Below are 284,348 nucleotides of genomic sequence, written 5' to 3' on the forward strand. Positions count from 1 at the left end.
AACCAAAGGCTTGAAGTTGCGGGTCACAAAACCAAAACAATGAGCTGGAAGACACTAAAACGCTCTGTAGATCTGAAGGGAACTGCAGAGCCAGGCGATTATTTTTTCTGCCTTCATACTATGAGCTTTCCTCTTCACATTACACACAGTCATTTCATTGATTGTTCATATTGGAAAAAAAAGATTAGTGCAGCTTTACTTTAGAGAGAGATGTGAGAGGGCACTTCTTAAGTGGACTTTTGTATAGAAGTTGTTGCTCCAAGCACTGAAACATTGACTTTACAAATCAACCAGTTTAAGAGCTTCTAGGCCTAAAGTAGCCAACTGTGGTGCCGTTTGAAGGAACATTTACTCACCAACTGGGGGTTCTTACAAATCCTGAATCCATGTCTTTAGAAATATTCAGCAAAGTATTCATACCTAAACTGTCTTGATAATATATACACAAAGTGCCTACTAACCATTTTTTAAGCTGGTCATGTTTCTCATCATCATCATTCTTATCACTTTAGTATCACTCCTCAGCTCTGAGCATTTTCTGGCAATACAGCACACTCGCCATCATTGTTAGTCTTGGACTGCAGCTAAGGTTAGTTCTGGTAGACTGTAGATTAGAAGTCTGTTACGGAGCCATCGGGTAGGATTCCAGTAAAATCATGCAGGGTGTCCAGTACCTTCTTTAGCTCAGCCTCCAGCAGCAACCGGCCCGCTGTGGACAGACCTAGGTCCGACTTCCCTACAGTCTTTGAACTGCAGTTGGAGCTTCGGCTTTAGTTAAATTAGGCCGCGTTCAGGCTGAAAAAAAAAAATCAGATTTTTAGCCCATCCAGATTGGAACAGGATGGCTCTTTTGAAGTCTGAACAGTCACAAATCACATGAAATCCGATTTTTGCGAACCGGATCAAAACCACCTTCGGGAGGTAGTTTCAGATCGCATTTGGACAGATGCGTCTCAGTCTGAACTGCTCCAAACACTGAGATCGGTTTTGACTGTCTGTGACGTCACTCTACGCGGCACGCGTAGCTCCGGCAGCGCGGAGACGAGGTGTCCACCGGCAACCGCGCCCGACTCATGTGGGCCCGACGGGGGCGTCCATCCGCCCGGTTTCTCCCCTGGTGTGTCTGAGATGTTCTGCACCTCTACTGGACAGTGATAAGGCCAATATACTGAGGTGACCTGCCTCCTTCATGTTTGTTGTTGTTGTTGTTGTTGTTGTTGCTGTCGCAATTATATGATGTCTGATGCCGTGACGACATCAGACGCTCTGACGCTGTTACTTTAAGAAACCTGTCAGATCAGTCAATAATGTGGCCCAGTCTGAACAGAGCCATATCCGATTTGAACACTTGCTAAAAACAGTGTGGACAGTCAGCCCTAAAAATCGGATTTGAGTAGGAATCTGATTTGAATCAGATTCGCTGCAGTCTAAACGCTGCCTTTGGCTCTAGACTTAGCAGGGAGGTGGCAATGGCTCAGCTTTTTAAATAATTTATTGTAACAAACAGAGGTGTGCTTTTGAAAAAGTTAAATATTTTATAACTGTTTCCACTCCTACTCTTGAGTAAAGAAACACTGAGTCATCTCTGCCTGTGTCTCCAGCTCAGGGTCTTAGTCAAAGTTACCACTTTGCTGCATTGGATAACAGTGGTTTGGATAATGACAACAAGTGTTCTTTCATGCAGGCTTTGAGGTATAATTTCTACTGTCACTAGAGACAATAATCTGATAATGACAGGCTCTCTGATCCTCAGAACTGCTGCACTGCAGTTTCACACATGTCTGCTACTGGTCATGATTTCACAGCTTTGATGACAAAAACACTCTGTAGACAGGTTTTCATGTTGTTTTTCATCTCTGTATTTATGCATGGGAAGTCACCTGAGGATCAATCTATATTTCATACTATATTACACAGGATTTCCACTGTTGGATAGTAAAACAGATGCAGTCTTGCTCATATGTCAATAGTAGCCATTGAGGAAGATGAGAGCTATTCATTCACTCTCCTCATCTATTTTTTTCCCACTCAGTCCGCAGATTCATTCCTGTAACCTCTCATCTCCTGCCACTCTGCAGTATGTTTGTGTAGAGTTGTGCTCATGTTCGTTCATGTCACTTTGTGTCTGTACGAGACACAGTAACGGGGCAGCTGGTGCGTTTAGCTGCCGGCTGATATATGGCGTCTCTCCAACGCTCTGCGTTTCATGCCAGGATAATGAATCTGTGTTTACCCATGCTATCAGGCTATGAGGGATACACAGTGGTATCTCGCTGTGCATAGATTTGCATTTTAATGTGTGGTGGTTGGGCTTAGCTTTATCTGAGGAAAAACACTAGACTGTATGTGTAACTGTGAGTTGTGAATGTGATATATATATATATATAACAATGTAACATTAAAAGAGGTCTCCATCTATTTAAAGCATGAATGAACACTCGCAATTCCACTTTATTAGGTACACCTGGTCAACTGCTCGTTAACGCAAATATCTGATTTAACATGGCTGTGCAGATGGACAAATCCAACTGATACAAAAATACTTTTTGTGAAGATATGAGGAAAAATATCATCATGAATATTAGCTTAAGCTACACTATACAAAAATTTAAAAATCTTTTTTAAAAATCCCAATAAGTCTGGCAGCAAGTTTCCAAAGACTTACCATCAATTAATACATTTCTTTTTTTCACTCTTTTTCAGAGTGTAATTTTATCCTTCTTTCTTGGTGTAAGCAGAGCTCAATAATTAAACTAAGACTAAGCAGTCTGGGCAGATGTGATAATAACACACATCAGTCGGTCGGTCCTGTCCCACAGCGGAGGCCGACCCTGACCTCAGCCTGTGCCACTAACAGGAAACGGTCCCTGGCTCGACTCGCCGTACAGGAAGTCTACATATAGTGACACTCAGACTCTTCTTCTTCCCCTATCTGTCACACACTTCCTCCTGTCACTCCCAAACTCTTTCTCTGTCGTTCTTTGAGTCTGGGCATGTACAGAGTACAAATGTGCTGCTTAAAGTCTGGAAGTATATTCACTCAAGTACTGTACTTAAGTACAATTTAGGTTCTAGTTATTTACTTGAGTATTTAGATTTTATGTAACTTTAAACTTCCACTTCACTGCATTTTGAGGCAAATATTTTACTTTTTACTCCACTACATTTAGCTGCCAGCTTTAGTTACTTTTCAGGTTGAGATTTAACATAAAAACATGACAATTTTAAAGTGATTGGACATTTTATTAAAAGCACAGCTTACATAAATGCACCAATACAAATAATCTAATAATATATTTAGAATATTAAACAATCTGATGGGGGCCATTCTGCATAACGAGTACTTTTACTATTGATACTTTAAGTGATCTTGATGCTGATACTTTTGTACTGAAGTAAGTTTTGAATGCAGGACTTTTACTTGTAATGGAGTTATTCTGCAGTGTGATATAAGGACTTTTACATTATTACAATTTTTTTTTCTTTCTTAGAGTAACAGGTCAGTTTGTTTGCTCTGAGACCAATTTTGATTCATTTTCCTATAATTTCAATGGGGCATATTATGAAAAATATACTTTATTTAGTGCTTGTGCTCTTTAGTTTAGTTGTCTACATTTTTGTCTTCACAATATTTGATGGATTTGTAACAAAACAAGCTGCCAGTGGGACAGAAGAGAAAGTTGTTGCTGTTGTTTTTGTAGCAGTTGTTACTTAAAGCCGAGATGCCACAACTAAAGACGCCACTAACCAGAACTATGCAGGATCGGCCCATAAAGCTTGTAAATGCTATGTTTAGGTTTGGATACCACCACTGTAGTGAAGAACACTGAAGCCTGTGCAGTCTGCTATATATCATGTTGTTAAACATTGTGGAGAAAAGTTGAGGGACATGATGTTCCACCCAAAAGCAACTGCTACATGACATCCAAGACAAGGCTTCCTCGTTTATTTTGAACAAGTTGTAAATTATATTCCTTGGTTTATGCTGTAAACGTATGTATATACACATATTTACATATCTTACTTACTACTCATATAAACTCCATAATACTCCATTTGGTGATGCATTAGACATGCAGTAGCCTTTTTTTAAGGCGTTTTTTGAATACTTTTCATCCTGCCGCTGGTAAAGTGTTTACCATGCCATGTTGATCTCATGGTTTCCAGCACAACCTCACCTATATGAACTGATAATTATTGTTTCACTTTGACTTACTGGATCAACATTTTGAACCCAAAAGAAACAAAAAAAAACAACAACAACATAAAATCAGATTTTGAAGATTATGTTCCTTTTCTTTCAAACACATTCATAAATGTTGGTTACAAATATAACATATAAGAGGTAAAATTACGGAAAACATCTAGTTCTGTATTTTATACTAAATACAAACATGATGAGAGACCAAGTAAAACCAGAAATAAGATCAAATATACACAGTCACCCATAAAGTTGGAATAAAAAAAATATATATTTTACCTGTTTCCATGAAATGATTGTGACAATGTGATTTATTCTTGACAGATAAAGTGTAATGTCTCTGAAAACACAATAATTCCAACTTCATGGGCGACCGTGTTTATTTGACCTTATCTCCTTTTACTTATCATATCATCATCAAACAAAAACTGGCATGGAGTTTCAAACCAGAACTTTAGAGGGAAGCTGACGGCAGGAAACACACTGCTGAAGTTTTTACATTGTGACATCACGAAGAAGTGGGGGGGTTACACTGTGGTCACATGGCAGGTCTCTTGTATTTGTCTGACATGAGCTATTGTTGGCCCTTCATGGTTGCGGTGTATGTGAGAAAGTTGCTTCTAACTGTGGTATATCTTTCAGTAATAACTCTGACATCAGTTCCATATCTGTCCTGTTCTGGAAGAAAAACATTTGTTTCAGTTTGAGAAATATTTTGGCTGATGCTACGTTCTCTGTTATTTGTAACATTTGTAAATGATTAAATATCACGCTGTGAGTGAAAGCAGTGACCAATCCATAAGTGTCTGAGGGTTTGGGAGTTGAGAGGCGTCTGCTGGGTGTTGTCAGACTGTGGTTTCATACATGCATGTATGATGTGTGTGAGCTGTCTCCTCCTCATGGCCATAAATTCACTTTCAGCTTCAAGCCGGGTGTCAGCCTGGCTGTGTGTGTATGTGTGTGTGTGTGTGTGGTTTATATTGTGGTTTCCAGATGTTTAAATATCTTGTCATTGTTGTTATGAAGTTGTAGCCAAATCAGTTACTTCATCTCATCCCATTAGTTTGCAACACTCAGCTGAACTATTTAAAATCAGCTGAAAGAACCACTTTTCTCTGTACAGCTGGAATAGACTGATTTATAAATGCTTTTCACCAGCAAGACTTTAGATAGTTTACCTCTTGACAATTGAAATGAATTGCAGATTTAGACTCAGCATATGTTCAGCTTGTCTGAAAAGGAGCCTATAGTGAATCCACCCGTCTTCCCACGGCACAATTTCCTGCATTTCTGTGGTTTGTTTCTAAAAACAGAATGTGTCATTTGGTTTTGGCTGCACCCACTGCAGAAAAACAAAGTAACACTGCAGCACACACACCAGAATCTGTCCGTTTCCTGAGCAGAAGACACTGCAATGTCAGTGCTGGCCACTGGAGAAACCAGACACTTGTCTCTGATTCTATATCATTGGTGTTTGTGCAGTTTTTCATGTTTATATGAATTGCAGCTTAAGACAAAAGCAAACAAACAAACAAAACCTACCACAATCAACCTTGTCCTTCATATTGTTTTTATCTCTAGTTTGTGTAAAAAAAAACCCTCCAAGGTCAGAGAGAATGACGTGGAGATGATAAGGGAATGGAAGAATTATGAAGAGAGACACAAATTAAGTAAAATATACTGACAGGAAGAAATGTGGAGGGACGGAAAGAAAGACGTCTCCGCAGAGGAAGGATTATCCAGCAGGCTTCATTATCAGAAGTGAGGAGAGCAGAGCTGTGTGGTGGCAGCTGGCTGCACCAGATACAACCAAGACACAAACTGCCAGCCCCTCTGCTGCCGACTGTCTGTCCCAATGTGTCTCCTCTATTGTCCTGATATCTTCTCTGTCCCCTCCTTCATCCTCTCTCAGCTGACTAATGTCCTCTGTCTCAGTTGGAGCTCTTTCACACTTAAAGATAGACGCGTGAATTTTTAGGTTAAGCGGCTAAGCCTCTAGCCCTCAGGCTTATGGCGGTGATCAGGCTGTTCTCATTCAATGTTAGTATTAAACATATATATATACATATACATATATATAATTTAACCCATTCTTACCCATCTGCGTACCAATAACACAACATTACACTTTCAGCAAAATCCAATTTTGCGAACACATCAGACGTGTATATGGATATGTTTCTAAAAAAAAAAAAATGGTTACAGGACATTGTATGGTTGCAGGCTGCAAAAAAATCTGCTACAAAATCTATTTTCCGGGTTTAGGGCGGGAAAACGTCCTTGTTAGCTGTTATAAAAAATTCCAAAAGTTAAGTAGATACAAGGATGACGTGACTACTGGAAGTGTTTAGTAAAAACTTGATGTACGGAAGTTCAGTGTTGTTTAAATCACATCGTCTGCTTCTGTTTTCACACTGGACACGAACACCATTCTCCTGAGTGAAAGTCTGGGGTTTGTTCGACCCATCAGCGCTGCCGAAGTGCCACTTTTGTGCTTTATACTTAGCTTTAGCATCAGTCATAAGAACAACAGCCACGAGAGGGTGCCAATAACTCCAAGCGTAAACATGGGGACGGACTGGCATGTCATATGCACGCAAAATTTGATTTTTGTGTATGCATTTTACGTAATTGGAAAGTGTAAAGCTGATTGGTGAGATGGGGCTGATGTGTAGTGCATTACTTTTAGTAGGTATCATTGCCAGGAGTTTGTAGCTGAGCTGATTATGTGTGCAACATACAAGGAATTTGACTCCGGTTTTACACTGCACTTGTAGAAAAAAGACAAACAGTTAAACACGGAATAAACTGAGCAAGTTCAAGAAAAAGTGCACAAATAAGCAATAAACACACATGTGCATATATACAAATAGTGACAAAAATAAATAAATAACACTATATACAGGTAGTGGATGATTTGTTGTACATGTTGTATCTCTCCTGTTAGAGACAACAGAGATGTGTCTGTGGAGCAGAGCTTCTTAAGGAATTAAGATTAGACTGTTATTTGATGTTTCAGGTGTCTTTGTGCTGTTGTGTACTTAGCCATTATTTGCACACAGACTCTTGTCCGGTGGACTTCCATAAAGCAGCAGCCAGGTGTGTTTGCAAGGAAGTTTGTGAGACACACCTGCAAAGCTTTAATCCCTCCTTCTTCTCCTCTTCATTTATATCTTCTTTTTTTCTTTCTTTTTTTTTTTGCACTTGCATTTTTCTGCTATGATCACATCGCGTCTCAGAGACACAGCGTCTGGCCTGTGGCTGCAGACTGCATCTACACTCCGGCCAAATCATTTAAACACATGATCAAACATGCTTATTGTTATTTTTTATCATACAGAACACAGATCTTTACAGGTTTAGGGCAGAAAGTTGTTCCTTAACATCATGCTGTTACCCCTGACAGTTGAAGTGCATTCTGAACCTTAATGTGACATAAAATGCACACAATTCACAAGTTGAAATTTAAGATTGCTTTTTAATGCATATACCTTGCTTGCACAGTCGTTGTACATTATTTGATTGTTAAATGATCCATTTGATATGAATATGACCCTCAAAATTTGCTTATTCTTGTCATAAAGGCCAAACATTTAACATTGTTCAAGGTCACTGACCTCTTTATGCCTTCAGTGCTCCAATCAGAAATGCCTAAATGCCTCTACATTTGAAATTAAACCTCAATATTGATTTATTAACAATTATTGTTCATGAATGTATCCAAATATATACTCAAATATATAATATGCTTATTATTATCATCATTATTTATATATTTAACTTGATCAAAATATACTATAGTTAATTTTATATACAAATTACAATTTGAAGTACCATAAATGATTCTTAATACCTTACATATGTATTACTACTGGTGAAATTTTATGCTTCTTTCCATATATGAGCTCAACTGCTGCAGTAAATTAAACTTTTTTGTTGCTAAAAAAATGTTAAACCTCTTGGAGTGCAGTGAGCACCAACGTATTAGACTGACGTAAACAGAATGCATGGATGAAATGACCCGTCCATCTCGCTGTTTTCACATTCCTGATTATCTCCACATTCTCGGAGATGGCCCCTTGCCTGTTTAAATGACCAGGTTGTTTGTTCCAGAGGAGTGACTGCTGGGTGCTGGACAGTAGATCCAAACGCTCACTTCACCCCTTCATCCTCACTCTGGCCCACAGAGAAACAACTTAGCTGTAAAAAAAAAAAAAAAAAAAAAAGCAAAGTTGGCAAATACCTAACATAAAATAACAGTAAAAAAAGTTAGTTATAAACATACAATAAACATTAAACACTTGTATTTAAACACTTGTATTTAAAGAAAAAAATCCGTAGAATAAGTGTTTGACAACTTTAGCTTTATTTTTTTCTTTCAATTTCATTTTATATTTGTTTGTGTCAAATTTAAAGTTCTACTGCACGAAAACAAAAAGTTGCCTTAGTATTACAGTTTGAGTGTATATATTGTATTATTATTATTATTATAATTTGAATATAATTCACTGTAATTTAACGTCCAAGACCATTAAGTAATTTAATTAAACTGTAGGAAAAAAATCTATAATCTCATTTAGTAACATTTTCATTTAAAAAAAAAAAACAAGAAAAAAACTGTAAAACAATACTGTAAATTTATGTGAAATAAAAATGTTTTTACAGTATAGATTAGGTTTGCTGTAGATAGCATCTTTTTAATTCTGGAAACACTGAGCTTTTGTTTAGCACTACCATCAAGACGAAATATCTCATAATCCAGAAATCTAAACACAGTATATGTATGTTTAATGTAATTGACTCTTATTAGGATGCAGAGATACGTACAATAAACTCAAATCAAGTAGCTGTAGAGTACATAGTTTTATAAATTAAAACAAGAAATAAAGAAAAAATATATAAGCAATGACAGTTTAAACCTTGGAATTGTTTTATTGGTATTCATGAGGTCAACTTAAAGGTTCACTACAAAGTCAAAAATAAAAATAAATATATATTGTTTTCATTTGGTTGCAGCATAATGAATTGATAGTATAGTGATGTGGTATATTATTTAATCTGAGAGATTTAAAAATGGTTCGTTCGCCAAGAACGTGTCTCAAGCTGCTTTTCTTTTCACCTCCTTTTTCCCTCTTTCCATCATCTCTATTATTCATCTCATCTACATTTTATGCACCATCTAGTTGGCAGGCTGTCTCGCTTCCCTCCCTGCTTCTACATTTTTGCATTCCAGCTAAATGGTGAGCCTCCCTCCCTCCCTCGCTTTCATAACCCCTTCCAAAAAAAAAAAAGATTCCCTCATGTGTGAGGAGAGATCCATGCCTGCTCTACAGGAAACAATGCCAGCCTTTCTGCCCTGGCATGAGGGGGAGAGAGAGAGGGAGGTAAAGAAAGAAAGAAATAGAAAGATGGAGACTTCTTTGTGTGTCCAGTGAGAGTTTCTGGATCTGAGAGAAAGAAAAGCTGCTGATGTCCTCCCACAGTCTGAGAGAAATGGGCTTTGATGTGGTGGGAACAAACAGCCAGACTCACATGCTATATGGGAGTTTAGCTCCAGTTTAGACGATTACATTTAACAGCAAAGAGGGACCCTACATAAGTTTATGGTCTCAATTGGTAGTTTCAAGTCTTCTTCAATACAGCATGATGTTTATTTTGCAAATTAAGGCTCCATTTAGAGTGAAATGGACGATAAAACGGGATTTGTAAATCATGGTTATCTTGTTATTGACAGGTTGCCACCAGGGTGAACTGTGTACATTTAAATATTTCAGATCAGGCTTTTAAACTTGACTGACTCTGTCCTGATTGCTGAGTATTAAGGCATGCAGGCATGGTAAGACGAGCTGCTGAAACTCAAGGAGAGCATCAAAATGGGGAAGAAAGGGGATTTAAGTGACTTTGAACGTGTCATGGTTGTTAGTCTGAGTATTTCACAAAGTGCTGATCTAACAACCATCTCTAGGGTTTACAGAGAATGGTCCCAAAAAGAGAAAATATCCATTGACTGTTATTCAATTAACCACTTGTTACAACAGAGGTCTGCAGAAGTCCAACTCTGAACACACAGCACGTCCAACCTTGAAGCAGGAGACCACACCGCCACTTTATTAGGTACACCTTGCTAGATAATAAAGTTGCCAACGAGTGTATATTGCTATATGGTAAGGTAGTTGTAACATGACATGTAAAAATAACAAACTGGCAACCTGTCATTTTTATGAATTTGTTGCAGATGTTGCAGTAAATTGCAGTTTCCTTGATTCAGTAGTTTTCAGAGTTACAGCATCAGCTGACTCTCTGCACAAATACAGCTGGGAAGTGTGTATACATTAAAAAGGAAACCTGTCACTTAATCTCAGTTTAACAAAGTCACTGTTTGTGTCATTCTTGTTATTATAAAGCCTAATATGATTTTCAGTGTCGTCGTAGATGTGTGTGTGGGATAATGTTTGTTTCCTCTGGGAAGATAAGTTGCCTGAGGCATGGAAACATACATATCCATCTATCCATCTATCTATCTATCTATCTATCTATCTATCTATCTATCTATCTATCTATCTATCTATCTATCTATCTATCCATCCATCTATCTATCTATCTATCTATCTATCTATCCATCTATCCATCTAATTTTATTTAAAATGAATCCAGTCATCACTCTGTCTTCCTCTTTTCTTCTCTTTCTCTCTTTTGATCACTGCTTACACACACACACACACACACACACACACACACACACACACACACGCACTTCTCTATGTTATCTGCTGCCAGTCAGGAATGTAGGTCTTAGCTTAGTGGAGCAAGCAGCAACAGGTTCCACCTCCTGAATGGGAGTTTATGGAAGATCCTGCACCGGTAGCTTTACACAAAGAACTGAGATCAGACAAAGAGACAATCTGTGTTTTATGGAAAGAAGAAATTGTGCTGAATTCAGTGTGCAGTCTGTCGGTGTCCTGTCTAATCAAGTTCAGACTGATAGGATTGAGTCAGTACCCAGAAGCAGCTCTTTGCCATGGAGGCTTTGCATGTGCTGGACAACTGGAGAAAGGTAATTATTCTATTTAGGTGAGCACTAAGAAGTTTAAATTGCGCATGAAAAACATTGCATAAAAAACCTAAGGGCGAGGGAAACAATTTATAGTTTCCTTCTGGCACAGAAAGGAGTTTCTTATTGCACCAAAGCGTTTTGAACTTTTCTCAACATTTGTTTTTATTTTCTGATTTTTTGTGATTTACTATTTGAGGCTTCCTTGAGGCTGACGCCGCTGAATATCATTTCATGGGTCTGTCAGGAGAGCAAATATGATGATACTGCAGCAGTGTTTTGTTATCCTGAGGGCACAGTACATCAGAAACATATTTTCCATCCCTGCTGCACAACATTTTAGGCATGCAAATGACTCCGGGTACACTCTGGTTCTCTGTGATTGCTATAATTATGTGTTTCCTAACCTTTCCGTGTGGTTTTCTGTGCTTCCACACAACCACAAGCTTCTCACATCTCATATAATGACTTTTCACACATATAAATTCACCCTTGCAGAATGTGTCTACTTAACACATGTACTAATATAGACGTGGAATATATTTTTAGCCATTTGTTCAGTACTGACTTGATGGAAATACCCCAAAATAACTGACTAAGAAGAGAGGAATTTTTGGGATTTCAGCTGTATGTGTGTGTGTTTGCGTGTGTGTGTGTGTGTGTCTGTGTGTCTGTGTGTCTGTGTGTCTGTGTTTTCATGGAAACTGAGAGACAAGAAAGCAGCCAAGGTGGCTGATTTCCAGTGAATGTGTCAACTATCAGGAGATTTAAATGTGCATGTGTGCTTTATGTGTGTTACTTCCTCAGAGTGTGTTGCTAAACACTGTCTACCATCTGCTGTGTGTGTGTGTGTGTGTGTGTGTGTGCTGACAGCATGAATCACACCTTGACACATTAGGCAGAGTGAGGAGGGGGAATCCCACCAAATATGGTTTTATGGTTTTTAATACAACTAGATTTTGATGTCGTAACTCGCTGTTGTTGTCCTGCAGAGGATGAAGTCACCCATGACGACTTTTGTTACTCATTCTCATTTCCTCTTTCAGGACCTTCATGTGTCGCAGGGAGCCGTGGATAGCTCATTGGACATGGATCGCCTGAACAGGAACATGCCCGAGTGTGGACGGCAAACCCACCAGGTGTTGCAGGTGAGTGTTTCTATGTGTGTGTGTGTGTGTGTGTGTGTGTGTGTGTTTGTGTGTGTGTGTGTGTGTGTGTGTGTTCCAGTGTTGACCCATTCACTCACACAAGTTGTGAGAAAAACTTGATGGAAACACCAAAATTTGTTAAAGCTTTTGAAAATACACATAAACATTTTTACACTCAATTGAGGTGATTTTTGTCTTTTTTGAAAAATAGTTAATGCACTAAACGGGAGATGGAAATGATAAGGATAGATATAAGATACAGATAAGTTCTGACGTAGCAAACATTTATCTCATATGACTGATCAGCTGTTTCCTCTGACATGAAAGAACAATTTTAAGTTGATCAATTGAATCTAATTCCTGAAGACTTCTCTCCATTTTCTCTTGTGGGTGGCCAAAGTTGTCTGATTAGCAACCTCTCTTTAGGGTCTGATCAGCAACCGCAATGTTCGTCAAAGACCCTATTGGTATTGAAGGAGTTATTATTATTATTTTGTACCAAATGAAATGCCTTTTTGGAGGCTTCATGCTCAAAAAGTTGTGACACTTCGCATGTTGTTGTTTTCTCTCTACTTCTTCTACTGTTTACTGATGAATTAGCCTACAGAAATACATTACACTGCCATCTTCTGACCAAAGTACATTTATGCAGCTTTGTTTATTCGCTCTAAACCAGTTGATGGAATGAATCGTCCCTGATTCGCATTTTCTTTAATGCCTTATGCTTGGACTGTAATGGAAACACGGCTACAGTGAGCACTCTCTACTTCTGATAACAGCCTCCATTGTTATTAAATGTCACCACATTGCTCTGCTCTGACACATTTTTGGCTCTAAATCTCTCTGCTGGTGGTGAATAAAGAGTTGAAGGCCAAGCTGAGCGAGAAGGCAGCAGGTCAGATCAGGTCCCAGCACAGCTGGGACGCGTCCTGACAGCATATGTCAGCGTGCTGTAAAGCAGGAATCTTCAGCCAGAGTCAGTAATTAGACAGGACCGGAGATTGGATGACTGCATTTCCCACCTGCTGTGTTGGAAAATCCTATCAGGCATTAAGGGGAGGGTTGTGTGTGAGTTTATGTGTGCGTGTTCAGCCACCTTTGGAGACATATAGCCAGTTAGTTTAAGACAGATTGTCCAATGGGGGGAAAATCCATGCCCCCATTCGGGAAAAGGCTCATTTTGGGGTCCCTGGTTAAGGTTAGGGTTAGGGTTAGGGTTAGGGTAAGTCTCCAGAAATGAAAGTCATTATAAAACTGTTTTACTAACATAGGCCACCATTGGGGACCAATTGTAGATAAAAGACCAGTTAATTGGGGACAGCTTGTCCAATTGGGGCCAAAAGCCATGTCCCCATTTGGGAAAAAGTTGATTGTTTGAGTCATTTGTCAACTTTAGGCTTAGGAAATTTGTAGTTAGGATAAGAGTTAGGAGTAAGTCTGCAGGAAATGAATGCAAGTCAATGTAATGTCCTTGGAAGTGATCTAAGTACTCCTTAATGCTTGTATGTATGTGTGTTACTAGATTTGCCTTTGGGAACGTTTTTTAGACAAAATACCAGTTGATTGTTGATTGTTGATGTCTTGTCAGTCTGATTTCTGGGTCACTGATAAAAGTTAAGATTAGTGGTGAATCTCTAGGAAATTATTGTAAGTCAATGTCATGTCCCCAAAAGTAGTCTAAGTGTGTGTTCAGTTTTTTCTTGAACATGCCGGGTGTTCGAGGGAGAATGAAATGAAAGATAAAACACAATGAGATTAAACTTTAATGATTCTTTCAGGGAAACTGGGACGATACAGATACTGCAAGGGAAACAGGAATATAAATAATAATGTAGCAAACTGCAACATTTGGAGGTTATTAAATGTAATTTGAGCAAATATTCAAATGAATGATTTGTAAATGAAAACTGACCTGCTAATATAACATGCATGAATATTTTTCAATATTTCTAGGGATTCCATCATTTATTATATTACATTACAGTACATGTCATTTAGCAGACGCTTTTGTCCAAAGCGACTTACAATAAGTGCATTCAACCTGATGGTACTAGACATGGACCATAGGAATCAAGTAAGTATAATAATTATAATGTAAACATTTCTTTATCGAAAAATATTTTAAACCTTTTTTTTCATGTCTTCTATCTAAAGAGAGAGTTCACCCCCAAACTATCTTATTATGTTTTTCATATTTTTTCCTCTCAACAATTTATCAATCAAGATTGTTTTGTTGTGAGTTGCCAATATTGTCTGATAATGAATACAAATATCTGTCTCCTCACGAATATAATAGAACTTTTCGTGCTCAAAGCACCAAAAAGTAGCCTGTGTATGGGGCGGCTGTGACATGTCGAAGTATCTTTGGGCAAGATACTGAACCCCATATTGCTCCCAATGCTGCATTCATCGGTGTGTGAATGAATTCCCAATGGTGGCAGGTGCCACCAGTGTGCCCTGGTAGCCTCTGCCACCAGTATGAATGTGTGTGCGAATGGGTGAATGAGCGTAGTGTGTAGTGTAAAGCGCTTTGGATAAAAGCGCTATATAAGTGCAGTCCATTTACCATTTGAAAAACTCAACAGTAACGTCTCTTTCCAGAGATCATCAGTTATTGAAGATAATGCACAGACATTGTTGTGAGCAGCTTCATGTAGGATTTTTTTTCTTTTTTACAGAACTTCCCTCGCCAACGGATTGTTAGATTATTATTATTATTATTTTATTTTATTTATTTTTTTTATTTATTTTTTGGCATTTTACTGCTTTATTAGATAGTGACAGATAGAAAGGGGGAGACAGAGGGGAAGACATGCAGCAAAGGGACCTCAGGCCGGATTCAAACCCGGGTCTGCTGCAGCAAGGACACGGCCTTCATGGTACGCGCTCTACCAGTGTGAGCCACCGGGACGCCCCAAGATTATTATTTTTTTGAGTAAGATATTAGCTAAAGACAAATTAAGAAATAATGCACATCCACGTGTAAAATATGCACAATACACATGATAAAAACATCAATTTGAATCCATACTGTACAAAAAATGTATTTATTTTTCATGCATATTGAGAGCTGTGCATTTCTCTGTACATATAGACTGCATATATAAGGAACAGGCTGTTGCAGTGTGCACCACATGGGAGCAGCAGCACACAGCAGATGAGGCCGTATGAATCCTGCAGTGTTGCCCCAGCAACACCTCCCCTCTCCACCCATCACTCCCAGTCTCCCAGTGCCTCCCTGCCAGTCTCTATCTCAGCAATCCTCTTAGGCTTGACCCCACTCCACCAACGGCACCACCACAATCACATAATCCTATTAGGACACACACGGCTATAGCTAACCAGCCGAGATGCCGGGTCAATGATCGCACACAGGTCCTCAATAAGAAACGTAAGGACTCAAAAGTAGGACACAAAGACGCAGCCGCAGCAGGTTTATGAAAAGCAAATCCACCACAGTGAATGACTCCACAGCCATCAGAGTTCATTTAACACTTCACCTGGCACAGAGCACGGACGCTCAATGATCAGCTATCAAGTATGTTGAATTTCCAGTGATGCAAAATCATCTGTGAATAAAGGAGGCATAGTTTCTTAACCTTGGGGTTGTGACCTTTCACAACAGTGCCCTACCCTGTACATTTAGACGTTTTTTTTTAAAGTAGGATTGAAACATTTTTAAATTCTATATGATTAAATAACACTCTAACACGAAAGCACTGGTGCATTACTTCTTCGTGATGCCACAACGTTAAAAAAAATCAGTGTGTCAGCTTCCAGAGATAAGGTCAAAATATATTCAGTATAAAAAATATAGAACTAGATGTAATCCTCATTTTACCTCTTATATGTTATATTTGTAACCAGCATTTAAAAGTCTTCAGTGTGCATTATTGTGTTTTGATAGTAAAGAAAACATCATTTTCAAAATCAGATTTTATGGGGGATTTTTCTGTTTGCTTTTGGGTTGAAAATGTTGATCCAGTAAGTCAAAGTGAAAAATAATCAGGTCTTTATTCTGTTGATATTGCTCATTTTTCTTGACAAATCTTAAAATTGCAACTTTCATTTCGAGCCAATATTTCCTTTTTTCATGGTGAAATTTCTTCTCGTTTGACCACATTAAAAAACAACAGTTTGATGTTACAGTACCATTCAGATTGATTTATTATTATAGGCCCTTTCCTTCTTTTAAAAATAATTATCAGGTCATATAGGCGAGGTTGTGCTGAAGAAAATGATACCAACATGGCATGGTAAACATTTTTTAAGTATCAGAATGTAAAGTAGGGTTTAATTTTTTTTAATGAATAATTAATGAATGCTTAAGACTATGGAGAAATGACTTAATTGAAATAATTGGCTCTTCTCTCTGTCCTGCTTCATATATATATATATATATATATATATATATATATATATATATATATATATATATATATATTCTCTCTTTTGAATAAAAGGTTTAAGTAATTCATCACATTATATTAAACCCTGGGAGGTAAAGCTACATTTTTTTCCTCCTCTACACTGATTTTACAGTAAGAAGATGACTAAAAAGCACCATTGTCTTTATATTCAGGCGTCGCTGCAGTTAAAAAGTGCTCATCACAAGTTATCTCTCTGAACGCCCTCTAGGAGCTTCATGTTTCTTAATTGCGGAGCGATGTGTTGCTATGGCAACATCCCTTCCCCCCCTTGCTTTGCCGAGAGCACACGGTGGAGCTTCAGGCAGAGCTACGAGCGCATGCACGCACACACACACACACACACACACATACACACACACACACACACACACACACACGTAAACAGCTAGAGCACCAGCGATGGAAATGACCTCCCACAGAGAAGACATTCAGACTCGTCTTTTCGTCCCCAGAGTGCAGCACGGACCTCTCTCCTTGTGCATTAGTGAAGCCGTAAAAAGACAAGAAATATGAGTGTTTTCTCTCCTGTGTGTAATATTCACATTGCTTGTGTCATGCACAACCAATTAGTTCTGCTAATGGACAGGAAATGATTGCTGATTAGGTCCCATTCACGCTGCGCAGACAGAGACAGAGGATGTGACCTCTTTACTTTTAGATTACAGTGTGTTGTAACGTTTGCAGAGCTGTGAGCGGTCGGTGTCAGTCATTCATACTGCAGCTCATGAATGATTTATTTTCAGTGGTGGAATTCAACTAAGTATATTTACTCAAGTACTTTACTAGTTTATTTTTATACTAAACATATTTAACCTTATCCCTGTTTTTCCTTGGCCTATCATCATCAAACAAAAACTGGCATGTTGGAAAAACTGGGAAACTGGGATGATGCAGATACTTACTTAAATGTAATTTAACCAAATATTCAACAGAAGAAACTGAAGTAAACAAAGTGTATTTATTGTGAAGAATACTAGAACTACAAAACCAAGGGTCAGACAGTGGAAAACTGGAAGGGTTATTATTTATGAATGAAAATTGACCTCTTTTTAAACAGTTGGACTCATCAGTCATCACATATTTTGCAAACAAGGACTCCTCATGATATAATGGAACTAGATGGTTCTCAGCTTTTGGTGCTCAAAACATCCAAATGTACAACTCAACAGTAATGTCTCTTTGTTGTGAGCAGTTTCAGTTTCTCCAGTTTTACTTGGGCTATCATCATCAAACATAAACTGGCAGGGAGTTTCAAACGAGTACTTTAGAGTGAAGCTGACGGCAGGAAACACACTGCTTCGTTTTCATGAAGAAGTAATGCACCGGCGCTTTCGTGGACTCCAGAGTATTGCATAAAAATGTGCCTGCAATTGCAAGACGATCATCTATCCAAACCAAAAACTGATTGTCAGTTTATTTGTCACCTCCTTTTTTTAGAGCACTCCACTGGACCTGATTGAGACGGGGAAGGGGCTGAAGTTCCAGGCAGAGCGCCCCCACCTGGTCAGCCTGGGCAGCGGACGACTGAGCACAGCCATCACCCTGCTGCCGCTGCCTGAGGGTGAGACAGCACAGCGGTTAGCTTCAGGGGATGACGCACATGCACCAACTGATGTCAGAGTTATGAAACACACTTAGGTAGCTCTGTCAGGGAGAAAAGCTTTTGAAGACACTGTTTTATTATTAGTGCTGCATTATTCAGTCCGCTGAAAACTGGGCAGTCATAAATATCATAAGTTATAACAACACTGGTAAAACTGCTCTCACATTGTTGTTTACAGACATTTAATAACATTTAGAGGCTTTTACAAAGAGCCAAAACACACATTTTTTCTCCGGTGACCTGACCTTGTTATCACCTCTTTATCTTTCTTTTGCCCTTGTCTGTCTCTTTGAACTGCAGACAGGCTTCATCATGTTTTTCTGTCTGGTGACTCCTCTGTCTTTGGCCTGTTTGTACGCTGCCCTTTCTGTCTGTCAGTACCTGTGTGTCTGCTGGCCTTCCTGTCTCTGTGTTTGGCTGGTATGTGGGGGGATTCCAGAGGTTACGTCCAGGCAAAGTTAGTGTATGTGTGTGTGTATGTGTGTGTGTGTGTGTGTGCGCGCGCGCGTGCGTGTGTGCGCGCGCGTGTGTGTGTGTGTGTGTGCTTGTTTACTACTTACCGGAGGGCATTATTTCTCTTTTTGTACTACTACTGCAGACTTAACATCCATCTCCCCCTCACAATAAACAGTTTCACGTTGATTTTTCTACTAAAACAATCTCCATTCATTATCATGTCTTGAAACTTCACTGTATGAACTGACCTGATGTGACCTCTAGGATAATCACAGTCTTGTGAAACTTAACAACCACAAACAAGGGGTTTCAGAAGAGGTATGGCTTCACCAGGTATTTTTAGAATTAGAGGATTTCTCTCATTAAAAAAAAACCCAAATCAGCACCAAATGTGTGTAACAAATGATGTCAACCTGACTGCAGCAACAACTTTTGGGACATTGTTGAGCTGGAAATGGACTTCAGAAAGTCAAATATTAATGTTGTGAACCCTTATATACCTTAATAGGTTTAATTAATTGATTAATTTATTCATTTTAGTCATTTTTTATTAGAGATTTATGACCAGAACAACTTGACACAAAGTGCTGAGCTGCATCTCAAATGAATCGTCACCACTTATGTGGCATTTATTGTTGACCTGCTATCTCCCCGAAATATCCACTGCCCACCACCCCCACTTCTCTATGAAAGGGAGCCTGCATGATAAGGGGTTAAACTTGGGAAACTTTAAACAGCCTCAACCATTAGCAAAAAAAGTGTGTGTGGTTGACTTGGCTGTTTTTTTCTGCGGTTTTCTAAGTGAGAGAAGATGGAGGAGACATTGATTGTTGCTGTGTCTAACTGAAATTGAATAGATCTCTCTGTGCCTCACATTCTGCATTGCCCTCATTCAACATAAATATTGCCTCAACAGGCATTAGTGCCTGTGTGACTGAACCCTTACCGAGCAGCTCGGTTCACATGTTAACAGCGGTCCTCAGCCTCCCAGGTATGGCTTGGTAGGGGCCTGCTCCGGCCTCTAGTAGGTCCAGAAAGCTGTTATCAGCCCACTTAATGGTCTGCTGCGTTGATGGTTATTGTTCTGCAATTAAGTAGTGGTAGTTATGACAGGTTACTGAAAGAGTGGGAAGATTTCTCTTGATGGATGGTTCCTAGAACACAGGACTAACACCCAGGAGACTGAAGTTTGCTAAAAAAGAGAAAAAAAAAGTCACTTTTATATTCTTTAACTGTCCAGATGTAAAATATTTAATACAACCCATGACCTTTGTTCCTATACTTAACCATGTTTTTTTTTTTTTTAATTTTACCAAACAAAATATTAATTTAATCAGTCAAAATAGATGATTAGGCACAGTGGTCTTTGCAGTGCAGTAAGGTATCTATAAAGGAAATGATGCGTAGTAGAATTACAATACAGAGGTTTACAAATCATTGTTGAAAGAAAGCACGGTAACGCTTTATAATAAGGTCCTTAATAACCATTAATTAACAATTAATAAGGCATTGTTCTCGCTTTAGATCCGGTAGTTGCAAAAAGCATAGTTAACTTATAGTTAACTTATAATAGATAAGCAATAAAGTATATTTTAATATCAATAAGCAAAAAAAAATAAGATTAATAAAGGCATGGCAAAGACATAATGGGTGGGTCATGGGTGGTTGTAATGCCATTATTAACACTTATACAAGCTTATAAACACACAATAATGTTAATAAGCATCTTGTAAGGACTTACAAGGGCCTTATTACTTGTTAATTAATGGTTATTACAAGGACCTTAATATAAAGCGTTACTGAAAGCACTATAATCGATTAATTCAGAACTCCTTATCAGCCTTTTGTTTTATGTCTATTATCAGACCACACTTACTGCATCACAACTGATGTTATTCTACCTCGTCCTCCTTCCCCCAGGCCGGACCACACTGGGTCATGGTCCCATGGACATTAACATCCAGGGCCCTGGAGTGGCCGCCCAGCACTGCTACATAGAGAACAGGTCGGGGGTCATCACGCTGCATCCCTGTGGGAACCTCTGTGCTATCGATGGGCTGCAGGTCGCACAACCCGTCCGCCTGTCACAAGGTAGGAATCAGCTCAAACTTCTGTTCTGTCCCATGATGCACTCTGCTCTGCTGGATGTTTGCTAGTCAGTGTAATTTTCTCCACTGCAGAACAAACATTACAGGATGGATGTTTGAGTAGTAGTAGTAGTGATGCAATGGGCTTTAACGGAGCCTGTGTACAGTCTTTCTTACTGTAAGAGATCAATCCATCAGCTCTGTGCCTGCCCAATGAAATGCACAGTCTGTGCTTTTAAATAGCCATCGATTTCTGAACAGCCTGAGGTCCCTGTGTTAATGAGTTAACAGAGTGAGCCGGGCTGTGCTCAGGCATGCACATATTGAAGAAACCAGAGGGAGAGATGAATTGATTTTCAATCTGCTTCTGCCTAGCTGGGTCTTAGATTGAACACTGTGGAGAATTTTACTGAAATTATCCCATGGAGTTGGCTTTTTAGAGATGAAAGATTGAAGGAAGGATTTAAGCTCGGGCAGAGGCTAACTGGATGCCTCGACAGACTCATCTGTTTAACTCTGGAGTTTTGGGCTATTTTGTCCGTTTTTGAATCTTTTTCATTCTGCCACTTAAAAAGTGTTTACCATGCCATGTTGAAATAATTTCATAATCAGCACAACCTCAACAATATGACCTTATAATTACTTTTTCACTTTGACTTACTGGATCAACATTTTCTTAGTTTCTAAACACAATCATGCATGAATAATTTACTTATCATAGTTGACCTTATCTCCGGTTTAACTTGACCTATCATCAACAAAAACTGGCATGGAGTTTTTGTTGACTACAGGAAACACGCTGCTTCATTTTAAATGTCGTGACATCATGAAGAAGTAAAGCACCCGCGATCTTGTGGACTCCAGAGAGCTACCACAAACCCTTGAAGTAGAAAGCCACAAGACAATGTGATTGCAAGGATCTTGCTGATTGTGGACTTTTGAAAGCAGGTGTTCTTTACACCGAGGAGTTAAGAAGTTTGATAAGATCTCAGGGGATTACAGGAAGCAGCAGAATGTAGAGTCTAAATTGGTTCTCACACTCCCTTAACTTAAACACTCTGGATTTAATATTGAAGGCTTTACATGGCCTGGATATGAGAGTATTGGCTATTTCTATGTAGGTACTCTTAATGCCTGATGCGGTGGCATCAGTCTCCAGCAGGGCCTCCAGCAGTGACCTGGTGCGAGGCAGAGGTGTAGAGCTGCCAGTCAGCAGTAGCAGCCTCTCTGTTGCCCGCTTTCTGGGAGCACATCGACACAAAACTGCTGGAGGTTTAGGCCATTTTGCTGGGCCCGCTGGAGGTAAAGAAGGCATGGAAGAACCAGAACCAGGACTTACCTGGGAAGGCTGTCAGACCCTGCTGCAGTAAAATATAAAGTAACGCTTTATATTAAGGTCCTTGTAATAACCATTTATTAACAAGTAATAAGGCCCTTGTAAGTCCTTACAAGATGCTTATTAACATTATTGTGTGTTTATAAGCTTATATTAGTGTTAATAATGGCATTACAAACACCCATGACCCACCCATTATGTCTTTGCCATGCCTTTATTAATCTTATTTTGTTTGCTTATTGATATTAAAATGTACTTTATTGCTCATCTATTATAAGTTAACTATAAGTTAACTATGCTTTTTGCAACTACCGGATCTAAAGCGAGAACAATGCCTTATTACTTGTTAGTTAATGGTTATTAAGGACCTTATTATAAAGCGTTACCAAATAGGTATAAGATTTTCTAAAGGGAGTCTGGCGCTGGTGGAAACATGCTTTTATCCACAGGTACTGCAAAACTCAATGCAAAATGAAAGTACTTTATAGCTGCTTTATGGTGTAATATATCTCAATATACCGCACTTTACTGACCAAACGGTTCACAGCTGAGCAGAGATTTCCTTACAATTTGCATCGTAATCATTCCCAGTGCTGCTTCAACAAACCAGAGAGGAAGTAAAACTGGAAAGTACGCAACTGTTTTGATTTAGTCATGGAGCTTCATAGAAGTTAACCTCGGGCCTCAGACGGAGCCCAGTGTGTGATGAGAGTAAGTTGAACGGAGCCTTACTCATCATTACTCACAGGATATGAACTTCCCTCTCTGCCGCTGTGTAATCACACACTGTACTGTTAGTTCCATTCTCACGTGGGAATTCAGCAACACACACACCTTTACAACACAAACATGGACTAACTGATCGATTGATTTAACTTTATTTCGGTGGTCATACTTAAAATAATAATCCGAAGAGGAGCAGAAAGTACAAACTTTAATTATTTACACATTAGTCATGGCTAATTAATTATCAAGCTTCCTTATAGATATAACCCTCAATGACAATATTTTCTATAAAATTATCCAAGTAGTTCCTAGTTTTAATTACCAATTATCTTTGTCTTAAAAAATAAAAATGTATTACTAATATGTTATATTATATATTATCATATCAAATATATAATGGCATTACTTACATATTTCATACTTTTTATTATTCTTTTTTTAAATATAATTTTTTTTTTTATAAAAATGCATATCATCAACTCATTAATATATTTAACTAGCAAAAATAAAAAGACATGTTTATATAGAAAATACAAATACAATTAGATCAATTAATTAAAATTAAGTACCATAAATTATTCTATACAATATGTGACATAGCATATATGATGATGTATTTTTTTTTATAAATTCAAACATATGTATACCCACGTACCAAAAGGCACACACCTCCAAACAACAAGTATCAGTCCTTAATAATAAATGCATCCCTCTGCACACAGTATCCAGAGCTCTGCAGGACTGTGGTGTTTGTATGTGCAGAAGAACGTGTGTGTGTTGTCTGTCTTTTGCTATTTCAACCTGGACTCTGGCTGGGTAACCTGAGCGGGGACACGGGGCTATTTATACTGCCCCTCTACCCCAGACAGATCTGACTTTAGCCCCAGAGGAGGTTTCAGGTTGAAGAATGAGTGTGAGGGTAAACCAGAGTTCACTGTCAGGGTCCTGGAAGAGCTGAGGTGGTCATGAAAGTTGATTGTTGACAAGGCGGTATAGAGACAGAGTGCACTGTAAGCCCCGCCCCCACCGGAGGGGAAAACAGTCCATCTCTCTCCATTGACTTAGTATTGAATGAAGGAGCCTCCTTGTCTGCAAACAACAGAAACATATCTAAAAGCTGCTTAGTGGTGAAGTCCACTACCAACAGGCTAAAGAACCAGAACTACGTTTTTAAAATCTGATGAACCGAAACCTTTTAAGAGGACAAAAATGGAAACAGAGGTGAGACATCAGCTGTTACAATGAAGAAAACGGTGCAATCCTGAAACAAGCATTTTGTCACTAAGTCACATATCCAAAGTCAGTTTAAGGCTAACAACATTTCTGCAGCATTTTACTGTTGTCAATATCGAGTTCATTTTAATTACTTAATATATTATTATGTGTTGCAATTTATAAAAATGCGTAATCATGTTTTTCATGTTCAATCTCGACCTGAAAAGTTACTAAATCTGGCAGCTAAATGTAAAAAGTACAATATTTGCCTGTAAATGTAGTGGAGTAAGTAGAAGTATAAAGTTACATATGTGGAAATGTAAATGTACTTAGTTACATTCCACCACTGAGTACTGAGTGCCTTAGCCTTAGCATGGTGCTCTGCCTTTATCTCTTCCTTTAAGTGTTAATGCCTGTAGATACAGATGTAATTTTCTATCAGGAAGTGGATCAGACACTGACACAATGTTTTGCTTACCACTCCTATGAGTTCTGCACATTATATTATATGAGTAATACAACATAGTACACTTAATGAAGCAGGTTCAGAGGATGCATCATAGTGAGCCATGACTTGACCCTGACGTGTGTCACAGGTATTGTGATGTCTGCACCCTTGCAAATAAATTGTCCAGTGAAGGCTTCGACAGTATTGTCGGTATTAGAATTTATAGGAAATCGAGCAGCAACAAGTCAGTACTGTTACAAAATGAAAATGTGCTCAACAAGCGTTTAGAGATAATCTGCTCGGATTTACAACATAAATCAGACGAGCCGGTGGAGGGAAATGCTAACAATGAAAGGGCATGTTAAAACTAAGCCAGTGTGTTCAGAGCAGGATGAGCTGATGTTTTAAAGGGATAAAGGACAGTCAGGGTTGATTCAGCCTATCAGGAGGAACACAAAGGGAAGCCTCAATATTAACTGATGCACTGTAAAATAATAAAAATGTAAAACGTTTTCCTGACAAAATAGCAGTTATTTTACAGATTATTTATTTAAAAATTATATATATATATATATATATATATATATATATATATATATATATATATATGATGAACTTATTTGTGACCAAAAAATTGGAGATTTAATACACAAGAAATTAAAGAAATTAAAAGAAAGATAAGACAAATATATTATAAAAACAAGAGGGCAAAACAAAATAAGCCTAAAATCAGAGGATTGCACTACAGAGCTGTAATAATTGAATATTTAAAAAATATTACATTGTTTCTTTTCCTAAAGTAAATGATCTGATTACTTCTTCCTCCACTGATCTTAATAAAGCCTTCAACTATTTCATATCTGTGCCTTTTTTTGTTTACACAGTATGTTTGTTGTTTCAGTAGGAACACATTAAGTCTACTTAGTCACTACGACAGACAAACAAGTGCATCACAACCAAGAAAATGATGCCACACACACACGATCATAATATTTGTTGAAGAAGCTAATGTGCCTCAAGGCAACACTTACTCCCTTTAATGTGCTTTTTTATGGCTTGCTTGTCTAGTAATACTTCACCTTTGTTCTTTTATACAGTGATAAAAGTAGGATATGAGACAGAGGCACACCTTGCTATGCTCTGTGACTTTAATGTTACTCTCTGTCAGTTCAGCTTTATGGACATGACAGTGGGTGTTGCCGAACAATATGACTCAACCCGTCCACCCACAAACCAAGCAATGAATGTTTCAATAATTAAAAGTGATAATCAGAACAGCATTCAAGGAAATGCTATCTTAAATCTTATCAGTTTACAGTGAACACCAGAGGCAGCAACCTGTACCAAGAGGTAAAAACAGATTCAATTATATAAATAAACTTAAACAATAAAAAGCAATGAATAATTAAACAGATAACAAATAAATAAATAGATAATAATAATAAATATAATAAAATATCATAAAAACTAATTAAAGACAACACTAAAAAAGTGAAATACAGTAAATGATAATTAGACAGATATACAAATGAATAAAGCTCTATTAAAAGCCAGACTAAAACAGTAAAAGACAACAATTAACTAAACAGATAAAATTATTATTATTATTATTAATAATAATAATAATAATAATAATAATAATAATAATAAATAGTTAAAGACTACACTAAAAAGTTAAATTCAGTCAATAATAATAAAGATACACAAACAAAATAAAGCTCTGTTACAAGCAAAACTAGACTAAAACATTAAAAACAACATATAATTAAACTGATTAAAAATAATAATAATTGATTGGATTTATAAAGCACTTTTAAAAATACTCAATGTCGCTAATACCAATAATATGGTAATAATAATAATAATAATAATAATAATAATATATTATCATTATCATTATCATTATCATTACTATCAAAAGTAAAATTCAGTAAATAAGAAATCAGACAAAAGAAAAGCCAATTGGATAGATAAAGCTCAGTTAAAACCTAGACTCAAGAAGTAGGTCTATACTAAAAATATCAACATTAGTGCTATTGATCAGTGAAGTTCCTCTATTGTGGATTAAAACGTGTGGTAGATCATGCCTCACCCCCCACCCCCTCTGTCTGCCTCTCTCTCTCTCTCTCTCTCTCTCTCTCTCTCTCTCTCTCATTGCACAGCTCTGACTCAGGATCTCCACCTTCTTTTCTTCCTGCTGCTCCTCCTCTTTGGTTTCTCTCCCACTCCTTCCACTCTGACAGCCCCGACTCTCTCTCTCTCTGCGGGCTGAGGGATGACTGTGTGAGCCAGCTGTTTCTCACAGGAGCCCCGGCGGCATGAGATAGCGTCTTTACTGCATGAATAGCGGGGGAAGGAGACAATGGATAAGAGATTACAATGACTGTAAACTCCCGCAACTGGTTTGAATGAACTGGGATATACCAACGCATCAGTGGATGAACCCGGGTGTTAACAAGTGGACAAGCAGACAAGCTCCCTTTGTGAACATTCAGATATCTGCAGAATATATTAAGAGTCTATTGGGCTTTTTAGGATTATCATAACAAAAGATCGTCGGGACAAAAAACCCATAAACGCTCCTGTTGTTCCACAATAATTCGCAGAAACGGAGAAAAAACACGTGGCTTTTATTTAAAGGAGCAGAGGCGATGAAAACAACGGAGGGAGAGAGGAGTATCATTCATTGGAGTTAAAGTAAGTTGGTTTGTCTTTACTATGTGTAAATTATAAGGTGTTCTTTTTTGGTGGTTACAAGTTGTGGTGTTTGCTTTCAGCACTTGCTGGCTTGTAATTAGTTGTAGCCGGTGGATGGAGTTACTAGCCTACTGGACAAGTAACTTAAACTGGCTCTAAATACCTCTTCTAGACTTAGTTTGTACTACTAGTCACATATTATAGGGACTAGTTGCTTATGTCGAAAACAAACTTTCTTTCATGCTTTAGTTCCCTTTTTAAGTTTAATTCCAGTCAAAACGGACACGTTCGCCAAAATCCTTTCAGGAAACATTATAAATTAAACATTGTACGCTCGTATTGCTAAACTAAATGTAGTAGAGCATTGCTTACAGCTTTCCATGATTTAGTAAGGGTCTCACTTTAATACGGCAAACATTAACTACTCATGATTTCAAGAATTCTACTTTTATTGTAATCTTTGCTGCTATTAGTACACGAAAGTTTACCCTGGTGGGTGGCAGCTCGCTGTGTTAGCACATTGCTTTAAAGTTCAGATTTTATTAACAGTAAGGACGGCTTCAGAATATTTATTTAAGCCGATTGTTTAGAAATACGCTTTTGGAATTATTAAGTTGTTTATATCACACTTAATTACTATAACTTTTGCCTAAATGCAAAGGTAACTTTAAACTGTCAGACTTTTAAAGGGAGTTCTGGCTGTCACTCCACACAGGCAGCATTCACACCTGCTCTAACGTTGCTGTCTCCAGCCACTCAGTCCCCACCACTGCCTCCATGTGAGTTCTGTTTATAGACTACAAACATATACAAGTCTGCCAGATCTGCAGATACCCCCCATCCAGCCTGGCATGACCAGACCCCACTTTGTCTGTCTACTGTTACACTGCTATTCCTGGTTGCCAATGTGACCTAACCAGGGCTGCTAACTGGAATAGAATTGAGCTTTCCTTTCATGCATTCTACCTATTCAGAGGCCTCTGGGTCCATGTGTTGTTATCAGGTTTGATGAATACATGGATACATTATTAGATTGTACCAAGGCTTCCAGTCAGTACTAAAACAGGACCTTCTCCCTGAGCCATTATTCCACACCACATTACTTTACAAGTGTGGTCATTCTCTCTCCTCCTCAACATCTGTCATCCCTGACACATTGCGTTGACCCCATTGTAAAGAAAGGATGTGAGGAGTCGGAGAGAAGCCCCTCTGCAAACAGTCATCAGGCTGCTGTGGTGTTCCCAGTGGGTCAGGTCAGACTTGTGTGAGGGGCGATCGCTGCACAGAAAGAGAGAGGAAAGGAGCTGGTAGCAGCTGGTGTGCACACACCGGGTCAGTGTGTGTGTTCCTGCATGTTGTCGTTGACACAGTCTTTGACCGTACATCCTCTGGCTACACCGAGGTCAAGGCAGTGTGTGTAAATGAGAGCGTGGTTAAACACTGAGGATGTATCAGTGCCTTGAGTTGTTCACACTGCAGGTCTTTATACTGAATTCCACACTGCCTACCATATCAGAGTTTTCTAAATGGTTAATATGTATTCATGAATGGAACCAAAGTATGACAGGACTATTTTGTACAGTCTATAGACAGGACAAGCTTGCATCTACCCTTACTCCTCTCAGCACATTTTCATTAAAGTACATGTCCTTGAGTTTTTTTGAAACTCCTCAATCCCAATACCTCAGGGGATCTTTTTATGTAAATGTAATAAATCCAGGGACTGCTGCGCCACAAAAACAGTGTCAGTGGCATACTGAATAAGTAACAGTAGAAACACTGCATGGTCTGGTCTTGTATGGTTGATCCGCTTAGGACTGGGTCAGCAACCTCTTCCATTAAAAGAGACATTTTTGGCCAAAATAGAAAAGAAAGATCCATCTCAAGCTGTACCTTTAAGCCTTAGTATGAAAGTAATTAGCCAGTTTTTTGATGCAGATCAAGCATGATCAAGCACTGGCGATGAAAGAAAACAATTCCATTTTCCTCCGGGACTTTTCCTTTTTTTGGAATTGAAATCCTTAGCATTAGCTAGGTTTGGCACATTTTTGAGGATAGGGCAAAGGGCCAGATGTGCGTAGGCTTTTTTTTTCAGTCTATAGGCTACATGTTTTTACAATTTTAGAATGTGAGAATCACTTTACGATGACAACAATAATAAATGAGAATCAAAATGCAAACAAATACGCTTTATTCGTACCCATGTCATTTTTGTCAAAGCAACAGAGAGCAACTGGAGATGGGCCGAAGAGCTGCAGGTATTACCAGATGCTCCAGCATATTAGACCAGTGCATCCCCAATGCAAACCTTAGCATTCCTCTTCAGCCGTTTGAATGTAGAATGTGTGCCTCAGTGTCCTATTTTGCTCCACATATCCAATATACTGTCACACTCTGGCTTTCGATCGTAATTCATCCAGTGATTTGAAATTTTACTTTTACGGGAAACAATCTTCAATTTCCTCGAATTACTCTACTTATAAAAGCAAAAATACAATTTGCCACTCGCTGCTAATAAAGTCTATGTTTTAAGTTTTTTGGTGCATTTCTACCTTTTCATTCGAAAAGGAAATCCGACAGGAAATATGACAGTGAAAATCGGAGGATGACCGGTAGGGCTGGGCGATGTGGTCAAAATCTTCTATCCTGATGCTGCTTTAACACTCTTCTTTGAATATAGAACTAGATGTTCTCCTCATTTTACCTCTTATATGTTATATATGTAACAACATTTCAAATTCTTCACTGAGCATGATTGTGTTCTGAAAGTAAAAAAAACCCATCATTTTATAATTTTTGTTTCCTTTGGGTTCAAAATGTTGATCCAGTAAGTCAAAATGATAAAAATGATCATCAGATCATATAAGTGAGGTTGTGCTGAAAGAAATGAAACCAACATGACATGCTAAACATTTTTTAAAGTGGCGGAATGAAAAGTATTCAAAAGCAGACAAAATAGCCCAAAACTCTGAAATGTCAATGCATTTATCAACAAGAACTGACTAGTGATGCAAAGGAAAGAAAAGAACAAAACAAATGAGGCCACTTTGAGCAACAGTCCACCTCTAAACCACGTGTGGATCACATAGTTGTGTTTAATATGTATTGATGCTCAGGCCTGAAGCCATCTGCCTCTGGCTCCATGTTTAACAGCAGGGGACCGGCTTTAGCTGCTCTGACAAAAGGAGCAGAGGGAGGAGGAGGAGGAGGAGGAGGGGTGCAGGGAACATCTGTTCGGACAAGCAGTAACCAGCCTCCGACACGTTACCGTGATGAGTGTCCGCTGGAGACAGCAGCTGACGGCCTGCTGGATCCTGCATCTGCTCTGTGAGGTGTGGATGCTGCGAGCAGCAGAGATCTGAGGCAGTATATTTAATGGGGCACGCCGCACATTTTACACATGTTCAGTGTGCCCGTCAGGAGGAGCACTACTCAGGTTGCCAAAATAGATTTTTGATGGTTCCTGTGGCTCTGAAGTGAGCTTAATAAAAGATATGAAACTGTTGCATTGTTGGAAATGTAGGATTCACTTTTTTTTGGGTTAGCAAATTATGGCATTCTGTTTAATTTCTCAAGTTTTTCACACTCCACTTTCTAGTATTAGAATAGTCAGCTTTCTAGTTTAAAACACCTCTGAACTAACTATTATGTGGTTAATGCAACTTGAGACCTCAGGGTTTGCTGCTGATATTGTAAATTAATTGACCAAATAATCTACACTCACCAGCCACTTTATTAGGTACACCTGTTCAACTGCTCGTTAAGCAATTATCTCATGAGCCAATCATATGGCAGCAACTCAATGCATTTAGACATGTAGACATGGTGAAGACGAGCTGATGAAGGTCAATGCGAGCATCAGAATGGAGAAGAAAGGTTATTTAAGTGACTTTGAACGTGTCATGGTTGTTGGTCTGAGTATTTCACAAACTGCTGATTTAACATACATCTCTAAGGTTTACAGAAAATGGTCCCAAAAGTAGAAAATATCCAGTGAGAGGCCGTTCTTTGGGCCAAAATGCCCACACTGGCCACTTTATTTGGTACACACTTCACCTAATAAAGTAGTTGGTGACTACCCCAACAAGAAATGTAATATGTATTTGTTTTTCATATGTAATGTTCCGACACAACCTAATAAGTGGGTTTTTATATGTGACTCACAACATAAACTCAAAAGCATGTGTGTGAAGCAGTTGCCCAGGAGCAACCGCTGTCTCCAGATATCTTCCATCGTGGCATCTCGCTGGCGTCAGACTGGTTTGAACATGTGATCACTTCTTCCAAGTCATTTCTTCCAACCTTTTTATTTGTTCAGACGGTTATTCCCACATGATGGGAATGCAGGATTAGGCCTCTCCTCCTCCTCCTCCTCCTCCTCCCCTGTGCGCTCCTTTCAAACCAGTCCCATATCTTCCTCTGGTATGTGCGTCTGTGTTTGATGGCCCCTGGCTCGTCCAAAGGCAGTCATTGATTAACTGGTGGGTTTGACTCCCTGGCCTTTGCAGAAGCTGTAAACCATCAGCTTTCCATAGCAACTGTCGGCCATAGTTTTGGGCATCTCTTTTGTCTGCAGCTCCTCTGTTCTTTAGTGACGTTGGTGGTTTAGTGGCAGCGCCTTTGTTTGTTGCAGTAAAATCACAAAATGACCACTTTTTTCTCACAGTGAGCTGATAGTGAATGAAATTGTGTCTGAACTACAGAGACTTGGTGAGTGTAGCGAAGCTTCATAAATATAGCTTCAGGGTGTTACGGTGATTTTCTGCATCAGGATTTAGGAAGGCAGATTTCCTCTGCTGCTGCTGGTATTGCTTCTAGTGCTCATAGAATCAAGTGGAAAAGCTTTATGAAAACCAAACTACACCTTTAGATTTCCTCTAAGCCTTTCTAGACGAGCAGACTGTACTGTATTCTGTAAGTAACTTTTTATAAACTCTTTTAGATATATTAAGGCTTCACTGCTGTGAGGATTTAAAGCCACATCAAAGCCAGTCTATGTAACTTTTGACTGTCTGTCTGTTTTCATTTGCCTTTGTAAAGCACTTTGTAACCTGTATTTTGAAAAGTGCTCTGTAATTAAAGATGATTATTACTAGATTTTTTATAAGAGATTAAATGAGGATAGATGCTAGCTCTATATTTTTATACTAAATATATTTGACCTTATCTCTGGTTTTACCTGACCTATCATCATCAAATAAAAACTGGCATGGAGTTTCAAACCAGAACTTTAGTGGAAAGCTGATGGGAGGAAACACACTGCTAAAGTTTTTTTACGTCATGACATCATGAAGAACTTCGGGCGCTTTTGTGGACTCCAGAATATTAATGTTTGTCATGTAGATTGTATAAATTAGTGCTGATATCGAGGGTATTTTTTCTATAAGACTACTTACAAAAACCTGTACTGCCCCTGGAACTGGACATAACGTCCCTTTTCTTAATCCAACCTACAAAACTGTGATTGGCTCAGTTGCTTTCCATCCAGAGGAAACAGCCGTCAGGAAACAGACCTGTCTGTATCACTGGATAAAACAGTGATGTGATCTGGAAGCAGGCTACCTAAGATGATCTCTGCTGGCAGCTTTCCAGTAATTAAGAGATGGAAATAACAAGTAAGTTAGTGCACTACTTGTTCCAACAAAACAGATTGAAACCACAGCCCTTTGCTGTCCACAACCCCTCGAATCTGGTAGATTTGTCCCCAGAAAAATTCCTCTGGTACACAGAAATGTTGATGCGGTTCATGATTGTGGTTAAATTGGAAAGAAAGAGAAGGACGAGATAGTTGGCATGACAGGTAATTGCCATTATAACTAAATAACAACTGAAACCTCATGAAAGCTAAATCCAATAACATAACATCAGAGTATTGCAAACGGTACTTAAATACCAATATCATTCTTTCCTTTCTGCGTGTTCTTTTCACTCTGGTGTGTGCATGACAGGAGTTCTGAGAAGATGGCGTGCATGATATGAAATTTTTTTTCACAGCTTCTGACAGGCAGCATACTGCAGAGGGAATAACATGTGACAGGATTGCCATGATGTGCGACTCCACAGAGCATGTATTTATATAACAGCATCTCTTTGTCACATCATGATACGTGTTCTTTAACAAACTCTCCTGACTCTGCATGAACTCACTGTGGTAGTATGTGAAGCGTTCTCGCTCTGACCACCTCCTCTGGTTCCTCTGATCTAATCTTCTGGGAAATGTACTTGAGGCTAAGCCGACACACTGGAAAGATTTCATGTGGTCATAGCAGAGTGAAGGGGGGAAAAAAACTGAGATGTTATTAGAGAAATGATGGAATATTTGGTCCACGGACACGTCAGTTAGGTTGAACAGACCAGGGCTGCTCACCACTCTTCTCTTAATGCCACAGCACCCCTGAGGCATGATTTGGCATTAACGCTGCTTGGCTTGAGTACTCCCAAAGGAAAAATCACAAGGGTTAACAATCATCCTTCTTGTTGGCTCTGGTATAAAATAGTTTGAATACATGCTCACTGATGAAGCTCACATCCTTTTTACTTCTATTTTTCTAATATGAAGACACTCAACTGCCATTTTATTAGCTAGCAAGGTGTAGCTTATAAAGTGGCAGTGTGTTCTTCATCTGCTTCAAGGTTGGACGTGTTGTGTGTTCAGAGGTGGTCTTCTGCAGATCTTGGTTGTAACCATTGGATTTTTGAGTTCCTGTTGAACCAGTCTCCATTCTCAAGCATCAAGGCTCTCTGGATATTTTCTCTTTTTGGGACCATTCTCTGTAAACCCTAGAGATGGTTGTTAGATCAGCAGTTTGTGAAATACTCATACCAACAACCATACCACGTTTAAAGTCATTTAAATCACCTTTCTTCCCCATTCTGATGCTCGCTTTGATCTACAGTAGCTCGTCTTCACCATGTCTACATGTCTAAATGCTTTGAGTTGCTGCCATGTGATTGGCTGAATAGATATTTGTGTTAACGAGCAGTTGAACAGGTGTGTGTATATCTCACACACCAATGAGTAATTTAGCTGACAAAGGCAGCTTTTAAATTAATTAATTAACTAAAAGGTAGTAAACCTGCTGAGTGGAGACGTTTTTCTACACTGGTGTGACCACATCTTAATAAAATGAAAAGCGATCATTTGCTAATCCTATGTGACATATATTCAACTGTACAAAGACAATATATTTAATGCTTAAACTTCTAAATGTAGTTATTTTTGTAAATATACAGTCTGCAATTTGATTTGATACGTACTTTGTGGGAATGTGGGTTGTATATAGTTTTAAAGTGCACCTTAGGTCTGGCCGATATGACGATATATATGGTCAAGTATAAACGTCTTGTTTACATTTTCCTATATTGTTTTTATCGTGATGTCAAAAACCAGCAGCCGAACTGCATTACTTTACTGCACCTATGAGGATAAAATGTTAAAGAAGGCCCTTGTATTCTTTATTTTCCTGACTGGCAAGTACTATAAATAGATTTTCACCTTGACTCAGTCTGTATCAATCCTTGTTTGCATTACAATATGTGCTCTATAATCCACTTAAGTGTTCCTGCACTTTTATTATAGAATGGGGTTAAAGTGTCCTTGTGGGAAGGTGGTGATAATATTTGTGACCTCCCTGCTGAAGATGTGTTGTTTTGCTGACTCTAACACTAACGCTCTATGCAGACGATGGTATGGAATCTTCGTATGAATGAATGGAGTACCTTTAAAAGCATAATCCTGGGTGATGTTTGGTTGTTCTTTGGTGAAATTTGAGCTGCTGTGGAGCACAGGAGCCGGGCTGAAAGATGCTGTTCTTGCAGTAATACTCAGAGTGCACTCACTGTGATGAAGGCAGTGATTAGACCAATCGTTCCTGGAGTGTTGAGGGAGGAATTGTTCTCTCTCACTCCCGCCAGGGAATCAATCTAACTGATTACCTGGGGGGCTTTCACAGAACACACACACACACACACACACATACACACACACACACACACACACACACACACACACACACACACACACACACTCCCTCTCATCCTGCTCTTGTGCAGCCAATCTCTCTTCCCAACACTGCTTGCCTGCCCTATCCTATATGACTTTGTTATAATTATGAAAATGGCAATGTGTCATATTTTCCCGCTGGAAAGTGTTGGAAGCACAGCCGTTGATTAAATGGATCTCAGTTTCTACCGCAGCTGGTTTCGCTGAGCTCAGCCTTGGAGAAAACCAATCCTGAAGCCACTGGTTCCTGGAAGAATCCTGACTGGCTGATTGCAGGCCAGAGGGTTCTTATGAAGGAGTGAAGGAAGAGAAGAAGAACCAAGACAACCGAGTTAGGCCAGATGCGGAGCTGATATCTTAACATGAAAACAAGCAGTAACAGCACTGACCATGGCTCATGAACCAAAGATTGATAGAAGTGAATGAGGTTTGTTATTTTTAAATTGGAATATGACCCAATTCAGTACTCTAGTGCTGCCTTCACAGTCTGTCCCTGCAGTCATGTTGAGCATCAGCACTTTCCTTTACAATATGTTTACAGTGTTTGGCAAGTTACTGTAAGCATATAATATATTGCATGTACACTCATTTGAAAGTCATACGTTACTTTTTTAATATTACTGTCTGTGGAGCAATGTGTTGCACTACCTTTGTGCAAAAGTAACCACTGAAATATGACTAGATATTTTAAAATGGAATTTATGTAATGTCTCTTCAACGAGTAATCAATGCAAAGAAGATTTCAGTTCAGTTTTATGTTTTTTTTTTCTCTCCAAGTCTGAAAATCAATTAATTCTGCTTTAACCCTCTGGAGTCAGCGCAGTACTGGTTTGAAAATCCATGCCAGTTTTTGGTTGATGATGATAGGCCACGTAAAACCAGATATAAGGTCAAATTCATTTAGTATGGAAATATAGACCTAGATGTTCTCCTCATTTTATCTCTTATATGCAATATTTGCAACCAACCTATAAAATTCTTCATTGAGCATGATTGTGTTCTGGAAGTTTAAAAAAAGCATTTTTTAAATCAGATTTTAAGGTTGTTTTTTTTTTTTGTCTTTTTTGGGTTTAAAATGTTGATCCAGTATGTCAAAGTGAAAAAATAACTATCAGGTCATATAGGTGAGGTTGTGCTGAAAAAATGATACCAGCATGACATGGTAAACATTTTAAAGCTCCAAAGGGTCAATAAAGGTGCAGAAAAACAGAAAAAACAAGATCCACGTCTTCAGCTTTCATCATGCTGATGGAGGGAGAAATAAGTCTCTGCTCTCAGTGAATCTGTGTACCCACAGAAACCAGAATTGTCTGTTTCAGCAAAACATGCAGATCTGAAACCAATTCAGTGGTATTTTATCCAAATCAAACCCAGAGCAAACTTTCCAACATTTGTCCTCCATTTACCCCAACGTAACTTGTTTGCAGCCCCTCAAGTTTCACAACTAGCAAGTTTGAAACTTAATTTCCAAATGTCAAAGGGACCACCCTCCCTGCTGCGGGGAAAGTTGAGCTCAACCTCCATCACCCCTGGGTTCACCTTACCTGTCACCTTAGCTGATTAGCCCCGATGATGACTGATCACCGTGAAGAACGTGACCTTTTGAAGAAGTTAAAACCAGAGTTCGCCAGGGCCACCAAGGGAGACGTGTGCTTGATATGGTATAGGGAAAGAATGTATACTAGTGTTTTTCTTTTACGGTATTGTACGTCATCGCCATAAGTCACTGCTAACTAGGTGTTGTGTGGAAATACTACATAGATTCCTGTTATGTAGCTGTCAGGAAGATAAAGTCGTAAATGTGTTGAGCAACATTCAGACATGCCGGATAAATAGACTCATCCCAAACGTCTTTCACTTAGAGCGATTCCAGTCTAAATAAAGGACTTAGTGGTTTGAGGTGTGGTTAATTTCTCTGCATCCTCAGGGTTCGGCTTCTCTCTGGTCTCATTAACCGCCCCCGCCCAGCAGTCTGTTTAATATGAGAACGGCACGTCTGCAGCAGATCAGTTCAGTGCTGGAGATAAGGTGGGAAAACACCCCATTGTCTGGGTGGAGACTGGTGTTTGAGACCAGAAACAGACGTTCGTTCCATAAACGGCTGAGATAAGCTATTGACGAGCGCCTGTCCTGCAGGCTCCGTCTACAATATTTTTATTTTGTTATCTTAAATGTTGTTTGAGCTGGAAATTACCCAGCAGATCTCTCTTTATACTTCCCTAATATCCAGTTTATTGACTTCACACCAAGTGCGTCCCATAAATTTATTTTCCATTCCTGTAATTGCCAAATGAAGCACTGCAGTTTCTCTGTGTCAACACCGCGTGGGTGCTCAATAATGAATATCTATATGATTTATGATCCCAACCCTCCCACTGAGCATGATGTATGGCCGTTTACAGCATCTCCATATCCAGGGACCTGGATAAATCCGCCGTGTCTCACAGGACCATAAATCTACACTTAGTTTGTCGAAATCTATTGTCAGACAGTCCCTCATCTGTGTCTCCTGGCTGCGGGAGGATCCATCATGATAAGAAGCTGTGTGCTGTTGTAATGGCTAAATTGATGAGTGCTAATTGGCATCAAGAGACTGCCAGTAATGGACTTCAATGGCAGTGTTTCACTGAAAGCTTAAACCAGATGGATTGATTAGGAAAATATCATGTGTTCAGCTGCAGCTTGTGAATTGATGCAAATGACTTCGTCTTTGCTGTGTGATTCTACCATTAATTCGTTTTTTAGTGACGGCCTCTTTTTAAGGTCAGTTTTCCATGTATTTACTGCCTGTTTTCTTAGAAAAGTTATTTAAATGTGAATTATTGTAATATATCAGTAAATGGGAAAATATTCAATTTTAAAGGGGGCATATATTGCTAATTTAATGTTCATGCTTGTAATTTTTCTAAAAAATTTTTTTACCATGTTTACATTCTTTTATGTTAAAAAGCATACTATTGTTTCCCACACTGTCTGTTTGAAATGCTTGGTTTAAGTGCCTGTCTCTTTAAGAGCCCCCTCCTGTAAAACCCAGTCTGCTCTGATTGGTCAGTGTTTATGGTCTTTCGCATCAGATCTCTCTGCACCTTCATTGCGGCTGGGGAATAACTGTAACGTCACTGTAGCACTACTTTCTGCCTATATATATGTATATGTGTATTGTTACTGTCTTAAGTCTTAAGCAGGTCTGAAAAAATGCCAAGAAGAATTGATGCTGGTTTGAAGGCAAAGGTTGGTCACACCAAATATCGATTTGATTTAGATTTTCTTCTGTTCACTTTTTTTACAGCATTTTTTCATACCTGCCTTAAACTTTTGCACAGTACTGTAGTGCAGTTGTGACATCACAACCTAACAAACGTCCCTCCGGCTCATTTAAAGGCACAGTTTCTGAATATGGACTGTGCTTTTCAGCAGATAGACCTGCATTGAAATTTCTAGGCATTTAAGACATGAAAGAAAATCTTCTTTTTACAATATAGGACCTTGAAATGATGAGGTGGATTTTAGGTCTGGAGTTAATAAAGAATTGTAGGAGCAATATAAATGGACCACAGATAGACAGAAACGAGTCTTGGAACACTGATGAAGTATCCAGTGATTTCACCCTCATAAGATTAATGGAGCATAAAAACATCTTTGTGGTCAAATGGGAGCAGATGCTTTGAAAATCCTCCACTGAGAACTGTCCCAGAGAACTGTCAGATGCTGAGGTCATCATCTCTGACTGGACAGCTTGTTTTATTTCACTCAAGCGTAATTTGTCACTCACATAGTATAAGAACTTCTGTGGAATCATAATTTCTTTTGTCTGAAACTATTTCAAGACAAAGCATGTTTTTTTCCTGTTGTGTTATGGGGCATTTTATGCCTTTATTCAATAGTTTAACCTTTTGCAGTTTTGGGTTATTTTGTCCGTTTTGAAACTTTTTTTCTGCCACTTAAAAATGTTTACCATGCCATGTTGTTATCATTTTTTCAGCACAACCTCACCTTTATGTCCTTTACTTTTAAGACACAATCACGATTAAATAAGAATTTGAGGTAAAAGAGAAAAGAGAACATCTAGTTCTATATTTTTACACTAAATATTTTTTACACTAAATATGTATGTATATATATATGTGTGTGTGTATATATATATATATGTGTATATATATATGTGTGTATATATGTATATATATGTGTATATATGTATATATGTGTGTATATATATATATGTATATATGTATATATATATATATATATATATATACACACACATATATGTATATATGTATGTATATATATATAATATATACATACATATATACATACATACATACAAAATATATTTAAGTAAGGAGTGTCGTACATCATAAGTCGTAGGTTTGACTCGAGCCAGGGTTTGACTTTTGCAGTTGATGGTATCTGAACGTTCTCTAACTACATCCTACTGTTGTTTGTCAGAGCACAAAACGGCACCACCGTGTATAATGGACCAAGCTTACCACTGTCTCTAAATGAGCATGTGTCTGTGTGTGTATACAGTATGTGTGTATGCTCACTGTATTGCTGACTAGTCATGTGCTGATCCCTGGTGGCTTCTCTCCTGTCAGTGACCACACACACACACACACACACATACTTGTATTTGTCCCTTTCTGGGGCCATGTGTTTTGAACCCAATTCTGGGGCCCACCCTTTCCAATGGTCCCAGACCTCTGTAAAAAATCAGGCAAGCTTAAAAAAAATTTAAAAATTTTTCAGTCACTTTAGATTAGCCATATTCTAAAGTTTTTTCTCTACGCTAGTTTTTTTGGTCACTTATGGGACATGTTTCTAGCATTTGCTACTTGTGGGATCCACCTGCACACACACACAGATATGTCAAGTCTTTCTACCTTAGCAGGGACCAAAAACTAGATGGAGTTATTAGTTGTTTCTATAGTTTTTTTATTAACAAAAAAACTGCAAGGCTGCATCAGAGGTTTACATCCTGCATCTCCTCTCCTCACATTAGGTAGACAGAGCAGTGATAATCAAAAAACAATCACCTGCTTAAAATGAATCAACTGCTGATTATTACAGTGAGCTTTGATATCAGGAAAGCAGTCCAACAGCTCCTTGTGTTGATAAGAACACAACATAATAGCATAATAACATAAAAACATGACAACACTGTCAACTATTGTAAATGGCCTTAATGGAGGTAAAAGAGAGCACAAACATGTTTTAAATTTTCTTCTGTCTCAGATGAATGAAATAGATTCTGGAATCAACATTTTAACGTAAAGTGGTTGAATTTATTTATACTGCAGCATATTCACTAAATAATATCAGAAATCATTGCAGTCAGACTGAGTGGAAAATTAAATTGAGGCACCTGAGCTCAGTCTGTGTTATATTGCAAGAATCTGCTTCCTATGTGTGAGACTTCAGTGAATATAAAATCATTTGCATGTTTTGTTTTGCCTCCAGTAGGGCTATCTCAAATATTATAGCACCTCCTCCTACAAGCCTGTCTATTACCTTGTAAAGTGAAACATTTTCACTCAAATTTTCTTCGCAGAGAAGAAATTCGATTTTTAACAAAGTATTTCACTGCCCTCCAGTCTCGATTCTTCAGGGCTTGAGGTTCTGCAGTGATGCAGCGCTGACAGTCCTCCTTCCCTGGGACTTGGTTCATCAGAATTGATTTCTTTAAATGACGTTCTACTGCAGCACATTCTTCTGTTGTCCAGGTTCTTTTAACAACAGTTTGTTTACCTAAATGGGCAAAAAAAGGACAAGTTACAGAGTTATAAGAACTTTAACTTGTAACTACAATGAACATGAATGTCTCATTTGAAACATCAAGTGATTTATTGCACGTATTGGCTAAGAAGATTTGTGTGGTTTCTGCCTCTCTCTCTCCAACAGGCAATGTTTCTAGAGTCTCTGTCACACCTCTGTGTCATGATTGGTCAAAATCTAAAAGCCTGGTTGATAATCTATTAGTTTTCTTCCCTCACAAAACTTGAAATAAAAAAAGAAAGAAAAATGTGGTGGTGAAATAGGAACGTGATTGAAGACAGTCGCAATGTGTTCAAATGCCTGTTAGAGCTCTTTGCATTACATGATCAACAATATGTTTCAGACATGCCACAAACCCAAACAAAGTTAGCAACCAAAGTAAAACAGGGCTACAACACACAAGAAGCTTTGGAGTTTCTGTCTACAAATGTATTGATGGACAGGCTGAGGAAAACACGTCAGAAAACAGCATCAGAAACGTGGTGAAGTTAGGAGTAGCTACAGCTGGGCTGATCATTTTCAAGACCAGTAAGTCCCTGTTTGTTGTTATGCAGTTTGAATATTACAAGATGTTTGCTTATTTCTGTAAAACACAGCATAAAGCTTGATTGTTGAGTTTTATTCTCAAAGTTTGTGCCTGTATGTGTGTTTGTGAATATGAGATAGAATGACAAAATGACAGAAGAAATGAAAGCAATAAATGAAATAATGAAGTTACGTGGACATACCCTGTCAATCGATCGATAGATCAGGTCAACAGTAAAAAACAAAATATATAAGAAAATAGCCATGTATACATAAAGATTATAAATTAAAAAAAATATAAAATAACAAAGTACTATACTGATATTATAGAAATAAGCTACGCCAGTCGCAGTAGTGTAACACTGTGCAAAATATCAATATAAGTAGACATAAATTATATATACGGAGTGGTGAGAAATGTGGTAGAGTGTTATTGAGACAGATGTGCAAAATAGCTTACAAATGTGCAATTAGCCATGACCAGCAGTGCAATAGGGAAAATGGTTGGACCAGAAGTAGGGATGTGCACGATTAGTCGACTATACGATTAAACTTCCCCTCCCTCACTAGTCGGCACCAGAATTACTAGTCGTGTAAATTATTTATCAATACTTGATTCATGCACAATGTCAGTTATCGGTCGCCTCTAAGATTTCATGCAGCTACCCGCCACTAGTCGGGGCTGCGGCAGCAGCCCCGACTAGTGGAGCGGAGCGGTGGAGGAGAGATTGACAGAACACAATGGTTCAGCCTTGCTTACTTTTTGTGCGTGTATTGTAAATAGTACTTTCAGCACTAACTATTTGTCTTTATTGTATTAATTTACAGAAAGAATCGACAAGCAGGGCCAGGGAGGTGAAGCTGCTCGACGAGAGAGGGAAAGAGAGCATGCTTTGTCATGAGCGGCAGACCATGTTCTGTTTTGGTTTTTTGATTTTTGTTGTTCAGACATAGGCCTAGTTATCCCACAACCCACCACAATTCTCTGAGCTTTAAATATGAATATTTAGGTCTATCTCCCCTCCTTAGCCCTAAAACCTTGATCATGTCATTAGAAAGCCATGAAGCCTGTGACGCCATGATGCAGAGACCAAAGCTGTAAGCTTGTCTTGCATATTATATGTCACACAGCCAAATAACATGCCGTGTTCTTAACGTACCTCTCTTTTTTGAAAACCTCCTCTGGTTTTCTGTAGAGGTCCTCTCTTGTAGGGATGCGGTGCTGTCCTCGTCTTCTGATTCCTGAGCTTCTGGTATACTGGCATCTGGTCAGAGAAAAAAGTTTAAACAGAAAAACGAGACAGCTATAGACTAAAATATCAATATGAAGTAGCTCTTGGTAAGCTGGCTGCATTTTTGTTTGTCATGCATACCTAATTTTGTCATTGCAACAACTATAAAATTGTAATAAAGATTGTATATAATTTGTACATGGTGCCTGCGTTTTTAACAGAAAAATGGGCAGAATTTGTCCATGAACCTGCCTGATTCTTCAACAACCCAGTGTGATTTGGAGCAACAAGTGCTAAACTGAAACCCTTGAACAAGATTGTGAGGACTATAAACAAGATAATCAAGGCAGAGACAGACAAGCCTCTGCAGCCTTCACAAGAGACTTACAGGAAGACCTCAAAAATTGCAGTAGGAAATACATGATAATACAACACATGAATACATTTAAGAGGCTGACCTCTCTTTTTAGCAAACTTCCTCCTCTGGTTTTTGGCAAGGGGGCTTTCTTGTGATGGTGTGGTGATGGTCTCATCTTCTGAACCCTGATCTTCTGCCATACTTGCATCTGAAAAAAGAAAATAGTTTAAATAAATAAACAAGATAGTACTAGCATTCCAGAAACTGACTGCATTTGATCCTTTTCTTTCTGATAATTTAGTATATAATGTGAATCTAAGGTGACAGAGAAAGTTGTGCATACTGTTCTAATTTGACAGATTAAATCATAGCAGATACAATTTTTTTTTGAGTCTATAAAGTCACAGAATATTTGAAAGCTTTAAACGTTGTGTGATAAGATATCGTCACTTTTCCCTATTTCCAAATATGCAATGGCAATAATTTACGTAGGGGAACCTTTTGCTGCTGTCATTGTACAGCCAAAGAAGATTTAGACCCAAATATTCAAATCCAATGACTGATAATTCAGAACCAGTGTCAAAATGCTTCAAACATACCTTCGATATCCTCTTGTGAACAATCTTCAATTTCAACAGCCTCTGAAATGTGATTTGACAAAATACTGTATGAATGAGCTGGACAGCTGAAAGTGTAGTGATCTACCTCTGACAATCAAGAGTACAACAAGGGGAACATAAATAGCTAGACTGATTAAATAGTTGAATTGAACTGTTAGTCAAACTCCATTAAAATATATGTAAATAAATAAAAATATATATGACTAAGTACCATTTGGATCAATGTGAATTTCATCCAGGCTCTTTCCTTTGTACTTTCCTAGCTTTCCCTGCTCCAATGCCAGGAGGACTTTGCTTATTTTGGCAAGCTGGAGGGTCCCCTCTGGAAGGCGGTAGTGTTTTCTGTGTACATCTATGTTATGGCCAAGGAAGTCTGCCAACTGGTCAAGTTCTGTGTTCTTCAGATTTAGAACAGTGGAGAGCGTTGCAATGTGTTTCCTGAGTTTTGTTGAGGTCAGAGCTCTGGGATTTTTGATGCCACTGCATTCATGCACTAACTGTCTTATGCAGTCAGAACCCCTGAGGTGATGGACAGAATGAGGCAATGCAAACAAGAAACCATTTTCAGTCAGTACCCCACATTCTTCTCGCCTCTCGACCAGAGTATCAAGACATTCCTTCATGAGTGGAGTGAGGAGAACAGGAACTTTCCTTCCTCTCTTTCCAACGACGGTTATCCGGACAAAATGTTTGCAAAGCTTCTGCTCAAGTTCTGTCAGGGCCAAGTTAACGTCTTCATGCGTTTCTGATAGGTCTCTTGACAAGTACACAGACAAAGACATTTTGGATACCTCTCCTTCTCTACGGCGGTTGAAGAGGATAACTTGTGCCAGGGTCACTTTAGCCAGGTCTTTCCAGTTTGAGGGGGAAGCATCTTCTTTCAGGGCATCTAAGTGTTGCTGTTGTTTTTCAGACAGCTGGGAATTAAGACTTTGGACATCCTGCGTGAATGGTAGGAGTTGTGGGGAATTCCACTTGGACTGGTTGAGCTGAATCAGTGCTTGGCTTGCAATGTCAAATTTCCAGCTTTCTTGGTATAGCTGTGCAAATTCCTCAGCATCTTGGACTGTTCCTTTATCTCTTGCCTTCAATCCTTCAGATTTCTTAAACATAGCCAAAGCATGCAAGCTGTGTCCAACTTTGCGAGCCAGTGATGGACATTTATATTTGCCCGTTTCATCACTGAATCCAGCTAAGCATCTTGCAGCAGTGACAACATGAGAATACTTTTCAGGTTTTATAAGTTCTTCTATAGTGTTCACTGGTGCAACTTTTTTTGCTGCCAGCATCAGCCTGCCAAGTTCCCTCAGCTTTTGTCGAATGTACTGGTGTTGGCTGATTACCCTTTCGTTCTTCTTAAACAGTCTGTAGCCGTACTCCAGAAGGTAGCGGTCTTTCTTTACAGCTATGGCAATCTTGTCTTGATTCATATTATTCAAGAACTTCCAGTATGCATCACTAAATCCAGGAGGAGCTGGTTCGGCAAAGGCACACAATGTCTGTGCCCTTGTTTTACCTTGTCCCTTGTCCATTGTCTTGTCCTGAGGGTTGAGCTTGCAAAACTGAAAATGGCGCCACATGACTCTTTTTTTAAACAGTCCGTAGCAGTACACACAATGTAGAAATTTTTGTCCCTCAGTCTTTTCCTTTGGCTGCCTGAATGGGATCAGCTTTCCTTTCTGGCTCTCCAAAACGTCTCTGTTATGTTCAAAATTTCCTTTGTTTCTGATTAAATCTAAGTGCAGTCGTCTTTCTTTTGAGTTTTTTTGAAAACTGAATGCTTTTGAAACATCTATTTCATCACTGTGCATACGTAACAAATGTTTTGACATTTTTTGAACTATCTTTTTACAATAAAAGCAGTGATGCTTCTTGTTATACAGTCTTGAACCATCCTCCTTCTTCATAGCTGGATTGACAAAGACATCATGCTCATCAATACAAGTTTGCCCCAACGTCTCTTCATTCATACAAGTGCTTTCAGCAGAACCATCGTTTATTTCAAAGCTGCTTTGACTGGAAGACTCAAATTGACTCAGACTGGAGGACTTGGACTGACTCAGACTGGAGGACTTGGACTGACTCAGACTGGAGGACTTGGAGGACTTGGACTGACTCAGACTGGAGGACTTGGAGGACTTGGACTGACTCAGACTGGAGGACTTAGACTGACTGGAGGACTTGGACTGACTCAGACTGGAGGACTTGGACTGACTCAGACTGGAGGACTTGGAGGACTTGGACTGACTCAGACTGGAGGACTTGGACTGACTCAGACTGGAGGACTTAGACTGACTGGAGGACTTGGACTGACTCAGACTGGAGGACTTGGAGGACTTTGACTGACTGGAGGACTTGGAGGACTTGGACTGACTCAGACTGGAGGACTTGGACTGACTCAGACTGGAGGACTTGGACTGACTCAGACTGGAGGACTTGGACTGACTCAGACTGGAGGACTTAGAGGACTTGGACTGACTCAGACTGGAGGACTTGGACTGACTTAGACAGGAGGACTTGGACTGACTCAGACAGGAGGACTTGGAGGACTTGGACTGACTCAGACAGGAGGACTTGGACCGACTCAGACTGGAGGACTTGGAGGACTTGGACTGACTCAGACTGGAGGACTTGGACTGACTCAGACAGGAGGACTTGGAGGACTTGGACTGACTCAGACTGGAGGACTTGGGCCTATCCTTAGTATTTACCATGGGTATTTCCAAGCTGCACTCACTGTCTGTGCTCTCTTCCATGAGACCTGGATTATACTCCTCTCCACTATCTTGATCTACACTTGAGGCATCTGATCCTGCAATAATTCCTTGCATCTTGAGAAGATAAAGAAAACCTAAATTAATAACTCAAGTTCCTCTTCCCTTATACTAAATATGATTAAAATGCATAGCAGTCTAGGCAGTTTAATACATGTTAAAATTACGTGCATTTAGAGTGGTATGAGAAAAATTTGGGGTGCTTTCAGTCTAGTAAAATCACATGTTAAGAGAAATACTGTTAAGTTACATCAGACTAAGGAAGCCAAATTTACAAGATCAACAGACAGGCTCATTGATGATAGTGATGACTGAATCATCTATATGCATGTCTAGAATTTAAGTGGGGGGGGACAACCCTCAAAGTGATTACTCAGAAAAAGTAGTTACAAGACTTACAGGACGGAAGCAGCTTCTCCTTCGCCTTTGTGAAGACATCTCAGACTTAGACCAAGTAGATGGATCCTCTGCACTGTCATCACTTGAATGATAGAGGGCATCAGAATAATCTGGTACGTTTTTCATCTGTAAAAAGAGTGTGTGGTCATCCTTTTTCAGAAACCATCAAAATGAATAACAGTTGACAGATTTAGAGGGGAAAGGTCTGTCACTTAGTTAGTGGCATTTAAAGTGCCAGAGTCATACCTGAATGATTTTTGTCCACAGCTTTGGAAGAACTTCAATGTCTGATTGCTCAGTGGAATCATCCTTTGTGGAATCCTCAAAATCGGTTTCTTCCACAATACTCTCATCTGAATCACTGACAGGTTGACAGAAATCTTCTAATGTATGCATCTACAAAGAGAGTTGTGTCAGGTGAAGGTTATCTCGTTTTGTTTATACTCTAGTTATGTCACAAAAATGGACTAAATATATCCCAATTTGTTTGTCAAATGTTGAGGTTTTGCAGAAATATACAGAAATGTTTAGAAAATATGAATGAAAGCAAGAAAGATATTTACAACTAAAATGGCAGCACCAACAAAAAAACAACAGCACCAAACTCACCAACAAGAGCAAAAGACATGTAATCATGACTATCTGACAAGTTATATGTATGTCTGACAGAGTAGTTTGTTATTGCTCTGTATCATCTCTTAAAGGTTAACATCTTCTAAACTGAATACCTCTTTTACTGACAGGCTTTCAGGATGCTAACAGTCTCCACTCACTCTTTGTAAAGCCATCTCAGACTTGGACTGAGCTGAAGGGCCCTCTGTACTGTCATCACTGTCGTAGAGGGCATCAGAAAAATCTGGAACTTTTTTCATCTGCAGAGTGTTATGTTATGGCGTGGTTATACATTTTAGTTTACATTTATCAAAATCAATTACAGAGAACAGATTACAGGGGTAAATGACTGATCAATAAATTATTGATATTTAAAGTGTCAGGGGCATACCCAAATGCTTTTCGTCCTTCTCAACTTTGGAACACCTTCATCACAGCGTGGAGCCAATAGCTGATCATTTAAACAATCCTCATCGGTTCCATCAGTGTCAGAATAATCCACCAGGCATGATCCTCTGATAGCAAATTCCTAAACATCATTAAAGACAAAATAATCAGAGAGGTTGAGCATACCATCTCATATAGACACTGTGGTGCAGTTACCACAAGCAGACTGTACATTTTTCACTATCAGTGCTAGGCTGTTAGCATCAGTGTTTGTGATAAGCAGTTATTTGTTATGAGGCTCAGGTAATTAGAAAAGAGAAAAACTTTTTTTTCACTCATGTTTAGTTGTTGGGTGAAGCTATTTATTGTCAAACAACTGTGTTTTAAATCGTTTTAAATCATAATGACAACAGAAACTACCCAAATGACCCTGATCAAATATTTACATACTATGGAGATTTTGGCCTGATAATGAGCACATAAGTTGACACAAACGGGTTTGAATGGCTACTAAAGGTAACCATCCTCACCTGTGATCTGTTTGCTTGTAATCAGTGTGTGTGTACAAAAAGTCAGTGAGTTTCTGGACTCCTTACTAGGCCTGGGACGATAACAAATTTTGCTGGACGATATATTGTCCCACAAATTATTGCCGATAAACGATATTATTGTCAACATGATAATATATCATAATAATGCACACCCTTTCAAATACAATACACTTTTATTTCTCAGTGTTTTTCACCATTGTAATTGTAATTTTAAGAACGTTTAAATATCCTAAATAAATAAAACAAACATTTTTTTTTTTTTTTTTAAAGGGCAGCATTTATTTTGCGATGTAGCAAACTCCACTTTCTGTGAGCGCACAGCGTTTATATTTACTTTGTCGACCAGTGTTGACTGTCGGGACGAAGGCTCTGCATCTCCAGGTGCAGTTTTTTTCCCCAGCTGGGAAAACTGGGTCGGGTGGTTCTGCTTTAGATGGGCATGCAAGTTTGTTGTGGTGGCTTTTTTTGTTGCCACCACTTTTGAACAAATTCGGCATTCTGCTTTTATTTATTTTACTACTTTTAACTGCGTCTTTTATTTTATTTTACTATGTTTATCTGTTTGATTGTATTGTTTTATTTATGGCATCATTTTAGATTTATACACTTATTATTTATTGCTGATTGGTATAGACGAGGAAAACAAACACGCATGCGCATGGCGATATATCGAGGGCGGCAAAATTATTGAGTTCATTTAATTTATCGTGCGATTAATTGATTTATTGATTATCGGCCCAGGCCTACTCCTTACAGACCCTTGCATTTTTCATCCAGTGCTGCACTGATGTTTCTGGATTCTGAGTCATGGGGAAAGCAAAATAACTGTCAAAGGATCTGTGGGAAAAGTTAAATGAACTGTATAAAAAAGGAAAGGGATATAAAAAAGATATCCAAGGAGTTGAGAATGCCAATCAGCAGTGTTCAAATTCTAATTAAGAAGTGGAAAATGCCAGGGTATGTAAACTTATGAGCAAAACTGTACATATGAACATTGGGGGCAGGACTATGGGGCAGTATGGCCCCATCTGATTGGCCAAATACAATGTCATGCAGAGGGTGAATTCATCACACAGATATTACAAAAATATTACGGTTTAAGCAGTTGTTTGCGATATGGATATTGCATATGTTGATATTGCAATGACGATAAATTTGCAATATATTGTGCAGCACTACTGATAAGATTAAAACTTTTGGGCAAGTACAACTATTTTTATGAGGAGTCTCATAAACTTCCAACATCAGAAAAGAGGCTGAACAGTTCTTTTTCTAAAAAGTTTTCTTGTGTGTAAAATAAGTACAGGAAAACCCAAAGGATACTTGATACTTTGGAAGTGAAAGGTGTCATCCATTGAGGAGAAAAAAAAAACAGAAAGGGGGATCCACACAACGGGCCCCACGAGGGTCACTCTTAGAAGTCTCCCTATCTTAACATCCCAACAGAGGCCTAAAAAGGGATCTCACTTCAAAATATTTTCTTCATCATGCAGCAGCTCAGAAAGTGCATTATTGTTATTGTAAATACTTAAGTTTGGATGCAGAGAAGTGTTGTCCTGTAGGTTAACAATCACTTATAGAAGGGTCCATACGGAGGGCCCCAGTAAGGACATGAACTGAAACTTGGTGTGTGTGTGTGTGGAAGAGAAAAGTTGGAAAACCCTTTTAAAGGAAGGGTATCTAACAGGGCCCCATTAAGACATGACCTGCACCTCGTGTGTGTGAAACCAGTTAGCTAAATGGAGATCAAATAGAAACTAATGTGTCAAGTTATCAGTGCACTTTATGAAGAACTCAATCACATTCATTCTTTCCATTACCTTTGGGGCATCATCTTCACCAGCATCATCATCATCTTCACCATAAACCTTGGAGGACAGATCAACAGCCATCTCTTCTTCTGCTGCTGGAGCCTGCTTGGATGTCACGTAGTGTTTAGACATAAAAGAAGAAGACAGTCAGCTCTGACAGGAAGCATGAGTTGGGAAATACTTATAGATCATAAAGGTATTATAATCCAGGGCCCCACGAGGGTCACTCTTAGAAGTCTCCCTATCTTAACATCCCAACAGAGGCCTAAAAAGGGATCTCACTTCAAAATATTTTCTTCATCATGCAGCAGCTCAGAAAGTGCATTATTGTTATTGTAAATACTTAAGTTTGGATGCAGAGAAGTGTTGTCCTGTAGGTTAACAATCACTTATAGAAGGGTCCATACGGAGGGCCCCAGTAAGGACATGAACTGAAACTTGGTGTGTGTGTGTGGAAGAGAAAAGTTGGAAAACCCTTTTGATGGAAGAGTATCTAACAGGGCCCCATTAAGACATGACCTGCACCTCGTGTGTGTGAAACCAGTTAGCTAAATGGAGATCAAATAGAAACTAATGTGTCAAGTTATCAGTGCACTTTATGAAGAACTCAATCACATTCATTCTTTCCATTACCTTTGGGGCATCATCTTCACCAGCATCATCATCATCTTCACCATAAACCTTGGAGGACAGATCAACAGCCATCTCTTCTTCTGCTGCTGGAGCCTGCTTGGATGTCACGTAGTGTTTAGACATAAAAGAAGAAGACAGTCAGCTCTGACAGGAAGCATGAGTTGGGGAAATACTTATAGATCATAAAGGTATTATAATCCAGGGCCCCACGAGGGTCATCTTAGAAGTCTCCCTATCTTAACATCCCAACAGAGGCCTAAAAAGGGATCTCACTTCAAAATATTTTCTTCATCATGCAGCAGCTCAGAAAGTGCATTATTGTTATTGTAAATACTTAAGTTTGGATGCAGAGAAGTGTTGTCCTGTAGGTTAACAATCACTTATAGAAGGGTCCATACGGAGGGCCCCAGTAAGGACATGAACTGAAACTTGGTGTGTGTGTGTGTGGAAGAGAAAAGTTGGAAAACCCTTTTGAAGGAAGAGTATCTAACAGGGCCCCATTAAGACATGACCTGCACCTCGTGTGTGTGAAACCAGTTAGCTAAATGGAGATCAAACAGAAACTAATGTGTCAAGTTATCAGTGCACTTTATGAAGAACTCAATCACATTCATTCTTTCCATTACCTTTGGGGCATCATCTTCACCAGCATCATCATCATCTTCACCATAAACCTTGGAGGACAGATCAACAGCCATCTCTTCTTCTGCTGCTGGAGCCTGCTTGGATGTCACGTAGTGTTTAGACATAAAAGAAGAAGACAGTCAGCTCTGACAGGAAGCATGAGTTGGGAAATACTTATAGATCATAAAGGTATTATAATCCAGGGCCCCACGAGGGTCACTCTTAGAAGTCTCCCTATCTTAACATCCCAACAGAGGCCTAAAAAGGGATCTCACTTCAAAATATTTTCTTCATCATGCAGCAGCTCAGAAAGTGCATTATTGTTATTGTAAATACTTAAGTTTGGATGCAGAGAAGTGTTGTCCTGTAGGTTAACAATCACTTATAGAAGGGTCCATACGGAGGGCCCCAGTAAGGACATGAACTGAAACTTGGTGTGTGTGTGTGGAAGAGAAAAGTTGGAAAACCCTTTTGATGGAAGAGTATCTAACAGGGCCCCATTAAGACATGACCTGCACCTCGTGTGTGTGAAACCAGTTAGCTAAATGGAGATCAAATAGAAACTAATGTGTCAAGTTATCAGTGCACTTTATGAAGAACTCAATCACATTCATTCTTTCCATTACCTTTGGGGCATCATCTTCACCAGCATCATCATCATCTTCACCATAAACCTTGGAGGACAGATCAACAGCCATCTCTTCTTCTGCTGCTGGAGCCTGCTTGGATGTCACGTAGTGTTTAGACATAAAAGAAGAAGACAGTCAGCTCTGACAGGAAGCATGAGTTGGGAAATACTTATAGATCATAAAGGTATTATAATCCAGGGCCCCACGAGGGTCACTCTTAGAAGTCTCCCTATCTTAACATCCCAACAGAGGCCTAAAAAGGGATCTCACTTCAAAATATTTTCTTCATCATGCAGCAGCTCAGAAAGTGCATTATTGTTATTGTAAATACTTAAGTTTGGATGCAGAGAAGTGTTGTCCTGTAGGTTAACAATCACTTATAGAAGGGTCCATACGGAGGGCCCCAGTAAGGACATGAACTGAAACTTGGTGTGTGTGTGTGTGTGGAAGAGAAAAGTTGGAAAACCCTTTTGAAGGAAGAGTATCTAACAGGGCCCCATTAAGACATGACCTGAACCTCGTGTGTGTGAAACCAGTTAGCTAAATGGAGATCAAATAGAATCTAATGTGTCAAGTTATCAGTGCACTTTATGAAGAACTCAATCACATTCATTTTTTTCCATTACCTTTGGGGCATCATCTTCACCAGCATCATCATCATCATCTTCACCATAAACCTTGGAGGACAGATCAACAGCCATCTCTTCTTCTGCTGCTGGAGCCTGCTTGGATGTCATCCAGTGTTTAGACATAAAAGAAGAAGACAGTCAGCTCTGACAGGAAGCATGAGTTGGGAAATACTTACAGATCACATAAGTTTGCTCACTCTACTACTATGTTTAATTACTCTTCATGTCCTCAAAACACCTGACCTAATGATGCCTTTTATATAATAATAATAATAACAATAATAATAATACTAATAATAATAATGACATTTCATTTCAAGTTGTGGGAAATTAAACTAACATCTTTAACAATCATGTAGTGTAACCAATGCATGATCATCATCACCTTTTGACGCCATGGCCATTTTGAATCACCATAGTTGTAATCAAGTTCAGTCCCTACTTCGATGTTCCTCACAGCAAACAGACACAAATGGGGCCTGTTGTTCACTATAACTTTTTTCATGACGCAGTTCGGAGATTTGTGGTCGTCGTTCACTAATCTTCCAAGGGAGCCGTCTTCCTTTGATGCATCAATACTAAAAATAAACAAAAACAATACATCAAATACATATAAACTTTCTAAAATATATCTTCATAGTTTTGTTAGAAGAGCCACTTGAGATTTAAAGTACATTAGGTGTGATATTTCACTCATTTGTTCATCAAATATTTAAGCACGTTTCAGGTCTGTTTCAGGGCAGTCAAGAATCCCCTAATTGCTACTAAAAATACATCTCATAAAGGCCTTCTTACCACCACTGGCGTATCTGCCAATCAAAGTCATACAGAAATGTACTCTGTGTCTCTGAGTAGTTCCTTGATCTGCATTCTTCTGCTGATATGAATTCACCCCTGTACTCCAACACAAAAGAACCTTGCTCGATTGGTTCGGTAGCAAACACTCCTCTTCCTATAATGACACAGAATGAAATAAACTTACATAAAAGTCACACCAAGTTGCCTTAACTTTTCTCATACAGCATTAAAAAAAGTCTGTACTCTTTAGCTCCCATGAGCTGACCCCAGATCAATATGTCATCTCCCTCCTTTGGGAAGACCTGTGAGCTTGATTTAATTCTCTAAATGCTCTGGAACATACTATCTCAAATAAAGAGATGACCTTATCTAGTTATAGGCCAGATTGAATGCATGAATATCATTGTGTACTTTTGTTCTCTGTATAATTGTCATTCTAAAATTGTCTAAAATGTGACATGACTTTTTAAATATGAAGGTTTTCTGTTTAACAGGGACCATCATGTGACAACTACATGAGCTACAAGCCTGTACTCTGGTTCTCCGTTTGTGTAACTACTTCTATGCATTAACTTAAATGTTACTATTGAATATGCAAAAAAGTTTGACATTTTCATTACAGTCTTCTATTGGTCCAGCACTTACCTTAATAATACTTGAATGTGCTGGACACTTTACATACAGCAGAAATAAAATAAATAACTTTACATTTGTATATTTGATTATACCAGTGTGTACCTGAAACTTCTCTTATGGAAATCAGGCTCATTTATACACACCTACTGTATACCTAAACACATTGGATTTAAACAAGACAGACGATTGAAGCCACTTATTTCTATAAGATATCTTCTGAATGAAGAATGTTAATAATGAATAGTATCTAAAAATGTGTGGCTGTAATTTGCAGCTACTGAAAGCACTAGAGGTCATACCTTTGATATTATTGATAAATCTCACTGCAAACCATGGCTTGTCTCCAGCTGACAGAATATATGAGATTGCATCTTCAACAGGCTTTATCCGGGCCTTCCTTTTGGATGTCATTGCTCTGTGAAAATATTTTTATGACATTAAACAGCTGTGCAGCATGAGAAAACAGATTGCTCATTCACTCCCCAAGAGATGAAGTCTGCTAACCGCTAGCTTCTCTAGTTGCTACTTTAGCAATGACCGCACCATAACAAACAGCGCAGTATACGGATCCACTAGCCACCAATCAAACAGCCACTTATAGCCATAAATAATGCCCAGAACAGCACCAAACGTCATCAACAGTACAAACAGGGTTCAGGGTTTCAAATCCATGGGCACCACTATCAGTTTGAGACCCACTTTACTGAAGACAAGCTGAAGGAAATGGAGGCTAAAAGTGACAGAGGAAGAGAGCCGGTTGAGTCTAAATGCTGGAGCTGGGGGAATCAAGTGGGCAGTGTGTTGGTCAGTCGGTGGCCTCTGAAACCAGATGTGTGTACTGCCAGTCGGCCTCAGTGTGTGTTGTCAGTGCCTGGACTCCATGATGACACAAAGTTGCTGCATAGCGTATAACTGGAGCAAAGTGGGTGAGTTGTTTTCGTCTCATTTCAATAGAAATCAGGCTAAGCTAACAGATGTTTGATGCCTCGTATTATGTGCTGGGACCCTGTTTGTACTGTTGATGACGCTTGGTGCTGTTCTGAGCATTATTTAAAGCTATAAGTGGCTTTTTGATTGGTGGCTAGTGGATCCGTATACTGCGCTGTTTGTTATGGTGCGGCCATTGCTAACCCTAGATGGTACCACATTGGCATATGGCAACAAACCCATTTTAAGCCTTCTACATAAAGACGATGCATCCCCAGTTATGATGCAATGCATTAAAAGAGGGGTGGGATTCTAATTAAACTAATAGCATTGTTTAAATTTGTCACTTGAATTTCTGGAGGCCGTTTTGAACCCCTCTTCTGTAGATGTTTTCACAGGGAGGAACCTCGCCATTTGACTCCTCAAAAAACATCAAAAAAAGTGTTTTAATGACATTTTTCAACAGGGAAAAAAATATATACTCCGTGATAAGTTAGTTAAGTTCATTATTCTGTAGTTTATTGCATTGTACTTGATTATTAAATAATATAAAATGTTAAAAATGTGTACGTTGCCATATGGCAACACCGTACCATTATGAATTGCTAGCCTGGTATGTTGATAACATTTCGTATTTAGTTATAGGCCCGTTGTTCAAAAGCATGATGTAAACTTTATGGACTCAGGCTCCACAACCATGTAGAATCATTTAGGTATTTTTTCAGGTCCATCAATTTGACAGATACACATTTGACTGTTAGTTGTAGTAATAGCAATTGCATTAGTGTACGATGATTTTCTATAGTCTACTATAATAATGCACTTTGTGAGTCATTTCCGCATTGCATATGATGATATTTGACACATCTTTCTTAGATTTACAGAATGAATGCAACAATATTTTATGGTTCCTCACAGAAGAAAAGTAAATCTAGCCCTCCCAGTAGATGGTAGTGAAGATGAACAAACAGTAAGGCAAAGACAGCCATCAACAATCAAAACAATTACTCATACGGCACAAAAATTCGGATTAAATGATGAAAAAATGTATTTTTAAATAGTTTTTACTTTCAAATGAGATGCATTCTTAACTGTTCAAGCTACTGGGGATTGTTCAGAGTACAAAATGAATTTTTAAATAGATGTTATTACAATTTTAAACAAAACTCTCTTGTTTTCATTACTTTTCACAATAAAAGATTTTTAAAAAATAATATTTTTTAAAAATTTCTCTTGATTATGTTTATTTTTACTATTTTAAGACGACAAAAACACACAAAACATTTTTACCAACTGGGATCATAATGCGTACCATAGAGGGCTAAAGTTACTACAACTAGAGAAGCTCGCGGTTAGCAGACTTCATCTCTAGAGGGGGGTCTAACTCGGTGTTGCGGTGCATCGGACCATGGGTTAAAGTTACACCGGAATGTCACTGTGACTGATCTAGCCGAGCCTATCGCAGCTCTTTCTCTGACAAGGCCTGGGCCTCGAACCACAGGTAGCGACCCTGGGCCCAGGCCTCGAACCACAGGTAGCGACCCTGGGCCCAGGCCTCGAACCACAGGTAGCGACCCTGGGCCCAAGCCTCGGGTGACAGGTAGCTTCACTGACCGGGCCCGTGCCTACCGCGAGGCATATAACGTAACCGAACAATTAAGTTTGTTTTTACAATGATTATGTGACGTTTTTGACGACAACAACATGACGTTCCGTGTGCTCATGTACCCCTTAAAGCCTGCGCTGAACGCTGTTAGCCCTTAGCTGTAAGTCACCGGATGATCGCCCTTAGCAACAGTTGCTACCGTACTCCGTATCTACCTTCCATAAAATAAGTAGCTACGAGACGAGCATTCCCATTGGCAACAACACATTTATGACGTACCTTATCAGACATCTGTTCACCACAGCACATTGAAACTCCTCGCTTGTATTCCAACTCTGTCTTCCACCAGCGTCTCGAGCTCCGCCTCATGAATATTCGCCAGGTTAATTAGCCATGTGTTCCACCGGATTCCGTCATCGGACGGACGATACTTCCGCTAAAAGCGCTAGCGTCTCCAAAGCTAATGGTTAGCACATGGGTTAGCAGCTAATTAGCCTAAGATAACAGAAACGGTCTTTTATATTGTTATCTGGGGAACAACGCTTTCTACCTATAGCTGTTTTAGCATCTAAAATAAGCAACCTGTTGCTAATTTAAAAAAAAAAAAAATTAATTAATCATTTTTTTTTTAATTAACTAATTTTAAAAAATTAGCAACAGGTTGCTAATTTTTTTAAATTAATTAATTAGTTAATTTTAGCAGCTAAGCATCAAATGGCACAGTTTGTATTAATACTAATGTTGTAAGTTTGTTTCTTGTAGTCCCACAAACGTTTTGGAGTCAAAAAATAAATTAAAAGAGAAAATAAACTTACCTTAATCATTTGAGGTTCAGTTGTTACAGCATCGGTCTGTGTTGTCAGTATTAGCCGTGTTTACAGTAGCTCTCAAACAAATCCCGTAAAATCCCGCGAGACTATGACGCTTAATAGTCTTGAACATTATTGGCTAATATCACACACACTTCCGGAAGTGTGTGTGTGGCTGCAATGGCATCCTCCCACCTCCAGGGGGGCAGAGAGCACACACACTTCACACACACATTTCCACTCTTGGTCACTTCCTGGACAAAGTGAGAAAAAAGCATGAGGAGCATCAGGGTAGGCTCCTGATGCACGCTAAAGCACTAAACGTTGTGGGGCCCAGCAAAATGGCCCCATATGGATTTGTGGCCCCATACCGCTGGTGGGCTACAGGTGGTATGGCCTCACAAAGTAATATTTACAAGTACACACACACACACACACACACACACACACACACACACACACACACAGGGCCTGCAGGCTGCTGAGGCGCAGGGTCAGGCTTCCTCGGGGGCAGCAGAGGACTCGGTGAGTGAGTGAGTGTCAGCTGCCAGCAGCAGTTTGTGCTGAGAGGATACAGTGTAGAGGAGGAGAATTGTCTCCCCTCATCCATCAGCTTGCAGCACCGTCTGCACCACTGTGGCCTGCATGTCCACACATACACGCAGTGACACCACACTGAACAATGCTGTGTGTGCTGGGTGGGATCTACTCACACATACTCGCTGTATGGAAGTTGTTAGTCCAGTCTATGCAGCACATGAGTGGACCTCCCTGGAGCATCAGTCACCGCAAATATGCTCTCAGCCTGTGGGAAACACAACACATTTGGTACCAGAACCAGTTTGTTGATTTCATCTTCAACTGGGTGTAGCAATTTGTTGCAGAAAATGTAATGATGCAAGTATACACTCACCGACCACATTATTAGCTTGCAAGGTGTACCTAATAAAGTGGCGGTGTGGTCTTCATCAGCTTCAAGGTTGGACGTGTTGTGCGTTCAGAGATGGTCTCCTGCAGACCTTGGTTGTAACCAGTGGTTATTTGAGTTCCTGTTGAACCAGTCTCCATTCTCCTCTGACCTCTGGCATCAACAAGCATCAAGGCTCCCTGGATATTTTTTCTTTTTGGGACCATTCTCTGTAAACCCTAGAGATGGCAGTTTGTGAAATACTCAGACCAACAACCATGCGACATTTAAAGTCACTTAAATCACCTTTCTTCCCCATTCTGATGCTCGCTTTGATCTACAGCAGCTCGTCTTCACCATGTCTACATGTTTAAATGCTTTGAGCTGCTGCCATGTGATTGGCTGATTAGATATTTGTGTTAACGAGCAGTTAAACAGGTAATAAAGTGTATATTTCTGCAAGCAAATATGAAATACCAACCAGTAGAATATTAATAAATGATATACAGGCAAACAATGTCACATGAGCTGGTGTATGATATCATTAACCCACAGTTCTCACAGGCTCAGTTATTAACCTTAGTCATCACTGTTTTCCAAAAACCCTTTAACAGACTTGTTCACTGTCTGACAGAACTGCTGAGCAAAACTGACGCAGTGTGCCATGGAGCCGCCGCTAAACCCCTCCAGATCTCAGAGTGAGATTTGAGTTTGTCACGGGTTTGTCAGATACACACCGCTTCAAGCTACGTTCTTTTAACCAGCATTTTCCTTGGATGTAGCTGAATTGATCTTCACCGGGGAGATCATGTTCGTGCAAGTCAGACGTAGAAGTGTGTGCTGTGAGTCAGGGGGGTGGAGGGAGCGGAGTGCCGCTGCCAGAATCCAGAGGAAACAGGAGCTAGGTGAGGGAGTCGAAAGACTGCTGAAGTGGAGAGCATGAAGACACGGTGGCTGGGCTGACGTGGCTCTGCAGACCACAGTATTAACATCCTGATGACTGCTTTCAAAGATCCTATTCAGCATCTTTTTGTTTTTCCCTCTCATGACCAGACTGATGGCTTATTCATTTTCCTGCTGATGAGACTTCCAAATATCGACAGAAACTATTTCAACTGTGGAAAATACCAACCAAAGTTATGTTGGGGATGGTGTCGTAACCACTGAAGGCAACGCTGATGGAAATTTAAAAAAAACTGGCCTCTTCACTCCACATACAGATACTGATGGTGAAAAAGAAATGCAAATAAGCCAAGTGCTGCATTTGTACAGATCATGTAGGCATGTGGCGTTTATTGTCCTGATTAAAAGTATCAATTTAACTGGTATTTAGCACCAACACTAGTATAGTCAGCATTTTTTTCTGAGCGAATGAAGTCGTGACTTGTGTACTGAAAGGAACAACTGTGTGCACAGTATAGGGTATAGATTTTGATAGTTTTATGTGAACAAAATTATAGTTTTTAATAGTACATATTAACCTTGAAAGCATCGGTGTATTACTTCATTATGACATCACAACGTAACAACAAAGTCCTACTGTTCAACAGTTTTTGTTTGATGATGATAGGCCAAGTAACACTGGAGATAAGGTCAATTATATTTAGTGTAAAAATATAGAACTAGATGTTCTCCTCATTTTACCTCTTATATATTAATATATATTAATATTAATTATATATTTTTAACCAAAATTTAAAGTTCTTCATTGAACATTATTGTGTTTTGAAAGTAAAATAAAGTTAAACTATTCAATAAAGGCATAAAAATGCCCCCAAAACACATTTTGTCCTAAGAGTTTGCTTGGAATTGTTTAGTAAAATAGTAAAAGCGGTGATAAGGTCAAATATGAATAGTGTAAAAATGTAAAACTAGATGTTATCCTCATTTTACCTCTAAAACTCTTCATTGAGCATGATTGTGTCTTAAAAGTAAAAAATAAATCAATCAGAATTTATGTTCTTCTTTGTTTCTTTTGGGCTCAAAATAATGATCCAGTAAGTCAAAGTGAAAAAATGATTATCATATCGATGAGGTTGTGCTAAAAGTATAAAAAAATGGACAGAATAGCCCAAGACTCCCAATAAGGGTTAACAAAAGAATATATAGGACAATCTATAAAAACATTAGTCAAAACTGAACAAACACATATTTTCTACCATTGTCCCTCAGCTGTGTTCTCGCCCACAGCTCATCATGTAATCAGGTTTCTCTCCAAGCTGTCAGTATGTGCGTCCAAAATAAAAGGGCATCTGGCTTTGGTGCACATCACCACAGCCTCTTATGTAATGGAGAAGTTTCCGTCTTTACCTTCAGCCTCGTGTTCTCCGCTGACGACAGGCAGTGATCTTATCTCTGCCTGGCCCGGAAGACCTTTCTCTCGTAATCGCGGCAGGACAATGGTGCTATATTGAGAAAGCAATAAACATCAGATTGCTTATCTGTTATTGAGCTTGTGGCGCATGAAAGGGGGTGAATTAGTTGTGCGCATTATGCGTTGTGACATTTCAAACCTAGATGAGAAGTGGATGTGATTGATAACACCATAGAGACCGTGTGTGTTTGTTGTGTTGACCTGATCAGTGGGAGGATCAACACTGTTTGGTGGCTGTAGGAGTATTAAGTACCTGCTGCTCCACACTGAAGAAACCTCCCAACAATAACAACATTACCACTTTTATTTTTAATTTTTAACTGTCAGCGTAGATGGCTGGACTACACCACATGAACAGAGTGAATCATGGGAAGATTTGAGATTGCTTTAAAGTCCATTGGTCCAGCACAGTGCATACTTTGTATATAATATTCAAAGCAGCATTGGGCAACTTTAACTTGAATTATTATTATTATTATTATTATTATTATTATTATTTAAGGCTACTCTTAGGCGGTAGAAAAAGCTATAAACACAAATCAGAATCAGAAAGCTCTTTATTGTCATTATACTCAAGTAAAATGATAGAATATAATAGTATAAACATAGAAAATATAAAATTGAATGAAAATATATATATGACATAAATACAAGCACGAAAAGGCAAGCAACAGTAATAGCAGCTTCAAAAATAGATTATAGTTAGAAAATGTATTCTAGTGTGTACACACTCTACATTTGCAGGTTATTTACAGGGAGTTAGCTGGTGAAAGCCAGCTAACTCCCAAAACAAACCAAAACAATGAGCTGAAAGGCACTAAAAAAACTTTGTCACTATGAGTGACACGTTTTACATTTCACATAGTCATTTGATGTATTGTTATTATAAAATATTGGTTATTGTATCTTTAAAGACTTCTAAGAAGATACACCTGAATTAAGGCAGAATCATGTCAAGTATCGCCACTCCATATATTTATACCCTGACCAGCCACTTAGCTTGCAAGGTGTACCTAATAAAGTGACTAATGCCATTAAGTTGCTGCCAAGTGATTGGCTCAATAGATATTTGCGCTAACAAACAGTTAAACAGGTGTACATCATAAAAGTGGCTGGTGAGTGTATATACCAACTTAAAATTCTGACAACAACAAATGCAAACAATCTGACAGTGTTGACATTATGTCATAATGCACCAGACAACCTCAAATGATATAATTTAATATCATTTTATAGGCCATATGGAAAGGTTAATGTGCCATCGCTAACAAAGCGAATGTCCTTCAAGTAGCAGATTTGGTCTGTCATCACTTTGTTTACCGCGGGCTTAAATACCTCCTGAAACAGCATCTTATCTCCTTAATTAGATGTATTTCCTGTAGAGACAGGATGTCGGGCGAGGCGCATCAGATATTTCAACCAAGTAAACCGATGGGATTTCATTTAGCAGGACCGACTTATTTGATGTTGGGGGTATTTTACTAATTAAAAATGCAATCTGCACTTCTGATGCAGCTTCCTGCGTTCCAGAAAGGAAATAATAACATATCTGATGATTTTGAAATGCAAATGTGAATGTGTGTTTTCGTGCAGCTTATGAATATCATTTTGGTGCAAACTTTGGTAAAACTTAAAATTTTTACTTTATACAGCTCAAAGTGTCATCCAACAGTGAGCAGGGACTCTATGCCCTCATGCTCTGTTTCTTTGTGTTGATGGCGGTGAACACAGTGTGGTCTGAGTCAGCACAGCCTTTGTGTTTTGTTGGTTCCTATTTGAGCACTTTGCTCTGCTTTCACCCCTCATGCTGTCAGAACAACTCTGATGCCTGTTCTTTACCTCACGTACCTCTGTCGGCTTTTATCTGTTGGCTCTGTTTTTAGATGATTGCTCCATTGAACACCTGATAGGAATACTTTGACATCCATTCATTCACCAAATGATCTTATGCCTTAGCATCCTTTGAGCGATAGTGGGATGAATTTCTTTGGATTTTTAAGGTTCCATATTGTAAAAACTGAGATTTCCACGTCTTTCTTGATTATAAAGGAGGTCTAGGTGCTACATCAGTACTGTGGTAGTATCAAAACGTTCAATCCAAGGCGTAATGCACACATCCGGTATTCAGAAACTGTGCCAGGCAGGTGCAAAGACCTTTTGTAAGGTTATGATTATGGTCATAACTATACGGCCAGAAAGTACAGCTACAGTCCTGTTACAGTCATTCCCCGGCTGCAATGACAGTGGTCGTGTTTCCCCCCAAAAATTCTATGCACATTTTGAAAATTCACGTGAGAAAAGCTTGATGGAAACACCAATATTGGATAAAACTTTTGAAAATGTGCATAAAAGGATTTATGCTTGTTTTTGATGGGGGTTTTTTGTCTTTAAAAAACCCCCCACATGACTGACCAGCTGTTTGCACTCCACTCTGTTTAGCAACCCCTTTTTTGTTGTTTTCTCTTCTTCTTCTCCAGTTTTCTGACGGATTAGCCTACAGCACTACATTACACTGCCATCTTCTGACTAAAGTACGTTTATGCAGCTTTGTTTATTCACTCTAAACCAGCTGATGGAAACGCCCCTTATTCACATTTTCTTTAATGCCGCATTTCAAAATATTGCTTCAAATTTGCTTTGACTGTAATGGAAACGAATTAATATGGTTATTAATTAATTAGAATTAATCTCAAAATCAGGAGAATATGAGCAGAAAGCCCCTTTCAGATAAACTGAATCATACGCCTTCAATGAATCTCACGAAGCTTGGTTAATTCCTTTAAGATGTCCTTTGTGTTTCCTGTGGGTTCTATGCAACAAACTTAACACAAATTATGTTTTTGCTTATTTCCAGGCTGTATGCTGTGTTTTGGCCAGTCAGCCTTCTTCCGCTTCAACCACCCTGAAGAAGCCTTCAGGATGAAGAGCATGGTGCCCCAGGGAGGAAGCGTCTCCACCGGGGACTACAGACTCTGTTCAGGTACTGTATAATCATGCATGCTCACATTACACCCATTCAGTATTTTACTGTATTTTCAGCCAGTTTTCACTCGGCAGTGCATGCCAAGGTTTCTGTCTTCCACACACATGGGTCCAGTGTGAATAAAAACACACTGACCTTTTGTCACATGAATAATAAAGCCTAACAAGGCTATTTCCCCTCCCGCAGTTCGAGTTTCAGCTTGGCCTGTGTGAATGAATGGGCCGGATTGTTGCAAAGCCCATCAGGCTGGTGGTGAGGTGGAGCAGCAGGGCAGTGTGTTTTACAGGTGGATGTTTGCACAGCAGTAAACCCTGGCATTTTTTCCTTCTTTTATTGCCTTGTAAGGGTGGAGTAAGTGTAGAAGCACAAAGCAGCCTGTTAAGACCAGAACAGTGGATTCATTTGGTGATATACAGTACTGGGCCAATACATGGCTCGAATTAAAAAGCCTGTTAATCTTCAATGCACTTAGATTCTTTGTTTTCATTTTGATTATTCATTGTTTTTTTCTGAAGTATAGAGCTTTGAATGTTCATGGTCTAATTTAAACAAAACTGGCGACACTTGAGAAGGTTGATCTAATGTTAATGCTTAGATCACGGTGGCATAAGAGGCGAATGGTGATTGATGAATTGATTAGCCAGAAACACAGCATCGGCACTGTCCACACTCTGATTTTCCATCATTTTCCGCTGTGCGCGGACATACCGGTACATGCAACCCTACACTGCTTCTTGCAGTTATATGCATATTGCGTCTTCCGGGTGCATAGAGTTAATTTCTGAGAACATGCACAAGCAATGCTCCAAACCATCACAGGATACGCAAGGATGATGTCATCTGTTTGCATATGCGTAGTTAAGGGCAACTACCAAGGCAGGAACCTTCTAGTTAATGACCCCTCTCACCTCCACAGATCTCCACTTGCTAGTAAATTGTATGTGGCGTGTCAGATGCTAGTGGCTCCATTAGTCCCTTTGTAAACACGCATAATATTATGTAAATCACATTCATGTTAGTAAGTCATATTGCACCACACCCTTGTCTTCTAATTTAACATTTCTGTGTGTGTGGCTGTAAATATACCTGAGCAGCCTGCCCAAGTAAAGTCTATGTGTTGTCAACACTGTAAATACAAGTTGGATTTGGCACTGTTATAGAGGGAGCACAGGTTGCTGGTGTGGGTTAATTTTTATTTTGCCAGAATGTGTCATAATAACCAATGCTGGTTCTGCTGGTTTGCATAGAATCAAACTGGTGTAAGCTTGAAACTTGGCCGAACCTGAATTTAATAACTACATTAAATGAAGGCATGAACTGTCCATTATGCCTGTTTGCAGCTCTGTAACAACAGCGTTGTTGTCAGTATCAGCCTTTAAAATGCAGCACCCGTTGAACCCTGCAGCCTGAATGTTACCCAGCTGGGATCTGGTGCCGGAGTTCACACCATGCATGTTTTATGAGCATCTCATTCCTCTGCGTCTCCAGGCAAACTTTTCAGCTGCTTGTGTGTGTGTGTGTATGTGTGTGTGTGTGTGTGTGTGTGTGTGTGTGTGTGTGCTCCTCCTGGCAGCAGCACAACTGTAAGTGTACATTTCCTTGGCCAGCTCTACTACCAGGAATCTGTCATAGCATCTTGTTATTTCCCTACTGTTACTGTTGACACTGCCTGCCACCGGGGGATAAGTTTAGCAGACAGGCATGCTGGCTGCTGTGGACCTCCTGATCCAGTAATGAAAGCCTTCCGTTGTTTAGAAACGTGTCATTTTCCTCAATTATGCATTCCTGAGTTGCATTCAGATGAAACCTGCTTATACCACTCCCATGATAATCTGGGCATATCAGTCATATCTACTTGGAGGCACTTTGAAATTACACTCGTTATCTGTGTATAAAGTTTAGCACTAGAGCTACTGAGGAGGGAAAACTGAGTTAGAATAAACTGACCTATTTCTGTACACTGAACCCTACTTATATGCAGTATAATAGTCCGTTGGTGTTACAATCCTAACTCCGCCCCCTTAAAATACCTAGGAGCACAAAAACTTGTCTCAAACTTACCATGGACAAACTGGAAACCATATTCTACAAATGTTCTATTGAAAGTTTCTCAGCTTCCTCTGTTTTTGGTATATCCAGCATTTGCTCTGACTGGAGTCCTTCTCCACACAAAAATAATTGACTGATGTGGATCTTTAAGTGATCTTCTAAGAGATTCAAATGTTGGCCCAGCTCTGTCCTTTGGCGCTTGAGCAGTACCCTATAAAATATATCTCAGTACCCTTTCTTTTAATACACTTTTGTTCCTCTATAATTACAGTATTAGTTGCCACATTGTACCGACAAACAATGGTGTAATTGTTAGGGAATACAAAACTGTGCCATATTTGCCCGTATTTTAATCATTTTAAATTAATTGTCTAGTATTTGCCTGGACAGGATGTTGAGATGGATTGGGCAGTGGGGACAGAACATCATTACTTCTTTATGATGTCACAACATAGAAACTTCAGCAGCTTGTTTTCCTGCCATCAGCTTCCCTCTAAAGGTCTGGCTTGAAACTCCATGCCAGTTTTTGTTTGATGAAGATAAAAGTATAAAAATATAGAACAAGATGTTCTCCTCATTTCTTACATGATATATTTGTAACCAACCTTTAAAATTCTTCATTGAGCATGATCATGTTTTGAAAGTGAAGAAAAAAACTTTTCAATAACAGATTTTATGTTTTTTCTTTTTTTCTTTTGAGTGAGTGAAAAAATAATTATCAGGTTATATAGGTGAGGGTTGTGCTGGAAAAAAATGATACCAACATGGCATGGTAAAGATTTTTTAAGTGGCAGAATGAAAAGTATTCAAAAACGAAGACAAAATAGCCCAAAAATCCAAAGGGTTAACAAAGAGCTAATCCCTGACAGACCAGAAATTTAAGTTAATTTTTGATTAGCTGATCTTGTCTCATTAATGCTTTTGATCAGCTTTAAAGACATTTTGTATATTTGCAGCTAATATAAAGGCACACACCTGCTATAATGAAGTCCCATTGTTATAGTACATTTTTGCAAAATGTCCTTTTCAGTATAAAAAGTCCTTGTGTTTCTGTATTTGAGCAGTGTTACTGTATCTTTACGATGCCAGTCACATTCACCTATCTGTTGTTTAGTTCTGGCGAGCTTTACCGGGTCAGTGACGCTCCACTGACCAGCTGTCTTTAGCCGGCCTTCTCTCAGCTCCCACCTCTTCACTGATTGGACGTTTCCTGTGCCTCTCTGCCTGGCCAGCAGACAGCTTTGTGGCTGTGAGCTGCGCTGACGACTGGAGTTACAGTATCTTATTCAGACACTATTTATAAACCTCCAGTTCCATTCTCCTGTCTGCCATCTCTGCAGCCTCTCTCCCCGGGTTTCCCCTCCTGTCCCTTCCTGCACCCACCCACCCACTAGCCCTCTGAGTGTGAGCCTCGCTTCTCAATAAAAGGCCTTTATCTTCCTGTGATTTGGCTGCTCTATCTCTCACTGGCTGCTTGACAGTCTGCAAACAGCAGAGCTAAAGGCTCGGCTGAATGCTTGTGATTCAGATGTTATGGTTGCAGTATGGCACCGCCACATGTTGAATCTCTGATGTTCAAAAGTTCCCTTTACTTTGCAATATCATCAATAAAAAAGGAGCAGATTGTTTTGTACAACAGAGAATATTTTTGTCTTTCATGCCCCTTTATTTTTTATTTCCAAACCAGTTAAAACCCACATTTCCATCCCTGGTGAAAATCTCTTTTCCTTTTAATATTTCACCATAATGGATCAATGAGCTCTCTCTCTCTCTGCATTTTGTATGGAAAAGTTCAGCCAGGAAGCATAAAACACATGCACTAAATATAACTGTAACTTGTACTGAACTTCACCCTTCCAAAGTTCTTTGTTTTGATTCATTTTACAACACCTTAATTTACACTTATGATGCAATAACCTCACTTTATATGTGTGTTTAGGCTGAATTATAGTCTCAGTAAAGAGTCCAATTCAAATAGACCTGTGTTCAAATGTAAATAAGAACATTTACTAAATACCTAAGTGTAATTTTGATCTTGTACTTATACAAGACATTTTACAAAACATACATGCCTTTATAAAATGTGATGCACTGCTATAAATTAAACAGCTCAGTGTATAGCAGTATATAAAATAGTAAAATTACCACATTAAAATGTTCTCTACACACACATACTAACTAGGGATACATCAACACTGATATCTGATACTGACTTAAATAGCTGGATCAGATATCGGTGACAATAGGGCTGATCTGTTCAATTTAGTTCTATGTTAATTCCATAGACTTTATTAACTGGAATTTAATTTCCTGTTGATTTGAAGATTTTTCTTACCAAATTGTATGACTTATTTTTTTAAATTAGTAACTAACAATTCAGTAAATGTATATTTGTTACTTATTATTTTACAAACTTAGGAAAAAAATGTTTAGGTGGAGCGTGATATCAGATCAGTACTCTGTACCGGCCATATAAGGACTGAAAAAATTGGATCGCTGCATTCCTGATAATATCCCAATTACATAACACGTCATAGCCACCTATAACCTGCACAGGGCCCTGCTTTGTGTATACTTTTACTTCATCAATAATAATCAAAAAATAGATTTGGAATATATAACACAATCTGAGTGGGTCCATTCTGCATAGAGTACCTTTACTTTTGATACTTTAAGTACATTTTGCTGATGCTTTTGTACTTTCACTTATGTAAGGTTTGAATGTAGGACTTTTACTTGTAATGGAGTAACTTCACAGTGTGGTATTTTTTTTTACTAAAGTAAAGGATTTAAATACTTCTTTCTCCTCTGGATACTAAGGATCTGAATGCTGATGTATGATGGATTCTGAATGCTGCAAAAGCATGAAGACATTTATGGTCAAACGAAATATGCTTGTGGCTCGAGCTGTCATTGTATGTGGCTTATGGTTGCAGACAGCTTGAAAATCAAAGTTTAATTCATGGTGTTAACGTCACTCTTGGAAATTATTCCTGTTTATGTGTTGCTCTGGAACCTGTCAATAAAAAGCTGTCCAGTCATTGCCACTGGATGACAACAGTCTAACTATTTAAGTAATTATACAATAATTATATAAAAAAGGTTTTCATGCCAGCAACATATCAGCATGTTTGTTAATCTTTTAGTTTGTTGATGCATTCTCCCCTGTCTCATCTAAAGGTGACATAATCTGCATTATAGAGACCATAACAATGACAAGCCATAAAATCCACTGCTGTGACTCTTTAAAACAGCTCTGTAAATCTCGCAGTAGTTCACATCACCCCGGAAAGGAAGAGCTATGTCAGGGTAGCTTTCGGGGCGGAAGTACGATGATTTTACCTTCAAAATAAAATAAAAAACAATATATTTAAGGAGAGCGGCATCTTCAAGAAAGCTGATATTCTGAGCGATTTGGTCTCATTTCAGACTGTATGTGAGCCTTAAATGTATTGCAAATACCAGTATGCCATCATCATTCAGAAAAATACTGACAAAGTTGGCATTTGACAAACGATGACAAGAAACAAGACATAAGTGTGTGGCACATATGGCTGTAACATAACATATCGTCACCCTGTTAAAATAATCGCCAAACTAATTTTTTCAAGTTTTGCAGGAAACACAAAAAACTTCACCAAAAGTGTAACATATGACATTTATTGATCATTTCACTCAAAAAGGGTGTAACAAAGGATGGCTATTGGCATAGCAATAACACTGTGTGTAAACTATGTAACTTAAGAGAAATAAATGACTTAGACAATTTTTTTAACATGCCTTTGTGACTTAAGCAAGATAAGGTAACACTTTATTTTGAAGGTGTCTACATAAGAGTCACACAAGCCTGTCAGAAACATGACATGACGGGTATCATGAGCATAAATGCTACTTCAAAGTGTCATTAATGTTCATGACACATCCCATGTCATGTTTATGACACGCTCATGTCACTCTTATGTAGACACCTTCAAAATAAAGTGTTACCATATCTTGCTTAAGTCACAAAGGCATGTTCAAAAAATTGCCTCACATTCAAGTCACATTTTATTTTGACTTAGGCATAATAAATCCGCTTGAATACTAAATCACACACTTGACATAGGCCATTATCTTAAAGGGGTAAAATCACATGATCTGATCAACTGAGGATGTAGGTGATTTTACCATAGGTGGCCGACATCATGAGGAGATGATTTAGACAAAAAAAATTGACAAAAAATGACTTGGGCGATTATTTCAACAGTGTGACGATATAACTCATATTGTTTGCTCATTTTAGCAACGACAGCACATTTCTAATTATTTCCCGCGCATAATTTATATTGTGATTTTATTTTGAAGGGCTTGACCGGAATAGCGTTATAACATTTTAAGTAACTTGACAACAGTGGTACCGTAGTGAGCGGCGGTGCCTAGCACCCCAACCCCCGGCTGAAATATCACCTCGGTGGTGAATCTCCATATCTCCCTCGGTGTGTGTGGAGCCAGGCACGGCAGGGCTCCGTCACACCCGGTCTGTAACCGGTGTCCGGAGGATGTGGGACTCAGTGTGTGTCATATAGCAGGTGATCCGCACTGAAACTAACCGGGTCGCAGTTTTATTCCTTCATGTGAGTAACCCTACTGCTTAATGCCCGGGCTTTGGGCAAGTCAAGCGATACGAACCGGTCACACGCCAAACTCCATTAAAAAATCTGCCGATTTAATGTTCACTTGCTTTTATAGAAAGGTGCACACGGTGTAGGACATTGTTACATACCTAATCTGATAAATGAGAATTTTACTCTTTATTCAGCATACAGATGATCAACAAATATGTCCTTCATTCGGATCTACAGATCCTCTTTTTTTTTTTGCTTGTGTCACAACATCACTATGTGTTCTGGTGAGGGGGACATTTAGGTTATGTCAGATGAACCCACTGTATATTTAAACGTTTTCGAAGATGGGGTTGATGCCGAATTGCAGAGGTCCTCACATGTAAAAAAAAATGTCTGAAGTCATATTATGTCAGACACACAGCTGCACAGGCAGTTAAGCTAACATTAAATTGCCAGATTTTTAAATTAAGTTTGGCATGGTTCACTCGAGGCGAATCTGTATCCCATGACATCATTGCATGGGCTTTCCCTCGGCAAACGGTTGCTTTTATTTTTGTCACCCCCACCCTCGTCGTCTTTGACTGTACGTAACAATCAAGCCGGTTTCTTGTCTTTGAGGCACGATGTGACATTGACATCCATGCGTTAATCAACGGATGCAATGCATGACTATGACAGCCTGCAGACCTTAATGGTGTAAAATATGCATGGAAATAGAATCAGATTTAATCGTGTCCAGGCTGTCATGAAGGCAGAGCTTCATTGTATGGCAGAGTCATTATAGGGGAGCAGGCAGGAAGCTGCTCCCATCCCTGTTGAACAAGCACAGCTTATGCATTATTTGTGAAGCTTCTATATTTTAAAACAGTTTTGCCATTGGGACATCTCTCTGACATCATATTTACAAAGAGACTTCTATGTTATTCTGTCTATGTTTGTGTTATCATTTGCTGTATCTCATTTTGTATGATCTTATGTTATTACAAGACTATTGGACATGGCAGCTCTATGCTTCTGTTGTCTTAGTGTTTGCACTGATGACTCCACGCCACAATTGTCTTCATGTTTCCATTAAAACAAATGTCATCTAGCATTAATAAAACCTGATCTGTGCTCTGATCCCTGCCTCAAGGCCATGCTGGTGAATCTCCCACGTGGCTGTGCGTTTCTGTTGTAATAATCTACTATACTGACATTAGAGAGAGGCGGTTAAGATTAGATTACCCAGCCAGTGTCCTATGTTGCTTTCGGGCCACTCAGTAATTGGGTTATGTAGGCACATTTTCTCCTGATCCCTATCCAATGCACAGGCCTGCTTGTCTGTTCATCTCCTCGGATGTGTCCTAACTTCTTTCCTCACCACTAATCCCTCCTCTGCCCTCGTGCTTACCTGTCTGCACGACTGGAAAACATGGATTTCATGATGATTTTGAACATATCTCACGTCTAGAAGGGACAACTGTGTATTATAGATCTTAAACATCATGAAGTTTGAGGAAATTTGTTAATTGCTCTGGTGAAGTCAGGAACTTTTTTGTTGTATTGTAATTTTAACTGGTCCAACTGGGATGTAGTAGATGTAGATGTTTTCTGCTTGGAAACACAACCTAACCAAAACAGAACATTAAGAAGATTTTATGGTCATGTAGTCATGTAGAACTCCTCAAGACAGGTTAAAAAATGGTCAAATATGAATGATGAAGTCCTGAATATACATGGCATTTCACTCCACTGTATTGCCTGTATTATCCCTGTCTTGGCTACCACTAAGATTAGGCCATTCAGCAGATTTGTATTAGACCTTATCATTACAAGTAATCCATAGATAATACAGTATAACACTATCAGAGTATGAGTTATGAAAGTACTCATGTTGAGCTCAGGATGGTGATAAAGAGAACTGTGGGATAGCTATTTTTTCTGACTTAAAACAAAGCATGACATTGTAAGGCAAATTTGTTTAGTACTTATAATGATGTGAGACAGTAATTTTCAGTGTTTTCAAGGTCAATGAACAATCCGATCAGCTTTTACCTGACAATTTCCTTGAATATGATGTTGCATTTACATTGCTAAGGCCTACTTAGCTCTCAGCCCTTACTTGACCCATTCCCTATCTCATTATGAATACAACCAAAAGACCTTTGTTGTATTTGGTGCGTTTGCTTCCCTCGAATTAAGCAGCATCCTCACTCTCCTTCCCCTATCGCTGCTATCTATTTTGCAGGGGCACCACTGCGGCATCCTGGGCTTAGCAATGCCCAAGGTGATTGGCTTGTTTGTTTTTCTTTAAACCAATCACATAGTGGTTTTCCCCATATAGCAGATCAACAATGGGTGCAGCCAGAGCGTTCTTCAGAGCTCATGTTCAAGTTCAAGGATAATTTAGACTCCCAATTCAGACTCTGTTGCACAAGAGATTAAACATAGTATACTATTGCGTACCCGTTTTGTTTCTTGTTTTTATAAGGCAAAGCCCAATGACAGTTGTTTTTTTTCTCTTCTTTCCCTCAGACACGGAGAGCTTCGTCAATGGGAATCACCAGGCCAGTCCAGTCCAGTCTCCCCCAGCTCCTGGAGACAGAGTCCAGTCTGAGCACAGTGCAATCGTCAGCTCTATTGAGAAGGACCTTCAGGACATCATGGACTCTCTAGCCATGGATGACCCCCAACCTTCTTCCTCAGACGCCAAAAAGCCTCCTGGAGGTATTCCCCACTCGCCTCTGTCACCAATGGTCAATGGAGGGGGCCGGTATTTGCTGTCCCCTCCTACCAGCCCAGGGGCCATGTCCGTGGGGTCCAGCTATGAGAATACATCCCCTCCCTTCTCTCCCCTCTCCTCCCCCTCAGCAGCCAGCAGTGGGAGCTTTACAAGCCCGTCTCCAAGTGGAGGACCCCAGGACCAGAGTTCTACTCTGCCGCCAGTGCCTGTACGCTCCTCTAGCTACAACTTCACCACCCAGCCTCCGCCTGTACCCCAGCCACGGACCATACTGCCTAACTACAGCAGCGGTGGGGTGGGCCAGAAGGTTCAGGAAAGCCCCAGGTTGCAGAGGAAGGTCTTAACAGAGGCTCCTCCGAGCCCTAAGCCAAGCCGCAGAGGACTAAGCCAAGATGGGTCTGAGAGCCCCCGACAAATTCTGCTGTCTAATGAATCTCTCAGTAGTAGAAACATTGTGCCAAGTAGCCCCAGACTCACTCCCAAATTCCCTACTTGTCCATCCCCATCTCCCTCCAGTCCCAGGACCAAGACAACCACAGTGCTCCAAGAAAGGCCTGCCAGCCCTTACAGAGAGCTGACCAGTCTAGCTGATTGCCCCCTAACCTCAAGCTCCTCCAGGCAGCTGTCCCAACCCACCAGAACCTTCCAGCCTCCCTTGGACCCCATCGTCCATATCATACAAGGATCGTCGCTCCAGCAGCATCCACGTTCGCTGCAGCCCCCTGAAAGCCCTCGCATGGCCAGGAGAAACTTGGAGCTGAACGGCAGCAGTGGAGGGGGCAGCAGTATGAGAGAGCTGCCACCTCTTAGCCCCTCCATAGCTAGGAGAGGGGTCCCGGTACTCCCAGGAGCACTCCCAGGGACTGTTCCCACCTTGAGGACTCCAGAAAGCCCCTCAAGTCTGGGCAAGCTTATCCCAGAGAGTCCCAGGCTGCGACGCAGGACTGGATCTACATCAGAGGAGCCAACGTGCAGCAAGGGGGTGCGAGCCCGCAGCCCGTCACCCACCTCTATGATGACGGAGGGTGGTGGTGCGGGAGCACGGAAGGCAAGCTTTGGTAATTCCCTGTCACCTGCCTACAGTCTGGGCTCGCTGCCTGGCTCATCCCCTGTAGGCAGCCCCAGGACCCATAGGAAGATGTCTGCAGGGAGACCCCACCCTGGGATGAGGGAGAGAAAAAACAGCATCACAGAGATCAGCGACAACGAGGACGAGCTGCTGGAGTACCACAGACGACAGAGAGAGGAGAGGCTTCGAGAGCAGGAAATGGAGAAACTGGTGAGTCAGGAACACACGTCATCAGGAAACTACTGTTACATTCATGTACTTGTTAGACCATACCTCCCCGGCTCAATGAAAGTGAGCAGACCCCAGATCCACTCTGGTTTTGGAACAAGCCTTTTCCGCTTGGTGTCTAAACTCTAAACTATATGCGTTTTTTCTGTGCTATGGCCGCTATTCTCGTACCTTTGTTCCCAAAAGGTGATGCCCAGCAATCTGCCAAACACAGCAAAATTAAAAGATTATAAGAGACTACAGGTGGTGGACAGAGGTGATGCAGATGCAGACACTGCCACATACTTCTCGTTGGTCGTAGGTGATGATTGAGGGGATTCGTTTTGTGGAAGTCTACACAAATTCTATAAATTTACTTTCTGCATCACAGGGTTTGTACCTATTTCTTGCTAATGACTTTGGGTTAGTTTTACAGACAAGCTTTTTTGTACCTGATGGCCGATCTTAATCCTGTCAGGGTTTTTCAAGAATATTTAATCCACAGTGATATAACACGGAAAACCATCCAGTCCTCACATTTATTAGCAATTTTTTCCTTGATAAATTACTTAAATGATTTACCGACCATTAAGTCTCTGTCAATCGACTAATAACTTAATCAACTAATGGTTTCAGTGTAATCCACAATTACTCGTCATCTGCTTCCCAAAAGGCCAAACTAACAAATTAAGTCAATTGTATTTGTTAATAGTGTGAAAAACACGAGGCAATCCACTTTATACTTAATGGTGGGAGAAATGGTGTTAGTGGTCCAGTGCTGGAACCAACAGGCGGCCTGTTGGAAGCTAGCAACTGAGGGTAACCAACGCTGCCTTTGAGCAAGGCACTGAAATCCTACTGCTATTCCAAGGCTACTTCATTCAGTTCAACTATTTCATGATGAGAGGACTTTGAAGAATTTATGAAGCAATAATTTGTTGTTTTGATACATATGAATATACTTGTACAGATGAGCATTGGACATTTTTTCTTGCAGTTAGCCGATTGAGTGTGATGCTGATTTTTTATCAGTTTTAAAAGCATTTTTTGTACTTAAATGTACTGAGGATTTTTCGGCATGTCAGAAACTTGCCTCAACTACCTTGTAACCTTATAAAAGAAAGCCATTGGTGTGAATATCACGAGAGGATTCTAGTTTTTTAATGAAGTGATGTTTTTTTCAGAGCCCCGGTCTAACTTTAATCTCTATGACCTAGTGGAGGAGCAAAGTGTGTAGATTGTATGTTCCATGTCTGTTTGGAAAAGGAGGAGCAACCAGGCCCACAAAGCACCTCAGTGACCTGTCTGTAACTGGGCTGTCGGCTGTCTAAACTGCTGCTGACATGCGGTCTCAGGGCGCCCAGATGAGCCCATAGCAACCGCATTGTTTGTTGTTTCCCAAACTGAGCAGAGGGGGGAGGGAGGGAGCGGCGTTAGACATCTTGAACTTGTCTGCCAGTCTGAATGAAACTACTGAGACAAAGTCCTTTAAAAAGCCTTTATATGTGTGTGTGCCTGCGTGACAAGGCATTTGTCTGCTCTGCTTGTAATTACAAAATGGGTGTTTATTAACGTGTGAGGCTGAGTGAAGGCTGCTCAGTTGGATAGACGAGGATGACATGCCCTCTCTCTCTCTGTACCATCATGTTCTGATAGCTCCTATAGAGGCATGGCAGTAAAACAGTGAGTCTGCAGCGCCACATCTATACAGTGATGCTGCAAGGCCACAATGACAGACCAGCTAAAGTTACAGGTTTTATCAAGACAGGCAGGTCTGTGGATCCAAATAATAGTTGTTTTGTTTCCTCCGACAACAGCAGTTATTGGCATGCTTTGTTATTTATAAGATGCTGGTCAGTATTAGGGGGTCCGGCCCCAAATACAGATACAGAGAGCCACAGTGAAACCAGTACTCGTACAGAACTTGTGGACATGTTGGACATGTTGGATCATTCTGGAGAGGTAGTAGACATGTGTGGGATCATGAAAATACCTTTTGAAGATGTATAACAGGTAAACTATGTGCATTTTTGCAAGTTATGGGGCTTAAGGTCGGTATGATGGTATGATGATGTTGACAGTGAAACATCCCTATGGACGATGATGCCATCTGCGCAAGTCATCCAAACTACTCAAACCCTACAGGCACTATAAACCCACTGCAGGGGCCACCATTAGGAAAAGGATTAATTGGGATTTCATTAATTCTTTCACCATAAATGAGTGCATTACATTGAAAATAAGAATGATCTTAAAAGCCCTAAAAGTTTTCTTCTACTTTAGATCTGTTGATGTGACAGCCCTAGTGTGCACTTTCAGGTGCACTTGCAAAATCAGTTGTGCACCATTAAATAAATAAGAATTGGTACTTTTTAAATTCTTAAGAAATTCCACTGCAAGCATGAGCCATGTCATGTCTTCCTCTGGATGCTCTGCAAGCTTTTTCACTCTTACAATAACATTTGCAGGGGAAGCACCAAGTTGTAATTCCTCTGCATGACTTAATATTACATGCTGTTTGCACCCCAGCTCTCTATATTAGCCTTCACATAACACAATCAGTCAAACCCTAAACATTTTGTTCTTGTTGAAAGGTTGTTAGCCACAACCACCTTTGGACTACAACAACGTACAGACACACAAAGGAAAATATTGACTTTAGATATGTGCAAATAGCTCATAGCACAGAAGGTCAAGAACCCACTTATGTCAAGTAAATAAGGCATCCAGGGACGAGCGAGGGCTGCATGGGACACCGAGACAAGATTCCTCAGCAGCAGCAGCAGCAGCCTGTTATGTTATTGTATTTTTCAAACGCAGAAACTCGCAGCTCTTTGAGGAGGCAGGGCGTGGAGCTGCAGGGCCTGTAATTAGTCACAGTTGACTCACTGTCATGACAGATTTTTCTTGCCCGAGAGCGTCTGCAATTAAAATCATTTCACACACAGCCTGCTACTCATTCACACAACTGATTACCAAAAAACAAAGTTATGTGAATAGTGAGTCTCGGAGAGGTTTATTCAGGAAAAAGAGTGTTATTGTGAAATCAACAGGAGTACACAGCTAAGAGGCAGCGGGAGGCTGCTGGGAGACTACACTCACATATATCAGGCTCAGGATATTGGACTTGGAAAAGGTTTTTGGCCTGTTGGTGTTGTTTAATTGCAGCTTAACTACGTCGTATAATTGATTAATACCCCATCTGTTATGTAGTGCTTAATGTGAAATATTAATATAGGCTTTTTCAAACTAATTAGTGGAAATCTGTGGGAAATGTGGAATACTTTTTTATAAAATATGATGTCAAAATATTGAATATTAGCAAAGGAATGGATGTTGGCAGTAAGGCTGGGCTGTATATCGGTATTATGAGTTATACGTATATATTTTAAAAAGAGATATGTAGTTAAGACAATACCAACATACTAATATTGCGCTTATCGTTCCATCAGTATTTTCACTTTCAAGAATATACTGGAGATACTGGTATCATATGAAACTAAAAGATCTAAGGAATCTATAGACACCAAGTATGTCAGGATGTGTCGGGATGTTGTCGAAACACAAATTTGCTATGTCTGCCTACTGTATTTGAATATTTGTACAAACTGGGGTCCGTAAACAGGCTCTGAATTACATAAAATGGGTATCACTGATCATAAAGTCATTTTTATTAGATATTTTAGCAGACACGGTGTCGGTTGATAAAGAGCAAGGGCTAGTTCCTAAGAAAATGTGGAGGTATTTTGGTAAATACCAACATAAAACAGGTTGATGGTGATTACTTGTGACTGTAAAATACCAATATATATCATTTATCGCCATTCGTCCTAAAAATACCGGGATATGAGTTTTGGTCCATATCGCCCAGCATCAGTCCTGTTACATTTCTATAGTGGACAAAGTTTGAAACCTCAAAAAGGTCAAATCTGCTCCATATACAACAGTTTATTATTGATCTTGGAAACTTAAGTTTAACCAAAAACCTGTATATTGGAGGGATTCTAGCCCCAGTCTGTTTAAGGACTTTTTTTTGCTGTCGGATGTGATGAAGATGCAGTAAAAAGTTATGAAAATAAATAAGACACTATGTAAAACACTGGATTTTTGAGGTGATACTGATATTGATATTTGGGAGTTAACTTAAGGAAACAAAACAAATAATGCCAACAAACAGTACTTTTGGACTTTTACTTCAGTGAGTTTGGAGTGGAGTAGTGGAGTAATTTGACAGTGTAATAGTAGTACTTTTACTCCAGTAAGCGATCTGAATACTTCTTCCACCACTGGATGTATTTTTGTGTGTGTGTGTGTGTGTGTGTGTGTGTGTGTGTGTGTGTGTGCGCTCCAACAGACATATATCAGATAGATAATGAAGTTCATGTCAGTTCGGTCACATAGTGTTCCCTATGCAGACTTTTGGAGAAAGGCAAACGGCATCAGTTGTCTGAATCTTCCTCGGTATTTTTCTTTTATCCAACAGATGTCTGCCATCTGTTTTCCCAGAAATATTGTTTGCAGGTATTGTTTGAAACATTGGTTTTACTCTGTTTATCATTCTGGAGAGGTAATTGACATCTGTGGGATCATGAAAATGCCTTTTGAAGATGTAGCCTGCTGCTGCATAGCAGGTGAAATATTTCCATTTTTGCATATTATATATTATACTTATTTGGGCTTAGGGTAGGGGACAAAATTAGCATATGACACAGTGAAAGATGATGAATGGTGATACCGTCTGCGCGTGTCATCCAAACTACTCAAACAATAATCTGACAATGCTCAATAAATAATTTTAAATGTTGGTAAGAAATATAACATATACGAGGTAAAATGAGGAGAACATCTAGTTCTACATTTTTATACTAAATATATTTGACCTTATCTCTGGTTTTACTTGGCCTATCATCATCAAACAAAAACTGGCATGGAGTTTCAAGTCTAAACTTTAGAGGGAAGCTCACGGCAGGAAACACGCTGCTGAAGTTTTTATGTTCTAGCGTCATAAAGAAATAATGCAGATGCGCTTTCGTAGCCTCCTGAGGGTTAAAATCATGGAGGTCATAGAATTAAAAAGAAAAGAAAAGAAAAGTTGGGTGAACTCAAAATTTCAAGGCAACAAACTTCGATAGAATTTGAAGTTGGACAATTAAACTAAATATTTTAAATTTTGTTTTTGAGTTTGCTCAACTCTGATTTTCTCTGGCACGATTGTAACGCCGCTATGAATGTCTGCTAATGTTGTGACAACAATTTTGAGTTAGCATTGATACGCTAATGGCTACTCTTGTAGCTGTAACAAGCAGCGCCGCTAGCATCAGTTAGCCGCTAGCTTTCGTTAATGACCAAATTTCACAACAAAGAAATAAGAGTTAGCAGAACTATTGTCCCTTGTTGTGAACCCCAACTTAAAGATATACGTAACAACAACTCACAAACTAGTTTTTGAGCAGACAACTGGCTTCCTTTGTTGTGCTAACTTACATTATTGCCCTAAATGTCAATAATTTATATTTCCAAGTTTTACCAAATCACTGTTTTAGGCCAAAAAATACAAGTTGGCTTTTTTGCAGTGCATGAGTTAAAGTGATATCAGTGTCAAACGGCAGGGAAACCTCCTTAAACAAATGTAATTCAGCTTAATGACGTGTTTTTCCTTCGGAGGCTGGTGGTAACCCTGCTCCAATGACCGCTCTCCTGTGTCCATCTGATCCAAGCTGTCCAGCCTGGCACTGCTCGCTCCACATGGCCGTCTGACTGACACGCCGTCCTGGCAAACACACTTGGCATATGAGCCGAGTCGCAGCGTGCTTCGTCTGGAGCGCACACACATGCCGTTCTTCTGTCCACTAAAGATGACCTCATCTTTTGCTATGACGTTAGTTGAGATTACACTGTTGTTTGGAATGAGCAGATTGTAGATTTTCTTCTCACTTTTTGTATCCTATTGGATCAGACCAGCGTGTGTCTGCTGAGGGATAAAGTGAGCTACTCTCTAAAAGAGGCTCGGATAACTAACATTTATCATTTGCTATTTTTTTTTACTTTGGAGTTTATTTTGTACACAGTGAAACATTATCTTTCCACTCTAATTAGCCGGCTTGGTTTGATTGTGTGCTGATGACTGTGAGGGGGCAGACTCCTGTGGAGGAGGAGATCTGTTGTTGCAACTGTTCCTGGCTGCTGCCGGTCAGTGAAGGTCACCCGTTGCTTTAATACATCTCTAATAAAGGCCGACATGAGACGGATCAGGTCTCTTTGGGCCCCAAGTCAGTCTTCTTTGTGGAATTGCCATTGAAATATCATTGATGGGGCTTCAGTTGTGAATATTTCGCCTGAGGCACATATTTCGTTAAGGAAGTTCAACTCTGGCCTTCATCATCATACGGCAGGCTGCCACCAGCACCCTGAACTCACCGCTGGATGATGAGACGGCGAGTCCTTGGGGCACAGACACAGAAGACCCCCCTAACCTCTCCTAGATAGAACATGTTAAGCCTGTGTTTTTAAAAGAGTATTTTAAACGTGTCTCTTTGCAGTTGTTTTGTGTCCCTTTGTGGTCAATATAAGTCTCTTTTCAGTTGTTTTGTGTCTTCTTTTGGTCAATTTAAGTCTCTTTCTAGTTGTTTTGTGTCTTTTTTGGTCAAATTAATTCTTTTATAGTTGTTTAGTGTCTCTTTGTATTTATTTTAAGTCTCTCCTAGTTGTTTAGTGTCTGTCTTTGGTTGATTTAAGTCTCTTGGTAGTTGTTTTGTGTCTTTTTTGGTCAATTTAAGTCTTTTACCAAACTCTGTGTCTGCACCTCGGCAGCTATCTTGGAAAGAGTCCAATTGTTTTTTGAGTCCAAAAAAATTGGACCTTAAAAAGTAGTTGTTTTGCGTCTTGTTTAATGTGACTTTGTAATTATTTTTTATCTTTTTGTTGTTATTTGCCACTTTTTGTTTTGCCTGTCTTTTTTATTTGTTTTGTGCGTGTTTATGGTCATTTTGTGTGTCTTTGTGGTTGTTTCGGGCTGTTTGTCGTCCTTTTGAGTTTGTTTTATATTTCTTCCTGTTCATTTCAAGAGTCATTTTGCAGGTAAAGGCTGAGGGGCCCCCTCAGCCTCTGCCTGGCAGGCCTGCACAGTAAGCCATCCATGTCTGACAGTTGACCCTGTCTCCTCTATCTTTTTCTCCTTTGTCTCATTCTCTCCTCACTTGTCTGTCTCTGTGTCTGCTCTGTCATTTTCCAGCTCAGCAGGATGCCACTAATGTTAGCTGTGTGTGACACGCTGACATGTCCCTCCTGTATGGTTGGCATCTTTGCTACTGTCTATGAGGATTGGCAGACCAAATATACCCATGCACGGTGGAACAGAATGCCACATATGTATCACAGCATCTTACAGAGCACAACCAAATATATCCAGCTACTGCGGGACACCCGACCTGCCCACCTAGACTGCCAAATATATCCTGCACCTACACCGATGCAGTAGAAACCCACCGAGCAGTGTGTGTGTCATCATGAGGCAGACGACTTTTTTCTGCTTTTGGTTGAAAACTAAACGGGCTCGAATAGATAAGACAGTTGAGTAGAATCTTAATCTGGGACAGCGATAAATCTGTTTCCCTGCCCGTCCAGAGGAAAGCTGCAGTAATCCAGTCTTGAGACAGCACCAACAAATATGCCACGGTTGGATTTTCTCGACTGAAAACAAGTTTCAGATTAGGACGCATCATGTCACTGATGCAGCGTTGCTTTTTATTCCCTCCATAATGTTTGATTGATCATCAGAGAATAATCAGTCGAGGTGGCAGCATCCTGGAGCGACTTGTTTTGCTTGTATTGTAAATATTATCAGCATTGTGTCATGACTGCAGCAGTGCAGTCTGCTGTGTTGTGACCTCTCCACTAGAGGGGGTCGTCTAACTGTTGAATCAACAGAAAAATGCCATAAATTCTGTTATTGTGGAAAAGAAGCAGGTCTAAATAACATTTCCTAATAAGTAGCTGAGTTGCAACATTTGTGTGTGTTATTGCACAATTCCAGGATTAAACTATGTTACTACTTAATGCATTCATATGATTATTTATTTCAAAACGTCTTTATTTATTTTGAACACCACAAAGCACTGTGGAACACTATGAGCACATTAAAACTGCATCGTCAAGATTATAATTGGAAAAATAAGTGCGTTAATACAAAATTTGACTTTATTAAAAATGCATTGCCATCATTATTGGATGTATTATCTTGATTAAATAATTTAAACAAGAATAAAAGTTACAGTGCAGTAAAAGAGAATAATAATTATTTATTATGAACAGCAAAGTCTTGTCATGAGGGTAAGTAACCCTCTTTCTTGTTATGTAACCCTCTCATATCATTTAATTAGAAACAACTGTCTGTTTATACTGTGAGCTTCGACTTAATGCTAAATGCATCACAAACCACTTCAAAGAGTTCAAAGGGAGCTTCTGTTTGCTGCATTATTTAACAGTCCAAAGAGAAATAATTACAAGAAGTCAGATTATATGCAAATATGTCGCAAACTTCGCACATAAAGCTCAGAGTACTTATGTTCGGCATTTCACAGCTGAAATAAAAGTTATTTTACCTTTTGCCTGGATTAAATGCATCAGCCTATTTTTAAGTAAAGAGCAGACATTGCACTACTTAAAGTTAGCTGCACTGCTTTTCTTAGAACCAACGAGCAAGCAACCTCCCACTTGAGGAAGTCCCGAAACATTATGATCTCTAACTCCGCCCCCGTTCACACAGATTCCTCACCTCCTCTCACAAGACCTGGGGCAGGGGGGGGCAGGCCGCTCTCCATCCGTCCCAAAGTAGCTCGGCCGGTTGTGAAATCACTTAACAGTACAGGAGGAGCTTTGTGGAAGCGCAGGGAGCAGTAACATCTTTCAGTCCTGTTACAGAAAGTACCTGTGTGTGTGTGTGTGTGTGTGTGTGTGTGTGTGTGTGTGTGTGTGTGTCATGGACCGGTACAATGTGCTGGGTGGCAGCAGGACTATACCGGCGCTGAGGCGAGCTCAGGGCCGGGAGCAGGCCGTGGTGTATCTGCTCGCTCTGGCTCAAGAGAAGCCGGTCTTTCTCAACAGCGTGGCAGCACTCATGAAGGTAACTGATGCCGCTGCTAATATTAACAAAGCTCTGCCAGTTGTTGCTCTCACACTGGATTTAAATAGACTGAGGATGTTCCTGTGATGGGGCCTGTGGTTTTTTGGTTTGGATAATACAGTAAACGCACTGTTTGGAAAGGCCTCCATGTGATGCTGCTGGCTCAGTCATTAACAAGGGGAGCTTTCAGGTCCTCAGGGTGCTTTTCTGCATGGGAGACTTTACGAGTCGAGCTTAAGAAATACATTACATGTAGGTGAAGTCACATACTCTGTAGTGTGTGTACAGTTATGTTGGTGCATTCAGTACAATCCTGTAGTATTCTGCAAACCACTCAAAAAAACAACTAAATAATCTTCTATGGCTGTATTTTACCACATCAGTTCACATGATAGGAACAGAAATAGTCTTTGGTAAAAATAAAAAGGATTATTCCCAGAAATCAATTCCTGCCTTGAAATCCTCTTTATTGGGCACTTAAAGGACTAGTTCAACATTTATCTGAATACGGGAATACATTTAATTATTGGGCAATATGATGTGGTGGATTAATAAGTGCCAGAATGATTTGTCAATGGGCTTATTGCAGAGAGAGGTCACAGAGGTCACTGAGGCATGCTGTGGCTGCACTGAGGCAGCAATTTGTGGACTTGGAGCAGAAGAGTGGCATTGGCTATAATAATGATCGATACCAGAGAGTTTTACTGAACAACTATTGGATGGATTGCATGAAATTTGGTGCTCATATTCATATCCCCTTCAGGATAACCTGCAGAAACTTTGTTGATCCCCTGACTTTCATGTGCAAAATCATCAGGTCCAAATACCTCAGCCTCAGCTCTACTGTGTGTTTTTGTTCTCGTTATGAAAATATCATGCTACACTAAGCTGGAGACCATGGCCGTCAATACCTGCTTGAGGTATGTTGCTTAAAATCCTGCAGGCTCACAGATCCACTCGCATGGCTAGATATCTTGTTTCTTGGAGTTTGGGGTTGTTTTAGTCATTTTTTAATACTTTTCATTCTGCCAAATGTTCACCATGCCATGTTGGTATCATTTTTTTCCAGCACAACCTCCAGCACAACCTCACCTAAATTATTTTTTCACTTTGACTTACTGGACCAACATTTTGAGCCCAAAAATATCTATGTTTTCCAAAATTGTTTTTTTTTTAACTTTCAAAACACAATCATGCGAAGTGAATTTTTTTAGATAACATATACGAGGTTAAATGTGGATTGCATCTAGTTCTATATTTTTGTATTAAATATATTTAACCTTATCTATCTTAATCTCTCTCCTAATCTCCGTTTTACTTGGCCTATCATTATTAAACAAAAACTGGCATGGAATTTTAAGTCAGAACTTTAGAGGGAAGCTGACAGCAGGAAACACATTGCTGACGTTTTTACATCACGAATCCATGAAGAAGTAATTCACTGCACTTTTGAGATGAAGTAATGAAGGGATTAGCAAAATTTATGAAATTGATCGTCTCTTTGCATCTGAAGAAAAGGTTTCTGCTATGTTATTGCATGTACAAAAACCCTATTTTGGAATAATCTAAAATATTCTTTTTGTCAAATTTACTATTTTCAGTCATTTTTTCCAATAAAAAAACTTAGCAGTCCTTGGATAGTAACCTAGCTGCAGGTGGCTGTGTGCATCCTGCAGTTTGACAGCTGGATGACTGTTTACTTGCTGCTGCTGTTTACTTTTGCCTGGTATGCTCTCTATATGTCCTCTGGCTAAACAGTCTCACATGGATATATAGAACAGGGCAGCGGTTCACTACTGTACCAACCAGCTGCTATTGATTTATAGATATTTAATTTCTTAATTTCTTGTGCAAAACAAATTGTTTAACTTAACAAAGCCTGATGCAACAGAGTGCAGGTCTTGCAGACTTGGTCTTATCTCTATGCTATAACAATAATCAAACCATAAGCCTGCTTATTATCGGCAGCAGTGTTTAGAGAATGTGAAAAAAGGACTCACATCTAGCCTTTAATCACTGTATTTAGTCTTTGATGTTCTCATTTCTACGCTGGAAGTGTTTGACATGATAATTGGAACCCAGTCGTCACTTTGAGAGATGCCTCTAGGGTTTGGATCCCAGTTGAAGAGGAAGCTTCAGCGGTTTAAATGCCAGCCACCCCCACCGGGAGCAACAACTCCATAGTTTCATCTTGAGATCAGTGCCAGTGACATCAACATGGAGGACCACCAGCTTATTATTCAGAGAGGTTGGCTGCCGTAGAGAGCCTGCATGTCCTATTCCCCCTGCCTGGCTTTGATGCTGATATGTTCCACAGGGGTAGAGAGAAAAATACAAGTATCTCTTGTTAGGATCATCTGTTTGTTCCTCCCCTGGGACCTGAACATGCTGAACCCTCCAAGGATCAGAGTCTGATCATGAATGGGGTTTGTTTTGCAGACTGTTACGGAGCCCCTGTAGATATATGTAGAGAATAAGGCTTTGTTGAACTTTCCCCGGTTTACACTCCGAATACTATGCGCGTGAGATTTGTGTTTACGCCTGTGACGTAGGTGAACACGGCAAAGAAGAATATGGCTGTACACTGATAAAGTAACTGCTCTGATCAAAGGTACACAGGCGGGGAATGGCCCCGGGGTGCTCGGGGAGGAGGAGGGAGAAACATTAAAGGGCATGAGAGAAAACAGGAGACGCTAAATCTCAGGGGAGAGAGGGAGACATGAGGAAGAGATGCTGACTGCTTGGAGGATGAAAATAAGGAAAGTAAAGAGTAAAGTGAGGGGACCATACTGACTAAATGAGGAAAAACAGACAAAGTGAGACGTAGGATGTCACATTAAAAAACTGTCTACAGTACACATGAGAATTGGTGAATGGCATTATTCTTCTTCTTAATTGCTTCAAACTTATTGGAGAAAATATTATAGTTGCATCCATTGAAAACTACACAGAACAGACAGTGGTTGAGTTTAAAGCAACACTATCTAACTTTTCAAAGGTGAAATAGTATCATCTTCATTCTACAAATTAAATTAAATGCAGTTAAACACACCCTTGCCCTCTTTAATGCAATCACAAGCCACAAGCCAATGTGGAAGAGCCATAAACCTGTATTCTCTCTATGGCCAGCAGGGGGCGACTCTACTGGTTGCAAAAAGAAGTTCATATGTATGTAACACAATAGGAAAATTACCCAACCTTTCACTTGTTTTATTTCGTCAGTAAATGTTTTCCTAATAATTATAATAACAGTCTCAATCACTAGTTTCTTCTTCAATACAGCATGATATGTGAATTATGGTTTTATTTAGAGTAAAATAGACAATAAACATTACATTACATCACATGTCATTTAGCTGATGCTTCTGTCCAAAGCGACTTACAATAAGTGCATTCAACCTCATGGTTCTAGCCTTAGACCACAGGAATCAAGTAAGTACATAACTTTAAGAGCCATCTATAATCACTACAGGAGTGCTATACGTTAAAGAAGAAGAGCATATACATATATATTTTTTAATTAAATTAATTTAGGCGACCATGACTTAACCAAGGTATTGTTGGAAGAGGTAGGTCGTCCACCGTCGTAGCCTGCAGTGGAAAATGTCTAGGTTCTGAGGTCCTGATTTCGGTGGGGAGCTCGTTACACCATTTGGTAGCCAGGACAGAGAAAAGTCTGGAAGAGGTTTTGAGGCGAGATGACCCACACTCGGGAGTCGCCAGCTGTTACAGATCGGAGAGGACGGGCAGGAAAGGAAATAAAGCAGGGTTTACCTTAAGGTGGAGCTATCTTATGATTTACAGGTCGCTACCACAGGACACTGCGTTTTCGTTTTAGAGCTTTCACATTTTCACAGTGTGTTTTAGTTCATCGAAGTTAAGTGACACACATTGGTCAGTTAATAATGTCTTGTTCAGTGTTTGATTCATCTAAAAGACTTCTTGCTACATAGCCCTGTTCCAGCTCCTGATCCGATCTGCACATGCGCTGGTGGCAACAAAACAGTATGGCGACGGCGGCCTTAAGAGAAGATGGTGCTGGCTAATATGTCAAACTTGAGGCTTTCAAGTAGATTAAATTTGAGCATTACAACTAGTTTCTAATTTATGGTTTACCATTTAGTAAGTTAGTTTTTTATATGCATAGTTGACAACAACTGCCTACATTCAGTCAGTTTCCCTCTTAAGCTGTTTTTGGGACCTCTGTCACTACATACTACTATCACCAGTTCTACTTAACCATGACTCAGCGCTTTTCCTACTACTTCAACTTTATCTTACCCCTTTAAGCCACCATTGCAGGGTAGCGTCAGCTCTTCAATTGCCTTAAAAATATTCCACATTTTGTATACATTATTGGTGTTATTCAACTTTTCAATAACATTTATATTAATTCTGCCAATCCCCATTTTCCAACTTTTCATACTCAACTTCTTCTGACATATTCCTGCCAGCATTCTCCAGTTTCACAAGTCGTTCTGTAATTGGTTCCCCAACTTTGAATTTCAACCTGAACAACAACTAGCCATGAAGGACTCGTGAGCAGCAGCAGCTTCAACTGTCTTTATCAAACCCAGTTGTCCTGAGAGCCACCCACTAGGTGAAACGTGGAGGGCTGTGGAATGTGTGAACTGCTGTCTGGGGGTGGATGCAGGCTGGAGCTTGGAGGACTCTGGGAACCAGGCATTCCTCCACAAACTTGCGGTTGTCTGCAAGTATTACCCCCCCTCCCTTCTGATAGACACTGAGTCTGGAGGACTTTCACCCCGCACTAAAGCTTTTCATACAAACTCACGTGTGTGGGATTTACACCAGCTGGTAATGTTGTAGCTAGAAAGACCGACCTACTGAAAGGTCTCATTTACAGTTACAGTTTTTCATGTAAAAACTTAATAGTGTATCCATGAATAAACATATATTGTACTTTATATCATATATTCTTACAAAAAAAGAGAGAGAAAATGACACAATATAGATATGGGAAAAATAATGAACTTAGATTTTTGGTTATATGGAATATTTTGACTAATGTGATAAATAAGTTTAATTTAATAAGTTTGCACTTCAAAACTGTTAATTTTCCCTGTTTTTCTCTGGTTGTTTGTATGACAATTTTTTTTAAATTTCAAGTACAAATACTAGTTTTGACAGACATACTGTAAGAATTTGGCAATAACAAGGAACATTTCCAGGGCGCACCTTTATTCGAAAATATTAATACTTAATTTTAAATTTGTTTCATTTTAAAGTCTTAGTGGTGAATCATTGAAGGAAAGTTTATGTCGCTGTTATTAAAAATGACTACAGTCTATGACTACACTGGTTTTCAGAAGGGGTGTTTTGCAAACATGACTGAACTAAGCTTTGTGTGCATCACATTGAGGGTGGGTTTCGGACTTCCCTTTATCCCCTGGTGACACAGCACGACTCACTAAAGCTGTTTCAACTGTTAACAGATACACATCAGTTTCCTTCAGAAAAAAATAATAATTTGGTGATAAGATGGACAAGGACACTCAAAACAATCGTACATGAACATTTATTTGGCATATTTCCAAAAAGGAGTCAGTAAGCGACATGTATACAGAGTGCAACAGTCAGAGAAACTGCTGTGTTTACCAGCTGTCTTGTACACCTGATCTTATACAGGTGTAATTAAGGGTGTTATGTGTCATGTGTGTCGACTTAATTGGGTTAGGTGCAAGGGGAGACCTGTGGCCCTGAAAAGTAAAGCCTTAAATGTTAATTCTCTCTAATGGCCAGCAGGGGGGTGAAAAAAAATATCAGATTGCATAGAATTCTATGAGAAATTTGAATTCCACATAGAAGATTTGGGTCATTTTATCCGTGAAAGTCAAACTTTTTGGCACACAGTTTCAGCTGCTATACTATATTAAGCCTTTATCAATCAAATCAAATCAAAATCAAAATTACTTTATTCGTCCCCAGGGGGAAATTCAGTTAGTCTGGTAGAATCTCTTGAAGAATGAGACAGCCTGATGGCTGTAATTATTGAAGAACTGGTTGAGTTCATCAGCTCTTTCTACATCACCTGCCACTGGCTGTCTTTTCTTGTTGTTTTAACCAGAGATGGTGTTGATTCCTCTCCACATTTCATGGATGTTGCTGTTCTGTAGATTTCTCTCCAGTTTCTTCTTGTATTCCACCTTTGCCATTTATAGCTATGATTATTATTTTTCATGAGCCTGCAGTGCTTTTTTAAAATGAATTTAATTAATGATTCATTTTAAATTAATTATTTTTTTCTTTGATTATTGCCTTTCTTCTGAATGTTTGACCTCAAATAACACAATACGTACAACGGACAATATTGTAGGGTTGGCTACTGGTGCTTTCAGAAAACATTTACACAATGGGATATTTGATAAATATTCACCATACATTTGGAAACAATGAAAAACTGGGTTAAGGCAAATAAAACAGCTAGAAAAGTTTTATAAGTTAAAAAAATGACCAGGAAGAGACAACACTTATGCCATATTAGGATATTTCGATATAAAAATACAAAAAACTTGTGATACCTTCTGATAACATAATGAAGTTCATGCATGCTTGCTAGATTATTTTGGCATCATTGTTGTTCATTTGAAATCTGTTGGTTTAGTATACTGTAAGTGAAGATATCAGTTTCTTTCTGCCATATTCTACCCATGAAAACAGCTCAGATATGAATCAAGATTAAGCCTTTTGTTTGTGTGCGAGAAGCCTCTCTGAACAGAAGGTTGAACGTTGCTGTGGAGCTCTGTCATTATCACCATGCTCTCCTCCCAGAGGACGGGGGTTTGTTGTAATGGGGGGGTGGGGTGGGGGGGTGGTACTGCCTCTAAAGGCCGGTATTTGTTCATCTGTCTTTGAGCCAAGCTGTCTTTGCTTGAATGCCTCATTTCAAGGTTTGAGCTGTAACTTGTCACAGTGTCCAACATGAGAGTGAGTAAACCCAGATTTTCATTCTTTTTTTAGACAAACAGATTTTAGGTTCATGGTTGGGAAAAATCTTTTTATAGTCTTGATGAAAATAGAAGGGTTTTGCAATATCTTGGGTAATATTTCTTAGTCATTCGCCAAGGCAAACAAGAGTGGCCAGTATTTGCGTTTAACTATTGTGAATCTATGTTGTTCAAGCCCAAACCTCACTGTTTTGGTCATGGAAGCTTGGCATCTAGTAAAAAGGTTTGGATCAACTACCTCATTCCTTCCCAGCCAGCCCTCAGAGCACTCAGCGACCTGCAAAGACTCAGGAACTAAGGATTTTAAGTGCCTGTGGCAGCAACAAATTCCTCTTGGCATTTTAAAGTCCCACATGAGAAAATACAGAAAATATGTGATTCATTCGAGTCTGTCAAGATGCCGTTGATTAGGAGCATAATTTAAACACAGTTTGCACATGTTAAATTTAGTGCTGCGTCAAGTTGATTTATGTTGGGGGCCAAACACATTTAATGGTATGAAATCTGTCTGTGATCCTGCGACTCATCCATCATACAGGTTTGCTTGCCTAAAGGCTGTCTGGTAATCAAATGAGACAATGATAGCGCCGGCATTCAATCATCTTTTTTTGACAAAAACAGGACAGGCTTCAGAACGCTGAGTGGTCTAATCTGTGTACGTTCAAGCAGATGTTGAGTGGGAGGACTTATGAGTAGTTGTAGACCTGCCAGTAAATGTTTGAAGTTTGACTCTTTTTCTTTCTTAAATACATACAGCACTGTTCCACAGCCCAAAGGGCTCTTTTACTCCCACCCACTCAGTTAAAAGCTTACTAGTCCCAGATTACAGGTTGGAGCTAATGGTGGGGCTGTAGCTCCTCATCATGCAGATGCTCCCACAGTGGGAAGGCTACACTCGCTGCAGACTGAGGGAGAAGATGCACCAGGGTTTTTAGTTGTGGGTGAGAATAATTTTGCTGCCAAGTGTTCCTACGCAACAGGAAACAAATTGGGCCTGACCAAGAGCCTCACTGCTTTTTTGGCCCCAAAACCGTAAAACAACAAGCAAAAACTCTTAAGTTCGCTAAGTTTAGGTAAATATTGATGTTTATCTCATTATGCAAAAGTGATGTCACTGACTTTATGTACTTTAAGTATTTAATACTAAAACTTTAAAATGTTCTAAATTGGTGTTGGAATCCATGCTAAATAGTGAAATAGTAAAGTAAATAAAGTCCATTTGTACTCATGTCTTCTCCACCAAATTCGCTCTGGTTCTTGAAGCAGTTCCATTAATGTCCCATGTTTACACCAGATTTGTGCAGAACAATTGCAAAAAAGGATGCATCCTCTACAGGATGTTTTGCACAATGCTCAACATAAATAAACGTGAGTAGAAAAATGGCAGATCACATTGATTACCTACAAGATTTTGACGTAGAAGGCACCTCACGGTTTGCACTTCAGGTCAAGGAAAACTATTTATATTAACTAATATTTTTTTTTTTTTCGTCAAACCTTCTCAGGACGGTTTTAAATATAGGTGTTCGAACCAGAACAGAACCTTTTCCATATTTGTGGAAAAGGGGTAAACAGTCATATAATGTTTCTCGGTGCATGTGGGTCAGTGTGCAGAGCTCAGAGACGCTGTGTCTGCAGCAGAGGGCTACAGCAGCAGACAGCAGCTGACATTTAGAGTTCAGAGGCCACCCTGTTGGTCTGGTCTTCCAGGGCCCCCATAGGTGGGCTGACCCCACATAGTGACAGCTGGACAACCAGTCGCAGAGTCTGACTCCCATGCAGCACCCGGGGGAGAGGAGTGAGTGGGTTGCTGTGTTGTTTTTCCAGGGGTGACAGAAGTCAGTGAGAGACTGGGGGGCATATTTAATGTGATTTATTCCAGTGTCGAATGTCAGATTGGGTTCTATATTATGAATTATTACTCCGGTTATCGAGCAGTCAGTGTTTATACTGACTGGCATTTGTACACTAGAGTAATTTACTACAATGTTGAATTCAAACTCATCAACTCCCTCCTCACTGTTTTATACGTAAAGGACGATATAGTGAGGTCATTGCACGATGAAGAGACACTTTCGAACAATACTTTAGGCCTTTTTTTCCCTGTCTGTTCTGTAAATGATGTGATTGTTGTTTCACGTTGGCTGGTGGACCATCCATAATAAGTACCGACATTGTTGTGATAAATGCATGAAGAGAGAAGCTTCAGTGCAAACACACCTGTTAGTATTCACAAAGAAGTTACGAGGATGAATAGAGTGTTAGTTTGTAATTTCTCATCAGTCTGGTTGGTTTGGTGGAATTCAGCTCAGTGAAATGGGATATTTGAGAGATGGGAGTTGAATCTTTTCATTGTGTGATAGTTGGAAATATATAATATACACTATATATATACACGTATACACATTGTGTATCAGATTGTCATCAGTCCATGGCTCAGCCCCCCCAGCCAACACACACACACACACACACACACAGGAAATGAGATAGCTGGGACATATTTCGTACCACAGCTGGATATAATCTGATTAATATATCAGAGAGTTCAAATATAAAGCTAATATCGTCCCTTTATTAAAAATAGATACAGTAAGTCAGTCAGATTTTACTGTTTTTATTTGGGTTTCTTAGCAGCCTTTGAGTTTTCTCACCAATATGTTATGTTCATATGTTAGCTCAGGTTAAAATCCATTATATGTCACAGTATGTAAGTGTGTTTTAAGACCTGAATTCTGTTGCTAAGAGCTGAGGAAACACTTATCTGATTTGTCTCTTTTCCTCAGGAGAGACAGCGACTGGAGACCATCTTAAACCTCTGTGCTGAATACAACAAAGGGGAGACCCCCGGCCTGGACCCCCTGGGCTCAGGGAGGACTGGTTTCCCCGGAGGACTGGCAGATGGCCGAAGACCGTCCATGGAGAACATCCTAGGAGGCACGCCGTCCCCAGCCACGCTGCGCCTGCTGCAGAGACAGAGAGAGAGCGACGAGGAGAACCTGAAGGAGGAGTGTAGTAGTACAGAGAGCACTCATCAGGAGGTGAGGACATCTCCTGCTCTCAGCACAGCATCTGCACTGCTCAATGGAGACAGACAGGTCAGAGGGAATGCTTATTTCCCAACAACGACGCTCTGCATGCCACTGTGGAACCAGCATGTGCAAATAATGTGCTCGGCTTTACTAAATCAGTGGTTTTTATAGTGGTGTTCAGGGACCAAAACAATGCACTACGTCACCCAGATGTTTTATTTCCAAGCTGTTTTTATCACAGTCTGCAGAGTGTTTTGGAGCAAAGTTTTTTGCTTGCTGTCTTGCAGACATACCTGTCAAAGCATGAATTCAAACTTTATACACATCTGCATCTTGTTGGATTTATTTTGGCATCCTTTTCATCTGTTTATTTCAATTAAATCGCAGCAAATTTTGTTTATTTTGGGTTTATATTGCTGTAGTTGTAACATACCAGCAATCATCCAGACACATGGCTGACATACTGTATCTGGGACTTTCACAACAGGTAGAAAGGAGAAATAGTGGTTATTTCGGCCGCAGTTGATGACAGAAAATGATGGCCACATTAAATGACACTTTTTTTACACAAACACAAATAAGATCCTGCAGTCTCATTCATAGATGTGCGTCAGACTCGTGGGGCGCATGCATTAAAAGCAAGAGGTAGCACACAGTGCACACTGTGGAGTGCGCACAGGCCAAACGTGTACTGCAGCAGACTGGAAGTCTTGTTTTGAGTTTAGCCGATTGCCGGAAATGCCAGTTAATAAAATAGGTTTATCAAAAACTGTGAATCATTGCAACCATGAGAGGTCCTTGAGCATACAGGCATAAATGTGCCAAACAGTAGCATGAGAGATTAACTGCAGACACACACACACACGTGCAACAGAACGCATGATTCTGCCCAAACCACAGCCTGATGGATCTTCAGTTCATAATTAACACTCTGTAAACTGTCCTTTGTAGTTATTTCTTTGACTCAATGGCAGCTTATAACAAGCCCTGGGTGTTAAAGTGTTTTTTCTTATGTATTTCTAAATGTCACTGATATGTAGATCATATGAACTTCATATCAGTGACACTGCATGACCATCTGAAAACACACCAGGTGCATTACTTGACAAATGACCCTACAGTACATTTACTGAAGAAAAATACATCAGCTACACAGTCTGCTACTTTCTCTCGCTTCTTAAATTCCCCTTTCCCCCCCCCACTGTTTGGGCTGTTTTAAGACTTGCAGGATACCTTTTCAGTGATCAAAAGGTATCAATTGTTTGTTCCTTCATGTCTGTTTTTCCTGTCTTGATCCGTTTGTTGTCACTAGGGTTTTTTAATGCCAGCATTTTGAATTTTCGTACATCTAATCAGTTCTGAATTGATTCAAGCTGATCATTTTTGTACTAAAAGAGAGCTGAAAAATCCATTGAAACTGCATTTAGACCAGGGATACCAATTATTCTCCTGTGAGGAAAGTAATAACAGTGTGTAAACAGAAGGTCACAGTACAGCAAGTACAAGTCAAGTATATGTATCAGACTTTATGTACAACAGACTGACTTTGTCCCCTGGCTTCACTTCCTGTCCTGAAGGCTGACCTGTGCTCTCTCCCTGCAGCATGAGGACTCGTCCAGTTCAGGCAGTGCAGGTCGTCTGGAGCTGGGTTACCTGGAAGACGAGCGGGTTCGTGTTCTTTCTCGGATCGATGAGCTTAAAAGCCGGCTAACTGAGCTCGAGCAACAACTCCAGGAGTCCAAACAAGAGGTAGAGAACAGAAACAGAGAGACTCAAGTAAAACACATGCATTTTTATTGAACTAAAACTTCCCACAGCAGCAGTTCAGGCTAAGTACAGTTCAAGGTTGCAGCACCCTCACTATGTGTTTTGATTACTCTGTGGGGGCCTGAAAGCTGATATTAGCATTGTAGCTCACCGGTGCCACTTGGTGATTTCTCTTCCAGGCAGAGATGGAGCGTGCCTTGCTGCAGGGCGAGAGGCAGGCGGAGCTCGACCAGATAGAGGCTGAAACGGACATCATCACTCAGCTGCAGCACAAGCTGGATGAGCTGGAGAGCACCATCCAGAGGGAGAAAGACAAGGTACATCTCTCGTTTTAGGTGCTTTATTTGAATCCACCAAGTGTACAGGATTCAAATATTTGCTGAGGTTTTGTACGTTCTAAGAAAAACACACATGTACACTCTCTGCCTGAGCTTTTACAATCTCCTAAACACTCTCCTCTGGTCTCTTACATTTCCTGGTTTGTCACTGTTGGTTAGTAGGCATTCCTGTCTGTGCATTTTCAAGTCAAGAATGCTTGGTACAGACTATTCCAGCCACATTAAGGGCAGAATAAATGACTGGATTTACCTCCTTGGGTATTCTCTTTTGCATGATTTGCAGGTTTGCTCTCGGGTCAACTCTCATTCTCTTAGCTGGACTCCGCTAACTAACCGAAATCCATTAACCCCTAATCCTTTCTCTGCTTCTTCAGCACTCACAGTTCCTGTATCTCTGATCATCTGTGCTCACCTATTTCTTCACTGTCTGCATGACAGACCCTGTGGGTCAGGAAACCCTCCCTCCAATGGCTGTTTGGGCTCCTTAGTCTTTGGTTCTGTAGTGCACGGGTTCAGCAAGCCAAGCCACTTTGATTAAGGTGTTCTGGTAGTGGACAGGGGAAACTTCTTGCATGTTCTCTATAGTGGTTTTAGTGGGGGGTTCTTTTATTCTTTTTACCTGCAGCCACCCATAGACGGTATAATAGATGTGGGCCTAGCCCCCGTGAAGTAACCCATTGGTTTGTGGAGTACCATTTTGAAGCCTTACCATCGTCTTTAGTTGGCCATTGCCATCTTGGTTGTTTGGAGCCAGAAGTGCTAGAGGGCAGAGCTAACTTATCGACTAAAGCTAGCGCTATCTAGCTAGCTTGGTTAGCAAGGTGCAAAAATTAACAGCTCACTCCTTAGTGTCTTCAAGTACAACCGAGAACATCAAATATCATAATTTTTTTGACCAAATAGCTCAGTATTGATATTACGACAATATTGTTGCGTTTACTATTTGTGTTTTCACAAAATATTTACACAATGAGAGTTTTGATATATTCATCAAGCCAAATAATAGAACAACTAGAACAGTCAGAGGAAAGACGAAACTTAAAATCTTACCATATCCAAAATCTAAGTCTTACATTACAATATACATACAGACAAACAGACAAACCGCACAACACCATGGTAATGACTTGTTAATCAGAAGTTAGCTCTGCCCTAATGAAGACCCTGCTGTATTGTCTATTTTACTCTAAATTGGGCAATAATTTACTAAATAAACACTTAGATTTCTGTAGAAAGCTTAAGGCACATTGCATTGGCTTCACTTGTCAGACCTCGAGATCACCACTTTCTTACCAACCACATATAAACTTCAGCAAGAAAGTGAGGAAGTTAAGTAATAAACATTTACCAGCTTTGGTTGTTAAATTATAGTCAAAAAAACAAAGTTCCAATCTGAATGTTAAGGTGTCTTTCATGACTGTTTAGTGGAGGATAAGTCAGTGATTAAGTCAGTGAACCACGATAACAAAAATTTTGTGTCTAATTATGTCCAAGAACACAAGAGATGTTATGTGGGAATCTTTCTCACAAAAACTGCATCAACATTTAAAAAGTAGAGGATAAATTCTTCCTGAACATGGTGTTCCACTACTTCCAATAAGGTTTTTAATCATCATGATATAAAAATGAATCAGTGGCGTCTCTTAGAACTGCTCAAAGCTTCACCTGAGCTTCCCCTCGACAGAACGCCGCCTTTTACTTTAGGGCACAAACTGTCAGTGCTGTTAGTCCTAAAAGACACTTCAAAGTGTCCCTGAGCTTGGAACTGGAGCAGCACCAAAGAGACGTGATGTTTCTGTTCTTTTACTGGAGAGCAACCGAGACAGTGTCACTACTGTCATTGCACTGACATTGCTCACGATTATTACAAGTGAGTTTATAAAAGCTCTGGGGCCAAACGGTGTCAAGTAAGTAATGGGCCAATTGTCTCACAGCTCATTTAAGTCATTTTTGTTGGTGGCTTTACTTGATTGATTCTCTCAGGATATGTGCACCCAATAGTTGACAGAATGCTTTGAGCAAATTTGAAGAAGACACTCAAATGCAAGTATCTGTTACTTAAAATTAGAGTAATTCATTCAGCCCAGCCAAGTCCTAAAACTCTGTCAATTGCTAACACCTTGCAGCTTTTCATTTGCATGGTGTGGATTTTGAGCAGTGTCTCTCTCTCTCTCTCTCTCTGTCTCTCTTTCTCTGCCCTTGTCCATCCATCCTGTGTGTGGGTGTGTTGTGTCTTTCTAGGAGAGGGCTAATGTTGAGGCCGAGCGCCGGGCCCTGCAGAGCCTCCAGGAGGGCTACGCTGAGTTGGAGAACCAGCTTCATAATTGTCCCGAATCCCTGCGGGAACAGTTGCAGGAACAGCTCAAAAGGGTGGGTCATCAGTCTAACAGAAGCACCTAGACCCCCCCACCACCCCACCCCACCTACAGACCTGAGTCAGCAGTCGCCGGCCTCACACACACACGCACACGCGCACACACGAACACACACACACACACACACACAGGAAATGAGATAGCTGGGACATATTTCGTACCACAGCTGGATATAATCTGATTAATATATCAGAGAGTTAAAATATAATGCTAATATCGACACACACACACACACACACACACACACACACACACACACACACACACACACACACACACACACCTCCCCACAGTCAACATCCCGCCCACAACCTTTTTAGAGAGAAGCATCAACCCAGCTCCTTCCAGCCTCAAGGCAGCTTCAATTAAAGGGATAGCCAGCCACCGATAGCCAATATATTCAACAGACACCTCACAAAACAGAGATACATGAAATGTCTGTGAGCTATGGACTGTAAAAAATTCAAACTGTGTATTTTCTTAAACAAACTACTTAAAAAGGGACAAGACAAGGAGAACACATGTTTTCTTAATGTTTTCCCTCTTGCATCCTGTGAAGATCCTACTGCAGGGATTTTTTAAGTCAAATTATCAGCCTGAAAGGGCATTACAAACTTTTTTTCTCACTCTCACTGCTTCTGCACTTAGTGGGAGTCGGCTGCTGCCTCAGTCGGAGCGGTGTATGTGCCGGGCCTCAGCACCTGCCAGCACACATAGTGCTACAGGCACCTTTAACCCTTTAGCAGGGGCCCACTACATATGGTTTCACAGACACGCACACACTGTATTTATGAGACGCTCCCACAGGGACGTGCTGTTGCCCCAAGCAGCAGGAATTTTCCCTCCTCCTCACCACACCTACATGCTACTGAAACCCTCAGGTCGACACACACGGCTCCTGGTCACTTCAGCTGCTAGTGAGACAAAATGTCATGTGATACGGTCGCCCTGCACTGCATGTGTGAATCTGATCTGCATCTCTTCTGTGATCTGTCATGGCTGGCATAATTTGTATAACTGCTCACTAATCAATTAACATAGGTCCTGACTAGATCCATCTCTGTTTTCCCCTGCTCTCATGCTGTGACTTCTCTCATAAATGTATGTTGCCATGTTATTGTAGGCTATTTTTCTTTCTTGACAGTGATGCTCTGTGTGGATAAATAGACATTGTGATTGGGTAAAGCTGTATGAAAGCCTTGATTTAATTTATTTTGCTTGGCTCACAATCAGTGAGAATCAATTTAGCAGATTTTCACTTAAGTATTCTGTGATAAGTAGAATAATGTCTAATCACAGAGCAAAAAGGTGTAAGACTAGTTTTCACACCTACAGTAAATGTTTATACAGAGGCACTGAAGGCAAGTGAGGAAAAAAATTTTGGTGATCCAATTTCTAAATTGTTTTTTCTCCTGTGTTCATGACTCGGTAACAGGTGAAAGAAAAGTTTAGCCAGGGTTGATCTACTGTAGATAATAAGTTTCTTCCTGTAAGTCGCTTTGGATAAAAGCATCTGTCAAATGACTAAATGTAAGTTTCTTAATTTTCTGTACTGTGAAATAACTGTGAAACAGGTGGGAAAAACTTTTGGAAGTTAATTCTTATTTTTTTGTCACGATCATTTTATGATGTAGTCGGGTTGTCCATCCTCCCATACGTACCATTCTTGTGAACGTGCTCTCTCAGGAATGCCTCTAAGATTTTAGACACCCAATTTACATGCATAGTAGTGCAAGAATTTTAGGAACACCTTTCAATTTAATGCACTCCAGTACACTGTGACCTCAATAATAAAAATAAAGTAGAATTATTACCTTTCTGACAAGTCAAGTTACGGACAGTTAGGTACTGGTGTACTTAATGAAGTGGTAGTATTTGTACAATAATATTGGTAGCCCATATTGTAGGTGTTTAGCAGTTTGAGGGAAGATCAAATGACAGTCGCTGTGCTGCAGTAGAAGCATGTTCTTCATGTCTGCCTGACGGAGCACGGTGTGCTTGTATTTGTCCCCAAAAAGCTTCAGCCATGCTGGGAGCACGTTTTCTACTACTTAAAATCTAAAAATCTAGGTGTTTTCGCTTTACTGTTAGCAACTACGCTAGATTGGGGATAGTGGATGGCTTTAAAATGAGCACTGTACTGTACAAAATGTGTTTTTCTGTTTATGATGGAAGCGCTGATGTTGTGTGTGGGCCTCCATCAGGACGGAGACGCGTTGGAAACAGGAACCAAAAAGTTTGAAGACTTGGAGTTTCAGCAGCTGGAGAGAGAAAGCAGCCTGGAGGAGGAGAGAGAAACCATCAGCCAGCAGCTGCTGCAGGAGAGAGCAGAGTACCACAGCAGTGTGGCCAAGAGGAAGGTGAGGAAACACCTGACAGGTTAGGAATAATATCTTTATGATGGTTTGTGTGTGTGCTGAGAGTTGAAGATGCCTGTGGCAAATATCTCTACAGACGTATCGGTATCATTTTGGTTACTCTTTAGAGAAACATTTCTATAAGAGCCCAGTGTGTTCGGGTTAGTTTACTTATTCACCTTAACAGAATGTGTTAAATAAATAGAGTATCCACTTTGTAAGGTGGTGTCCTTCAACCATCTGGAGACAGTTTGCTTATTTTTGCACTGCAGAGGCGACATCAGGACACAAATTCACAATTATTTTTTTTTACAATTCTGTTATTTCAGTCCAATCCAATCCACTTTATTTATATAACACAATTTTAGCAAACACAAGGTTTCCAAAGTGCTGCACAAACAATAAATAGATGACACAATACAAAGAGATGTAGTAAACAATACAACAGTAAAATGCAATAAGATAAAATAATTTAAAAATGGGATAAAAATAAATAAAATCAAATGTAAAATGTACTTCCACTGTATTTCCACTGCATAGAGAGAAGCCACATCCTTCCACTCTGCTATTTAGAGAGTTACAGAACAATATCAATGCTATTGTCACAGTACGGCTCGTTTTGAAGATTTCCTTCTTTCTGCCTCGTTCAGGAGAAGTTGTCTGCTCTGGAGAACCAGGCCAGCCAGCTCGGCATGCAGGCGGCTCAGGAGTGCGAACGGCTGGCCAAAGACAGGACCCTCACACTGCAAATGCTCCAAAAGGTACTTAGTAACCAGTTCTTCTAGCTTCATATAATGCTGGTATCTTGACTGTAGCCTTAAATCTGAGCTTCTGTGTCTGGGAGGAGTTAAGGAGGTTAAACAGCTCAAACAGTGAAGTAACATACAGTATGTCTTTATGTTCCAGGAGAAGGAGAGGCTGTCGGCCCTGGAGAAGAGATACCACAGCCTGACGGGTGGGAAGAGCTTCCCCAAGTCCTCCACTGCGATGAGAGAGGTGAGAGAACACACGTGTGCTCCTGCCCTGAAACTAAAGAGTGCTTTGATGACTCATAGCTGATTCCTCACCACATTTACACCTTTAACTCGCAGTGATTTGCAAACTCTTTGATAATCTTTTGGATTGGACAACCCTGATTTCATCAGACTAACGTAAAGCTTTATGGTGGTGACATGTTTTTAACATGGAGTTATTGACAATTAGTGTGGAGAGCAAACTAATCTCTTAATGGTCACTACGTTAGCCGTGTTTAACTCAGACATTTTGTCATATTGTCAACGTGAGCTGATGCTTTAACTGTCTGGAGGGATCACAGCAGGACGCGTCGCTTCAGGTGTGGCTGCCTAAAGAACCCTGCTGTACCTGTGGAGCTCGCTTACAGTACAGCTAACTAGCTAGCTCAGCTTTTTTGGCAAAGTAAACAGCATGATACTCAACGCAGATTCACCTAGCTGCTAACACAACTCCATGTATGTATTCGCCAGTTAGTGAATAACAGGGTGGCTTTGATTTACAAATTCAGCGTGATTGAAGATGCTTATATTAAAGCAAGAAGTGGTAAAGTAGTAAAGCCCCCCTCGCTTATTTATTTGATTGGCTGCCAAGTGTCACATCTGGAGTCAACAAAATCACAGGTGCATTACTTCTTCATGACATCACAATGCAAAAACGAAGCAGCGTGTTTCCTGCCGTCAGCTTCACTCTAAAGTTCTGACTTGAAATTCCATGCCAGTTTTTGTTTGATGATGATAGGCCAAGTAAAACCAGAGATATGGTCAAATATATTTAGTATGAAAATATAGAACTAGATGTTCTCCTCGTTTTACCCCTTATATGTTATATTTGTAACCAACATTTAAAATTCTTCATTGAGCATGACTGTGTTTTTAAAGTAAAAGAACCCCTTAGATTAAACCCATAGATTTTATGTTTTTGGTGTGTTTTTTGTGTTCAAAATGTTGATCCAGTAAGTCAAAGTGAAAAAAGAGTGAAAACAGCTGAAAACAGTGATACCAACATGGCATGGTAAACATTTTTAAGTGGCAGACTGAAAAATATTTAAAAACAGATTTAATAGTTTTTACGAGGGTGTGAAAAATCACATGGGAATGACTGGTGGCACGCTGTATGATAGAAATACGACGTTTTACAGGCAATAGTTTTGTTTCCAGTGATGCATCTTAGTGTGATCGCGTCCTCAGTTCTCTGTCGGCATTAAAAGCACTTATTCCTGAACTGTTAAAACAGGGAGCGCTCCATATCAGCGAGGCTGACCTGCTGTTGGAGGACGTCCACTCCTCCCAGTATTCCCTCTGTCGAGCCTCTCCTTCCTACTTACAGCCCTCCCCTCTCTGTCAGTTGTACCCCAGCAGCCCGACGGAGGTAACCAGACTAACCCGTCGCTGCATGAAGCCCGCTGCTTCCCTCTCTGCTGTCTGCTTCCCGTTGTGCTGTTAGTGTGCTGGTCCACTCTAATTGCACCTGTGACTCACTGTGTCTGCCCGGCTGCTTTATCTCACACCATAGTAACAACAACTATGTGAAAAGAGGAGTCAGCACAGTCGCTTTCAGTTCAAGTTGGGTTTTGTCTGTTATGAGCCCAGAGATGTAGTGGACACATAAAACACACTGCTGTCTGACCTGTGCACACTAGTTCTGTCAAACAGGACCGTGTATATACAGGGTCTGTACAAAGTCTTGGATGTTGGGAAAATGCAAAATTTTTCTTTTTGTTTTCAAAGTGAAGGCTATGTGCTTAAAAATTCTTGATTTTCAACATGATAATAACACTATTTGTGAAGCACCTACCATACATAAAATGCATCTCAAAATGCTTCACAGTATGGCATTAAAAACAAAACAATAAAAACAACAAAACATTGGGAAATTAAATATAGAAAACAAAATAAATAAATTAAAACACAAGATGGAAACATTAATAAAACATACAAAGAGTAAAAAGATACGATTGAACGGCAGAAAAAAAAAAATAGAATAAAAAAAAAAAAATCTTTTTAAATATGGTGTTTTATTTACACAATCACTCATGGAATACAAAAAACATTCATAGCCAGAGAAGTCCTCTGTTGATGCCTTAATTAAGTGATAATGCTGATCAAAACTTACATATAAAAAATATTAAGAAAAGCCAATGAGAGAAACAAAATGACGATATATACATTCGGTTCCTGTGGGTGTAAGAAATTCTGTAAAATTATTTTTTTGCAATTAAATTACAATTTAGATGTGATGCAAAGGGGTGGACAAATTCTGGTAAATTTCCAGAAATTGTCCATGGGAAGTTAAGGAATTTTGGAAATGTTCAAAATAAGAAAAAACAATCACATTTCAACAGATTTATTTGTAAGTAGAACTTTATCAAGTTTAAATTATTTTATTGAACAACAAAAACATGAATGCTGAGTTAAGTATTACCCCCCCCCCCTCCCAACCCCCGATCTCACCCATTTAAAAATTAAGTAAAATGACTCATGAGTCCCATTCAAAATAATAAATGAAATGACCCACTCTCCCAAAGTCCCATTCAACATGTAAATGTTGAATTGAACATGTGATGGAGGAATGCACAGTGCATGTAGGGGGCGTGGCCTCAATAGGGGGCGTGGCCTCAGTTGCCCTGCAGTAAGCAGTGTGCTATGTGCATGTGATTGAGGAATATGATGAAGTGAACTTGCATGAAATCTGGTTGTTTTAGTCAAGATTACGTTAAAATATATTTCCCCCAACTATATATAAATTCCCTGTTAAGTGCCAACCTTAAAGTTAGTAAATTCCTTGTTTATTCCCATTACACGTTAACTTACATGGAAAGTTTTGGAAATTTGCAATTTTGCAACCCTAGATGTGATGATAAAATCTTTCAAGAGTCTGAAAAGTTTTTGCTAAGGTGCCTTGCACAAACCCTGTATATAATGACACATGAACGCCTTTTAAAAGACTTCCTGTTTACACCTTTTTCACCACTACATCACTGGTTGTAACAGCCAACAGAAGTGTGTGTGTGTGTCTGTGTCAGCCAGTTGTGATGCTAAAGATTTGTACTTTGTATTGTTTGGTGTGTTCTTGTTTGTTTGTCGGCACCTGTTAGCTGTAACCGCAGCACTTGAAAAGGCGGTCTTGATGTTTGTTCTCGACACATAAACTGTACATACGAGTCACAGTGCTGTGTTGTCCTCATGGCTTGTCCTCCTGTCTGACCGCTGTTGCCTGTTGGCTGCTGCTCAGGAGTACATGAAGCTGTCGGATGTCTATAAGATGTACGGCAGCGGCGGCCTCCGTGAAAACAACAAGCCCGCCACTCACGGCCGCTCGTTTGCCATAGATGCTGCATTAGCCGGCGCCGGCGAGGTACCATCACTTCCTGTCTGTCTCTCTCCTGATCAGTCTTGACTCTCCTCTCTCTTGTCTCTCTCCATCCTCCCATTTTGATGTCTTGCTGCTCCCTCTGCTGGTTTGCTGTTAATCAAACTGTTGGCTTTGCTCTCTGTAGTGTTCACTTAGAGTGCCTGCAACATATCAGCACTATAGAGGGTTTAATTAGGGTTGGACTGATAAAAGCAGGCTTGCTTTGAGACAAACAAAAGATGATATTGTGTATTAATAAAAAGTATTTTCCTAACTCTATTCTTGATTCTTAAAAAAACACAACTTCTGTTGTATAACATGTCGGGCTGGGTGTAATTTATTTATATGTCAGCGTCAGTACATTTGACTTTTTATTGAGTTTTATGGCACATTTTTATCATTTTTAACTGGATGAAGGATTTTAGTCATGATCATTAGCTCAGCAAACATTAGTCTAAAATTTCCAAAGTTAGGATTTAAATTAGGAAATTTCTGAACATTTTTTTGATTGGTTACTCAGCTTTTTTAAAATATGTAACAAAAATTAAGTACTGTTCAATAATAAAAATAATACCTTGACTGGCCACTTTATTAGGTCCACTTGTGCGATCCAAAACAACATCTGAATCAATAAATTCTGCCGTTACAATTATAATAATGTTCAGTTTTGAGTTATTAATTTAACTATATCTTCATTATAGAAGTTGTAGTTTGAGGTAGTTTTGAACATTAAATTAAGAGGTTTTTCTAATATTTTGGCCACCAAATTATACATAGTACATGGTAGTGCCAGAATATTGGGAACACCTGCTAATATAATGCACTCCAGTACACCACAACCACCCACTGTGAGCTCAATAATAGAAATAAAGCAGATGTTTATTACCTTTCTGACAGTCAACAAAACCTGAAAAACTACAATCTTTCTAACTGTAGAATTAATGGTCTATTGGCAACATGTTAAAAGTGAATGATTTGATGAGTGGCCAGTATAATTGTCCCCATGTATCAGTCTGATCCTAATGTTGATGCTGTGAATGGTGTCGCTTTCTGCTCTCCTTCATGATGCAGGGCTTAACTTGTCTCTTCGTCTTCATTCCTGTCTGTCTCTCTCCTCTCCTGTGTGTGTGTGTGTGTGTGTGTGTGTGGGTGTGTGTGTGTTGCCCTGGAGAAGGAGTATGTGACAGTGGGCCAGTTGAATCAGATGTATGGGATGCCAAAGGTGGAGTCCTCCCCTACTTCCCCGCTTCGCCAGCACCTGCAGCCTGGAGCAGTAGACCCCGCCTTCTCCTGCCTCCCCTCTCCTCACGGCTCCTCCCTCTCTCTGTCTGTGGAGGTGTGTGCTGCCTTCCTTCCTTCCTACCTTTTCCCCCTTCCATCCTTCCTTTCTCCTTTCCTCTTTGGCAGCGTTTGTTTACCAGATGTCACCAGTTCAAAGTGTTTTTTCTACTTGTTTACTTTGAATCTATTTAGACAGACAGACAGACAGACAGACAGACAGACAGACAGAGGGAAATACATTGTAATAACAGCACAGGCAAACAACAAAATAAAAGAGAAGGTGCAAAAATAGAATATGAGTATATACATTATAGTGCAAAAATGATCCAGTAAGTTATGAAACATAAATAAAAGCAGATCTGTGATAATAAACAAACTTAAATCTGGCATTATTCCTTCATATATGACTGCAGAGATACTGTATGTGTTAGGCTCCAAGGACCACTGAAGTGAAGTAAAACATAAAATTAGCTTGAAACTTAAATGTTCTTGTGAGAAACTGGGTCATTGCAGCAGCAACATAGAATTATAATAGAGACATGTAAAATAGGGATATAGCAGCTGGAGGGTATACCGCATAATGCAGCTGACAACAATAATGTGTTGAAGATATTTAAGAATAATTTTCAAAGTATAAAAAACCCTTAATTACAGCTTTTGAGGGTATATAAACCAAATGTTCTCAGCGTCTTCCTGCTGTCTTTGAATGCTTTCTAATCTCCTCTTATCTTCTTTGTTTCCTCTCTCCTCTTCTGTTGCCGCTACTCTGTGTGCTCTCCAGTACCAGTCTGAGGGCAGTAGGCCTCACCTCCCCAAGCTAGATTTAGAGCAGTGGTACCAGGAGCTGATGACTGGCTCTAGCCAGCTCTGTCCGCCCCCGCTGCCAGCCAAGTCTCTGTCAGGCCGCAGGCCTGTGCTGCAGGTACAGGGCCTTTCTTCTTCTTCTCCTTATTTTCCCAACTTGTTCTTCTGCTGTTTGCATGTGCTGTTATTTCTCTGCCAACCTTTAACTTACTCCAACTGTGTGTGTTTACAGAAAATAAAAAAACAAGCTTAACAATGCTGCATTCACAAAGTGTCTCCCCCCTTGAAGCCTCTTGAAAAATACTACAAAATACAGTTAAAGGCATTCTGTGCAGGAATTGTTGCTTACTGTCACCGCTGACCCAATTCTGGTTCACTGGGTCCAGATTCGATCCAATATTGATTTGATTGCATATTTCAGTTAGTATTGTATTAGTATTGCTCATTTACAATTCAAATTTTTCTTGTATAGGAAGGAGATTTTCAGAGGCTCAATGCTGTAAATTATGCAAGAAACCCTCTGCATTATTAAAAAATATACATATTTACATTAAGAATAGTCTTCAGAGATTTGTGGTATTTCCACAATATTTCACCTCAAAGTTGCACCACTTACACATGGCTTTGCTTTGGTCCTGCTCTTCTCTTGGTAGCTTTTGAATTCAAAATTAAACCAGACGTCCACCTTTAGGTTTCACGGTGCTTTCAGTTGAGCAGCTCCCGACATGTTTTGATGTAACATCGACACTGAGCTTGACTTTCATGCTCTCATGTGGTCTTGTTGGAGCAGCTCGCCGAGGTTAAAGATCATGCATCTCCGGGGAAAAAATTGGCCCAAAAAGATTAAGAGGCCAGGTTTAAAGCTTCACATAAACAAAGGAATATATACAGTAGTGTTCAAAATAAAAGCAGCCCAATGTGCGTATCATGAATGCTGGGTCTTGTTGGTTTTCTGAGAATCTACTGCACCTACTGGTACCTTGTTTGCCATGTAGCAATAAAAAATATACTAAAAACCTGGATTAATCTGGTTAGTCACATTGGAATGCTATTATTTTGAACAGTACTGTATATATAAATTGATCTCAGAATTTATGAATCAGTATCAGAAAATGAAATTTAATATCTATTTTGAATCTGAGAATACATTTTTTTAAACCCAGCCCTAGTTTGTAAACACAACAAAAGTGAAAACAAACCCCAGATTTATTATTGTTTGGCAACATGCTTTGTTCTCTTGGCGTTTAGCCCCGCTGGATTAGCTTTTTCTTGGCGTTGTGTCCTATTTTTGTAGCTTTGAGCCCAAAGGGTGACGTAAAGAAACATTCCAAACACAGTAAAAAAGAAGAAAATAGAGTCAGAGGCAGGGTCTCTGTAGATTCAGACACCGCCACACACTTCTTGTGGTTATATGTGGTGATTGAGAGGGATTATTTTAGACTATAAATTTTTGTTTTTTTGGAAAATCCTGCATAGTTTACCTTTTAACCTGTGACTTAGCTGCATTTGTGTACTGAGAAGGAGAAGCTGTCTTCATTTCATTGTGATTAATGAAAACAAGCAGTAAGACACAGCTGCATACAGTTTGTGTGACTGGAACTTCAGCTTTGCTTTGGTGTGAAACACGATGTCAGTTAATGTGTGTTAAGTTTGGAATAAAGAGTAACAAGAGTAATCGTCCGTAGCAGAAAACTTCAATCAACACTAAAATCAAGTTTGTGTGTGAAGTCAATACTTTAAAACATTAAGACACTTTACAAAGAAACTCTTACAGTACATGAATGCAGCATTAATGTAAGTGGGACTGATCAAAGAGCTACAGTGGTGGTTCCAGGTGTGTGCGTGCGTGCATGCATGTGTGTGTGTGTGTGTGTGTGTGTGTGTGTGTGTGTAGCTGAAGTCTAACTCAGGAATTGTCTGCTCTTTGATATTTTTTTCAGGCTTTGATACTGAAATTAATACTGCTGATTGAACTTTATGGCTGGTTGATTTATTAATTCCAGCGTTTTTATCTTAACAATGTCAGTAGCGCTCACATCATAACTCATAATGCTGATTTAACTGTTGTTTTCCCGCAGGTGCTTGCAAATCATCCATGGTGGATTTCAGTTGTACTTCTAACACCGTTGTGAAACTTTCCCATCTGCCATCCCGTCATGTTTTATCAGCTCTTCCTGGTGTTGACCTCTGCCTGCTCTCTGCATGCTTCCTCCCTCAGGTGTTCCGCTCCAAGCTGGACAGTGATCCAGGTCTGTCTCCTTATCAACCCAAATCAGGCTCTGCGTCCCCTCTGCAGCACGGAGCTGCAACACTGGGACGCAACTCAAGCTCAAAGGTAGACAGGTCCTTCATTGATGTGACCAAACAATCAATCTCTAATTTAGCTTCAAATCTTTATCCTCTTTAAAATGCAAGCACAATCCCCCCTAAAAGCCAGATATTCATTTAAACCCATATTTAAAATAAATGTTGGCTTGAATGAATTGCTAAAATGTTGCATCTTTATTTTTTCACTTTTGTATTACCCCTATTAATTTGATTTTCCCTTTTCTATTTCTTTCTTTCTTTCTTTCTTTCTTTCTTTCTTTCTTTCTTTCTTTCCTTCTTTCTTTCTTTCTTTCTTTCTTAAAGGTATTTATTAATTATTTGCCTTTGCATGTTTCTCCTATTTTATTTTCTATTTTATTTTAGTACATTCAATGGTATATTCATTTATTCAGTCATTTACTGTATTTAGTTATTTATATATTTATTCAATTATTTATTTTTGCATTTATGTTTTGTTTATAGATTTGAAAATGTATTTATTCATGAATTATTTTCCCTATTCATATTTGACCCTATTTATTTCCCCAAACCCGTATCTTTCTGATTTTTTAATTTATTTTCTGGACATCCAATCCTAATGTTTGGTCTGTGCCCTCTGACCCAGCAGAGCCCCCTGCTGGTGGCCAACAGCACTGGCAGTCTGCCGAGGAACCTGGCTGCAACCCTGCAGGACATCGAGACCAAGAGACAGCTCGCTCTGCAGCAGAAAGGTACAAAAACAATCATGATGCATATTTATTATTTATGATTCAGATCCTGGATGCCCCACACCGTTTACTCATTAATAGGAAGTGATAAGCAAAGCATGAATAAATAAATGATATTGAATCAGTCATTAGTATGTATTGCTACACGTATTCATACATTAAACAAACAGGCTTTCTCAGTCATCTATGATCATCTTCTAGGTCTTTTTTAATCAGTTTAATCAAAGGCTCTTCTGGCCTTAAATATGATTAATTCACTGTTCCATGAACTAGATATACAGCATGCAGCTACTGGGAAGGGATACAAAAGGACATATCGTCATTATGTGGAAAACTTACTTGTGTACTTCAGTCAGTCTTCAGTGAGAACAAGAAACTTGCAAAGCTTCAGTTGTCATTTCTAGATGATATAATACTGTGGTTACACTCCTCTTTTCAGTGCCACTTTTGTGATAAGATGTACCAGATTGGAACTCAGCTGTGTCTGCATGTGTGTTTCCACACTTGACACTACAATGCAACCTATTTTACTTGTTTTGTAATGTTGGCAGGCTCACACATGGTGCATTTGTTGAGGGCAGAGCTACAAAAGCACTGAAACTGCTGTCAGATTCAGTTTGCACAAATTGATGTGGGACAACAGTGCTAAATCAGCTTTTGTGTTTTTAGGTTCTTACTGGAACTCTGTTGTTTGCAGTTTAGTTTATCTCCCGTTTGGGGGCTACATTCAGACATCAGGTTTATTTGGCTGTATAGGAGGATTATATGCATTATATGCAAAATCTCCCAAAAGTCAACCTATTCACACAATGTAGAAATACTCCTTTGTTTTATATCTGTATTTGAGAAGTATTGAGACTTCAACATAATATAAATAAAACAGTATTTTATTTAATAACTGATTATTATTCTTGCTTGTCTTGCTAGTGCTGCACACTGTTGGATAATGTGACCCCGCTATTCTACGTGTGTGTGTGTGTGTGTGTGTGTGTGTGTGTGTGTGTGTGTGTGTGTGTGTGTGTTCCTCATGCTTTCCTGTTGTTTGACTCAATGGATCAATGAGAGTCTGGTGTTGTGGGTGCAGGGTTTGGATCTTTGAGTTAGTCAAATACATCAGCGTCCGCAGCTCAGGTTCAGTTTTCTTCATGTCTGTCTATGTCTCTGTCTCTGGACGTGTCTCTTCCTGCACTGCTGCACCACAGAGTCCCTGACCTCCAGACAGATCACCATAGACGGAAGCTGCGCAGGTAGATGGATTGCTGCGTCCAGGAGTTGATGATTTATTTTTCTTTCTTTATTTTGTTCAGTGGGAATCATCAAGTTTGTTTATATAAACGTCTGTCAGTGTCTGAAATTAACTGTTTGTCTTTCCTGCTGAAGGCCAACAAGTGAACACACCAAAAACAAAAATAATATTTTATAGTTTTTTTAAATGTATTAATTTATTTATTAAATACCTATTGTTTACTTACTTATTTATTTATTATTCCCAAACCTACAATTTTATCAATTAATTAATGCCTCAATTTATTTTTAACTTTATTACAATTTTGGTACATTTCATGCTTTATTCATTTTTTTATCCAGACATTTATCGATTTTTGCAACTCCTGTGCTCCATAAAACATAAAAACCGCAGAGAAAACTCGATTGGTCATGCTTGTTCTGTTGCCTGGGTCACATAGAAATCTGTAAACTCAGTTCACCAATTTGATATTTCACCATTCAGATAAGTTTAAACTACCATGTGGCTGATTTACCCTCCAGACAAAAGAAAAGAGTGGAGCAGGCAGCCAATCAGGAACCTGCTTCAACATATTTGAAGACCAAAGACTCTATATACCTAAAAAATTCAAGTCTTATCCAAAAAATAAGCCCGTCTGGCAGGTTACTTTTATTGATTTCTCCATCAAAGGTAACGTTTACCAGAACTTGACACTTGGCAGCTGTTAATTTCAGACCCTGTCTTCACCTAACGCTCCTCTCCTCTTCATCTTCCATCTCTGGTGTGTCATTAGCTCTTCTCCCCCGAACATTTCTTTTCATCTTTCCTTGTCTCTGTAACATCGAACGCCCTTTCTTCTTCCATCAATCGTCTATGAATGTTGGAGAATAAATCTTGCATGTTCAGCATTCAGTGAGCTCCTCCTTTTGAGTTATCGACCTGGCCGCTTGGTTCTAGATATGTGTGCACATTATCAGGCGCAGCAGCAGCAGCAGCATGGATTTGAGATGTGAGAAGTTGGATAGATACTGAACTTTGTGGTGACGGGACTTTGCAATCCTCAGGCTTGTGTAACTTAGAGAGCACATACTTGTCTGTATGTGTGGTGCATGGTTTGTGGTCTTGTAGTGTGTGGGCCTGGTGCTGGTGATGGTGATGGTTGTGCATTTAGTGGTTCTTCAGTTTGGGTTGAGCCACTTCATAGCTAGCATGTTGGTTAATTACCAGTGGTGATCCTGCAGCTCGGTAGGAAACAAACAAACCTCTGCTGACTCTTTGATCGAGTTCATCTCCAGACTCTGTTTCAAAATCAGAACATCCACTGATCTGCGCTCGTCCTCCTCCCCGCAGGTCAGCAGGTGATCGACGAGCAGCGCCGCCGCCTGGCCGAGCTCAAACAGAGAGCGGCGGTGGAGGCTCAGTGTCAGTGGGAGGCGCTCCACGGCTCTCAGTCCCACCTCATGACGTCGTCCTCTTCGTCGCCCTCCTACTCCCCGATCATGTCCTACAGCCCGGCGCTGAGCCACAGCTCCGTAGGCCCTCCGCCTCTGGTTCACCACTCCATCCTGCACCACCAGCCCCCGTCAGCCGGGGAGCAGCCCTACGACACGCTGAGCCTGGAGAGCTCCGACAGCATGGACACCAGCGTGTCCACTGGGAACAACTCGGCCTGCTCACCAGATAACATGTCCAGGTACAACACAGTGGAGGCCAGAACATGTGGAACAGGGATTGACTAATATATCCATTATTTCAGTCCAGCCTTTAAATCATGAACCCACTAAATGTTATCTTTTGAATCAGGGCCTGTGATGTTTGTCGGTTTTTACATGCCACAACAATTGATTTTATAATAAAAATATTTGCTATGAGTGCCATCAATCCAAACATATCACCCTCCATATTAAACTACTGTATTAAAGGGATATATATATGTATTTTAAGTGGGATTGTATGCAATACAGGTAGGAGTTCTGATGAAGAAGCTAAGCACTGTTGTGCAGCAACTGAAAGTATTTAAGTCAGCTAAAAAAAAAAAGTTTATGCTATATTTAGAATATTTTTTACTGTTAACTACTGTTGCGACAGCACTGTTTACGTTCAAATGCCGGGAACTGAAGCCGTTATCTCTACTCTCTACAAACATCATTGACAAAAACTGTAATTTTACCTCACAGAACACTGGACTTGCTGGTCTACTCCTGTCACAATTGTTAAGTTTGTTTGTGTTGCTGCGTGGCGTTGGTGTCTGAAAAGCTTTGTTTGTTTTTTCACCAAATTCACACAATAACAAAAACAATCCAGCAGATGGAGGCAGCAGTTGACCAGCAACTGCTATGTACTGCAAGGTAAAATGACTCAGTTTTTTCAATGGAGTCTGGTGGTTTTAAGAGAGAGCATAGAGGCACCGTTTAATGATGAAAAAACACCTAAATTATTGATACACTCCACCATCCACTGTAATAATACACTGACTATGGATAAATAGCTCACACACACACAGTCAGGCTGCTCCCAACAGGTAGTGTGTTTGTCCACAGGTCGGCTCATTTGTAGACCATCTGTTAATGCGGCCCAGCTGTGTGCTGCATTACAGCAGTGTTCACCTCAGCATGTTCTCAGCTGAACCTATCACTCAAACACCGTTAATAGCTCTCAGGAGTCCATTTCCAAAAACACTTAGTAATGTTTTCTGAGGCCACTTTAATGAGACTCATCCTGTGATGAACAGTACACAGTGGAGACAGGAGGGAGGAAACACACTGACTGTTTGACAGCAGCGTATCAGGAACTCTGGGTGCTTTCTGTGAGACTTTTTTAATTAGTTGTTCCAATTCCCAACAAAACAGATACATATTTAATGTTCAATCTGCTTGATTGGCCTCATTTGCTCATGTTAAAATGTTTCATTGTTGTTGAAATGAATAATAGCTACATGTCAGTGGTTTAATAAGGCACAACATAAAATGAACTTGTTTACGAGACTGTGTGAAAATAGTGCATAAGATTATGAGCTATCAGATTTATCCTGAGAATCAGGCATTTCAGAGGCTGCATGAGACAGTGTTGTACTGATGAACACACAGAAGACAGACAGACAGACAGAGGGAAATACATTGTAATAACAGCATAGGCAAACAACAAAATAAAAGAGAAGGTGCAAAAATAAAATATAGTATATATAGAGTATATACATTATAGTGCAAAAATGATCCAGTAAGTTATGAAACATAAATAAAAGCAGATCTGTGATAATAAACAAACATATGATATCATATATGACTGCAGAGATACTGTATGTGTTAGGCTCCAAGGACCGCTGAAGTGAAGTAAAACATAAAATTAGCTTGAAACTTAAATGTTGACGGACAGACAGAAGATTTCTATATTTAATCAGATCTCCACACGCAAATCCTCATCATACAATAACATACATTTTTTAAATCATTCACCTGCTATCCACTGCTGCTACACAGACTCTAAAAGAAGGATCAGACTGACAGAGATGAACTAAAACAGACGGATCATGTGTCAACACTACAGACAGTCTTTGAAGAAAGCTGACTTTTTTCTCATGTTTTACAATTGATCAACACTGCACTAGATATTGATGAGAAGCCTCAAAAAATATTCCAATATTATGTGACCTTTCGGTTAGATTTTCTTCCAAAGTAAGAAATAAAGAAATTAAAATGTTTGAGTGTTGCTATTGCTGCTGGGATGTTTAGGAGACCTTTAGTGTTGTAAAGAGACAGTACACCCCAAGATAAAATAAAAAATATTTTTATATATTTTTTTACCTTAGCTTTAGTTAAAAAAGTATTGTTTTGGTGGATTTGCAGAGAGTTTGAGATATTAGCTGGAGAGATTTCTGCCTCTCTTGAATATAATGGGATTATACCATATGGCACTTAGTTTTTGGTGTTAAAACTTTCAAAAAATATACATTTAAAAACTCAAACAGCAATGTATCTTTCCAGAAATCATGACCTGGTCACTCAAGATTCTCCACAGACCTTTTCCTGAGCAGTTTTATGTAGGAGCTATTTTCTTTCTTGTATTGTTTTTACATAAAACGGCTCACAAGATATTCAACAGAAATTATTAATAGGACACTATCTCCAACATTTTGCAACTCACACAAACCAAAACAATCAAAATTGATAAATAGCACCACAGGTAAGAGGAAAAATGCTTTTTCAGAGGCTTGTACACACATCAGGAGTAAACACTGCAGAATTCGGCTTTCCTCAGATCTGTAGGAAAATTAATTCCGTCTACAAAATTGCCCTCCAGATATTGTGTGAACCCGACTGTGAAGTAAAAGTTTAACTGAGTTTATATGCACTTATATAGTTGTTAGATGTAGGAAAGTGTGTATTTTTTGTGGTAATGCTGTTGTTGTTGTTGTTGTTGTTGTTGTGTTTGACTTCAGTGTTGGAGGAGTGGACGCGATGAAGATTGAGGAGATGGAGAAAATGCTGAAGGAGGCGCAGCTGGAGAAAGCCAGACTTATTGAATCACGGGTAAGAAACGACTTCAAAGGAGACGGTTACAGTGTGAGGACTTGATTATTCAGAATCCATTCCTCATGACTGATGAGAGTTCCTGCAGAGTTTCTGTCAATGGCTTTAAATTGATCATGAATTTGAAGAGAGAAAAAAAGGTTCAAGCTCTCATTCATTTTTATTGGCATCCGTGTTCCAAAAGTCAAAACATCTCTCTGAGACTGAAATACAAATGATCCAATCAATTCTCCGGTCTGAAGCTTTTCTCCCACATTTCTCTTGTTATTCGCAGCTGCAGTTCTCATCTCTGAGCATCCATTCATCCAGTCGTCCTTTAGTGAATTTCCTTATACGACTTTTGCGGCTTTTTACAAGTTCTATTATTTGGTCAGGTAACTTGATTTAAACCATGAGGCCACTGTTGTGAATCTGATTGGCTTATTACCCATAATAACTTCTCTCAACAAACACTGTGTGCTTTACACATCCTCCCCCTGCCCACCGTCTTTTTGCTAGCCTTGGCAAAAGGCTTTCTAAAGTGTTTTCTAAAGTTTTTAAAAGCAAAGATTTCCAAATAATGCCTTGGTGTATCCTCAGAGCACCCATAATGCACACACATGGTCTCTCTGGAGTTTTAGCGGCGCTGTATGCAATTTGTAAAAAAGGAATGATAGAGTAAAATTTGAAAAAATGTAAAAATGTATTACTTCCTCTTAAAAAGTACTGATGCCAAAACCAGATCCATGCCATGCGCTGGTTTTGAAATTGAATGAATTGAATGTAGGACCTGTCCAATGACACAATGCGCACTAATATATACAGTAACGCTTTATAATAAGGTCCTTAATAACCATTAATTAACAAGTAATAAAGCATTGTTCCCGCTTTTGATCCGGATAGTTGCAAAAAGCATAGTTAACTTATAGTTAACTTATAATAGATGAGCAATAAAGTATATTTTAATATCAATAAGCAAACAAAATAAGATTAATAAAGGCATGGCAAAGACATAATGGGTGGGTCATGGGTGTTTGTAATGCCATTATTAACACTTATATAAGCTTATAAACACACAATAATGTTAATAAGCATCTTGTAAGGACTTACAAGGGCCTTATTATTTATTAATTAATGGTTATTAGAAGGACCTTAATATAAAGCGTTACCATATATACTAATAATCGGAAAGAGCCTTGCCCTTGCCTCTATAGGACTCGACTCACAAGGACCTGTCCTATCAAGGAAGCATCCTTGACTTTAAGAAGCACTAATAGTGTGGGGAAACAAAGTAAATATAAGTTGTATTGGACGCAGTCAAAAACAGATTGCTACCTTTTAATTTGCCAGAATGTCTCATAATGTCAGATACCAGCTGAACCAGTTTGCATCAAGTAAAACCGTTTTGTGCTCGTGCACTGGACCAGAAATCAACCCTACTCTAATTCAGATGACTAAAAAAACATTTCTTCGATTCCCCTCACCTCACATATTTCCCTTACATGTCTTCGTCACATGTTCAGTGGGAGAAACTAACATGTACAGTAAGGGAGTCAGGGCGATGGGAAAAGGCATCTGAGTCTATCAAAGTTCAGAAAAATTCTCCATTCTTTACATTAAACTATTTTTTGTTTTGTTTCTATGTATCCCTCCTGGTTGCTTTCTGCCTTCTCCCCCTTTTTTCAGGTCGCTGCATGTCCATATAAATGTGTATATGAACTTGGGTGTGCTGCTGTCTACACAGTCGACTATCACCACTCCAAATAGCCAAAAGCCTTGTGTTTAAAGAATTGATCACTGTGGTGGAGCTGCATGTTGGCCAGCAGCTTTCTGCAAAAAACAAATGTACATAAATGTATGAATGTGAAGCTGAGTTCTGGTGGAGAAAAAAAAGATCATATGTGCCCTGCAAAGCCCTTCCACAGATCAAAAAAATATTAAATGAAAGGTCTGTCTCCTGCAGGAACGAGAGAGCCTGGCTCGCCGTCAGATGCTGGAGGAGGAGAGGAGGAGGAGGGAGGAGGCGGAGAAAAGACTGCAGGATGAAACTTTCCACCGGCAGCAGCTCGTGGAGAAGGAGGTCAAGATGAGGTCCAAAAACTTCTCTCAGGTCAGTAAAATGAGACATAATTGAGTCTGCATGGTGGAAAAGTGGAAAATGACTCTGCCTACGCGTCTCTGACAGTGCAGCTGCTGCTTGGTAATATTTTGTGATGGTGTTCAATATCACTTAATTTGACCATTTTCATACCAAAGTAACCCTATTTATATATTTTTTTACGTATATAAGAGCTTTTACACTATCACAGGGTGCTAAATCTCTACAGGGACAAGAAAAAGATGCAAAAAAATACATTTTCATCTGTATTTGTGCCGTTTGATCAGAATAATCCATTCTTTCAAATGAAATACTGTGTCCAGGCCCGTCCTATGACTCGCTACCTGCCCATTCGGAAGGAGGAGTTCGACCTGCGCTCCCACGTGGAGTCGTCGGGCCACAGCGTGGAGACCTGCTACCACGTCATCCTCACAGAGAAGATGTGCAAGGGCTACCTGGTGAAGATGGGAGGCAAGATCAAGTCTTGGAAGAAACGCTGGTTCGTCTTTGACCGCCTCAAAAGGACCTTCTCCTACTATGTTGGTAAGACATGCTGAGACACCAGATCCTTTCCATATGTTTGTGTCACAGGGTCGGTACTGTGACGCTTTTATGATGGTTTGAAATGGGGACACTGTGGCTCATGGCTTGTCACAATAATACTTTATATTGTCAAAGAAATAATTGCAATGTTACTCAACTCACAATTCAATCCGATTTCCAATACGGAGTTAACAATACAATTTTCTCCCGATTTTCTTTTAACAGAATGAGCTTGCAGACAAATTATGACTTAAAAACATTTCTTTAATTATTTCTCAGACAAAAAACATGTCTGATAACACAACAAATTATGTTTTCTCTTATATTTAACAAATGAAAGAGAATCCCTTTTTATTTTGCTGAGGTAGGTTAAACTGCAAAACAACGCATATGGTTATCGCTATTAATTTTTTCATCTCAGCCAATTTAAAACATAACATTTGTATCGATTTTAACTGTCTAGTGATGCATTAATTCAAATACAGCAATATATAGCAATGAGCTATTAATTCTGAAGATATGAATATTTAGATTTTGCCATTGGAATGTGAAAAAAAATCGAAATATTATAATTTGAAAACTAAAAGCAACACAACCATAGCACAGCTGTGCTGTTTTTTGTTATCATGATGACTAAAAGATTTGTTAGATTCTTATGTAAACAAACATGCAATATCTTATGATATATGGAAATGATAGCAATAACTTTTGCTGAACTTGATATGTCAATATTGGAACATTTCGAGACGGCTATGACATGAGGGCTGTCTCTGGTCTGTTCAGTTGTGGAACATTTTTGCCCATATTTAATGCTCACAAAGGTCTAGAGACATTTTTAATTAAGACATTTTTAATTTAAGTGTTATCTGCCGTATTGACACAGTTAGAAGACAACTATGATTAAAGAGGACATTTTCAGTTTTTACTAGAACATGTTTACATGCTTTAATGTTCAAAAAACACATTGTTTTTCTCACACTCTGTCCGTCTCAACGATCTGCTTTAGTTCCTGTCTCTATAAGCTTTATGGACATTAACGGCACTGTAGCACAACTGTCTACCTACAACGACTGGCCACTTCATTAGGTACACCAGTACAATGTTATCCAACAGCTCTGCCTTTAATTCTACAATTACAAAGATTGTAGTTTTTCAGGTTTTGTTGACTGTCGGAAAGGTAATAATTCTACTTTATGTTTATTATTGAGGTCACATTGGGTGATGTTGGTGTACTGGAGTGCAATATATTGACAGGTGTTCCTAATATTCTGGCACTACCAGTTGTGTAAATTGGATGTCCAAAATATGAGAAACACCTCTTAATAAAATGTTCAAAACTACATCAAACTACAACCTCTATAATAAAGATATAATTAAATCATTAACTCTCTGACAGTGCCAATCAAACCTGAACATTATTATTATTGTAAAGACAGAATTTATTGATGCAGATGTTGTATTGGATCACATTAGATTATACAAGTGGACCTAATACAGTTGGTGTATATATAGCATAGTTGTGACATCACAACCTTACAGAAGTCCAGACAGCTCATTTAAAGACACAGTTTCTGAATACAGACCTTAACCCATTGAAGCCTGGAAAGCGGATACGTCATTTTGTAGTATTTGTATAACCTCTCAAATACTTTTTGAATTTCATTCCTATCTGCTACAGAGGCTGAAAAATCTATTATTTAGTTGAGGCGTTGACACTTCTGTTGAATTTCCAGAAAAACTTCAGATTTTAGGGGCTTATTTTAAAATCGGCCAGAGGTTTTACAGGAAGTTTTAGGCGTCAATGGGTTAAGGGAAAGAGATACTATGCATTTAAGCAGAATGTAATCCCCACTATTAAAGCCCTTTATCTTGTAAAAGTTTACTGTACAAACACAACCAGCAGCTTGTTTAGCGTGTCCCTCAGTCACATGCTCACAGCCTCTCCTGTCAGGCTGCTGCTGCCGTCACAATGATTTCTCTTCTCTGTTTGAGCTCTTCAGCATGACACTGTGTGTCTCTGGTAATTGGACTGTTTGACAGATGACTCTCTGCTCCGTTTCTACAGTAAATATGACATTTTTACATGATTTCCTCTGTGCCAGCAAAACACATTACGCCAGCCTTCAGAACCTGCTGCAGATTAAACCGGGCAACCTCTAAGGCCACAATTTTATGATACAGTCACTGAATGTTTGGATCCGAAGTTATCAGAGCAAACATCAGCAGCAGCTGTGCTGCAGCCGCTCCACTGCCGTGCCAAACTGCATTGGAGAAACACAGATTTTTATGGTGAAACTGCTTTACTCAGTGTTTTTACTGGATTTAATCATCTGGTCTGTTTGTTTTTGGGAAGGAGGAGACCTCTGCGGATAATTCGGCTCCCAATAAAATCCTCCTGAACAATGAACACTGAGGAATTTTAACAAGGAGAAAATGACTGCAGTGACAGCATTACTCTGTCTTCATTGTTATTATTATATTATTGTTATTGTTTTGATTGTCAGACCCCAGAATATTAAAGTCATGCATTGGAAATGTCCATTAATTAATTGGCTGTGCTTATTACAGTATCAAAAATGTACTGAATGTGTAGAAACATGGCTTTTACTGATATAAATAATAGTATATTATTGGATTTTTAATACATATGCCTTAAAAGTCTGTAGTTATTATCAGCAAAATATAATTAAAAATGCAAAAATCCTCATAAAGCAGAAGAATGACTGATTGACCTATTATTAGATATTACAGTACATTATTGGATTGGTAATACTGATGCTTTAGTGTGTAAATTGCATTTGTTGTGCTGTGGCTTTGCAACACTGTGTGTGTGTGTGTGTGTGTGTGAGAAGATGTGGTCTTTTGTTTTTAGCAAAAAAAACCATTCCATCAGCTTTACGGCAGCACGAGAGGTTGTAAACTGGTTAAGCAGATGCAGTGAGCTTAAACATTTAACATGTAAAGTGGCAGAAATTTCCCGCTGTGGGTGAGTGACAGGCAGAACGTGCGTCCTCCAGACCTTGAGCTGCAGTACATGTAGTATGTAGAGTGCACGGTAGTGTAATTTGATCATGTGCTGTGAGCCCTGGGACACTTGTTCACTGTCAGGCCTTTGAAGTCCTCAGAAGGTTCTGCTTAAAGCTGCTTAAAGCGTACCTTGTTGAAAGTGAGCCAGGGTGAGGAGGTGTACTGAGAGCACTTTGGCAGTAGTTAAAATGCGCACAGCGCTCGCTCTCTGAGGAGGCTGATTGAGATGCAACGCTTGCCCTTGTCTCTTGACCTTGAACAATGAGCGAACGAGAGGTGACGAGCATAAGTCACGAGCGCCGCTAATTCACGTTAATCAACACAAGCGGAGTTTTGGTTATTCAGATGCAGTCAAATGAGATGCAAATGCAGGGCTATTTGAATGCTAAAGAGGTCATTAGCGGATAATAGCTGCGTATTAAGAGGAAAGTGTTATTCCTCGAAATGAAGCGCTGCGTTTCTACCTACTACTCTTAAGTTGGCTTGTGGAGTGTTTGTGCCTGGAGGTAGAGAGGGGTGTTGAGTTCCCCACCGGTTCCTTACTGCAGTTCTGCAGTGGCTGATGAAACAAACTGCAATGATGTACCAGAGTAGCGTAAGAATGCAGTCAAGTCTGAAAATACAATGAGAGCACCATTGGTTTAAAAACAGAGGAAAAAAGTGCTGTGCTTGTCTTTTTCCATCCATCATCACAAACCATAAATTGGTCATGATCAAAGTTTGATTTCTCCTTTTTTTTTTTTTTTTTTTAATGACCGTATCGTGTGTTCCTCCCGTTGTTATTCTAGGTGACATGGAAGTGATGCATCTTGTCTTTTCCGATATACGTCAGTCTCTGACCACGTTGTTTTCCCTCCCACAGACAAACATGAGACCAAGCTGAAGGGTGTGATCTACTTCCAGGCGATAGAAGAGGTCTATTACGATCACCTCCGCAGTGCCACAAAGGTTTGTTGTGAACACAGTCTGACAGCAATCTTTTTCTCCCATCTATTTCTCACTTTGTTTATTTTCATCCTGCATTCTCTTTCATTTAAATGCTTCTGCACTCTCTCTGTGGTTTGCTTCTTTTTTCTCCCCGTTTGTGCTTTTGCTTTGGCCGGCTGCTGTCACAGAAGGGATTTTTCAACTTGAATATGACGAGTGTATGTATCACGCTTTCTGTTCTCCCATCTAACCTCACTGTAACCCTGTGTTTCCAAACCAGACTGTATGATGTGAGACAGAAACAGAGGTTCAGTGGCTGCTGATGCATGGTTAAGACAGTGCACTGGTGTGATTCTTGTGTTTTGAATTGCTAATCCTGCTTGATCCCTCCGTCCATCCCAGTGTTCCCAGTCAAGTGGTTAGAAAACAAGCAGCAGAGAAAATACCCTCATTATATTCAGTTTTTATGTGATGTAGGCTGAACAGGCAAATCCAGGGAAGAACAATAATTCCTGACTGATTTAAGGTATTTTAGTCCCATTTAAGCTCCATCAGAGACACTTGTCTGTTGAGGAAATGTTCCGTAGAGCCGTAGGTGTAGTTTTTGGCCATATTTCTGTTCTTTATGATCCACGCTGCGTGCTGCTTGACTTGAGCATTACACGTCTTGTCATTTGTTTTTTATCTCCAACATAAAGCCGAGCTGCTGCTGCTGCTGCTGCCTCCTCATCTTCAGTGTGTGTGCTTGTGTTTGACGGCCTGTCGCAACGCTCCGCACTCTGACTTACTGTGTGGCTCTGATCAACTCTGGAACTTTGATTTTACTTGTCACTTCCAATGTCACATTACAGAGCAAAAAACTTTAAAGTCTGATGCACTTAGCAGACAGAAAGATGATGGTTTAGAAAAGGAAAAGTGATGCAGATGAGTGGAACATGTGTGGCAGAATGAAATATTCAATTGTACAATAATCTGCTTGACTGCACTTACAAAAACACCAGCAAACAGCCGTAAAAGTTTATTAATATGTACTTTTCGTTATGGACTGCTGTCATTGGCTAATTTAATGGAATCTGTGCACATCAGGGGCAGACTGATGTGTTTTGACAGTAGTGTTTTTGGATAAGTGTATCAGATAGACAGTATTTTTATTTTATTTTATGGAAGACCATTTCCACCAGTGAAAATGATCCTATAAGTTATTCATTATATTGAGAAACTCTCAAAATAATAACTGGATAGAAAAAACTAGTGAGACTGCAGACTGTAGTGCATCAAAACAATGATAATGACTGTATTTTAGTATTTTTGAGGAATTTTGTCAGTTCTTGATACTAATTCATTTTTTTCAAGATATGTAATTATTTTGAGAAAGTCTCATCATTTTTTCTTTTGCTCGCTTTTAGTTTTGACACTTTTTAATCACTTATGTTTGTCAAAGATCAACAAGTAGAGTATATATCTTATTTTTGTAGAAATGTTTTGATGAACTCTGTTTCACTTGAATGTAATACCAATACATTCGAAGCACAAACTCCTGCAGAACTGCTTCTATAACGGCATTTAATTCACTGGGCATGAAAACTGATCCTGCAGTTGTTAGACATTAATGCAGAACTATGTAAAAATATTTCATTAGACCCACTGTCGGCAAAAATACGAAAAAATAACCACCATAATAGAGCCGCAAACCTTATTTTGAGCCTTAGAATGAACATAAAACAGCCTACTAAGTCTAAATTAGCCTACCAACCTTACTAATTGGTCACAATGAGCATTTATAAACATGGTTTTGTCGGAATGCAGCCAGGACCATAGTGCAAATCAGAAGCTGGAAACTGAAGAAATATCTGAGGAGATTTGGAATCGGTTACTAGTCTAGCGAGGGAAATTCAAAACTAGCTTAAGGTTGGCAAAATTTAGAGGCAACTGGGCCGGGCCGTAGACTTTCATAAGCTATGAAGCACATTGTAGTTGACTAAAATGTTTTAAAAAACACTTTTACTGCCGTATATCTACACATTTTTTTCAATTGAAGAATACAAATTGCTTTGGGCCTACACCAATGCCAAATTACATTTAAAGTGTAAAGAAATAAACATTTTGTTTTGTATGTTTTTTTTTTTGTCACAGCCACATGGAGCCACTGCCTGAAGAGCCACACGTGGCTCCGGAGCTGCATGTTCTTTTTTATGTTTTCTTGTATATGAAAGAGATTTTCAAAGCCAAAATAATATATCTTTTATTAAGAATACTATACGGAGGTTTGTGGTATTTCCACAAAGTTGCACTTAAAGGCCCTGACCCTGCCACTAGGAAGGTCTGATTCTAGTTTTCTGTCGTCTTGCAGAGCCCGAACCCCTCCCTGACCTTCTGTGTAAAGACCCACGACCGTCTCTACTACATGGTGGCGCCCGCAGCCGAGGCCATGAGGATCTGGATGGATGTGATCGTCACAGGAGCCGAGGGATACACACAGTTCATGAACTGAGAGACACAGAGATAGACAGAGAGAGAGAGCAGGTGACGAGCAGATAGTTTCGGCAGGGACTCTCCCATCAAAGACTCTACAGGCCCTTCCTGTTTCCAGTCCATAGCGGACACAGCGCCTTGTTTGTTACATTTCGTTTTTAATCTCACACTTTGATTTTGTTTTGTAGATGTTTTCACCTCCACATTTTCTACGTGATTCAGTTTGGATTGAAAAAGGGAGCCCATGGAGGACACACACACACACACACATAAACAGACACACACATCTGTATATAAACCAAAACGTATACCTGTCAAAGACTTTTAAAAAGCCTTTCTATATTGCCAAATGGAGATCTTGTAGTTACTGTTTGTTGGATCTTTTGTATTATTTCTTTCTTTCCTTTCTTTTTTTTTTTTTTTTACGTATAGAGAAAATTGCCAAATGACATAATGCCAATGTTTTGTTTGAGTGTTCCATCACTATGACTATGCTCAGTTTAGAAAGAAACCGGTGAAAAGAACCTTCAATCAAAAGGTTAATCAGTTCAGAAATCGATCTGAAAGAGTCTTGTTCAAAATGGGGACTGAGATGATCTGAGTCCAATCTGTACAGGTCTGTACCAGTAAAACACAAGTCACTTCATGTCAGTGCTGACGGTGTCTTTGGCTACATACTAGTAACATTACTTCACATAGGCTTACCAAAGTAATTAGACATATTCTGTTAAGACTTTGACCCACTCACAGCTCAGGAGGAGTTCACTCTGCAGTTCTCACTATGGTTCGACCAATACAGGGTTTGAAAAGCCGGTACTCTAATTACTATTTGAAAAGCTGGTACTCTAATTACTACTGAAGCTGCTGATTGACATTATTTTTTGCAGTATTTATACAGTAAAATATTACAAAAACTTTACACTAAACCCAGAATAATGATTCAGGATTGAAAGATTTTAAAGAATCACACTTTTTTGACAAAAATCAACACATCTATAGGATGACTTTTCTTTCTTAAATTTTTGGACATCCTATAATATGGTGTTTTCTGTATTTTTTTGGCCCTATGCTCTAATATATATTAATTGACTACAATTGGGCCATTTTTAGCATTCTTAAGCATTTTGAAATTTGACCATTTTGGACAAAAATCGACATACTATGGTGTGACTTTTTTCTTCAAATATTTGGAAATATTCTGCCATAATATTAATCAACAGACTATAATAGGGCAATTTTAAGCATTTTTAGCTGTTTTAAATTTTGATGAGTTTTGACAAATCGACATACTATGTTGTGGTGGGGGTTTTTTTGTTTCAAATTTTGGACATCCTATAATATGGTGTTTTCTTTCAATTTTGATTTTTTTATGACTATAATAGGGCCAGTTTTTGCAATTTCAATCTTGAATCTTTCATTCAACAAAAAAGGTCACTCCATCATAAGTTGGAGGACTCTCAACATATGATGACCAACACCCAAAAAGCCCTGTATACTGGCCTCCATAGCTGCCACATTCTCAGTGTACTTGTGAATATATTAAACATATCTCACGGTGTTTGTATGATGCCGCCATGTTGCTGACTGAAGGTGCAAACTGCGTATCCATGTGTGCAGACGACAGACATCTATTTGCCAAGTAGCCTTTAGCTAACTTGATGATGCGACTACACAGCTGGGAAGCAGCCATCATCACTGCCAGCCTGCAGCAGCACCACAGAGACCACACCCACACAGGATCAACAATACGGAATAATGCAATTCTGAACTGTGCCTTGACTATGTGTTGTTATTGATGCAGTGTCTGTGAGTCCCGCACAGCCTCACTGGAAGGCTACAATCGTATGAATGCATTTTACTTAGTTTCTGAGCTGTAATGCAGTATGTGGACAGGTTTGCACAGTGGGGATCCGCAAGTTCACGTTGATTATTTTAACTCTGAATACACAAAACATCAAGCATATTGGTTTTTAAAGGAGTACACCACCAATTTTGCAGCTGAGACATCACAGAGAGTATCACCCTGTGAGAGTTATAGAAGTTTTGTGTTAAAATTACCCCGATGATGTCATTGTTCAGCTTGGAGCTGGCTACAGAAAGCCCTTGTTGCAAACTTAAACTTCCAACACTAAATGATGGAGAGTTCCTTTATATCTTAACCAATCAGAAAGTACCAGAAGTACTGAAAATTACAGAGTTTGAACTTAAACTAAAGTAATGTCACCAATATTGTGTGCAAACTCAGTTTTCCAGCTTTTAATTTGCAAAAGATGAGACATTTTCACAAGTATGGTGATATGAGACCACATACTCTGTTAATTTGGTTTAAATATATATATATTTCTTTGTTTTAAATATTTGATTGTAGTTTGTATGAAAGCCCTGAGGGACAAATAAGAAAAAAAAATCTGGTGATCTATTTTCTCAAAGTGTGATTTTTATGGTTTTATCTCCTGTGTTTATGAGCTTTTGGGGCTTCCATACATTTGCCTTGTTACAAAACTTTTATTTTAACACCACATCGCTGAATTCCAACATCAGTGATAGTCACACAAACTTTGGATCCCCACTGTGAGAAGATGCCTGCGCACATGAGGGTGGATAAAAAAGAAAAAAATCTTTACTTCAGCTTTAACAGACTGTAACGGACCTGGCTCGCCTGCCCGGCTTCTTTGTCGTCAAGTGTTGATCATCACATTGTGAGTCTGTTGATCGGCCGTGAACATGATGGTTTGTAGTTCACAGATACTATTGTCTGTTTTGTAGATGCAGAGGACAAACTACGCTGTGATTTTCCGAGCATGTGGAACTGTTGTTTAGTTTCATGTGTTGGTACAGTAATGATAATTTATGGTTGTGGTGCCTGAGATATAGTGACAGGTTTACTTCTAAAAAAGAAGAAGACTAGTGAAAAGACCTTAATATATTCTGTCCCCCTTGCCTTTACTTTCCCTGCACAGTTAATGTGCAAACCAATCTATTCAACACTGGCAAGGCTGTTAAATCATGTCTGTTGATAGTAGGTGGTATATACATTACTGTTATTATCTATGTTGAAAAGAAAGGAAACTAAATATACTGTAAAGAGGATGCCTGAATGAAAAAAATAATCTTACTATGAAATGAAATGGTATTGTATGAAAAGAAGTACAATTTTTACTTATTTTTGTCATTTTAGAAATTTTATTGTCAGTCAGTTACATTTCAAATTGTATGGTAGTGATGTATCAATCTACCTTTTTTTTTTACTGGTACAGCAGAACACACACACACACAAACACAAAATAACTCACCTAGCACTCATGAGACTGTACTTTTTTTCTAGAAAGTAGATCCTGCTTCCACACACAAACACACACACACACACAAACACACGCTCACTCACAGTCACAATCAATACTCGGACCATACTGTGTTATTGGTACCCTGTATGTTTCATGCGTTACTTTCACGTATGAATAATATGGATTTTGTCAAATCTATTAAAAACAGAACTGTTACAAAATCTGGTCTGTTTGTCTTGAAAGCGGGTTATAATGTGAAAGTTCCAGTGTCGAGGAGAGACAGCAGACCAAATGGATTCTCATGCTGACTGACTATTGTTTCATTACTAACAGGATAGAGAGGAGCCTACCATGGACAAACAAAAAGAATTAAAAGTAAAAACCTGTTCCTAAATAGTAAAATTCACTTGCAATGAAACACTGCTAAAAAAGTTTAAAAAGGAATAACAGCAAATAAATGGCCTAAGAAAAAAAATAAACATCTAGAAAATTCTTTCTGACAGTGATTCTTCCAACTGAAAAAAGTCCCAGCAGGGCTTTCCATGTGGAATTTACAGCTCGTTGATGACATCACCTGGAAGGGAAACACGTTCTGTTATTTACCTGCAAACTACAAAAATACATTTCAATTCACTATTTGCAGCAGTGATGTCCAAATAAATCTTTATGAGTCACTTTCTTTATTTTCTGAGCCCACTAGATGGCGCCCTTCGCCCACTTGTCAAAGGCGTAAAGGCAATATGAATTTCCATCTCTGAAGCATTTTTTTGCATCCATCAAATGGGGTCAACTAAAACAACTAATGGTTCATGAAGCTTAATTTGGACGTCACTATTTTTCAGACTTACTGTCACCATTTGACCAGTTTTAAGAGAAGTAACATTTACAAGGATTTTATGTTTACATTTGATATGAAGCTTTAAATATTTAGTAAAATTTTATGTTATGTATGTGGACTACCCTTTTGAACAGCTGACTCCTGAGAGTGTCTTTTATTACACCTGACTGCCGAATAAGACATTTTTAGGCGACCCAAATGTTACAATTAATTTTCGTTTTGTCTGAAAACACACTGGAAAAGGGACACATACTCTAAATGAGACCATCATTTATTAAATGAACATCATGCGGTATGGAAGAAACCTTGATATTAGCGATTGAGACCGACTGATTATATAAAAGTCTATGAGAAAATGACTCTAATTCAGACTTCTCTTCGCAACAAGTTGCTGGCCGTTACAAAGAATGCAGGTTTATGGCACGTTTATGACATGACAGCTGTGTTCATTAATGCTGCTTCGGCCATTATTACTAGCTTAGACATAATACTGTTATTTTAACCTGTATCTGTGCACAACAGAAATTTTAGCCCCTTTCATAGTGCCGTTTCATGCTGGGAAATTTACGGCTCTGTAACGTCTCGCTTGCACTATTAACGCGCACGTGCCGCCCACTCAGTACGACGGTTATCGAATCAGCAGCATGCACAACAACTGCAGCTGCCATCGCCAACTGCACATCGTCCGCCGCTTATTGTAAACAAACCGGCATGCTAACTGTACACAAAGTGTCCGCCGCTGATCGTGAACAAACCGACATCGCTTACTGTGCACAGAGTGTCCGCCGCTTGTTGTAAAAACAGAGGTCGCTAACTGAACAAATACTGCTGCAGCACATACACACTGTACTGCCACCAAGCTAACTGTGTAGCCTATTAGCACTGTGCTACTGTGCACTGCTGCTGTCACTATCGTCTCCTCCCACAATCCGCCTACTTCGTCCCGCGACGCCAGACTGCACTATGAAAGGGCATGAATGTCACAATGAACGCCCTAAGGTGAAAAGCCGGCACAGATCTTTCCTGCAATATAGCGGGAAATTTGCAGGACCGCATTATGAAAGGGGCTAATAACTCATAAACAGAGAGAAAAAAATGTGACTTACTCTCCGCACAGGGGGAGGTGTAGTCAGTGGCCGCCTCATCACCTGAAAAAAAACACCAAGAACACATGAGCTATACAGCAGTGACAGTGAGTAAATACTTTGACACTCAAGTAATTTACATTCCCACTAACTTGATGGGAAAAAAAGACTCTGTTATCACTGTATTAAGGAAAGCTTTTCAAAACAATGAGTATCAGTATCGCAAAAATTCTAGAATTCCCAAAAGGCTGGGATGCTGTGTAAAACACAAATAAAAATTGTATCATCAGAAGTAGTGTATATATTTACAAAACAACAAAGCTTCCCAGTTTGAACATTAAATATCCCAGCTCTTGAAATTATTTTTGACCTTATTTTTTTTAAATACAAAGTCATTAAATCTAATAATTATAATCTTATATAGCAAAAATAATAAGAAACTCTCAAACTGTATGACTATATTACAAAATACTCAATTAGAATCTCAAAATAATGAAGAACTTATGTCAAAATACTGACGTAAAATAAAGAAAAGTTGTAAAAACAATACTCTAAATATAATAAATGTATTGCAAAATAATTAATTGAAATCTCAAAAATTAGAAACTTTCTTATATATAATAAATTAATAACTTATCTCAGAATCTCGGTATCTCAAATAATGCTAAACTCTCTTGAGAAGGTTTGTTACTGTTTTAAGACACTAACTCATTATTAATATTATTTCAACAAAAGTAAGTCATTATTTGGAAAGTTTCTTATTATAATTACTTAAAGGATCTTTTTTTCCTATCACAAACCCCATCTTATTGTTTTTGTTTTACTTCCGCAGAAAACTTGCAAATCACATGCATAAAAAGAAAAACAGACAAACACTGAAGCTCTTACTTGTCTGGTAGTAATCATAGACTTTAACCACGGCTGGCTTCAGGTTCCTGACTGGCAAGTCCTCCTCTAGAGTCACAGAGTACATTCTCGTCTCATCCTTCTTCAACTGCAGCCACACACACAAAAACATACATGCATTACATTACATTACATTACATTACATTACATGTCATTTAGCAGACGCTTTTGTCCAAAGCGACTTACAATAAGTGCATTCAACCTGGTGGTACTAGACATAGACCATAGGAATCAAGTAAGTACATAACTTTAAGAGCTAACTGTCATCGCTAAAGGAGTGCTATATGTTAAAGAAGAAAAGAAGAGAAAAGAATAAGAGCTTTTTTTTTTTTTTTAATATATATGTTAGGTGACCATGACTTAACCGAGGTATTGTTGGAAGAGATAGGTCTTCATGTGGATAATTAAATTTTTTCCAACTTCACCATTAACTCACTTATCAAAAGCGTAGCACAACTTACACACTGGTAATGTTTATGACAATAAGGTATGAATGAATCTGCTGATAGAGCATTATTTCATCATTAGTACTTCCTACCCCGTCTAAGTAGATGTTGATGTATCCTTCCTCCACGTCCACGCGCTTCACTGAGCGGTCGTTCTTCAGCTGCCAAAGGACCGCACACAGATTGCCATTAGTACAACGTTAAACATACACCACCTGGTCACTTTATTAGGTACACTTGGATCTATAAATTCTGTCTTTACAATAATATTAATGTTCAGTTTTGATTGGCACTGTCAGAGAGTTATTAATTTATTTTATTTATGCAGTTCTGTAAGAAAGAATGGTCCAAAGTTCCTCCTGAACGTTGTGCAGGTCTGTTACCACAAACGCTTGGTTGATGTCACTAACACTATGAATGATTGATGGATTTGATGCATATGACATGAAATATCATAATTGTTTGTGTGGTATTAGGTTAAAACCATTGGCCCTCATTTATCAAAGGAGCGTAGAAACGAGCGCAGATTTGAGCGTATATTTCGTCTTGCGACAGGGTTCACGACGTGGGATTTATCAAACGATCATATCTCACCAATTACAGTGTAAAAATGATCGGCTGTTGATAAATGGGGCGGCTCGAAACAAGCGTCATTTAAATGTCACGCCCCAATATATACCCGATTCAGATGGCTCGCCTCCAGAGTTTACGACACCGAAGGCCAAAAAGAGGATTCCCCCCCCTCTAAAGTCAGCTTTATTAGCAAAGTACACCGTTACAAATAACAATAGTAGCGATATAGACATATTACAGAAAATCGCAGCAACGGAGGTTTATGAAATAAAAGTATACTTATAAACTCAAACAAATTCAGTGAATATTTTACATTTGGAGCACAGACTTAAAAGTTTTCACAGCTTTTTGGTTGAAGGAGGTAAACAATGTTTTAAAGAAAGTTTTAATTCCAAAAGAAGAGGAGTTTCTCAGAAGCAGAAAGTGAAACGCTGACGTCCAACAGCTGCAACAAAACAAACTGGTTTTGTTTGGCAGCATAAAAAGTGAAAAGAAGGAAATCAGTGGTGCTGTCAGCAAAGTAGCAGTGGAGCATCCAACTCCTGGTGAGGTTGGAATATTTCATTTATACATTGTGATATATAAAGCCTAACAGAATATATAACATGCAAATATTATTATTATTATTATGATGGAGGGATATTATTCACTTCTTTATGTTTAGTCAGAATTCTGTCCCAGTCAGAGGAGCGTGTGGCAGCGCTGATTGGAAATGTTTCTATCCGGTCAGAACTGCTGGAGAAGAGACGCTGACGCTCCAGTGTCCAGCCCGATAACGGTAAACATTTAATAGCAGAAGACAACAACATTTAATAGCCTCGGCTAGTATTCTGGTTAAAGAATTTCAGTTGCACGGTGTATTTATTTTTAATCAGCTTTTAGTGATAAATGATGTAGTCTAAACATGATTTGTTTTGTCACCATTACAAAACAAAACACCAGAGGTTTATCAGCTCCAGGCATTGATACAATAGTCTTAGATCAATTCTCCGACTCAGCTCGTGTACGCAAATTTGAGTCAGCGTGAAGTCCACACGTCTGAGAGCAGACGTGAGATCTGATCGTACCCTCCGCTCACGTCCAAATTAATAGATGCCGAGCCTTGCATAGAAATGATCGTGCGCCCCCTCTCCAGTACACCATTACCACCCACTGTGAGCTCAATAATAAACAAAGTAGAATTATTACCTTTGTGACAGTAAACAAAACCTGAAACACTACAATCTTTGTAACTGTAGCATTAATGGTAGAGCTGTTGGATAACATTGTACTGGTGTACCTAATGAAGTGGCCGGTTTATTTTGGTTTAAATGCGTGCAGCTTGTTGAAGAACTGACCGGTATCAGAGAGCTCTTATCCAGAATGTATCCAGACAGCAGTTTGATGTTGATGATGACCATGTTGGTTTCCTCTCTCCTGCCCTGGTACCTACACACACACACACACACACACACACACACACACACACACAATTATATTGTCTTTCTTATTGCCACGATAAAATGTTCTAAAGATGTTTGATGTGTCTGTTTTGAATACTTTTCATTCTGCCACTAAAAAAAATGTTTACCATGCCATGTTGGTAAATTTTTTTCAGCACAACCTCACCTATATGACCGGATAATTTTTTTTAAATTTGACTTACTGGATCAACATTTTGAACCCAAAAGAACTTTCAAAACCCAATCATACGGTGGCCCTGAGAGCTCACAGCGCTGCTTGAGAAAACACGTGCAAATACACAAAACACAAGCAACTTGAGAAAACATCTTCATCAATTTGACAACACAAGCGCAGCATTTAGACAATCACGTTATTTCATGATAATGATATTTTCATGTCATAACGTGATATATAGCGTTAGCCAGCTAGCCTGTATCAATCACATTGCAGTTAAACAAATCAATTAATGATACACGTTTTAGTTGGTCTCTCTCAATGGCACAGAGTTGGTCTTGGTCTTGCTAGCCTGCTAATGCTAGTATGCCATCGATCGCTGGCTAACGTTAACACGCTATGATCGGCCGCTAACGTTGGCATGCTATCGATCGGCCACTAACGTTAGCACGCTATGATCGTTATAACATTGAAATTATCATCATCTTGAAATAACATGATAATATATATATATATATATATATATATATATGTCCAGATGTGGATGTGTGCATCACATCATCTGGAAACACTTCTGTTGTGTTCTGGTCTTTGCAGCGATTTCTAAATGCTGCGCTTGTGTTCCTCAATTTGCTTGTATTTTGTTTATTTGCATGTGTTTTCTCAAGCAGCGCTGTGAGCTCTCAGGGCCACCGTACAATCATGCTCAATGAAGAGTTTTAAATGTTGGTTACAAATACAACATATAAGAGGTAAAATGAGGATAACACCTAGTTCTATATTGTTATACTAAATATATTTGACCTTATCTCCGGTTTCACTTGGCCTATTGTAGACTTAGGGTTAACAAGTATCTGAAAACTTTTTAATGAGTTGTAGTTGTTGCAGCCGTGACAGTAAGAAAGGTCTGTGTGCTGGCTGGTTTATGTGGTATAAGGTCATCTCAAAGGTCAAAGTCATTATTTAAACCCCACAGAGTTCTGGATCTGTTTTTACTCAAAATTATGTTTGCCGATGTAATATTTCAAGTCAACAATGTCACATGATCAGTTCTACAAAAATGTGTAAGAAATCATCAATTAGACAGACAGACAGACAGACAGACAGACAGTACCTGACAGGCATGAGGAGGATGAGCTGAGGCCGGCTGCTGTTGCATTTGGCCATGACGTTAGTGGAGATGTTGAAGGCAGAGAAGTCAGGCGGAGGGGGGATGTTAAAATGCATGGAGATCTGTGGAGAGACAGATCATCACAAACATCGGTTTACAGTCATAATTAATATAACCATAGGCCTACTTATGTTTGGTTATTGTTAACATCATTGACTTTTTTATAATAAAGCTGTAAATAAAAATCTTTATTTTAAGTTGTAAAAAAAAGTTAGAAATTAATGAAAACTTCTCATTATGAGAAATGTTCTGAACATAATAAAGTATCTCAAATGTCTTTCTATCTCAAAAATAATGAGAAAACTTTCTCAAAAATGTTGTGATAGTTTTTCGTCTTTTTTTATACAAAGTAATTACTTTGATATAATGTGTCATTATTATGAGAAACTGAGTAATTCTTTTTGAGAAAGTCTCATTTTGAGAAAGTTTCTCATTTGCAATACTAAGTCATTCTTTTGGAAAATGTTTACATAAACTTTTTCAGTACAAAGTCCTTATTATGAGAAACTGAGTAATTCTTTTTGAGAAAGTTTCTCATTTTGAGGTAGTTTCTCATTATTTTGGAGAAAACTTCTATATTTTTTTTATACAAAGTGATTACTTTGAGATTCCAAGGCATTATTTTGAGGAAATTTCTCATTTTGAGAAAATGAATTATTTTCTGATACTAATCATTACTTCGATGATACCAAGTCATTAGTCTGAGAGTCTCATTTTGAGTAAACTCATTTTTTTTCTATATTAGGTCATTATTTTGTTAATGATTCTCATTGTATAGACTTACAGGATATGTTTTTCCTGTCTCATTTGTGGAGATAGGCTTCCATATGTCAGCTTCCATAAGGTCATTTCATTTTCACATTTACAGTCATACTGTAGCAGTGGAGTCATTTCTCTTCGACTTCAAGTTCTCTCCCGAATCTCTTTTGTCCCTCTATTAGTTCAAACTCTGCGGTGGATCGTACCTGTGTCAGCACGCAGCTCTGTCCCTGAGCTCGGACCACGTACTCTCCAGGGACCTCGTTCAGCTTCTCCTCCTGGTACAGCAGCCTGTTGTTCTGATCCACCGTGAACTCTTTGTTCAGGCCTCCTAACGAGGTCACCGTCACTGTAGTGCTGCCCTCCGCGCTGTAGGTGGCAGCGCCGTACTTAGCCAGAGCCTGCAGGGCCACCACAGTGTCCTGCGGAGCGGAGCGTGTCACATATTAAAAACAGTAAGAGGCAACCTATGAACCCCCTGTGTGTGTGTGTGTGTGTGTGTGTGTGTGTGTGTGTGTGTGCGATCTGTCCCACCTGTGTTGACGAGAAGCCCCCGTATGCGTTCTGCTGCTGGGTGAGCCAGCGCACGATGCTGGAGGAGTAATCCAAACCGAAGTCCGGCATGATGGGACCGGAGAGCAGAGCCAGCAGCACGTAGGAGGTCATCTCCACCTCCAGAGAGTCCAGGCCTTTCTGAGAAGCTCCTGCTCTGACCCAGTGACGGTTGCCCCCTACCAGTCAGAACAGAGTTTTCCATTAGAAGGTGAGCAAAGTCCTGCACGTCAGTTTAATTAACCTCCTGAGACCCAAGCTTTTGTTTGGTTTGTATTGTTAGTTTCTCCTAGATATTTTGGATTTGTAGGACATGATAAGTACAAAAACTAAGCATTGTCTTTGAACAGGAAGTAGTTTTTGAAAAAAATAATGGGTTAATTTTACTGTATAACACAATTAATTCATCAGTGTATAAAACTTTTTATTTCCTTACATTTACACCCTCTTTGGAAGAACGATAGTAAAAGTCTCATTCTCAAATGAGTACTTCCTGATTAGCAGTGTCATAGCTTGTTGCTATTGCTAAAAATAGTCAAACTTGCACAGAATATCAAACAACAAACATTATTAAGCACAAATAAACAAGTTTTAACCATAAAATTTGATCAGCTTTTGTACCTGGTCCACTTTTGTCTGGGGATAAGCTGTTGATTGACTTTACCAAGATGTTGCCATCTGATTTTTACACTAATTAATGTATTGTGATTTTTCTAGAGTGTGTACTACTGAGGACAACATGTTATAGTTAAGCAGAATTAAGTATCAGGTCCAAAAAAAAACAAAAATGAAATGTCCACATATGAGGACGCAGGATCACAGGAGGTTATTGAGCAGGAAGATCTGCAGCCCAGAGATTATAAAACTGTATTATTATATGGATATTACAGAGTTCTATCTGTTCTACCTTTACCTACTACCAACAACCAAACTACAGCTGTTACAACCTTTTCTTTAAGACAACCTTTTTGAAAATAAATAAAACTGAAATATATATTTATTTATTTATTTTTTGACACTATATGCAATAAAGTTTCAAAATAATATTTAAAAACAAAATTCTAAAGTACATTCGGAAGCACAGGTAAAACAATATAAATATTTTTTTCTACAATAAACAAAAATAACAGACGACCGCATTAACAACGTAAAAATGAAGCACCCCCTCTAAGGTTCTGACTTGAAACTCCATGCCAGTTTTGTTTGATGATGATAGTCCAAGTAAAACTGGAGATAAGGTCAAATATATTTAGTATAAAATATAGAACTAGATGTTCTCCTCATTTAACCTCTTATGTTATATTTGTTGCCAACATTTAAAATTCTTCATTGAGCATGATTGTGTTTTCAAAGTTAAAAAAAACATAATTTTGAAAATCAGATTTTATATATTTTTTTGTTTATTTTGGGTTAAAAAAAATATTTCATAAGTCATATAGGTGAGGTTGTGCTGAAAAAATATACCAGGATGGCATAGTAAACATTGTTTAAGTGGCAGAATGAAAAGTATTCAAAACAGACTAAATAGGGTTAATAGCAGCAGGAAAAAAGCAGCTGTACAGCCAGATGTGCAGATGTTGCTGATGGTTTTTACCATTTGTGTTGGCCTTCTGGTGCAGGTAAGTGATGAGTTTGCTTCTCATCTCCTCATCTCCAGCCAGAGTGAAGGTGTAGGACAGCAGCGCGGTGGTGTACAGGTTGTCCAGCTGGCCGGCTACTGCCTCCTTCAGACAGTTGAGGCAGTTCTGCACCATGGGGTCCTGTCCCACCACAGGCAGGCACAAAGATGAGACTAGTATTTAACCAGTTTTATATGCAGATTTCCCAAAAAGTGTTTGCTTTAACATATAAAAGGCAACAGACTATTTAATGCTGAAGAGACAATAACTAACGTCTGCTGACGTCTCTGAAAGGCAACACTGAGAGATAACAAGCACTTACATCCACTCACTATGGATGAGGGTGAATACACTGACTGGCCACTTCATTAGGTACACCAATACCATGTAATACAACAGCTCTACCATTTATTCTACAATTACAAAGATTGTAGTTTTTCAGGTTTTGTTGACTGTCAGAAAGGTAATAATTCTAATCTATGTTTATTATTGAGCTCACAGTGGGTGGTGTTGGCATTACCATGTATGTAAATTGGATGAACCAAAATATTAGAAATACCTCTGAATATAATGTTCAAAACTGCTGCAAACTACAACCTCTATAATGAAGATGAAGTTAAATTAATAACTATGTGACAGTGCCAATCAGAACTGAACATTATTATTATTGTAAAGACAGAATTTATGGATGCAGATGTTGTATTGGATCACATTAGATTATACACGTGGACCTGATAAAACTGTGGTTCCTTTCTTTTTGGATCTCTTTGGTTGATTATGTACATTTGTAGAAGATACTACATAACAATTTATATTTATGGATGCATTCTAAAAATATTTCATTCATTTAAGGCTGCAAACACAATGGGAAATCTGCCAGTTTTTACAGTCCAAAGATATAAAAAAATGGACCTTATTTGATAAACATTTAAAATGAGAGCAGTATCAGACTCACCGTGGTGTTGGTGTCCAGCTCCAGGAGAGCGGCGGCGATGTAGGCGGTCAGTGACACATCGTCACTCACTCCTCCCTGATGGGAACAAGAGACAAGCAGCACATTTACAGCTCGACTTCATGTTGCTGCAGCACAAAAAAATAATCAATTGCAATTATTTTGACTGATATTGCAATTGCAATATGATTCGAGATATGGGAAGAAAAAGTATACATTTTAAGTTTTACTTTTAATTACAAAGTATCATACAGTACATTAACCTGTCTTCCCCAAATCATGACAAACTGCATGGTTTAAAAAAAAAAAATTAATACCTTGGTAACGCTTTATAATAAGGTCCTTAATAACCATTAATTAACAAGTAATAAGGCATTGTTCTCGCTTTAGATCCGGTAGTTGCAAAAAGCATAGTTAACTTATAATAGATGAGCAATAAAGTATATTTTAATATCAATAAGCAAACAAAATAAGATTAATAAAGGCATGGCAAAGACATAATGGGTGGGTCATGGGTGTTTGTAATGCCATTATTAACACTTATATAAGCTTATAATCACACAATAATGTTAATAAGCATCTTGTTAGGACTTACAAGGGCCTTATTACTTGTTAATTAATGGTTATTACAAGGACCTTAATATAAAGCGTTACCAATACCTTTATTGGTGAGACAACAGTAGCGAGCTGACAGGAAATGATTGGAGAGGGATGAAGAACGAGTCTCTGTGGTCATTGTGGTTCAGTTAATCTATATTTAGCTGTTTTAAGATATTATTTTGTCCTGTGCTGCACTGTGTTATGTGTGAAACATACTGTGGTTGTTTTCTTCCACTTGTTGACAAAATTAAATCAGTTACTGCTGATTGCATTTTTGTTTTATTACACATGCACGCCCACTGGCCATTAAACTCTGGATTCAATTTAACTGAACAAAACTGTTTGTCTCTTTTCCTTGCCTGACAAAATAACCACCAGGATGAAAACACAAACCCATCTACTCCAATGTCATTTCGTTAATGAAAACTATGACTAAAGACAATCATCAACAAACCTTTTCAATAATGTCTGAGACGGTGACAGTGACAGTGAGATATTCCACTGACGTCAATAAACACCAACTGTGTCTTTATCAACAGGCAACAAAGACTTTTTTTTAAAAATGCAGCAGTTCTGTTTCTGTTGTGAGGGTCAAACCACTAAACCAACAGCTCACAAGTACATTTACTCAAGTGCTGTAATTAAATACAGTTGTTTTGAGATACTGTCACTTTATACTTATACTCCACTACATTTAGCTGTCAGCTTTAGTTCCTTTTAGGTCAAGATTTAACATAAAAATATGATAACTTTAAAATGATTTCACATAAATTAAACCACATAAAAGTATATTTAGTAGATAGAATTAGCCCTACCTGCACAACAGTAAAATGCTGCCTACAAAAATGCATCAATAATAATAATCTAATAATATATTTGGAATATATAAAACAATCTGAATGGGTGCAATCTGCATAACGAGTTTTACTTTTGATATGTTAAGTACATTTTGATGCTGATACTTTTGTATTTTTACTTCAGTAAGTTTTGAATGCAGGGCTTTTACTTGGAGTAATTTCACAGTGTGGTATTAGTACTTTTACTGAAGTAAAGGATCTGAATACTACCACAGTACTTTATTCATAATATCCACCTAAATAAAACACAGGTACCTCCACACACACACAGCTGTCATGTCTTTTTGGTGTTGGTCGGCTTCAGTAAATGCTGTACTTTGATAGGAACTGGCTAGCATTAATTTGTTTGCAATATTTCCGCTGCTGTGTGTGTGTGTGTGTGTGTGTGTCTGTGTGTGCTCCTGCAGGCCTAATACTCTCTGCTCTCTGCACACACTCACAGCTCTCAACTTTATGCAAATTGCTCCTCACATAGAGCTTATTCTGTGGTTTTGTCTTATAGGCCACATTCAGTGAAGCAGAGCTCCGAACGCAGCTGATGTGAAACCTGAGATGTTCAGACTGAAGTCATCACCTTCATGCCGTTGTGGAAGAGTTTCCCCACAGATCGGATGCAGCCATCAGGCCGCTGGTGTTTGGACAGCCACCTCCGGGCTTCTTTAATGTGCTTGCCGTGAACAAAGATGTATGGTCTCGCCCCACCAAACGACTTCATCACAAAAGAGGTCAGCCTGGAAGATCGCATACAAGAACATACAGAAAACACACACACAAAGATTTTTTTTGAGAAAAAAAATAGAACCATGTGACCCTGTGTTGATAAACTCCAAATGAACCCAGCTTCAGGACAATTACATAACCTAGCCTCCTGTCTAACAATGACGTCTGGCCTGAGCTGCAGCCACTGCAAAACAATCAGTGTCCTCTGAGCCGCACACCAATAAAGACAGCTGCAGCCGACAGAGAGGCAGCAAAGTAAAATATCAGTAATAAACTTTTTACAGTACACTACATGCTGTATTGCACCATAATCAGCATGGACAGTTTGTCAAACCTGCTGAACTGTATTGATATTTTAAGGTGCATACATAAATGTGCTTTGATTATTTTTCTGGACACTTGGGGAAAAAAGTATTTAAAATAATAAAAAGTAATTTAGTACGTACTGCAGCTACCTTTATGAAGTGCATACTGTTGCATACAGTATCTATATTACTATACAGACATCCTCCTTTGCTAATATATGCTGTGCAGAGCATTGTGGGTCTTAATAGCCGGAAAAGCATGCCAGCTTGCATGCTATACACTGTAATAAATTATTCTGTAGTCATTTCATGTTACTTAATATATTTGAAAAAATGTATTAAATATAAATGCGTCCTTGATTTTGAGGCAGTTGTTTAAGTAACTTTAATATAAAAATGTCTGAGATAGAATCTACTTATTTTGATCACATTAAATATAATCTTTATGTGTATGAAATTCTAAATCAAGAGAATTTTGAATGAATCCAACACAATAGAATTAGTCCGTTTTTAATTGACAGGTATTTCCTGTTAAGTTGTTATTAACTCAACTTGTAACTTAGTTAGATTTAATTAATAATATTGCATGCAATCTGTTGCCTAAATTTTATTGAATAGCTATTGTTTATCTTTTTTTACAGTGTAGAATGCCACCAGATGCAGCGGAAATCCTGGTATTCCTGTCATACTGTATTTGAAATACTTTGCACTGTGGCATACTGAATCCTTTCCTGGCATACTAAATAGCACTGCAGCATGACTATTGGGAACCACTATTAGAGTTTGACATACACCAATTGTTTTGAGTCGTTTCTAGCCACCTTACTAATTCACTGCAGCATGCACTCTTCCTTTTTGCTCCATTTTTGGTCTCCACCAACTCCTGAGAAAAATATCTAGAATTATATTGTAACTAAACACTTGAGAGCCCTAGTTTCTCCAAACCACAAACACACACCCACTCACACACTCACCAACTGCCAAACTGCCCAGCACCCTTTCAAACAGCAGAGGGTTTGTTAAATCCCCTGAGGCACTGTGCTTTAAGCCCATTAAATGCAAATATTAATATTGTCTGGCAGGTTCCCCATAAAGTAAATTATTAGGACGCTTGCTGGTGCCAGAAAGGACTCATGCTGTGTGTGCGTGGTTGTGTGTGCGTGTGTGTGTGTCTACCTCCCACTGTGCCCGCGTGTCATTCTTATTCTCTCATCAAACAAAGTGTGAGATTTAAGCTGAAAATATTCACAGTTTAACAGTAAAGCTCGAGATAAATGTTTTAATATAACCACTGATGCAACTGCAATATATCATCAGTTATATAAATGAACATTTTCTTTTTTTTATTCATATTATTTTTGTACTTCTAGGTTTAAAAACAACATGGCGGCAAGTTTCAGTGACAAGTGAGTCAGTAAAGTGAACAGAAAGTGGGCGGTATTTCTGGTTCCTCCTCAGTTTTGAAACTATTTTTACATCAAGTATTTAGGCATTTTTTCAACTTCAAATGCAATATTAATACTTTTTTATGAATATAACAGCTTGTGTATTGATATGAGTGTCATTTAAAAATATATATATATTATAAAAATAACTTTTCTATTCTAAAAATATGCTATGTGTATAAAATGTGCTCCATCCTTACAAAAAAATAATAATATGTCACTGAAGATATGTATTACTAAATAAATTGCACTGGTTTTGATTACAACTGATTCAGTTTTTGTAAAAGTGAATCAAACTTGTGACCAGTTTATAAATAGTGCTTAACACATTTATTAGACCAACGGTTTGTGCCACAGCTGTCCTAAATTAACAGCATTAGTATTTACCAAAATCATGTTTTATGTTTCTGTAATGGTGCAATCATTACCAAATGTATGTAGAAGCTCTTTAAAAAATATATTTTTAATGCTTAAATATAATAATTATTGTTATCCATGAATTTACTGTTTTACAAAAAAAAATTAAAAATAGGAAAGCACATTTTATTTCTTGATTAAGATGTAAAATATAGTTATTTATTGATAAAGATTTCTAAAATATTTATGTTTTCTCGTTTTAAGACGGGTTGTCTAATAAATTGGTTAAGCACTGTATGTTAATAAAAACATTCATTATGTCACTGACCAGGTGTTTCCAGACTCATCACTCTTCCCAAAGGCACTGTAGGAGCCATCATCGTGTTTGTAGGTGAGCTCCCTCTGATATCCTACAACACACACACACACACACACACACACACGAACAAAACCATCAAGTCTTCGCAGACAGACAGACAGAAAACAGTGCTGGGGGGCTCCGCCGGTGAAGCGCTGATACAACCCTGCAGGGCTGCTTTAAATAATAGATCCAAGAGTCTGAAGGCTCACTGGATGTCAGAACACTTCACAGCAGTTTAGAATACAGTGAGACAAGATTTTACTACTTTGGTGCAACAGTCATTTTATCTGTCATCTACATCAGAGATAATCTTTTAAATTCAAAAGGTCCAAACCTCAGAAATTGTCTCCACGTCTATCAAATACAATCAACAGCCTACGATTACATATCAATTTTCAAAGTAGCATAGTTGTAATATAATATATAGACACATAGAAACTGTATCTCTACCATAAATAAAGTTTTTGTAGTTAGTGGTGAAATTAACTTTGGAGTTTTGGGCTATTTTGTCCTCAACTGTATGACCTGATTTTTTTTTTTCAAATTGACTTCATCAACATTTTGAACCAAAACCCCCCACCCATAAAATCTGAATTTTAAATGTTGGTTACAAATTTAAAATATAAGAGGTAAAATGAGGAGAACATCTAGTTCCGTATTTTTATACTAAATATATTTGACTTCATCTCTGGTTTTACTTGGCCTATCGTCAACAGACAAAAACTGGCATGGACTTTCAAGCCAGAACTTTAGAGGGAAGCCGACGGCAGGAAACACGCTGCGGAAGTTTTATGTCGTGATGTCATGAAGAAGTAATGCGCCACGCTTTCCTTAGAACGAGCTAATGTGGGTTTTAAAAAAGGTTTTATACATCCAAGGAACTTTTATAAGAAATTACTCCACTTTAAATGGAAGTCCGGCGGTATTTCTTGGTGGTGGTAATGTGCAGACTGGAATATTCAGTTTAGGTGAGTGTCTGAACTTGTTCACTGTCCATCATCACAGATGGGACACATCAACTCACCGCTCTCCAGGAAGCGTGTGGCTTTGTCCTGAATGTTCTCGGTCAGCTGACCTGTGGCCTTCAGGTAGTTGAGGATGAAGATGTTGGGTGCAAACAGCACCATGTTCTGCTCCCCGCAGCCGTACGGCATGGCCAGGAGCCTGTCCAGGTTCTTCATGGCCCGGCCCATCAGGTCCCCTGCACAGTGAGGAAGATCACAACATTACACGCTGACAACAGTGTATTCTAAGCAGGTTAATAGGTTCATAAAGAGTGGGTAGTAGTAGCTGGTCCATCACATGATAATGCTGAGTCTTGATAGAAAGAGTATAGAGATGACAGTGAAATATTACCACTGACCCAGTACAGAGACAGAGGCTCTGGCTGATCCAGCCACAAACATCTCAGGCATCAGGAGAGAGATTTTCTTCTCCACAGGCCCATCTGGCAACACAGAGAGCAGAAAAGACAACATATAAGTTATAAACGAGGAAAATACGTTAAAGAAACAGTTTCATATTTTGGGAACATAATTTTAAATCTTGAGAGCTGAAGATTATTAGATTATTGTTATATTCCTGTTATATCTGTACAGTAAATTAAAACCACAACCAACAGCTGGTTAGATTAGCATTTAACCCATTTAACCCCTCCAAATAAACAGATTTGCCAGTGAATGAATTGCAATAAATTAATCAAAAGTATACCAAAATAACTACATCATATAGATGTGTAAAAAGTCAGAATTCATGCTTTGTCAGGTCTCTCTGCCAAACAACAAGAAAACAATTTTTTGTTTGTTTAATGAGTTGAATTCAGACCGATCACAGCTATGTGTAGCTACTGTATTCAACCAAATTACAGCTGTTTTTTATGCATTCGTAGTGAAAACGATTTACAACCATCTGTTTCATTTCAAACACAACTTATCTCCAATCTGACAAACACAAACACTTCTGAACAATAATGAGCAGTCATTAACAATCAGTCATCAGTGAGAGCTGCAGCCTCTGACCCCGACACTGTCCTCCCAGTTAATCACTCATGACAGGATCAAGATGGCCGTTAACCTATGAGGCTTTCAGATAACAGACGCTGATAGGCAGGTGGTCTGTGAACGCTCACCTGCAGGACAGAGGAGAGCGTTGTGACTGACCATCTGTGGCGTTCCTTCAGCCTTGTGGAGAGAGAGAAAGACATGAGATGGTTTTTAGTAAAAAGCATCACTGCTACAAGCCATCACTACTCACTAGAACACTAAATGTAGACAAATAAACAAATGGTGCATTTGTTGGGAACTAAGTAATGTAAAAACAGTGGCCAGCTGATCAAAGGGATAGTTTTATGAAGTGGTTGTATGACCCACAGTCAATGTATTTGCACTACTTTTTCTCAATCGTAGACACACAAGCACACTTATATGCTTCGTGCACTGCTGCAGATCAGCTGTTTTGGTAAAAATGCAATTGAGATTATGTATGTTATCATTTATTTTGTTTATTTGAATTTTATTGTAAAACTTGAAAACTAATAAAAATATTGTTTTAAAAAAAAAAGAATGCAATTGAGAAACAGTACTGCCAAATGAAACGGCTGAGGATAGCAACAAAAATCAGAGGACATATCATTAATACAGTGTACACATAAACGGGTATAATATTGTTAGGCTGGGCCTTTGTTTACATGGTTAAAATATGTTCGTTTCCTGCCTGTAGCGCATCTGGTTCTCCAACCGGGGAACACACAAGACCATCATCTACTGCAAGTAACATAATCATAATAATAATAATAATAATTACAATAATTATAACTTTATTTATATAGCACCTTTTAAAAACAACAGCTTATAAAGTGCTTTGACAGAGAGCAGGTTATCACAGATGACAATGATGCCATAAGGCTAAAAACAATTATTGCATTAAAAGAAAAAAAAAACAATAAAAGACAGCATAGGAAACGTCACAAGATATTCTCAGATGCCAAGAAAAAGTATATTGATTAACTAATAAGGTAAAAGGAAAGTAGTAAAAAGAAGGAGTAAAAAAGTAAAGAAGTAAAAAGGAGTAGTAATATAGAAAGCATTACATTGTTATATTATTATAAAAGCAAGTCTATAAAAGTCGGTTTTAAGAAGTGATTTAAAAGAAATTGAGAGATTGACTACTGCATACACTGACTGTGGGTAAGTACCACATACAACCCCACTTTGAAAATCAAACTATCCCTTTAAGGGGACGTCTTTTACACATTCAAACTAAATTTTAAATGTATGACCACTTTTTTTTAAGTTGGTGCAAAGGGCAGCACACAAAACAGCGATAGTGCCATGAAATATAAAGGAACAGACAGGAACAGAACGGAACTAAATATGGGAAAACAAAACTACTAAAAAAGAGGAAGATTTGTCTGCCACAAACGAGGTATAGGCCTTCTTTAGCTCCCCGGCCTAAAGGTCTGGAATTTTATATTTTATATATTTACATGTGTGGTTATCAAGATGTAAAAGGAATGTGGTAATTTGCATAGTTCTGTCATTAAGCATATCCCATTTGTTGCTATCCAAATGTCACTTATTATAGATGATGACCAAAAAAACAGGGTTTGAACTGATGTAGTTCAGGTTGTTTTTTAGCCTCATGCTAATCAAGCACAACTGCAGAAACTACAACCCCTACCCCCCAAAAAAGGGTAAATGTTACTTCCCCAGTTTTCATAGGAGAAAAAAAAGTATATACATGTCTGTATTAGTTCTTGAACTGAGACGTTCTGCTTGTGTCACTTTTGTGCTACGCTGTTTTTTTCTGTGTGTGTTTTCTGTTTTGTGTGTGTGTGTGTGTGTGTGTGTGTGTGTGTGTGTGTGTGTGTGTGTGTTCTTGTACTTCCTACATAATGAGACATTTTTGCATTGACATTTTTGCAAAGTGACGACATTTCGGCCGTTCCTCACTTCTTTAAAGGCTTTTTTGAGACTTCAGACTTTGTTTTAAAGGTTACATGGTTACATGATAATGATAATGATAATTAACTGAAACTGTATAAAACTAACTAAAGTTATAGTGAAAAATGTCCTTCGTTTTCTTCTTTGTCTACTTTTTTCCTACATAATGAAGATGGATCAGACAAAGGAAATAAAGGTGAAATTTACTGTGACCTCTTTTAATCTCCCACCCAACAAATACCCCATTACAAAAAACTAAAACTAATAAATACTAAACTAAATCTAAAGCATTTAAAATAAATAACAACAAAACTAAAACTAGCAAACTCACTCTAAAAACTCATAAAAACTAACTGAATTTGAAAACAAAAATTCTCAACAAAATGAAAACTAAAACTAATGAAAAATCCAAAACTATTATAACCTTTCAAGGGAATTTTCTGTTCCAATGAGGGCCCTCACAAAGATAGAAGTACAAGAATGTGTGTGTGTGTGTGTGTGTGTGTGTGTGTGTGTGTTTGACAGCCACTGACCTCCACCAGCAGGGAGCGGACCACTGTGTCAATCTGGCCGTTTTCAGGGACGGTGGCCACCTCGTTGCCACACAGTATGTCAGTCTTCAGGGCCTCTGCGCTGACCTTCAGATTCACCTGACCTGCGCTCACACACACAAACACACAGGGTTGTATTGATTAGTGCTCCGGCTTCCTGTCACACTGTCACATTTTGTGTACGGAGGTGAAGCAGCTTCCCGTCTGCTTTTCAATCCAACTCATTATCCTCACTGTTCCTCCATCCCTCCTGTCTGTGTTTTCCTTCCTCCCCCTGTTTCCCCATCTCATTCGCCCTCATTAATCCCTATTTGTTGCCTTATTATACCGCTATATCTCCCACCCCCTCCCTTCCTTCCTTCACAGCCCACAATCCTTCACACAGAGGACAAGTACAGATCAGCCCCCGAGGGAGAGGTTTCTGAGTGTTTCGTCAGAGATACTACCTGACTTGTTAGTACAAGTGATTGTCAGCATTCCTCTAAGGGGGAGTTAGAGGAGCGCAATTTGACATTCATCAGAGCCTCGTCTCCATTACTTGCTGATGGAGGCTGATAGAAATCCTCTGCTTTCAGGCCAGGCAGCGCTACAACAACAGCCGCCTCTCTTTGCTTCCAGCAGTGCAGACGCAACAGCTGTCAGTGCCCTTAATACAGACTAATTAGCTTGTTCTGTCTCATCTTTGTCACCGAGAGTGGAAGTTTGGCATCGGACGGAACAAACAACATCAGTATTTAATTATAAAGATGTGAGGAATGCATTATATTATTAGTGACAGGAATAAAACTCACTTGGAAACATTCTTTGGAGTAATGAGGAGGGGAGAGAAGAGCCGCTTCGGGTTGTTTGAGATGCTGTTTAATCCATTTTTGATTGACACAGATTTATAGTGTTGCTCTGAAGCTAAAAGGTAATATTTAGCACTGGGATTAATATCATAATTAGACCCTCTTCAGATCATTCAGGAGTGTTTTATAGTACTTTACATTACTACTTCCAAGGCACGCCATAGTGTTTTACATTTGGGAATGCATGTTGTGCACAGGTTTGATTTAATTCCTTTCAGGCAGCTACCTGTTTTGCGGCAACATTCTCTTAAGTCAACTCCTCATGCACCAAAAGTTCTGAGTCTCCAGTTTGGAGCTAACCCTGGTGTGCCGAATGATGAAGCCCTCTTGATTAGAATTGTTTAGTGGCACATGTCAAGGGCAGGGCTGCACAGTGCACTGTGTGTTTTTACTTCATTAAAATTAAATGGATCATTTTGGTAACAAAAATGTCTTGTTCAGTTGGACTAAAAGACTCTGAGGACTCGACTGTTCATTTAGAAGAACAGTTGTTCCTTGCTAACCAAACTTAAAGTAAAAATGTGATTTTACAGAGCATCAGTACTGGTGTTACAGACCATTAACACAATTTATAATCTAAAATATAAATTCATAGAATCATCCAAATGTTATTATAATGGTATTTATGTTATATGTTACTAAAATTTAAACAGTTGTTTCTTTCTATTGGAAATCATTTTATGTGTTTGTTGTTGTAATAATCATTTTGGCCACAGCAGACTGACGTGCACCACTACCCCATGTTTAAAAAGGACTAAAAAAAGTGTATGTTTTCTTCCAGGGTAGTTTTAATTTCTCGATGCACTCTAAACAATATGTTTTACAATACACTTTTATATGTACCTTATATGTAAAAAAATATGTCCAACCTTTTTTGCAGATGAACATAAAAGTTAATTAGAAAAATTATTATTATTAAAATGATTAATTATTATTCATCCTATGTTTTATCTTGTGTCGTGGAGCTTATCTTAGTATCTATCATATTGTTTGTTTTAACTGCAAAGCACCAAAAGTGCTATATAAATAAAATTAAAATAATAATAAGTCTTATAATAATTATTATTAGCATTAGAAGTCAAATTCATGTTCAGCTGTCGAGTTAAAAAAAAAAAAAAAAAACATCTTCCAACAGACAACCAAAAGAATATACAATAATGTGTAATTACTCACTGGCTTATATGATTTTCAATTAACCCTTTATCAGGTTAAGAACTATATTTGGTAACTTCAGGTAATATTTCGAGAAAAAAGTTGCAAATTTACTAGATTAAAGTGGCAAATCTACAAGAAAAAAAGTCGCAGATTTACGAGAAAAAAATGGGGAAAAAAGCAAATTTTTTCTCCCAGATTTACCACTTTGAATCTCATAAATCTACACATTTTTTTCTCATAGATTTGCCACTTTAATCTCGGAAACTTTTTTCTCTAAATATTATTTTCGTATGTTTTTTTACACATTCTGGCTGTATGTAATATCCTCCAATATTCTCTAGGGTTGAAATTTGGAATTTGCAAGTATTTCAATGAGTGCCCTATTAAGGGTTAAATGTATAAAAAAATATTTGTTACTAAATCAAAAAGGATTGAGGCTGCAGTATTTCTTGTCAGCCCTCTATAATTACCTAGGGCAGTTGGAGTTATAATCCATGAGAAGGTCCTGCTCTCCTCCGCGCACACACACACACTGTACTGGCAGCCATCACAGTTTCTGAAGGTATACTGGTCCGAATCAGCCAGCATGATCTTCACCTGCAGACAGAAACAGAGACAAACACACTCAGGAATCAGAGTAAGCAAAGCAAACTTATGCAAATGTCGGTTATTATGATGCCCACAGACTAACTAATAAATCTATTTAAACCCTCTGGAGTCCATGAAAGTGTGCATTACTTCTGTCTGATGTCAAAGCATAAAAAAACGAAGCAATGTGTTTCCTGCCGTCAGCTTTCCTCTGAGACTCCATGCCAGTTTTTGTTTGAGGACTATAGGCAAGTAAAACCAGAGATAAGGTCAGAAAAATAATTTTTCAAAAGTAAAAAATACTTGTTTTTAAAATCTGATTTTATGGGGGGTTTTCTTGTTTCTTTTGCATTCAAAATGTTGATCAAAGTCAAGTCAAGTTTATTTATATAGCACATTTCATTCGACAGGCGTAAACTCAATGTGCTTCAATAAATGAAAAAATATTTTTAAAAATCATTATCAATTATCAGGTCATATAGGTGAGGTTGTGATGAAACAAATGATACCAACATGACATGGTAAACATTCACACCATCTGCTTTACAAACTTTACAAACATTATTTGAATCTGGTCAGTGACAACTGTGCCGTCTTTTTGTTTTGTAATGTAATGCAGAATTTTATTAGGGACCGAGCACCGAAGGTGCGAGGACCCTATTGTAATTGGTCCGTTTATTAGGGCCCGAGCAGGCAACGACCTGCGAGGTCCCTATTGTATTTCGAATGATTATTAGGGCCCGAGCAGGCAACGACCTGCGAGGTCCCTATTGTATTTCGAATGATTATTCTTTTTATTTTTATTATTATTCTTCTTCCCAAATGATCGCATATTTCACTGCCTGAACATACCCCAAAACTCATGAAACTTTAAATATAAGTCACACATGGTGAAAAATTTTATAATCTATTGTCATTCTGAATTTCCACCACTAGGTGGCGCTATAATAAAGGACAGTGCGTTTTGGCTAATAACTCCCACATACTTTATCGCACATTCAAAAAACTTATATCCACGCGTTCACTGAGTTGTGCTGAATCTCGTGATATAGGCCACTCCCATTTTCGCCTACCGTTTTTTTTCGCAAATTCGCGAAATGTCGCAAACCTACTTTTTCGAACTCCTCCTAGACAATTTCATCGTTTTGCACCAAACTTTGCACACAGCATCTATGGACCCTCATAACAAAAAGTTATTAAAAGAATTTTGATTACCCAAAGAATACTCAAGTTATTAAATAACAACTTCCTGCAGGTGGCGCTATTATCAACACAAGTGTTGCATATCTCCACATTGGTGTGTCTGAATGACATGAAACTCAGGTTACTACTTCCCCATGAACCCCTGAGGCTCGCTGCAAAATTTTGGCCGATTACCACTAGGTGGCGCTCTTTAAATTGAAGTATTTTATATATCTACATCGGTTGGTCGGATTAACACCAAACTTGGTATACTTATTGTCAATGCCCTCCTGAGGATAACCTTCGAAGGTTTTATTGATCGGCCCCTAGGTGGCGCTCTGGCGGCAGTTTATTTTAATAAGTGCCACTGTGCCTAGACCATAAGACTTAAGGCAATGAAATTCATAGGGGTGGTATAGACTGGCCCCTGTAACGCACAAACCCCGACGGCAGCATGCCCCGACACGCGTGTACTGCGAGGGCCCGTTCAGTACTGCGCGCAGTCCTAGTTTATTATTATTATTTTTTTTTTTATTCTTCTTCCCAAATGATCGCATTTTTCAATGCCTGAACATACCCCAAAACTCACGAAACTTTAAATATAAGTCATACCTGGCGAAAAATTTTATAATCTATTGTCATCCTGAATTTTCACCACTAGGTGGCGCTACAATAAAGGAAAGTGCGTTTTGGCTAATAACTCCCACATACTTTATCGCACATTCAAAAAACTTATATCCACGCGTTCACTGAGTTGTGCTGAATCTCGTGATATAGGCCACGCCCATTTTCGCCTGGAGTTTTTTTTTGCAAATTCGCGAAATGTCGCAAACCTACTTTTTCGAACTCCTCCTAGGCAATTTCATCGTTTTGCACCAAACTTTGCACAGAGCATCTATGGACCCTCATGACAAAAAGTTATTAAAAGAATTTTGATTACCCAAAGAATACTCCAGTTATTTAATAACAACTTCCTGCAGGTGGCGCTATTTTCAACACAAAACACAAAATGTTGCATATCTCCTCATTGGTGTGTCTGAATGACATGAAACTCAGGTTACTACTTCCCCATGAGCCCCTGAGGCTCGCTGCAAAATTTTGGACGATTACCACTAGGTGGTGCTCTTTAAATTAAAGTATTTTATATCTCCAAATCCGTTGCTTGGATTAACACCAAACTTGGTATACTTATTGTCAATGCCCTCCTGAGGATAACCCTTAAAGATTTTATTGATCGGCCCCTAGGTGGCGCTCTGGCGGCAGTTTAATTTAATAAGTGTCACTGTGCCCAGACCATAAGACTTAAGGCAATGAAATTCATAGGGGTGGTGTAGACTGGCCCCTGTAACGCACACACCCCAAAGGCAGCATGCCCCGACACGCGTGTACTGCGAGGGCCCGTTCAGTACTGCGCGCAGTCCTAGTTATTATTCTTCTCCCAAATGAATCGCCTTTTTGGGGGCTTGATCATATTCAAAAACTCACCATTTTTTGCATATACGTCAATCTCCCAGTAAATTTACGTATTCTAGTATTCGCGGGAATGGGCGTGGCAAAATGACTCACTAGCGCCCCCTAAATTTCATATCCTCCCACTGGTTTGTCGGAGACGCACGAAATTTGGTACATACGTGTATCATGGGAAGAAGCACCAAAAAGTCAGTGGAAGCCATCTCCTAAAACGTACAGGAAGTCAGCCATCTTGGATCGAATATGGAAATTTTGCCATTTCCAGGTCGCATACTTTAACGAACTTCTCCTACAGATTTCACCCAATTCTATTCAAACTTGGTCAGTAGCATCACAAGGCCTTTGGGATCAAAAGTTATTGAAAGCTTTACCGCCGCTCACACTATGTGGCCGTGGCATGCCGGCAACATATGGCATCTCGCCAAAAAACAACAGATCTTTATAACTTTTACATACTTTGTCCCATCTGCTCCAAACTTCTCATGCTTCATCAGAGTCCAGCCCTTAACACTTCTACATAACAATGTTTCATAAAGCCCCGCCCCTTATGCTTTATCCACGCCCCCTTTCTTAAAATGACCATGTTGTATACTTTACATAACTCCTCCAGCAGATTTAATCCCATTGACTTCAAACTTGGTCAGTACCATCACAAGGCCTTGGAGAACATAACTTATTAAGACCTTTACTGACCTTCACAATATGTGGCCGTGGCATGGCGGCAAAATATGGCGTCTCGCCATCTAACACCAGACTGGATAACTTGACTGTACATTGTCCAATCTGTCCCAAATTTCTCACACCTGATGAGGGGCCAGCCCTGAACACACCCACGTGTCAATATTGACACACAGTCATAGCGCCCCCCGCTGGCTACAGACACTAACATGTTTTACACCTAGCCCGAGCAGTAGGTTTCACGTAGAGACACGAAATTTGGTACACATATGAATCATGTGGAGACGCACCAAAAAGCCTCCTGGAGCCATACCTCAAACCAATCAGGAAATCCGCCATCTTGGTTTAAATATCACAATCTTCAGCGTTTTTGGCCATTTCCAGGTCGCATACTTTAACGAACTCCTTCTACAGATTTTACCCGATCAACTTCCAACTTGGTCAGTACCATCACAAGGCCTTTGGGATCAAAAGTTATTAAAAGCTTTACCGACGGTCACACTATGTGGGCGTGGCATAGCGCCAAAATATGGTGTCTCGCCATTTAACACCAGACTGGATTACTTGACCATACATTGTCCAATCTGTCCCAAATGTCACACACATGATTAGGCTCCTGCCTGCAACACACCCACGTGTCAATAGTGACACCCAGTCAGAGCGCCCCCTGCTGGCAACAGCAACTAACATGTTTTACACCTACCCCGAGCACAGTGTTAGGAGACACGGCAGTTGGTACGCATAGGGACTGAGACCACAGCGCCGCGCCCGACGTGGCCTCCGCTGATGTCGCTTCCCCCGACGGCTCCACTCGGCTCGGTCCCGTTCAGTCCTGTTTACAGGCCTAGTTACACTTATTTTCCGTTTGCCTCAGTGATGCCATTGCTGTTTGTGTGTTTTATTTAAGAGTAAATAAGGTTATATAGGATTAGAATAAAAAATAAAATATATTATTCTCATTTTACCTCTTATGTTATATTTGTAACCTGTGTTGCTAGAGCATGAAAAATAATTTTCAAAATTAAAAAACGTTTTCAAAATCTGATTTTTTTTTCTTTGTTTGTTTTGGGTTCAAAATGTCGATCCAGTGAGTCAAAGTGAAAAAAATATTTACCAGGTCATTTAGGTGAGGTTGTGCTGAAAAATATAATACCAACATGGCATGGTAAACATTTTTTTAAATGGTAGAAGCAAAGGAATCAAAAACGGAATAAATCGCCCAACAAATAAAGATCTTGAATATTTACCATGATGCACTTGGAGAGATAGTTGAAGACGGTGGCTCTGAGTGTGAACACCTCCCCTCGGACGACAGAGTAGGGCAACGTGAGACTGACGAAGAACGGCTGGAAGGCGGTCAGTCCGGTGTTGGGCGACACACCGAAGCCCACAGAGGAGACACAGAAAGCTCCGGCTGCCCATTTAGTGATGGTGTCTGGCACCGTCTTCTCCACGTTCACTGAGCCAGTGTCTCTGTGCAGACATACAGGTTGGAGTCAAATGAAAACATTTCAACAAGCATGGAGTTCCTTTTCTAGGATGTCTAGATCTATCGCTACGGTCGTCCGACTCCATCCACATGCACAAACTTATTTTATTAGATGTCTATAAGCATCATTGGTGGGAATGCTGGATGATTCTTTCTTATTAATATAATTAGTATTTCTCTGCCGCATTTTTCATCTTCGAATTTAAAACATCAAAAATATTCAGTTCTATTAGGGCATGTGTATGTGTATTTTTCTCATATCTTTCATAATTTGAGAAATATTCCACATTTTCTGGAATATTCTCTGTTCAAATGAATAGGGAATGTGACAAAAATGTTACCCTCTTGACAGTGCTTTCAGCTAGAAACTCCAGTCAAACCTTTAAATGTTCCCTATTAAAAATATTCAACATTTTGTATACATTATTGGTATAACTCAACTTTTCACTGGCATTCATATTAATTCCACCCACTCAAACTATTCCTGGTTCAAATTATTCTTATCAGTATCCAGCATTCCCACCACAATTTATTCAGAAATTGCAGTCTCTAATATTAATCTATTACTCTATATATTGTTAAAGTACATCATGTGTGTTTAAAATGAGTTTAAAGTAAACATGAGATGGTAGATCACTTATACATGTCAAAAGATCACGAAAAATGAATAGCTTTTACTGAATTGCACCGGAAGGGAAATGGGAATATAAGTAAATTATTAGAATTAATAAATATTTGTTGTTTCTAATGATACAATTAGTTTAAAATGCATTCTATATATTATGTATACAGACTATACAACTCAGGAAAACATGAACATTCTGGGAATCATATGTAAATGTGTTTAAAAAAAATAGTACAAAATGCAAATACAATTTGTTTTAAATGATCACTTTTAAATTGATATGGGTTAACCATTCATGAAAAACATTTTTGTTTTAAAAAAAAAAGAAGAACCCATCAGAATATTTTTTACATTATAATACATTATCTCTCCACAAGAATGACAGAAAAATAACACATTTTAAAGTTAATTATACTTTAAAACAATAATACAAATAATTTGTGTGTGCATTATGTTTACAGTAGAAATCCACCATTATGGTTCTGAATGGGCTATGTTTTATGAGTAAAAACATGATTATGCTCAGTAAATCTGTTAACATTCTGCATTAGTTCACAAGTCTTTTTTCCTTACTTTAAATATGAATGTTTCTTATATGGTCAGGACATTTTGTTTGTTTGTTTTGTTTAATAAATTCACTAATTTAATAGATTTGGGTCTTGGACTATCCTCCCCCGATTATTTAAAAAAAAAAAAAATAAAATAAAATCTGGAATGAGAAAAAGAACCCACAACATTCACGCTAACACCACGTCATATATAGAAAAAACACAACCCTGATTCCAATAAAGTTAGGACGTGTCAGTTTTTTAATGTAGTACCACCTGAGGGGTCAAAGGTCACGGGCCTATTGTTGGTTACCAGCCTTGCCTCTTACATGCAGAGATTCCACCATCTTTAATCCATTCATTCATTATCCTAAACCGATTATTGAGTCATGGGGGGCTGGAGCCGATCCCAGCTGACATTGGGCGAGAGGTGGAGTACACCCTGGACAGGTCGCCAGAAACAGAGACAGACAATCACGCTCTCATTCACACCTACGGGCAATTTAGAGTCACCAATTAAACCTAGGCTGCATGTTTTTGGACTGTGGGAGGAAGCCATAGTACCCGGTGAGAACCCACGCTGACACGGGGGAGAACATGCAAACTCCACACAGAAGAGCCGCAGTGCTAACTAAGATTTAAAGTTGCTGGATTATTTGCCCATGCAGTTTTTCACAGAGTGGTGAAGCCTGCTCCATCCTTGCTTGTGAACAACTGAACCTTTTTGAGGATTCTCCTTTCATAACCAATCACGATACTATCACCAGTTACCAATGAACCTGTTCACCTGTGGAACATTCCAACTGGTTCCACAACTTTCCCAGTTGTCCCTGTCCCATCTTTTTTTTGTTGTGTTGCTGGCATCAAGTTCAGAAGGAGTGTATATTTCCAAAAATCCATCAAGATGATAAGGTACATGATTAAATATACGCTCACCAGCCAATTTATTAGGTACATCTGTTCAACTGCCCATTAATGCAAATGGTCTAACCAACCAATCACATGGCAGCAACTCAATGCAATGAAGAAAGGTGATTTAAGTGACTTTGAACGTGGCATGGTTGTTGGTCTGAGTATTTCACAAACTGCTGATCTAACAACCATCTCTAGGGTTTACAGAGAATGGTCCCAAAAAGAGAAAATATCCAGAGAGCCTTGATGCTTGTTGATGCCAGAGGTCAGAGGAGAATGGAGACTGGTTCAACAGGAACTCAAATAACCACTGGTTACAACCAAGGTCTGCAGGAGACCATCTCTGAACACACAACATGTCCAACCTTGAAGCAGATGAAGACCACACAGGGTGCCACTTTATTAGGTACACCTTGCTGGCTGATAAAGTGACCTGTGACTGTAAATTGTCTTTGCTCAGTTTATAGTTGAATATGTGTTGCAAATTATTGCATTCTGTTATATTTATGCTTCAGACAGCATCCCAACTCTTCCTGGAATAAGGGTTGTAAGAAACATGCATAATGTTTGGATCCTTCCATATATTATTACCCCACAGTAACTAGGTCCCAGATCCAGGTCTCCGGGAAGAATGTCCTGACGGTCTCTTTCTTCTCCTCCTCTTTACCTTTGAGCATAACACCTGAACCCTGTGGCATCATGTTGGCCATGGGAACCGGAGAGTCTACGAGATCTAGAAACACATGAATATAAAAAAAAGAAATCAAATTATACAACTAAACTTACCCAACAGAAACCAGCTCCCAGATCCAGGTCTCAGGGAAGTATGTTCTAATAGTCTCCTTGGGCTTTTCAGCATTTGTCTCTGCAACATCGCTTTGCTTCTCCAAAACAGGAACAGATTCCCTTATAGCATAGTCGACTATAAAGTCTGCAAACCCAATTTTTTCAGAAATTTAAAGTTTAACAATTAGAGATACTTTTTTTCACCAGTCACAAACCATAAAACATACCAGCATCATAGTAAACTAAGTCATATCTCCTTTCATGGCAGTCATAAGGTTTTTTCACATCGGAGTTGGTCACAATTTTGACTCCTATTTCCTAGAAAGAGAGAGAGAGAGAGACGATAAAACAAAGAGACAGTGAATCCGTGTACTGTTTTTGATCTGGTGACTACTGATGAACACGCAGAATGAAACCGAAGACAACTTCATCTGTAAATATTATAATGTTTGTTGTTGTAATACTTATTTTGGCCAGAAGAGGAAGACATGCACCACAGGCCATTGTCTGAACAGTGTTTTTCCCAGGTGAGTTTTAATTTCTACTTGAACACAAGGTAATATAATGTACCCTATTTTGAAATAAAAAAATTTTTCTCACATTTTAAGTAAATTATTTTCTCTCCTATCTACAATACTTTATTTTTCTAGTGGAGAAATCACCTGGAAGAAAACATAAAACAAACAATTTCGTCCTATTTAGGACATATGGTAGTGGTAAACTTTAGCGAATTGTGCCTGAAATAAGCATTTAACAACAAGCACTTAGAAAAATTATCCTTGCAAAATAATAATAATAAATAATTTAATTTATGTGTTCGTGACTTAATTTAGATCAGACTTAGAAAAGGAATCACCAGATTATTTTTCTAACTTGCCCCTCAGGGTTTCCAAAATATAGACACAGAGATAAAAAGAAATTTAGATAAATGTTTTTTCCTTATAAATATACAACTGACTGCATATTATAAAATCAGTGTCAATCTCTCCTGTAGCCTGTTCTTTATGAAGCCAACCAAAAAGACAAATTTTCTACTTTAAAGATGCTGTAGACGTCATTCTTCTGACTGGGCGGTCCAAAGTAGAATGATCGCTTCTTTCGACTGGCTGGCTCTACGTTATCCACTTCTGGTTCACGCTCCAGCTCGATCTCTTCAGGTACTGGTATTGGAAAAGGGAGGCAGGGATATGGCTCGTGGTCCTCAACCTCATAGTTGTATCCTGACAGCTTCTGCAAAGGCAGCTGGCTGTAAACCTGCACCGAAACACACATGGATTACTACTTACTAATCATATTAGACTATCATGAGTTGGACTGGTCTTCTGCACTTCGGACAGGTCTGACAACCAGTCCACACCATACAGCATTTCATAAATAAAAGGATTAAATATTCAATGCACTATAGAGGTGGGGATCACCAGAAGACCCACGAAACCATTGTATCCCGATACTTGATATTGTTGCGATTTTAAGCATTTTGCGATATGCCGAGTATTGCAATACATTATATTGAGATTGTACTGTTTAACTGAATTTTGTGTCCACAAAATGTAATTCAATCAAGAATTGTTTTGTCAAATAAGAGAAAATTGTCTATTCATCTCACTTCAGTCTTTTTATTTCTCCACAATGAGAGTCAAACCCACAGACTGACCAACAAAGTGTTCAGTCAAACTGAACCTAACTGATGACAACAACTGCAGCATTTTCTCAAACATTCCTCAACTTTAAGCTTCAGTGCTCTGTATGGCTTCGATACGACTGTGTCTGTGAAGAAAAAACATTTTCATTGAGATAGCATGACGTCAGGTCAAATGAACGCTTTAAAAATCACCATGAAACATCAAAAAAGAGCCCAAGCACACCGGCAAATCAGAAAACACAACACAACGTTGTGTTTTCTGATTTGTCGTTGTGTTTTCTGATTTGCCGTTGTGTTTTCTGATTTGTCGTTGTGTTTTCTGATTTGTCGTTGTGTTTTCTGATTTGTTGTTGTGTTTTCTGATGAAGGTACAGATGTTAACGCAGGTCTAACTAGCCCTGAGAAATGCGTCGTACATAGTCGACAGTGAGTTCCTGCTCCGGCTGCAGCAGGAGGACGCTCTGGTCGATGGCTCTGACGGAGCACAGGGAGCCTGGCTGAGCCTGGAGACTGAGCGTGGTCTTCTCTGCTGGGAGCTCCTGGAGAGAGGAGAACCTCAGAGACACCTGCACAGAAGACAGCAAGGTGACAGTTTGAGAACAGATTAAAGTCACAAGTGCTGACCTAAAATGATCATTTTATTGTACATCATAATTGCTTTGAATAATTTATTGTAGCTTGATGTTTTATTTGTTCAAACAGGTCATTCAGGTTGTACCTTGTTACTGAGGCAGAGCCGAATGGGGAAGTCCTGGCTATCAGCCACTGCCTCTCCACCGGGCATCACAGTGTAAACTACCACCTGGGCGATCGGAGCCAGGTTTGTGACCTGACTGAGCGGTATAGACAACTCTCCTTTGTTGACTGAGGCGTGAAACACAGAGACAGGGAATGTGACATGTGTCGATATGAAACAAAATATATAATTCTTTCTCAGATCTTTGAGTTTTATTTAAAGGGGAACTTGCAACCAACTTGGTATCTTTCAACCTAGATCCTTTTTTCTCATGTTTATGAGTGACTAATGGGATTTTTTTTAACTGGTCCAGTATAGAGCAAGAGCAAAACCAACTGCAAGGTAAAAGCAGGGGTCAAAGCACAAAGTAACTTAATGTGTTTGGTTTGAGGTTATTATTATTATTATTAATATTATAAAATCTACTTCTGAAATCTGTGACAGAGAATAAAGTTCAGAGTTTGGAGCCAAGGTGTGTGAGAGAAAGAGTGGAGCAGGCTGTACCGAGTTAGTAGTCACTTAGATACTAAACATGAGAAAATATGCTCCAGGTTGAAAAATACCAAAGATCCCCTTTAAACAATATTTGTTGCACAAGGGCAAACAATAATCTGTGACGCTAGCCTGAAGCTAATGTAGCCAGGTAGGTTTGATGAGCAGGAATTGGGGAAAAAGAAAAGACATATGACATGAAACAAATAAACAAACTGGGGATGATGAGGGTATGTGCATTAACCAGTATAAGCTACTTAAATAGTAGTTGTTGACGTCATGAAGTCGAGCTAAATAGATTCTTCCGATAACATCAATTATTTATTTAAAGTAAATGGTTTTCTCTCCTGCGTTTGTGGCTTTAAAAAAGGTGGGAATATTTTTTAAGGGCATGCTGTTGTGATACTGGGCCACAAGACTTTTATTTTTGTGGAGAAATTAAAAATCACCTGGAAGAAAACATAAAAGATAAACTTTTTGTCCTATTTGGAACATGTGGTAGTGGTAAACGTAAGCAAATTATGCCTGAAATAAGCATTTAACAAGCATTTAAAGAATGATCCAAGCAAAATAATAATAATAATAATAATAGTTAAAAAAAATAAATAATAATAATAATAAAACATTTAAGTGAATGTGTTTTTGACTAATTAGATTCTTCTGAAAACTTAAATTACTTATTTACTTTACTTGCATTTTTTGGCCACTTGGGGGCAGTGGAAATAAAAACAGTTTGTAAGCAGTTGCATATTTACTCATGAGAAGTTGTATTTTTGACTCTTAAGCAGCTAATTATTTCACTATATTCACCAGCTGATTGCTCACTTTGCAAGTGGTGCACAGTTTATCTGAACTTTTCGAACAAAAACAGCTGGCTTATTGGTTTATTTTTAGGTTGTGGTATTTTCATGAGACTTGCCCACAAAAACAGAAACACAGATCGTCACCAGACTTATCCTTTAACATGGTTGTTAGTTTAGGAAAGATTAGTTTGTACCAGTTCCTGCTTTAACAGCCACTGGGACGCGACCATGCCGCACAATTCCACCTCTGGACATCACCTGCCAAGACACATAACACAGGCAAGTCATTTAAATATGATGGATGTAATACTGACAGTAGTATAAACCATCACACAAGTCTTACCAGGTAAAAGAAGTCAAGGACTTCCTGTTCCTTCTTCAGCTCCTGGCCCTGGATGATGTACTGAGCACGCACAGTGGCGTCTTTGTCGCAGGAGAACTTCCCGTTCACCTGCATGAGCTTCAGAAAACTACTGCTCTTGGAGTAAAATGCTGCAACATGGTGGTAGGCCGTCCTGTACTCTGGGGTACGCACACTGACCACATACGGCTCGTTCTCCTCCGTCAATCTAGACCTCGCCTGTTGACACAACAATCACAGGTTCTATTTATTCACTATGAATCAACACTAAACCATTCCTCAGAGGCCCCGTTTACACGAGGACGCTTGCGGGTAAAAACGACAAAATATTTTATCGGAAGTGCCTTTCGTTTAAACGGTGAAAAATCTGAAACCACCTTCCAAAGTGGAAAAGTTTAATCCGCTCCACCGTAGCATGTCCATCTACACTGACAAGACACAAAACTCTGCTCAGATCTGCTCACGTTGTGTACGCATTTACGTCACATACATGCTCCAGTACAGGAAAATAAACAAACCTTCAAGCTGCTCTGGCAGCTCTAATAAACTTACAGGAGTCTTTCCACCAAATGTACAGGATATGTACAGATAGTATTACTGAACAGAGAAGGATCTGGAATTACCTCTATCACATTTTGGATGCAGCAATTGGTCGGAGGCGAGCCAGACGGCTTTGGACGACACCTGGGAGATCTAGTGGATGGTGGAGAACTTTGTGGAAGGAGTAGCTGATGAAAATACGTGGTGTGAAAACTTCCACATGCCCAAAGATGCTCTTATCGCTTTAAGTGATGCCGCCTGGCATGCATACAATCCAATTCCACACACTTTTGTGTCACCGTATGCACGCAGATTTCCTCCAGAAAACGCTCGTCTAAACGCGGAATAAAAAGTGAAGACGTGACACCACTCTTGCGTCTTCTGTTCAGACCGTCATCATGTAAACGTAGCCAGAAATAGAACCATTTAATAAGGTCTGTGTTGTTCACTTCCAACCGGATCGACATGGTGGAAAGTTTCTTTAATTAGATATGGATTGATTAACAGTGAACTGGTTATTAATAGAAAGCCATTGAACTGAATTGATTCTTCCGAGAGAAAATAAATAACGTCTCTGATGAGCAGTAACCCACCTTCAGATGGACGATGTCCTTCCAGTCGCTGGTGTCCAAAGAAAATGAAGCCATGCCACTCATGTCTGTGGTGAGCGTTAAGTTTTGATTTTCGCCTGCAAACACATACACTTCCTCACGGGCAACACCTTTGCTGTCTGGACCGACCACTTTCACCTGCAAACAAGCCAGAAAGCAGAAGCTAAGCCACAGCAGACTTTTCAACAACAAAAGTTCATAATTTGTTTGTTTGTGATTTTGCCATTCGCAGAATTTCTAGTAGGACTAAAAACTTTTGTTCCCTCTTGGAGCACTCAGGTGTTCAGAAAAAGATATATCTTGCGTGCAAAGATGATATAGGCCCACTGGTTTGATGATGATTGAACCCTTTGGAGTCTTTTTTAAATCCTTTTCATTCTTCCTCTATTTACCATGCCATGTTGGTATCATTTTTTCAGCACAACCTCAATTATTTGACCTGATCGATATTTTTTCACTTTGACTTATCGGATAAACATTTTGAACTAAAAAACAAACATAAAATCTGATTTTGAAAATTATGTTTTTTATTACTTTCAAAACAGTGAAATTATTATTACCATTATTATTATAATAAATTAAAAAATTTAAATGTTGGGTACAAATGTATATATATATATAAAACATATAAGAGGTAAAATGAGGATAACATCTAGTTCTATATTTTTATACTAAATATATTTTGACCTTATCTATTTTACTTGGCCTATCATCATCATCAAACAAAACTGGCATGGAGTTTCAAGACAGTGCATTATGGACTGGTGGTTACACCAGAAAAAGCCCCACAATATTTACAACAAATGTCATTAATTGTCATGCTACTTTTTGAGACATTGACATTTTGAGAGGCTCGTGGCATTAAAGCTAATGCTTCACTGAAAGCACAGAGATTCATCATCTTGGGACGACACCATAGTTCATTATTTCATTCCAATCAGGGCAGTTGGAGCTATTTTGAGCGTAAAAAAAAGAAAAAAGAAAATATTCGGTTCTTTGCTGCGAGAAGAAGCTAAAGATTGTGCTTTGTAAAAACTTGTTCAGCTGTTTAAATTAATACAGATTCTGGGTCAAACTGGATTACAGCTCAGAATTTTTCTCTTGATTGGAGTCCGATCCATGTCAATCTTTACAGAGGCTTGTGTTTTATAGTTTTTAAGTCATGCATGGACAAAAAGATATGTTCATCTTTGCCCTCTTCTGACAGCAGGCAAAAGCTCCCAGTGGTCATTAATGAGACTGATTACCTTTCCCTCCAACGAGATGCCCGGCTTGTACGCTGCAGGTACATCCTCAAACGTGACAGTCCGGATGTGACTGCTGAAGCTGGTCCGCCCACTGCCTTTCAGAGTAACCCCTAGATGGTGGACAGATCAAACGTACAGATCACAACTCATCAGGAACTGCTGCTGGTAACTGAAAGAAGAGTGTCCAGTCACTCACCTGTGCCATACTCCTCCATTTCAGCGTTCAGCTCAAAGCTGTCGTCGTACATGGTCCTGGTGAGACCAAACTCTGCCAAGTTCACAGTTTGAGTAGCACAACCACCTTTATCCGTCTAGAAGATAAGAACAACAGTCAATTTAAACTTAAAAAATGGAATTTGTGAAAGAAAAAAAAGTTTATGTCTGGAGTCGCTCACCGTCAGCTCATATGTCTTGCAGAGGTCTCTTTCTTGGGCAGTTGAATACCAATAAAAACGGATAGCGTTTCTACAAAATACTGCCTTGACTGAACCAACCACAGGCTTTCCGTAGGTGTATCTGCAGGAAAAGCACAGGGAGATGGAGATATTTAGCATTTCTGATTAATATCTTCATCCACACAGAAGTGGAGTATTTACTATGAAAAGCACAATATCCATCATGTGAAGACTTCTTTGCACCAGTCGTTTCTGTTAACAGTCTGATTAGCAAAGCTAGACATGAGAATGGAGTTAATGGGTTCAAGGATTGCTATTTGGCCAATGTGTTTCACCTCTTTTGCTCTTCACGTGTCTCTACAAACAGACACCAGAACGCTTCTAAAATCTGGTCTGAGTATTCCACAAACTGCTGATCTAACCACCATCTCTAGGGTTTACAGAGAATGGTCCCAAAAAGAGAAAATATTCAGAGAGCCTTTGTGCTTGTTAATGCCAGAGGTCAGGATAGTGGCCAGGAAAGATAGTATTTGAATACCAAATAGCAACTACCTTACACTTCATTTCCATTGTCAACCTCTTGTGTCCTGTTTAAGTGTGAAACTCACTTTCCACAAATCTTTAGCGTTGCCTCTCGATCCAGAATGGTGATCACACTGGGCAGCTGAATCTTCACCTCAAACTTTGGCAAAACTAAAGCAAAAGGAAACAGAAAGAAAACCTTACTGTTAAAACTTTACATTAATCAAACACATAATTATTTTGGACACGTTTTCTTTTGCGTATGACTGCAGCAGACCGTATTCCTTGATGTCAAAGCTGTGGGATATCTGCTCTCCTTTGTTCGTGGAAGCGGTGATCATGTAGCTTCCTTGTACTGCCTCAGGAATGATCGGGTGGGAAAGATCCAGAATGCCGCTACCGATGCTCCTGTCCAACCACTGCGCAATGCGATTTGAATTGGGATCCTACAGAAAGACAGAGGAAGGCTGAGTTCAGAGCTGCTGGCTGTCTGCTGCAGGTTTCACTTCAAAATATGTCACATTACTGAAGATTTTCTGTTATAATATATCTTTTAGTCAGTCTTACCTGCAGCTCCACCACTTTGTACTGAAAAAGAAAAAAAAAAAGATAAGCTGCCCACAGAATTTGCACCGTACACATAATATGCATTAAATATATACATGTAAAGCTATAAGGATAAATCATTATCTTGTCTATTTTTTCATAGCAAAATCTTGCGATTCACGGACATTTTTTTTTTTTATAAATTGATTATTGATAGTGCAGAAAAACAAAAGCACAACCTACTGAAACTAAAACTTTAAAAGTGAATTAAAAGCAAAAGACACTTTGAATTCAACTTTTAACCCAACAGGGCTGCAAACTCATTTTGTGGACAAACAGACATATTAAGCCAATTTTCAATTTCATACTTTATTTATTTATTTATAATACTTACATATATTTTGGTTTCTACAAGAGCAAGTTTACATGCTTTAATGTAAAAAAACAAACATTATTTTTCTCATACTGTCTGTCTAAATATACCTCTGTTCACCCTCTGTCTGAAACGCTCCGTTTAAGCTCCGTTTAAGACCACCTCCCAAAAAAGCCCAGTCTGCTCTGATTGGTCAGTGCTTCTGCACCTTCATTGCAGCCAGGGAATTACCATTATGGCACTGTAGCGGCACTTTCTACCTATGTACAGTGTAGAATCACAATCTAACAGAAGTGTTCAAAGTCTAATGATGCTTTTGGATGTTTAGTCAGTATGTTCTGCCTGTTGCTGTTTATTTCCGCGCCGATTTGAGCACATCACACAACTCAACCGGGAGTCGGAAAACATGTTCTAATGGAAAGGGGTGAGGTCGGAAACAGATCGATTTGTGTCAGAATGTCCCAGCTTTATTCTCTGCTATGACACAATTTCACACCGTCTCTAGGGCTGAAGGGTCTTTTTATCAACCAACTCTAATCATTTGATACATTTGTATTAATTTTGTGTGGCTACATGCAGTTGTGTTTTCAGCCCCTCGACACAAATGGAAAAGGCCTTGAGCCTGTATTGATTCAGATGTTTGGGTCAAATGCAGTGTGTGCCAAATGAACTCTGACAGCATGTTTATCACACTACTCCACACAGCGCTTCACGCCCACGCTGTCTCCAACATCAACAAACAGCCCTCCTTTCACCTCCCACTCTCCTGAACCAAAATAGACCTCGCTCTTCACATTCACTGACTGCCTGGTAGAAATCACACCAGATTACAAAGTTCACTGGTTGGAATTATTACACACATCATGCAATATCACATCATTCCGAAAGGCAAAAACAGATCAATCAAACTTACCACTCGATTTACTGGGATGAAATTGGCATCCATGGAGACGATTCGGAACTGGACTTTAAAGAAAAGACAAACAAAACAATTACCATCAATTTATTCTTTAAATGACACACAAACAGAAACATATATATAACACATATAGTACAATTCTAGTTTTTACAGACCAGACTCAGCTAATATTTGCAGAGTTTCTGGTGACAGCAGATGGTGTGAAACTTATGTGAAAAAATATCTTCAAGGTTTTCATCTTTTTTTACTGCCAGGAAGCAACAGTTTGTAAGTTTGTATAAGAAAAAAATGGGTTTAACACTTTGGAGTTTTGGGTTATTTTGTCGTTTAATACTTTTCATTCTGCCACTTAAAAAGTGTTTACACTGCCATGTTGGTATCATTGGGCCTCATTCACCAATATCTTCTTAAGAATCTTCTTAGATTCATTCTTAGGTCCTTCTTAAGAAGATTTCTAAGAAGACCCTATGTCAGATTCATCAACGTGTTCTTAAGCCGCTGAATTGTTCGCAGCCGTGTTCTTAAATTGATGAATGCCATCTCCTCGTAAATTGAGCGGGCGTGCCAGGTGAGTCTAATTAACATAGGATTAGCATAAGTAACCGCCCATTAATGCCCATAAAAGGGCCCATAAAAAGAACTGCAGGGCCGTGTGTAGACGCCACACAGAGGAAACAGCAACAGAATGCCTAAAACAAAACGTTAATCCGTTGGAGCACAGGTAAAAAGAAAAAAAACTTTAGCAGTTCAGAACTAGAAGTTCTGCTGCAGGAGATCATTTGGAGGAAGAAAATTAAATTTAGCATCCTTAGTGCAGGTTGCAACAACACAAACAATGTATTTTCTGGAATAATACCTTATATATATATATATATATATATATTTAAAACATGTGCCCTGTAAGGCAGGAGTTTACCATAGTGTGTAAGCTCAAAATATGTCTTTACTATTGGACTGAGGGGTTGCATCCTTGGCTTGATTTTTTATTATTATTATTATTATTTTATTTTTTTTATGACAGATGAAGTCCCGCAGAGCCAACCTGCAAAAGAACCAGAACGGACAGAGCCCTCCTGCAGCAGCAATATATATGTCATTGTTTTGTAGGCCGTGGATGGAGAAATGCCACCTATAAATAGGGTGGTATCACTAATGGACGGTATAATTTCCAATTTACTTGATTCATGTTAAAGCGTTGGCACATTTAATTTAATTAAAATGAAAAAACAAAAATGAAATGAATAAATAAATACATAAACATGACGGAAATTTCACTGTAATGTATTTTATTGAACTTAACAAAAGAAGACAACACAACCATGCCAACATGTCAGCACTGAAATGTGCTTAAGAGTACTCCTGAGTGTTCCTAGGATTTGTTCTTAACTAAGAAAAATCCTGGATAAGAAAAAAAATGAATGAATGCCACAATCTTCGTAAAATCTTCGTAAGTAGGACTTAAGAACAAATTTGTTCTTAAGAACGGTTCGTGAATGAGGCCCATAGTTTTCAGCACGACCTCACCTATATGACCTGATAATTATTGTTTCTCTTTGACTTACTGGATCAACATTTTTAATCCAGAAGAAACAAGCAAAATACATTACAAATATAGAATAAGAGATAAATTGGGGATAACATCTAGTTCTACATTTTTATACTAAATTTATTTGACCTTATCTCCGTTTTACTTGGCCTATCATCATCAAACAAAAACTGGCATGGAGTTTCAAACCAGTACTTTAGAGGGAAGCTGACAGCAGGAAACACACTGCTGAAGTTTTTACGTTGTGACGTCATGAAGAAGTATAGCCTGATATCTGCGCCAGACCAATCGCCGATGTGTTCCCAGATTGTCCCCTAACTTTATGAGGTGTGTGGAATGCCTCTTTAAGAAATACAAGCCCTAATGCTACCATTGGCCACTGGCATCATATGGAGATGGCTAGTTGGCTGAACAATTGTCTCAATATTTTATTTGACACTAAATATAAGAAGGCTATACTTATTTGGCAAGAACATATTGATGATTCCAAAATTGACATTAAAATAAATTTGTAAGTAGATGCAGTCTTTTAGTTTTTTTTAATACAATTACATTTTTTTAAAGTGCTGTGGCCTTTTTTTTTTTTTTTTTTTTTTAAGATTATTTTTTTGGGGCATTTTTGCTTTTTTTATTGAAAGTGATAGACAGAAAGGGGGAAACAGAGGGGAGGACATGCGGCAAACGGACCTCAGACCGGATTCAAACCCGGGTCCGCCGCATGCAAGGACTCAGCCTTAATGGTACACGCTCTACCAGTGTGAGCCACCGGGACGCCCAGTGCTGTGGGCTTTTTATTGTGATTTGATGATTATTTTTTATACCTTTCTAACTGCACACAACCTCTACCAAGAACTCTTGAGGAACCACCATTTTTCTATGTGTTTGAATATAGACATAATTCCTAAAGTTGTCAAGTAGCGGCTCAGCATTATGCAGATATTGTAATGTAGTCCAAATTTCTGCAAGTGCAGCTGAATTGGTAAGCAGTGCAGAGGGGATAATGTGGGCTTTGTGAACAGTACGACTGCAGCAGAGCAGCAGCAGCGATTCTACCACTCAGCAGGAAGCTCAGACACTTTAACTGTCCTCCTAGTGGACAGGATCAGAGTGCCACAGTGTTAGACACTCACCGGTCTGTCCAGGCTTGTAGATTGGTTTGTCAGTCTGGATGATGTGGATGAAAGCAGGAGGCTCAATGAGGATTTTTGACTTTTTGATCATCGAGTCACTCTCACCCTGAACGGTGACATTAATGGTTGCCACAGTTCTGGACCTAACTGTCGGGACCTGCAACCCAGAAACACACATCTGTCAGAGAAGCCAGGGCATATTTGTACAATCCCGTAAAATAGAAACAAAACACAATTTGCTCATTCTTTTTGACATTATTTAATTACAAAGACAATATATTTACTGTTGTACCTCACAAACTTAATGGGTTTTTGTAAAAACATGCTTAAAGTGAATTTGATGCCAGCAAAACATTTTGAAAAAGTTGGGATAGGAGCAGCAAAAGACTAGGAAAGTTGGAAAATGCTCATGTAACTAAGGAAGAGGATTGGGGCCAGGTAAAAGAAAAAAATAACGAGAGGAGGATTTATTTGTTCATCATGCAGTTTGAGAAAAAATGTGGAAATTATGAGAATAAAGTACATTTTTGGAATTCGGTAAAATTGTAAAGATATTCACAGATTTGTCGTTCCCAAGTCACGAGAGGAACATTGAACTGCCAGTTTTGACAAATTTTCCAGCTTGCATTATGACCTTACTACTCATGTATTCCTTTACTCAGTTCATTTGATTCTTGTTTAGTTTAATTTCTCTTATTTTCTTTGTAAATGTTCTACGCTGCTGAAATGTTAGGAAGCTACCATGCAAATTTCATTGTATTTTTTTGTACTAAGCCAATAAAGCCTCTTAACTTAACTTTTTTTTTTCTTAACTTTTCTATCCGAACAGTTAGGTAGACGGCAAGCTACAACCTGATTTTCATCATTGCCATAAAATTAGTAATAACCACAATATATATGGTGTAGTAGAACTAAAATCCCCCCACACATAAATTAGCTATTCTTGGTAGAAGCTACTACAACTATTGTTGTTGAAAAATCTGCTTTATGTAATTTATGTGAATTTTTTAGGCATTTATTAGACGTATTGAGGAAAATCAGGTTGCAGTCGTAGTCGGCTTCACCGAACACAAAAAGTTGACTTTATTCTCAGGATTTCGACTTTTTTCTGAAAGTGCATGATGGATTTTTTTCCTCCTACTTGGCCCTAATCCTCTTCAGATAAGAAAACCTGTGTGGAAGATGATAACATGACTGAGGCGTCCTCAAAAGGCTCAGCTGTTCAAAAGCAAGGATGGAGCGAGGTTCACCATTTTGTAAAAAACTATACATGGACAAAAACAGTTTTAATGTTTCTCAAAAAATTAAAAGCAGGGAATTTAGGGATTTCACCGTCTACAATCCACATCCATCCACATTAAAAAATTCTGAGAATCCAGAGAAGTCTGTGCATGTTAGACGATAAAACCACATTACTACTCGTGAACACTTCAGAAAAACTTTAAACGCAGTTTGTTTCTGCATCTACAAATGCAAGTTAAGACCTGACCATGCAAAGTTAAAAGCCACTTATCAACAACATCAAGAAACCACCAACTTCTCTGGGGCCGAACTCATCTGAGATGGACTGACACAATGTGGAAGAGTGTGCTGTGCACTGTAATAAATTATTCTGTAGTCATTTAATTTTACTTAATATATTTGATAAAATAAAAATGTTTGAGATGGAATCTACTTATTTTGATCACATTAAATATAATCTTTATGTGTATGTAATTCTAAATCAAGAGAATTTTGAATGAATCCAACACAATAGAATTAGTCTGTTTTTAAATGACAGGCACTTGCTGTTGAGTTGTTATTAACTGAACTTGTAACGTAGTTAGATTTAATTAATAATATTGTATGCAATCTGTTGCCTCAATTTTATTGAGAAGCTATTGTTTATCTTTTTTTACAGTGTGGTCTGACGAGTCCACATTTCAAATCGCTTTTGGAAATCATAAGGACAATCCAGATTGTTAGTTGAAAAGCATCTGTGATGGCATGGGGGAATGTTAGTGCCATCATGTGTAACTGTCACATCAGTGAAGGCACCAGTTAGGCTAAAAAAGTACATAAAATCAGTTCCTAAACACTTGAATGTTGTTAAAAGAAAATGTGATGTAACACAGTGGTAAACATGCTCCTGTCCTAGCTTTTTTGGAGCGTGTTGAAGTGCAGTTTTCCATTAAATATATGTCAAAAGGATTAACAAATGATCACCTATTTTTACATTTCAGACCGCGTTCCAACTTATTTAGAACAAGGCTTGTGTCTTCAGGAGAAGAAGAAGAAAGGGGGGGCTTTTACATTTAGTTCAGTGCAGAGCCACAACTTCTGCCGAGCTGACAAGCACTGTACATTTTGTCTTTGCAGTGCAACATCTGCCAGCTATAAATGGTATAAAAGAACTGCTTGGAAGTAAATGCCTTTGCTGAAATTGAGCAACAGACCTCTTCCACTCCACAAGGTTAATTATGAACTGCCGTCATACTTATGTAGCATATGTTTTCACTTGCTAATGGAGTTGCGATTATGTAACAGGGACTGAAACCACTTCCAAAATTTGTCGAGGGGGTTTTATTTCTGTATGTGAGTGTGTGTTGTGAGACCGAGGGTGTGGGGTATATTCCAGAGGAATGCAGGTACATAGCTAGCCTTTGGCAGAAAGCAGTCTTTGTTTAGTTGCAGATAGACAAATGCCAGACTAGGCCTGCCGCAGGGCCAAACACTGGAGTGAAACTAAGTGCTATTGTCACAGAGCTGATTGGGGTCGTCGGGTCATATCGCATCAATATGGAGCAAGGCACGTAAGTTACATAACAGCGAGCAGCGGTGTGATGGAAACCAGAGCAGTAATCTACAGAGAACCATTGGTGTTGACAGCCTCATTCAAGGCGCCGGCTGGTTAATTAGGTACATAATGACTCCAGTATTTGTGCCTTTAGTTTAATGGTGGGCTAGGGGACAAGGAGAGGAACTGTGTCTGGACATGTCATGGACGCATTTAACCACTAAAAGCATTTAGATCTGCTCAGCTCTACCTTGCAAACTCAAATACCAAAAGAGCAAATACATGATTTATTTATCTAAACTGGAATATGACACACCAAACTGTGTGTACATATGTTGAGTCAGACCTGGAAGTTTACGCAGCGGTAAAAGTCCTGTTTCACAGCCTCCTCCAGGATGGAAGTTCTGCCAGAGTCCATCTCGAGGGCGATCGTCAGAGAGACGGGCTCCGTGGGGCCGTGGATCTGGGCACACAGGGTCTCCTGTTTCCCTCCTCTCACTTGGGAGCTCACAGTCACTGCAAAAATACTGCAGATAGAGATGGGACATTATATTAGCTGGAAAAGGACATGATATGCTACAGGTCTGAACAAATCATTAAAATAACACCATGAAACAGAAAAAAGCAGCCCAGTGGATCATTTTTGATAAGAGATGTCAATCATTCTTGTATATATTGTAATTGCAATAATGTTACTATATCAATAACTGGAATCATGGAATTTTTCGTAGCACCCACTGAGGCTGAGTAGAAGAAATTTAATGTTATTACCATCACCTGAAAATGAAATTAAGCCATGAGGTGAAGGTAAACACTGGGATACCTGTTCAAGGATTTTGACATTAAAGCAGCTAAATAACTATGACAATGTGTATTGTGAAAGGTTTCTCTCAATATCTGTAAAAGCCATGAATGTATAAAGAGAACTGGTTGGAAACAGAGCTTCCTTCACTACTATGAAAGATGCTCAGTGGTGCATGAAACCAAAAGTTTGACTTCCCTGCATAAATCTATGGCTCTTCTGCACCGTGGAGCCCATGAAGCTAGAACACCAGAGACTACTGCATGTCAAACCAGCTTACTTTGAGTTTGAATGGACATAAAATAATGAAATCGTAGAGCTCTTTTACACTGAATAAATCAAAACCTTATGACGAAATTAGTCTTTTTGTGGTGCTTGTGTCGCGCAAATGCAAGTACATGGAAAAGTATTTTTGGGGGCCCATCACGTGACGGACCATGCCGCACAAATAATATTTTACATTATGGAAACAGGTGGGAGTCTTGCACATAATATTTTTCTATTTTTCTAGTTTTATGATTAATAGTTGGTTTATGCAAGTGTTGGGCCAATGAACCCCCGATAGCTGTCAGTTATCATCCACTATCACCCAGTATTGTGATTTAAACATTCTTTTCTTTATTCCTCTACATTTGACAACAATAATTATAATGTACTTTTACTTAATGATGGTTTTGAATAAAGGACTAACTTGTAAGTATTCTTACATTGTGGTATTGATAGTTTTACTCAAGTAAAAGATCTGAGACATATGCAAATTAGTATTTAAAATGTGGTGTTATTTTGAAGTGTTTTTCCATGTAAACGGCATCAAAGGACAGTCTAACAACCGCTCTGCTAATATGCTGTTTGAGGCTGCTTGGCATACAGGGGCCTGCTGCTGCCAATGAGAAATAAAGGACACATTTAATTGAGTTTTGGGTGGTGCTGCAGAGAATATTGATGCTGTTTTAGCCAGAGTGGAAGTTGCATGATGATGAGAAGTCATTTGACTGGGACACAAAATGATTAAATGCATTTGAGTTAAGATGACCACAGTGCAGATAACTCACTGGGCTGCAAAACAAAGGTCAGAACTGAATCAATATGCAGAGACAGGGAGTTTTGTATGTGAAACACATAGCCAAGATCTTGATTTTGTTTTAACAGCCTTATAGGCTAAAAACAACATAATGAAGAGCAAAATGAGTGTTCCCTTTAAGCTTAAAAATAGTCACCTTACATGTTCAACCTCTCTCACACACACACACACACACACACACACACACACACACACACTGGTGGGACTGCTTCTCTACAGATTGCATAACAGTATCCTGAGGCCAACCACTGGACTTTCTGCCCCACCAGTGGGACGACACTGGATTTGTGTCCTTAGTGACACCTTGCACACAACACGACATAAAATGAAACTTTCTTTGTAAACTTCCTCACGAGCGGCTGCTTCTCCTGCAAACACTAGCACGTGCATTTGGCGTTTTGTGGCGTGACGCACACAGCAAACTTTTTTGCTGACAACACGAGATGCGACAGTTTGTTGTTAAGAAAATGACTTACGTTTCATTGAGGTGGGCCGATGTCGCAGTTTGCACGAGCGCTGATGCGATGATGACAGCGAGCATTTGGAGGACAGGTGCCATGTCTGCGGAGCACAGTCACTGCTTCTGCAAGCAGCGGGACAAGTTGAGCGGACCGGACCGGACTGCACCAGAGGAGGACGGACTTGCAGCCTGTTACCCCACTGCGGGCCGACAGGGATGTGCAGGGCAAGTTGCTCAAACGGAGGGAGGCGGTGGCGGTGGTTTGCTGTTTATACCCCGAAACCACCGCCACCCCCTCCCTGCGGAGTCACTCCCCCCCAACTTCGTTGGACCTTTGCAGCCGCCTCCCTATTCCCAAAAGAGTTTCACTTCCCAAAAGTTGAATCACGCAGTCCTGCCTGCTGCCAGCACTCACTCCTCCAGTTTCTGTGGAATTTGAGAGAAGTCCACACCGCAGTGAGTGAGGGGGTGAGAAAGAGTGAGTGGGTGGGAGGGTGGACATACAGGAGCCATTGTCTGATAGAGGTATGATGACCATGCAGATTCAACACAGTTGAGCAACAACAGGCTGTTTGAATATTGAAGAGATAACAGAATACCTCACTGCTGTCTGCAGGGCCCTGAGTGGCTTCACAGAGGCCCCCGTGCAACTTCTACCTCAAAGCAAATGTATAATGACTTATAATCATTCATTTTGCAGCCCAGATTATTTCTCTCCATGCAAAATGCAGCGAAGCATGCTGCATGGGGAGCAATCTGGGGCTAAATTTGATCCACTGTGGGAGTGAAAGGGCACTGAGGTGATTTGCACTTCCAAAACAGTTGGAGAACTCACATGAGTGCCTTGCCTTGCCATGTCTCTACACTGTCAATCAATATGTGCTGGGTGTGAGTCTGAGTGTGTGTCTATGTGCGTGTGTGTGCATGTATGCGTATGTGTACATACAGATGTGTATGTGGGGATGGGAGGGGTGGGTTTTGTCATTTTTATTGTCTGTTTTCATTCTTATTTTTGTAAAGCACTTTGTGTTGCATTTATATGTATGAAAATAAATAAAGTTTGTTGTTGTGTATGACATCTCCACGGGCAGGGATGGAGAGAAAAAGATGTATTTTGTATTTTAATTTGCACATTTTTGTAAAGCTGAATCCTCTGATCAATGAGTTTGTTTGTTTGTTTTTTTTGGAGGATTTTGTATAATTGCAGCAGAGGTTTTAGCAAATATCACCACACACATTAAGCCCATAGATTATTGGGCAGTGAGGATTTACAGTTTTTATCAAAATTACTTTATATCATCTTGTTACTTGAGCATCATAAAAGCAGTTTCCTTTGAACACATTGCAAATACTTTGGCACATTCATGCAAATGATTATGTACAATTGGCTGCTGTTTCCCAAATTATAAATTGCTTACGTCATGTTGATCAAAATGTATTTTACTGGTTTTCTTTTGAATCGACTAAACGCCCAAACTATCTACAGGTAGTTTATTGCATGTGCAAAAGGGTTGAACCTGTTTTCATAATCTGCCCAGCCAATTTCATACATACATTTCTATTAGACTTTATTTTGTAAATGTGTCCCTACATGATTGATTTAAAAGTTTATTCTGAATATGTAAATAAAATAATCATAGTAATAATACCAATAAATACATTTTAAAAAATCAAAGATTTGATAAATACATAAATACATGCAAAAAATAATTCAAGCAAAAAGAAACAGAAACATGAATTCATATTTGAAAAGGATATGTTTAGTAATAATTAACTATTTATGTATTTAGCTTCCTTATCAATGCAAGCTTATCCAATAAAATACAATGATGAATTTACAATGATTAATTTACTCAGACTGATTCTAATATATTAATACTAATCTTTATCTTACAATAAATTGATGAATTGCTCTCAGGTGAATCTTGACTTTCACTAATAAAGGGGAGTGTGTGAATTGTAGATTAACCATCGATCGTAGACAGTCTGCATTGTAACTCACCACACAGCTGTGCCTCAGGGCCATTTCCTGAGTTTACATTTTTACTCTAATTTTGTATTTTTGTTTTGTTTTGTGCTATGCAGAGCTATAAACCAATCTTGTCTTTTGCTTTTGTCAACAAAGGTGTAAATGTAAAACTTGGCCAGTCTCTTGGAATCAATCTCTCACATACAGTAATGCATAACTTTATATTGTTACATGCAGAAAGAGTGCAGTCATAAAAACATTAGTTTTAAGCCATAGTTTTAACTACATCAGAAAATACTCACAGAGTTCACTGTTATATTGACAACATGACTCAGCATTTTCCTCATTCGTGTCTGTAATCAGCGACATAAGGACTTTCATTCATTTCATTTACATAAATATTTACTTATACTGGTGAAGATTTTAAGAGTTTTTGATTGAAATGTCTAGTATGAGTTAACACCACTTACAAGATTAATACAAGTGCATTGTGCCTGCCTATAGTTTATAGAGATTTTTTTTTTAAATTGTTTATGGTGGATGTTTTTACAAGGGGCTCACAAGTTTTTTCTGTCTCTTGTATGTGCACAAGAACGAGTGCACACAAGTGATACACATGTTGGTTTCAGGCTAGCAGCAGTGGACGAAGTATTCAGAAATGTTACTAAAATAAAAGTATACTGCTTTGTGAACAAGTAAAATATCTGCATTCAAAGTCTTACTCAAGTAAAAGTATAAAAGTATTGGCCTTAAAATATACCAAAAGATGGGGCTAGTTGGTGATTAGACTTTTGCCAAATCCTGTCTGAAGCAAGGCTGAAACATCCTTGGTAATGCTTTATATTAAGGTCCTTGTAATAACCATTAATTAACAAGTAATAAGGCCCTTGTAAGTCCTTACAAGATGCTTATTAACATTATTGTGTGTTTCTAAGCTTATATAAGTGTTAATAATGGCATTACAAACACCCATGACCCACCAATTATGTCTTTGCCATGCCTTTATTAATCATATTTTGTTTGCGTATTGATATTAAAATATACTTTATTGCTCATCTATTATAATTTAACTATAAGTTAACTATGCTTTTTGCAACTACCGGATCTAAAGCGAGAACAATGCCTTATTACTTGTTAATTAATGGTTATTAAGGGCCTTATTATAAAGCGTTACCACATCCTTTTTTGTGGTGAAACAGGAGTGTAAAGTCAAACGTTGTTCTTCTTTTAAAATCAACTTTTGTTCTAAACTATTTAAAATGCCGTCTACAGCTAGATCGAAAGAGAGCTTAGCGTCTGCTGCAGCCATGTTGATCTGTAAGAAAACTACAAAACTACAAGCTTCCATCTGTCGAGTAGTACGCGTCATCGTCTTGCCGTCCCTCCCCGTTCTGTGATTGGATCCCTAAAACAGGGCTAAGAAACGGCCTTAGATTCCAGACTGTCTGCAGGTTCGAAATGAAATCAAGCGCGAAAGGTAGTATGGGTATACCCAGGCGAACCAAAAGTACCGAAAGTAGAAACACTCATTATGCAGAATGGCCCATTTCAGAATCAAATTAAAGTAAATTGTAACTGAAGCTGTAAAATAAAAGTTGTGTTGTAAAAAACACAATATTTGCCTCTAAAATGTCATGCACAAATTGAAAATAGTAAAAAAGTAAAAGTGTGGCAAGCTACTAAAGTACAGAAATTGAGTAAATGCACTTTGGCCCAGTTCAGACCTGGCAGGTCTTGTCCTGGGTGATCCAGTCACAAGTGGTCAGCTCTAATTACAGTACAGTATAATATAGGTGTAACTCCCCTAAAATGATTAAAAGACAGATTGTGATCCGATTGACCATTTTCTTTGTGAGGCATAAGAAATAAAGCAAAATTTCTGGTGAATTTGACCAAAACAGTTCTGTATCTCACCTCATGTTTACCTCATGACCTCATGTTTACCCACAAATGTTCTGTTACTCCTTCAATTTATTGAGCAACAGAGGCAGAAGTGTCATGAGTACTGGGAGTTTGTGAAAAACAGCCCTGAATGTTTTATGGACTTGACAGACTCTTTTAGCGACTTGTTGCTCAGAGTAATCTCAGTTTGCGGCTCTTGTGACTCTTGGCTGGAAAGGGCTGTTCATAAAACATTCAGTTGCTCTGGATGCCCAGGCCAAATGACACTGCTGAACACAGGCAGCACATGGATGAACATACAGTAAGACACCCATAATGCACTCAGCTTGCCTTCAGGTAATCGCTTTTCAGGCTTCTGATTGACCAACATGGCTTAGGGGTCAGGGCTATGTTGGTGGTTGTTGGTTAGCCATGCACTTAGCGATTTAGTTGTGTTTTGTCTTAGTTAAATTCCACCACTGCAGGGTGGTTATTCCAATGGTGGACAGCTGATAATACAACACAAAAACAAGCAATGTGCTAAAATGTGCTTAAAAGAGCAGTGATAAAGAACAGTGATAGCTAGCAAACATTTACGTAAACAATGCCAAATTGTAAACATGAGGAACATCAGCTTTTAGGATGTTTTATGTGGAAGGAAATAGGTTTTGGTGAGTAACACAACATGTAAAAAATACCTTTTGTTTGTTTACCATACAGCTCCACAGGTCCCATTTAATATGTGGTAGCCCTTTGGAGTCTTGAGCTAAATTGACAGTTTTTGAATACTAAATAAAAAATGTTCACCATGCCATGTTGGTATCATTGTTGGTATCATTTATATGACCTGATACTGTAGGTATTGAAGAATTTTAAATGTTGGTTAGAAATATAGCATACAAAAGGTAAAATGAGGATAGCATTTATTCATTATCCTTAACCGATTATCCGCACTCGGCTTGAGGGGGCTGAGCCGATTCCAGCTGACATGAGGCGAGAGGCGGGGTACACCCTGGACAGGTCGCCAGACTATCACAGGGCTGACACATAGAGACAGACAATCACACTCTCATTCACACCTACGAGCAATTCAGAGTCACCAATTAAACCTAAGCTGCATGTTTTTGGACTGTGGGAGGAAGCCGGAGTACCCGGTGAGAACCCTCGTGACAGGTGGAGAACATGCAAACTCCACACAGGAGAGCTGCAGGCCAGAGTCGAACCGGCTCCCCTCTTGCTGTGAGGCAAGAGTGCTAACCATTACAACCATTACTAACTCCATTACATGGAGTTTCAAGTCAGAACTTTAGATGGAAGCTGATAGCAGGAAACACACTGAATTATTTCTTAAGTCGGGACGTCATGAAGAAGTAATGCACCAGCACTTCCGTGGACTAACGTGTCAAAATCAAATTGCATTTGATAGTGTCTCTTCATTAGACCCTGTAGTTTATAATTCAGGCTTTCTGAATAAAAAAAACTTTTTAGACTCCAAGGCAAGCAAAAATTATCTTGATGACATCATCACTGATCTTTTCTGTTGACAGAAGACAAGATCAAAGACAAGACCTTGAGGTGTAAAATTGTTGGAATGCTCCTTTATTGTGGTTCATTTTAAAGGTTGGTGATGTGAAAATAATTTAAGCAGTTGCTCTGCTCTGGGACAACATCTTCATCATTATCATCACCTCCCTCTACCAACATTAGAATCCTGTAGGCAGATGAGGTGAAGCAGTATTACCTGTGGTTCTTGGCAACAACAAGAGTCAACCAATAACCCGAGGAAGGTTATTCATCTAAATACACAGCTGATCTGAGCTCATCTCACACAAGACGTTATGTGTAAAGGAGGCCCATCATCCTCTGAGACATAAGAAAGGGTAAATATGAGGAGACTTTCTCACAGGATATTAAGTCTTCTCTCTGACCCACCCTCTGAGCAATCCCTGATGTGAATACAGATTAGTAGAGACAGGTATTTCCACAACACAGACATGCTGCATAACAAAACACAGGGCGAGTGCTGAAAGTGTTAATTTTTCTCATTCATTTCAGGTTTGCCACTGTGCTGCTGGTGATGCGGTGACAGTTTCTATTCCTCCAGCTCTTCTTTTATCTCCTTTTATCTTTTGTCTCCTCCTGCCTTTGATCTCTGCTGCTTCAAAAATCAATCAGAGATAGGACTGAATGTACAGTATTTCAGTCTCATTTTCTTTATTATACTTACTGTGTGCAGCACTATTCTTATTCTGGTGTGAATGTTTTCTCAGTGCCATCAGACTATTTATCAGTGGTTTTCATTACCAAAAGTATGGGCTAGTAGGGGCCACTCTTCCTTCTAGTAGGTTGTTATCAGGCGGAAACCTCCGGGTTGAGTGCCTTAAGCTGCATTCTTTCAAAAATTCCAGCAGGGGGGGCTAAGTGTGGCTGCAAAACATTTCTTATTATTATTCAAATATTTTTATTGGCTTTTTATGCTGAAAACACATACAACACAATCAACAAGAACGCAAACAGCAGTCACAAAATATATGGAAAATAAAGCCACAACAAGAACATAAACATAAAAAACATAAAATGTATAATAATGATAATAATATCAATAATAAAAACAACAATAACAAAAAATAAAATAAAGAGTACAAATTCTAACCCATTAAAGAGATTGTGAGATTCAATTAAGTAGTAGTCTCAGTGTCCGTAGCCGGGAATACCAAATTGAAATAGTTTAAAAATGGCTGCCAAAAATTGTAAAACCTCTGGGTTGATCCCCTGATTGAGTGTTTCAACTTCTCAAGTTTCAAATGCGCCATTACATCCCCAACCCAGCGCCTGTACGTGGGAGGCCTAACCAATTTCCAATTACACAAAATAAGGTGCCTGGCTAGTAGGGATGAAAAGGTGATGGCATCCGACTGTGCCCCAGATATCGCCAACTCAGCAGGGACCTCACCAAACAATGCGATTTCAGGAGCAGGGCATATCTCCTTGCTGCAGATATAAGAGAATGTGTCAAAAATTGAGGACCAAAACCGTATCAACTTTGGGCATGCCGAAAATGTATGGTAGAGGGTGACTGGAGTCTGGCAGCATCAGGAGCAGGTTGGATCCACATCTGGACATATCCTGGCAAATCTACTTTTAGACAAATGAAGCCTGTGGAGCACTTTAAACTGGAGCAAACCATGTCTGATACAGATTGAACTTGAGTGTACTCTTTTAATTGCACTATGCCAGGAGTCATCTGAAACTTCAAGTCCCAGTTCCTCCGCCCATGCTGCCCTAATATTATTAAGTGATGGAGAGGCGATAATTTGAATACTCTCATACAATCTGCTCACTCCCCCTCTTTGGTCTGGGTCTCCACCCAACCACTCATCTATCCAGTCATTTGGCGGGAGTGACGGAAAGGAAGGGAAGTGCTTCCGAACAAAGGCACGCACCTGCCAATATCTTAATGAATGTGAGCTGGGACTATTGTACTCACTTACAAGCTGTTCAAAAGACATGAACACACCGTCCTTAAAAAGATCCTTCACCTGTTTCAGACCATTCCTGAACCATAACTTAAATGCTGTATCCATGAGTGAAGGCGGGAAGAGTGCATTAGCTGAGATTGGGAGAGAGGGCATAGCCTGTCTATGTCTGAAGTGGGTTCTAAATTGAGACCATATTCGTAGTGAGCCACTTACATTGGGATTATTTGTGAGGCGCTGTTTACTGAGTGGTAATGGCGCACATACTAATGAAGGTAGGGACACAGGATGGGTGGTGTTGTTCCATTTCAACCCATACAGGTCCATCCCCCTCATAAAATGCAGAGACCCAGTATAACAGTTTATAAATATTCGCCGCCCAATAATATTGTAGGAAATGTGTTGCACTTGTAGCTTTATCTGTCTCAGTTAAGACAGAAGTCAGAAACATCCCTCAGGACAATTAAAGTGTCTGAAATTTTGCACAGGTCTGAGAGCAAGGTAGCATTCAAGAGTCAAGATTACCACTTTATATGTCCACTAGGGAGATTATTCCGGGACATAATGGAGCATAACAAAGAAGAAAAGTGTTTAGGCCTATGTAGCAGCAATTCAGAGTAATCAAGTTGGCCATTAACGGCAGTTTATGAGCTAAGCATATGGCTTCCATAGTGGCTTCAGAGCAGTCCAAACACCACCGGTAATAGCTTTTATACTTTCATGGGTAATTGTTCAAATGAGCCTCTTTTAACATCTTTCTTTTCCTTTTTTCCTTACTATCTTCTCCCTGTCCTTTATTCTTCAGCTGTTTTTAAAGCACAAAAATCCCCAAAACGAGTGATTCAAGGTCTCTTCACACAGTGAGACTAAAGTCTGTTTTCCCATCACTGTGTTTACTTTGAGCAAACGTGACTCCAACATGTTTACTTTTACTTTTGAATGCAGCACCTTTCTTGTAATTGAGTTTTATTCGATTTCAGTTGCACTTTTTTCCCCACTGATCCCACATAAATCCAGGTTATTCCTCACATTTATCAAATGCAGGTAAATGGTCAGGTGAATATACAGCAGTGGTCAGCTCCTCCTCTTATTGATCTGTTTTTTATTTGGCTGCTTTAACATGACATGTCTGACCAAACAAATGATTCCAGATTATGAAGGAACAGTTCCCCCATTTTTCAATATTTTTCTAATCCTGTAGCATTTTAAAAATTCCATTTACTTTTTTGATTTTTAAGATGAACATATTTTCCTTAACAAGCACCATCAACTTTCACATTACTCACTGCAAAACAATCACCATTGTGATCATTTCTGTCTATAACTAAAATAGTACAAAATAAGATATTATGAAAAATATAAGTGATGTTTCAACCTGCTCCACCTGACCTCCTGGAGCCGCCAACATGAAATTGTTTCATCAGTGTGACTCATGAAGTCACCCCCCAAAAAAAACAACAACCCCCAAACAAAAACAAAACAACAACAGCACAAAAACCCACATTACTTTTCTCCTGCTGTCTATCAGAATATACCTGTTTTATACGCTCTGTTTTAGTGCCTGTCACTTTAAGAACCCCTTCCATAAAAGCTTAGACTTCTCTGATTGGTTTGTTTCTTCTGCATCTGCGCTCTCAGCAGCTCTGCACCTTCATTGTAGCTGGGAAATGACTTTTTAACGACACTGAGACCTGCTATATAATAAAACTAAAATGATAAATATTTCACTTACGTACAATATGGGACCTTTAAATATTTTTGGTAATTTCCAGTTATATTACATTGTACTGATGCACCTAATGAAGTGGCCAGTGGGTGTATATTCAAGTGACAAACATACATAATTTATATAATGATACACCTCAATTGTTTAGTAACTGATAATTTTATAGTTGTCGAAATTCCCTAATAAATCTGAAATTGATGAAATTACAAAAAGCAGCTTTGGCTCTTAAATTCAAGGCTCATGCTGAGTATGAATAAATGCTCATAAACATTTACACTGCGCTGGCCTCATAACACATCGCAGCTGCTATACGAGGCACTTGAACATGGTCTGTGTGTGTGTGTGTGTGTGTGTGTGTGTGTGTGTTCACAGCAGCAGGCAGGAGAGGGCAGCAGACATTCAGGCTGAGAGCAGACACTTTGTTTCATGTCTCTCATCTCCAGTCCAGGGAGGGGCTCATTAAATCTGGCTCCACATCTCTGCCTGATGAATTCTTTATTAAAACAATATGTTCACCCCGTGCTCCTACTGTACAAAGATATCATATAAAAGTTCAATTAACTGGGGCTTGATGATCTCAATGAGATGATCTTTTAAAGCTAAAAGCTCCCTCTACACAGTCCGCTGGAGCCTTTCCAGAGCGATACAGTACACAGAGAAAAACACTGAAGGAACATCCACCAGCGAATAACAAAGGGAAGTCAGACACTGCATGGGGATTTAGATGTTCAAAGGAGCAGCTTACGCCTCTGGGCCATGCAGGGCCCTCTTGAGTCGGAGAATGAAATCTGTTGTTTAACAAGCCTTTATTGGAATCCACACTTCTACCAAAATGTTGAAGATCAGGGACAAACAGTAGCGCACAGCGGCGGTACATGAGCCGGCGATGAACACAATCCCACTGAATTTTTGTCAGTGAGGCCACATCAGGCTGCATGATTCCCATATTGGTATAACAAAAATCCACGGGTTGTGTGTGTTTGTCCGTGTGTGAGTGTGTGTATGGAGCCTGAGCAGGGATATGTTGAGCTTCAGGTGGTGGATATAGCACAGAGCTGGCTGCCTTTACTTCCCTCAGTTCTTTTGGCTGTGTAGTTTCTAGAGGTTTATTCAGCACCGCCTTGGCTTGTTTCAAAAGTCCCGTGGGTGCTCCAGAGACCGGACACTGCCTTTTAGCTTCAGTATGTGAAGTGAAGTGAAGGTTTAGAGGAAAACTCCCTCGCTGATAGTCGTTCATTGGTAGATTTCTTTATCCTGCGACATCTAAAACACTTTGGTTGTTCTTTTTTGACGACTTATTTGTTTTAATTGGAAATTGTAGCCAGGTTTCTGGAGCCTAAATAACCTGCGACTGCTTTTCTTACTGCAGAATCATTTTAATTTGAATGTGTCAAGTAACATTTTTAACTAAGTAGCCCGCTATTTCATGTTTTGTTACCATAATGAAATTCTAATAAGACCGACACTGTATTTTAATTCCTATGTCGCAATCAAAAATTGTGTGGAGCACTGCACACTTCTCACCAAATATATAATCAAAAATATATTTATTTTTGCCAAAAAAAATGACATACTGCATTGGAAACAAGGAAACAACAGAAAAGTGTGCTAATTTACAACATTAGACAGCTTATACTTTCATGGCTTTTAAGAAAATAATGCTTATTCATTATATGCCAGAATGCATTTTGACAGCTTGCAAGAAAGGTGTGTAAACCCAGAGTCAGAGGTTCGTGTATAAGCAATAACACAATATTTTCATTCAGCTTTTCCACAAGAAAAAGCACTTTAACAATTCATGTTGCAATTGCTGTTTACTGTTGCTGCTCCTTGTTCCTGATTGGTTGGTTTGTCTGGGATGATGACATAAGGCTCCACGGGGAAAGCCCAGCGGAGCGGTGATGTATAGAAACACTACATTGCTCCAAAGAGCTGTCAGAGCGTCATGGAGCATTTTCTGATCCACCTCACAGAATCAACTTATTAAACTTACATTCAGGAAGAGAAATGCATCACATGACTACCTGTGAAATGTTATCACCTGACTGCAGTTCACCTCAGGTCTGCAGAGCGCTTTAACATCTTTCAGCTCATTGTTCACTTGCAACTTTACTGTCATCTCAACCTTTTGCCACAGATTTCCGACTTTATTCTCATTTTAATATCATGAGGTCTGAGTTAAATCACTTAACTATGACTTCAATATATGCTAGTAGTATCTGCTTCAGGTTTATTTACTCCCACTGAAAACAACAAGCCTTTTAATATAACACAGTTGTTCCCAAACCTCCCCCATATTTGCAAATGAAAGTATTTTCAAGCCCCCCATGCCACCCCTTGGGCGGCTGCCTAACTCTTTAATGAAGCTGATGAGCAAAAAAAAAGCCTCATCATATTTTCTCGTTTTGACATAGATTCATCACCTGCTTTTGGTTTATCTTGCAAGTCTTTGACAACTTGTCAATGTTTTGCTAGCAAGGCAGAAATATGCATTATTTATGTTGTGCTTTGCCCCCCTCACACACTTTGGCCACAATGTAAAAATTGTCTTCCTGGGGGGCGAGACACCAGCGAGAATCCGAGAGCAAGCTGTATACAGCATGCTGTTTGGCAGTGTAACAATAGTAATGGTAGTCCCCTCTCTCAATACACCAAGTATGTCACACATTACTAATAAAAACATTCACCAGACACTTTATGAGCTTTATGAGCTTTATGACACTTTATGAGCCAGCAAGGTGTACCTAATAAAGTGGCGGTGTGGTCTTCATCTGCTCCAAGGTTGGACGTGTTGTGTGTTCAGAGATGGTCTTCTGCAGACCTTGGTTGTAACCAGTGGTTATTTGAGTTCCTGTTGAACCAGTCTCCATTCTCCTCTGACCTCTGGCATCAACAAGCATCAAGGCTCTCTGGATATTTTCTCTTTTTGGGACCATTCTCTGTAAACCCTAGAGATGGTTGTTAGATCAGCAGTTTGTGAAATACTCAGACCAACAACCATGCCACGTTCAAAGTCATTTAAATCATCTTTCTTCCCCATTCTAATGCTCGCTTTGATCTACAGCAGCTTGTCTTCGCCATGTCTACATGTCTAAATGGACTGAGTTGCTGCCATGTGATTGGCTGATTAGATATTTGTGTTAATGAGCAGTTAAAGCTGGTCCTCAGCAGTGCACCTGCCAAGAGTGAAGTCAGATGAACAATTGCATATAAATCAAAGGAGCAGATCTACCAGATATAAAGTGATAAATGCACTTTTTGTGAACAGAGTTTGGTACAGTGATGTTGTTCCATGTCTTGTTTTCTTCATGTCTTCATGAATGATATTCTGCGTTGTCTCCCTGAAGGCATGAATAAAGCATTCTGATTTGCCTTGAATTGAACCCACGCTCCCGAGCCAAACCCCAGTGGAATCCATCTCCTCCTGGTTAACCTCACAGATTCACTCACACACCGACAACAAAACCTCCATCTGCGCTTCTGTCTCACCTGCACTGAGCTGAAAAACAAACCAACCCCCAACACACTGCCAGGCTGTGGCTCCTCAGCTACCACGGGGCTCCTGGTGGAGAACATTGTTTAAACTACAGTAAAACACAGCTCCCTTCAGCTCCGCAGATCAAAGGCAGAGGATTACCAACAGCCTGCTGTAATGAGACCACAATGACTTGAAATTGCTGGGACGGCTTGGTACGCTCTCCCCCAACCGCAGCATCGAAACGAGACACTGCGGAGGAACACCCTGAGAAAGACAACAGTAATCTAGTAATGTGGGTTTCTCTGGATGTAAACTCATCTGCTCTGCTCGATTCTCTGTGTGGGATCCAGCTGAAGAGCACTTTCATATCTGAGCTTTAATAAATATTTGGCTTTATAATGAGAGAATCAGTATTCCTGCAGTGAAAGAAGCGCTGTGCACAGAAATAATGTGATTTAACAGTCACGCCTTTTTCCCCCCTCGGTCCACTCACACTAGTAGACGGCCTGTCTCAACCAATAAACCTCCATACCTGTCCACATACATTTGTCTCACTTAACATGCAGTATGAGACGCCTTGTGTGTATTCATGTTCCTGTCATCTGTTCAGTTCTGTGTCAAGAGGTTTTGAAGTTATTTTGAAGGTCAGTTTGTTCTTTTCTTTCTTGTCAAGATTGTGTTTTAGCATTTATTTTGATAGTCGAGACACAGACAGGAAATGCAGACAGAGAGAGAGAGAGAGAGAGAGAGAGAGAGAGAGAGAGAGAGAGAGAGAGAGAGAGAGAAGGGTATGACCTGCAACAAAGGTGCTCTGATCTAGATGATTTTACTCTCAGTAAACAGCTAGTTTATGTGTAATTAAAGTCAAATGTTGCCCTAAAATTTGTTGTAGGCCTACTTAAGACTGTGGTAGACAACAGTGTATAAGGGAGCCCTGCTTTTCCCCTTTTTTCCTCATTGAAGGCTACTTCTCCTCATCTGAATCAATCCGAATTATGATTTTGAGCAATAAATATTAATAAAACTGATTTGACTTGGCTGCATGATATGATGTACATATGCAATTGCTTTGTTGGAAACCTATATTAATTGTGATAAATTGTATTTAAGTGTACTCAGTTCTGTCTTCTGCTGCTTGCAGTATACTGCTAAAATACAGCAAATTTCTTTTTGAATTAAAGGAGATTATTTATTCAGCAGACTGAACATTGATATGAGCTCGAAAGGCACCAATAAAATAAATAGTAATAGTCACTTTTTTACATCCAGTTTCTACTGATTCTCCCTTTCAACAGACTCAAAAAATGTCTTTGCGCAATACTGCAGACTTTCACTTTGTATTTATCACGCTAGAAGACATTGCAATGACAGTAAAAAACAACTGTGCAGCTCTTCTTGCTTTTAACCCCCTAACAGAAAGCACCCTCATAAGAGGGTGCTTGAGTTGTGAGCAGCTGAATCCAAGAGATTTTCCCCCCTCTTATTAGACTGTTTTAATTGAACACTAATATAAGGCCTGGAGATATTAAACAGACCAGTATCCTTTACTATTAAAAGAGCCTGAACAAAATCTGTCTAGATCTGCAAAACATACTCCATTTTAACCTTATAATAGATAGATTTAATGCCTTGGTCTCCCCAAGGCCTGTTAAAGCTATACCTAGTCTAAGATTACCCCTCTGGAGTTCACGAAAGCATCGGCGCATCACTTCTTCATGACATCACAACATAAAAATGAAGCAGCGTGTTTCCTGCCGTCAGCTTCCCTCTAAAGTTCCGACTTAAAACTCCATGCCAGTTTTTGTTTGATGATGATAGGCCAAGTAAAACCGGAGACATGGTCAAATATATTTAGTATGAAAATATAGAACTAGATGTTGTCCTCGTTGAACCTCTTATATGTTATATTTGTAACCTGTGTTGAAATTTGCAACATGAAATGTTGATCCAATAAGTCAAAGAGAATAAAATAATTATCAGGTGATTTAGGTGATAAAAAAAATGATACAAACATGACATGGTAAATATTTTAAAATTGGCAGAATTTTCTTATTAATTTCAATATCATTTTTTTCAAAGCCAGAGGGAGCCACATGTTGCCTATCCCTGATATATAGAATATTTCATGAAAGCATTATTGTATGTAGACACATTTAATTTTCATCATTTCTGCTACCAGTATTCATCTGACAACCCCATGTGGGGGTCATGACCCTTATGTTGGTCCCCAGCCTAACAGTGAATTAACAGAATGGATTAGGTTAAATGTATTATTGGTCTCATCAGGTCATTTTGTGCAAATATTTAAATTTGCTGTGATTAAGAATAAAATTATTTCACTGCAGTTGCACAATAGTGAGAAAAACACAAAATGAGGTTGAAGAAATGTCACATTTTAGTGAGTTATTTTAATATGTAATATGTATGTTTCAGACAAGGTGTATTTGTTTGCTATCTTTAAATCTACAAATGAGTAAAAAATGCTGCAATCATACATTTTTCCATAATGAGACATACAGCGATGATTGTTTCATCATCTAAAAAACGTTCATGGCCAAAGTAATGGGTTAATCAACTCATCTTTATTCATCATCATGTGTAGTGAAAAGCCTCGACTGGTTGTAAGTAAATATAGAAATGTACAGTGTGCTAGACTTTGTATTTTGTCAGGAACTGATTAAATCTCAATGAGCAGCGATGAAAGCAGATGTGTGTGTCATGGGGATTGGATTAAATTGTCTACATTTGGAATTCTTCCTTGCTCCCTGTGCACCAGCATTATCATCACCATCTCAGGGTCTAACATGTTCATTTAGGTTCATGTTTAAAGCAAATTAATTCATTTGCATTTGTGCAGTTTGTGTGTGTGTGTGTGTGTGTGTGTGTGTGTGTGTGTGTGAGCTGCAGTATTGTTGTATGAATGCTGTAATTACGGCTGCTTTCTGACGTTCCCTCGGTGCCCGGCTCCCTTTCGCGGAGATGAGAGGAGAAAGTGACACGCTCCCTCACATGTTCTCCTCAGGGAACACTTATCAAAACAATACGCCAGCCATCATTCAAACACAGCCCTGCATACTTTGCCACTTTGAAGTCTCCTCATCCTCTTGTTTTTTTAATCCCCCCTCGCCTTTTTCTCTCAATGTAATCCCACTGTAACTGCAGGGATTCTTCACAATTCACACCATTTGTTCATACAAATACAACACTTCATCAACAAAATAACAATATGTTGAGACCAACTATTGAATTGGAGGCTCAATCTAAATGGGTTCAAGTGCTGGCACTGCCATGCATCCCTGCGTCTGTGTTGCCAATCCCTGTAAAAAGTTAATGTAAGCAGGATTCACAGGGAGCTGCTGGTGATGAAATTATGGTGTAACTGATACCAATGTGCCATAGTAGAGGAGTGCATGGCCGCCTTCGTCTTTGAAGGAGGCTCTTCCCATCCCACGATGCACTGCTGGAGAGGGGCTCCTGTATGGTTGTACAGTACAAACGGACAGATGGAGGGCAATACTGCACAAAAAGCAGGCAATCGTTTTGCCGCAATACAGAAAACGGCTGCAAGTTAAGGAATTCATTGTATGTTGCACACAACGGTGAAATCTGTGCACTCTACTGTATCTATAAACAGTGTGGGAGGTTAATATAAAGCAGATTATGTTATTATTGTGCCATGGTCACTGAAATTTTAATTTGTTTCTATTTTATTTCTCCAAACCTGCAGGTAATAATGTGATTTTTAAACATGTAGTCAAAAATACAAATAGCACTGATTGAAATGTGACTGACTTAATGATTAAAAATAATGATTTTTTTTTTTTTTGTTAATCTCACTTGAGTTTTAGCGTTATTATAAAAAGCAACACAAATATACACAAAAAACAAGAAATAAAAAAGAAATAATAAAAAAAAAACACTCACAAACCAATCAGATTTACGTGTCTGAATGGTTGTCTGCTGGAAATATTTAATTTATTATGATACATTTAAACAAGATACATTTCAAAATATACATTTATTATATTATAGTCAAGTATTCATTTAGTTTGTGCCATGTCTCAGATTTCTTATTTCTCTTTTTTTTCCCAGCCCTTGTAAGATTCAACATCACAGCATGTTTAATGTTCTTCAGGTACATCACAAGGATCTAATAACCCACAAAACATTTTAAGAATACGTTTACATTTTCTCTGCATACAGTTGCTGTAAATTTGTGTTGTTTTTTTTTGTCCTTGTGTAGTTTTAAATCTTAAGTTTTCAGTTGTTATTGTTGTTGTTAGAAAAACACTGAAGTGTATGAAAAAATACTGCTGTTGATACATTCATAAGTGATCTTATGAAAAGTGATTTGTTAGAGGTTAAAAAACAGATGAAGTCTAAAATTCTTGCAGGGGCATTGCACACATCACCACAACTTTCCCTGATCCCCGCGACCTCCGATGATTACAAATTCATGCGCGACTAAAGAGGTGCATCATGCATAATAAAAAACTGCACTGTCTGCAAAAATAGCAAGACGAACACTGTAAACAATGGGGGTGCAAGAGCTCTGAGGGGGAGGCCGTTAAAAACCCACGGCTACAGGGGTGCCAAAAAACATGTTTTCGAGAGGGGTGAGCCAGTGTTGCCTATTACTATAGCAACAAGAAGACCTGGCTGCTTCAATCAGCTTTTGGTTTGTCGGGGAGGCAGAGGATAGGCAGAGGAGCTCCAGCCAGGGAGCCATGCAGAGTCGTCCTGGTTTTACTAATGAGGGCCAGCCTGTCCGACCTCCACACATCCGAGCTGTCACACACGCAGACTGCAGAGGTCAGGAACAAGGGACGCAAACAGACTGACAGCCCGGGGACAGGGACGTTACGTACATGTGATTACAGAAGAACTGTCACTATAATACACCAGACACATTAACCACGACCAGAATCACTTTTTGGAGGTTTTCACATGCAAGGAATTTGCTGTGGTGTATTGGTGCGAAAGAACAAACAAAGTACTTAAATATAAATAGAGATTAAGGCTTCAATAGTGAGTAGTAATTTCAGCAATAGGAAATATCTATTTAGTTCTAGTCAATGTGCTAAATTTGATGCTGTTTAATTCTATTTTAACTTAATTTGCATGTCTGCAACTAAACTGGATTCTCAATTAAGGGAAATATATTTTCTCCCAGATTCTGGTCACAGTCTCAAACACGTGGTTAACGTTGTGAATTGGGACAAATCTTCCTGGTTAACTTTATCAAAAGATCAATATGTACAAATAAGTTTTTATTTAAATGATGGAATGTGCAGTATTAACATGGTTAGGAAACACATTTCATTTTGTGGAACCAGAGAGCAGTAGTTTTCCATCATCTGTCTGTTTTACTCTGTTTGACATTTGTGATCAATTAATTTGTCTCTACATTTTTGATGCTTGCAGTTGTCGTTTCTATACGGTTCATTAAACCTCATGATTAAATGAAGATCCTGCTCAGAGAAGCCTGTGAAATGATAATGATGTTGTGACAGAGAAGAGATTTATAACGGCGTCAGAGCTCAAACTGCACGTCAAGCATGTTTTGTGTGCATGAAGGAATTTAATTCTATTACACTATTCTTTAACCTCGCTAGACAGTAGGGACGTATCCGAATACATTATTCAGGAAAGCACAAACAATGTGACGGAAATGTTTTCAATCTGAAGTTGCTTTTATTTATATGATTCGGGGGAGAAAAAAACATGATTGACATGTCTCTGTGTCAGCCAGTGTTGTAGAAGAAAAAAAATAATATATTTTTTTGAATTATATGCCAATATTAAATCAATTTGATGCACGATTTATCACATCACATTTCTCTGATTTAAGGTGACTTCTGGTGTGAAGCATTTCTATGTGAATACAGATACAGAGACAGATCATTATGGGGAGATATGGCGTCCCTGTATAAATAAGCAGTATATTTACATTTAATTAACACTATAATGTAGTGCTAAGCAGACATAAGTATGCGTTTATAAGGGAACAGTATTTGTCAACATTATAACTTTCTCTCTTTTGTCACTGAAGCTCGAGTCCTCCTTGAGAGCAAGAGAGTGGATCACATCACTCCACTGGCTTCGTGACATTTTAAAATACAGCTGTTGGTTTATTAACCACTGAACGGTTTAGTGCCAAAATACACATCTAATCTTCTCCTGCAGTATGAACCATCCAGAGCTCTCAGGTGTCTGGTTCAGATCTGCTGCAAGACTGAATAGTTGTTTTCCCTGTTGCCTTTTATGAAATCAAATTATTATTATTTTCATACACTGCCGTGTTCTTTTATTTCATACCTGTTTTATTCAATTTTAGCTTGTTTTTTCTATTTTGTTAATGACTGTTTCAATAGTTTTTTTAAATGTCATTTTAACCCATAAGAACCCAGACCCAGTAATCCTTAAAGGAAAATTATGGGGGATATACCACAGACCAAGTGGACCACATAAAACACATTTATGATGTTTAAAAAACCCCCCCAAAAAACCCTTAAATGTCAAAGATCTGTGATGTGACATATACAATACATTGGGCGTTTATTTTTATGATATTTCTTATTTTAAAATAAAATAAAAAACTAGACACATTTTCTGCTTACAGAAACATCTCCATAACATATATCAAAATTGTGACTGGAAATATGGTCAGAAGAAGTGAAATGCAATACAGGACACACTATTAATTAGTTAGAATTGTTAAATGGGTTTAATCTTAGATTCTAGAAGATTTAAAGTGTTTGTTACATGGGTGTCACCATGGGTTCTTATGGGTTAATGTTTTGTGTAAAGCACTTTAAATAGTATTGTTGCTGAACTGTGCAATGTAAATAAAGACATTTTATATTATGAAAAATGTGTTTTACTCTATTGTCATTCATTCACTTCTGCTTGTCCACAGGAGGACATTATCGTTTAGCTACATTTATTAAATAGGAGTGCTTATAAATGCTAAACTGGGGGTTTCAATAAAGTGTTATCTTCTATTTATCCTTTATTATCATTATAAATACAATTACTATAACTATATTTCACTTATGTACCCTGCAGACTTTAAATATTCTATAATTACATAAAACTAGACAGTGGTGAGGTGGAGAATTTACAAACTCTTAAATATCTATTTAGTTCTAGTCAATGAGCTAAACCTGATCTTTGAGTTCTATTTTAAATATATTTTAACTGTGTGTAACATGCGTGCAACCCTGTTCCACACAGTTGAACTGCATGTTGTGTGTGTGTGTGTGTGTGTGTGTGTGTGTGTCTGTGTGTGTGTGTGTGTGTGTGTGTGTGTGTGAAACTGAGTTCTCCATCTGTTATCATTGCTGACCACTCAGTGTGCCATTCAGTGCCTGTACAGAAATGCAGTGTGTTTAGACTCTAAACAGCTCTTAGAATCAGTAGATTTTTACAATCAGAAAAAAACAACCCAGGAAAAATAGGCAAGAAAATAAACTGTGTGTTGGTGTTCCTGCAGCACTGTGTGCAGACACTTTTGCTGTGCTATCCAAAGAGATATCGAGTATCATTATTAATTCTATTAAAGTTTAACCCTTTGGAGTTTTGGCCATTTTTTAATACTTTTCATTCTGTCACTTAGAAATGTTTACCATCAATTATGGTATCAATTATTTCAGCACAACCTCATCTATATGACCTGATAATTATTTTGTCACTTTGACTTACTGGATCAACATTTGATGTTGATGCAAATGTGAACACAGGTTACAGATATAACTAATAAGAGATAAAATGAGGAGAACATCTAGTTCTATATTTTTATACTAAATATATTTGACCTTATCTCTGGTTTAACTTGGACTGTCATCATCAAATAAAAACTGGCATGGAGTTTCAAGTCAGAACTTTAGAGGGAAGCTGACGGCAGGGAAACACACTGCTGAAGTTTTTATCTTGTGACGTCATGATGTTATACTGCACAACATTATAGACTGAGGACAAGTTTGATGCTCTGTACATTGATGAAACTTTTTCTAAACCGATCCCTCTTTGCAAATATCAGCAAACTCAAATGCACATATAGACTCAGGATAACAAAGTAACTCTTGATCGAGACAGGCTTTTCCATAACAAACTAGATTGCTGCAAAATGTTGTTCCATCTCACCTGTAAAAGGTGGGACAGACAGTTTTTCTCTACCCCTAAATAAAGCATTTAAAAAATGCATCTGTATGTGCGTGGCTGCCCTTTCTGTGTAGAGTTTGTATTTTTTTTCTGTGTTTCTCGAACATTTATACGCTCCAAAAGACATAAATATTGTACAGGAACACAAGTAAAAGTACTCTGATATTCTGCTTAAGTAAAATTATTAATACTAAAGTGCAGAAATACTTTGGTACAAGTAAAAGTCCTGCAATCAAATTATTGAGTAAAAGTACAGCATCAAAATGTACTTAAAGTACCCAAAGTTAAAGTACTCATTATGCAGAATGTTCCATTTCAGAATAATATATATGATATTATTGGGTTCATCACTTAAATTTTGCAGCTGGTAAAGATGAAGCTTCTTCAAATGTTTTAACGCTGAGTAGTAGTAGTTAACCTATTATAAAACATCATAACATGATTTATATTTTATATTAATCTGAATCTCCAAAGTAGCTAAAAGTAAGGAGTAAAAGTAACAAGTAGAAGTATAAAGTAGTAGAAAATGGAAATACTCAGTACCTCAATATTGTACTTATGTACAGTACTTTAGTAAATGTACCACTACTGTTCAGGAAAATATAAGTTAGGTAAAAATATGCTATTATAATATAATATAATATAATATAATATAATATAATATAATATAATATAATATTCTAAATTTAAATATGTCTTGTGTAGTATGTGTTGGATGTTGAGACATATTGTTTTAGTCATTACATCTAATAAAATCCATTAAAGAAACAGCCATTAGCTCAAGTTTTCTATCCAAGCAGTTACATAAATATGTATGTATGTATATTTATCATAAATTCATGAAATTGTTTTAAAAAGAAACTCTTAGGATTAGATTAGATTAGATTTAACAACTATTGATGCTGTGTTACTTTTGAATATATGCTTAAAATACTAATAGAAGCCTCAAAAAGTGAAGTACATTAAACAATATAAACTTCAGGGGCTTTAGTTGGGTTTACCTTATGAAGTATTAGTAAATGTCTGAGAATACTTCTGAAGTGAATTCACATCAAATATATAATTTGTATTGATGCATTAATGTAAGCACATTTTATATTTGTTTTGGGTCATTTTCATTATCATGATCACTTCAAATCATGTCAATCAGATCTCCACCTGAAAAGTAACTAAAGCTGTCAGCTATATGTAGTGGAGTAGCAAGTACAATATTTGCCTCAAAATGTAGTGGAGTAGAATTATAAAGCTACATAAAATGTGAATAATCCAAATTTAAAAAAGTAAATGAACTTAGTTACATTCCACCAATCCAAAAATCTGAATTGCATTACAAATAAACACTGAAATAGCTACATAAAAATAAAAATCTGAATGAAATCATCAAACTAAAACGCACCATAGAGCCTGTGCTAAAAACTGAACAGTGCAGTGAATTAAGGGACCACACAGGAAATAAACACAGATCATATTGTAATTGATTTTAAGTGGCTGTTTGTGTGGTTATGATCCCAGCTGGAGGTCATGGTTTCTTCACACATCACTGCTTATGATTTACAGTTAAGCAGTCCCAGGTCGGTGCTAATGTGTAATGATTAGCAATCAGCGGAAGACCGATGGCAGGCCAATAGAAATAAAAAAAAGTTCCCCCAGATAAACCAATGGTGTGGCCACATTGTTACAGCGCTCAGCGAATCCCCTGCGGATCTGATGCAACAGGGCTGCAACTAAAGTTACACCTTCGAACTGCAACACGGTGTCCTTCCGCTACGATGCTACGGAAACTAGTGCCGGCTACACCGTCTGCTGTATTTCCACCTAAATTCTCTCCTCTGGTTTTATAAGTGGTTTTAATAATGTTTTTCTCAGTTTATTTGGAGTATGGCTGGACTGTTAGGTAAGTCAGAGTTCTTTATTATAATTATTTTTTCTAAAATGCACTTTTTAAACAGGATAGATCTCAAGTACATTTTAGTTTCAAAAATAATAATAACAATAATATATAAATACTTTCTACAGCATCTAGAAAGGATACATGCTATTTAAACGACAAAAAGTGCGATTTTAAATGTTTTTATTTATCACTTCTACCATTAAAGCTCAAACAGAGTGGAATAAAATGCAAATAAAATGAGTAAATTAATATTACACACACTAAAATTATTTTTAATAAGGTGAATAGAGCAGGGGAGTGTGTGCTGCTTGCACAAACAGTCTGAGGTCTCTGGATAATGGGAAAGTCCCCAGGTTCATGACGTAAACGGCCGGGTGAACTCTGTAAACTGCGGATTAATTTCGTCTGCTGTGATAAGGTCCGGGCATTAGGAGTTGCAGAAGTAGCGGATTTAAAAACTTTCTGTCTGCTAGTCTGTTCGTCGAAATAGCACTTCATGAAGAGTCCCTGACTATCAAAAGGGGAAAATATGGCTTTTTAAACTGTGACTGTCTTCCTCCTCACCGTAAAGCTTCCCGTGCTTTGCTCCAACAGACTATTCAGAAACTATGGGGTGAGTAAAACTGCTTTCCAGCTTCGGGAGAAAGTTCGGAGAATAATGTCTTCGTTCAGCTAACAAATCAGTTTGCACGCTGTTTAAAGTTAAATTACATTGTAACTCAATTCTGCTGTTAATTTACATGCTTTACGGACTATTTTGCGCCATTATTACTGTTTTAAAGCGACCATGTGAAAGTTATTTTTTGCTGTCTTAAAGGGTGAATTTATTTGATTTTTGTTTACAAATAATATTCTGGAAAATAACTTTCTTTATAATAGTAGTGATGTAAACTCTGTGAAAATGTCATTCAACTAATTAAAAAGTCTTTATCACGTTTTTAATAAAAAAATTAAATTATCATTTTATCATGATCTATTATTTGTCAAAGTATGTCAAGTTGCTGTTTTTCCACCATATTTCTTAATAATTATGTTGTTGTGACATAAATTAATAATGACTTCACAGCATGAGGTGGCAGGTAAATAGAAAAGTCAATAAATAATTAACTTATTAAACTTAGTAGAACTATATTAAAATATTAAAAGTAATTATTTTTATGTTTTTGATGAATTAGTAAGTGCTTCATATGATGAAATTGGTCATTTACAGGCTAAATAAAAAAAAATCAGGTTTGTTAATTTTGTTATTTTTTTCTCTCCACAGGTCTTCAGGTGTTTCAACAATTATTTTATCCAGCCAGTGCACGGTTTGTGCTTTTGAACAATTTAATCGAAGCAGACGACACAATGGCGGCATCGATCCTTCGCAGCAAAATTCCTCCCATTTCCACAGGCGAGCTCGGCGCTCCCCCTCTCCGACAGGCTAGCCACAGCCAATCACGGCCGAGGTCGGGGGCGGAGTCAGCGGAGAGGCAGCACTTAATTGGTGAGTTTTGCCAAGACGCTTTTTTATTTTTCCACATCCCGAGGTCGGAGCCGCAGTGCAGCACGGGGCTAATGTCGTACAGTGAGTACAGCTAAGTGGATATTTATCGAATGCAGACGATGCTGTTCAATCATTTTCAGATGATCGGTTAGTTGTTCACTTGGATTTATCGGATGTATTGATTGCTTTTAAGCTTATTGTTTTTTTTGTTTTTTTTACATTTACCCTCTTTACCTTGCGTGATTTAAGATTATTTTTCTGAATTTGTAGATTTTATTTCAGTTATTCTGCACAAAGAGATGAGTGAAAAAATGGATTGCTTTACTCATTTTATGATTATTTTTAATTTGTTATAGGTGATGGTCACTCAGATTGGATGACGGAAAAAGTTGATTTGTCTTCATTTGTGTCGACGACCGAGTCTTCTCCCAGCTCATCCCTTCCACCCTCGCCGTTAGAACAAGATGTCAAGGTGCCCTCGGATCTGGAGGTCATGACCTCTCTACTGCAGGAGGAGCTGGCTCAGCTGGAGGACTACTTCCGCTCCGAGTCCACATCCACAACAAACAAGTTGGAGAAATCCTCAAAATGTGACAAGGGTGCCCCAGCCATGGGCTCCCAGTCTTATTATCAGTTACCCTATGGCTCGTATGGGACCAGCCAATCAGAAACCAGCCCTGTGGTTGTTACCTTGGCAACAGGGGAGCTGGACCTGGCCAGCTTCTGTGGCGGTCCCATCGGCAGAACCAAAATCGCCCGACCCGCTCCTTACAACTACCACCACCGCTACCACCACAACAATGGGCGAAGAATCATCAGCGAGGCAGTGAAAGTCGGGGAGGAAGTTGGACTTGATACTTGGGGCTCAAGGGGAAGTTACTCAGGAAGCACAGAGTTGTCTGTGAACCACTACTCCACACTGAAAACAGTGAGCAAGAACAGCCTCGGTACCGTCAAGAAGGTGAGAGAATGTGCTTTATCGTTGAAGGAAGAGGAGAGTTATTGTTTTTCAGAAGGAATGTTTTGCAGCGAAGAGATTGCTCGAGGTTTTTGTCTTGGTGGCTCGTACGACAGCCACCACAAGAGAGAGGGACAGTTGATGCACAATGTGAAGGTAAATGTAAGTTATGACAGCACGGGGCTTGAGGTCTTGCACTGCAGTAAAGATGGAGGACTTTCTGGGAGTATTCCCCAAGAGACAATGGTGGCCGGTGACGGCTACTTCCACCAGTCCATGGCCAGCACAGAGCCTTACCATAGCTTTATAGGTGACCTAGATCAGCCGTCACAAGCACAGGCTGTAGAGCCCCAACATGGCCACTACCTCTATCCAGAATGCCTTGCAGACCAAAGCTACGAATGTCTGTCCAGAGGGGACGGTGAGGGGTCACTGATGGGTGCCCCGATCCACCGCCCCATCCAGCGGCTAAAGGATGAGCACTGCTCGGTGAAGCCAGCTCTGGTGATGGGCACCGTGGAAGGCGGCACTGGAGAGAGAAAGCAGAAGAAGAGAGACCAGAACAAAACTGCTGCTCACAGGTAAACAATTGCATTTTTTCTTTCTTAAATTTTCGTATTTATTCAATGAATCAAGGCATGAAAGTAGGTGCTAAAGAAAAAAAAAATGTTCTTACTCTTTATTAAAGCATCATAAACATCTAAAAATGGCTCATGTAGTCAGAAGTCTCCTGACCAAAATTAGAGAAAATGTACAAATATTGCACTTCATATTAAAATCGACGGGATAATGACATTATATTCTTGTTTTTTTTTGTGTATCAATCAGTTGATAATATCTCAAAACTTGCTGTTTCACTTTGCAACTTCACTGTGACAAGAGTGTTACATAAAGCACTGCTTTAAATGTCCTGCAGAGTGTAGGAGGGGAAATGGAAAGTCCCTCACTGCCTGCCAAATTCAGCCCCACCTAACATTTCTATAAGTCTGGTTTGTCTGTGTGTGTGTGTGTGTGTGTGTGTTTTTCTCTCATTCACATCTGTGTAAAAAGGGTAGAAAACGTCTTTGGAAACAGAAGAAGTAGAGTTAGGCAGTAGGTGAAACAAACATCATGTTATCTCAGGGGAGGGATGTCTGAGCCGTGTGTGTAATCCACCCAAAGTAGCTCAAAGGTCACGCTCACTTTAGTCATGAATAAAGATGCAAGACAGCAAAAAACCTGTCAAAGCAGCAGCCAAACGCGGTCTCTTGTGTTGCAGGTACAGGCTGCGTAAGAGGGCGGAGCTGGACTCTCTGGAGGAGGAGCTGCACGGCCTCGAGGGGCAGAACCGGGAGCTTCGTGACAAGGCGGAGTCGGTGGAGCGAGAAATCCAGTATGTCAAAGATTTACTGATCGAGGTCTACAAGGCTCGCAGTCAGCGGCTCAAACAAGATGGCAGTGCCTAAAACGCCCACGCTGACCTCACCTCGAAACCTCCCAGCCAGCACCAAGAGAAGATCAAAGTCAAGAGCACCAACTGGTTTTTGTCTCACAGGAATGAAATGGTAGTTGCATGATTTTGGTAGTTCTTTTCTAAAAAAAAAAAAATTGTTCCAAGAGGATGGCCGAACAAAAAACACACCTTTCCTAAAAAAACAAAAGAAAAGGAGATGTTTCCAAATGGGTGACTAAACTATAACAAGCCTTAGTGAGGTGGCTCCTGGAGGAGATGCTGAACTTGTCCGTGACCACTGTGATCCGAACTGCACTCACAGCCTTGTGATGACTGAGTTTGCGCTTGCAATGATTGATCGTTTACAAAATGCTCTTTGAATTAGTAGTAGTGATGGAATTTGCTTGTGGTTTTTGTGACACACGTTGGCAGCATCAAGGCAGATCCATGCTAAATATATATTTTATTTTATATTTTATTTTTACTTAATAATGCTCATTTATCCTTTGCTTTAAAACAATCAACTGAATAAAGGGATTGCTGGAAAAAAAAGTGTGTAACATGCTCTACAAATATTCATTATCTGCAACATTTACAGAATTTGTATTGCTAAAATGTTGAGTATTTACACTTCTTTACCCCACTGAAATACCCAATGCATGTTTGATTTTGGAAAAGCATGTGCGAGTGTTATTTGAAGGCAATATTCTGTTAACTGCATGGCTTCAAGATCTCCACCGCGTCAATTTAACTGAGTTATTCTTCTCATCAGCTGGCGAGTTTTTTCCCCCGTCGGTGTGATTCATGCTCAGGTTTTGTTTTTTTTTCAGCTCTGAGAAACACAGAAACATTCACTGGCTTTTTTCCTTTTTCTCTTCTCTTCTCTCTCGGCTGTATTTCGCGAACAAACAATCACCTGTTGACGCAACAATAAATTGTTGTTGGGTAACGGTACGACTTCATGGGAATTTTGTTTTCAATTGATCAATTTGATGTATCTGAAATTCAGGTCCTTTTAATAATAATCGATGTCAATGTCAGGAAATTCTACATCAGGTAAATTACAGCCAAATAAACCAGTTATGTAGTATCATTGATCTCTGCCTTTGGACTGTTTTTCACTGCATGCTTCTCATTATGCATTCATTCTGCAGCCATTCAAACGCCTTGCAACCAACAAATGTCATGAAGAGCACTCAGAAACAGCACACACACAGAATAAGAAGAGGGTGGGATTAAGAGATAGAGACAGATGCCGATTAAACCCTCTCTGCCCCTCCCATCTAGTCTGTGCCCTGCCCCATAACTGCTGCTTCCAGCCCTCTTTTTTGGCTGCAATGCAGTCAAGAGTCCAAGTGATTTCCCAGGATTCACCGCTGGACGGCAGCACAACAAGGCAACGCAGCTTTGACTGACACCTGACCATTCTGCAACAAAACAACCTGTTTCCCTTTGGATTCAAGAGCTAGGATTGAGTCCAAACAGTGAGGGGAAATATGTTTAGAGAAATACTATTAGTACTTCAATGTTATTTTTCCCAATATTTCACCACTTTGTTCCTGCACTACGATCGAGCCCCAGGGCTCAGCGCAGTGATATCAAGCTCCGGCAGTCAACAGACAACATAAGTTGCCTATCTCATCTCCCAGCTCGCGGAGGGTGCGTGTGCTTGTGCTTGAGCGTGTGTGTGTGTGTGTGTGAAATCTCTTGGTATCTCTCCTAGCAGTCGTAGGCCTTTCAAGTGCATGAGGCAATATCACACAATACTTGCAGGAGGGGGAGAGAGATGCAAGTGAACTATCAGAATAAAAAAGTACTGGGTTGACAGAGAATGCTGTTAAAACTATTGATTCAGTCTGCTTTGGGTTTGTTGTTTGTTTGATACAGATGCAATGTAAAAAACACATCATGTAATGCTGATATAAGATTTATAATCGGGTTTTGCAGTGTGTACAATAAAGTTCTTCACTATAACGTATTACATTATTTTACAGTTTTAGATGAGATGAAAAAATAGTCCATCCATTCCTTTATTATTTAAATGATACAATATGAATATAAAATTATATTCCCCAAAAAACACATATTAATATTAAAGAAAATGAAGGTATTTTACCAACACTTCAGATGCCACAACATACTGAGTGCAAGTATGATTTACACACTAACAAGGAGAAATATATAGTTTATATGATAAGTAAATACATACAAGGATACAAGCTCATGTAAGGACGAGAATATGTGGAAAACTATACGATACAGGATATATGGCATAAATCTTTATATATATTTAGATTTATAATCGTGTTTTAGAGTGTTTAATAAAGTGCGTTACTATAATGTATTCAACATTTTTTAGATGAGATGAAAAAATATTGATTTATTTTATTGGTTAATAAATACAGATCCCAAATTGGCTAATAAAAAACAAAAGAAACGCCCTGACTGTCAAAAAAATAGGAAAAAAAGGTGCTTACTAATCAACCAACATTTTAACATAATGATTGACACTAATACTAACACCTGCACTGAGCTAACTAAATGATTAACACACTAACAATGAGAAATATATAGTCTATGGATAAGTAAATACATATAAAGAGTAATGTAAGGAGAAAACATGTAAGGATGAGAGAATATGTGGAAAACTATGTACAAGATACAGTATATATGAAATAAATATTTTTAAAGATATATAGTTATGAATTTATTCAACATTTTCAAATGAGATTATAAAATAGTTAATTCATTCCTTTTGTTGGATAAAAAAAAAAGTATTATTATGTTCCCAAATTGGCAAAATTTAAAAGACGTAGGAAAAAACAACCGAACAAAAGAGCAAACGCCCTATCTGTGCAAAAAACAGTTGTTTTGCTAATCAACCAACATTTCAAATACCACAACATGATGAGTGACACTAACACTAACATCTGCACTGAACTAACTAAATGATATGTACACATTTGAAAATACACTGACATTGAAAAATATTTATATGATAATTAAGATCATAAAGAACATGTAAGGACAAGAGAATATGTGGAAAAACTATATTTGAAAGTACAGAATACAGTATATACAAAATATATGGATATACTATATACTGGATATGCAAATGTGAGTAAATTTCACATGAATGGCTCGAGAGCCGTGACAGCACAGTGTCTACAGGGAAGTGTTCACCAATTTGTTGTGAGCGCATGTGGAATATTCCAGTAAGATTTAGTGTGGAGAGGTCTCTCTCACCACCAGGTGTCCCTCCAAGCTCACAAACACACTGCAGCCATGCACGGTTGTTTTTAAAAAGATGTGAAACCTACAGTAAGCCTTCAATATAAACTACACACCAGTCCAGATGTTGTGCATCCTCTGATTAGGATCAAATAAAGACCCCTCACATATGATGAATGTTATTATTCTCATGAAAGAACATTAAAGGGTCACAGCAGCAGAATGAAGTACAACAACAGATGCATATTAAACACCAATAGTGGAAGAAGTATAGAAGTATACCCCAGTGTGAAAATAAGTCTTTAATTCAAAATGCTACTTAAGTAAAAGCACTCTAAGTAGCTAAGCTACTTACTTAGCAAAAGCACATAATGCCATATTTTCCTGGGTTGTTTAATCTATAACAATAAGACAATTTTGATAACTCTGCCATGTGTTCTGCATGTAAGATCTTAATTAAAAAAGCAACTTCAGTAGTATCTGCAGCTGGCATTTAGACTTTAAAGAACATAAGTTACCCCTGAAATATATTGTGCATATCAGAAGTGGTAAGAAACTTGAGTTTTCATGAAAGCAATGCACCGACAGCACATAAACCTGACCACACCTTATTTTACACCAACACAGCCATGATGCACCTATTTACACAAATAAAATAGCTGCTTCACAATGTGGGTGTGTGTGTGTGTGTGTGTTGGCCTGTCTTTAAAGGAAGTGGTGACTTTGGCATCTAATCAGGAATCATAAAAGTATGACACGAATCTGTCGAGTGACGCATGTTTCAGTATCAGGATCAGTTTCAGGTGAGACATGATATTCTGCCATGATCTGTCGGTAAAGTAAACTTTTTCCACTGCCATTTTTCAAAAGTTATTTCTATCGTGTAAGACAGTCAATAATGTACGTAAATATTGTAGAGGTGGGTGAAAAAATCGATACAGCATAGTATCACAATATTTTGCATGGCAGTATTATATAGATTCATGGCCGCCAAGTATTGATATTTAGCATTCCAAAGCTGGCCGTTTTCACCAAGGGGCTCACTTTTAGGTCATCAGATAAAACTAGAAGATCTAAGGAATCTATAGGTACCAAGTATGTCAGGATATCGTGTTGGGTAGTTGTCGAAACAACACTGCAAATTTAGGCTATTTTTGGATGTTTCATGATGGTTTTCAAAGTGGTCATGTGACCTCTCTGGGTTCACACAAGTCTATTCTTTACATGGCTGCCTTCCAATTCAAAACTGAGAATTTTCTCCTATTTGACAAAACAATTCTTGATTGAATTTAATTTTGTGGACACAAAACGCAGTTAAACAGTTAAATCACAATATATTGTATCGCAATACTCCCCATATCACAAAATGCTTGAATATCAATATAATCGCATTAATATAGTATCGTGACTCAAGTAAGTATGAACAGCCCTCTCCCAAATCCAAAAGCTGGAGTGCTAAAACTCAAATCTGTGATGTCATCAAGTAGAAAAGTCTGAAACCGCTCCATCGACGATGACTTGAGGAATATGTGAGTGAGTATATGGGTACATAACACTACAAAATAAAGCTCAATTATTATAAAAGAAAACATTTTGTTGGCCCACAAATCAGTCCCCTGTGTATTCTCTATCTTTGGGGCAGCTTCAGGCTTTATAACTTGATGACATCACAAATAAGACTTCTCTGGTTTCTGGGTTTAAAAGAGAGCAGCTCAAGTTCACACATATCCTATATAACATACACTGCAAAAAAAAAGAAAAGTTGGGTGAACTCAAAATTTCAAGGCAACAAACTTCGACAAAATTCTAAGTTGGACAATGAAACTAAATATTTTAAGCTTTGTTATTGAGTTTGCTCAACTCAACTGTAAGTTGTACTAACTAAAATTTTATATTGTAATAATAACTTTTAATCCTTACTTCTGCAATGTGCTGAATGGCACTATTGTAATGCTGCTATGAAATGTCAGCTAATGTTGCGACCACAATTTTGAGTTAGCATTGATATGCTAATGGCTACTCTTGTAGCTGTAACAAGCAGCGCCGCTAGCATCAGTTAGCCGCTAGCTTTCGCTACTGACCGAAAACCTGTTTGTGTTTAAATGTTGAAAATGTGTAGGTTCTCTTCTCCAAGAAAAGACGTACAACACTGCACAACACAACTCAGAATACAATTCTTGTATCATTTTAATTAATTTATTGCTTACCTGTGTGGACTCAAGCTCAGGCAGCACAGCCACAATGAGACTTCAAGTGCATTGCCAACTCGGAAAGTTGGCTTTCCCGCAATTCACAACAAAGAAATAAGAGTTAGCAGAACTTGTCCCTTGTTGTGAACCCCAACGTAAAGATATAAGTAACAACAACTTACCAACTTGTTTTTGAGCAGACAACTGGCTTGCTTTGTTATGCTAACTTACATTATTGCCCTAAATGTCAATAATTTATATTTCCACGTTTTACCAACTTAAATCACTGTTTCAGGCCAAAAAATACTAGTTGGCTTTTTTGCAGTGTACTTGAATTCCTAATTTAGGTGGCGTTCCCCATTAAGTTAATTTAAATGGAGTCCAATGGTGGTAGAAAGGCTAAAACCTCAGCCAGTGTGCTGTAAATGACAACGCACATTATTTAGCCTTTCTCAGACCCTTACTGCTGAGAATAACGATAGAAATTGTGTGTGGGGGCGTGGCAGTATAAAGGAGTGTCACTTCTTCATGATGTCATGACATAAAAATGAAGCAGCGTCAGCTTCCCTCTAAAGTTCTGGCTTGAAACTCCATACCAGTTTTTGTTTGATGATTATAGTCCAAGTAAAACCAGAGATAAGGTCAAATATGTTTAGTATAAAATATAGAACTAGATGTTATCCTCATTTTACTTCTTATATGTTATATTTGTAACAAACATTTAAAATTCTTCATTGAGCATGATTGTTTTTAAAGTAAAAAAACAACAACATCATTTTCAAAATTATATATATATATATATTTTGTTTATTTTGGGTTCAAGATGTTGATCCAATAAGTCAAAGTGAAACAATAATTCTCAGGTCATATAGGTGAGGTTCTGCTGAATAAAATGATAGCAGCATGGCATGGTCACATTTTTGTAAGTGGTAGAATGAAAAGGATAAAAAAAAAAAATAGCTTGAATGTGTTCAGAATTATTCATAAGAATCTGACAATAAATCATGACATCTTTTGTGTTAAATATTAGAACAATCAGGTGTGTTTGCTGCTTTATTAGCTGCCTGATCTGAGAGCCAGTGTTGTGCACAAATGCACTAAAAGCTCTTGTTTACTGAACATGATTTCATGATGAAAAGTTTGAACTTTAACATCACAATGTCATATTACTGTTTTCTGCAGTTCATATACAAACAAATTAATTCAGTGTTTTGGACAAACAGGAAATGATGCAATACATGCACAGATGGATGTAAAGCTAAAGGTAACCTTGGAACATTTCTGCTAATTAATCTCTGAGAAGTAAAAGGTAAATAAAGCTTGACAGTTTATTGTCGACCTTGTAAACAGCAACTGATACAACAATCTCAGCTCAAGGTCGAGTTTTAATCTATTATCAACCAGAATGTTTTTTTATTTTTCCCTGCTGTGAACAGACCCTTGACTTTCTTTGTGCATTGCATCAACAGCACACTCAAAGATCTTTGTACAATGTAAAGAAAAAAAAGTAACAGTAATATTCCAGCAGCTGGGGCACCGAAATATGATGAAAAATAACGGAAGACACTATATAAATACACATAAAAATAGTAATTTCACATGAAATTTGTATTTGCTTGACTTTTGTTAAAACAATTAAATTACCTATAAGCATGGTGGGAAAATGCAATTTACTTTATATTTAATGTAATAAAGATATGATGGATTATATACAGCCAATAAAAATGCTTTAGGAATGTCAGAATACTGTTGTAAAACTGTAAAAATAAAAAAGTTAAATAATTTTTAATGAATATATAATTTAAATAATTGCATTTCACTGAAGGAAATAATATTATGTGTTAATATGTTTAGCTTTTCAAAATACAAGAAAAGATCTTTAAAATATACAGGAAACAAAAGCTAAATTACAGATTTTTTTTTTTACAGTGTGTCTGAATATGAACGTCTTTGACTCTAGTGGATTTCTTCAGTGTGAATGCAAACTAAAAACATACACAGAATTAGTATTCAGTGCAGAAGTGGAGGAACAGAACCAGTTAATGACCAACAGCACGAGACAAAGACAAATTCCATCATAATCATGTGTGTGGTTGTATAGAGACATGCTGGCTGAAGATACAAGAAGATGAAGGCATCACAGGATCATGTTGGAGCCAGCAGAGGAGGGCGATGTGGGAGAGGGGATGTGATGCAATAAGGGGAGAAAGGGAGGAAGAAGGGGGGGTGTGCAGGGACCACAGTGAAACTCCAGTAATGGTGGAGAGCTGAGGATGAGCTGGAGATCAGTGCTGCAGAATGGCCTGCAGCTCTGTTAGAGGCTGTGTGTATATCAGCAAGCAGCTTTTAAATTTGTTATGAGCAGCCGTATGCAGTCAGTGGGGGAGGCAGAATGAGAGGCTGGCTGAGGTGCTGGGGGGGAGGGGGGTCAGGAGGCCAGATGAGTGGTACAATCCTGATTTCTATAGCAGGAGATTAGTGTTATGGAGAAAATATTGATCTTAAACGATGAAGACTCATGAGACCCTGGTGATGGCTTATATTTATGAATACTTGATCAAGGAGAATTAACAATCCATCGCACACAGAGAAGAGAGAGCAGGCGTGATGTCAAAGTCAGTTCTGAAAACCTTTCTTTCCCTCTGCATGATATTTATAAGATAATCTATAAGTTATTTCTGAGGAGAGACGAATCTGGTGCAACATCTCCGACCTGATCGGCAGAACACTCATCACAACTCATATGAACGTTTTTAAAAAAGCACACACTTCATTATACATACAAGTACGGTTCACGGTTGTAAAAAAAGGCTGCAGTTTTGTTGAATTTATGCTACAAAAGCACTGATCTAGGTTGAGGGCAAAAAACTTGCTGGTAAGGCGTTATTAAAGTCAAGTACAAAAAACGGGATGCAAGGAAATTCAGCGATGTTTAAATCACATTGTTTACTTTTGTTTTTTACATGGGAAACGAACCCTGTTCTCCTGGGTGAAATTCTGACGTTTGTTTGACCCATCCATTTACCGCATCAATGTCAATATTACTACTACGACCACTAGAGAGTGGCAGAGGACAGTCTATAATGTAAATACAGGTCGTAATTTGCTGCCTGTACAAACGCTCTACATGGTCGTTTTAAGGGAGACTAGTCTGTAGGGTTGTGAACGATAAACCGATGCAACCGGATATTCGGTTTGACAAGTGAGAGATACGGCTGCGTCAGTAGCAGCCTCCTCAATCGATACAAATCAGCCATAAACTCCTAGATGAATCGGTTGTTGAGTCATAGATCGGGCATCGCGAGACTTGGAATCGGTTGGCGGCTTCACACACCTACAGTTTGTGTCGGCGTCTCGAAAACAACGCAAGACCTGAAGCTGCATGCAAAATGGTTCTCGCGCAACTCCATGGGTCTCTCCGGTCTCTCTCCACAGTCTCTCTCTCTGGTGCCATGGAGCAGACAAAACATTGATAAAATAGGGACAAACAGCCGGGGTTGGCTTTGTTGAACACAACTGAGGGACATTAAATTCCTCGGTTTAACTCGGGCAAAGGTCGGTTATACTATGCAAAATTCTTACAATATTAGTTTTTAACCAGAAAATTTCCTCTGGGGAAATTCTGAAAGGGCCACGGGGGCTACTGCCGGTATGTGTACACTATGATGAGATTCTTCAGAGATTTCAAACTATGCCCTTTAACCTCAAAATGTGTGTGTGTGTGTGTGTAGCGAAAATCGCATGAAGTTATCTTCTGCTTCAATCACATTGAAGCATATGTATGCATGTGTGAGGAGTGTGTGCAATTACGTGCATGTGTGCGTGTGTGTATCTGTAACTGTAATCACATCAAAGATCAAAGGCAATCAGATCAAAGCAATCAACAGAATTAACCTGTTCCGGCTCAGTGACAGCAGAGGTAGACAAACTGGAATTTCTGGCCTCGAACAGAAAGCATTTTTGGCATACCATAATACCTATCATTGATCCGACTTCACTTTGAACGTCCTGAGTTCTTCCTGAATGTCTACATATTTTTTTTTTTAAAGAAAAATGAAAAAATAGCTTTGTTAGAGCGATCAAAAAAAACTGTTACATATCCCTTTTTCCGAAATCTTCCTGCTTTTTTAATATGGGAGCCATTGAGGCTGTTTGTGCATGTTGGCGGCGGCTTTACCAGAGGATTGTGAGTGAGAAGACAATTTTTCCTACGTTTCTATGTATAGATTATCTCTGTAGAGTGGAAATTGCGGCCTGGAGCGCAGTTTTCAAATGTATTTTTTGACAGTTTTTTCTCTCCCTCTACACTCTGGCGATGATGTCACACACTGTGACACGAACATTCCGTGCAATACACACTATTATAATCTCAGAATTTCTCCAGAAATGATCATGGTCATTGAACATCGATTGATGAAAAACTATATGACCTATCGAAACGTGGATTAATACACAGATACACAAGACTTGTGTCTACTGTTTAAAGTTTAAATGGAGTCTCTAGGTGAAATATTGCCGGAGAAGTAGACGTTTAAAAATCTCCAATTATTGTTCTTTTTCGCTCATATTTTGTCGGCCGTCCCATTCGCCCTACAGCTATCATGGGGCCAGTGCTCGGTGCGATTGCCCCGAGGCCCTAATTACAGGAGTCACTGGGCAACATGGAGGAGTTAGATTAAACATCAGGGGGGACAAGGTTTTCATCTGAAGACAGTCAATCAGTTTGTCACATGAAATTATACACTACTCCAGTGAAATGCAACCCAGTCAGCTCCTTAATCTTGTGCATTATTAATCATAAAGCAGAATGTGAGATACAGAAAAAGAGCCCAGTCTCTCACTAACACACATCACTTCATTCATTATGGTCAAACTTCAAATGAGGAAAAATGTGATGGAAATGTGGTATTTGTGTTTGTTTCATGTATTAATATGGTAAAGTTGTCATCTACTCAGTGTTTGTCCAGCTTCTCAGAGACTCCTGCTTCCACTTAATACAATGCAGATAAATGGAATAGAGCTTTGCTTCTAAAACTCACAGTGTCTTTCTCCACATTTCTAGTGAATGAACAGTCCTAGTGACAACATTCAAAAGTTCAATAACAACCTGCCTATGAGACTGAGGGGATAGTCACCATACTGTACACTTTCTACAATATCCATGTCCATTATGAATATAACAAGTGCATTCACTTAAAGGAAGAGTTCAACTTAAAACAAAGTCTCGTTTTTCACTTTCGGATCGAGACAGATTATTATTCAGAAACTATAAAGGATGATGATGAAAAATTCCTGCCTTTTACATTTAGCATAATATGCAGGTTTAGTGGCTTATCCAAAGTGTCTTACTGTCGGACATGCTGAATTATCATCAGCATGATTTCTTATAAAAACGTATGATCTCTTATGAAGTAATGGTCGCTGTCTTAACTCTATGGAGTCTTGGGCTATTTTGTTCATTTTTTAATCCTTTTCATCTTTCCTGTATACACCACCTAAAAAATGTTTAAATGACATGTTGGTATATTTTTTTTCAGCACAACTTCACCTATTTGACCTAATAATAATTGATTTTTTATTCTGACTTATTGGATCAACATTTGAAACCAAAGAAACAAAGAAAAACTGACATAAATGTGATCTTGTGATTGTGTGTGATCCTGTCATCCAACTCTGGTTTTTATTCTAGTTTTTTGTGTCTTTTTTGGGTCATTTTGTGTCTTTTTTAGTAATTTTGTGTCTTTTTTGGTAATTTTGTGTCTTTTTTTAGTCTTTTTAGTGTCTTTTAGTGTCTTTTTGTGACTTTTTTTGGTCATTTTGTGTTTTGTTTGTCATTTTGTGTCTTTTTTTTAGTAATATTTTGTCTTTTTTTGTCATTTTGTGTTTTTTTAGTCCTTTAGTCCAACATAAAATGTGATGTTTTGAATCTTTTTTTCTACTTTCAAAACACTATCATGCTCAATAAAGAATTTTAAATGTTGCAAATGTGAACAAAGGTTGCAGATATAACATATAAGAGGGTTACATCCAGTTCTATAATTTTATACAAAATATATTTGACCTTGTCTCCAGTTTTACTTGGTATATCATCAATAAACTGAAACTGGCCTCATGGAGTTTACAGCCAGAACTATAGAGGTAAATTTACAGTAGGGCTCCACGCTGCTTTGTTTTCTAGTCTGGATGTGATGAAGAAGTCATGCTTTGGTGCTTTCCGTGACTCTATCAACATTTCCAATCGCCGTCGGGGCAGTCGCCGGCGATTGGACACTGGTCAATCAATCAATGTAATAGCCTAACATTGTTATATATCCTGCATGGATGATTATATCAACTTACTTTAAAAGGCAGTCGCTCCGTCGCACCTGTCATTTTCAACCGAGCTCCTGTATCATTCTACGCCTTCCAAGGGTTTTGTAATCCAACATGGAACATCATTGTTTTTGGAGAGTTTATCCAAACCAGTAAATCCCATATTGATCCGTTTCTTTGCGTAATAATCCATAAATCCGCGATAGATCGATGTTCTTTTGGTGCTTGCCGCCCGCTGTAGCTACAGAATGTCCCAGTAAGGCCATAGACATAAAGTAAATAAAAAAAAATGTCAATGGTTCATCCCATTCTACTATCATAGAGCTGTGTTGTCTGCGTAGCAGACGCAATAATCCATGGAATAGAATATGAAATGAACAAAAATTGATGTATGTGCGGCTGTCTGTGTGACGCAGAGAGGGATGGAAAAAGTTTTCAGATCCTTACTGAAGTAAAAGTACAAAAGTATCAGCATCAAAATGTACTTAAAGTATCAAAAGTGAAAGTACTCGTTAGGCAGAATGGATCCACTCACATTGTTTTATATACTCTAAATATATTATTGTATTATTATTATTATTATTGATGCATTTATACAAGCAGCAATTTAATTTTGTAAATATAGGGCCCTTTATAACTACTTAATATACAGTTATGAGGCTTTATTTGTATATATTTATATATTTAATGTTTTTCATGAAAAGTAATTAAAACCTGTTAGCTTAATGTAGTTGAGAAAAAATGTACAATATTTACCTCAAAATTTAGTGGAGTGGAAGTATAAAGTAACACATGTAGAAATAATCAAATAAAGTACAAGAACCTTAAAATTGTACTCAAGCACAGAAGTTGAGTAAATGTACTTTGTTACATTCCACCAGAAGAAGGACAGACACGCTCTCATTTTATTTAAGTAATTTTGTTACAGTAAAATAACAACAATTAGTTTTGCTTCCAGCTGAAGAGTAAGTCCTATATTACTTAAGATAAATAAGATAATTATTTATTAGTCCCAAGGTTGGGAAATTGTGTGCAATATATAAAAGGTAAATAATAAATGTACTTTACACCTAAAGACAGTCATTGAATATGTATTGTATTGAGATAGTAACAGTAACTCTTTATTGAAGTCAGTTTTGTTTTGTCATCGAAAAAAAGCTTGTTGACGAATATGTGTTATCATAATCTTTGCTAATGGAAAATGAACACTATCAGGAATCTAAAAGATAGACATCTCAAAGCCTGGACAAACTTCTGTAGGTACATAGACTGTATATAAATATAAATATATGTGGCTGGAAGAGAGCCGGGAGACCATCAGCACCATGGAGAGGGGTCCTGCCCTCTGCACATGTCATACTGCTGCACACTTATCTGCAGATGGAAACCTTCAATTATGTTGCAGCTCTGGCCACACCCATATCACTGATGTCACTGTGGGTGTTTTTCCTTGGCTGCTTGAACTTCATCCAGTTTTGATTGAGTGGGTTGTAAGCTGGGTGTGTTTATGATTGCACATTGAATCTCCTGTGGGTGTGGAACCCAGCACATAGATGGAGATTTCACTCAGTATTGAAAAGCATTTAGTGACCCAAAAAATAACGACTATAGACCTGTGGAAACCGACAAATCAGGAGCAAATGAACATTCAAATCAAAAGAAGAAGGTGGGGATGGATAGGTCACAAAGAACAAGCTAACATAACAAGACAGGCTCTGGATTACAAGTATTCAGATATTTACTTCAATAAAAGTATTGATACCACAATGTCAAATTACTCCACTACAAGTAAAAGTCCTGGATAAAGTATCAAAGTAAAAGTATCAAAAGTAGTTCTCATGGTAGGACTCATTTTAACCACTTAACATACTGTTATGAGGTTTAATTTAAAAAAAAAAATCTAATCACTTTAAATGTATCAAGTTTTTTGTTAAATCTTAGCTGAAAAGTAATTAAAGCTAAATGCAGTGAAGAAAAAGTAGAAGTATAAAGTTACATGTAATGGAAACACTCAAGTAAAGTACCTCAAAATTGTACTTGCGCACAGTACTTGAGTAAATGTACTTAGTTACAGTCCAACACTGCAGCTCACAAGGTAGGAGGAAACAAGGAAGACCCAAAACCTGCTTGAGGTGGTCCACGCTCAATGAGCTTAATAGGATCAAGAATCAAAGACTATTACACAGAAGAGAGTGAGGTGGAGATCCATGGTGGACGCCCTATGCTCCCAAGGGGCAATATTGTTTAATCAATGTTATATTCTACATAGTGTGAGCTCTCCTTCCACAACAACAGCCTCTTGCTGTTACACCTTCAATAAAGTGAAGTATGGAACCGGTCTGATGAGCCACAACTATTTCTCCCCTCAGGTGAACAACATAGACATTCTTCTGGCCCCACCTGTTGTCCTCCTCTGTCTTTGAGATTACAGGTGAGCATGCATTAACACATGCAGACTCCTTTTACTTGATTGTATTTTCTGACCTAGGTCTGTTTGCAATCGTTGGTTTCTGTTGTGAAATTCGGTTCCTAATGGAAGACCGTTTTGTGACCTTCAGTCTCAAACTTTGTCTGTTGCATTTACTTCATCATCAGGAGCCTGAAGAAGATCAGATACCTACGAACTGTTATGAGTAAGCCTGATCTGTTTCCAACTAACTTTGGTATTAAGCAACAAACGGGTCACAGCTGCTGTAACACAGCAAGCCCTAACACATCCAGGTGATACTTGTGAGACACATGAAAGCAGGATAGCTTGAGGGCTGTGCTGTTCCACTCCTTTAAAGTCTGATATTTAAGCCAGATAACATGACATGCTAAGCACTTACTATGAATTAATTTGTATAACATTATATATAGAATCTTTCATAGTAGTTATTAGTGTAAATGCTGCGATTTGGCAGTGCTTGCTGTTACAAGTACAAGTTTTGACCTGTTTAGTGTAATTTTACTTTCACTATGAATCTTTACAGTCTACATCAACTCTGGATCCTACAAAGTTAGAACAGCATGAGTGAATTCTGTGGTGAAGCAAACAGTTAGATTAAACACGACCGTAAATCGAGAACGAAAACCATCAAGTGAAGCAGAAACTTCAGTTTTAACACGACAGAGAATATTTTTGTGTCATATAAAGAAAGTAAATATGTCATCATATATGTTTGGGAAGCGGTTAAACACTACATTTTAACATGGAAAAAACTGACATGTCCATTTTCAAAGTGGTCCCTTGACCTCTGACCTCAAGATATCTGAATGAAAATGGGTTCTCTGGGTTCCTACATGTCTCCTCTTTACACACTTTATGCTAACCCCATACGGTTTGGGCCTGAAGCCATATGGCTTTTCACATGCAGTACAAATGTGTTATTTTATTTTATTAAAAATATTTTTGCATACTTGAGTCCTTAAACAGTGTTGGAGTTACATACATTGGGTATGATGCTGAGACTCTTGTGGATTCAATGAGCCCAGTCCTATTCATATGCTAAGATGTTAGTTCCCATAGTAGCTATTTGATTGTATTCAGAGGATTTAAAAAAAAACTTGACCTCACTGTATAAAATTACCTCTTGCGACATCGAGGATAATCCCAGCTGCATGAAACTTTAGAACCACAAAGAAGAGATCCAGGGCATTCAGAGGATGTATGGGATATAGTGACAATAAGGAGTTTTCTCAGCAGTTTACTTCCAAATCCAGAGAAATGCAATTATTGCAGAGATCTCCAAAATAGGAAAGGTTTTGACACCAAATCAATCAATATGTAAAAACAGTAAAATTCAGCTCCTGATCTGTGTAATAAATGGTATCAACCCCAAAATTGCTACAGATCGTTGAGTAGAACAATTTGAGCTTCATCTCAAATTTACCCTGAGGAGTCACTGAAAGCGTTGGCACATTACATTCCTCATGACATCACAATGTAAAAATGAAGCAGCGTGTTTCCTGCAGTCAGCTTCCCTCTAAAGTACTGACTTGAATCTCCATGCCAGTTTTTGTTTAATGATGATAGTCCAATTAAAACTGGAGATAAGGTCAAATATATTTAGTATAAAAATATAGAACTAGATGTTCTCCTCATTTCACCTCTTATATGTAATATTTGAAAGCTGTGGTCACATTAGCAACATCAACTGTTGATCCACTAAGTCAAAGTGAAAAAATAATTATCAGGTCATATAGGTGAGGTTGTGCTGAAAAAATATACCAACATGGCATGGTAATCATTTTTTTTAAATAGCAGAATAAAGGGATTAAAAAACTGACAAAATAGCCCAAAACTCAAAAATATTAATGACAGGTTTGGAGCTTTCACACCACTATTTTGTTCAAACCTTTGTCAAAGATAGGTTGTTGAGATTTGGGGTGCAGAGGAACTCTTTGCTGTTGTTTTCTAAGTTCTTGTGTAACAATAGAAAACATGTTAGCCTTTATGAAATCTAAATTAACCTTTGTGTGATTGTTCAACAATAAATATGTTGAAAGACAATGTTGAGTGAATATTGAACTTTATTGAGCACTTTAAGATGTACTGTACATATTGTTACAAAAGCATGAACTGTGGTAATGACAACAAATACAAAACATAATAAACTGCTGGATAACTGCTGTATCATCACACTGCAGATAGCAGCTGGAAACAGACACATACTTTAAGACATGTTTTTTAGGTTGGAAACTGAATCACACAATGATTGTCACTGATTTTCCACAGTAAAGCAAAACTTTTCTGACCTTTTTTAGTTTGGAAATAGAGAATACATGAACATAAACATATTTTCCAACATGCATGTATACAATCAAACTGTACTTACTGTACAGAAGGTAGATTAACTATACAATTCCTGCAGAGATAAACAAATACCTAATTGCACTTTCAGAAGATAATCCCTCACATTATGAGTATATAAATTAATATATAAGATACTGTAAATGAACACAAGCATGTCTATTGTTCAAGAGTAAGTTCATGATTACATGAGGTAGGCTTCTCTCACTTTTTAATGACTCCCTTTATTTAGCAATACAAGCTTCCCTGTTTATTAGAAATATACATATAAAGCTAATAGAAAAGTGATATACACTATGGTTCTGCCACTAAGAGAACATTTTTTGTTTCAGAATCGTGACATCTTTATCAATAGTTGTCTGTGTAGAAATCATCATGTTGCTGCTTGCAGCTACATTACACTGATATTATCATTTAGACAACAACACCACCACCACTTTGGAAAACTATAAAGAATGAGTCATCACGTAACTTCTCAATTCTTATACCAGCATGTTTGCCTGAGTAGAGAAAGAATGCTCATTATGCTAGCTTAAAATAAAAACAGTTCCCAAGAACAACTGATAAATGGTGGAATAATAAGTAATAACAATACTAATATACAACTACTCATTGTGTAAAACCTTAGCAGTGTCCTAACACTTTTATCTCTGTGTTCTGTTTAAAGGCTGTCCAGGACATGTTTAGCCTAGCTTAGCACAAAGACTGAATGCAGGGTACAGACCCAGTCAAGAGGAAAGACTTGCCTTCCAACGACTCTAAAATTGTTGTATGTTGCATCAGTTATTGCAACCAGCATTAGTTAAGTTAGTCAATAGCTTTTCACAAGCTAACTGCTTGTCAGGCCACAATAGTTTGTTTTATACTACTTTGCATGTATTAAATACAAATAATACCAAGCATCTTCACTCATTCCCCTGGATCCAGTTACTGAGCTAAGCTAACTAGACTAAACACATTTTGAATGCTTCTCTGTAGGACACAAAGAGATCAAACTGATATCCTCCTCTGACTCCCAGTGAAAGCAATCAATCATTACATCAAACATCAGGCCAAAGACAGACCACATTACATTACATTTGATAAGAACACAGTAGACAGTGGTAGGTAAGTCCAAAAACTTGACAATAGAGACAGAGAACACACTTTCACACTTGGGGGGAAAACAATTCATCACTCTGACCTTGGATTGCCTCGTGGGCTTCATGTCAATTCTGTCTGCTAGCAAAATGTCTAAAAGCGGCAGTGTTTCAGAAATCATAAATAAGTTGCCGAAACAAAATAAATTGAGGCGTTAAGAAGACAAAAGTGGATACAGACATTAAGACTAAGTCAAATATCCAACTGTCAGTTCTATGTTAACTATATTTTTCTTAGTTACGCTAAAGCATTTTGACAACATGCAACTTGTATTATAGTGAAATGCAAATGAATCAGAAAGCTGTGCAGTAATGTGTTTGCAAGTTTCTTAGCTTTCTAACATCTAATATGTCAAGAAGGTTATGTGCAGCTGTGCACAGTAGGACAGGAAACACCCTCAAACACTTAGAGACGTTTCCATTAACTGGATTGGAGCAAGTGAACAAAGCTGCATAAACGTACTTTGCTCAGAAAATGTCAATGTAATGTATAACTGTAGGCTAATCCGTCAGTAAACAGAACAGCTACGTCAGAACTTATTCAGAAAAGGCTTTTCTCATGCAAGTCTTCAAAATGTGCATCAAAATTTGTTGATGGAAACACGACTTGTGCGTGTGTCTTGTAGTAAAGTAGGTAGGCTGTGTAGTCTGTGAGACTGCAGATCCTTCTCTCTCTCTGGTAGACAGAGGATGCTTAAACAATGTTTGTAGCTAGCACTTATTTTGTTTCAGCCCTTTGTTGCATATCGTGGTGCTGATTGTTTTCCCCTCTGGTGAGTGTGGTTTCAGAGTACGATGAATTGTTCTCGGTCTCTATATGCTAAGAGGTAATGCATAAACAGAACCAATCTGCTCTGCAGGACAGGGTAAATTGCATTTTTGCATGTGCTTACTGGTGTGAAGGCAGTCAAATCAAACTGGATTTTCACCCCATTACCATGCAGTACTTACTAAAATGTCCTCAAGTACAAAAGTCCTTTAAAAGATCTGACACGTAAAGTTCTATGACTCTAAAGCTGTTTGGCTACAAAACAGGCTGAACCCTGAATCTACGGAAGTCCATTTACACAATTGTGATGAATAGAAAAATAAAAATTCTGTTTCTCATTTCATTACAAGGCTAAACTTTTTATATTCTGTTTTTCTTTCATTTGCGTCAATGGGCTTCCATACATATTGGCCAGTTCTTCAAATTCATTATATATGAATACTTTATCAGCCCTGTTTTGGAATATACTGTGTACAGTGGAAAACTACAAACTTAACTTAATTTAATATTACAGTCCAAACAAAAACCTGATGTTTCAGATCACTGGACCCTTAAAACTGGCACAAAAATGCCAATACTTTCCACTTTAACATTTAAAAATATTCTCATAGAACTTGTACATGTTGATCTCCACGGACACACTCACAGAGGACAACTTGTTACTCAAATGTAACAAACAATGGAAGTTTCATAGAAACCAAGCAATGGGCACCTAATGTTTCTGTGCAGGTTACAATAAATACCTGATTGCAAGTCAGGCATTTTTACCACACACAAAACACCAGATGCTTCACATTACAGGCCTGAACTCAAGCTTAGAGAGAAAGGAAACTCTAATAATAATAACTATGATCTCTCTCCATTTGAATTCAAGCCTGAACAAACTCAGAACATTACTGTCGGGTCTCAAAAAAAAAAGCCCTGCCGGGCCAGAGTGCCAGGTCGTCACCAAAGTCTAGGTAGCATACACTGGCTTGTCTGAAAAAGAGAGAAAAAATGAGTTAGTCATTAATGTCAAAAGTACAATGTGTGTCTCTGCATAAGTGATGACCGATTATGGTCTATCACAGACGTATTGGTATCAATGTGTGTTTTGTTCGAAATTCACCTAAAGGAAACTTTTTTACACAACATAGAATGCAGAAAACAATTCTTGGGGTCATTTAAATGGTGTGAGCTATTTATTTCATTTTTATTAATTCTTTGTTCAAGTAATTTACTGATATTGAATATTAAGTAATGATGGTTATTTAGCTATTTATTAAATTTGTATTTTCAATGTTATAATAGATTGTATGTATAATGTATAATAATGTTGAATATAGTAGTTATTTGTTTAAGAAAACTGCCTTGTGCCATCCTTCACCATATGGGCCGCCATATCAGTTGTGGTTCATTTTTCTGCTCGAAAATTTGTTTTGGCCTGAAAAATCTCCTGTAGATGCCTAAGTATATGCAATTTATGCATATAACTCTAGAAAGAAGCTAATCATAGAGTAAATTATATCAGAGAAGCAAGTCCAAGTGCAACATAAATTTTTGGTGGAATAAGGTAATTTAAACAAGTGTATAATGCCTGCAGAGATTTAACAGTAAGTTGTAATGCTCTTTAAACACCATTAAACACACTTGGTGGATAACAACTTTCCTTAGACGCAGACCCAACCTAAAGTTTGGCCTGAGGGAGATGCCAGATGAAAATGTCATGCAGTCGTTTAAATCAAAACATGTTACCAAGCCTTTTCAGTCTTGAACAAAGTGTTCCACTGGAGGAGTGTCACATGTCACTCCCTAAAGGCATGCTGACAGTTTAGCGTGACAGCAAGTACATATAAAAATAGACAAATCAATCCCAGAACGTAAAATGGCTCCAGCCTTTTAATCTATTCAACTTCATTACTTAAAATACCTCTGTGTGACACTTTAAAAAGCATACCAACATACTTTACAACTGCATCCTGCACAAAAGAGACAAGGCCTATGAGTTTGTAAATAGACACTCTGTACATTTTGTTTACCAAGTTAAGAACTGACATTGACTCATTATTAGTTTGTGTTCTTCACAATATTCTGCCCCGCCAAAAAGCTGAACTACAAACAAAGAACAACTGTACACAGTGTGTTCAGCACTGTTTAATCTGTTTAAATGTCTCCTGGTTTCAACACACAGCAGACCTGCTCGCCTGCTCGTGGCAGGTTATTAGTTTCAGTTTCTATAGAAGGTGAGTAGTTTTACCATGACATGATCAGGTCTCATTTCATATAATTTCCTCCAAATGGCATCTCAAAATGTAGCTCTTCAGATGTAAGAGGTGGAATAATAAATTATCTGACGTTCATGATGTGTTGCTTTTTTGGATGTATGGATAAAAAATGCAGAGAAAACTTTCACAGACAGGCCACTTCATTAGGTACACCAGTACCATAGTTTCTCAGGTTTTGTTGACTGTCACAAAGGTAATAATTCTACTTTATGTTTAGTATTGAGCTCACATTGGGTGGTGGTGGTGAACTGGAGTGCATTATATTGACAGGTGTTCCTTATATTCTGACATTACCATGTATGTAAAGTGGGTGGCCAAAATATTAGAAACACCTCTTAATATAATGTTCAAAAGTACTGCAAACTACAACCTCTAAAATGAAGGAATAGTTAAATTAATAACTCTCTGACAGTGCCAATCAAAACTGAACATTATTATTATTATTATTATTATTATTATTATTATAAAGGCAGAATTTATAGATGGAGATGTTGTATTGGAACACATTAGGTTATACAAGTGGATCTAATGAAATGGTCAGTTGGAGTATATTTATTGCAATGTTTTAGGTGGAGAACCTTCATTTTCGGATGTAAATAGAGTTTTAAAAAAGTGTCATACCATGGTATGAAGGTAGCTGCCCATCTGCAGCAGACACTCCAGGGTCTCCATCATCTGCTCCTGGCGCAGTGTGTGGAGTCGGGTGTGGTTGAGGGATTTGCTGCTTTCCAGCTCACGTACTGTGGCCTTCAGAGCTACAGAAGCACACTGCAGGACGCTCATTCCTGAGAACACAAAAACACATTTTGACTTCATGAGGAGCTTTCATTTACTGCAGCCCCTCCTTCACTCTTAAACATCAAAGAACCTAAACACAGTGTTGTGCAGACATATACTTGTTGTTTCAAAGTTATTGCTGCAGATGTTCAGTCTTGTTTTTTAGACCCAGTGGGCTCAACTGAAATAACTATGAATTTGAACACAGATGGTAATAATAATGGTTCAAAATAATGTGAAATTGCATATTTTTGGAGTGAAAACGTACATTTTTTTAGGAGCCTCAAACACCCCACCATATATGTGCAAACTAAGTCTTTACCAAAATTCGGGAAAAGACAGTAGTGTTACTTATTATGTGATACCACGCAATGTTTTAGAAATTCTCTCTCGAATACTGATTATGGTGAGGTTACAATACTTACCAGAGTTATCAGTGGCTTCAACGTCAACATACACTCCATCCATCATTGTCTGTTTTAGGACCTAAAAGAACACATACACACTGGTTAAACACACATATTCACACACATGTTCCTCTCATCTGCTTAAAAAGAAAGCTCTCAGTGACACACAGAAGTTTAGTGCACAGTAACAAAGTAATATGCTTATCCAAGAGTTACCATAAATTTGTGCAAAACGCAAATACATGTTTACAAAATAATCAAATGGAACCACAGCTTTTGTATAACCCTGGGTTTTCTGTCCTACGACTGGGGTTTACTTACAGAGTACAGTAACTTATGTTGAACTCCTAACCTACTCCGGACAGTTCTGCAGTCTGTCTGCATGTCAAAGCCATTTAATTGTTGTTTTTGTTTGTTTTTTAAAATCAATATAATCCTGACTGATTGAAGCACTAAAATGTATTTAATCTGATCTGATTTACAGGTTGCAGCTGCAAGGATAAGGCTAAGGCAACACATTTAATGGAATAAAGAAATATAATTATAGTCTGATCTACTGGTGCCCTACAAGAAGCAGTGATATCGAGACAGAAATAGAGCAGCTTGATTGCGGTTTAGTGGACAATAGAAGTTTCGATTAACTATGTTAACTCCCACGCTGCTGCTGATCTGAAACACATGACCTAGAACACTGTGTACAGGTTGATGTGAACAACAACACAAATGTTTGTGTGGTTGGTGGAGGTTACACAAGACTTAATTGAGTCCAATCACTTGATTGCATTTAAATAATGTGTGGAATTCAAGGAACACACCTGCAGCATTCAGACAACTGGGAGTGTTTGATTAATATACAGTCTACAAGAGTGCTTTGATTAATTATTTAATCGATACATGGTAAAGAAAAGTGACCTCACAAATAAGAACAAACCCAAAATGTTTGTTTTGAACAAAATCCTAAAGAAAATTGAGTAAAACCTGACATTTGAGAAGCAAATTTTTTATGACTGAAACAATTAATAGATTATCAGAATTGTAGTTGATTAATATTGACGACACAATGTAAGTGCACTGTTTGTTGTCTCTCCACTGTGAAACACGGCAGGTTACCAAAATACGGACAAAAGCCCCTGTACCTTTATTGTGCAGCGTGCCGACATGAAGTCTGTTCTGTGACCTTTAAAATGTTTTTTTTTTACTGTCTGTTAATAACACATCTGTCTTGTCAAACAACTTCTGCAGCGTGCAATCAAGCTGTGCTATAAAAGTAGAAGACATTTACGTTGGAGCATAATTACAGGTTACCCTATGAAAAAGAAAAAACATTCTGTACACTGTTGGTTTGTCCTTCAAAACCGGCTCCGTTAGTTTTTGTAACAGCTTTTCGTCGGAGCTGTTTGAAGACTGTGTTTACCTGTGAAACCTGAAGAACTCATCATATCTGGAGCATCTGTTTACTTCTAACTAATGGGGTCATGTTTGTGAACTGAGAGATGCAGAAATGAACGAGTGTAATGAGAAAGATAAACAGTAGACAGGCTGTCCCACACGCAGTCATTCTCTTAGGCAATTAACAGGTGACATTTTCGGAAATTTTAAAGTGTACTTCCTGGAACCCAACGCGAACACATTTTGATCAGTAGAGAGAAAAGCAGGGCTCTAACCTCCAGGACTCTGATGTAGCCTTTCTCAGCACTGAGATGGAGGCAGGTCTTTCCTGAGTTGTTGGTCTCATTGACGTTGGCGCCCAAATGGATCAGATCTGCCACCATCAGATGGTGGTTGTGCTTTGCTGCATGGAGGAGTGCGGTCTGTGGAGAGAGGGCAATGTGGTAAAACATCAGGCGAACACACTCCACCCACCATCATTTACACACTGAGGGGCGAATTCACAAAACAATTGCGATTCTTTTGGAGCTGCTTAACCTGAGACAAAGGGTGAGATGCATATAGCGTCTTGGTGCTCCTGCAGTTTGTGCATATTCAAATGAGGTAACATCATGTGCATATACAGTACCAGCCAAGTTTGGACAAACCTTCTCATCCAGTGTTTTTATTTTTATTATATTTTCTACATTGTAGATTCAAACTAAAACTATGAAACTATGAAAGAACACATTATGTAGTTAACAAAAAGTATAAAACAAACCAGAATATGTTTTATATTTTCGATTCTTCAAAGTAGCCTTTAACATTTTGCTTTGATGGTCTCAAACACATTTAGAATGCAAAAAGTTCCACAAATTAACTTTTTTTTTAAAGATTATTTTTTTTGGCATTTTTACATGCTTTATTGAAAGTGAGAGACAGATAGAAAGGGGGTGACAGAGGGGAGGGCTCCACTGCAGCGAGGACTGTAGCCTCTATACATGGGGCGCCTGTGTAAACCACTACGCTACGGACCACCCCCCACAAATTAACTTTTAACAAGGTGCACCTGTTGACTGATTGTTAACCATTCCAGGTGAGCAGCTCATGAATCTGACTGAGAACAACAGAAGTGTGTAAAGCTGCCATCAAAGGATGGATACTTTGAAGAATCTAAAATATAAAACATATTCTGGTTTGTTTAACACTTTTTTGTTTACTACATAATTCCATATGTGTTCTTTCATAGTTTTTTTTATGTCTTTAGTGTTAATCTACAATGTAGAAAATAATAATAACAAATAAGCAAAAAACATTGAATGGTGACCTTTGACTGGTAAAAAAATGTCCTCTTCAGCACACATAGTTACAGTGTCAGCGTGTTCAGGCAACTGGTGTTGACTGAATAACAAAATGATAGATTTATGAACAAAAACTAGAAATGTATCTGTACCAGTCCATCAGAGTCTTTGAGGTCCAGGCTGTTCATTGCGGCCATCCTTTTGGCGATGGCGTAGCCCAGCGCCCTCTTCCCGACACACGCCACTTTATGGAGAGCTCTGGAGGGACAGCATTAGACATATTTACACAGAAAAATGACTTCACACGGAAGGTATTCACCAACACAAAAAAGGCAGCGTTACCTAAGAGGGGAATAACAGGTTTGAACTTGGGTATATACTGTGTAGTTAGCAGAAAAATGAGGACTTAATTGCAAGAAGCCTACGGGCTTAAATGAACAGAACAAACAGATCCACAATTTTCCACAGCAGACATTTTGAGAAGAGAAGCACAGGTATTACTGATAGATTAATAATCTATTTATGACAGTGAGCCAGCATGCACCATACTTGGTAAATAGAAGTCAACCATAAGCTAATATAATCATAATAGTTGAGGCCTGATTCGAGAATGGTGCTGTGTTAAACATTAGACAGAATGCATCAAATTCAGTTTATATTTACAAAAACAAAACCTTCCCAATTTGAACATGTTTTCCTCACAGATCTTTTTGTTTTTTCATTATTTTATATATATCACACTTTTTATTGTGCTTTTTAAAGGATGGATCCATTGAGTTTTTATATCTTCCTGTAGCCTTCGCAGTAGTGTTCTTTATATGTTCAAATCCAAACACCACATTTTAGTTGAAGTTTACATCTTATGCTGCAATTTCCCTTGTAAAAGACTTCCACTTGAACTGACGTAGGCAAAACATAATTTAGCCACCTCAAAAAAGACCACTTAAAAAATCAACATCAGTTTAATTGAATGTTATATTGAATGTTATATTTTTTCACTGTTTTTCCCTGCTGTCAGATAGACCTTAATGGCGGGGAAGTGAAACTGCTACCTTTGCTTTCTTGAAAACCACCAGACTCCATTGACAAAAACCTCATTTTTACCTTGCAGAACAAGGGAGTAACTCACTGATCTGAACTAACATGGCATCTGCATCAGCACATTATGAGCCATGATTTCCAAACCAGCGTGATTAACGTTTACTCAGCTTACACTATCCTTCACAAGTAGCATGGTAGTAATCTACATCATGGCTTTTTTTTAAGGCTGAGTGGCCGTTTTCATTGAAAACACCTGGAAAAGCATTAGAGTCAGCCTTTAGTGTTGCTTCCTCTCTAGCCACAAAAGGCTTATACAAGTTGCAGTTCCCCTTCAATAAGTGGACGTACTGCATCACTCCCAATCACACACACAGGCACCAGACTTACGTCCTGCCGTGTCCATCAGGAGCCAGCAGTGCAGCGTCAGAGATGCCCCTGAGCTGGTTCTCCTCTTTCTGAAGCTGTGCCCAGAAGAAAGTAGAGTTGTTCAGGTTCCAGTTGTGGCTCTGGAGATCAGCCCGCTCCTCCCCTCTTCCAACATTTATTGCAACGTTTGCGGTGCTGTGAGGCTGGAAGCTGCTGTGCATGAAGCCAGGAGGGGACAGAGCCTGTTGGTACTCTGCTGTTCCTGGAGAGTAGGCCATGTAGGAGACTGGGCTTGGGATCATTTCATCAGACTCATCACTGTTGTACCCTGAACCTTGGTGAAAAGATACCAAATGTGAGGGCTTATTGTCATTTTTGCTAAAATATGAATCACACCTGTATTTTAACTATAGGAATGTGCATCTGGTCCCCATTAAATACCTGTGAGAGATGGCTGAGGAGACACTGGAGGGTAGGAGGGGGACAAAGATTGGGGAGGGGAGCGGCAGACGTTGCCGGTCCTGAGATCCTCCTCCAGCACCTCAACAATGATTGCCAGCTCCTCCAGGCTCTTTGTGGGGCATTTTTTCTGCAGGCAGCCGAGGTATGCAGAGTTATTTGAATGTCACTCAACTGACATGTAATTTATAGCTTTCCATAAACCTGCCTTTTACAAAGAGCTTCAGGAGCCTTGTGGGAGGACCTGGGGACTCTGTTTTGCAACACTCACCTTGCTAGTTCGGCGTCCTGTGCGAGTTTTTACTCGTTTCTGGTCTCCTGTGGAAGAAAATGTCAAGTTTAAGGCTGAGAGGACTAAACAGTATGTTAGAGAGGGAAAGAGAGTTGGCATTGTTCCTTCCTTATGGTTTATGAGCCACACAACCTCTGTGTCCATCTAGAATATATTTCACTAACTATTTCAGGAGGAACAAGAAGCTACATGACACCACACCCAAATTACAACCCTGATTCCCAAAAAGTTGAATGTGTGTAAGACGTAAATAAAACAGCGATTTTTGTAAATAAAGGCTTTTTCTGACATTGAATACCAATGACCCTCAATCCTTCAGGCATGAAAAACTGACATGATTGTATAAAAAGGACATTACTACATGCTCTCAGGAAAACTGTTGTCAGTTTGTCACTTCACCTACAAATGCTAACAAAAGTTGGTTGGGGGTGTGTTAGTGCCCAACCTGATCATCTGTGAAACCAGCGTTAATGCTGGAAGGTACATACAGGTTTTTTGTAGCAACATATGCTGCCTTCCAGACAACGTATTTTCCTGCTTATTGCAGCAAGACGATAACAAGCCATAATCTGCATGCGTTACGACAGCATGGTTACAAAGGAAAAGAGTGCAGGTACGAGAACTTCACTTTCAAAACTTCACAATTAGTATCCTCAGCTCCTAAACGCGTACTGAGTGTAAATGTGATGTAACACAGGGGAGTACATGTGGTGCAGGCATCAGATTCAGAATGAGTGTATAGTCACAATAAGCAATAAAAAAATGTTATGAACCGGGGCAGTACTGACTCTCATAGATCTGGGTTTTACTGACCTTTGTATGTTTTGCCATACGTCTCCTGCAACAAAGCAAAACAAAAGCAGTTGCATCAGTGTGAGTTGTCTTTGATATGCTTCAGAATAAAAGTGTCACTGCTTGCAGGCTTAACAGTATAGATTTCCTGTCTATCAGAGAAAATAAAACTGCTTGAGGTCTGGAGTCAGTGGGTTGATTGACCCCTGTAGTTTTGTATGCCTATAAACTCGCTACACCAAATAAATGCACTGAAAAGGAACATGCCAGCTCAGATTCTAGCAAAATCTAAGGTGTTAAGCGTATGATATAGAGGTATTATCATGCTCAGAAAGACAAACTAAGTAAAGATTAAATGAGATGTACAATTTCTTACATTTGTTCAGAATTCATAGTTTGACTTGAAATTGTATAACAGACATGGTGGCTGTCCATCAGGAAAATGATTCCCACATTTTGGGTGTTTGTCAGAAGCAATAAATACAATAAATTTAAGACCAAAAAAGTTTGATAAATAAATTTGGTGAAACCTTGAAACGCAAAGCGCTTATGGCTGATTTGAAACTGATTAACTTTTCGTCATATTGTTTTCAATTGCCAAAAAATGACAGACAAAAGGAAGATGGAGCTGGTTGCCTCTAGAGTCCGTTAAGCTTTTTTCACCCAATGCAAACATCTAGGAAAATACTTAAAGACACAATGAGTATGATTTTTCCTGAGAAACTATGCATAGACTCAAACAAACAAACAAATATACCTGAAAATCTTGAGGTTCCCAGCCTTGGGCTATGCGGACTTTTTTTAGCAGATCCCTGACTGGCATTTTGACACGGACCCCCAGGTAGACCTTCTCACCACCATAAATGGAACATCTCGCTCCTGGTGAAGAAACAATGGATGAGGAAACTTTACAGCAGGATCAGACAACACAACATTGACACACCAATGCAGAATCAGCCGTCCTTTCAAATAACAACCAGTTTTAGAAGGAGGAGACAAAATGCCCCGCGTCGGTTGGACTGGTTCATAATCAGATGTAGTCTAATACCAGCATTAAGATGAAAAGAACAGTTATCTTGCCCTCAGATAGATAGTTATCAACATGAAACACTATTATGTTTATTATATATACATATTTTGCAACATATTTTGTTCACCTCTGCCTTTATCTTTACTATCTGCTACCGGAAATGGTGACCTGAGACCTGACCTGTGACCTGTTTTTTGTTTTCTTTGGACTCCAAATACTTGTTTCCTTCATCTGCATCTATATTTTAGTACTTTGTTATTTTGCACCAGATGTGGCAGAAAGTCATTAAATACAGTACTTAATATAAATGTGTTTTTATTTTAAGTACTGTAGCCTCCTGTACTTCAATGCATTGTATTTTATGCAACTTTACCCACATAGAAACATGTACGAATAATGTATTAACATTAACTTGACTGATTAACTTAACCTTGGTAGATTTGTTATGTAAATCTATCTGACACAATAGTTCTGCAATGCCTACAATAACTATTTTCAAAAGGAGTCTTTTCAACGTTCTGGCCATTTTGGAGGCTCTTGTGTTGTTCAACTCAGCAGCATTACACTAAGAGATGTTTCTAAGATCCAGCACAACTAACACACATTTTATGTGAGTGCTGTAATATATATATAGTATGTATATATATGACTGCATTTGTACTACAAGAATCGATAATTTTAACTTGGATGGTTTTATGTACAACACCTGCCATATGTCAAATATAATACACAAATCACTTTATTAGGTCCACTTGTATAACCTAATGTGATCAAAAACAACATCTCCATCCATAAATTCTGCCTTTACAATAGTAATAATGTTCAGTTTTGATTGGCACTGTCAGAGAGTTATTAATTTAAATATATCTTCTCAAGGCCGACCAATATGAGATTTTTGAGACTGATACTGATACTGATTTTAGATGGAAAATTCATCGATAACCGATAGCTATGGTGGCTGATATAGTATTTTTTTGAGCTGGAGTGAAAATATACCTTTTTATGTGGATTGCGCACCGATTATCCACCACTCTGTAAATGTACCCAGAAAGCTACTTTCTCAAAAATAAAACTTTATTAAATAATATTTAACATTTTTATACAAACAATGAATTACATTGTCAATAGCAAAATCTATAAATCTTAACTGAGAAAATAAAGAATGAGTAGATATAAAACAAATAGCTAAATAAACATAATTACTGTTCGGTTTCAGTCAATTGCTGACAATAAAAAAAGAAAAAGAAAAAACAATGAATGAACAATGCATTATATATTATGTAACTTATTGGACAGCATATACACCAGTACCTACTACTATTTGTCAATCTGTCAGGCTCTAGTTTCTAATATTTTGGCCATCCAGTTTACATACATGGCAGTGCCAGAATATTAGGAACCACCCACTGTGAGCTCCATAATAAAACATAAAGTAGAATTATTACCTTTCCGACAGTCAATAAAACCTGAAAAACTACAATCTTTCTAACTGTAGAATTAATGGCAGAGCTGTTGGATTACATTGTAGGCTACTGGTGTACCTAATAAAGTGGTGCATTTTGTAATAATTAATAAAAGTGACGTTGGGAACTAACATCGGAACTCGTCGTCTGTGAGGCTTGTAAGCATAGGAAAGGTTGTGTTTTTATAGGCCTATATCTATGCTTGTAGGTACGTTTTCTGAGTTTCAACATGTTTAAACCCGCCAACACCGCCAACACCGCCACTAACTGGTAAAGTTGTTGTCAAAAAGAGTTGTCTTACCTTTTCTTCCACCGCGGACAGGTTTGTGTGGCTCGGTTTCCCCAGGCAGAGGAGAGAGCCCAGGACATATGTCTGTGGTGTCATCACTTCTTTCCTTTGGCTCCTTTCGTTTGTACCGTCCTCCCATCTTGTTTAACTACAGAAAAAGACAAATTTAAAGTGTAAGAAGGAGATTTCAGCGTTCTTATGTAAAGAGTTTAAATTAAAATAACCAAACTAACCTAATTCCTGTAGCTGGGCGCAGAAGAACACCTCTCAGGGCTGACAGTGAACCTTTAGTGAGTGGCAGCACCTGTTTGTCCAGGTAACTGTCAGCTCCGACTTTATCACACTGGTTCACCAAATATGGGGACGACCACACCCACTGCTTGGAAGTATTCTGAGCTTGACGCCCACGCTATAGCATAACAAAATGGGTCAGAAAAGAATTGTAATAGTGTGGAATACTTCTTTAGAGCAACTGTATGGTTACCAACAATAATAAACGTAGACATCATTGAGTTTTTATAATGTAAAGTGTTGACTACTTGTCAGGGATGCTGGAATTCGGGGTGCTTAGCATCCCCTATTGGCGGCGGACTGAAACTGCAAGCGAAAAAAGTTCACTTAACAAATCAATATACTGTAGGCTACATATACAGTTATGTTATTAGACCATATATAATATAAATTATTAGACCATCCTTGTTTTCTTCAATTTCTTGTTCATTTTAATGCCTGGTACAACTAAAAGTACATTTGTTTGGAGAAATATAATGATAACAACAAAAGTAGCTCATAAGAGTTTCATTTAAGCGCTGATATCTAGCCATTTTCCATGGTGTTCTTGATAATGATTGTTTATTATCAAGACAACCAAATAAATAAATGTGAATTTCACTGTAAATTGCTTTGTGTTTCATTGGTTTTAAATTTGTGTGGCTCACTTTCCATCTTTCAATTTCTCGTCTGACTGGTTACAGGGCGCATGAATTGATTATATAATTTTGTAAGTCTCTTTATCTCTCATTTCTGTCACAGATCTGGTAGTGTGATATGCTGAGAGCAAGAGTGTGACTCTGTAGTGTGGAGTTGCATCTGGATTTGGAGTTGCACACCACCAGCAACTTTTAATTCCTGTTTTCCATTGATCTGTGTGTGTGTGTGTGTCAGGGCACTGTCCTGCTTCTCATTTGCACTTGAGTCCTCATTGCATTCTCTCAGTGTATCTGTGTATAAAGTTAATGTGGCCAGTTCTGTTGCTACTCACACAGCGTGGCTGTAGCTCAGAAAACCATAAACAGTCTTCTGATTAGGAATAAACATGCATTCTGTGTGTGTCCATCCCAAGTATATTTATAGGGCACATTTAAAAACAACCTCAGTTGACCAAAGTGCTGTTACAGTTATTAAAATAGAATAAAATCATACACAAATAGTTATAAATAAAAACAATAAAATACTAAAAAAACAGTAAAACAATAAAATAGTAATAAAAACTCAATCCAAAAACAGATAGAAAAGAAAAATAAAAGGGTAAAAAAAAAAGTAAAAGAAAGCCAAGGATTCTTGCCTAGCTGGTACTGAACGCCAAGGAGAATAAATAGGTTTTTAATAATGTTTTAAAGTGCTCAACAGACTGTGCAGCTCTGACCTGGAGAGGTAGGCTGTTCCACAGCTTTGGGGCCGCCACAGAGAAGGCTCTGTCCCCACGAGTACAGAGTCTGGACCACGGTACGACCAGGAGCAGCTGGTTAGACAACATAAGTGCTCTGGAAGTACTGTGGGGTTTTAAAAGCTCTGACAAATAAGACGGTGCCAGACCATTCAAGCACTTAAAAACAATTAATAAAACCTTAAACTGGATCCTAAAATGTACAGGTAGCCAGTGCAAAGATGCAAGGATGGGGGTAATGTGATCACGCCTTTTCTTTCCAGTTAGTAGGCGGGCGGCTGCATTTTGGACAACCTGTGAGCGGCGCACTGCTGACTGGTTAAGACCAACAAACAAAGAGTTACAGTAGTCTAAGCGTGAGGGAAATAAGCCTTTACTTTACACAGTAGCCGTAGCTGAAAGAAGCTAGTTTTGACAGTGGAGCTTATCTGTTTGGTAAACTTGAAGTGTCAGAGTCCAGAATAACCCCAAGGTTTCTTGCAGAGGGTTGACACAGAGATTCAAGGCTACCAATGGCGCTGTCATAGCCATCTAAAATATTTTGTTGGCCAAATAAGATGATCTCAGTCTTGTTTTTGTTTATTGACAGAAAGTTTGCTTCCATCCTTGACTGGGTGTCTTTCAGGCAGTCTAATAAGACCTGCACAGAGGATGGGTTATTAATTTTGAGCGGCAAATATATTTGTACATCATCCGCGTAGCAATGAAATGAGACATTATACTTTTGAAATATAGATCCCAATGGCAACATGTAAATAGAAAAGAGGAGGGGGCCCAAAATAGAACCCTGAGGCACCCCACAGCTCAGGGGGGAAGAGTCTGAGGAAAACTGGCCAAGCTGCACAGAGAAGCTCCTATCTGACAGGTAGGACTCAAACCATTTAAGAGCGGTGCCTTTGATGCCGACACAGGTGCTTAGGCGAGACAGGAGAATGTTGTGATCAACTGTGTCAAAGGCAGCTGTCAGATCCAGAAGGACCAGGACCGCAAGGTTACCAGAGTCCACTGTTAAAAGGAGGTCATTTAAAATTCTTAAAAGTGCCGTTTCTGTGCTATGGCGTGACTTAAGACCAGACTGGAACTTCTCAGAGATGTCATTAAAATCAATAAAAGACTGCAGCTGTTCATTGACCACCTTCTCCAAAACCTTTGAAAGAAATGGGAGTTTAGAGATGGGCCTAAAATTTGATAAAACTGTGGTTTTTTGAGGAGAGGCTGGACCACAGCATGTTTAAAGGCAGCTGGGAAACATCCAGACATCAAAGATAAATAAATCAGATCCGTAACACAGGGCCCAATAACATTAAAAACATTCTTCAAGAGACGGGGAGGGATGCTGTCAAGAGGACAATAAGAAGGCCTGAGACGGTGGACAACATCAGTTAGCTCTGAGACAGACACTTGCTGAAATGTGTCAAAAACTGCAGGGCTAGTGGGAGAGACAGCAGGATCTACTGCAGATGGCAAAAGGAAGGACTTAATATCCAAGATCTTGTTAATAAAAAACCTTAAATTTTTTTTACACAGTTCAAATGAAGGAACAACACCATTGTGGTCACAGGGGTTTAAAAGAGTATTCAAAGTATTAAAAAGAAACTGAGGTTTGTGGCTATTGACTGATACAAGGTTTGATAAAAATGGACTCTTGGCAGTTTTAACAGCTTTTTGATATTGATGTAGACTGTTTTTTTAAATCTCCAAAGAAACGTGAAGGCGATCTTTCTTCAACTTCCTCTCTGTGCGTCTACATGCACGTCTTAAAGTGCAAGTGCTGTCATTAAGCCATGGCTCAGCTGCTGGCTTGGAGCGCTTGCATCTAAAAGGGGCCACCAAGTCTAAAATGTCAGTACAAATACTATTAAAAGTGTCTAAAAACTCATCAGGAGTTAGAGTCCCATTACGAATCTGAGTATGTAGCACTGCATGATTAAATGCCGCAGAAAACTCAGAACGAGACTGAGAGTCTACATCATCCACACAAAAAAAGGAGAAAATATCCTGTGAGCCTTTAGGCCTTGTTGATGCCAGAGGTCAGAAGGGAATGGAGACTGGTTCAATAGGAACTCAAATGACCACTCATTACAACCAAGGTCTGCAGAAGAGCATCTCTGAACACACAACACGTCCAACCTTGAAGCAGATGAAGAACACACCGGGTGCCACTTTATAAGGTACACATACTGACACTGCTCAGTAACCTCTCCCTCATACACAATGTTGAATAGTTGCTTAAGGAGAGATAATTGCTTTGCTGACAAGTTGCATTGACAACACTTATTATGACTTACATACTCAGCATTCTACAGCAGTACCTGATAGACTGACAAAGAGAAGGATTTATATAATGCATGATTAGCGTGACAGTGGAGTCCTTCAGAAACAGAGAGACATGTTTCAACAGTGAACAATGGTGAAGTGTTATTAAGTTGAAATGAGTACAGACTCTTGGAGCTCTTTGTTCCAGTGTGGAATAACAGATAAATCAATTTTCAAGATAAATAAATTTTCAGACCCATTCCTGGGCAGCTGGTCTTCTTATGGTTCTTTTTATTCTGCATTCTGCTCACACTCTGCTCACACCCTGGCAGTTGGAAAGAAGAAATAGAACAATTTTGCTGCACAAATCTATATCATTTTGGGAAATGTTGTCTAACTGTTGACACATTGACCCTTCTGGACCTCAAACAAGACACAATAAGACCTTCCAGTCTTTTTCTGACCAGTTTTCCTACTCTTTGATGGAAAATGTCACAATGTCAAGGAAAGATGATGGTGTAATAATGCACCAATGGGCAGATGTTATTGGTGGTGAAACTGCAATGTGCAGAAAATGGACTTCACGCCATGGACTCTTCATCTGTTGTTACATACACCTCAACTGTACAACATCAATATTTCTATGTGCAGTAGGGTGGATTTTTATTTTTTGCTGTTTACTTATTTATTTTATTGTAATTTTATTTGCTGGTGATTCTTGTTACTGCACTGTCCCATTTGCTGCTGTAACACTGCAGATTTTCCTGCGGTGGGAATAATAAAGGATCTTAAGCAAGGACAACCCAGTGAAAATTATGACTTTCCAACCAAAGTTTGAAATAATTATAATTGATAGCTAAATACTTTTCGTCACAAAATTCAAAATAAAATCGTTGTCACATTGAGAATGGTTGCTCACGTTACTGTCTGTTCATGTTTGCTGACAGGCTAAATTTATATGATTGTATAAAATGATTGTTAAATGTATGCATAATGTGTTAAGTCTGAGCATCTACTGCTGCACAAATACCATTCAATCAAATACCTCTAATATAACTTTCTTGAAAGATAAACTTTTGTGTTGGGTTAATTTGCTGATCATGAACGAAAGAATGGTGTGCTGCTGCTAAAACTTTGCTGCTACGCTGAATTGTGTGATAGCATTATCTCCTTTCCTGTCTTCAAGGATCAATGACACATCTTTCCTCAACATTTAGAGAATCTGAACACCTCCTTTCAATCACTGGGGAACCTTTTAACCCATAAGAACCCAGACCCAGTAATCCTTAAAGGAAAATTATAGGGGATATACCACAGACCAAGTGGACCACATAGAACACATTTATGATGTTTAAAAAAAAAAAAATACTACCCCTAAATGTCAAAGATCTGTGATGTGACATATACAATACATTGGGCATTTATTTTTATGATATTTCTTATTTTAAAATTTTAAAAAACTAGTCACATTTTCTGCTTACAGAAACACAAATTTGCCTTTTTGTTTGCATCTCCATAACATATATCAAAATTGTGACAGGAAATATGGTCAGAAGAAGTGAAATGCAATACAGGACACACTATTAATTGGTTAGAATTGTTAAATGGGTTTAATCTTCGATTCTAGCGGATTTAAAGTGTCTGTTACATAGGTGTCACCATGGGTTCTTATGGGTTAACCACAAAGGACCATTTGGCTGCAGCCATGATATCACACAAGTCACCGGTAAAGTCATAAATAGCCACATACCATTTAAAAAGTACCTTCTGTTTTGCCTTCAAAACACATTCTCACATAAAACTCACATAAGGTAAAATATTCCACAGTGCTTGCAGCATGTTGGACATGTGCTGGCTGTTAAAACTAGGCAGAAGTAAACAAAACAGTCATCACAAACAAAGCATAACTTAATCACCTGTTTTGAACGTTATCACACTATTGAAAGGGCTCTTATCAGAACATAAGTATGGGTGAGTATAGGGTCTGTTGAGAAGGTTGTTTTCAGCCCATTCAATGGCGACTCGCTGAAAACAAAGTGTAAGTTTAAGGTGTTATGAGGATGATGTGAGCATCAGAAGTGACATAGATACGTTGGTCATGTAAAAATGTCATGCAGGGACATTAACTGCCCCTACTTGACCTCGGTCTTCTGGGTGAAAGTCTGTAGCTGGGCGCAGAACAACACCTCTCAGGGCTGACAGTGAACCTTTAGTGAGTCGCAGCACCTGTTTGTCCAGGTAACTGTCAGCTCTGACTTTATGACACTGGTTCACCAAATATGGGGACGACCACACCCACTGCTTGGAAGTATTCTGAAAGTTCTCTAAACAAATATACAATATACTGTATATAGCCACAATAGCCACATACCATTTAAAAAGTACCGTCTGTTTTGCCTTCAAATCACATTATCACATTAAACTAGCATAATGTAAAAAAAAATGTTTTATATCACCACACAAATAGTGAGTGTTTGAGCTTTTTGTGTTTTAGCTCTTTCTACCATTGTCAGGAGCAGTGGAGTATTCTTGGAACCTGCTTAAAGGAATAGTTCTGATCTTTTGAAGTGGGGTTGAATGAGCTACTTACCCACAGTCGATGTATTACCTGCAGTAGATGATGGTCTGTGTGTTCCGAGTTTGGAGAACCAGATGCTCCAGGCAGGAAAGAACGAATGGGGACTACAACAAAACATATTCTAACCACCTAAATGAAGGAACACCCTAAAAATGTTATACCCGTTTATGTGTACACTATATTTCGAATATGTTCACTGATCTTTGTGATTTGTTATTTGTTACTACTTTTTCTCAACCGTTTTCTCAACCATTCGGACCAAAACAGCTTATCTGCAGGAATGTGCAAAGCATTTAATGGGTCAGCACCCCCTGTTACTCACCACTTGTCCTTTATTTTTTTGACTTTATATATTACACCATATTAGTTTCTTGTGTTCATTTTGCTATATGTTACCATTGCTAGTGCAACATTGCATCACCAATTACTATCCTGGGTTTGTGTGTGTTACCTTTATTTTGTTGCAATTAAACATTTTTAGTTGGTTGCTTCTTTGTGTATACTCATAATTGTTGGTTCTTTTGTTCAGACTCACCATGCAGGACTATTTAACAGGATTTCCTGATTTTTGTGGCATTGGTGATGTCATCATCACAACACCAAATTCGTTTTTATTTGTTCTGTTGGGTTGTTTGTGCCGTTGTATATTGTAACTTCTTTTATATAGCCATTTCACATTTAAGTAAATGTGTTCATAAACATGTGATATATAAATTATATATTTTTATTATACTGGTATGAAAGTTGCTGTGTAAAGGCACCTACAGGCAAAATAGTTTTGGCCAGTGAGTTTAGGTGTGAATTGACCACCTAATATAGGGCAGTTCAGCCTTAACATATGTGGAGGTAAGGCTGTTCTGCTACAAAGATTTGCATTTTTGTTTGAGTTGCTTTTTAACAATTTTACTTCCACTGTAAATAGACTTTCACCTCAACTCAAAGAAAAGTCTGCTGAGTCTGCCTACTCACGACCTTCCCCGACACTTGAGTTAGACTTCTTTACAGGAACATGGAGTTCTAAAGTTGAGAAAAAGTAGTTTCAAATGAAACGGCTGTGGAAAGCAACACAATTGGTGAACATTTTGCTTATATAGCGTGCACATAAACCGATGTCTGCCTTTATTTTGGTGGTTAAAATATGTTGCAGCAACACATTTGTTCTTTCCTGCCTGTAGTGCTTCTGGTTCGTCAAACTGTGAACGTGCAGACCATCATCTATTGCAGGTAATGCGACGACTTTGGGTAAATACCTTAAAACAATTGGAAATATCCCTTTAAGAGCTGCTATTTGAGCCATTCTGCCACCTGAAGTTTTGTCCATGTAAAGCACACTGAAGTTACATAAAATATATTATATAAATTTATAAAGCTGGCTTTGTTTTGCCTAGAGGGCAGCTCTGCCTATGTCCATAATACAAAGGCTGCATTGGATCCAATGAGAGCTGAGCTGCAAAACAAAAAGAAAGATGGAATTTTTAGCACCTAAAGATGAAAACTGGGATTGAATTGACAAAACAAAATGAGGTCTCACAAATTACCTTCAAAAGTATTTTTTTATTTATTCAAAACTGCTATTTGTGTGCCTGGCTTTGTTGCAGTTCGGTCTGTTTGACTGATCATTTACCACCACCATGGAATGATGTCTCCACTGGCTGACAACCAAACTTTAAGCCTCTCTTGCATCATATTTTCTTATCAAGCTCCAGTTTTAGTGATGTGTGGCGTTTTGGAGCAGGAGCTAACAGTTTGTGTCCAGCCCTCTGGCTCCATCTGGTGTTCAGGATCTTTTTTCAAGTTTCTTGACTGCATGATATGTAGTTGTGAGAGTTTACCACCAGGTGGCAGTCATGTATAAGAATGAACCAGCCTGTCCCAGCTGAAACTGGCCCCTCAGAGTTAACGCCAGGGAAACAGTGTTTAGACTCCTCAGAGTTTTTAAAATGTATTCTTATACCAAATTATTGCTTTATTTTCTTGTCTTTCCATTAGTGCATGTAGACAGAAGCAGTTAAATAGACTTATTTTGAAATAGTGCCTCTGCAGGCATCCCCACCACACAATAAAACACAAGTTATGACTGATATTTGTCAAACAAATGTGATAACATGGCTCAGTGGTAAAAAGGAACATTGTGTGCACCATTGTGTCCTTAGATAAAATGAACTATTGGACACGCGTGTGTGTGTGTGTGTGTGTGTGTGTGTGTGTGTGGAGTATTAAGTCCGGGTTTACTTTGTTTCCTACTGTAGAAACTCTACAAGCCCTCACTTGTGTAGAGGTGCAGGTCGTGTTCATTAAATGAGTTTCAGTATATCGGGTGAATACTTTCACTGCAGCTCACGGCAATGCTTTTGATGCGGCTGTGACTGAGGAGAACCCACACAGCGCCCTGACTCACCAAACTCAACCCTGATCACTATTATCACAAAATATCAATAAAAAAGCATCCCTGTTTCATTCTTAAGCTCTGAGATAATACTGTAGTTGCGACAGCTATTGCGCCATTTCTGATCTTCAAACATTTAACCCGGCAACATCTCTAATAAAAAATAACACCAGAAAAGCTTAAGGTACTATTTCAAAGTTCATGACATTGCAAATTCCCTATATGTTTTTGGCATTTAAGCAGTAATAACTTCAATCATCATTAATCATTAAACACAGATTTTTTGGATGTGGATCAGTCGAATCAATATCATTGCATGTCTAAACCTCTCACACCCACCAAATTAATGATCCCATCACTCAAGAATGAGTCACTCTTACAAAAGGACTCGTGCTTAACGCTTAACTAGTCAAAACCCGATAGATACAGTTTGATCCATGACTCAGCCTGTAGAAACTCAAAGCCTCAGCATCTAACCTGATCTGACCTGAAAAATAATCTTCCTTTCCCCCAGTTCACTTTTCCTCTTCAATAATATGATTTTGGGTCAGCGCAGTGTGAAAACAACCTGTCTGTCCGCCCCATGCATGTGGCATGTGACTGATGAATTGGCCGGAGCAGAGAAGCTGATGTTTAACTAAGATAAACTGTAAAAGCACCTGGCACAGTTACCCACACTTACTTAGAAACAGAAAAGGGAAGTTCCATAACTTCCTGAATATGGCTGCCATACTGAGGGATGTCTGGATGTCTTCAAGAGATTATTAAATGAGCGAAGAATTAATGTTTTTTTGTAATGTTTTTTTTTGTTATACAGAATCTAAGTTGCAAAGACCGCTTATTTTCTTAATTTTTACCAAATCTTATGTATTAAATGTATTAGAATGTATTAGAATTTTATTGTTTTTATGTTAAATATTAGATCAACCTCCGTGTGTTTTACGTTCAGAGTTCTTTTATGTATATATTTGACAGTATTTATAGTTGTTGGTCTCACTCTGCATGAACAGAGTTAATCTAATGTAATATAAATATAAATAAATATAAAAAAATAAAATGTACAAATGTACAGCCAAATGTACTTTGTGTTGTGGCACCTGTCAGGGTTACATTGGTATATTTTTATATAATTATATTATTATTACTAATCAGTACGTAACATTTTAGTGTTGTAGCTGGTCACTTTAGGCTGGTAAACAGGGCGAAAATGCTGTACATGTTTTTCAGTTATTGTATTTACAAATGTGTTTATTATTTTTGTTATCACCAGTTTTTGTTAACCACGTGTGCACTCAAAGCATAATCTACATTTTATTGAATTATTGTTTGCGAGATTGCTCTGTTATGACATGCTGCTCTTTGTCATACTGCAAATTAACTAACCAAAAACACTAAACAAAAATACAGTCCTTCAATGATTCAAGGGCATTTCAATCAAAAATTAGCAACCATATTTTAATCTCTCACTATAAAGAAGTCATTGCACTGTGCATGAGCTAAATATTAACCTCAACAACCAACACAAGGGGCTTTCCTGATGTGTTTCATATTTTTCCTGGACTTAATAAAGTATTTGCACTGCTGTGCCACAAACACTGACTGAACTTACAAAGTTGCACCCTTTGACCTCTTGAATATTCTTTCTTCCCCTCTCACTGTTTAACCATTTATTCAACAGGAGCAGCTGTGCACGCACTTGGCCGATTTTTCCTCTTTACGTGTTTGTTTCAGGCTCTCTAAGCTCAGATCTTCTGCACAGGTGAAGGGCCAGCCTGCACTGTCCACCCACTTTACAGAGTGACATGCAACACACACGTGTGTATGAGAGAGAGAGAGAGAGAGAGAGAGAGAGAGAGAGAGAGAGAGAGAGAGAGAGAGTGAGTCAGTAAGTAAAAGGTGAAAGTGAAGCCACAGCCCCCAGAGCAGATTTATTTGCTTTGCAGGTCGAGGCGTGTTTCAGACCCTTTAAGGCTTGGCAAGTACACACAGGTCAAGACTGAGCACTGGAGCCTGGCACGCACACACACACACACACACACACACACACACACACATCTTTCTTCTCAATCATTTCCCTTTTAGCTTCTCTTCACCCCCTGTGGTCGACTATCTGCTAAAACTGCTACAATCTACGATCACATTCCTTCATTTGATCTTACTGCTTTAGCAGCTAATTTGCATGGAAATGCCATCAAACACAAACACACACAAACAAACACACAGCCAGTCAGACTGTGAGAGGTCAGTGAAGTCACTTCAGGTCTGTAGGAAGAAGGGGTCATGAGTCCAAGTCCTCACTAATGCTCAATAAAAGATACAGAGGTCATGACCTCAGTTTCCTCCACAGTGTTGCCACAGCACTGCAGCTCATGTGTGATAACAACGTGCTGAATATACAGTAGCTGCTAACATGTGCAGTGGTGTTCTGAGGTTGAGCTTGGCCAACTATTCTCTTTCAGAGACTATAACGGAATCATTCTTAAAGCTACAGTGAAGATAACGGTCCAAAGTTTAGTCTACATTTAAGAAAACTGACATGAACATTTTCAAAGGGGTTCCTTGAACGCTTATCTCAAGATATCTGACTGAAAATGGGTTTTATGGGTATCCATGTGTCTCCCCTTTACATACATGCCCAGTTTATACTCTTATGCTCTAGTCCTATGCAGGTTTTTAAGCAAAAACACTCTAAACTTCAACGTTTAAATACATTCCAAACCAAAGTACAATGTCTATTAGAGATTGATGGCTGGAACAACTGACACACAGTGCTGAGCGACATCTCAAATGCATCTTCAGGTTCCCAGCTTTCCCACATTTATTTGGCATCTACTGTTGACCTGTTATGTCCCCATACAGATCACCTGCCCCACTAAAAAGGGTCCATGGTAATAAGGGGTGCAGTGGACGTGTCCACTTGGGGCAGCTGTGTTAAAGGGACCCCCAAATAAAAAAATACACATTTTTTCTCTTACCTGTAGAGCTATTCACCCATCTAGATTGTTGTTGTTGTTGTTTTTGGGGTGAACTGTCCCTTTTACACACTGACCATACTCTCACACTATTATTGGCATTTTCTTTTTACCTATCCAGCACACGTCAAGCAACATTAGCATATTAGCAGTAAAGTTCCCTGTCATCTGATGGATTTAAGTGCACATTTCACTTTCAGCTTTGCTTTGGTCTCCACCAATGCTTGAGAGAAATATCTGGCTCTTTAGCAGCTTTGTTCTTTGTTCAGCAGCTGACCACTAACTGTGTCTGTCTGCAGTTTGCTGTCTGATGCAGCCATAAAAAACGATGTTTAAGGAACTAAAATGCTAAAGCTGTTCTCCGTAAAACCAAAACAAAGAGCTGAAAGACACTAAAATGCTCTGTAGAACTGAGGGGAAACACAGTGGTTGTGATCATTCACCCTGAGTTTGTCACTGTTAATATAAAAAATATTAATTAGAGAAGCTAGACATCGCTGCTAGAAGCTTTATTGTTATTATTATTATTATTATTATTACTTTTAGTGTTTCCTCAATATTTCTGGTTTGAATGCAACATTCCTTGCAAGTGCAATGCTTGCCAGCTTTTCCTTCCCCTGATAGGATTTGGGGTCTAAAGAAAACAATGAGAGCTTGTAGGTTTTGGTGCCTTGCCAAAGCACAACCTGTTGGCAAGGCCTGAACAACGAAGCGTGTCTCTGAAAAGAAAATTCCATCTGAGGTATCATCTGTCTGAGCTTTCCAAGAATTATTGTCTAATAAACCTGGCTGTAAAAGGCTATAATTGTCAAGTGAGTCTGCCTTGTCCCCTTCTGCATCTTTTAGCAGTTCCAAGTCAAGGTGGTATGAAGCAGGCTGGCTGTTGGAGACCTCTGGAGGAATGTGTGTGTACTGTTGGTGTCCCCTGCTCAGAGGACACTACAGGCCTCAGGCAGTGTCTCTCCTTATGTATACAGTAAGATGCTATCTGACTTAACATGTTTAAAGTTTTGAACTCTGCATTTTCTCTTTTCTAACATGTTTAATGTCTTATGAATACAAATCTGTTGAGCATGAATTCATACATCTGAAGGGATCCACAGCTGGATCACCTTGCTTGTCTTTTTCAAACTCAGGTAGCCGGAGATTAACTGTGTTATGGATCCTCAGTGTCTTCCAGGCTCTTGTAGTTGACACGATACTCAGATAAGAATCCACTGTCTTCGTCTGGGTCAGCATTGAAGCTACTGATGAGAATAGCAGCCCAAGTCATTGAAGCGCACTGGTGATACTATCAGTGCTGAAACCCAGCCCACAGGCCAAACTGACAGTGAGAAAAAACTGTTGCCTTCACGAACAGATGTCTCCTTCTTTCTCTTTCAGCTTTTCCTCTTTTTCATGCTGCCTTCTTTCAGTCTCACACACTGTTTGAAGCTCAGCTATCCGCACTCTAACATATATGCTGCTGAAACGAATCCACCTTATCTGAACACCAATATGTCTACCTCATTATGAACAATCACAAGCCCGAGCTGTCCCCTCTTTGCATCAGCTATCTACATTATGCCACACTTTGCATCAGTCACTGCACACATTCAAAATCCAGCAGCAACAGTTTGGTCACATAGTCGAGTAATGGACGTGTTGGAACAGCCATGAAACCTGGTGTAGAGATGTAAGTCTGGGCTTTTTCTCTGCTCTGCGTCTTACATTGCTTAGTAAATTAGCATGATGCTCAGGACAGCGTGAGGGGCGGTGCTAAATCACCTTTTGTTTGTAGTTTAAAGTATAAATTTATTCAGGTTTTATCATTTAAATGTGCAGAAAATACCATCAAATTTAGGAATTCCATTGTGGGCCTGATATGGCAGGAATCTGCTTTCTTGCTTTTCTCTGGATGGAAATTTAAAGATAATAAAATGTGCTTACTTACACCAACAGGCAACGAGTCTAATTTTATGTCACTGCAAAAGTAAGTGTCATGTACTGTTATTTTAATTCCTACAAAAAAATACATTTCATATGAAAAATAAGGAAATTATTCATTTTCCGAAACATGCAGACGTGTCAGAGTTTCTGCTTGTGGTTTTTTTGTGCGTTGCTGGTCAGTGAACCTTGAAGCACATGCAGGTGTTTCCCATAGAACGACTCAGGCCAGTTTCAGGCTCAGTGTTAACCAATGATTGAATTTAGTCTCTAGATTTTTGCAGCTGTTCCCTATGCCAATTTGGTGATGTGACATTTTTTTAAAAATATAATGATGACAGTAATGTTAATGTAAAAATCAACTTATTTGGGATACTTAAATGAGGGATGCCAATAACTGATGTCACTGTTTTGCTTAAGAAAATAGATTTGACCTAAAGCAGTTATATATTACTGAACTGAAAAGACATAAGACTGTTTATCACAACCTGCCATTGCGGTTTACACAGTTTGAAGCTGTATAAAAGAAGGTGGACACAACCACTTTGACTACGGCTTTGTAGCCTTGAGTTTTTTGCTGTAGCTGAAATGAGAATGAAGGGATGAGAGGGAGGAGGTGGGGAGGATTTATTTATTATGAGAGATGTATTTACACACATGTGACCATTTGATGAACCAAAACAGATTGTAGCTACAACAGTGTTGAAGTGAAAACACATTTTAAATAAATGGAATCTTTATTTTTGAATATTTTCAATTTAAAAAAAAAAGAACGTAAATAAACAAACCAACAAAAGAATGGTTCATAAGAAAACAGTCAATTATAATTAAATGTTAAAAAAGGAACAAAACAAATATCATGCAAGAGTGTAGTAAATCTGCAGTAAGTTGAGAAAAAAAGGAAGTTAATTACAACAAAATGACTGGAAACATCTCAACTGCCTGCTGTATGTGAATCACACTCAATCTAAACAAACACTGCAAGACATTTAGTTTGCACCTGCCTGAAACAACTTTCAATACAGTTTATGGAAAATAGGTAAACGATCCATGTTCAGAAAGAGCAGTAGAGAGGCTCCAAACTAAGAATAACTTACAGGGTTTTTAAAAAAGATTGGTATGAATCACATACATCTTATTTTGTACAACAGATGTTTATGAAATTGAAAACATACTCAAGAATCATCTGCAGGAATTATAGATAATATTTTAATACATTTTGAATCACATGTGTGTTTTTACCTCACCTTCCAGAACCAGATGGTACAGAATGGAAAGATTTAATAACAGGGTGTTTAATGTAGGAATTAACGTTTACCATTGCTTTGTGTAAAGATTTACCTGACCACAGTCATATTGAGACATTAACATGATTACCGCAAACAAATGAGACTCTTGGCAAGAAGCCTGGCAGCTGGCACCTGTCTGTGCCTTGCATTTTACAGGATGGTTCCACCAGGTCTCATTTGGAGGGAAAACAGGTAAAACGCTTTTCGGGCAGTGTTACTCACGGTTTTACATGGAAAGTAATTATCATCCGCTGCATGGGTGGAGGGAAGGGAAGTGTTATCTTTGGACTACATTGGAATCAGGATGATGTAAGAGAGTCACACATTAACTCAGCTATAATAACATATAAGAGAAAGACGTAGATCAAGAATTAAAGCAGGGCTGGATTTAGCCTGTTGGGCCTGGAGGGAGTAGTGAAACATGTCAGGGGGGCATATTGTTGTAGTCAGGTGTGTGCACATTTGTTGTTGTTAACGGTCTCCTCTTTTGTGTGCCATGGCTTCGATCAGAAACACTGCAGATACACAAATTAATCTAAATGCAATGACAATGTACTTAAAGTGATTTTATTTTATTGCTTTACAGTCATCCCCCTGAAATGGAAGTTTTTGAAAATAATATCTTACGAGGGTAAAAAACTAGTATATTGCTGATGAAGTGTTGTTAATGCAACTTTGTGGACAGTGTGTTACAGGGATCGAAATGTGTCTATGATGTGAATGTTTTGAATATTTGTAGTTTGCATGCTTTTCCCAGTAATACGATAAGCTTAATTATATAATAAACTTTAGAGGAACAATATCATTATTGCACCACTTGGTGCTCGGGCTCTAATAATTACCTTTTAAATAACATGAGCGAAGTAAAAGCACTGTCCTAGTGAGTGCAAAGACAGCATGTTCGAATACAGGCGCGCGCTGCCAACAAAGTGTGACCGCTCATTCACACGGTCACTCACTCACATACACACCCGCGTGTAGGTCAGCTCTATGGGGAAATGACTATTCGAATGTGTAGCTGCGACTCCTCGTGTAGCAGCGCTGACATCATCCGTTCCTCCTCGTTGCATTCTCCCAGAACTCACATGTCACCTCATTCTCTTCCTGAAATAGCGGCTGAGTTTTTTTTACAACTTCCTCCAGAGCTTTAAAGAAGGCGGGCTATTGCCTAAGCTAGCTCAATTAATCAAACTCCCACGCTGTTGCTCTACTGGTATAAGTGATGCCAAACCATGACGCTCTTAGACTACAATGGCCCACCTGTTGTCGTTTCATCAAATAGTGTCAATCATTATGCCACTCACTTGATTCGTAGGGCACATTTTAACCGGGCGACATGTGAACCTGACACTGCAGATGCATTGATTTCAGTTGAATTGAAAAAAATTTATTGTTTTTTGAGCACAGGCTATAACACTGTGTTTAACACAGGGGTCAACATCAACCTCAGTAATAGCTAGGCTATAGACACTTTGGTGTGGTTTTTTAACCAGGACATGAACCTCAACGAGATGTTGACTCACCTCTGTTTTCCCAGCTCATATATTTTGCCGTTGTCAAGATCTTCTGATTATAAGCAATACACAGCAAGCTGGATTAATTCTCACTTTACATGCCTAAACAGGTCAGTGTTTGCGAATTCTCGTGTTTAAAATACCGGAGCCAGATATGGCAGCCAGACGGATCTGGCACTGGGGTTCATATGACTCCTGTATTAGCTCCTCTTCACTGGTAAATTCAAGATTCATTTTGAAAAGGTGCTGATTATGAACAAAGTGCTTCCTGAACAAGCCCCAACTTACTTCCTTTCTTCTCTTTCGGAGTATCAGGTCATCTTACTTACTATAATACTGCAGCTTGGTCAGCACCCCCCAAAGCAGATAGGAGGATCTAGGTACCCCTTTGTTTTCCGTTTGTTACATGCATAGTGGCTAAAATTTTGGTTAAATTAAAGGTTATTTAATTAAAAAAACTTCTTCCATAAGTGATACAATTATGTAAGGGACATGGATGATTATATTCAGAAGCTAATTTACAAGTTACATTAAAATAACAACATTGAATGGTGAATACTGATCTCCTCTACGCTCGCCCCGGCAATTTATATACTCCGCAAGAACAGAGACGTGTTCTCTCTCCCAGGGCTGCAAGAACAGAATGACGTCATTCTTTCCCTGCAGCCCTGGGAGAGAGAACAACTTTCTCTGTTCTTCAAACATCATCAGGGCAGAACTTTTTCTTGTGTGATTGGTCAGAAATTTGAATTTGACGTGAGCTGCACTTGAGTTTCTCTTGAAGTATGAAATGTCCTGGCCAGAACTAACTTTGTTCTTGTATTTACCACCTGGAGAAAAAATGTCTCCATTCTAGCGAAATATGTATTAGCTTTAACGGACCCTTGCACTGTTTATATTACGTCTTTTGCATTGATTGTCGAATAACGAAGAGGATTGATTTGCATTGCCATTGATGGAAAGTCTGGTGTGTCTCATCCTCATGGGTGGAAATTTTCTCAGCTTAATAGTTGTGATGTGTTTGTTGATATCTAGTCAGGGGCCATGGAACTTCATTTTCAGTGTATGTGTTATAATTTACAGCATACAGATTTTTCTACCTTATTTTATACTGTGTCTGTGGAAAATGTTGATATTTCCACTGGGAAACATAATTTCCTCCACCAGAGGGGGTTTGCATTTCCTGCATCAAGTTGTCTGTTCGCTAACTTGCTAAACTGTTTGCCTCATTGCCGTCCAAACTGCATCACCTAAAAAAGTGAAGCCAATAAAGGAAGTGCTAATGGCCAGCAGGGGGCCATCCAATTGTTTATAAGTCATTACCGAAATGACCCTACCTGAGGACAACAACAATATCCAAATGACTCTATGGTCTCAATTGCTAGTTTCAATTCTTCAATACAACCCTTCAATACAGCATGATGTTTAATTTGTACATTATAGTCCCTTTTAGAGTAAAACAGACAATACATCTGGGTATGCTTTAGGTGGGGGATGCCTGTGTGTTAGATCTTTGACCCTTTCACAGTGTGTTTCCAGTTTGTCAGTTAGTTAATTGTAACATTTTGGTGGACTAAAATTCACTCTAACTTCCCCCTCGCTTCCTGTCTTAATGCTAAGCTAAGCTAAGCTAAGCAAACCAGCTCCATGCTTAACACACAAACATGAGACTGATCTCAATCAACTCACCAAAAGAGCAAAAGGAAACAAATAAGCATTTTCCAAAATGGTAATATACATTCCCATCAATTCGTAACATATTAATATCATGTTAAATAAAGAACAAATTCATTGATTAAAGGTAATTTAAATGTACTGTTACTCAGTTCTTTATTAATCACATCAAAAGGTAAGGTTATTTGATGAAAGTCACACAGTCTAATGTCTATTTTCTGTCAGACAAACTATCTTGGTTTGAGAAGGAAGGGTTATGAAGTCTGAAGACACATACAAATACATGATTTGCATTCAAGATTTTTTAATAGATTTCCCTTTATATGTCAGTGATGCATTAGTATGTATTCATACCATTTTAAATCATCTTCATTTTTCTTTCATTTTGGCATCACTGGGGCCTTGTGTTAAGTTTTACCTCTTGAAGTTATGTTTAAGCTGAAATAGTCTCAACTCTGAAACTAGATGCATGAGGGAGATTTGTGGTTAGAGAGCTGTGAAATCCCAGGGGGATTGTTAGCCTGCTACAGGCTGTTATAAAGCACGTCAGTCAACCAGCCACTGTGATTTTCTTCTCTTTAACTATATGATACAATTCAGATAAGCAGTATGCACTGGGAGAAATGTAAGTACCGCACATTATTACCGTTTTTTATACATGATTCATCGGAACTGTAAAATCCTTAAGACTACCGATGCAGATTGTCCCTTATTTCCTTATTTCTTAGTTTTCTTATTTCATTGACGGAGGTAAAAGAGCACCAGCTTTCAATTTATTTTCATTTTCAAGTAGGTAATTGTTTAAATAGGGGGTTTTCTTGGTGTATTGCGTAGATGAGTTAAACACAATCATAGGAACATAATATTGTATTTGTATTTGTATCAGTTCATGAGCTTTCCAAAACATAAAACCATAATTTTTTTTTCTTTCTCCGTGTAATTTTATAATTATAATCTGGCTGCATATAATTAATCAGATCTACTTGGTTTGGTGACGTAAATAGATTAAGTCTTTGATTTTCTGCTGTTGTATTTTGGGCCATTGTCATTTAATTTGACTGCTAATCAGAAATGTAAAACCAATTATAGCAGATAGATTTGCTCAGTGCCCATAACTTACAACGTGTCAAATAGCACTTTGACTTATTCCAATTGTGGATTTTTTTTTTCCGAGGAAAGAAACCGTTTCTGCAAACTTTCCCTGTTTTGAAGCTGTTTTGTTGGACTTTTTGGAAAGAGGAAGGTGGTCATTTGGATGTTGGTTGTGTGTTGCCATTGGGCTGTAATCTTGATATGCAAAATGGCAGCAGGCCTGCACCACAGTAAAAAAAACTGCACAGCTGTGGGGCTTCCTCTTTTTTGTTGGTTGAGGCCTCATGCATGTGCCTTACATATTGTTTGTCTGTCTGTGTGTGTTCATGTGTGATTGTTTAAAAATGGAGCGACATGAAAAACAACAACACAACTTCTGCTCATTTGAGTTTCAGTTCAAAGATTTATACTGTGGCATTTTTTAACAGAGCTTCCTGTGAATCAGGCACACTTTTTCCACAGTAAAAGCTCAGTAGAAATAGATTTGCTAGATAAAGGTACTATTTTGATAATCAATTAAATAATCTGTTGATTAATACTTTGATTAATAATCTGAGAAAAAGAAAAAAAAGATACATTTTTCCCAGCATTTTATCCCAAAACATACAGTATTTCTCATCTTTTTTGTACAACACAAGACAGTGACATGCATCTAAATACAATATGCTTCTTGTTCTAGTAAATAATTGTTGATGAAAAAGCATAGTAGTCAGTTTCACAATCTTAATCATATGTTTAAAATAGCGATCATGCATGCAACCATTTCACAACATTATATAGAAAGGTCATATTTCACAAGATATAAAACTAACTGTTGCACATAAGTTTTCGTAAGCTATCATACAAATCTGTTCATTCATGTCACTTGTCCTTACAAGCACCACACCCGAGTTTTCAGCACACCCCTTTATTCCTTTGCCAGGAGTAATTTTTAAACTTTTATTACTGACATTTGACAAACTTTACTTCCTGTCCTCCAGTAACAGTAAGGCTCGCCCGTGCATGTCTGCACCGCAAATTTCTGCTGAAAGTCAGCATTTAATTTGAACCATAACATGAAATCCTTGCTGCACAGTATGCCATTCCAAGTTAACTGAGACAAAGGAGGATTGTGTGAACGTAGAAATAGCTCATTTACTAGTGTAAAGGTCTCTCAGGTCTGTAGATTGGAAGCCCAAGAGTGTAAATACACACCAGAGAAAATTTTAGGTCACAGGTAAAGATATGCAGTGCTGGACTCAGACTGACACAGCTCTCACAGGATCCCAGTCAGAATGAGCCCCGATTTCTGTAATAATTCACATTTTCATTCTATAGAAGTTGGACTTACTCATTCGAAGGTTGTCATACACACTGTGTGTGTGTTTGTTGTTGTAACAGGCGCGTATCTAGCCAAAACAAGATCACATATTGTGAGAACACACTGCCCTGACACAGAGCTAAAGTGAAGAAAAACACATTAGCTATCTGCCTTCTTATCATTTTTCAAATATAACACAACACTAGACAGAGTTTGAGTACAGTTTTAATAGTGGATGGATTCGAAACTATTCTCCAAATAATATGTGCAATAATGGCTTAGCAACAGTAAATATAGCCATTTTAGCCATTCCATGAAAAGCACATCTTCACAATCATATGAGGCAAAGATTTAAAGGTTTGTTTGAAGCCATCAAAAGCATATTTAAGCTCCTTTCACATTGCAAATCATGGAGCTTATGTTAGAATAATTAGCTAGCTCACTATTGTAAAAACAAAATGACCAATTGATGGTCGTGCTTTTGTCTCCCTCTGTTTAAAATCAAGGACAGTCTGAGCAAACAATCTGCCGACATTATTGTGAAATGCGTATCCAGAGAGCAGCAACAGCTAGTAACAGGGGCTGGGCTTCGCCAACTGTCAATGGTGTTTCCAGTCCGTGTTTCTGTTGAGCATCATGGAGACGTCTGTACCTGATGGATTGTCACGCCGTTCTGTCTGTCTGGAGAGGGCCACTTAGCCTGTCTGACCTTAACAGGCACATCAGCTGCAGATAGGAATCTGGACAAGATACTGTCAGGACACCCTCAGCCCAACAACAGAGGTTAAGTAGAGGACAGAAACAGCAGCACTCTGGGCCACAGGTCACCCTCCGCTGTAGCTGAGTGATGGGAACAACAGTCACCAACCCGACTGTCTTGTCGAAACTAAAATGCCAGATGCTTGTTAGTAGATGACTATCGATGTACTGAACTTATGACCCTTGATTATTATATATTCTGTCACTTTGAGATTGATGATAGTGTTTATGTGTGTGGCATCATGACAAGAGTGCAATTTTCATTCCAACATTGGAGGAGGAATCTATCAGGAGCCACTTATGTCTCTGCACTTAGAGTCCCATGCAAACTGTCTGAGTTGACATGCTCATGTTAAAATATGGATACTTAATAAGCATAATACTATTTGTCTTGTAAAGTTATGAACTAGGCCCCAAATACATCACAATTCATAAAACATGCATTTGTTCACCTTGGCGGCAGCAATTTGCTGCAACTACAGGCTACGGGAGACATCCATCCATCCATCCATCCATTATTGTCCGCTTATCTGGGGCCGGGTTGCGGGGGAGGCAGGCTAACCAGAGCTTTCCAGGCGCCCCTCTCCCCAGTCACAACTTCCAGCTCCTCCTGGGGAAACCTGAGGCGTTCCCAGGCCGGGCGAGAGATATAATCCCTCCACCGTGCTCTGGGTCTTACTACCAGTTGTACGTGCCGGGAACACCTCTAACGGGAGGCGCCCGGGAGGATCCTTACCAGATGCCCAAACCACCTCAACTGGCTCCTTTCGATGCGAAGGAGCAGCGGCTCTATTCCGAGCTCCCTCCTGATGTCTGAGCTTCTCACCATATCTCTAAGGCTGAGCCCAGCCACCCTACGGAGGAAGCTCATTTCGGCCGCTTGTATCCGCGATCTTGTTCTTTCGGTCACTACCCAAAGTTCATGACCATAGGTGAGGGTTAGAACATAGATGAATATAAATGTAATTGCACTCGACTGCAAACCGCCCCAGTGAGTGCTGGAGGTCCTGGTCTGATGAAGCCAAAAGAACCTCGTCATCTGCAAAAAGCAGAGATGCAATTCTTAGGTCACCAAACCGGATCCCTTCCTCCCCGCGGCTGTGCCTCCAGATCCTATGCATGTTTACCACGAACAGAATCAGAGACAAGGGGCAACACCGGCGGAGGTCAACACCAACCGGGAACGTGAACAGACAACATTTAGAGACCTTCTCCTTGCGACTTGCAGCCGCAAGGAGGCGACCCTCTCCTTCCTCGTGGGGGGACCCCAACACAGCGGTGCTCAGCCCGGGGCTTGTGAGTATTCCCAAACCCGCCCGGCACCTCTCACCCTGGGCAACTCCGGAAAAGGAGAGAGTCCAGCCTCTCTCTAGGAGTTTGGTTCCAGAGCCCATGCTATGTGTAGAGGTGAGCCCGACTATTTCTAGTCAGTAACGATCCACCTCCCACACAAGCTCGGGTTCCTTCCCCGCCAGCGAGGTGACGTTCCACGTCCCCAGAACTAGTCGATGGAGCCATGGGTCAGCATGCCCAGGTCCCCGCCTTTGCCTGCCGCCTGACTCACTACGCACTCGACCCTTAAGCCTAACTCTGCGGGTGGTGAGCTTGCAGGTCGGCGGGTCCACATGATTTCTTCGGGCTGAGCCGTGGACGAAGGCCCGGCGACCAGACGCTTGCCTGCATGCTCCCCTCCTGGAGCCAGGCCCCGGTTTACCCGTGCCGGAAGAGGTACACTGTTGTTCGTTTTCCCGCTTCATAAGGGTCTTTGAAGCGCTCTTAGTCTGGCCCCTCCCCTGGGACCACTTTGCCTTGGGAGACCCTACCAGGAGCTACTGCTCCCGACAACACAGCTCCCAGGATCACTGAAACACAAACCCCTCCACGGGGTTTACCAATCAGGAATCAGTTCAGGGAATACCAATCAAACTGGTGTTAGGTAAGGGTTAGGGTTCAACGTTAAATTTTTTCCACAGAAAAAAAAAAACCATATATATAAATCAATTGATAAAAGTAGACAGTTGTATAATAAATATTGCTGGTAAATATGATGTGCTAAACGTCAGCATATACAGTAACTCAGACATGCTGTTCTATGAAGCATAACATGCAAAACTTGAGCATTTAATAACACCGAAAAACCGTTAAACTACCAAACACAGCAGTTTGACAGTTGATCAGTTTTTTAAAGGTAAGAGTCATGATGTGATATGTATGGCTTAACCGGGTATTTCTGAACATTTTTGATTATTTTAAATCAGATTAGTAACTCAGGCTATTTTATTGACTCAAATATCAGAACACAAACATATAAATAGCTCTACCTAATCCAAAATTATCAAAATATATTGCATGTATGATACAATGAATTGACTAAATACCATAAGATAAGACTCTCCTGTCTGTGCCAATGAATAATAAATTAACTTGAGTCATGCTCAAATGGGATCTCGTAAGTCTGAGGACATTATAGTACATGTCAATTATTTCTATATAAGCACAGCTGTTGTTGGACTCTTCCTAGTTTATAAGGAACATATGCTCTTTTTCAGATTCATTCCTGTGTTTTAGGGTTTCTTCTAGAAAATGTTAACATGCTTTAATGTTCAAAAACATATTTTTGTTTCTCATACTGTCTGTCTAAATATACTGTAACTTTATTCACCCTCTGTCTTTTAGCTCTTATCTCTTTAAGAGCCCCTTCTGAAAATGCCAACAAGATCTCCAACCTCAACGACTATACGAATAGATCCTTTGTCAATATTACCTCTAAACGCCCCATATGAGCATTTAGAGGTCCGTGGTACAGAGCGGAGCATTCTAAAATTAGCGCACACATCATTATACTTGCATGTATGGTTCACGGTTGTAAAAAAAAAAGTGCAGTTTCTGTGAATTTATGCTACAAAACCACTCACCTAGGTTTAGAGCAAAAAACTTTATGGTAAGGTGTTTTAAAAGACAGTTTAAACAGTAAATAAATGTAAATGACTACCAGAAATGACAGTTGCGTAAAAACATGATGCACAAAATGTCCAATGTCTGTTTGACCCAGCCACCCCTCTGACCGATGGGGTTATATTCTTGCGAGCCTGCATGTGACAGAGGAAGGGAAACCAAATGTCATTGACCTGTTGAATTCATGTGCTCTGATCTAGACATCCTACAAAGACTGTGTTGTCTTATTTCATAGTTTGTAGGTTGGTAGGCAGTCCAGGTACCCTAAGGTGTTTTTTTTATTTGTATATTGCATGTGACCTTTAATAAAGGACACTATGAGCTAAACTATAGTAAAAAAGTATATAGTGTAATAATTGTTGTACATTTAGCAACACTGCTGTGAATTTATGACTGACAGGATGAGTTTATGGAGCAAAATGAATGGTGCTACACGTCATCTCACAACAAGTGAAGGTGGAGGGGGAAAGTCAGACTGATGGAGACTCATATCACTTTTCATTTTTATTGTCAGGTTTAGGTTCAGGAAGTGGATGCACACAGTCTTTATATTTTTAATTATAATCTAAATTATAGATGGGATTTGGTAGCAACTTGAAGGTATAGAGCCCAGTACATTTTCAAATGAAACATGGTGACTAATGGATGATTACTTATTTGGGATTGATGAGAGCTGTTGTACATGGATCACCGTCCATCACTGGGGGAAAATGCGACTCCTTTCAATGTCTTTGTCGCCTCGGGTCGTACTGACTGATGGCATTGTCTGCAGTTTCACTTTTACAGAACTGTTGCTTTGAGTTTATTTAAAAGAGGCCCTCTCTGTCAGATCAGATTTCTCCACATGCTTGTTCTTGCAGGATGTCATTGGTTGTAAATATGTGGACATCCTGGGAGATCACATACTGTAGCCTGAAGTCTGTGTCACTGTGGCTCCAGAAGGCGGCAGAACCTGATCTTTATCAGCCAAACATTCAAGTCCAAGTGTATGAGCACTAAAAATCTTCTTGATGGTGTTTGTTCACTGGAACACAATAAACTGTTACCAGTGAGTGTGCTATTTTGTAAATCAACAGCGACCACAGCTGGTAATGTTTTAATTTAGAAAATAAAAAATGTTATAATAATTTTATTTTATTTTAATTATCATTCGACCCAGTGTTTCAATAACTTTTATGAGAGGCACATATAAAACAAGATCTCCAACCTATGTCAACACCACCCAATACGAAACATATGAGTATTTTGCTGTTCGCAGTACAGATCGGAGCATTCTAATAATAGCACACACATCATTATACATACATGTACGGTTGTAATAAAAGTTGCCGGTTTGGTGAATTTATGCTACAAAACCATTGACCTAGGTTTAACGCATAAAATGTCCTGGTTAGGCATTAAAAAGACAATTTAGTAAATTTAGTAATTTAGTAAATAAATTGTACGTAATTGTTTGCCGCTGATCTTAAACAAACCGGCATCACCAACTGTGCACAGAGTGCTCATTGTAAACAAACAGAGGTTGCTAAGTGAACACATCCTGCTGCAGCGCATACACACTGTACTGCTACAGAGCTAACTGCTGCTGCTCTGTTGCACGTCACTATCACCTTGTCCCACTACGCCGGACTGCACTGTGAAAGGGCACAAATATCCCGTCTTTGCAGGATCACTATGAAGGCTGTAAGGCGACGGCACTATGAAAGAATCTAATGTCTGTTTTGTCTGTGCTTGTTCTGCTCTTTGTTGTAGTTGTTTTGGTCTCTGTGTAGTCATTTTGCGTATCTTTGTGGTTGGTTTGTCCATTTTTATAAATCGCTCTAAGTCTCCATGTGTTTTTTTTGTGTCTCTTTGCAGCTGTTTTGCATCTCTGTTGCTATTTTGGTCTCTTTGCATTCATTGTATAATTATTCATAGTCATTATAAATCTCTGCCCCGTTGGGAATGTGTGTCTTTGAGTGTCATGAGTGACATTTTGCAGATGAAGACACCTTGGGCCTGTGCAGTCCCATTCAATAAATCTCAAATCACATCTAGACAGCAAATGGTCCATAGAACATCATTTTTCACAAGGTGTTGATAAGCAACAGATTCATGGATGGATAGCTGAATGGGCACAAGCCCAAATGTGTCAGGCCTGATGCAAAACAACAACAAATACACATGTCCATAAAGAGGCACAAAATAACAATAAAAAGACACAAAATAACAATAAAAAGACACAAAATAAGCACAAATCACTAAAAAGAGACACAAAATAACTCCAGAGAGACAGAAAACAACTTAAAAAAGTCAAAATTATACAAAATTACTCAAAAGACACAAAACAACTACAAAGAGACACAAATGACAGAAAGACAGAAAATTACCCCCCTAAACAACAGAGGGACACAAAATGACGTCAATGAGACAAAACCACAAAAGATCTATAGCAACTAGAGATGCAAACAGCAACAAAGATGCACCATCAGCTTCCTTAAAATAAGAGACCGGGGTTATTTTAACATGTTGTCAGTGTCTCTTTTGATAAAAAGGCAAATATGGAACATATAATTAGAAGTAAATGTCTCACTCTTCTGTCTATGTTTCTGCTCTCTTTAGCGCCACCATCAGGCCTGGCCAGGTCCAGGCCGTACCAAGGTGTTCGAGTCAGAGACCCGGTAAAAGAACTGCTGAGGAGGAAGAGAAGTCTGGAGCCGCAGAGCACCAAGACAGCGCCCCCTACTGCGGTGAGGACACCAAGACACATTTATCATGCACGTTAGATCAGCATACATTTACACGCTGAACATAACAAGCAATCATTTCCCACATGCTCTGGGAACATATGTTGCGCCCTGCACTCTGTCCAAATAAAATACCTTCCCAAAAATCCTTGCAAATACTGAAATCACATTGTTCCTTATTGTCACAGCATCATTAGTCATTAAACAAATAAGGCCAGGATTTAGTGCAGCAGCAGTTACAGTATGGAGCAATGATTGCTCAGGATTATGAGCTGTTGGACTAATCAAACATCTCAAACCTGTGCTGTGTGAGATTTTCACAAAGTTTTTTTTATGAGACACACAGCAATAATATTAAATGTATTTGTCTGTAAAGAAAAAAAAGAAAGATTTCTTGTCAGGTTTCTGACAGCTAGTTCGACTTCATAAACTAGTTTTTTCTCTCTCTATGATGTACTGGATCGTGTCTAACATGTTGCATTTCTAATAGCATTTCCTTCCACTTATTGCTAGTGAGGATTTATCACCAGTAGTCTCCAGGCTGACATACTTCACTCATCACTACTGCCTTGTACGCTTTCTGCAGCAGCAAGGCCACTGCAGAGATGAAAAGAAATGGGCTGAACAACCTGATGCATGATGCTGGTTGTAAAAATGGACCTGCACACAGCACATCTAGATTGTTCTGTGTGTGCGTGTATGTGGGGGTCATTTTTTCCAACTGAAACATTATTGAACAAATTATAGATGGCATTTTGAAGAACTGAGAGAAAGGGCCATCAGGATGTGAGCAGTCAGGACCCAGGGCCTATCCCAGAGCGAAGGGGGAGGGGGGGTTGTACTTATATAATCCAGGTGTTTTTCCATGACAGTTACAGCCATTCCCAGCATGGCTCCAGGGCTGGGCACACAGCCCTATGCAAAATTACTTGCAGCCTTGCCAAAGAGCCCTCCCTCTTGCTATTTATTACACGTACGGGACCAGGAGAACACACACACACACACACACACACACACACACACACACACACACACACACGAAAACTCACCTCATTCACACCCTTTGATAAGAGAGAAGAAAACAAGATGAATCCCTTGGTACTCAGTGTATCACGTTATCTACTGAGGGGTTGCACAATATGACTGATAATACTCATACTTTCACTGCGAGGTATTTTCTGTGGAACATGATAACTGCTCTTTTGACTCAGATATTAGGTCAATGTAATTCCTTTCTGAAGTTCATGTATTCACGTTTATCCTGCCATATTAAATAAATAGTTCAACATATTAGGAACTTTATCTTTTCGATTTCTTGCATCAAGCTATATGTCACAAAAAGCAAGCATGTAAAAAACATGAAAAATGTACAAAAACCAGGGGAGCTCCTACCTGTCACTTGTATGACAAACTGTCTATTACAATGCAGCTTGTTGTTTTTTGTGCTTCAGGTTTTGTATGGATTAAAGAAAACAATATTTAACAAGTCAATTAGTAAGCTTTAAAAGTGCCAGCAGCCATATTTTCCTCACCTGAACAGAGCCAAGCTATTGTCCTTTGTACTCTGCATGCCAAGCTAAGCTAACCAGCAACTTCATATTTAGCTGACACTGTATAAATGCTTTCTTCGACTCTCGGCAAGAAAACAAATAAGGATAAATAAGGACAAATAAGTTGTTGACCTCTCTGTTAAAAACACTAGACAAGTGCACTCAGCAGTGTGCAGATCCCAAACTCCACTCAGAAAACAAGCATTTTAAAAGTTGTTTGCTTTAGTCTTGCAAGTTTTTTAGAACACATTGGCATCATGTTGTCATTATTTTGACATGGGCCTATATTTGATCTGTTTGTTGCTATAAAGTCACAGCAGAATCAGTTTATATTGTACCATCAGTCGTCCAGACATCCACAGTTCCCTGGAGAAAGCTGTGACACTTACCAAGCAGTATGGACCTCCAGATCCTGTTATAATGACAGGGTTAGGTTTTCCTGCAACAGGTGCAAAGTAGCATTTGATGAATGAAAGCAGCATCAATGGCATCATAGTCATAACACAAATGTGATCCTGTGATCCTGGGGTACTGTGATGCACATTTGCTGCATTGGTAATGCAACAGACGGCATTTTGCGAAGGCTTTTTTTTAAACTTATCCGATTGCCAGAAATATCTTTGCTATATAACTGAAGCAGTTGTTAATGACTTTTAAACCCTACCGGCTTGAAGAGTAAGAAGTCAGTTAAGAGGGGATTCAATCGTCAATGAAACAGGTTTATCAAAAAAGATGAACAACTGCAACAATAAGAGGTCATTCAACAAACAGTAGCATGACAGACAGACAAAGATTTTATTTAGATTTAGAAGGGAGAAGCTTGTAGCATGTTGTCAAACACTTGCACCAATTCCAGTATGATGCTTTTAAAGCCTGTTAAAGTAAAACATATTAACAGTAATGTCTGCAGAATATCCAGAATAATGAGGATACTATTTCTGCAAAACTGATGAATATGTTTCTAGAATAACCCATTTCTGTGAGCACCTCAGATACAGCTAATTCACAGCATCTTTATATATTTGAATGATGCATTGATTGGGATGAACTGCCTCTTTAATTTCTGACAGTTTTTCACTTTAAATTAAGGTCTTTTTTGTGTCTGATGTGAAGAGCAGAATGCTGACATGCTGAGCAAAGGATTATTGTTTAGCCAGGGCTTTAGTTTGAGGTTTTTGTATTTACCGTAGTTCCTTGTTAAAGTGCACTTAGTTTACAGTCAGCATTTACCTTACCACAAACGCCATTAGATTTATAGATGTAATTAAAACTGAACCTCTGCTCAGCCTCCGGTAGGAATAGTAGCTCATTGTCTTTTTATTCAAAGGCCAAATGTGAAGAGGTTGTTTACTTTCAGCATGTTAATGATTCATTTTTAAAGTCCTATGACCCTCAGTAGTAAAAGTGACATTAGAGGAGTCTTTTGGTGAGCGCTGTCATACTGTAACACTAACCATCTCCTCAGTCCCTCTGCAGTCTTTCAGGCATCTGACAGCACATGCCCTGCTGCCACTAAATATGCCCTGCTGGCTGACTGCAGGCAGGTGAAAGCACTTTTTCACCGCTGCTCGTGTCAGACAGCGCCTGAAAACTGACACCAGCTGTCAGGACTGTCACTGAGCGGCTCCCTCTTATTCCTGCTTACTATTTTCTCACTTCAGATTCTGTACTGCAAATATATTTCTTCATATGTGCACACACATGTCTTTCAGCAGTAGACACACATAGTTCTGTAGACACTGGGTCTACTCTTTCAACAGATAAACAGATGACTGGGCAGAGTCTTGATTTTGGGTGTTAATATTTCTGATGTATTCATACGTTAACTGACAAGGACGGAAGAGGATTAGGGCTAGGTAGGAGAAAAAAAAACAATGAGAGGAGGAAAAAAAAATCATTATGCACTTTGAGAAAAAAGTCGAAATGATGAGAATAAAGTCAACTTTTTGAGTTTGGTAAAGTAGACTGCAAGCTACAACCTGATTTACCTCAATATGTCTAATATATGTCTAAAAAATGCACATAAATTACATGAAAAGATTCAGAAAATTCAAAGAAATCTCTGCATGTAAGGCTCAAGACTGCCAAAAACTAACATCCATCCATCCATTCTTGTCCGCTTATCCGGGGCCAGGGTCGCTGGGGCGGGAGGCTAAGCAGGGCATTCCAGGCACCCCTTTCCCCAGCCACAACGTCCAGCTCCTCCTGGGGGACCCCGAGGCGTTCCCAGGCACCACGACGGTCCGGTACAATGCCCGCATTACTGTTGATGCCGCACCAAACTGTCTGTCGATCTCACGCTCTGTTCTACCCTCACTCGTAAACAAGTCTTGAACTCCTTCGCTTGAGGCAGTACCTCTCTCTCCACCCAGAGGGGGCAGTCCACCGTTTTCCAGCAGACTTGGAGGTGCTGACTCTCATCCCAACCGATTCGCACTCGACTGCACACCACCCCAGTGAGTGCTGGAGGTCCCGGTCTGATGAAGCCAAAAGAATCACATCATCTGCAAAAAGCAGAGATGCAGCATCTCAGGGCGAATCTCATCCAGCCCTGGCGCCTTGCTGCTGGGCAGCTTTTTAACTACCTCGGCGACTTCTGCCAGGGATACTGATGAGTCTTCCCCTGAGTCTTCAGACTCTGCCTCCTCTGCGGAGGACGTTTTGGCTGGATTCAGGAGTTCCTCAAAGTGCTCTTTCCACCGTCTGACGGCATCCCCAGGTCGGGTCAGTAGGTCTCCTCCCCCACTGAACACAGCTTGGGCCAAGCCCTGTTTTCCCTTCCTGAGTCGCCCAACGGTTTTCCAGAACCTCTTTGAGGCCAACCGAAAGTCCTCCTCCATAGCCTCCCCGAATTCCTCCCATACCCAAGGTTTTTGACAACTCTGCTCCTCTCTTCACCCGATGATACGATCCTGCAATTGATCATCGATCTTTGGCCTTGAGTGCTCTGGTACTAAGTACACTTATGAGCAACTCTATGTTCGAACATGGTGTTTGTTATTGGTAATCCGTGACTAGCACAGAAGTCCAATAACAAAACACCACTCGGGTTTAGATCGGGCAGGCCGTTCCTCCCAATCACCCCCCTCCAGGTACCATCATCGTTGGTCCACCGCGAGTGGTACCCCTTCCAAGACACCACCCAGAGACTCCAAGAAGGCCGGGTACTCTGAACTGCTGTTCATTGCATAGGAACAGACAACAGTCAGAGACCTTCTCCTCGCGACTTGCAGCTGCAAGGAGGTGACCCTCTCGTTCCTCGGGGAGAACTCCAACACAGCGGCGCTCAGCCGGGGGTTTGTGAGTATCCCCACACCTGCCCAGCGCCTCTCACCCTGGACAACTCCGGAAAAGGAGAGAGTCCAGCATCTCTCCAGAAGTTTGGTTCAAGGGCCCACGCTACGCTTGGGGTTGAGCCCAACTCTTTCTAGTCGGTAACGATCCACCTCCCGCACAAGCTCGGGCTCCTTCCCCGCCAGTGAGGTGATGTTCCACGTCCCCAGAGCCAGCCGCTGGACATGGACATGGCTCAAGAGGAAGAGGACCATCCAGATTGTTACCAGAACAAAGTTAAAAAACATTTGTGATAGTATAAGGGTGTGTTGGTGCCTGTGAGGCCACCATTCATGCTGAATGCTACATACAGGTGTTGAGCAACATATTCTGCCATCCAGATGTTGTCTTTTCCAACGTATCTATGATTATTTAAATTAGACAATGACAGGACACATTCTGCAAGTGTTACAACAGCGTGACTTCAAAGGAAAAGAGTGCCGGTACTAGCCTGGCCTGCCGGCAGTCCAGACCTGTGGACGTCTAGAGATATAAACTTTACTTGTCAGACCTGAGTACTGTTAATAGTCTTCCTAATCTACCTCCATCTGTGGGTGCAGCCAGACTCCACCCTCTCTCTTAAAACAAGATGTTCTGGTGTAAAACAACGGTGTCCGTTGTGCCTTCTGGGAAAATATCTAATTTCACAATCAGATGAATTATTAAATTGCTGTTTCCAGTTGTGGTGTGTGGGAACATGTATTCAATGCTGTCTAACCTATAATTGTGAATCACAAATATGTAATTACGAATTAAAATTTCCAATGGGAAATATATATGTACGTTGATGCAATTATTTCTACATTATAGTGGTAAATAGTAAAGTAGTGGTTAATAGTAAATAGTGGTTAGTAGTAATAGTAAATATGATATTTACCAGCTGAAAAGGTAACTTTCAGACTGAATTACAAGCTTGGGCATTGCTCGTTGTCTTATATATGGATATTTGCCCATCAATTTAACTATATTTTAATGTTTTATCATACTAAAAAAATGCACAAAATCCAGCTTAAGTTATGAATGAATCAGTAAATAAAGATGCACAAGACCGTACTTGTATGTGAATACACTAACAGATTGTGGCTTGTATCTCAAACACACACAAACAGACTTTAATTCTAATTTCAACCCAGCTGCTGCTCACACCTGGACTTGATCAGTTCAAGTGTAAATACTTTATATTTATATGTCAACATCAGTGCAGACTAGTTCTACAGCAGCAACAACCGGTTATGGTTTTACTACAAATTACTGACGTCCTCAACTCACTTTTTTTAATCTGTGTTTTCAGGATGTGGGCACACACAACAGCCAGACATCATACACACAAGGTACAGAACATGTTCATTCCTAACAGCTATATCTGAGAGTTGCCTTACACATTGACCCAGTTGATTCCTGGAAGTATAGCATGTGTCTCTACATGTCTTTGAAGACTTACACTTAAACTTCTCTTCCACAATCAGGCATGTTTGGCTCTGATGTTGCCGGCGGCTCCCCAGCTGAGCCGTCGACCCCAGTCAGTGACGGAGGCCTGCAGGGTGCAGGATGGAGAGCTGCACCACCTGCCAGCAGCACCGGCCTGCAGCCTGCTGGAACGCTCTGGTCTTCATCCGACTACAACCAGCAGGACCCTTCAGCTCAGACTCTGGCCTATCCACCGACCCCCACCCTCACTGCTGATGTGTACATGCAGACTCTCTGTCCCAGCTACACCATGTTGACCTACACACACGCGCCATTACTCACTAACTTTGGGGTGAGTACAGGAAATGTTTTACATCACAAAAATTAGTAAAAAATCCCAATAGAAAGAGAATAAATCCTGAGGTCCAGCATCATCACTTCTGATGCAAGTTAAACAGTCTTTTTTGCCTTGAGATTCAGGCACAATATACATATATATATATAAATCATCTAAAAGCTCAACCCACAGAGAAATGCATCAGAGACAAAGGCACCACCATTCTCACAGAAGTATGGTATAACATTCTGTGACATGAGAAGTACGGCAGTAGCAATGCACTCCCTGTGCTCACCAAGGCGTGTCATGAGGAGGCAATGAGACCTTGCAGATCAAAGCGGGATGTCAGATGAGTAGGATGCATTTGTGTAGAATGTGGCCAGACCACCTGTGAATGTGATCTGAATGATCAGATCTCACACCTGTACTTAGAGCTGTTCAACTGTGATCAGACCCCCAGGACACATGTTAATGCAGGTCTGAACAGGAGTAGAGCTTTCTGAAGGCATATTGCTCAATTCAAAATCCTCAATATTTCCAACAACGTAAATTTCAAACAAGACAGGAAATTGCAGTTTTGACTTTGTGTCTTTGCTCGTTTTGGTTCCTTTGGGATCAACGCTAACAATTGTTTTTGTTTCAGACCATTCCTATGGCTCCTGGACAAGGCTCTCTCCCTCAGATGGAGCTCCAAGACTCAGGGTTGACCTACCTCCCCTGGGCCCAGCCCATCACCACCATATCTACCATGCAGAACCCAGGGGTCCAGTTTGCCCCCGGCTCTGCAGCTCTGCCCGGCTCGCCTCTGGTCCACATGCCCCTGTCCATGTCTTTGACCACCATGATCCCTCAGCTGGAGGCTCAGAGTGTAGATCATCATCACCCGCAGATACTGGACCTCCAGGAGCGTTCAGAACATCAACTGGACCCCGAGCCACAAGGCCATGAAGACCCAGGAGTAGAGCCGGAGTCACCAAACCTCCTGGATAAACTCCTGGAGGATCAAAAGGGTGACGACGAAGAGGAGGACAAAGACTCGTACAGCAGCTCAATCTTTATTCCCAATGTCTGAACATGTGTTTTTCAGTCCATAGAAAGCAGCTTTTTCAGTTTGTTACTCAGGGGCCTCCATTAAAGGATCATTTGGGTTTATTGCAATTTAAGTTTATTAATGTGGTCATAACTTTAACTTTTTTAATAGCACTGTGCTGCAGAGATTGAGGCTGGATAAAAAACTTGAGAAAAGTAGACATCTTACCCTAAATCCCAGACACTCAGGGGCCCCGAAGGCCAAAGATTGTCTGTGTGATAATGAATTTGTAATTAACAATTTGTATTATGCACAAAGGGCTAACCTACTCTAAATCATGTCAAACTGACAGAGCTTTTTAATATATTAAGACTGTTTTTAATTGTAAGATATCAATGCTTTTCATAACCTGTAATTATTAGATTTATGATCATGTTAGCAGCTGCTTCCTTTTTGCAGCAAAACCTGTCATTGAAAATCAGGAAAAGGAAGGCCATTGTCCCGTACAGTAGGAGTTATGCTTGAGACATTTTTCGGAGAAACAGTTTATTGCTGTCCATCTGCTCACAGCCGAGAGGCGTTTTTCTTAGTGATAAAATCTGTCATTAACGCTGTCAGTTACCAGGAGCCTGGAGAATTATCATGTGTCCTGCAGAGCTGGTTCCCCCCCAGGTGACGATTTGTATCAAAACAGAAGAAGAGCTGGGCTCGTATTAAGTAGAGGATGTACAAAGATTGAATATGGTAGTCAGTTTCTGTCGTATAGCATCTGATATTTTACAGCATAACAACAGGGAGTTTTTTTTAAATGGAAGACAAGATGAGAATTATAATGTGTTTGGAAACAGAGTGCCATGTGAGTCCTGCAAGAAAGTATTAAAAAGAATATCAGTGAAATTTGTATTCTGTAATAAAGATCTATGAAGTCTTAATGTTGATACTGCATTAAGAACAAAAAAAAATACAACAAATGTTTAGTTATAAGTTATATATACCCAGTTATATATATATATATATATATATATATATATATATACAGTGGGTACGGAAAGTATTCAGACCCCCTTAAATTTTTCACTCTTTGTTTCATTGCAGCCATTTGCTAAAATCATTTAAGTTAATTTTTTCCCCCCTCATTATGCACCCCATCTTAACAGAAAAAAACAGAAATGTAGAAATTTTTGCAAATTTATTAAAAAAGAAAAACTGGAATACTTTTGGTATATATATATATATATATATATATATATATATATATATATATATATATATATACCAAATATATATATATATATATATATATATATATATATATATATATGGTAAATAAGACATTTGAAATTGATGCTACTTTGCCGTATAATATCAACATTTTGAACCTAAAAGAAACACTTTATACTATAAACGTGATGTGTTTTTTTTAACTGTCAGAACACAATAATGCTCAATGAACCATGACATGTTGGTATCATTTTCTTCAGCACAACCTCACCTATATGACCTGATAATTATTTTTTTCTTACTGGATCAACATTTTGAAATGAGAGAAAGTACATGTTTATACTAAATATATTTGACCTTATCTCTGGTTTTACTTGGACCATAATCGTCAAACAAAAACTGGCATGGAGTTTCAAGTCAGAACTTTAGAGGGAAGCTGACAGAAGGGAAACCAGCTGCTGTTTTTTAGGTCGTAATGTCATGAAGAAGTAATTCTCCAGTACCTTTGTGGACTCCAGAGGGTTACCCAGGAACGTTTTTGCCCTAACCTTAGAGAAGTGATTTTGTAGCCTGGTCTTTTTGGGTACCTAAACATAAATTAACATGAAATTCAACGAGCCATTGAATTGGCTGATAAAAACCTATCATATCTTGGCCCCTACTGGCCCATACTTATAAGTGCTGATAAAAGCCCTTTCAGAAATGTGCTAACGTCCAGATCGACAACAGTGCACTGATCCAGCTCACTGTACTGTTGGAGGAATATTTTGCCCCACTGCTCGTGGCAGTGAAGGCATCTGAGGCGGAGGGGTTTACCCCCAGGGAAAACTGACATTGTGTGAGGGGCTGCAAGTTTTGTGTCAAATCCCACACCTGGAAACACCTGAGATCATATCACAGGGGAGAAACATGAGAAACCCAAGATCCCTGGTAAACGAAACATGAAGATTTTCAGAGGATTTGGCTGAGAAGATCATGTTTGTTTTGAATGCTGTAGTTTTAATGTTATGATATGCAGATATCATTTGCACAGCCTTTGATCATGTAAAGTTTTCCAAATGCATCTCTCATGACTCATCTTCTGTCTTTGGTTCTTGGCAAATATTTTTTCTGATGATTTATGCAGTTGTATGCATGTGTTGTTCTGAAAGTGCAAGCTGGAAGCAGAAACATTTAGTTCATGTTTGCCTCACCGGCACAGCTTATGTTCACATATCCTAAGGGAGTTCAGTGGCTCCAGGAAAGATAAACGGTGTGGAAAGCTAATGTCATATGTGGCACTTTGACTATAATTACCTGGAGGTTCTCAGTCCAGTGTTTCTCCTCCTTCTTTCAGTGCATCAGCCTAATAATTTTTAATCTCTACCCCAAGGTCAGGGCTGTAGTTTCTGACGAGAGTAGCACGCGTGATCACACAGAGTCCCTTTAAAGCACTCCTTCTTTGGGCCAAGAGGCGTTGCAGAAACATGCCTGTGCAGCACCTTCGATAGCACGCAGGGGTGGGACACATGGAGCCCTCTCTGCGGTTTATAAAGGAAAGGTTGCGCCCCAGGGCCTCCGAAACCTGGCACCCCAAGGAGGCTGAGAACAAACATTTCACAATATGTCAAAATTCCTTTTAAATTCACTCTGCTGCAGAATAACAAATGCTTTTATCTTTTTATTCTGCCACTTTTTTTTTTTTTTTACCATGACATGTTGGTATCATTTTCTTCAGCACAACCTCACTTATATGACCTGATAATTATTTCTTCTTACTGAATCAACATTTTGAAAAGGGAGAAACAAAACACAACAACTTTCAATTAAAACATTTAAATGTTGGTTACAAATATAACATATAAGAGGTAAAATGAGGAGAACATCTAGTCCTATATTGTTATACTAAATATATTTGACCTTATCTCTGGTTATACTCCAATCAAATCAAATCAAATCAAATATTCTTTATTGTCATTATATAGTTCACTATACAACGAAATTGAAAGTGCCACTGCATAAAGGTGCATAACACAAAACAACATGAGTAAAAACAGTGGCGGTTCTAGACCAGTTTTACTGTGGGGGCCAAGGAGGGGCCAGTGTTTAATCAGAGGGGCACATTAAAAATCGTCAAAAATGATATTTAAGCATTCAAAACCTTTATTTTAGCTAAAAGTCTCATATTTGGAAGAACAAGCAATGAGACTTACCAACATTAACAGTTATTTTTGTATGACAATGAAATTTCTCATTTTCGTGCACAATTACATTTTCTTAATTTTGAAAGTGCAGCACAGTGAGAATGATCTTTATATTTAGCTTTTATTGCACAATTAAACTATTATACAATGTATAATATTTTGTATAATAATTCTGGGTTCATTTTGTGTACAATGAGATATTGTTTGAACAAAAAATAGGTAAGAATTGTTCTATCGTTCATTGCTATAAATTGTTCATTTTATTATTAATTTGTCACAGGGGGCCACAGCAGGGGCCAAAGGCTTCTTCACAGGGGCAGTGGCCCCTGTAGGCCCCTGTGTAGAACCGCCACTGTTACCAGCAGCTTCTCCTCCAGTCTGTTCCTTTTCAGTACTCTCAAGAAGTGGAGTCGCTGCTGGGCCTTCTTCACCACTGCTGACGTGTTGTTTGACCAGGTCAGGTCCTCTGAGATGTGAGTCCCCAGGAATTTGAAGACGGGGACCCTCTCCACACAGTCTCCATTGATGAAGAGAGGAGCCGTGTCAGTTTTATGCCTCTTGAAGTCTATGACCACCTCCTTGTTTTTTTGGTGTTGAGGCTCAGGTTGTTTTTTACACACCACTTCGCTAGATGTTGCACCTCGTCCCTGTAGGCCGACTCATCACCTCCAGTTATGAGCCCCACTATGGTGGTGTCATCTTGGCCTATCACCACCAAATAAAAACTGGCAGGAGTTTCAAGTCAGAACTTCAGACGGAGGCTTCGTTTTTACGTCGTAACATCATGAAAAAGTAATGCACCAGCGCTTTCGTGGACTGCAGACTCCGACCCTGCTGGGAACAAAAATGATGTGTTGGGCCCCCTATTCACCCCCATTTCTCCCTCTATTCGTGCATTATATTCCTTTGCTAGAATGTCCCATCATGGGTATGAGGTTTGCTGTGTAGGAATTTCTTCATGACAGGTTCTCAACATGGTTACCGTTTCATCTTTGTAGTGCATGTTCAACAAACAAAAAAAGGATCAATATTATGACCAACTGCCATGCAGAGAACCTGGGGCAGGTGGTAATCCAGTCATTACTGAATTTAGAAATGATGTCAAGTTGCCCTAGAGATTAAATTCATAGCAGAGAGAGAACACTGTGACTCACCTTGTCAACACCTTGCTGCTTAAATGACAAAGAGAGTGTTTTCCTCCTTAAGTGGCTGAAGTGGGCTATTAATATTTTAACTCCTGTTCAAACCATGTCAAAAAGTTTTAGTGCACTTTAAGAAGTACAGTAACAGGATGTAACCTGAGAGTAATAAGGAAGTCACATTTTGATCTCAACACACTATTATGTTTAGGAGGTGTGTGGCACCAGCAGTCATGCTTTATTGTTGATGTAAAAGTGTCTGACTAGTTTTATGGGGTGAATGGGGGAAATCCCACACCAGTATGTGTGCACAATGTGTGTGTGTGTGTGTGCATGTCTGATGCAATGACAACCAACCAAACTGGCTTTTAGCAGGAAACATCTTTTTCTTCTTTGGGTTTAAGCTTCAGTCAGAAGCCTGGAAAAACAGTGAAACAGCCAGTCTAACTCTATAGAAATGCAAAAAAACAAAACAACAACAACTAAGTCATTATTTCTTTAATCTGTAGAAAAATGCACATGACCCTAAACAAATAAACAGCCCGGTAACGCTTTATAATAAGGTCCTTAATAACCATTAATTAACAAGTAATAAGGCATTGTACTCGCTTTAGATCCGGTAGTTGCAAAAAGCATAGTTAACTTATAGTTAACTTATAATAGATGAGCAGTAAAAGTATATTTTAATATCAATAAGCAAACAAAATAAGATGAATAAAGGCATGGCAAAGACATAATGGGTGGGTCATGGGTGTTTGTAATGCCATTATTAACACTTATATAAGCTTATAAACACACAATAATGTTAATAAGCATCTTGTAAGGAGTAACAAGGGACTTGTTACTTGTTAATTAATAGTTATTACAAGGACCTTATTATAAAGCGTTACCAACAGCCTTATAACTGAGCTAAAGAGGTGCAGATGTTACCTTGATTTGTTACCTTTGATACAATGCCAGTCAAGCTGTTTCCAGTCTTTATGCTAAGAGGTGAAGACACCAAAGATGAAGTGGACGGATGAGGCTAAGAAGAGAAAGGTTGAGGCCAATTGTAACAGAGCAAGAGACGGCTATAGGACAAGAGTGAATCCAAGACTGGCTTTTATAGAGCTTTCCAAAGTGAAAGGCTGCTGACAGATGAGCTGATCTTCTTGCTGCTCGACGAAAGTCTTAAAATTAGCACGTCCTGGATTTATTGGTTTCCTTTTTTAGATGTAAGCAACAAGGCTAACACAAGCAACAGCACAACAACACCTGCTACTATCTAAAGCAAGAATCAACCACAGGAAGTCAGTAAGTCCATCGTCCATCCATTTCTGCTACATGGGGATAGCTACTGTAAGCTATTTTCTTGGGTTATGAGCTATTTTGTTGAGTTGCTTCTTTCTGAGCATAACATTTTCTCTGGTGAGCTTTTATTGTGAAAGAACAGAACTGAAGTAGTGCAGCCTTTATTAAACCATTACATTGTGCAAGCAACATTTACTTCATAGCGATAAGTTAAAGCAAAAAACTTTGTGCTTGCTGTAACTTCTTACACATGCATTAGACTAGCATCGATCTTGTGATTTGATTGTTTTAAAGAAAATGAATGAAAGTACTTTACTCTGCCAAATTTGGCAGACATTTCTCTTTATATAAACAGATGTGCATGGACTTATCTCTGTCTCTCTGAATAGGGGCAAAGTTGACAACAAAACATGTCAGATTGGTTACTTGATTCGCAAATCATACAATGTGCCATTCATCTATCTGTATTGCTTTTGCTTCTTGCACAATGTATGCACGGTATCTTTGTCTTCATCTACGAAGGGAAACAGCCTTTTGCAGGAGGCACAACATCAACAGCAGGAGTGATTCTTGAACCAGTGGAGTCATGCCGAGGCATGTTCTTCCTGCTTGGATCTCTGAGAACACTTAATGTGAAGAACAGTCCAAGACGCCACACATCAAGATAGCAGACCACAAAGAAAAGGTCTAAAGGAGCCTGCATGTTAATGTTTTCTCACATTGTGTTATTTTTTTCAACTGTTCTCAGATGGTGGTGATATCTGGTGAAGTCTAGTTTTGAGTTTTCCTAGCTAGACTAGCTTTCGATTCCAAATCTCCTGAGATATTTCTTTGGTGTCCAGCCTCTCATTTGCACTTGGCTCCTTGCTGCAATCTGACAAAATCATATCAATAAATGCTCATTATTACTTATTAGTAATGTTGGTCGGCTAATTTAGATTTAGTAGGCTGTTACATCTTCATTGTGAGGCTCAAAATAAGGTTTGTGGCTCTGTTACGACATTATTTCTCTTTTTTGTCCAACAATGTCTCTTTTGTTAGTAAAGGATTGCCGATCAGGTTCCCTGATTTAGATAAATCTAATCCCTCTCACCAAAAAGTGACTGTTGTATTTAGATCCAATACTTCAGTAAAAGTACTAATACCAGACTGTGAAATTACTCAGCTACAAGTAAAAGTCCTGCATTTAAAACTTACTGAAGTAAAAGTACAAAATGATCATCATCAAAATGTACTTAAAGTGTCAAAAGTAAAAGTACTCATTGTGCAAAATGGAGCCACTCAGATTGTTAATATATGTTCCAAATATATTATTGGATTATTATTATTGATACATTTATGTAATCAGTGTTTTAATTTTGTAAAGGTAGGGATCATTTTAACTACCTAATATACTGACTATTATGTGGTTGGATTTCTAAAAATGCCGAATCATTTTGAATTGTTAATATGTTTTTCACGTTAAATATTGACCCGAAAAGTAACTAGCTGGCAGCTAAATGTAGTGGGGAAAAAAGTTCAAGTAGTTAAAGTAGTAGAAGTTTAAAGTAAATAAATGGAAATAAATGGAAATACTCAAGTAAAGTAAAAGTATCTCAAGTACTGTACTTCAGTAAAGAACTTGTAAATAAAGTAACAAAAGTAAATGTGTGTTGAAATGCCTCAAATGCACGTTTGTAGTTATTGGCGCCCTTAGGTGGGTTGGCTGGTGGACGGGTCAGACAAAGACAGCTTTCACTAAGGAGACTGGTATTTTTGTTCCTTGTGAAACTAAAATTAAACGCTGTTATTTGAAGTAACGAAAATTGAATCCCTACTTTTCCCCTGAAATTTAAGCAAGTAGTTTTGTTGCCTACACCTAACTAAACTGCAACTGTTTCACAGCGTTAACCTTGTGTTAAAAAATATGGCCACTGTTACATAGATATTTGGACGTGTTGATCAAGTTGTGAAATAGTTGCAGTGCTCCTCTTACTTTCTGTCTGATTACGATCACTGATCATTTCTGTTGGGAGTAACGTGTTACAAACTATAAGTGCTTCAGCAAAACTAGTGTAGGTGTGAATAAAGTGGATCCTAGTCTGATGTCTTATAGGCTGATGATAGAGGATGAATGTTTAGTGAGAGCAGCAGTAAATAATGGTCCAATTTGGAAAAAGGTAGATGATGAAGTAGTGTATGATTCTGGGCACGGCTACCTTTTAAAATATCTTGTTCAGCGTTCAGACACTCCAAGGAGTCGGTTGTTAAATTTTTCCGGTAAGTAATGCACATTTTGAGAGTTTTATTTTTAGATACACCCACACTGTAAACAATTGTCTTGTAAATTAACAGTAAAATACTGCCAGCAGGGTTGCCAGCATTCTACTGTTAATTTTACAGTTCTGCGGCGTCCCGGTGGCTCACACTGGTAGAGCGCTTACCATGTAGGCTGAGTCCTTGCTGCGGCGGAGCCGGGTTCGAATCCGGCCTGAGCTCCCTTTGCCGCATGTCTTCCCCTCTATCACCCCCTTTCTACCTATCACTATCAATAAAAGCAAAAAAAATGTTTTACAGTTCCCTTACTGTTATCTACTTTACAGTATGTTACTGTGATAAAACCACATACTGAATTACAGAACAATCCTGCATTTAATTGATTTTTACAGTAGATTAAAACACAGTATAGTGCTGAAGCTAGTTGCAATATTGTTGCAGTATACAATGCAGTCATCTTTTGTAAATAGAGCATATTACTGTCTGAAAGCCAATTACTATGAATTAAGCGCTGTCTTCACAATAACCTCAGTAATTTTAATATAACATAATTTACCAATTTACCATCCAAGTAAAATACAGGCATTAAAAATGTGTACAAGAAGAGACTTAGTAGAAAATATCATATATATATATATATATATATATATATATATTAATATCATATATATTTTATGGGAAACGGCAAGCTACCTACAAATATTGCTCAGAATGCATTGTTTTCTACAGTATAATAAAATTTTAATGAAAAACAGTATATTACTGTCACAATTTGTTGTTTTACAGCAATTTGTTACAGTGCATCCTTGTGCCTCCCCAGTCCAAATAGGGTGTCTCCCGGTTTCAAAAAACAAAGATGGCAACAACCGTAACGCCGAACTTAATGCTTCAACCAGGCAACAAACCAATGGGTAATGTCACGGTGACTGTGTCCATTATTTATATACAGTCTATGATTTTGACCTAGTCTTGTTTTGATTCACATGCACTTTACATTGTGGCAGATACGAAACAATTTTTGTATGTTATGGTCATGATGTGTATGATCAATAGATAAATAAATACATTTCATTGAAGATGGTATGCTTTCCATGTTTCCGTTGGATGAGAGTTTGTAGTGTGGGCATTTCCGCAATAAAAGTGACAACACACCAAATGAAAAAATTTAAAAGCATTTAAATAGGTAACTTTGAAAGTACTTAATTAGTTGCTTAGTAAAGTAACTGGTTGGTGTTAAAAGTATCTTTCCCCAACACTGCTGATCACGCTAGCAAACATTCAAAGCAGCACCGTGTTTGCACAACGGAAAGAGCGACCAAGCAAGAGCAACTTCATCATAAGAAATCTCTGACTTTAATACTGTTGACGAACCTACTTCTCAAATAGAAGCACAGTGCTATCTGACATCAGGTGTGTTCACCCTCCAGTTCCCTTCTGTTTGATGTGTCAATAGCACTTTCCTGTCACTTTCACAGAGCGGCTGCACAGTGCGTGACCTGCCAGAACAGAGTTACTGCTATGAGACTGGGTGTGTGTTGAGATTTCATGTAGGAAACAACAATGAATGTAAACAGCCCTTGATTTACTCAACAGAGAAACACCCTGTGATATGAATACACACAGGTGACATGCTCACTTATCAGTTGTTGCGAAACACAGAGTGATGTTATTCACACCGTCCACCTTTTCTTCAGGCCTGATAACATTTTACTTTGCTTGCCAAAGTGTAATGCTTCATATCTGTTCAGTCAAACAATTGGACAATTGTTGGGATTGAATGGGAAAGCATTGATCCTGTTGTGTAGATATGAACAAGGACAAAAGATTTGATTCAATAAATCGGATCGTAAAACTTCAAAGGTGACCCATGGCAACCTTTGTCATCATCATTCTCTCAACTGTACAATATGTGTGATGAAATAAACCTTTTAGTGCGACTAACATGCATTTGTTTCATTTGTACTGTCACGTTTTTCAATTGTCAGTGCTTAACATATATTATACTTATTAACCCTTTGTTTTGGGCTATTTTGTCCGTTTTTTAATACTTTTCATTTTTCCACTCAGAAAATGTTTACCATGCCATGTTGGCATCATTGTTTTCAGCACAACCTCACCTATATGATATGATAGTTATTTTTTCACTTTTCTTTAACTTTTACCAAAATGTTGGTTACAAATATAACATATAAGAGGTAAAATGAGAACATCTAGTTCTATATTTTTATACTAAATATATTTGACTTTATCTCTGGTTTTACATGGCCTATCATCGTGAAACAAAAACTGGCATGGAGTTTCAGGTCAGAACTTTAGAGGGAAGCTGATGGCAGGAAACACGCTGCTTCTAATTTACATTGTGAAGTCATGAAGAAGTAATGCGCTGGCGATGGCTTACTATTAAATGGAAAACTGTCTAATGTTCACCTGCCCGACGTGTACCAAACTAATATTCTGCCGGGAGGGTAAGACACTGATTAGTATTAACTAATTAAACTGAAATGTAACTTAACTGTTTTCCTGTTTCACCTGAATGATGCATGTCAGGTAAAATAGTAAAAAACTGTTCCTCTGGGAAGCGGTGAAATACGATCATTTACTTGATGCTGTGTGTGTGCCACTTGTACTAATAAGAGGAGCACAGATCCAAGTCCTTATATATTATCATGAACCAGTTTTAAAAATGTACAATATGCTATATATAATCCTCGTATGGGCATGATTGAAGGCTGATTTGGGTAGGTTTCCTCTCATATCTTGGCTTCAGATCACCAGAAAGGACTTTAGAATAGTCAAAAAACAAGTTGTTCTTAGTTTACTTCGAAAAAAAAAAGACGTGAGTCAATGTTGTTAAATTAACCTGAAAGGAGAAAAACCGAAGCTCACAAAACTGAAAGGCTTTTTCACTCTTCTCTATGCTGCACATTATCTGCAAACGAATGTGTGAGAGAGCAATATGTCTGTTTAAACAGCTTAGTATAGCATAGGATCTTGATGTTAGGTCATATTAACATAGCTTGTCTTTCGCTGAAACAATACTCCTGCACAGAAGCTACCTGAAACTAGTGAAAGAGCTGATTCTCTCTGCCTCACCCACCTTCTCCTCACCTCATCTCTGATGTGAAAGTGGAGGCGAGTTAGCCTAACAGTAAAGAAATCTAGCAGCGAGAAAGACTCTACTTTGCTACAGTGTTGATGGATACATGTAGCAGTACAAGGTGGAGCCAAGTTACATACAACACATAATAAATAGAAAAATCATGACTCAAAAATCAAAAGTCCCCAGTGGAACATACACTAACCTCCACTTCTTCTTTTTTTACTGCTTATTAACGCAAATATCTAATCAGCCAATCACATGGCAGCAACTCAAAGCATTTAGACATGGTGAAGACGAGCTGCTGAAGTTCAAAGCGAGCATCAGAATGGGGAAGAAAGGTGATTTAAGTGACTTTGAACGTGGCATGGTTGTTGGTCTGAGTATTTCACAAACTGCTGATCTAACAACCATCTCTAGGGTTTACAGAGAATGGTCCCAAAAAGAGAAAATATCCAGAGAGCCTTGATGCTTGTTGATGCCAGAGGTCAGAGGAGAATGGAGCTCAAATAACCACTGGCTACAACCAAGGTCTGCAGAAGACCATCTCTGAACGCACAACATGTCCAACCTTGAAGCAGATGGGCTGCAGCAGCAGAACACCACAGCAGCTAATAAAGTGGTTTAGGTTTTGCTCTGACCTTCATTTTTCTGTAGTTAGCTGTTAGTTTCCATCCACCAACCAATTCATTGTATGTTGGCCTGGACCACTCACTGTTGCACCGCCTGCAGCTCGTTCAGAATGCAGCTGCCCGTCTCCTTACTGGCACACGCAAACGTGACCACATTACACCTGTCCTTGCTTCGCTACACTGGCTCCCGGTTGCTTTTAGAATACATTTTAAAATTTTATTGTTTGTTTTTAAAGCTCTTAATGGCCTAGCCCCTCAATATTTCACTGAGCTCCTTAAAATCCACGCCCCTGCCAGGACACTGAGATCCTCCAGTCAGCTGCTACTGGCCGCCCCTAAAACCAGACTAAAAACCAAAGGTGACCGTGCCTTTGTGGCAGCGGCCCCAAGGCTCTGGAATAACCTGCCCTGGCACATCCGATCTGCAGGATCTTTTGAGGTTTTTAAATCCTCCTTAAAAACACACCTTTTCTCCCTGGCTTTTAATCAAGTTTAAGTGGACATCTTGCAAAAACAAAAATTTTATTTAAATTTTTAATTTATTTTATTATATTTTTTATTCATTTTATTCTATTGTTACACTGTGTTTATGTATTTTAGTGTTTTAGTTTTTACCGTATTTCCTGCAACTGTGATATCTGTACAGCACTTTGGTCAACCCCGGTTGTTTTAAATGTGCTCTATAAATAAAGTTTGACTTGACTTGACTCGACCAACCTGTCAGTTATAAAGCCGTCGCTTTATTACTACATTCTAAAAACACAGTTTTTCTGGAAGTACACTTCTGAAGAGAACGCTCCTGAGGGAACGGAAGAAGCTACGAACTCACCTGCAGGCATCAGCGTAAGCATGTTAGTGTTTGTGTAATTACTTTCACTGCCAGAGGGGGGAGACAAAAGTTAACTTTCCAATTCTCGTTATTTTTTGCCTCAGGATAGTATTAGTTCCCATTAGCTGGTGTTTTCCCAGGGACAGTCCCATACAAAGGTAGAGTGGGGCAAGTCCAGAGAGATCCCACATTCAGGGTTAAAATAGTTTTGGAATAAAATAAGTAATTTCATGGTTTATCATTAGTGGGTAATTTATATGAGTGCCTATCCTGAATGGCAACCACTTCATATGAACTACTAACTGCTGGCAAATGTTAAATTGCAGCATTTTCAAACAGTATTAAAAAAAATCCAAACTCAAAGCCAACTTTTTATTCCTTTAACCTGCTACATAGTTTTCACCACCAGGTGGAGTTTGCCTAAAAAAACACCTTCTTTTTTTTTTATCATGCCATGTTGGTATAATTATTTTCAGCACTTTACCTATATCACCTGATAGTTATTTTTTCCACTTTGATTTACTGGATCAACATTAGTATCATCAGTAGTCAACATCAGTAGTGATGTGTGTTAGTTGTTTATGTCTCATAAAATGTCTGACTTTTGCAATACTGACTTATATCTGTGCAAAGTTTGTCACAAGGGAGGTGTTTTCACATTCCTCTCCTGAGGGAGGAGATGTCTGTGCACCTTGTGCTGTTCTGATACATAATAATAATAATAATAATAATAATACATTCAATTTTTATAGCGCTTTTAAAGGTACTCAAAGTTGCTTAACATAACAGGAATTTGACAGACACAAACACAAAATGCAGAAGAAAACAGAACTAAACAGAGATGAGAGATAAGAGTTCAGGTCTTGTAAGCTATTTTGAAAAGGTGGGTTGCTAGGTGCTAGTTGTCAATTTTAGTGCACAACACACTGCTCATCTGAGTTTGGAGGCTCAGTGATGTTTCGTCTAATGGAGGACCAGACGTTGACACTACCGCTGCACTCTGCAGACCACAAGCTATGGCACTACGTGGCCGGCTGGCACTGCTCTCTCACCAGTCAACCTCCTTAGCAAGCAGCACACTAGGCTGGTAATGGGACAGAGGTTAGACTGAGAATTTCTCAGAGAGGGAGGAAGAGCATACATCTAGAGTTTTTTCTTTACTTTTTTATGTTGGAAAACCATGTTAAATAAAATATGAATTGTTGCAAAGTATTTTTACATACTTTACAATGTGTCTGGAAGGGGACTTAAAGCATAATAGTTTCTTTATTTTTGTTAAACATTTTTCTTGCTAAAGCTTGATTATGAATTAAGTCAATCAAGGACAGTCAAGTACACACACACACACACACACACACACACACACACACACACACAGAGACACTGACCTACACACGCCCACACACACAGACAACCATGAATAACAATGCTCTCCTGTAGAGTTGCCTGTAATGGAATAAACACAATGTTTTGTGAAGGCAAATTGTTTTTCTGAAGCCACTAAGAGGGAAAAAAAGATTGTTGTCTTTGTTGACACACTGAAAGGTCAATATCAGCAAATAAAATCTGATTGAAGAGCTCTTGGGCCTGAGTGTGGGCGTCTCCTCTTGATCAGGTGCTGCCAAGCCTCTGCAGGGGGATTTCCACAAGTGCTGGTTCAGCAGGAGCGTGAGGGGAGTTTGCCAACAGGATCTGTTGAACACACTGTACACACACGCACCAAATCCCTCACTGTTTAACTTTGACACTCTACAGACAGTTACAGGAATGTGAGCTGGGTGCAAAGTGCAGGCTGGAGGGAAAACATAAACCTTCGTCAGATTTCTGACTCTCTGTTTGTTTTTTTTAACTTCAGACTTGGCAGATTTTGATGTGACCTGGGTTAAATCCTGTCAGATACTCCTTTTGCACCAGGGGTCAAGTACACTTTTGGCATTTTAAATAGTACATCATATTTCACCATATCATGTTTTTCATTTGTCATTTTAATGATATTAGACACCAATGGAAAAATACTTGACATACTTGTGCTGCTTCTTTATCTGTCTGATAATGAATATAATATATTGCGATTCAAGATTAAAAAAATAACATGCCAAGAGAAAAGCTTTGAGGGGAAAATGGAATTACAAAAGTATGTTTGAGTTCTTTTGATTTGGTAAAGAAAGTGGAAAAAGGACAAACTGCAAGCATCTTTTCAGATACTGAGGGATTGCTGGGGTCATTACCATTCTACATATTGTTCTGGTAAACTGTCATAGACCTTGTGTGTTATTTAACCCATAAGAACCCACGGTGACAAGGGTGTAACAAACACTTTAAATCTTCTAGAATCTCCCATATTCAGCTTTATGCTTCACCTTAACTCATTAAATCCCAAAGCGACACATACTTAACACCCTGGGTGTGACTGGAAACAGAAATCTAAAAAAGTAGTTTAAACCCATTTAACAATTCTAATCCGTTAGAGTGTCCCTTATTGCATTTAACCCTATTAGGGTTTGTTATTTCTTTTTTATTTATTATTGATTTATTATTATTTTGTTACTTAAAACCAAATCTGAAAAATAATTTGTTGTTACACTATTGCACTATTAATGTCACAATTACAGTAATGTAAAAAAATGTAACAATTTAAATATATGTTGTGGAGAAAAAGGCAAATTTGTGTTTCTGTAAGCAGAAAAGGTGTTGAGTTTATTTATATTAAAATAAGAAATATCATAAAAAATAAATACCATTAACACCCAATGTGACATATATGTCACATCGCAGATCTTTGACATTTAGGGGTAGTATTTAAAAAACAACAACATCAGAAATGTTCACTTGGTCTGTGGTATATCCCCCATAATTTTCGTTCAAGGATAAATAGGTCTGGGTTCTTATGGGTTAAGGTCATTAACTCTGCTCTGAATGCACCACAGACTGAACTTGAAGCCTCCCCTGCTGTGTGTGAGAACTTTCCTCTATACTTTATTGATAAGGTCATGTCGACTAGAGCACTTATTTCACCTCCTGCTTCTGATCCTTCAGTGTTTGTACCCTGCTCTGCAGCGTTTGACACCTTTGAGCCTGTGACTTTGCTCTTTGTGCAGGAGATTATGGATCATTTGAAGCCCTCAGGTTCTCCGGGTAATACTGTCCTGCCCCGATTGTTGAAGGAGGTTTTTCCCACTGTTGGCCCATCCTGTCTCACAGTCATTAATAGCAGTCTGTCCTCTGGAGTGGTCTCTGTAAATTTTAAACATGCCGCGGTGCAGCCTTTGTTGAAAAAACCTGGACTGGATCCTACTGCCTTGGCAAATTTCAGGCCTATTTCTAAACTGCCTTTCCTCTCTAAAATCTTAGAGAAGATAGTTTATTAGCAGCTCATGGACTTTTTAAATGCACAAAATATTCTTGAGATCTTCCAATCCGGTTTTAAAACATTGCACAGCACAGAATCAGCGCTTTTAAGAGTTTAATGATATCTTTTTAGCTACTGACTCTGGTCATTTTGTTATACTGGTACTTTTAGATTTGACTGCAACATTTAATACAGTGGACCATGAAATCCTGTTGGTATTTCTTATAACCGGCCAAAAGAAAATCATGTGATCAAGAGATGTCAAAAATTTTAGTGATAAATATTCTTTTTACTCTATTAAAATGATGTAAAGTAAACAGGTGATAAGGGCCTCATTTAACCCTCTGAAGCTGTTTTTCAGCTTCAGAGGCTGTTGCAGGCTCAGTCTTAACGTGACAACACTGTATCATATAATAAATTAGTATAGCAAAGCAATCAATTGGTCACAGACAACCAGGGGAAATAACGCTCCAAAGTGAGGCTAAACTTCTGAAAAATCGGTTCAACTGGTACCCACGAGCCTCCTCTTTGTAAGAAATGCCCACTTTATGCTAATACCATCAAATTACCATCAAATGGTCAAAAAATTCTGCAATTCTTGCCATAATGTCAAAACTTTTTTGTACCAAATAACATCATGGATTGTTCTATGGTGTTCCTTAGCGTCTTGGTATTTAAATGTGGTTTTTGCAAGGATTTTCTTGATATATTTTTTAAATCAACTCTTGAGTGTAAAATGTAGCATCAAGTCTGTGTAACAAATGGTATCAACCCAAAACTTGCTGGAACAAGCATGGAAACAGCTTCATATACTCCCAACATAATGTTCTCTGTCGAACCCAATCACAATGTTTATTACAGTTTTATGATTAGAAAAACTTGGTTCAGCTTTCTGATTATGTACAACACTTGGTGGTGTGGCATCTACTGTTGACCTGCTATCTCCCCCTAAAAATCCCCTTCCCCTCCCCTAAAAAAGAAAAGATAACTCTCTATGTTAAGACACAATGTCCTCGCTTAAAATAGTGAAAAAATATGTAATATTCGACACAAAATTGGACATGTATAAACACAGCAACAGTGTGAGAATGAGGTTAGGGTCAGTGGGAACATGCTGGAAAAAGGGTGCAGTGAAAAACTTATAAATTATCATACACCTGCAGCATTCTTTTCCCTCTTTTCATTCTAATGACTCTGATTTACTAATTACAAGCATGTTGTAACAACAAGCAGATGAATGAGTGGCCTATGATGTGATTTGGTACGCTCCTTATTCGCACAACAATGGCTTTGTTTGGCCAGGTCTGGGGCTCCTGGTCAGCAGTCTGCACTGTAGAGGGAGGGGGGGGGGCTGCTCCCTGACCCCACTGATGAGTCTGTCTGCACCACATCGGTGTCCCACTTATTCCTGTCACTTGTCGAACATACAGTTGTTCATCCCCATTCCCTCATTCTAGTTATTACTATCACAAAGATACAGTATTTGTAGTACAACAAATGAAAATCATGAATCTACAAATGTGATGATCATAATGACCTGATTATATGTTGAGTGTATTCATAGTAAAATGAGTAGCTCTGCATCACTGATCGTTAATTATTCAATTCAATTCGACTTTATTTATAGAGCGAATTTCATGCACAAGGCAGACTCAATGTGCTTCACAATATATACACATAATTACAGTTAAAAAACAAAAAAACCCACAGAAAAACAAACAATTAAAAAAAAAAATTACAAATTAATTGAAGAGTGCAGGTAGACAAGTTAA

General features: G+C 38.8%; 6 protein-coding genes and 1 long non-coding RNA gene across 11 annotated transcripts; 3 read left to right on the forward strand and 4 right to left on the reverse strand.

The window, feature by feature from the left end:
* The first annotated feature begins 11,002 nt into the window (after nt 1-11,002).
* On the forward strand, nt 11,003-128,259 carry phldb1b (pleckstrin homology-like domain, family B, member 1b). The gene is made up of 24 exons (XM_059331424.1): nt 11,003-11,255; nt 12,299-12,400; nt 18,268-18,391; nt 20,810-20,980; nt 63,871-63,996; nt 73,167-74,653; nt 93,523-93,834; nt 95,371-95,517; nt 95,715-95,852; nt 98,115-98,243; nt 100,453-100,608; nt 101,256-101,366; nt 101,512-101,601; nt 104,851-104,973; nt 107,033-107,173; nt 109,274-109,390; nt 109,988-110,093; nt 112,666-113,008; nt 115,751-115,841; nt 117,784-117,930; nt 118,242-118,461; nt 122,351-122,436; nt 122,604-122,633; nt 124,766-128,259. The coding sequence occupies exons 1-24, from the start codon at nt 11,220-11,222 to the stop codon at nt 124,904-124,906; spliced, it is 4,674 nt and encodes a 1,557-aa protein (XP_059187407.1). The 5' UTR covers nt 11,003-11,219; the 3' UTR covers nt 124,907-128,259.
* On the reverse strand, nt 40,957-48,066 carry LOC131970135 (uncharacterized). The gene is made up of 7 exons (XM_059331427.1): nt 47,857-48,066; nt 47,330-47,479; nt 47,084-47,209; nt 43,890-43,931; nt 43,391-43,498; nt 42,861-42,965; nt 40,957-41,148 (listed from the first exon to the last, which is right to left on the reverse strand). The coding sequence occupies exons 1-7, from the start codon at nt 47,953-47,955 to the stop codon at nt 41,095-41,097; spliced, it is 684 nt and encodes a 227-aa protein (XP_059187410.1). The 5' UTR covers nt 47,956-48,066; the 3' UTR covers nt 40,957-41,094.
* On the reverse strand, nt 48,075-53,515 carry LOC131970136 (cytochrome c1-like). Of its 2 annotated transcripts, none has more exons than XM_059331428.1 (6): nt 52,957-53,484; nt 52,328-52,420; nt 51,704-51,796; nt 51,078-51,170; nt 50,454-50,549; nt 48,075-48,224 (listed from the first exon to the last, which is right to left on the reverse strand). In XM_059331428.1, the coding sequence occupies exons 1-6, from the start codon at nt 53,080-53,082 to the stop codon at nt 48,075-48,077; spliced, it is 651 nt and encodes a 216-aa protein (XP_059187411.1). In that variant the 5' UTR covers nt 53,083-53,484. The 2 variants fall into 2 exon arrangements, with proteins under 2 accessions (XP_059187411.1, XP_059187413.1); XM_059331430.1 differs by lacking the exon at nt 48,075-48,224 and having other exon boundaries at nt 50,273-50,546; nt 52,957-53,052; nt 53,345-53,515.
* LOC131970137 (uncharacterized) lies at nt 53,777-58,118 on the reverse strand. Of its 2 annotated transcripts, none has more exons than XR_009394160.1 (3): nt 57,742-58,118; nt 54,693-54,808; nt 53,777-53,911 (listed from the first exon to the last, which is right to left on the reverse strand). It is a non-coding gene; the product is annotated as an uncharacterized LOC131970137 (long non-coding RNA). The 2 variants fall into 2 exon arrangements; XR_009394159.1 differs by lacking the exon at nt 57,742-58,118 and adding an exon at nt 57,206-57,444.
* Nucleotides 128,048-175,349, reverse strand: LOC131970134 (alpha-2-macroglobulin). Of its 2 annotated transcripts, none has more exons than XM_059331426.1 (36): nt 175,106-175,349; nt 173,093-173,273; nt 169,971-170,127; nt 167,289-167,341; nt 166,024-166,044; nt 165,734-165,902; nt 165,543-165,627; nt 164,935-165,055; nt 164,736-164,850; nt 164,540-164,649; nt 163,275-163,430; nt 162,124-162,360; nt 161,975-162,038; nt 160,468-160,613; nt 160,166-160,315; nt 159,143-159,361; nt 158,335-158,425; nt 157,913-158,054; nt 154,995-155,220; nt 150,300-150,426; nt 147,809-147,930; nt 145,463-145,514; nt 144,698-144,781; nt 144,359-144,535; nt 143,302-143,383; nt 140,721-140,877; nt 138,693-138,767; nt 137,713-137,878; nt 136,101-136,297; nt 135,773-135,988; nt 134,751-134,869; nt 133,357-133,447; nt 131,539-131,607; nt 130,983-131,088; nt 130,116-130,157; nt 128,048-128,745 (listed from the first exon to the last, which is right to left on the reverse strand). In XM_059331426.1, exons 1-36 carry the CDS (start codon nt 175,186-175,188, stop codon nt 128,723-128,725), a joined length of 4,431 nt encoding a protein of 1,476 aa, XP_059187409.1. In that variant the 5' UTR covers nt 175,189-175,349; the 3' UTR covers nt 128,048-128,722. The 2 variants fall into 2 exon arrangements, with proteins under 2 accessions (XP_059187409.1, XP_059187408.1); XM_059331425.1 differs by lacking the exon at nt 157,913-158,054 and adding an exon at nt 158,108-158,252.
* A 22,720-nt stretch (nt 175,350-198,069) lies between these two features.
* Nucleotides 198,070-202,646, forward strand: LOC131970499 (uncharacterized). 2 transcript variants are annotated; one of them, XM_059331909.1, is made up of 4 exons: nt 198,070-198,286; nt 198,938-199,159; nt 199,516-200,698; nt 201,376-202,646. In XM_059331909.1, exons 2-4 carry the CDS (start codon nt 199,021-199,023, stop codon nt 201,560-201,562), a joined length of 1,509 nt encoding a protein of 502 aa, XP_059187892.1. In that variant the 5' UTR covers nt 198,070-198,286; nt 198,938-199,020; the 3' UTR covers nt 201,563-202,646. The 2 variants fall into 2 exon arrangements, with proteins under 2 accessions (XP_059187892.1, XP_059187893.1); XM_059331910.1 differs by lacking the exons at nt 198,070-198,286; nt 198,938-199,159 and adding an exon at nt 199,206-199,306.
* A 53,974-nt stretch (nt 202,647-256,620) lies between these two features.
* LOC131970725 (POU domain class 2-associating factor 1) lies at nt 256,621-267,582 on the forward strand. Its single transcript, XM_059332145.1, has 5 exons — nt 256,621-256,666; nt 258,799-258,926; nt 265,098-265,137; nt 265,273-265,565; nt 266,194-267,582. Exons 1-5 carry the CDS (start codon nt 256,621-256,623, stop codon nt 266,620-266,622), a joined length of 936 nt encoding a protein of 311 aa, XP_059188128.1. The 3' UTR covers nt 266,623-267,582.
* The last annotated feature ends 16,766 nt before the right edge of the window (nt 267,583-284,348 follow it).

The sequence above is a fragment of the Centropristis striata genome, chromosome 4 (genome assembly GCF_030273125.1).
Source record: "Centropristis striata isolate RG_2023a ecotype Rhode Island chromosome 4, C.striata_1.0, whole genome shotgun sequence".
NCBI lineage: Eukaryota > Metazoa > Chordata > Actinopteri > Perciformes > Serranidae > Centropristis > Centropristis striata.

What these genes read in the sequence shown, in the direction of transcription:
- phldb1b (XM_059331424.1), top strand. Translation starts at nt 11,220, where the DNA reads ATGGAGGCTTTGCATGTGCTGGACAACTGGAGAAAG. An exon ending in TGCTCAATGGAGACAGACAG is followed by an intron (nt 93,835 to 95,370) that starts GTCAGAGGGAAT and finishes CTCTCCCTGCAG; the next exon opens with CATGAGGACTCGTCCAGTTC. An exon ending in TCACCAGATAACATGTCCAG is followed by an intron (nt 113,009 to 115,750) that starts GTACAACACAGT and finishes GTTTGACTTCAG; the next exon opens with TGTTGGAGGAGTGGACGCGA.
- LOC131970136 (XM_059331428.1), bottom strand. Translation starts at nt 53,082, where the DNA reads ATGTCTAAACACTGGATGACATCCAAGCAGGCTCCAGCAGCAGAAGAA. An exon ending in GTGAAGATGATGCCCCAAAG is followed by an intron (nt 50,550 to 51,077) that starts GTAATGGAAAGA and finishes GTGACATCCAAG; the next exon opens with CAGGCTCCAGCAGCAGAAGA. An exon ending in GTGAAGATGATGCCCCAAAG is followed by an intron (nt 48,225 to 50,453) that starts GTAATGGAAAGA and finishes AATGATGTTTAG; the next exon opens with GAATTTGCTATCAGAGGATC.
- LOC131970134 (XM_059331425.1), bottom strand. Translation starts at nt 175,188, where the DNA reads ATGGCACCTGTCCTCCAAATGCTCGCTGTCATCATCGCATCAGCGCTC. An exon ending in GGCTCTGCCTCAGTAACAAG is followed by an intron (nt 160,316 to 160,467) that starts GTACAACCTGAA and finishes TCTTCTGTGCAG; the next exon opens with GTGTCTCTGAGGTTCTCCTC. An exon ending in CTATGATTACTACCAGACAA is followed by an intron (nt 130,158 to 130,982) that starts GTAAGAGCTTCA and finishes GTTTTTTTTCAG; the next exon opens with GTGATGAGGCGGCCACTGAC.
- LOC131970725 (XM_059332145.1), top strand. Translation starts at nt 256,621, where the DNA reads ATGGTGCTACACGTCATCTCACAACAAGTGAAGGTGGAGGGGGAAA. An exon ending in AGTGAAGGTGGAGGGGGAAA is followed by an intron (nt 256,667 to 258,798) that starts GTCAGACTGATG and finishes TGCTCTCTTTAG; the next exon opens with CGCCACCATCAGGCCTGGCC. An exon ending in CATTACTCACTAACTTTGGG is followed by an intron (nt 265,566 to 266,193) that starts GTGAGTACAGGA and finishes TTTTTGTTTCAG; the next exon opens with ACCATTCCTATGGCTCCTGG.
- LOC131970499 (XM_059331909.1), top strand. Translation starts at nt 199,021, where the DNA reads ATGGCGGCATCGATCCTTCGCAGCAAAATTCCTCCCATTTCCACAGGC. An exon ending in GGAGAGGCAGCACTTAATTG is followed by an intron (nt 199,160 to 199,515) that starts GTGAGTTTTGCC and finishes AATTTGTTATAG; the next exon opens with GTGATGGTCACTCAGATTGG. An exon ending in AACAAAACTGCTGCTCACAG is followed by an intron (nt 200,699 to 201,375) that starts GTAAACAATTGC and finishes CTTGTGTTGCAG; the next exon opens with GTACAGGCTGCGTAAGAGGG.
- LOC131970135 (XM_059331427.1), bottom strand. Translation starts at nt 47,955, where the DNA reads ATGAAAAAAGTTCCAGATTTTTCTGATGCCCTCTACGACAGTGATGAC. An exon ending in GGAGAAGCTGCTTCCGTCCT is followed by an intron (nt 43,932 to 47,083) that starts GTAAGTCTTGTA and finishes ATCACATTTCAG; the next exon opens with AGGCTGTTGAAATTGAAGAT. An exon ending in GAGGTTTTCAAAAAAGAGAG is followed by an intron (nt 41,149 to 42,860) that starts GTACGTTAAGAA and finishes TTGCCCATTTAG; the next exon opens with GTAAACAAACTGTTGTTAAA.